The 221,268-nt window shown below is 41.3% G+C and overlaps 1 protein-coding gene and 1 pseudogene across 4 annotated transcripts; both read right to left on the bottom strand.

Annotated features, from left to right (window-relative positions):
- Positions 1-10,009: 10,009 nt before the first annotated feature.
- Positions 10,010-216,098, bottom strand: LOC145350873 (unconventional myosin-VI). 4 transcript variants are annotated; one of them, XM_080200277.1, is made up of 35 exons: positions 215,842-216,098; positions 135,688-135,833; positions 119,408-119,477; positions 107,658-107,731; positions 100,200-100,329; positions 98,176-98,281; positions 97,678-97,733; positions 97,047-97,144; positions 96,785-96,949; positions 90,895-90,975; positions 86,298-86,478; positions 84,888-85,032; positions 71,885-72,042; positions 70,358-70,449; positions 64,822-64,894; positions 63,784-63,911; positions 59,461-59,556; positions 55,835-56,005; positions 49,420-49,458; positions 47,871-47,964; positions 43,835-43,965; positions 42,722-42,799; positions 38,396-38,525; positions 36,808-36,898; positions 36,100-36,250; positions 33,497-33,705; positions 32,804-32,882; positions 29,255-29,415; positions 29,110-29,151; positions 28,759-28,788; positions 23,551-23,589; positions 20,166-20,269; positions 15,522-15,653; positions 13,300-13,515; positions 10,010-11,857 (listed from the first exon to the last, which is right to left on the bottom strand). In XM_080200277.1, exons 2-35 carry the CDS (start codon positions 135,802-135,804, stop codon positions 11,658-11,660), a joined length of 3,867 nt encoding a protein of 1,288 aa, XP_080056403.1. In that variant the 5' UTR covers positions 135,805-135,833; positions 215,842-216,098; the 3' UTR covers positions 10,010-11,657. The 4 variants fall into 4 exon arrangements, with proteins under 4 accessions (XP_080056403.1, XP_080056401.1, XP_080056404.1 ...); XM_080200275.1 differs by lacking the exon at positions 215,842-216,098 and adding an exon at positions 150,608-150,860; XM_080200278.1 differs by lacking the exons at positions 28,759-28,788; positions 29,110-29,151; positions 215,842-216,098 and adding an exon at positions 150,608-150,861.
- Positions 140,261-140,497, bottom strand: LOC145350702 (large ribosomal subunit protein bL33m pseudogene; annotated as a pseudogene).
- Positions 216,099-221,268: the final 5,170 nt, after the last annotated feature.

Below are 221,268 nucleotides of genomic sequence, written 5' to 3'. Positions count from 1 at the left end.
CTTGTGGCACTCAGTTCATGATTGTTCAAGATAGGGTGCCATTGTGATCAATACTTTTCCTTGTTTCACTCGACAGCAGGAGCAGGAGAATGGTAATTTGCATGGAGGCTCGGGGCCAGCAGAGATGAGCCAGTGGTGAGAGACTAGGATCGAGGCCATGGAGAAGGGTAAGGGCGGTTCAGGGGAGGACAGAGGTGGAGTTAGGTAAAGGAGTGAAGTAGGAAGGGTCTGGTGTTTTAGATATGGTGGGGTGTGCTGGCAAAGGCCAGTCGAGGTAAGAAAACAAGGGGCCAGCAATGAACAATGTCAGCACTCTCAGGATGTTGTCTGGCTGAGTCCTTATAAGGCTTTGAGTTAATTTACAACATTTCAATTCCTTCCCATTGAGAGTGATTTGGACAATGTCCTTGCCAAAACATAGCTGGGAAGGACAGCCTAGCCTGTAAGTTCACTACGTCCCATAGAGTGACGGCTACAACACTGAACGCTAATATGAACATTGAATAAAGAGAGAATGACAGAACACAACATAAGGCCAACATAAGGAATGAAAATTGCTGTCAGATTCCCACTCCACTCCTATTTTCTGAGGCAATTCCAGAGCTCCGTAATTCTGGCCCAGACCTCTGAACAGGACCTCTTCAAAGTTGTGGAGCGTCCCAGATCTTGGAGTCTTTCCTGGGTGTAGAGAGACTGAGGACTTTTTAATTTTCCTGGCAGAGGTCACACAGCTTTACCAAGTCTGGGATGTTGAAATCAAAACCAGGCCACCAGACATAACTCCTGGTCAGCACATTCATTTTTGTTACTCCTGCATTCCTTTTGTGTGTTGTCACTTATTCCCAGGAGGATTCATCCAATTCAAGCTGAAGATAGGCATGGCTCATATCCAATTTGGAGAATGTCCTGCCACTTATTACCTTGGGTGTACAGAGCTTTGATCTGGGGCATAGGGTACTTATCGGGTTTGGAGACCTAATTGACTGTCAGTTTATAATTGTCACAAAGACAAACTGATTCGTTGGGTTTAAGAACAGAAACAGCCCATTCTGCAAGTTGCATTAGAATTATACCCATACTTCCAAGGTGCCCTACTTCAGTTTCCACCTTATCCAGCGTGGAGGACGGGACGGGCCTGGCTCTGAAGTACCTCAGTGTATCATTGAGAGCAACATAGCTATTGGCTTTGGCTCCTATTTTCCCCAGGCCTTCATGAAACTGTGTTCAGTCCCCCATGGCTAGCTTGAAGATCCCCAACCATTTGAGCTAAATCTGCTGGAGCCAATCTCTCCCCATAAGGCTTGGTCTGTGCACCCATACAACAGTGAGTGGGGAGGGGGGTGGTGGTGGGAGCTAGCTGATTGCTACCTATAAGTCACCAAGGCTATTGTGGTCCCTTTATTTGTAAAGGTTCCCCAGCAAGATATCGTCTTGATATCTTCCAATCTCAGGAGTTGGAGGCCTGATTGGTTTCCAATAATAGAGACTACAACTCCTACGCCCATTTCCACCTTCAAGGGATGGCCATTCATTAGTAATTCCATCATTAACAGCGCAACGTTTTGTAATAATTTAATTCAGTTGTAGTGTCCCTATCTCTGGGAGAGGGGATACCTGCATGAACAACTCAAGTACCAGCCTCAACTTTCTTCCTAGGCAGTAGAAGTTTTGCCTGGTCCTGAAACTTCACCATGGCTGTATCCTTTGACTGTGCCTGCAGTAATCCATCATGTGGCAACCACACCATTCTAGAGAATATTCTTTAATACTCTTGGAGATGGTGATGACAATAGGCTTCCTATATCGAATGAGGCCTTTTAATACCTGATTGACACAAGCACCCTCCATTGAGGACTGGTTGCAGGGTCCCCCTATTTGGAAGACATTGCTGTCTGATGTCCTTTGTAGCGCTTGAACCCTTTTCTCTGTGTCCTTAAGTGACAAGGATAGCTCAGCAGCTTTTTTAAAGTTCAAATTGGGTTCTGCCAACAGTTTCAGTTAGATGGTTAGGTAGTTTATGCCACATACCAATTTCTCATGCAACATTTCATTAAGAAGCAGTCCAAATGCTCAGTGTTCAGCCAGTTTCTACAACCTAGCCAAGAATTCAGTGATGGGTTCTCCAGGGGTTCTCCCAGCAATATCTCTGGAGAAGTGCAGGGGGACTTTGGGTCATAGTGATTTTGTACCAGGTCTACCAGCTCATTAAAAGTTTAGTTTTTGAGTTGGGGGCATCCAGATAGGTCAGACTTCTTATCTCACAAAGTCAGAGCTTTGCATGCTGTCAGCAACATCAATTTCTGCTTTTCAACTCATTCAATATTGTTAGCACAGAAGTAGTAAAACATGTTGGAGAAACATTGGGGAGTCAGATGAGTTGCTCACTGCAGAATTCTGAAATACCAGCAGACTTAGTTTTTTTTATTTCTATTTTCTTCCTGGCATTTATTTTAGAATTTTGAATATAATCTTTACATCAACTCCAGTTGCATGCATTTCCTTATCCCCTTAGTACTTTTCACCAGGACATTCTGACCATTGAACATGCCTCATGCATCATGACTCAACTTCAGTGTGTTCTGCTTTCCCTTACATTGCTACTGACATCAGACTAAAGCAAACTAAACATTGTCTTTGGAATGTGTTTTAACACTAACTCATAAGGTGAGCAGTCAGTTGTAGACTGTGGCATTATTTGGTAAGGGTAAAGAAATTTGTCTAGCCCATGTCGAAGAGAAAGCTGGAAATGACTGGCTAGTTCATCACCAGTAAATACTTCTACAAAGACCTCTTCACAATCTGTACATTTCTTTCTGTGGCACCGTTGGCTTAATATGGTAGTATTAGTTTGTTTAAATCCAATCTTATTCACAAAGATTTCAAACTCTTCTGATGTAAACCATGGATGACTGTCTGACACCAACACCTCTGACTTCCCAGAAATTGCAAATTGATTTCTCAAAACCTCAACAGTTTTGGCACTTGTGGTATTGGAAATAGACTCAACAGTTACCCACATAACCATAGCTGGCGATCAAAACAAGGTAGTCTTCTGCCTACATCTTAAAGAAATTGACATGTACTCATTCCCATGGTTTTCCTGTGTTTGACCATGGAATGAAGGAACCTCGATTGGATCCTTTCGCATTCTCAGTTCACAACTTCTCACCAACTCTTCAATCCTTAATGTTGGATGTCAAAATAGTACATGAGTACATGTCGATTTCTTTAAGATGCAAGAGGAAGAGCGCCTTGGAAATAGTTTTTTCCTTCCAAACAGGATCTCTATCTTTTGGTGCTCTTGATAAAGTTGCCCTACCAATCTTTCTCTAAACATTATTCCATCAATGTCTCTTAAAACTCTTTGGAGATAATCATGATCCACCCTCAGATCATACCCAGATGTAAAATACTCCTGCAATTTCTCATCAGCCATTCAAAACATAAGTGAGCATTTTACTGAGTTTCTTCACTAATTTCTCTGGCAGGAATTGGCATGTCACATATACATACGACATATAACCCCATAGCAGTAGGCCATTCAGCCCTTCAAGCCTGCACTACCATTCAATAAGGTCATGGCTGATCTGATTGCAATCTCAAATTCACATTCCCACCAATCCTCAAGAACCTCCAGCCCCCTTGCTGATCAAGAATCTATTTTCCTCTGCCTCAAAGATATTCAAAGACTCTGCTTCCACCACATGTTGAGGAAGAGTTCAAAAGATTCACAACTGTTATGGGCAGGAAGGGCTTCCTACTCTCAGAAAGATGTTTTGATTTAGATTGCCCCTTTTATAAGTGTTGGCTTATTTCTCAAACAATCAGATTTGGTATGATTTCATTTTTATTATTGGCCCCATAGCAAACTCATGATAGGATGAACTCAGAGGGTTAGTCTATTTACATTGCACCCCTTCTCATTAGGCTTATGTATTGGTTAAAAAGGTTCTCTGGACTGCAGTTCAAGGCTGAAAACAACTTCCCTTCCCATGTGCCAAGAAAATTGTAGCAGGTGGGACAGAAGTTTGGGTGACCATTTAAAGGTCCATTGAGCTTGGCTCGAATTTCCAATCTTGGGACACATGTAGCCAGAAAATCCTTCCCCAAGAATTTTGTGCCCTCTCTATCTATTACACTATTTGTATGTCAGTTGATATTACAAAGGACAAAGAAAAGTATAGCTCAGGAACAAGCCCTTTGGCCCTCCAAGCCTGTGCCGATCATGATGCCTGCTCAAACCAAAACGATATGCACTTAGAGTCTGCATTCTTCCATTCCCATCCTATTTATGTATTCGTCTAGTTACCCCTTAAATGCTATCATGCCTGCTCCCACTACCACCACAGGCAGCACTTTCCAGACATTCACCATTCTCTGTTGCTGTGCAAAAAAAAAACTTACCTTGTACATCTCCTCTAAACTTTTCCCAACGCACCCTAACTTATATTCCCCTAGTGCTTGACTTTTCTACCCTAAGAAAGCACATCTAACTATCCACTTTGTCCATGCCACTCAATCTTGTAGACCTTTATCAGGTCACCCCTCAACCTCCATCATTCCAGAGAGAACAAACCGAGTTTATCCAACCTCTCTTCATAGCTAATACCATCCAGGCCAGGCAACATCCTGGTAAACCTCTTATTTACCCTTTTCAAAGCATTCACATCCTTCTGGTAGTATGGTGACCAGAATAATACACAATATTCTAAATGACGCTTAAGGTTCTGTACAACTGCAGCATGCCCCACCAATTTTTATGCTCAATGTCCCGACCGATGAATGCAGTATGCTTTCTTGACTACCTACGTTGCCACTTTCAGTGATCGGTTCACATGTACACCAAGATGTCTCTGCCTGTCAATACTTCAAAGGGTTCTACCATTTATTATATAATTTCTAAATGCATTGGGCCTTCTAAAATGCATTATATCACATTTGTCCAGATTAAACTCTGTTGGCCATTTTTCGCCTAAGTGTGCAACTGGTACATATCTTGCTACATCCTCTGACAATCCTCTTCATTATCCACAATCCACCAATTTTTGTGTCGTCTGCAAACTTAGATCAGACCAGCTACATTTTCCTCCAAATTATTTATATATACTATGAACAAAGGTCCCAGAATGGATTCCTGCCAGCCACAACATTCCATTCAGAAAAACACCGCTCTACTGCTACCCTCTGTATTCTATGGCCATTTATTAGGGTTGCTGAAGTCCCCAGCTATTATTGCCCTATTGTTTATGCATTCAGAAATGTGCTTACATATTTGGTCTTCTATCTCCCACTCACTTCTTGGAGTCTATCATACACTCCTGTGGTGTTGCTGCCTCTTTTGTATTTCTGACCTCAAATGACCTAGCCTCATTTGATGATTAATTTAGTATATCATAGACTTAATTGATTCCAGTAATGCTGCACCACCTTTTTATCCCCCTCCCTAACCTGCCTAATTTATCCATGGATGTTGAGCAGCCATTTAGCCCCTCCTTAAGTCAAGTTTTTGTTATAGTAATGATATCCTGCTGCCACGCATCTCTCTGTGCGCCTCAGCTCATCGTTTTGTTTGTAATATTCTCTAAGTTTAAATAAACACCACTGAACTCATCTGGGATGGTGCAGGATCAAGAGGTAACAAGAGGGGGGAGATGGTGCCGAACAGAAAGGTTCCTCTGCTGACAGGGTGACCCTCTTCCTGCCATCCTCTCCTCTATCTTGTGCTACATATCCCATTACATCTCCCTTCCCACTGGAGAAGTGGAAGATTTTAGCATAAACACAGATCGGTGATGGCTGTTGTGAGGTCTCTAATTTGAGTCCCATGCTTGAACTGACCCATTTCTATTGCCAGCCTGTGGCTCTGATTGGGCAGGAAATCTATTCTCACATTAACTATAAAGGAGTCAGCCAGCTGAGAATATACCTCCCATGAGGAGGCAGGTTGCTGACCGCAGACCCAGCTCCTGTTTATGTCCACGGTGAAAGACCAGTTCTGTAAATATACATTTCCAAGATTTCCCTCCCATCTTTTTTAAACAGCAGAGAAACGTGACAATTTTCTAATCTAAGAAAACAGTTCCCAACTCGAGAAAACTTTGCAAGGTTATGGTTATTACATCTGCAGTGTTCTCATCTACTTGTAGAACCTAGTATATGTCAATGTTCTCTGCAAAAGGCTTTTTAATCAGCAACTACATCCGAGTCAGTCTTTGGTCAAAATGGCTCAGTCCATTTCTCATCTTAAGCTCTAGGGAACATGAAGCTAGGAGGACCTGTTTAAGGTCATTTTTCTCTTGCTCAAGAGTGAGACTTTTTAAAAATTCTTTTTCAATGTAAGGAGATCACTATTCATATCCACGATCATCCCCAACTTTTTTCAGCCTTAACCTCGCCACGAAGAAAGGGCTTGTGCTTAGTGGTGACCTCACCCTGTCCCCAACCCACAGTGGACAACGAAAGTCCTTCATCATTCTTCCTGTCCCCCTCCCCTCCAATCCTAAACCATTCCTGCAGATGTCACCTCAGACAACCACATACACCAGCATTTCCTTCTTGCATGGAAGAGGCAGAGTTCTGGTGGTGGGGGTGGGGGAGGCTTCACATTTATATTGCCACAGCAAGACAGGTCATCTACTCTGCTTTTGAAGACAGCATAATATACCTACCTGCTGTTCACAGATTTATTTCTGAAGCTGGTGGACGTTAGCTCATCACAGGACATGGTCTTCAGGAGAGTTTGGGAGTGGTGGGTACAAGGAGAAAGTAATCAGAAAAAGGATTGAGAGATAAAGCAACAAATCATTTATAATGGAATAGAAGAGAAAAGAGACCATCCTTTATCTCAGTTACAAGTTGGAGAAGTTATTTTGTGTTTAACCTATTCCTTTAAAAAGACTGAATATTTCAGAACCCAAAAGCTGTGGGAAGGTGAGTCATCATCTTCCTTTGGCGAGACAGTTTATTTCACAAACAAAACTATATTTTTCTACAGTTATAGTCAGCATTTTAGTCATGTAGTCAGTTATCTGAAGAAAGGAAATAAGCAATTTACTGTTCTTGTTTTTTAAGCACATGCTATTTTGATTGGTTGTTATGCATTGTGTTTAGTTGATAAAATTTTGGTCTGAATTAACTTACAGCCAGAGTGCTATTAACTAAAGAAAACTTGTCCTTCATTGCAGCCAGAGTGACATTCTGATTGTTGTTCCAGATGAGAGACTATCACATAACTGAATGGCATTTTTCAATGCCAAGTACTCAATGAACTGAAGCCCTTCTGATTGCTTAATCATTTTTGTCAGTTTTGGAACTTTGACCAGAGAATAAAATGAGTGGCGATTGTCATCAAGCACAACAGTGTGAAGGTATCTTGTGTTCCATTACAGAATTGTTTCACTGAATGTCATAGTGTAAAGGGTTTAGCAGGGGTGGATTTCTTGAAATGTATCCAGGGGAGTTTCTTGTATCAACATTGAGAAGAGCCAACAAGGGATAGAGCAGTGCTGTATCTGGTTCTGGGGGACAAACTGTTCAACGTGGCAGCGGGGAAGCATTTTAGTGATAGTGACCATAACACAGCATGGTTCATGTTTGTTAAGGACAAGGAAAAAGATGGGCTGCAAAAAATGGCTTTGGATTGGGGGAAGGCGGATTTTATTATAAGAAGATCTGGCCAAAGTTGACTGGAAACAGCTTCTTGCATGCAAGTCTACAGCAGAACAGTAGGGGGTATTCAAAAAGAAAATAGGGAGCGTACAGGTCCATCACGTTCCCTATAAAGGGGAAACATAGAAACAATCAGTTCAGAAAACCCTGGGTATCTCGCACTAATCAGCACTGGATGAGGATGATGATAAACGCTTTTAGCAAGTCCAAAAGCAGCAATTCAGCTGCGGACTTGAATATAGGAAGTGTACAAAGGAACTTAAGAAAGCAATTAGAAGAGAAAAGTGGGCATGAAAAAATGGCTTGTGAACCAGATTAAGGAGAATCCTAAAAATACACCATAAATACATTAAGAAATTAACCAGGGAAAGAGTAGAGCCCACTCACAGCAATGTGTGTGTAAAGCCACAGGACATTGGAAGAGGGTTAAATGAATATTCCACATCAGTCTTCACTCAGGTAAGGGATAAAATAGGTAGAAAACTCAGGAAAAGGGACTGTGGGAACCTTGAGCAGTTCAACATAGGAAACGAGAGGTATCGGAGGCTTTGATTAACTTAAAAATGAACAAATCCCCTGGCCCAGAAGACTTGTCCAGGTTGACTCCCCAGGCTACTGTGGGAGGCAAAGCAGGAAATTGCAGGGACTTGACACAAATTTTTAATTCTTCTCTGGCCATGGAGAAAGTAAGAAGTTTCACAACACCAAGTTAAAGTCCAACAGGTTTATTTGGTAGTAAACACCACTAGCTTTTGGAGCGCTGCTCCTTTGTCAGGTGGGCAGGGAATTCCCACTTAGCTGACGAAGGAGCAGCACTCCGAAAGCTAGAATAAGATAGTTAAGAAAGCACATGGGACACTTGTTTTTATCAATCGCAGCATAAAGCACAAGAGCATGGAGGTTATGTGGAGCTGTACACATTATTGGTTAAGTCACAGCTGGAGTACTGTGTGCAGTTCTGGTCACCTCACTATAGGCAAGATATGGTTGCACCAGAGGGGATACAAAGGAGATTCGCCAGGATGTTGTCTGGGGTGGAGCATTTGAGTTAGGAGGAGATATTGGATAGACTTGGATTGTTTTATTTAGAGCAGAGACGGCTGAAGGGTGAATAGGAAGCAGGTGTTTCCCTTGGGTTCGGGGGCAATCACAAGGAGCAGAGTTTTAGGGTGAGGGGCAGGAGATTCAGAGGGAATTTGAAATAAAGATTTTTCACTCAAAGGGTGGTGGGTATCTGGAATGCATTGCCTGGGAAGGTAATGGAGGGCGGAAACCTTACAACCTTTATAAAGTATTTGGAATATCATAACATTCAGGAAAATGAGACAAGAGCTGGAAAATGGGATTAGCATGACTTTAGTGGTAGCTATTGTTGGTGCAGACTCAATGGGCTAAAGGGCATTTTCTGCACTATACGACTATGAATCTATAAGAAACAAAAGGTCCTCTAAAGTAAAATAGGAAAATTAAACCAAATGGGATTTTTTTCTAAAAATCATTATTTTTCCCAAGTGAATTGTAATAAATCACACAAGAACAATTCAATCGAAGGTTATCGAGAGAGGCAGAATGTGAAGTTCAGGCCACAATCAGGTCAGCCATTATCCCATCTGATGGCTGGGAGGCTAGAGGAGCTGAATGGTCTTCTCCTGCTTCTCATTTAAATGTTTGAATATGAAATATATTAATCCAAAATCAATGCACTAAAGTTAGGAAAGTGCAGTTAAGAATAATCAGCTCATCGTCTTGTCTACAGTAAACAACAAGCATATCTGTTAGCTTGGAAACTACCTGAGACATAAGGATTATGCAAAAAGAGGGAGAGAGAGAGAGAGGAAAGAGACAGGGGAGCAAAGATTCCCCAAAACCCCTAATCCTTTAATAAGATCACCAGAAAGACAAGAATGGCTTGAATCGGATATCATGTGTGGAATGATATCACAACGCTGGTGGAAAAATACATATCAACTACAGCACAATATGAAATGGTTAACAAGGCTCTGGTACAGTGAGAGATCTTTTCAAATCAAGGCACTAACATATACTCCAGAGAAACTGACTTTGAAACGACGAGTTAGAGTTAAACATAATGGTACTTTTATGTGCTACACATGATTACCAAATAATGAATTAAGCAATTTGAATTATTAATAGATATAGACTTGCATGGAGCCAAGTTATCCACTGACTGATGCCACTGAAACAGCACGCATGACAGAAAAATGTAAAATGTGTTATATATTCAAACCTTCTTAGCTTCATAAGAGGATGCAACAAACATTTGACCAGAAGAGCTGGCACCATTAGCAAAGAGATGAAAGCATAAAGATGGCCCAAAACATTAGATAAGGAATGTCTTTATTTTCTGCATCTCACCAGATGAAAACAGATAATTCAAAATCAAATGGTAAAACTGTAAATCCTAAGAGGTTTGGTCGGAATGTTTAGGAAGTATCATGAAAACATCAACTGTTTCCAGGTGGGACTTGCAGATCAGATTATTAGAGAATCACGTGCACATTTGAAATGATAAATAAATAACCAGTCTACTTACAGCAACTTCCACATCACATTCAGTTATCAAGTTAGACTTTGTCAAATATAGGCTGGGATAATCTGGGTCCCACAAAAATGACACCTGCCAGGCAGTGCAAGACTACTCAGGTCAACTTTTTGAGGTTGATCTTTTTCTCACTCCCCAGTCCAAGTCTGCTCAACACAAACCCCTTCTGCATACATTCTGTGTTTTCTTTTAACAGTTATGAAAGGATAAAAATTGTACACAAAAAGAGCCAAAAGGCACTATCTTTCAGACCTGGAAGTTGGTTTTATCCAATCCCCATTTTAAAAAAAGCCAATCGGTCACCATTAACCTCACCAGGAAGGAATTTCTATGTATGGCTTTAAGTAAGCTGGATGGTGAGAGGAGTGAGATCAGGATGTACTGGCAGATATTAGGAAAAAGCTGTACAACTGCTCAATCCTCAAGGAGCATGCTTCCTTCAGGAGAAGCTGGAAAAAATGCACCCCAACATGATAAATAACCAATGTTAATGCACGGTCCACAAAATGTTTCTGGGAACTGATTGTTTGAATTGGTGACAGTGTCACAATTTCAGATTTAAGATATAATTTCACTGCAAAAACAGTGTTTACAGATGGTCCGAGTATTCAGTTATCAGAGTGCACAAAAAAAGGACATCACTGCACAAAGGTAACGTCATGGAAATTAGGAATGAACAAAACAAAGCTCTACAATTAACAAAATCCATTTATGTCAAATAGGTACAACATGATTATATTTATTTGAAACTGCAGGGCTTGAAATAATTTTCTGCAATAACCTAATATTGGGATCACTAGGGTGAAAGTATCTAACAGGGTCGCAGGTTATTTCATAGTTCCTGAAAGTAAAACTTTACAATCCAGTTGCAAAATGCTATCGTGTTTTAACCTCTTGATTTGGGGTTTGTAAAATGTTGGGTCTGGGGAATGGTAACTGCTCAGATTAAGGACTTTCACCAAGCAATAATTAAATAATATCCAACTATTCAATCCAAGGTGATAATTTGCAAGTTCTGAAACTACTCCAGGGTGATGCCGTATGTTTCCCAACAGATGTTATTTTGAAAGAACTAACACCATGCAAAACAGCCACCTTCACTCTTTACCTAAGGAATGTCGTGGTGGCACCTTCACCTAAACTATGATGCACTTTAAATCTCTTTTATATTTGATTGTTTACCACACAATTTTAATGAAATAGGGACAATCTCACTAAATATTATTCCTAATTTTACTCCATTGGTTTTACTAATTACTGTTGCATAGCATAGTGCTCGTGAGTTCTGGAAGTTAAAAAAAACATTTATTTCAAGCTCTGAAATATTTAGTTTTTGTCAGGGAGGAGCATTCTTCCCTTTGTTCCAGTTACCAGTCTTTGTTTTCTACACAACTCTCTCTAATTAGGACAGAAACTATCACACATTCTAATGTAGAAGGTTCTGCAGCATTGCCGTGGCATAGGTGGGCCTGGCCTGCTTGCTCTCAATTGCATTGCGCAGGTATGTGACTCCACCACAGCGCTCCCACACTTCTTCAAACTGCCGTGGCAGGATCTCAGCTCCACGCTTTCGAGTGAGGCCCGTCTCATCCAGGTTTAGCTCACACATCTCCATATCATCCTTACCTAAAATAGAAATCAGAAGACATCAAGAAAGTCAGCAGGAAAGGAATAAAGCCTTTCCATCTACTACAGGGATGTCAGATACTGGCAATAAATACTAATAATAAATACTAAGAACAGTAATACACAAGGCTCTCATGGCCTTGAACATAGTTTCATATGACAATAAATCACACGCAAAAGCCTCCCCAATGGCCAAGTGCCAGCACCTCAATAAAGTAGCCAGGGATAATCATCTTAGTGTTTAATAGTGAACCTTGACCTTGTATCAGACCTCCATTTGGGAGACTATCTGGACAATAATATCATAAGATTCAATTGGTTGGGGCAACTAAAGGCATTGAAAACAAGAGGTTAGTTTGTTAACCTGACTGGATGATGATTACACTAGCAAAATTGGAAAGCTTCTAAAGGATAAGATTAAAAAATGTGGAAAATAGACATGTACTGAAAATTAAAAAGTACAGTAATGCTCCATTTTAAGTAATTTTGCTTTAACATTGATCAGTAAATGATGCCCACCTTTGCATTTAGCACTGCAGCTTTGGTTTTAACAACACTTCAAGCCAAATCTGACACTGAGCCATGTAATCAGATTGGCTCCATTTTGGAGCAGTTACTGCCACTCTATGACCCTCCCTCTTGCCTCCAGTTCATGGTCACTGCCACTCCCTGACCTTTCCTCCAGCTTCTCTTTTGCAAGTCCAAGTTGCTATCCCAGTTTCTCACCACTCATCTCCAGGGCCCTCACCCATAATGTGAGCTCAGGAGCAGGAAGTGTGAATAAGAGAGGTAAGGAACAGGAGGTCTGGCAAGAGGAAGAGTCCACAGTGACTCTGAAGGTCATGGAATGGCAAAAGTTATGACCTGGAGGATCCCCAGTGACAGGGAAGATCAGGAAGCAACAGAGACTGTGAACCAGAGGGTCAGCAGACAGAGGGAGAGTCAGAGAGTGCAAGCTGGACAGTCTAAGGGAGGAAGGGTTCACAGCGATATGGAGGGTAAGGGAATGGGATATGTGGCAGGTGGGAGGTTCAACAAAGGTTTATCCAGACTTGAAATGTTAGCTCTATTCTCTCTCCACAGACTGTCAGACCTGCTGAGATTTTCCAGCATTTTCTGTTTTGGTTTCAGATTCCAGTATCCGCAGTAATTTGCTTTTATCTTGATGGTTTTATGGTCTTCATTAGACTTTCAGTTCCAGATCGTTTTTAATTCAAATTTCAACATCTGCCATGGTGGAATTCAAACCCAGGTCCCCAGAGCACTTCTCTGGTCTCTGGAATTCTAGTCTGGTGAAAATACCACTCTGCCATAAACTTAAATATGTCAAATGGATTAGTGAGGAGGTTTCACCACGGAAAGATCAAAGGCGTGCAATACATAATGCTCATGCACATAACTCACAGAAGAACACAACAAGTGTTAACAGGAAGTGCACCTACCAGCTACCAGTAGTATAGGCGCTTTGTCTGGGTGGAGTTCCATTTGACGTGCAATCCACGGTCCATCAAAATGGGCGTACCACCAGCCTTTTTTCTTGTTCTGGGGTTCCTTGTACTGGTCAGCTGGGCGAATGAATGGGATGCGGAAATAGCGCTGTGCCCGATTCTGAGCAATCTCTTGCTGTCTAGCCTGTAACTGTGGGGGGTTCTGCTGAGCTATTGCAAATCAATAAGAATCTTTCGTGAGGATATGAATCAGACATAGCTATTAAAATTAAACTGGCAGCTGTAACCAAGTGACCAGAATCTTCAATAATGTAGTCATCAGGCTTCCCTGCCTTCACAAACAATACCAATTGCATGCTTTTCAAAAGTTAAATTAACATATTTTTATAGTGTCTGCAGGGAAAAACTGTCCCAAATTGCTTTACAGAAAAGAGTGGACCAACAACGGGTATGAAAACCAGTCATTTTCTATCGGAAAAGTTAACACAATAAATAAATAAAATTCCATTTCCTATTCTTTTCATGATATTCCAAAGTCAAAGTTTTCCAGTCAATTAATTTCTTTCAAAGTGCAGTCACTACTGTAGTGTAGGAAACACCAAATGACAATTTTACAGGGTGGCATGGTGACACAACGGTTAGCACTGCTGCCTCACAGCTCCAGGGACCCGGGTTTAATTCCAGCCTTAGTCACTGTGTGTGTGGAGTTTGCATGTTCTCCACGTATCTGCATGGATGCCCTCTGGTTTCCTCCCACAGTCCAAAGATGTGCAGGTTAGGTTGATTGGCCATGCTAAATTATCACTTAGTGTCAGGGGGAGTAAAAGGGTAAATACATGGGGTTAAGAGGATAGGGCCTGGGTGGGATTGTGGTTGGTGCAGACTCGATGGGCCAACTGGCCTCCTTCTGCAATGTAGGAATTCTATCATTTACACCTGACAAACAGCAGTGAGACAATAAGCAGACTTTTGTTCTCTTTTTAAAGTGATACATATTGAGAGATAAATGATGGCCAGGGGACTGGGGAGAACAACTCCGATCCAGATCCAAAGTAGGAACAAGATGGGGAGAATGGGAAGCAAAGAGATTGGGAAATCCAAAAACAGGGACAGGGTCATGTCCAAAAGATGTACAAACTGATAATCAAAAAGCCATATGTGCTAACATAACCTGCATACTGATAAATTCAGATCTCTTACCACTATCGTTGTTTGTTCTGTTACTCTAAATCACAGACCACAATAAGTATAGACAACAACACCACTTTCACAAACATCCTCAACACCAGTGCCCCAAAAGGCTGTGTTCTCAGCCCCCTTCTATGCTTCTCACACACCTATGACTGTGTGACCAAATTCCCCTCCAATTCGATTTTCAAGTTTGCTGACGACATCATCGTAGTGGGTCGGATCTCAAACAATGACGAGACAGAGTACAGGAACAGGATAGAGAATCTGGTGAACTGGTGCGATGACAATAACTCTTGCTCAATGTCAACAAAAGGAAATTGTCATCGACTTCAGGAAGCGTAAAGGAGAACATGCCCCTGTCTACACATGGGATGAAGTAGAAAGGGTTGAGAGCTTCAAGTTTTTAGATGTCCAGATCACCAACAAACTGTCCTTGTCCCCCCATGCCAACACTATAGTTAAGAAAGCCCACTAGCATCTCTACTTTCTCAGAAGACTAAGGAAATTTGGCATGTCAACTATGATTCCCGCCAACTTTTACAGATGCACCATAGAAAGCATTCTTTCTAGTTGTATCACAGATTGGTATGGCTCCTGCTCTGCCCAAGACAGCAAGGGGCTACAAAAATTTGTGAATGTAGTCCAATCCATCATGCAAACCTCCCATCCATTAACTTTGTCCACATTTGCCACTGCCTTAGCGAAGCGGTCAGCATAATTAATGCCCCCACATACCCCAGACACTCTCTCTTCCACCTTCTTTCTTTGGAAGAAGATACAAAAGTCTGAGGACAATACCAATTGACTCAAGAACAGCTTCTTCCCTGCTGCTGTGGACTTATCCTGCATTAAACTGATTTTTCTTTACACCCTTGCAATGACTGTAACACTACATTCTGCACTCTCTCAATTCCTTCTCTATGAAGGATATGTTTTGTCTGTATAGTGCTCAAGAAACAATACTTTTCACTATATGTTAATACATGGGACAATAAAAAAAATCAATTCAAAAATCTTGTTCCTACCATAATCAGTGATTGATTTGGGAGCACGTTGTTCTGCTTCAGCATTACGCTTTTTGTTCCTGGATTTCCAGGCATGGTAAACTTTCAGTCGTCGATGGAACTCCTCCCTGCAGGCTGCCAGCAGTTCAATATCTGCAATAATACAACACAACATAACTGAGTAGAGTCAGCTTCTTCTAGAAAGGACTCAGAACCTGTGTCTTCAGTGAATCCCTCATTCTTCATTGAAACCCCATCAGGAAGATTTCTCTTGTTAGTCATTTCCAGAAGGCATAATAATCAAAGAGAAATTCTCCCAAAAATGAGGAGACTGATCGCACTTACCTAATCTAATTACATACGGCGTAAATAAAACTTCATAATCACTGCCCATCCTCTCAGGCAGGAACACTGTGACTTGATTTAGGAGGAAACATTTATAGAAAGTAGATTAAATAAGCAATAGCTGAGGCACTGCCACAATTATAGATATCAACTCAAGTTATTCCTCCTACACCAACCCCCTCCCCGCCCCCCACTTCCCAACCAATTATTGTTCCTCTTCTCATGATATCTACACATGCCTCAACAATATTGGCTGCCCTGTGTCACTTTGTCCAAGTCTCTGTTCTTTATTTACAAATCCAGGCGTTAGAAGTTGGAAATCTGTTTAGTCTCAGCTGGGCCTCACATTCACACATTTTCCAGAGGAGTATATCAGGTGATCAGGCACAGAAAACTTTTTTTTTGCTTTATTCTTTCATGGGATGTGGGTATCACAGACAAGGTCAGCATTTGTTGCCCATCCCTAATTGTGCCCATTTCGGGGCAGTTAAGATGTTTCTGAAAGTCTGGAGTCATATGTGGGCCAGACCTGGTAAGGGTGGCAGATTTCTATTGTGAAGGAGGTGCATTTTTACAGTTGATGATAGCTGTCATGGTTACCATTACTGAGATATATTCCAGATTTATTAATAGAATTAAAATTTCATCAGCAGCCATGGTTGGATCTGAACTCATGTCTTCAGAGCCTTAGCCTAGGTCTCTAGATTACTAATCCAGTGACATTACCACTATGCCACCATCTCCCCTAGTTTATGTTCTATTGCCTAGACAGATAATGCTAATTATAACAGTCTTAAAGTAGACAAACTTTCCAGCAGTATAATCAGACAGAAATATAGCTACAGACAATGAATGAGGGATTAATAGGGATGCCTAAAAATTTGATCAAATAAATGAGTCTTAAAGGGTGAAAGGGAGATGGAAAGGTGCAGCAGTTTAGGGATGAAATCTCAGCACATACGACCTAGATAGTTGAAGGCACAATTGATAATGGTGGGGCAAAACAAGGTATGTGGGAAGCACCAGTGGTCAGATACGGAAAGTTTGGCAGTGGGTAATTTACAGAACTGGACAGGGTTACAAGATGGAGGGCAAGGCCGTGAAGGAACGTAAACACAACAAAGCTTCTGACACAAAAACTGAACATATTCATCAGGCCTGACAGCATATGTGGAGAGAGATACTACTAGACCAGCATTTTCTGCTTTTATTTTAGAGAAGAATTTTAAATTTGAGAAAACGAGGAATTGGGAAACCACAGAGCAGTGAGAGGGGTGGTGGGTGAGTGGGACTTGGTGTGAGATATACAGAAAGTGGGGATTAAGATACTGGCCTGGACAGCATAGCAACAGTTGAAATTTGGGGGAATAAAACACAGATGAGGGCATAAGCCTAAGATAAAATGCAACTGTGATTTAAGTAAATGATGTTATAGGAAGTAGGTAACTTATATAATGAAGGGGGAATTTCAATTTGGATGCCGAGATTGTGAACAGTGTGGTTCAGCATGAGAATAGAGTATGGAGGGAACAGAATCAGCAGCGAGTGCACTGAGAGAGGGGAGCCAGGCCTCAGTTCTTCCAATGAAACTGAAGCTCATCCAAGATTGCATGTAGGAAATGCAATCCTGGTAGAACAGAAACCGTGGAGGTGGTCAGAAAAATGGGTGGTAGCAGCTGTTAACAGACCTATGGAACTTAATCCCATATCTGCAGATCTCATTACAAAGAAGCACCTTGTAAATGGGGAAGAGAAAGGATGCCAAAAGACAGATCCTTGTGGGACCCGGAGACAATGGGGAAGCTGTGGCTCTGGACAGTTGACAGTTAAACCAAACAAGGAGTAGTCAGTTCCATTTATCTAGACAGGAGGTGGAAGATGTAGTGGCTGCAGAGAGGATGAAATGAGGGTGGAGAATGCTCCCCTCAGTCACAGGTCTCATTTGTCACTTTCTTCAGGGCCACTTGGATGCTGTTGCAGAGATGGAAATGTGATTGGTGGGACTGGAACAAAATGTTGGAAAAAGTGGGCATGGTTTTGGGACATTTCACAGAAGGACTTGAGAGGAATGGGAGATTGGAGGTGGGGCAGTAGTTTCCAAGAACAAGGGTTTTTGAAGAGATTGAAGTTTTAAAGTTTATTAATTAGTGTCACAAATAGGCTTGCATTAACACTGCAGTGAAGTTACTGTGTGAAAATCCCCTAGTTGCCACACTGCGGTACCTGTTCGCGTACACTGAGGGAGAATTTAGCATGGCCAATGCACCTAACCAGCACGACTTTGGGACTGTAGAAGGAAACTGGAACACCCGAAGGAAACCCATGCAAACACGGGGAGAACATGCAGACTCCACAGAGACAGTGACCAAAGCCGGGAATTGAACTCGGGTCCCTGGTGCTACAAAGCAGCATTGCTAACCACTGTGCTGCCCCAAGTTGGGCTGATGATGATAGTTTTGAAAGCAAGGAACAATACCAGAAAGAAATGGGCAGGTCAGAATAGATTTGAGTAGGTGGTGCATCTCATGAGTAAAATGAGCTTAGTGAGGGCATGAACATAAATAGAGGAGAAACTGGAGAAAGGCAAATTCTGATCTAGAGTGAGGGGAGTCTTTGGGAGTGATAAAAAAGATCTTCACATTTGGTGCTGGAGGTTAAGATAGGTCGGGAGCCGGAAAATGGAGGGCAGAAGAATGGAGCTTAAGGATACAGTTGGTAGCAGGGAGAGCAAAGCTTTTGCTCATCATGACAACTTGAGTAATGTGCAGATTTCACAAAGGACAATGCAACCTGATAGTACCAGATCTTGCAACGTTGTGCATCAGATAACTTCAAGGGTGCAGCCCTCGCACATGAAGGTAATATAGTGGAGAAGCATCCAGGAGCTCGACCGGGGTAGAGGCATCAAACATGGCATGATGATATGACAGATACATTCACATTGTGGCAAATAGAGGGTCAAAAGATAATAGGAATTTAAGAAGTGCTAGTGTACAAAATTTAGAAGAATTCTTTTGCAGGAATAGACAGAGAAGAACGCAAGTGAAGAGGGCATTCAGTAAAGTGTATACGTCTGCCATACTTTGATAACTCAACATTATAATTAAACAGCACTTCCTTGAGGTTTCTGCCTACCTGGCTGATGCTATGTGACTAGATAGTTGACAAAATATTTTTTTTTATTAACAGTATCCATCTCATTGAAGGTAGGATAGATTCAGAAAGAATGTTCCCATCATTGGTGGGAAGCCCAGAACTAGGGGTCGTAGTTTGAGGATAAAGGGTAAACCTTTTAGAGTTCAGGTGAAGAGAAATTTCTTCACCCAGAGAGTGGTGAATGTGTGGAATTCACTGCCACAGAAAGTAGCTGAGGCCAAAACATTGTGAGATTCCAAAAAGAAATTAGATATAGCTCTTGGGGCTAAAGGGATCAAGGAAGATGGGGGAGGGGGGAAATCAGCATATTAATTCGAAGCCATGATCAAAATGAATAGCAGAGCAGGCTCGAAGGGCAAAATGGCCTTCTTCTGCTTCTAGTTTCTATGTTTCAATCTTACCTCTGCTTGCCTTCACTGGTTGATCAAACGATATAACAATATTACATAGGGTGGAGATAACAAACTGTAATCATAGAAAGGAGAGATGAAATGGAGGGAGATTTGGTGAAGCCAGCCAATAAATAAGACAAAGAAAACAGGGGAAAATGAAGTCATTGAGGGTTATTGCCCAACTTTGTGAATTTTGTTTTTTACTTGTGAATTTGAGTGTATTTCTTTGTGGATGGTAATGAAGTCTGCAGTTCTTAACAGGATCATTCTGTCTGCAGTTAGATACAGATCCTCCACAGTATGTTTGGCTTATCTTTAGTAAAACTCTCCCCTCTGAAAGACCATCTTACAACATGAAATTAGTGATCTGTGCGCACCAGATTTTCTGACTTCTGCACATGATCACTACATCTGCCCTCTAATAGACCTACCTATTCCATCACATCGTTCAACCACACTCTTCTCTTTTAATCTATTACCATCAATGGCTTCAGACTGAAACAACACAAACTGTGACTCCTGAAGAATACGCTCCCACTGTATTATTCTACAACCTAAATGACTGAACCGAGCTAAGCTTAAGCTATGTTTCAGATACTATATAATACTGACTAAATAACGATCCATAAACATTAAACAAACAGAAAGACATAATTCTATCTTTAGGTGGACATCACTCTCACAAATGAAAAGACTCAAATCTATTTTGAACAGGCTTGTGCAATGAATCAAAGCCAGTAGGGTAACTTCGTCAGAATGAATGGCTTCTTACCACAGGAGGTATTGATGACATCTCGCAGTTCAGCATATTTCCATTTGGCGAGATCATATTTCTTTGCGCCAGCAGCAGCCTTGGTAGCCTGGACTTCGGGACTTCTGTTGGAAAGAGGAAGGGCAGTGAGATAACTTGGCAGAGGAGCCAATCTAGCACCACCTATTGGCATATAATCCGTAGATAATGGGGAAAGACACGAAAATTCTTAATCTCAAAGGGAATGCAATATTTATTTTTGCACGTGGCATGGCTAGACTATCTGTAACCAAATATTGAGATACGTCTCCAACCAGAACGGGTGACCTTACTCTCTATGTCTATTAATGATTTATTAAACACAGGAAATAAAGAACACGTGTAACAAATTTGTCCATGAGAGAGCTTATGTAAACGGATCTCCAACATCCACAATTCTCAATATTTACTGAAGTCAGTCTAACAAGAGCTAACCAATTATAGAATCCTTACAGTGCAGGAGGCCATTTGGCCCATCGAGTCCACACCAATCATAACGCCACCCAGGCTCTATTCCATAACCTGTTACAGGAATAGAGTAGAACCTCATGTTACGGGAATAGAATAGGATTACCCTGTTACTCTCCCTGACACTAAGGGGCAATTTACCATGACCAATCCACCTAACCTGCACATCTTTGGATTGAGGGGGGGAAACCGTAGAACCCAGAGAGCAGACATGGGGAGAATGTGCAAATTCCACACAGACAGTGACTAGAGGCCGGAATTGAACCTGGGTCCCTGGTGCTGTCAGGCAGCAGTGCTAACCAGTGTGCCACCGTGCCATCCAATTAGGGCGACCAATGTGTTTTGCAGAACAGTATTCAATATTTGAAGTTCAAGTTTGGAAAGTTTAAAAACTCAATGTCTTGCACGTGGATATAGACATGTCTTTTGATCTAACAGAAAGTACAACCAGGTATTAGAGAAATTCTGCATCTACTAACACATCACAATCATACTACAGTCCTCCTCAATGAATCCACCATAAGCCAGATACAAAGTAAGAACACAAGTGAAAGGTACCAAAGATGATCCGAATCCACCTACAAACAAGAATGTTAAAGAAACAAATCTGTGCTGCATAGTCTTACATACATTACAAAAGTAAATCTTGGCCTCATTAGAGAGAAAGGTTAGAACTATCTCAAAAGCAGTTCCAAAAAGTTATCACGCAATGCTATGACTGTCCACACAACAGGATTTCATGAATGTCCATGAGATGGATGGCCAGTTATTTTCCTTGGGTGGCTGTTATTTAAGAGATGATTGTTGCCGAGGACAGCTCCCCACTCCATCCCACAGCCTTTAAATACTCCGTAGGATTCATAATAGCCAGCTGAACCAGGCTAGCAGGCTCTAGTTCAATGCCAAATCCATTCAGCGATACTAATACGTACAGTAAACAAGATTTCTCCATTTTAATGCTAAGCTGTGCTCTGTTTTCAAGACAGTTAACACAAATAAATAGCAACTAGAGAGGCTTTACCAAATGCCTAATGAATTTAACTAGAAGTGCTGACAGTAAAGAGATTTGTCCCAACAAAGATTATCCCATTCTAACCTTATTCTATTTAAATCCTTAGGAGTTGCTTAAGTTAGCTCCTTTGTTCTCAACTTTTGGAGTTAAGGCTCAGATTGTCCGAACAATCTATGGCAATTAAGTCTATTTCCCGCACAATGTCAACAGCACTGTAGCAATCTACTTGACAGATTTACGTGATCCACTGCATTAGCTCTGTGTTGCTCATTTTTCAACAATGAGACAGCTGGCATACTTGGATATCTCACTTCCAAGAGCACCACGTTTAATTCCCATTGTGCAACATTTGCTCAGGTTACACCGCAAGCAGATTTGACAACACTGGAATATCTGCAGTTTTCCAGGTCTTATTGTGGAAACTGGATGTCAGGAGAGCTTGGAATTCTGTCCTGCCTTTCCTCAATTTAACCTCGGAGCAGCAGACAGGGGGCAAATTCATATTTTCCACAGATAAGCAATGCTCTGTATACCCAGTAAAACTGGAAAGAGAACAGCACCACCCACTCTACCAATTCAAATGAGGGAAGAATCAATCCAATATTCCTTAAACCCAGATGTACGTAGAAACTTCTTTTTCTCAAATACACTTCCTGGTAGTTGAACTTCCAACATTCAATAAACACATCAAAACCAAAGTGAGTCTAGCACCTGCTCCAATTTCACCATCAAATCACGTTCTCATTCAGTAAGGAAACTCAGACTTTGATTGAAGTTTGAAAATGAAAAAGAATTGCTGTGGGGAAGTAACAGGGGGAGTGGGGATAATTGTGTAGCCCTCTCTAAGGGCTGCCACGTGCACAATGGACACGTATTATAAGGTTCTATGAAATCACTGGATCAAACAGCAGAGACTCATGACTCATTCTAGCTCCAGACCTGAAGATGCAACAACCTCAACAGAAGAGGTCAGCAGTTACAATAAGGTCAGCTCCAGTAACATTTGTATCCTTTATCAAAGAGCAATAACAGCTCGTTGCATAATTTTAAAAATTGCACCAAGACAAATTCTTCAATGGGGATATAACATCTGACTTGATAACAGCTGGGGCAATTACAAATTCAGATTCTTTTTAAATTGCAAACTGATCATTCTGTCTCCACATAAACTAACTATTCAACTGCTTCTCTGCTGTCCAAATGCCAGGAAAGGATCAGGGGCTCAAGCACTTGCTCCAGCAATGCATTGCAGTATCCTTCATGGCAATGGACAGAAGTATAATGCTGTACAATTAATTGGTTGCTGTGGCGTAATGGTGAACACTCTAGGTTGTGAATCCAGCCAACAGACTTTAAATCTTGCTGGAACCTTCCTTGTAAGGGCAGCACAGTGGCACAATGGCAAGCACTGCTGCCTCTCAGCACCAAGGACCTGGGTTCAATTCTGGCCTCTGGTCACTGTGTGGAGTTTGCACATTCTTCTTGTGTCTGCGTGGGCTTTCTCCAGATGCTCCGGTCTCCTCCCACACACCAAAGATGTGCAGGTTACGTTGACTGACCAGGTTAAATTGCCCCTTAGTGTTAGGGGGATGTCAGGGAGATTAGTAGGGTAGATATATGGGGTAACTGGGATAGGGCCTGAGTGGGATTGTTGTTCGTGCAATTACAATGGGCCAAATGGCCTCCTTCTACACTGTATGGATTCTATCTCATGAGTAAAATTTTATTTGCACTTTCAGTAAATAGCCCCAGCCCAGGAGTAGGTTTACCTCAATTATATAATTGGTTAATTAAAATTTACCGTGTAGTAATGCACACAACTAAATAAGTAATTAAGTGAGCTGTTGATATTTCAATGCACATTTCAAGCTGTAACATGTTACCTACCTAGCCAGATAGTCTGACATTTCTTTGGCCATTTCTTCCCTGTAACATAACAACGTGTGCATAAGTAATCCCAGCATGATTATTGTGTATCAAAATATTTCAGGCAAGTATACAAGGTTTGACAATAACAGCAGGTAAGAAGTGAAAAGTGCATTTAGTTCAAAGGTAACATTTAGTAATACATAAAAGCAAAAAGTGATAATTCACTCATACAGGTAGCTCAGAGAAATCCTGTACACAAACGCTGTGGATCAAGAAAATGAAAATCCAATATGTTTGCAGAAACAATGATATTTGAAAGCTGGCAGTATTTCTGTAGCATTTTAACAAGGTGTAGCAGTGGTACACTTTACCACTGTGTAGCTGTAGAGCAACTGTGGCACAAGTACCCTTTGATGCTCAGACCATTGTCAGCTTTTACATCTTCTGGATTGTCGTTGAATTCTAAAACAGCTCTAAATATAGAAGGAATGCAAAAAGGTAATGTATTATGGGGGAACAAAAGTTAATTTGAATAAGAATTTTAAAAGCAACATGTTTCAATTAATCAAATCAGTGCCATTCTGTCTGCCAACTAACAGCCTTTTAAACAAGGGGCTGAATTTCTTTAGAATTAGTATTTTTTATAATGAATGCTGGCAAAATGAAACTCCATTGAATCCCAACCCTCAGTGCTACACACTAATTAACAGTAACCTTTCCAGGTTCAGATGTGTAGATGCAAAGAGTTTGGTATTTACAATCTGAATGGCTGGAAACCATCTTTGTCAGCTAATGAAACAATCACTCCCCCCCACCCCACCTCCCAAGGAAGGACAGAGGAAACAAGATGATATATTAAAAGGAAATTTATGTGAAGAGAAACAAATGTAGTTAACACAGAATACATTAAATAGAAGGGAAGAAAATTCCAGGATAAAGAAACATAAATGGGAAAGAACAGGACACAAAATAAGGGCAGAAGGGCAAGATAAGGTGAAAGGTTTAGCTGATTTCACTTTTAGTATTTATTTTGCAATTCTACAATTTGTATTAGAGTGATAAAGGTACTCTTGGCATGTGGAAAGTTTTATAATTATAATGTTCTTGGAAATTAGGTTTCATAATATAGGTTTTGGGACTGTCTTAATTTAGGGTAAAATGACAAAGGTTTTGTGACTTTTGCTGAAGTCTTCTTCAGAACAAGGTGAAGGGCTGTTAAAAGCTAAAGTAAGGCCCAATTTGTTTTGCTTGGAAGGAAGTGCAAGTCTTGGAGACAGTGGCGGTAGTATCTCTGATTACAATGGCTAACAGGTTTATTTGGTAGCATAAGCCACTAGCTTTCGGAGCGCTGTCCCTTCATCAGGTGAGTGGGAGCTCTGTTCTCAAACAGGGCATATAAAGACACAAGACTTGGCAAGATGTTCGTCTCGCCAAGGCCATCCCCACACCCCCACTTCTTGCCTTCAAACAACCGCACAACCTCAAACAGGCCATAGGAGAACAGCGACCACAACACCACACAACCCTGCCACAGCGACCTCTGCAAGACGTGCCGGATCACTGACACGGATGCTATCATCTCATGTGAGAACACCATCCACCAGGTACACGGTACATACACTTGCAACTCGGCCAACATTGTCTACCTGATATGCTGCAGGAAAGGATGGCCCAAGGCATGGTACATTGGGGAGACCATGCAGACTTTACTACAACAGATGAATCAACACCACTCAACACTCACCAGGCAAGACTGTTCCCTTCCTGTTGGGGAACACTTCAGCGGTCATGGGCATTCGGCCTCTGAGCTTCAGGTAAGCGTTCTCCGAGGTGCCTACATGACACACAACGCAGAGTCGCTGAGCACAGACTGATAGCCAAGTTCTGCACACAAAGATGGCCTAAACCAGGATCTTGGGTTCATGTCACACCATCTGTAACTCCCATAACTTGCCTGGGCTTGCAAAATCTCTCAAACTGTCCTGGCTGGAGACAATACACATCTCTTTAACCTGTGCTTAACCCTCTCTCCACTCACATTGTCTATACTTTTAAGACTTGATTACCTGTAAAGACTCACATTCCAACCATTATTTTGTAAATTGAGTTTGTGTCTTTATGTGCCCTGTTTGAGAACAGAACTCCCCACTCATCTGAAGAAGGAGCAATGCTCTGAAAGATAGTGGCTTGTGCTACCAAATATTCCTGTTGAATTTTGACTGGTGTTGAGAGACTTCTTACTGTATTTACCCCAGTCCAACAGCGGCATCTCCATATCATACAATGGCTAGATCAGCAGTTCCTGAGTGCCGGGAAGATGTTGAGAACCTTGGGTTGTAAACTTCTTTGCTTTAACATGCCCATTTGCTTCCAACCGAGAATAGAGTTGGGGTTCTCAAAGATAACTAATCAGCAATCCTACCTGGTTACAAGACCAATGTGTTTCACGGGGTCACAAAGATATGTTTTGAGTGGTGTAGAATCCTTCAGAAATCACAGAGACCAGATCCAAGAGAGAGTTGGAGGTCAAACATATCAATGGTACTCCATACAAGGATGTGGGTGGGAGCTCATACTCAAATTGGAAAGATCAAATTTGTGAGGATTTAAAATAAGACTGGAAGATTTGGCTAGCTTGTGCTAGAGGAAGAATCTCCAGGGAAAAGAACTTCAGTGAAATGCAGTTCTGAGATTAAAAGTTACAATGCTGAGAATATAAAAAAAACAGCAATAGTAAACTTCCAGGAATTAAGATTCAGTTTAGACTGGCTCCAGGAGAACCAAATGTCTACTTTAAGGACTGTGGAAGGAAAACTTTGAAGTGTCTCCTTGCTTGTGCTAAAAGTAAATGGGGGAAGTTCTATTCTGTAGTTTAAAGTACAAGTGGTTTACACATAGTTAGTGTTTAATCAATAGTGTGTTTAATCTTTTGTTACTGTATAAGTCTTAAGGACACAAACTCTTGCCATGTTATCCTTGAGGTTTTAACTGGAAGTTCTCATTTCTTTTTAGAGGTCATCAGCCTCCACAATGAATGTAACAATATTAGCATTATCTAAGTGAGTACTTACAAAACAGTTAGCTGAACAAGATTGATAGATTCTCAGGAAATAACAAAGTGTAAGGATTAAAGGAGACTGTGCTTGGAAACCAGATCCTTTATGTGGTTCATAAATTTGCAAAAAAAATGCCCTGCAAGCGTCCCTGCGAGTTCGGTAATTCTGCTACATAATTCTTTTGCTTAGGTGGTATGTTTTGTGACTTTACAGACTACAAGCATCAGTATTTAAATATGGAGTTAGTATTAGTTTTCATTAAATAGAAAAATTAGTATTTATATTACTCATCTCTCTTTTCAGTGGGCTAGGATTAGATTGACAATTATAAATATCCTTAATGTTGATCAATGCCATGTGTTATAGGTATTGAGCCATACTTAATGGTGAAATGCTTGATTAGTTACCCTATGTACTGATGTTTTATAAACATGAATAGTTAACCTTCTGTGCTGTCTCATGTGCAAAGTTAAGACCAAGTGTAAACTTCATGTAAAATGTATAAAGTTGACAAGCAACACATTTTTATCACAAGGTAAACAACCAGTTCTGTAAGCTTAAAAAAAATACAACAGACAACACAACAGAATCACACAGGGGTTCAAGTTTGGATTTTACCCAATGCAAAGTTCTAGAGAGTTAACATTTCAGGCCTTTCTCTCTTAGTAGGTGCTGCTGGACCCTGCTGAGTACTTCCAGCCTTTTCTATTTATACTTTAGTTTTCTAGTATCCACAGTCTCTTACTTTTGTTTCAGTTTTACTCAAAGCAAGTCAAAGGATTGCAAATTGGCTCTTTGGCTGCTCTTTATGAGGAGGTGATGGCCGAGTGGTATTATTGCTGGACCTTCAGTACAGAAACTCAGCTAATGTTCCCGGGACCTGGTTTTGAATCCTACCATGCCAGGTGGTGGAATTTGAAATCAATAAAAATATTTTGAATTAAGAATCTACTGTTGACTATTGTCAATTGTCAGAAAAAACCCATCTGGTTCACTAATGTCTTTTAGGGAAGGAAATCTGCCGTCCTTACTTGGTCTGGCCTACGTGTGACTCCAGAGCCACAGCAATGTGATTGACTCTCGACTGAAATGACCTAACAAGCCACTCAGTTCAAGGGCAACTAGGGATGGATAATAAAAGCTGACCAGCTAGCAATGCCCATGTCCCACAAATGAATAAATAAAAGGGGCTGCAAAATCCTCCTGAAGTGTGAAGGATTGGAGCCATTAGTGGCAATTCTCAGAACCAGAGCAGGGGAAGGGGCATGTAACCCATGATAAAAATATCTGAGGTAACACATTTTCACTCTTCTCTTCACCAATCCCTTCATTTGTTTTACCCATGGAACAGAGCATAAAGCAGATAATAGCAAAATAGAAATAAACTGTGATCTAAAAGTTTGTGATGCAATTTTCAGGATGGCTGGAGCTGCAATAAGCCTTTTGCATTGTGAAGTTAATATGGAATCATTGGTGTCCACTATCCTATTTAATCATCACATCCTATTTAACTTGAACCAAATTTAAATGTCAGTTCAGAAATATTTTTACTGTTTTATTCATAAGAGTGGGGTGGGAGGGGCGGGGGGGGGCGGGGGGGAGAGATTTTTCATTTCGGAAGTTCATATCAGCACCAAGCTACAGCAGCTTGATGCAGGGTAAACTTTCCTTCACTCAGTCTCAATAATATATTGCAGCTCAACTCTCATTACAGGAGAGTGGTGCACTGGCATGATACTTCTCTATTTCTCACACATGCTATCATGCACCCTCCCAGTCTAAAGTTAGTGCCAGTTAGTGTATATATCCACGTTTTGGCCTCACCCACAAGTACAGAATTGAAGCCACCTAAACTCACAGCCAGCAAGTAGATAGATAGGTAGGCAGGCAATCCACCAATCTGGGTTGGAGACTTGATAGTTATAAACCATTGTCATTCCCACTGATACAGCAAGCAAACAACTCTCACAGGCTGGCAATAATCAATGAAAATGTGTTGAATTGAAACAGTCAGGTTAAGAACAGTTAAGTATAGTTTTAACTTCGTTTTTCTTTATAAGGCCAGGGGAAGACAAATGTACCATCACCAATATCAAAGTCAATAATATCCGCCGCGTCACCAATGCCCAATAGTGTTAATAAAAGAAATGAAATAACAGAAAACTCATACATTGTCATTTTGGATTGTGGTCCACCAGATCTGGAAATAGAACACACTTTAGTTAGATTCTGCTTGGCACATAAACCCCACATCTCTCCACAAGCAGACAGCTTGTGGTAATTCTGTGCATGCATTTAATTGGCGTTCCATTAATTTTTTTCAGACAAAAAATAATCTGAATTCATGCAAAAATGATGATTAGAAAGTCTCAGCATAAAATCATCTTGATTATTAATTAATTTGTGCAATTCTTTGCACTGGAATCTGTGTGGGAATTCTAGAATTAATACAGTATATTGTTATACAGAGGGGGTGATTTACTAAACGTGTAAGACAGAAATGCAGGTTATGCATCCATACTTAGCAGCAGCTGCAACTGGACGGATGTGTTTAACTTCAACACTGTGGAAGAAAAGACATTTATTATTAAGCTTCCAGCACAAAAAGTCAGAGGAATTGGGGACAAAAACAATGGAATGAACTTTCAAATGTTTTTCGCTCCCACCTCTTGATTCCTGCATCCATTGGCGATTCATCATTGATGAGCTCAGACTCACTCCGTGCAATCCTCATGGCAAGCTCCCGGTCACGTCGCTCTTGCTCAAGCAATGCCTGTTTACGAGCTTCCTCCTCACGCTCCAAAGCAAGCTGAGCCTCCATTGCAGCCTGAAAACACAAAGGTGTATAAACCGAGGCAACTATTTAGTTAGCTCTTGGCATTGGTGAGGCTATTCAATGTTATTACAGACAAGCAAATGGGCAATATCTCCTGAACGCACACAGTTCATTATTTAAAAGATTTTATAATTGATTATATTGACAAAGGTAGATCGCCAGACCAGCATTCTTGAATGTCTGACAGAAAGCAAATTCACTTCATCTACTAACTTCATCAAGTTTTTCCTACAGTGTTAAAACTAACTGTATGAGAAAGTTGATGGAGATGTTGAAAGATTGGAGCCATACCAGAGGAAAAGACAGATAGGTGACAGTGAAAACTTTATTGGGATAAGCATTCAAAAGTGGAAGAGAGAAAGTTGTTATGCAACTCAACAGCAATTTGTGGATGGTGAGAACAGGTGACCAAAGGTCAGGCAGTTGGTAATTCGGAAAGTACTGCTGGTAAACAAAAGAAGGATGGCTTTTGTCTTAGTTTATTCAGAATGGACCTCAAGAACAGTTGATCAAGAGGTTCAAACCAAGAGTGAAAAGAAAACAAGGTAAGCCAAATTCAGAAAATTGCATTGAATTCAGTGATAGAATTTCTTTCAGTATGGAATGTTGCTAAATTATCTGACTGCTTATCTGATATCCAAGTTGGATGAGCAGAAATTTCCTCCAATTAAATACTGGGTCAACTGAAACCATGTCTTTGTTCCTATTCCAGACTCTGTTCCCTTGTGACTAGCTCTGTCCTCCCTGGCAACTAAGACTGAATCAGACTCTGCGCAACACTGGTGTCATATCTTATCCCAAGGTGAGTTTCCAGCCTCACTTCTGTGTAATTACCAAGAGAGTCTTTCCCATTTCCAAACACTGCCCGACTTCATCACTGCCTGAGCTCACCTGGTGCTAAAATGTTCATGCATGATTTGTTACTGCTACATTCAAATACGCAATGCCCTCCGACACTCGAAATGCCATGACCTCAAAGTTATCCAAAACCTTCCCACACCGAGTCCTGTTCACCTGTCACCCCTGTGACTGCTACCCTACTTGGGTTTCTGGTAAGCATCTCTTCACTTTTAAAATACTCGCCTTATTTTCAAATCCCTCACCTCTCCATATCTCTGTAATTTCCTCCAGCCCCATAAGCACAGACATTCACACTCATCTAATTCTGGTCTCGAGTCAACTCTGCTTGCAACTGCTCCACCATTGTTGTCTGTACCTGCAGCTGTCTAAGCCCCAAAAGCTCCGGAATTTCCTCCCTGAACTTCTCATTCTTCCTTTAAGATCTATCCCTTTGACCAAGATTTTTGCCATCATAATATCTTCTTAATTGGCTTAGTGTGAAATTTTGCTTGAAAATCCTCCTAAGACAATCTGGGAAGGTTTACGCTCAATGCACTATATAAATTATTGTTGTTCACTACAAATTCTAAAGGCGTAAGGAACACAACGCAAATGAATGAATGTGTGGGAAGAATAAATTAGGAGAAAGAAGACACCAGGTGTAGCAGAAGGCATTGGCAATTATGTAAGATTTGAGATGCACACCTTAAATGTCATCCAAGGGGATAAAGCCAAATCAACACAAGTGAAAAATCAGCTTTAGCCCAACTACAACCCCTTTCTGGGAAAAGGGAGGCACAAGTCCAATCACGACTACCTGACTTCAATAGTAAACACACAGTTGTTATCAAGTTACAAGTTATGCTACAATAGAAAGTGTCATCATCATGATTATAACTCTGAAACTGAACTACAAGTTATGGCAAATTAAGCTAAATCCTTCTAAGGCTGCTGCAAGTCTGCACCACTAAAGAAGTCCACACAAAGTTGAATCAAACCATTTAAACCTATTGTTCTTCTATATCCAAATTATTTTACTATTACAAAAGACATGTTCTTTCCAAAAGTAGGACTAGGAAGATGATACTCTATTGCTTTTCACTTAATCTTATGTGGTGAGACAAGAATCAAATAATTTCCAAACTGATATTGATTTGATTTGTATAATGAAACAGTATTTTTCTACTCAGTGGGACAATGGAATGTTATACAAATTCAGCACTCGAATAAGATCAAGATATTCCTCGTGCAGCTCCCAGACACATTGCAGTGTCAGATGTTTGCACCTATTACTCCCTTGTATTTGAAACATGCAAAACCTGGACAACTCACCCACTGTTTACTCAGCATTTTCCACTGATTCAGTCAATGTCAGGGCATTCAGCATCAGAACCTGTCTTATCTACATTCAGACTGTGGGAACTATCCTTCAGACAGACCACATTCTCTCTTGGTCACTGCAAAGTATGTAGTTCCACTCAGCCCTGCAAAGCTAGCTGAACAAAGAAGGATTTTCCTTTTATTAGCACCCATGCCTAGCAGCAATAAAACTTCAAAAGAAATGCTGTCAAGGAGACTACTTAATGGGTCTCTGGACCATAAAGGCTCTACACACTTTCTCGAAAAGCCTGAAGTAACACTGCTCTAATAATTCAGATCAAAATACAAACATTAGGAACAAGAAATAGGACATTTAGCACCTCCAGCCTTCTCCACCATTTTATTAGATCATGAACTCTATTTTTCTGTTGTCTCCCCTTGGATACGCTTGTCTGACAAGAATCTACTGATCCAAGTTCTAAACCTTTGACTTAATCAGTACTCTCAGCTGTTGGAAATAAATTTCAGATTTCTACTACGTTGTGAGAGATAAAATTATTTTCCATTAGACTCCTAAGTACCTAGCTCTAATTTTGATATCATAATCTCATTGCAATCCAGAGAAAATAGCTTCTCTATATCTCACCTACCAAATAATTTTAACATTTTACACACTTCCATAGAATCTCTACAGTGCAAGAGGAGGACATTTGGCCCATCAAGTCTGCACCGACAACAATCCCACTCAAGCCCTTTCCCCATAACTCTACTTATATACACAGCTAATTCCTCTAATTGACACATCTCAGGACACTAAGGGGCAATTTAGCACGGCCAATGTACCTAACCTGCACACCTTAAGAGTGTTTTAGGAAACTGGCGCATCCAGAGTAAACCCACTCAGACATGGGAAGACGTACAGACTCGACACAGCTAGTGACTGAAGCTGGGAATCAAACCTGGGTCCCTGGCACTATGGGCAGCAATGCTAACCACTGTACTGCCCTTTCTCAGATCAATGCTCAAACTTTCTAAACTCACTCTTCTATAACGCAATAGATTCTATCATGTCAAGTGAAACTTGAACATTATCCATAGGGAAAACAGTTAAACTAGCGTTTATTTTTGTTGAACCTCCAAATCAACTTAACAGAATCATTCTGAGGCCTTTGCTGTGACTGACAAATACCATTTTACACACATCTTGGAAAATTCAAACCTGCAGACGTCGCTTTTCTTCCTCCCCTTTCTTCCTCTCTTCCTCCTCCTGTTTCCTCTTCAACTCCATTTCAGCTTTCCTAATGAAAACAGGAGCGGGTGATGAGTAAGTTAAAGGCCTCATCACTGCATGAGGAGCATAAGATTGTACATAAGACTGCATAAGATTATTAAAAATGCAGCAAGGAATTCTGTTAGAATGAGTTACCATTGGAGAAATTCCTGCAAGAAACGTGTTAGTTCTTCATAACACAAATCGGGTACTTTATAAATTCATTATTGAAAAGCCCCATGCACCTAATTCAATCAATGTTAAATGTAGATCCGACGCATTAACATTCATAAAATCAAGTGGTCACAAATTATTCTGATATAATCAGGTCACTTAACTTGATGGACACAGCAAGAAATAGCCCATAATTATTGGCATTCACAATGCACGAGTGAGCAAGCAAGGTGGATACGCCAGCGGGTGAGCACGGTGGCAAAATTGGGGGCGGGGTGGGGTGGGGATGGTGATCAATGATTTTTTTTTCCCCCGAATGCACACAAGAAATATTCTTATTGCCTCAGGAAGACTGGCAATTAAAAACAATTCTCAGTCATATATTGTGACATTAAACCCGTACAGATTCAAATACACAAATAATAGTGTACATTGATACAATACACACACACACGCACACAGACTTACAGCCGGCGTTCTTCCTCCTCTTGCTTGCGGCGTCGCTCCTCCTCCTCATGCCGCTTCTGTTCTCTCTCCATTTCTTCTTGGATGACTCGCAGCCGCTCAGCTTCCTCTTCTTCTTGTTTCTTCTTCTGGAGTGTGCTGAGAAGCTGCTCTGATCGTTTCACCAGAGCAGCATACTCCTTATCAATCTGATCCCTGGTCATCATAATGTTCTAAGGTGGAAAGCAAAGACCAAGGAAAAGACTATCACAAGTCAACTAGTTTTTCACAGAGTGTTCAGAACCAGTACCCCAGCGTGCATGTTTCTACACCCTCTCCTTTCCTTCTCCCCTATGGACTTTATGGATGGTATGTTTTGGCTGTACAGTGCGCAAGAAACAACTTTTCACTGTATCCTAATACATGTGACAATAATAAATCAATTCAATTCATTCAAAACAAAGGCAAGATGTCCATCTTCTCATGACCCTAATATCTTTGGCTTGTTTTCATACCACCATTTCTAGCAAAGTGATTTGCTGAAACTCCATCATTCTAGGAATGACTGGGGAAAAGCAAAAGGGAACAAAGAAAGCCTGACACTTCTCAGCTGTTCCTACTTGGAATATGGTGAGAGCCATAGCACTGCAGTTGTGGACAGGTCTGCAGTCCATCATTCCATTCTCCTACCTACAAACAGTGACAAGTTATTAAAATAGAAAATAAAGTGAGGATGGGACTTTGATGCATTCCCATTATTTAACAGCCTTCCAGAAATCACTGGACAGAATCACAGGTAAAGAATAATCTCGTCAGCAAGATACCAGCACTCTAATAACACTAGAGCCTCAACAAAGAAAACAGGTCAGAAAATGGCATTTGCCCATGGAGTTTTATTTTTGTATGATGAGGAAGACTATTCCTGTGATAGACAAACTAATATGGTCATTTTGTTTTTATTTGGTGCAATCTGATACTTGATTTTTTTGCCTCAAATTTCAAAATTTGAAGCAGTTTCTTAGTAATACCTCAAATATGTTTGTTGCCACAGATGGGGGATGCAGAAGGGAGGGATAAGAGCAGAAGAAATAGCTGGCAAAATAACTCAAACTGTTCTTTTATGATATTCACACTCCACATATTCATTTTGAAGACATTTGGTATATACACAAGAAGCTTGATTTGTATATACGATGGCGGCACAGTAGTTAGCACTGCTGCCTCACAGCACCAGGGACCCAGGTTCAATTCTGGCCACGGGTGACTGACTATGTGGAGTTTGCACCTTCTCCCCAAGCATGCATGGGTTTCCTCCAGGTGCTCCAGTTTCCTCCTACACTCCAAAGATATGCAGTTAGGTGGATTGGCTATGTGAATGTCCAAAGAAGCATACATTAGGTGGATTATTCATGGTAAACATGTCGAGTTATGAGGGTGGACCTGGGTAAGATGCTGTCTCAGAGAGTTGGTGCATTCTCAATGGGCTGCACTGTAGGGACTCTGTGATTTTATGAAGCTTCAGCAGGAGTACTGGAAATGTTCCATTCAATGGCATGTAACAAGAGCATCAATATTTTATTCACAAAGAGCTGCCATTCTCCCACTTAGGTAGCGTTAGAGTGAGAAGTTATCACACTGAATTTTGAGCACTAGGAGAAAAATTAAAACTGTTATAAGTTTATTCAGACGTGCTTAGACACGAAGATAAGTGGAAAAGCAAATTGTGCGGAGGGTATGGAAAGTCTGCAGAGGGATCTAGATAGGCTGAGCGAGTGGGCGAGGACATGGCAGATGGAGTACAATGTTAGCAAGTGTGAGGTTATCCACTTTGGCGGAATAATAGTAGGAGGGATTACTATTTAAAGGGCGAAAAGCTGCAGCATGCTATGGTGCAGAGGGACCTGGGGGTCCTTGTGCATGAGTCTCAAAAACCCAGTCTGCAGGTGTAGCAGGTGATCACGAAGGCGAATGGGATGCTGGCCTTTATAGCGAGGGGGATAGAATATAAAAGCAGGGAGGTCTTGCTGCAACTGTACAAGGCACTGGCGAGGCCGCAGCTGGAGTACTGTGTGCAGTTTTGGTCGCCGCACTTGCGCAAGGATATTTTGGCCTTGGAGGGAGTGCAGAGGAGGTTCACTAGGCTGATACCGGAGATTAGGGGGTTGGACTATGAAGAGAGGCTGAATAGACTGGGTCTGTACTCATTGGAGTTTAGAAGGATGAGGGGGGATCTTATAGAGACGTATAAGATAATGAAGGGGATGGATAAGGTAGAGGTAGAGAGATTCTTCCCGCTCAGAAAGGACAGCAGGACTAGAGAGCACAGCCTCAAGATAAAGGGGGGGGCGGTTTAGAACGGAGTTAAGGAGGAACTTCTTCACTCAAAGGGTGGTAAATCTCTGGAATTCTCTGCCCATTGAAGTGGTGGAGGCTACCTCACTAAATATATTTAAGACACGGGTAGATAGGTTTTTGGTAGGCAAGGGAATTAAGGGTTATGGGGAGAAAGCGGGAAAGTGGAACTGAGCCACTTCAGATCAGCCATGATCTTACTGAATGGTGGGGCAGGCTCGAAGGGCTAGATGGCCTACTCCTGCTCCTATTTCTTATGTTATGTTCTTACTTACCTTAATTTTGGTCACAAGAGCATTAATTGATGAATCCAGATCCTGGACTTGCTTACTCATTTCAGCCTTTCCTTCCCTTAGGGCCTTCACCACCTCAGTCATTCTGTTCACTCGCTGCTTGAGTGATTTCACTTTCACCAGACCATCAATGCTGTGGGGAAGGAAACTCAATTACAATCACCAAAAGATATTCTCAATTATGTATAAAGGAGCATGATCATCAGCTGGGAAAATAGAGGAGTCAGTCAGAATGAACACGAAAACTGAGCAAAACCAGACTCAGTAGCAACAGCTATGCAGTAAGCCATTCATAAATGGATTTTGCTTTCGGTGAGCAAATAAATATCGAGTGAGATATAACAATTATGATTCCATCAGCACAACGATCCTGTCTGAAATAATAACATATATTGAACAAGATCCAATCTTTTCCAATTGTTGTGCTGCCACATAGAGGCCTGGGAGACAGCAGCAAGACTGTGGCCTCCTGTCTTATATTAGTTCAAGAAAGCTGTGCTGAGCTCCATTACAGACACATTTCATTTTCCTTTTTCCCATGGGACATGGCATTCAGGAGGAATACTGATGGACCTGGATATCAGAACGGCTCTATAAAAAATCCGGAGTTCACATATCAGGAATGCCATGCAACTGGTCACTGCCATTGCCAAAACTACTTAAAGAGCAATCAACATCCTCACCACTCACCGTGGTTTATGTTTCTTCTTGCACAACCACATGCGGATAGTCTTCTGCATCTTGATGCAAGCAGCAGCTCGGTACTTCATCTTGTTCTTCACTGTGGAAATCAATTACGAAAACAGTTCTCAATATATCATGCTTTTGTTCTTTTACTTATGTGGAGAAAGTAAAGAATCACACAAAGGTCAACATATTATAGCTTGGATTTTACTCAGTCGTAACCAGTTAAAACACGAATATTGATATTTCTCAAAACATAATCATACAATATAGAATGGGTAATAGAGCAAAATAAACATCAACCCTTTAATGTCAGTGTTACAAGCAGGAGTGAGCGAGGGCGGGGCGCAGTGGGAGCGGACGAGGGAGTGTCCTCAGGATACAACATGGATGATAGTCTGTGGTGTTGCGAAAGCAGCTGCTTACCGGAGATTCTGCTGTTTGAATGGTTCTCTACGGGCAATGTAAAGCAATCATTGATATGTTTCTTTGAACATTGTGCTTATGCCTCATCAAACAAAAATCATCCATCAAATTAATGCTAACTAAGACACTATAGACATATTGATTTGTAATGTGCAATTCTAAGGACTTACAAAACATATGATCAATAAAATGGTAGTTACCAAAGAAATCAACTGTAAGGATACACAAAATGTTGGTAGAGTCCGCTCATACACCAAAGAGAGTTTGAGAACCACTGCCCTAACTGTTCTAGCATAGAACCTCTCAGTTGGGCACTAATGGGAATCTTACTGAAACAAGTGACCTACATGAAAAAGGGAAAATATTCCAACTTGCAGCAGGGAAATTGTTATTTCAAGCTTAGGGAAAAAAGGAACCTTTCTCTGTACCTAACCAGAGTTAGGAATGCCCAAGCTCATGTCCAATGTGACAATGGTTCATCAGCCAACACTAATATTCCTCTGTCTCACTAGGAGGTTTAAAAAAATAACTGGCAATATAATATTTTGAAGAGCAGGAGAGCAATGTTGCTGCTAATAAATTAATAAAACTTTCTCATTATCATCAATCTGTAAGAATTTATAATGATGCACAAATCCTGTGTATATTGGAATAATCTGCACTTGCCTGAGTGCATCTGCAACATCATTCAAAAATCTCGATAACATTTAGGCAAAGTAATCCAACTCAATTGGCATCCCATTCATCAGCTTAAACATTCACTCCCTGCGCCACTAGCACATTGTAGCTGAGGAACATAGTGCAGCAATTTCCAAACAGAATAGAACAAGGGCAGCAAGTACTTGGGAACACTACTACCCCAAGGTCATATCGCTGGGAACTGAACATAATGCCGTTCCTTCATCACTGCTGGCTCAAATTTGTGGAGCACTTTCAGCACCCAAAACTGCAATGGTTTAACAGGAAGCCACATCACCACCTTCCCAAGGACAAATAGGAATAACAATAAACGTCAGCCTTCATCTTAACACCCCAGAACAACATACTCATATCAATTGCATAGATTATTATGATACAGTATATCAACAAACTCATTTTAAGGATGATGTGAGGAAATAGTATAAAGCATTCATTCTACAACAAGCACAACCATCGCACTCTAACTTACATTTAATAACAGACAGCGAACACCACTGAACCTTTTTCCATCGGCTGCAAATGAGCCAGTGATTCACGCGTTGCATCAACACTGACAGATGCTCTGGGTCAGACTTCATGATCTGATCAAACTCTGCAAACTGAACAACAAACACAATTCAGACAAAGTGGTCTCCAAGGCTGTAATGTAGGACTGGAGTTGTGATGAAAAATCAGGCCCACTCCATCAGTCTTTCTTGCCCTGATTGACCTTGTGTGCAATGACATGGTGGTCTTTTTAACCATGTGGAGATGCAGGCGTTGGACTTTTTAACCACAATGTCCCATAATGCCGATCACGGCAATGTCACAAACACTTAGGCAAAACAAATGACGATATCGGAGATAATCATTCAGTAGAAGCATATCATTGAAAAATACAGAAGGTGGCCATTGATCCATCATGTCAGTGCTGGCTCTTTCAAAAAAATTATGCAATTCAATCCCATCCACCTTATTTGTGCCCATTCCTGTAAATCTCCTCCCTATTTAGACAAATCTTTCTCAAAGCTGCTTTGGAATTTGCTTTCACAATCCTACCAGGCCACATACTCCAGATCATAATTCACTGTGTGTATATGTACTCTACCTGATCACAACTTTTCTCTCAGCCATAGAAACCAATTGTTTATGCTAAACTGGTCTATACCACAGTAGGTGAAATGCAGTTTAAATCCATGCTCACAAGCGTGCAGCCTGGAAGCTCCAGGTATCAAATATTAATGTGCAGGTATTATTCATTCATGGGATGTGACGTTGCTGGGAAGACCAGCATTTACTTCCAATCCCAAATTGCCCATTGGAGAGTAGTGGTGAGCTGTATTGTAGGCGCCGTCATGCAGTTATGAAGAAATTTCTTATTTTCTGATGCTCAGGGGCTGAGATGATTGGCGTCAAACAACTGAATCATCTTCCTTTGTTTTAGATATAAATCTAGCCACAGAAAATTCCCCTCCACACCCTCCCCCCACCTAATTCCTATTGATTTCAATATTACAAGGGCTCCTTGATGCCATGCTCTTCCAAATGCTGCCTTGATGTTAATTCATGTCACTTCTAGAATTTTGTTGGACCAAAGCTGTAGGGAAGCCTTCAGGTGGTGGTCTTGGTGGATCCCTAATTACCCTCGAGAAGGTGGTGCTGAATCACCTTTCTGAAACCTAGCAGTCCATCTAGTCCAGGTACACGCAAATTGCTGTAAGGCAGTGAGTTCCAAGACTTTTACTCAGCAACATTTTAGGAACAGTGATATGGTTCCAGTCAGAGAGATAAGTAACTAAGAGGGAAAGTTACAGGTGACAGTGCTGCCATGCATCTGTTGCCCCTGTCCTTCTCAATGGTAGAGGTCACAGGTTTGGAAGGTGATGTTGAAGGGGCTTTGGTGAGTTCCTGCAGTGCGTCTTGTAGGTGATACACATTGCCGCCACTGTGCATCGATGATGGAGGGAGTGAATTTTTAAAGTGGTGGACAGTATGCTAATCAAGTGGGCTCTTTGCCCTAAATGGTGCTGATTTTCAAGTGTTGGAGCTGCAATCATCTATGCAAGAGAAAAAATAATCCATCACACTCTTGTGCCTTGTAGATGCTGGACAGACTTCAGGAGTTTGTGCTGTATTTATCCTATGCAAGCACTTAAAGTCATATGAAATTATTTCCTGTGTTGCATCAATGGGGACATAAATCACCAAATAAATAGGTAATTTCAAATAGACAGGTTATTGCCTTTGCCAAAATAGTGCATGGTAGAATTTCAAATGCACGCTCATGTTTAATGCTGTAATTTCCTGGTGTTTGTCCAAACTCATTAGCCAAGTACATGACTTTCATTTCCCATTCTCCCCCAGCAACTCTGACAACCATAGAATCATATAAATTAGGCCTTTTAAAGCAAAAATCTTTAGGAGAAAACAAAAATCACGTTAATTCTCATGACAATCAACTCCTATTTCACACAGGTCCATTCAACTGACAGCAGTTCTCTGACTGTTCCTTAGCTTCAGCTGGATGAAAGAGCAATGAGTCACTGCATCTCCTGTGGTTGTTCTCTGTTGCTCTGTGGTCTCTCAAAGAGAGCAGGACTTCCAGCTTTTCAGCTCCATGATCCTGGCCAATTAACTCTGATCCAAGTTAAATGGTTGGATAGAACAACTATTTTTAATTAAAAATAATTACACCATTCGGCCCATTCTGTGTTGTCTGAAAGACAGTTATCCAGCTTATTTCCCATTTTCCAGTTCTTGGTCCATAGACCTGCAGGTCATGTACAGCTCAAGTAAACATCCAACTCCTTTACTTTGTAAATGCAATTATACCAGAGAGTTTGAATTCCATTTGCCACTTTCCACTTGACCAGTCCATTGCTATCTTCCACAGGCTGCAGCTTTCTCCCTTGCTACCAAACATAGCCAATTTTCATTTAATCTGCAAATCCCTTAATTAAACCTCCTACATTTAAGTGTAAGTTATTGATGCGCACCATGAACAGCATGGGACCTTTACTGAGCCCTGTCGAACTGTAATGGAAACAGCCTTCCAGTCATAAAAACACCTGTCAATCATTATCCTACAATTGAACACATTTTGGATGTCATGTGCTTTGTGTTTTCTGGCCAGTTCGTTATGTGGCATCTTGTGAAAATCTACATATATGACACCAAATAGTGTTATCCTCATTGATCTTTCACGTTATTTCCTCAAAAACCTCAATCACTTTAGTCAGACACAAGCTTTTCTTAACAAATCTGCACTTAATGTCCACGATTAATCTGTGCCTTTCTAAATGACAATTTATATGGTCTCAAAATGTTTTCCAATAACATGTCCTTTACTGAGAATTGGTAGCTGGTGATAGACACTCAGGCTATGCAATTCACCCTTTTTCAACAATGGCATAATGTCATCTGGCACCACATCTACAGCCAGAGAAAATGGAAAATAATGGACTCGGCTTCTGCTAATTCCTTTGGTTTCCTTTAGCACTCTGGGATAATTCCTTTAGGATCCATTTATTTACCTACTTTCAAAGAAACTTTAATAATTATCTCTCATTATGTTTATGCCACTCAATGTTTCGTACTTTTTTTTTTAACTACAATGTCTGCCTCACTCCCTCCTTTATTGAGGAAACAGACAAAAAGTATTCATTAAGAACGATGACCACATCTGGCATCGCCACAAACAAGTTACTTGTTTAGTCTCTGATCAGCCCTACTCTTTACTGAGTTTCCCTTGCTCTTAATGCATTTATAAAACATCTTTGGATTGTCTGTAATTTTATTTGCCAACATTCTATCATGTCCTCTCTGCTTTCCTAATTTCCCTTTAGGTTCTCATACTTGTCGCTGCTTTCTGTAGTATTGACCTTTAGGCATTTTGACATGAGGTTTTTTTTTGCCTTATCCTATACTTGACACTCTTTGACGTTCAGGGGCCCTCTATTTGTGAGTCTCATTCTTTTTTGTGTGAATCGTATTTATTCTGATTTAATTCCTTGAATATCTCCCACTGCTCTGACACCAATTTATCTTAAAGGACCTGTTCTCAAGTCTATTTTTGCCAGATCTCATCAAAACTTGGTAAAATTAGTCTTTCTCCAGAATGAAACTTTTCTCTTGGTCTATCTTCATCCATTTCCACAATCACAATAAATCTAACTAAATTATGTTCATGACAATCAAATTTAGCTTCCTTAAAACCAAGTTCTGATTCACACCTTTATTTGTCTTTGTTTGCCACGCATTGGCCATATGGGCTCTCCTGAATGTAATTTTAAGAATGTTGCATCCTGCATATGTTTTACATGGAACTGATCCTAGGTGATATTAAGAGTGGTTGAAATCCCCTTTTGGTGTCCTATTGTTTCTGCACATTTTGGCAATTTGCTTATATAATGGCTCGGTTATCTCCTGAAACTGCTAGAGGATCTTTGGTATAATCCCAGCAGTGTGATTGCTTCATTCCACTCCCCCCTCCACCCCCAGCCCAGTGCAACTCATGCTGTATAATTTGATGTTCCTTCTCGCGTAGCATCCCTCCTCAAAGCTGCAGTTGCTTAATTAACCAATATTACAACAACATTCTTTTTTTAAATCACCTTCCTTAACCCATCTGAAAATGCTAACCATAAATGCTGGGGCATGGGTCCCTGTCCTCTAAGCCACAGAATTTCTGATGGATTTACTTTTGGTCCCACAGTCTTTAATTGTAATGTAGGCCTTCTCATTTGGTGTTTGGAAGCAGGAAATAGATCCCAAAAGCTGGGCATTGAGTAAATTTTGGGGAAGTGGATGTTGTTACCTTGCCAGGTCTGAAAAAGACTTTGGTGAGACCAAACTTGTAATCATTCTCATTGAGACCCAAGGCTTTGAACAGCGCCTGGAAAGAAAATAGAAAGGGAAATGATTTAAAGGATGTGTAATTTGTTAAACAATGTGTAAGTTACTAAAGAACAATTGCTCCTTGATGCTTCCTAATTATTACTTTGAGATTAGTGACCTATTCATTTCAGCTTGGTTTTTCAAATAAGTATAGAATGCTGCCAAATAAAAACCTAGTTTGTGTGGAATATATTTACGTCAATGTCTAATTTAATCAATGACATCTATTTCATGTCATCAGAAAACCCAAAAGCATTTCACAATGAATTGTTTCCAAAATGTAATCACTGATGTAGCAAGCGCAGTGAACAATTTGTACACAACAATGAGGTAAATTAGGCCAATTAGTCTTGTTTTGTTTTTGTGATATTAATTAGGGATGAATGTTGGCTGAGAAACGAGAAGAACATATTTGATTTTACAAATTGTACCATGGAATGCTTTATACCCATCTAAACAGACGAGGAAGAGTCAATTTAACATGTCTTCCGAAAGATGGCACCTCACGTAATGCTGCGTTGAGCTGCTTCAAGCGTCATGTTGGATTAGGTGCTCAAGTCCCTGGAGAGACGCTCGAAGCCACAACCTTCTGTTTCTATACTGCTTGTTGACAGGCAAGACCTAGAGAATCAGGCTACTTTTATGAATACACCAGAGAGGTTAGAAGTCATATCTCACTGATGTATCTCTATCACCCTTTTGTGGGCCTAGACAAAAATGATTAAAAGCATAGGAATGGCATCAAGCCCAACCTTGCCTTATCAAATATTAACACAAGCACATGCTCAAGTAGTCAGGGGCAGGAGCTCTGGCTGATTTGCTCCCTTGCCTCAATTCAATAAAACAAAGGCCCACTGCCACACCCCTCTCACTTGTCCAACTGAGATCATCTAATTCATGTGGATCAGGGTCAAATTTATAACCTTCCTAATCTGCAAGGCTGCAGTCAGGCAACACAGTAGCAAATCATTCAGAAGGACATTGCTTCATGAAACTTGTTGAAAGAACTTCAAAGTTTTAGTCTAGTCAGTACCTTGCAGAAGAGCCTTGGGTCCAACCTGCAGAGTTTTGGAGGCATGTACTTCTGGTACATGTTGTAAAGTTCATGGAATGGAGCACGTGATGGAAATCCACCCTGCATGAGGTCGAGCACAGACACCATACCTACACAACAAAGCAACCATTGAAAGCAATGCTATTTGCATGCACAGAATGATTTTTCAATCAGTGTAGGAAACAACATTAAAAATTACGTTATGGCAGACAAACAAGGAATTTGAAGCCTGTAAAGGATGTGGAGGCCGGATTGTGATAAAACTTAAATCACAAGATAATAAAGGAGCAGGCTAGGGTTTTGATGATGGAGGCAATGCCACAGAAAAATCAGATGGAAATGAAATGCAGGGAGCATGCTGAGCTCTAGGTCAAGTATGATGTCAAGGTTCCGCACCTACTAGCTTAGGTGATAAGGGATGATTTGGAGGCGTCAAAGACATGGGAATCAAAACAATGGACTCACTGATTTTTCTCATTGATATCTTAATGCTTGACATGCAGAAAGGGTGGGAAAATACAGATACTGGATGAATGGAGGAGGCAAAGGGGTAAATTTGAATATCAACATGATGCAGTGTAAGCCCTTGGGTTATAAGAGCAGAAGAACTAGGAGCAGGAGTAGATCATTTGGCCCCTCGAGCCTGCGCCACTATTCAATAAGATCATGGCTGACTTTTCGTGGACTCAGCTCCACTTACCTGCCTGCTCACCATAACCCTTAATTCCTGTTCAAAAATCTGTCTTTGCCTTAAAAACATTCAATGAGGTGGCCTCAACTGCTTCACTGTGCAGGGAATTCCACAGGTTCACAACCTTTTGTGTGAAGAAGTTCCTCTTCAACTCAGTCCTAAATTTGCTCCCCCTTATTCTGAGGATATGCCCCCTTGTTCTGGTTTCACCCACCAGTGGAAACAATCTCCCTGCTTCTATCCTATCTATTCCCTTCATACATGTTTCTATAAGACTCCCCCCTCATTCTTCTAAATTTCAACGAGAATGGTCTGAGTCTACTCAGTCTTTCCACATAAGGCAGCCCTCTCAACTCTGGAATCAATCTAGTGAATCTCCTCTGCACCTCTGCCCATACCAGTATATCCCTTCTCAAGTAAGGAGACCAAAACTGTACACAGTGCTTCACGCATGGCCTCACCAGCACCTTGCACAACTGCAACATAGCCTCACTGTTTTTAAATTCCGTCCCTCTAGCAACGAAGGACACAATTATATTTGCTTTCTTAATTACCTGCTGCACCTGCAAACCAACTTTTTGCAATTCGTGAACAAGGACACCAGATCCTTCTGCACAGCAGCATGCTGCAAATTTTTTACCATTTAAATGTTAGTCCATTTTGCTGTTATTCCTATCAAAATGAATGATCTCACATTTACCAACACTGTACTCCATCTGCCAGACCCTTGTCCACTCACTTAAACTATCTATACTCCCCTGCAGATTTTCAGTGTGGTCTGCACACTTTGCTCTCCCACTCATCTTCATGTCATCTGCGAACCTTGACACACTACACTTGGTCCCCAACTCCAAGTCATTTATACAAATCATAAACAATTGCAGACCCAACACTGATACCTGAGGCACACCACTAGTCACTGATCGCCAACAAAAGAAAAAAACACCCATTTATCCTTACTTTTTGCTTTTTGTTAGTTAACCAATCCTCTATGTGTGCTAATACATTACCTGTAGGGCCATGCACCTTTACCTTATACAACAGCCTTTTGTGCAGCACCTTGTCAAATGCCTTTTGGAAATCCAGATACACAACATTCACTAGTTCCCCATTGTCCACTGCACTTGTAATGTCCTCAAAGAATTCCGCTAACTTAGTTAAACATGACCTGCCTTTCATGAAACCATGCTGTGATTTCCCAATGGGACAATTTCTATCCAGATGTCTCATTTTTTCTTTGTTGATGATAGAGTCAAGCATTTTCCTCACTACGGAAGTTAAGCTAACTGACCTATACTTACCTGCCTTTTGCCAACCTTCTTTTTTTTAAATAGTGGCATCTCATTTGCTGTTTTCCAATCTGCGTGAACCGCCCCAAAATCCAGCAAATTTTGGTAAATTATGACTATGTTTGCTATTCCCTCAGTCATTTCTTTTAGTACCCTGGGATGCATTCCATCAGAGCCAGGAGACTTGTCTACCTTTAGCCCCATTAACTTGCCCAGCATTACCTCTTTAGTGATAATGATAGTTTCTAGGTCCTCACCTGTCATAGCCTTCCTGTCATCATTTTTTGGCATGTTATTTGTGTCTTCCGCCGTGAAAATCAACATAAAAAACCTGTTCAATGCCTCAGTCATTTCCTCATTTCTCATTATTAAATCCCCCTTTTCATCCTTTAAAAGGGCCAATATTTATCTTAAACACACTTTTTTGTTTGATATATTTGTAGAAACTTTTGCTATTGGTTTTTATATTCTGAGCTAGTTTACTCTCATTATCTTACTTTTCTTTATAGCATTTTTCATGGCTTTCAGTTGACTTTTAAAGATTTCTCAATTCTCTAGTTTCCCACTAATCTCTGCCACTTTGTAGGCATTTTCTTTCAATATGATACCCTTCTTTATTTAAGAACATAAGGAATAAGAGCAGGAGTAGGCCATCTAGCCCTTCGAGCCTGTCCTGCCAATCAATTAGATCATGGCTGATCTGAAGTGGATCAGTTCCACTTTCCCACTCTCTCCCCATGACCCTTAATTTCCTTGTCTGTCAAAAACCAGCTACCCGTGACTTAAATATATTCAGCGAGGTAACTTCCACCACTTCAACAGGCAGAGAATTCCAGAGATTCACCACCCTTTGAGTGAAGAAGTTCCTCCTCAAATCCGATCTAAACTGCGCCCCCCCCCCCCCCCCTTATCTTGAGGCTGTGTCCTCTAGTCCTGCTATCCTTTCTAAGCAGGAAGAATCTCTCTACCTCTACCCTATCCATTATCTTATATGTCTCTATAAGATCCCTCCTCATCCTTCTAAACTCCAACGAGTACAGACCCAGTCTATTTAGTCTCTCTTCAAAGTCCAACCCCCTCATCTCCGGTATCAGCCTAGTGAACCTCCTCTGCGCTCCCTCCAGGGCCAAAATATCCTTGCGCAAGTGTGGCGACCAAAACTGCAGACAGTACTCCAGCTGCGGCCAACCATGGCTAATGATCCCTTTTTCTACAATCCTTCCTCATCATTGGTATATACTCTTGCTGAGCACAATGAAAAATCACTTTGAAAGTTTTCCACTGTTCCTCAATTGTTCCACCGTAAACGTTTTGCTCCCAGTCTACCTCAGCCAATTCTTTCCTTATCCCGTTGTTTAAGCACAGAACACTGATATTGGATTTTACTTTCTCATGCTCCATCTGTAATTTAAATTCAACCATACTGTGATCGCTTCTTCCAAGAGGATCCCTAGCCGAGAGATAATTAATTATTCCTGTCTCATAAAACAGGATCAGATCAAGGATAGCTTGCTCCCTTCTAGGTTCCAATACATACTGTTCAAGGAAACTATCATAAATACATTCTGTGAACTCCTCCTCAAGGCTGCCTTGACCAACTGACATACAGATTAAAGTTCCCCATGACAATTGCCGTACCATTTTTACATACATCAGTTATTTCCTTGTTAATTGTTTGCACCACCATAACGTTAGTATTTGGCACCTGTAGACTACGCCTATCAGTAACTTTTTATGGAACGGCAACTTACGAAGAACAGCAGAAAGGATGTGCTGCACCAAAGGTAATCATGTGGACGAGGGAGAGACTATGGTGACCAGGTGGCGGAACAGGAGAGGATGGAGGGAGGTACACAAGAACTCCTGGATAAGAGGAACATACCAAGAGCTGAAGCAGAGATGGAGCACAAATGGGAGAGAATGTAATCTGCAAGAGCTTGGTGCACTGGAGGAAAAGCTTAACACAAGTGAAATATATTGACAAGAAATATATATTGAAGACATGGCGAGTATACTATCATTAAAAAAATCTCACCTGAACACTGAAGCTGTGACAAAATTTGTGCCCCTTCAAACTGATGACTTGTCATTTTGAGATTAGGTTTGATGCATCGTATAAAGCTGGATCCCTAATGAAAAGCATAGTGAGCGACATACATCATTTGTGCTAAATTAATCAAGTTTCACTCCAGTGAAAGTATTTCCCCCACAATGCTTTATAATTTCCATACTGGTTTTATGATAAAGTTTTCTTAAAAATCTGCAGCCAGAGTTGAAATACAGTTTCCATACCAAGGAGCAGCATCACTTGCATTGATGCTATTGTATGTGTGTTCATTAATACACCATGCCACCCAGTGTTTGCTGCACACAAATGGAACACAAGGGAGTTGGCAAACTAAAGAGTGGATGCTTTCCAACAGAGACATGGGGAAAGCAATGTGGGAGTCACCCTCTGCTGCTCTCATGACTCTACGCTTGATCACTTATTGAATAAAAGAGCACAAGAGGTAGTTGTTTGATCATACTCTTGATCCAAGAGGAGTAATGGAACTCCAGAGTGAAAAGAGATATACTTTCCATGTACGTTATGTAAATGGAATCAAGGGGTACAGGAAGAGCATGGGAGAATGACATTGAGGATCAGCCATGATCTACTGAATGGTAGAACTGGCTTGAAGGGCTTGAAATAGCCTACTCCTATTTTCTGTTTCTAACTTTCTTAGATTTTCCCCAAATGCAAGCTGTGGTTCAGTGGCAATGCCCTCAACCCCCTAGTCGGATAGTTGTGGGCTTAAGTTCCTGCCAGAGGCTGGAATACAATCTAGCACAGTACTGAGGAAGTGCCAAATCTGTTATCTGCTGCATGAGATGTTGCATTCTCATAAAATCATAGAATTCCCTCAGTGCAGAAGGAAGTCATTCAGTCCATTGAGCCTGGACCAACAATTCCACCCAGGTCCTGTCCCCATAACCCCAAGTATTTACCCCTTAACTCTAAGGGGCAATTCAGCATGGCTAATCCATTTAACCAGCAAATCTTTGTGACCAGAGGAGGAAACTGGAGCACCCTAAGGAAACCCATGCAGGCACAGGGAGAATACGCAACACAGATAGTCACCCAAGGCCAGAATTGAACATAGGTCCCTGGCACCCTGAGGCATGAGTGCTAACCACCGTGCCATCATACTGCACGTGGACACAAAAGATCTCATGGCACTTCTAAAGGAAAAGCAGGGGGGAGTTCTCCAATATTTTCACTTAATCAACATTACTGAATAGGTTGTCTGCTTGTTCTGATAAGGGGAGCTTATGCAACTTGGCTGTCATGTTCCCTACATTGCAACAGTAATTTACAGAACATGACATCCACTTCAAAAGCACTTCATTATCTGTGAAGCACTTTAAGTTATCCTGTGGCTATGAAAAGCTTTTTAATGCAGGTTCATTCTTTCTTTAATCTCTAGAAATTCACAATAAGGCATTGTTCCCTTCCCCAATCTCTAGACAAAATGCCCTGTTCACAAATTATAGAACGCATTCTCAATTTTATGTAACATTTTAATATGATTATTAGTACTCACTGTGCTGCGTAGTTTATCGAGCAACAGATTCAACTGAGTCTGGGGAAAGAAGAAAGGATAACAAGAAGCTTAATGATCTGCATTCCGTGGTTGAATACCTGCAAGTGCATCAGTTAGTTCACTAAGCTTAGCACTATTTGTGCAAAACAGACTAGCAAAACATTGTATACTGTGAAAACACAATTTATTGCATGCATTTGATGAGCTGTACATTAGTGAGAAAATCCTCTTAAGACCCACATAATTATAAGCAGCAAAAAAAAGGTCACGATGCACATTAAGATGTGTGTTGACGTGGTGAAGACAGAGGTGGAGCATGCAGCCAAACATCCTCCGTCTCTTGAAGCAGCACTGATGAATGAAATGATTCCCAACAGAAACCATGCATGGCACGGCCCAACCTTAACTTTAACCCTTTCCACATCCAGCCCACAAAGTTGATTGGTGTTGACAAGTTGCTCAAAATACTGGTTCTGGATACATCTCCCACCCACCCCAGAAAAAAGAACAGAAAATGACAAGAGCCAAATATAACAGGAGATGGTCCCTCTCGTGGTCCATTGGCTAAATACACGGCATCGTACTGTTATGAGCCATGCAGAGCAAGAAGCTCCCACACTCAATCTTATTGTCCATGCTGAGCAATGGGAGTGCTGCAATCACCTCAATTTGCCTGGACTTGTGGGGAGAAGTGGAACATCATTTAGGTTTCACTCCGCTCAGTGACTCCTGCTGGAAAGGTGTACATGTGGAGAATGAGTGAAGGCAGCATCAGTCTTAGTCATGATGATCCCAATAGCTCATTGACCATTATGATCCAGGATAACACATGAAAAATTTGAGTAAGTGCTGAGCTTGAGGAACCTTCCCCCTATATTGGTCAATGACATGACAGGACATGGTTAAGATTGGAAATATAAGCAGAACATTTGAAGTTTCATAAGATATCTGAACTAGTTTCAGTTCAGTATCATTGGTTATTCAATTTCAATACAAGATTTATTTGCATTAATGTTTCTCTCTCAGGTGACGGTGCTTAATTGCAGTGAATTTGAATGTGATGATGCATACACTGGAAAAAGAAATACCTTAGTTTACAAAATTGCCTGCAAAGACTTACAAATCAAATATATTGCACGGTGTTAATGATGCATTTTTATTTGCGAGAATGCTCATCTATCCTCCTTCAAGACGAGCTGAACGTTTTTATTTGGGACAAGGTTGGGAGAAAGGTAGGTTAATGATATCAAGTGGAATTACTGAAAATAAAAGCCAATTTTTGGAATCTCTGCTTATTCATTAGGTCAAGTACACAAAACCATATTGTCATAAAAAACAGCATTACTGATGGTGTAACAAGCCAGACTGTGATTAGTTGGAAATGTTGCATTTCAAGAAAGTGTCATTAGGATTGAATGTGTAAGTTTAGTGATTGATGACTGTGTCATAATAAAACAGTATTGAAAAGGGCTGCTGGAACCATTCACAATATTACAATGGATATGCCAGGATTGTAAGGGCTATTGTCAGATGCATAGTAATATAAAAATCAATTGTTATTACAAATAGCTGGCTCTCTAGCTTGTTAAAGTTTTGTTCCAGGATCAGCCTTGCTGCTGAAAAGGGTTAAAAAATGCCATTTTTATCAACCAGCCAGTACCAAGTCAGTATGCTAAGCAGGCACATTACTGCTGTGTGGTTGCTTAGGTAAAGATTTACCTGCTGTTGGCTACTTTTCCTTTCCCAACCTCCCTATAGTTTTCTCTACTCATCCTGAACTGGAGCATCTCAGATCAAGGCACTACCTGAGGAAAAGGAGTAGGAAACAGATGGAAAAGACAAGGCCTGAAAGTCAGCTTACTACAAGTAGAAGACAGGTGATAAGGAGAATGCATTAGAAATTGTGGCAATGGAAAATAGGAAGAATGTGAGGATTATAAATGTCTTACTTAGAGCTTTTAACATCAATTCATATTTTCTCTTCTCTTGAACATGAAATGTTCAAGTCAATTATCCTCAAGAACGTAATGAAAAAGTGGAGAAAAATATTCTTACATTGAAATGGTTATTAATTGAAAATTTAGTTATTCAAAGTACAATTAGTTAAGCTGTTTTCTGGTTTGACATTAACTGCTGTTGTATTTAGTGATGTACATTCTGATTTACACACAATTGGTTTGCAACGACTGAATGAAATCTTCAGCTATCGACAACAAAAATCATACTTCCAATGCACAGAAATTCACATTACTAAAGGAAAAAAAGTAAGTTTTCCAAAGACATTTTATAAACCTCAGTTGAAAAGGCAAGGCAAATAGAAATATTGACAAGAAAGCAGTTAAGAACAGAACATTACTTAGATCAAGAAATATCAGGGGCAGGTAAGATCTGATAACAGGGTTCATTGCATGGTTTTGAATGCCAACTACAAGGGAAAAAACTCAACTGACATCATGGCCATGTCAGATGCAGAGTAACTAAACAGAACTCAAGTAAAAATGTACTTCATGTTAGCTAGCATAACACAAGATAATACACTTACAACAGGGTTTAATAAAGAATCGCATGTCATCCTAAGATGTTAAAAACTCAAGAATAGCATTGGACTGCAGAATTAACGAATGCTGAATGAAATACTCTCTGCCAGAAGTGCACTATTTGCCTTGATCCCTATCAATGACTAACTTGCATTAGTCAAGTTCTTGAAGACCCCAGTGCTTACGTTGATTCTTGCCCTGCTGCCAGTTTCAATAGTATGAATTTCAAGATATGGCTGATAAACAATTGGCTCCAATCTAAACCAGCACCTACAGAAATGGTTTACATCAATTGTCAAAACTCATCACAGTTTCAAGCTAAATATTGGGTTTTTGCCAAAAACGATGAATTCTAACTTTTCACACTTGTTTGTGACAGTTGCCAGTTTTGGTTCAGTTGGTAGCACTCTGAGTTCAAGCTCCATTCCAACAACTTGAGTGCGGTACTTAGGGAGTTGGAGGTGCTGTCTTTCAGATAAGATGCTAAACTGAGGTGCTACCTGCCCTTTCAGGTGGAACTAGCCATTTCAAGCAAGTATAAAGAGCAGTCTTTTGAAATGGCCTCAATCAACATCTACACCAGATGACCTAGTCATTCATTTCATTGCTGTTTATGGAAACTAGCTGTGAACTTCCTACATTACAGCAGTAACTACATTTCCAAAGTATTTATCTGCAACATGCTGAGGTTGTGAAATTGCTATGTACATTGAAGTCCCGGGATTAGAATAGATAGATGCTTGATGGCCAGCATAGACACGATGGATCAAAGGGCCTCTTTCAGTGTTGTATGTCTCTACAACTTTATGACTTGACTGAGTTCCTGGAAAGTTCAACTTTAAGTGAAACAAAGTAAAGCAACTTTAAACAAATCAGATTTTCCCATAAAAACCAAGAGCAAAGCTGTAGTTAGCTTCTGTCGGACCACGCTCATCAGAAAAAAAACATTAAAACATCAGATCCTGTAAGATTAAGTATCTATACTGTTAAATTCCTATATTGGTGAATGAAACAAATCTTAAAATAAGTATAACCTTAAAAATGTATAAGAAATATGCTAACTTCCTACTCATTGCCTTTCTTGCTTGTTGAACATCCAGCTTACTACACAACCCATTGGTTCTCTGACTCGCTGGTCACTGCAGGTCTTTCCACCTAACCTTTGGGTACCTGGCCTCAGCCACTCTCTCGTTCTCCCTCACACTGCTGATCTTCTAGTTCACAGCTTCTGGAATTCTAACCATCCGGGTCACTGGGGACCCTTCCTTCCATGCAAACCACTCACTCCTTACCTCCCTCTCCTCACTGTTAATGAGGGCAAGAAGAGCAGCTATGACTTTCAGGAAGTTAGCCTGGAGTTGGAGGAGGGGAATGATCAGGGTCCAGCAGCGATTGCATAGAGAGTTAGAACCATACAGTGCAGAAGGAGGCCATTCAGCCCATCGAGTCTGCACCAACAATCTCATCCAGGCCCTATTCCCCTAACCCCATGCAGTTACCCAGCTAATCACCCTGACACTAAGGGTCAATTTAGCATGACCAATCAACCTAACCCACATTGTTGGAGTGAGAGGGGAAACCCATGCAGACATGGGGAGAACATAAAAATTCCACACAGGCAGTCATCCAAGGCCAAAATCAAAGCCAAGTCCCTGGCACTGAGGTAGCTGTGCTAACCACTGTGCCACCGTACCACCCAGCAAGGGGAGGAAGGGAGTCGGGGTGACAGAGGCCACTCCAAAATGACACTGATCAGGTCACATGACCCTACATTAAAATTAAAGCGAAACAACTTTGAAATAAAACTTGCAACACAAAAGTTAATATCAATCCAATTAACAGATCGATTTTAAAGTGAAAGGAACAGTAAGTCAAGTCTTGCTTTACATAAAAATATGACTTCAAAGCAATATCCAAATACCACCCAGTAACTGATTGATATTCCTATGCTGCTGAAAAACAGGTCATACCAATAGCACTACACATATTGCAACATTTGCTTATTTATTATTGCAGAACACCAGGATTGAGAGTTAAGAATTCAGAACTGGTCTCCGTTTTAAATGGAATACTTTTACAGATCAAACAAGGTTTCCGTATTGTTACAACTTGCATCATTCTCTGGAAGAACTGAACTGAGACTGACTGAATTTTACTTTAAAACTAAAAAAATTCCACTTGACCCCATGGACTTTGGCAACAAACTTCTGTAATCAGAGCCCACAAGAGGAGGTCTGGTCATTCAATCACCCTTCCTATGGATTGGGAGGGGGAATTGGTAACAAAGGAGGAAAGAAGTTCAAAGGCTCCACTCCAGGATTCCTGCTGATGCCCAAGATCCATCACTTGGTCTGAAACATGGCCAAGTCCTCTGAGATGTTTCTAAATTTATAGGAATAGAATGTCATGATCATTTTTATAGATTAATAATCTAGCAGTTTGGATTGAGGATTTGGAGGCATCAGTTCAAATCCCACCACCACAGCTGGGGAAGTTAAATTCAGCTAATAAATCAATCAAGATTAAAAAGGCAGTTCAGTGATGGGGACCATGAAACTACTCAGTTATCGTAAAGACCCATCTGCTTCATTAATATCCTTCAGGGAAGGAGTTTTGCCATCTGGCCCATATGTCATCCCAGTCCCACCTAGCTGAATCTTATCTGTCCTCTGAAATGATCTCGCAAGCCACTCAGTTAACAGCTATAAGGAGTAGGAAAATAAACTTGCCAGCTGATGCCCATATCCTACAAAAGAATAAAGAAAAATATGCACAGCAAATAAGCCAATTAGTTTTAGGTACAAGTATACTCAAAAACTGGATAAATTACTGCGAGCAAGACAGACTAATGTCAAGGGTGAGTTAGAATGGTTTTAAAATGTTTTTAGGAGTTATCTTTTAACACATTCTCTTTGCAATAATATACAAGAATGTGAAGACTTTAATGAAGTATAAATTACCAATCCCTTTTGAGCTATTCAGGAAGCATTCAGTTAGAGAAATTTCAAATAGAGCCAAACAATACCTATGTACATAGCTACAAACATACAAATTAGGAGTAGGGTCTGGCCATTCAGCCCCTCAAATCTGTTCCACTGCTCAATAAGATCATGGCTGATCTGATTGTACCCTCAGCTCCACATCTGCACTTATCCCTGATGAACTTTCACCCCCTTGCATACCAAGAATCTATTTCAGTACAGGAAAAGACCATTTGACCCATCGAGCCTAAGCCAACAGCAATCCCACCCAGGCCCCTATCCACATATTTACCCTGCTAATCCCTGACACTAAGGGGTAATTTATCATGTCCAAATAACCTTACACTGTACATCTTTGAACTAAGGGAGGAAACCAAAGCACCCGGAGGAAAACCACAGGGACATGGGGGAGAACATGAAAACTCCACACCATCGCCTGAGGACAGAACTGAACTTGGGTCCCTGGCGCTAAGAGGCAGCAGTGCTAACCACCGTGCCACCAAAAATATTCAAAGACTCTTGAAGAAGAAAGTTCCAAAGACTCACCACCCCCTGAAAGAAATAAAATCTCCTCTGCTCCAACTTCGATCAGCGACCCTTTACTTTAAAACAGTACCCCCCTTAATGTGTCACAGCAATGGTCAAAAATGCTAAAGTAGATCCAAAAGAGTAAAAATTACTAACATGCTACAGGTTCAAAGGAAATGAATCTGGATATTTACTATTATAATCTTGATGCCAAATCAGGATGTGTTATAAAAAGCATCAATTCCCACTCCTTAAATCTCCTTTCAATAACAAGAAAAACTTATTAAATCTTATAGAAGTCTGCCGATTTCATATTCACTAATAGAATTGCACAATTTTACAACACAGGAGTTTTCCAAATGAATCTACCTTGAATTTATTCCCAACGCTAATGAAGCTCAGTTTTCCTGCCTTCTGTTTCGTGTCCTTATTGTGGTTGGTTCCTTCAAAAAGTTTCCGGACAAATGGGTCTTTAGATTCCGATACCAGCGATTCCAAGGACATGTGTAAGGCATCATTATTCTTTTCCACAAATTTAGCCTGTAAGGGAGAATGTCACACTGAGCAGTTCCTAGATGGAGGATGAAACTCCTTCAATGACGAGAAAAAATACAAGAAGTAAGAAAGCCATGGAGGTTTTTATAGGTAGAATTGAGAAATAGAGAAAGATCCAAAACCGCAGTGGGAATTTTGTATAGACTCCAGGGTGACAGAAGTGGCAGAATCTAAAAATGCAGTATCTTATTTAGCCAAGAATGTGGCAATGTTTAGTAGATTTAGTGGGGGAATTTCAGCTTTTATATAGATTGAGGTAAGCAGACTAGCACAAAATAAATAATAAATTCCTTGACTATGTTCAGCATCATTTTCTATAACAATATGTCCTAGAACTAACAACAGAACAGACTGTGTCAGATTCCATGAGTAACGGGACAGATTTAGTTAACAACCTAATGTAGTCTGAACAATTACCTAACGGTGCAGGAACAATTACCTAATAGCAACCATTAAATGGCTGACTAGTGTTTGAGCCAGCTAAGATTCAAGATTTGAGTCTGACTTCAATGGGATGAGACAGAGACTGTCTCCAATAAATTTGGAGAAACTGTTAGGCTGTAAAACAGCAGAGGGGGAATGGGATGTTCACTAAAGAATTTAAAATGATACAGAACAAATTTACAGCCTTTCGGGGCAAGAGTTTTACATTCCATATAAAAACAACCTCGTACAGCCGAAAACATGTACAATTAAACTGGTAAAGGGCAACATAAAAACAAAGGAAAAAGTATACACCAGTACAAAAAAGGCACAGGTCTCAGTGACTGGGAGAGATACCAAAATAATGAATGACAGAACATGGAAAGCTGCAAAAAGGAAATGTGAGAAGGAACTGGGAAAGGTTATCAAAATCACAGTTGTTTTCGTAACTACATGAGAAAAAAGTGATTAGAAACAACAATGATCCCTTAAAACTAACATCACAAATGAAAATGAGGAAATGATAGACATGCTAAATTTTTACTCCTGGTCAATATTAACAGGAGAGGAAAATGCCTCAGTAGATAATACTGAATCAGCTATGGAGACTCACCAAAATTAACATAAGCAAAAGAGTAATAAAAAAATTTGCATTAAAGAGTGCCAAATCCCCAGATCCAATTGACTTAAAGGAAGTAGGTGTGGACAGTTCAGATGCTAAAACTATAACTTTTTAATATCCTCTTGATCCAGGAACCAATGTTTTAGATTGGAAAACTCTATATCACTCTACGTAATAAGAAATATGAGTAAGGACAACTGGGGGTTTACAGGCCATTTTACCTTATGTCAGTGATCAGGACTGGAGTATATATTTAACATTAAGGATAGGAACATAGGAGCAGGGTTAGGCCATTCAGCCCATCAAGTCTATTTTACCATTCAATATGATCATGGCTGATCTTCCACTTCAAAGCCTCAGTTGAAGATTTTTAGAAATTTGTCAATCTTTGCTTTAAACAGAATCAATGACTGAGCTTCCATAGCCCTCTGGGGTAGAGAATTCCAAAGATTCCTCAGAGCAAAAACATTTCTTCTCATCTCGGTCCTAAGTGGCCTCACTCTTATTTTGAAATTGTGCCCCCTGGTTACGGACTCTCCAATCAGGGGGAACATCTTACCTGAATCTACCCTGTCCATCCCTTCAACTGTTTTGTATGTTTCAGTAAGATCACCTCTCATCCCTTGAAACTCTGAAGAATACAGGCCGTTTCCCTGATCCCTCTACATAGGCGTCCCATCATCCCAGGAACAAATGGTAAAGTGACTGAATAGCTTGAAATTTTTCAGCTGATCCTAGAGAACCAACATGGATTTGTAAAGGCAGGTTGCACCTGATAAAACTGATCAATTAAAATAATAGGTAGCAGAATGTCTACGTAAGTTATTCATATGGACTTCCGAGAGGCATTTAATAAAATCCCTTGTATGAGATTGTTAAGTAAAGGTCATGGAATTGAAGGTAAACTATTGACCTGATTAGGAAACTAGCTGAGTAGCAGCAGGTAGAGGGTAAGAGAATGGATGTTTTTTGGGATCTCAACTATTCACTATTAACGACTTAGATGGGATAGGGAGCTATACGTCCACATTTGCTGATGACAAAGATAGAATGCATTGCAAGGAATGTAGTGGAATGCATCAAATAACACAGATAAATTATAAATTTAATGAATTAGTAAACTGCGGGGCAAATGGATTCAATATACCCTATTTTGCACCCCAGATAATCAGAGAGCATTGTCTAAATATTGAAAAGCTAGAAACAACAGCAATCTGACTGACGATGGGTTATCAACCTGACACATTAACTGTTTCTCTTCACAGATGCTGCCTGTCCTGCTATTTTCAGAATTTTCTGCTTTTATTTTGGATTTCTAGCATCTACAGTATTTTACCTTGGGCACCGACTAGGGTTCTGCACTCTAGAACTTAAGACAATGAAGGGCTAACTTAACTGATATTTTCAAGATATTAAGCTGGCCAGATAAGGCAGAGAAATAAATGTTTTTGCTGACTGGGGAGTGGGGGAGGGAAGTATTTCTACACACAATGCATGATAGAAGTTTGGATTTCTCTTCCACAAAGTGCAGCTTTAACAGGTCAATTGTTAATTTTAAATTTGAGACTAATAAGCTTTTGTCAACCAAAGGTATGAAGGAGAAGTGGCAGAAAGATAAGTAAATGGAATTAAGTCACATACGAGCAATGGTCACACTGAAAATGGAACTCAGATGAGAGGTGAAATGGCCTACTCCTGTTCCCAAATTACAGGTACATAGCTAAATGAAGCCATTTATAACAACTATAAGTAGAAAATTAAATACACCAAATAAATGGGAAAAATATCTTCTCAAACATTGAAAACATAAATGATATTCTTCACACTTCCAAGTGATTCATGAAGACATTAAAATATCTTTTAATTAAGAAAAATATTGTACCCTAGAAAAGAGGATTCTAAATGCCAAGGAAAATTTGTGGAAATATTGCTGAGAACTGAAGGCCCAGACAGTGTCTTGTGAGTGCATCAACTTTCGTTCAGTCAGGTGGTTGCAGGTCCCGCATAAGACAATTGAATGTATCATCTAGTTTGGCACTTCAGTGCAGTAGTGGGAGGCTGCTGCACTTGTTGAAGGTACAATCCTTCAGATGAAATGCTAAGTTCCTCAGGGGTTTTGCAAAGATCCCATGGCACTATCTGAAGAAGAATGAGAGTTTTCTGTGGTGTCCTGGGCAATATTTATCACTAAACAGATATCTGGTCACTATTTGATTGTTGTTTTTGGGACCTTGTTTTGCACAATGTGATTGCTGAGTTTCTGGCATTCCAAGTGACTGCATTTCAAAAGTATCTCATTGACAGTAAACCACTTTTATTGAGATTACGAAAAGCACAACTGGTCTTTCTTGTATTCTTTTGCTTATTTGATTCTTAAGGGCTATGTAAAACTTACTGTTTCATAGCAAACCGCTCCAGCAAAGTGCCTGATGATAAACCCTTCGTCATCACGGACGTTCCTGTGAACTGTCAGCTTGGACTTTCTAGGAATCTGAACAATGAGAAGAAGTGCACTCTGGTTCATAGGCATCATAATGACAATGCTTCAATATTTCTTTTTTTTCAGTGTGAGTTCATACTAGAATCTCCCACACTCTGTGCAATGCAGAGGTCACAATCGTGAACATCATTAAAAGCTTGGGGAGGTGGGGGCTTTTCGCACCAGAATCTGACAATTCTGTGCATGTGCAATGGCCCTGAACTATTAGCCTGCAGTTTGCTGGCCAGCTCGATCATTTGCCAGCCCAGGGCCCTTGCAGTGCCACCCCTTCAACCCCTCCACGGCCCTATCATGGCCCTCACAACCATTCCTGGATTAGTCCCGAACCCCAGCCCCCTCCCCCCCCCAGCACGTCCTGGGGATCTCCAACCCCCCTCCCCACCAGCAGAACTCCCATGCCCACAGGAGACAGACACCCACCACCAACCCCCCCGCCCCCCCCCCCCCCCCCCCCCACCACTGCCTTCCCAGCAGACAGACACCCAGGCAGACCACCCCACCCCCAGCCTGCCCCAATCGCTGGCCTCCATCCCATCCCAACCAATCCCCATGCAAAGTGGCAACGGTGGGTCCCACCATGGATCATCCCGAAACCCCTGGCCCTCAGCCCAGCCCCCCATCGCGCTGCCCCATGCCTAATGAGCAGTGCCAAGGTGCTCCCTGGGCACGGGCGTTTTGCCTCATGGGCACTGCCAAGGGCACAGGATGGCATTCCCAGGGAGCCCATTCCCAGGGGGCATCATACCCTGCCACTCAACCCCCTGGGGGCTCCGATTGCCCCCCACTTCACTCCAGTGGGATCATTCCACTAGCTCCCTGAAAGTGGGGATCCAGTCTGAACCCCGCAGAGTGAAATTGCTCTGATGGGGTGGGAGAATCTAGTGGGCCCAGGGACATTAAAATAAGATTAAAAATAGATTAAAATCACTTAACTGCTGTTCCCGCCATTTCTAGTGTGGTCCTGACAATGCCAGGTATCTGGCACTCGGAGATACATGCGCGCATTGGGAACGCACGTGCAAATCTCGCAAACCAACCCACACGTGATTCCCACAGCCTACCATGCTAAAAAAATTAGCGCATCGGGATGGGAAAGTCACCCCCATAATTACTAAACAACCTCTCTGGCCCTGAAACAGTAACTTTACATTAGTAAAATATTGTGTGTTTCCACGATGATAACAAAAGCTATAGGTTTTTTTGAAGGTTATGATATTTCAGCTTCTACCTTAATCCTATTTCTTCAGAACATAAGAAACAGGAGAAGCAGATCATATCAGCCAACACACTTGCTCCACCATTCAATATGATCATGATTGATTTCAGCTTCAACACCACTTTCTCACCCATTCCTCCATATCCCTCTATTCTGAGGAAGTTAAAAATGCCTATCTCAGCCTCAAATATAGTCAACAATGTAGCATCCACAACCCTCTGGACACAGAATTTTAAAAATTCACAACCCTTTGACTGAAGAAAATTCTGATCTGTCCTAAACAGTCAGCCCCTTATCCTAAGGCTTGTGCCCGTGTTTTAGAATTTCCAGGAAACATCCTGTCAAGTACCTTCACAATTTTCAAAGAATTATAGACTGGTTACAGCACAGAAGGTGGCCATTTGATCCATTATGTCTGTGCTGCCTCTCTGAAGGAACAACTCACCTACAGCCACTCCCTACCATTCCACTGCAACTCTGCAAATTCTTCCTTTTCAGGTAATGATCCAATTCTCTTCTGAAAACTTCAATTGGCACACACACAGGCAGTGTATTCCAGATCTTGTATGCTACATTGTGATCACCTCTCAATTTTCGAGTCTCCAAAGAATACTGACCCAATTTACTTAGCCTCTCATTATAGGAGCACCCACCGGTCCCAATCTAATGAATCTTTCCTGTACTACTTCCAATGCAAGTCTCCTTCCTTAAATAAAGGCCAAATGTACCAAAGCCCTGTACATTGGAGCAAGACGACTTTATTCCTGCTCTGCAATCCACTTCTAATGAAGGCCAACATGCCACTTGCCTTCATAAATGCTTGCTGCATCTATAATGCTAATTTTATGTTGTAGAAGCACAGCACAGTCCCTCTGAACACCAATATTTACAAGCTCCCTGCCTTTTAAAAAATATTATGCTTACCAGAGTCAATAATCTCACATTTCCCCATATTATACTCTGTCAGCCAACTTACAGCATTGACTTAATCTACCTATATTCTTTTGCAAACTTTGTGTCCTCCTTATAGCTTGTATTTAATCTTTATTTAGCTCTCTTTTTTTTAATTAAGTTAATTCATGCATTTTACTTCCTGGTTCACTGAGTATGAGAATTCTTCAATCTGATTGGCTGTTTGTGTGTTACTAACATGTCTTGTTACTGAACCCCAGAGACCTGCTATACATGGAGATGGAATTAACACGTAGAAAGGTGAAATCCACACCACAGTCGATGGCAAGCATCATCACTTACCACTGACCACAATATCCAGACCATTATTAACTCATGCCAATATAAAATGGCGATTTATTTCCAGAAATGAAGGTCAATGTAAAAACCTAAACTTCTGTTACATCATCTAAAAGACTGACTCTCATTAAAGACACTGGGGTTTGCTGTTACTAGACTTAGGAGTGGCTCCCAACAGCCATGCAATTGCGCGTGATCTAAACTCCTCGGACTGTGGGCGGAATTTTTTGGCTATGCTCACCTCAAGACTGGAAAATTCCGCCCGAGGTCAATGGACCTACGCTTGGTCCATGTCCCACCTACTATGATTCCTGTGGCAGGTGAGATGGAAAATTTCTGTTGTGAGTTTTTAGTTTTAACTGTGTGTACCTTTACTGAAGCATCGCGGAGTGCAACATGACAACGTATATAGTTTTGCACTCTAATGAAAATATTGAAATATATGTAATGTTCTCAAACTGAACGGAAGCACCTCAGACTGCATTAGATCACTGGAGAAAAAGTAAATTCCATGGTACTTTGCAGTTATAATTGGAAATGTTGAGTGTACAACATGACTGATAAATACAGTTTGTAAAATTCTCTAATGAAAATACTGAAATTTTTGTAGTGTTCACATTACTGAACTGAAATAGAATGAATCTTGCTATCTGGAGAAAATATGAATATCATTGCACTTTAGTGTTATAATAATTTGAATTGTTTTATAATGTCTTTAGATTTTATATGAGTAAAATATATTTTTGCAAAAAACATTCCCATCTGGGCAACCTTTATAGTTTGTAATTTGTGTTATAATGTGTAATAATGACATGTTGTTGTTTCTGGTTAGTTGTACAGATTGAGAACTTGTGACTCACAAAAATATCTGTGAAGAAGTCAGCCAACATGAGCACAGCGCACAACCAAACCTGTGCAAACACCAATCTTTGTTTCCTCATTCAGCTAGCAACAAGAAAAAGATTTAACTCAGGTTTCTATGCAAGTTTCTACCTGGGCTAAAGCAGTCAGGGTTGATATGCAATGCTTGGATACAATTAAGGAGGATGTGCTTCCCATAATTAGTTACCTGTATTAATTATATGGGATGCAATTTAATCAGCTTTACATTGAATTTTTGGTATCCAGTTTTTTTCCATTCCTATCCAAACTGTCTGGGGAACAGTCCCCTGCACCATGACAGATTATCAAATCTTTCCCATGAGTTTTTTTTTGTTTATATATCCAATTATTCAGTCCAATCAAAGTCCAATTCAGAGTCTCAGCAAATGAGACATTCCAGATCCAAGCTGACAAGACAGGCCTCCCACTTCTGCCTTGGGTTTCACCTACATGAGCCAAGCTGATTGGAGCAGGCATTGCACCTCCTCCAAGGCTGGATCTCATTTGCATCTTAGCCAAAAGGCCAAGATGCCGCTTTAAAAAATTGCTTCAAATGAAACCGCAGCATAACCTCATGACTTCAACCAAGTGCAGGATGTTGATACTACAATTGATCTTAGCCGAAAGGAGTTGGCTCTGGGGTCACTGCAGCCAAACCCAATCCTGCCCTCACCCAACATCCACACATGCTCTTTGCAGTACACGTGACTGGACAGTAAGTAGAAGGTCAAATGATTTCCAGGAACACCAAGACAAACTCCAGCTGAGATCAGTGACCTCAGCACAGAGAGCAGGAGTGTGGGTGGGGGTGAAGCTGTACTTTGCAGCTCATTTGTAAATGCCCCACTGCCCAGAAGACAGTAACTCACTGTGAGTCGGAAGTGATTCTTATGCTTTTGGTGTATCACAGCAGTAAAATGTTGGTCGCTGGCTTGAGGCAAACGGTTTTCTTCATCCAGAATATCCAGGATTCCCACCAATTTAGCTTCAATTAAATCTGTTTATTGGCAAAATAACAACATAAATTTGCATGAACATTAAACATTCAGGTACAGTCATAGCGGTGACACTGGTTCCTAGATGTTGCATTTCTAATGTTGCAGGTCCCTTGTGTGCTTCACAAGTTTTTTCTATTCATTTGTGGGACATGGGCATCACTTGCTAGCCAGTATTTATTACCCATCATTAGTTGCCCTTGGAGGGCAGCTGAGAGTCAACCAAATTGCTGTGCCTCTGGACTCACATGTAGGCCACATCAGTAAGGACAGCAGATTTTCTTCCATAGAGGACATTAATGAACCAGATAGGTTTTTCAAACAATTGACAATGGTCATCAGCAGATTCTTAATTCCAGATATTTTTATTAAATTCAAATTCCACCACCTGTCATGCCGTGATTCAAACATGTGCTCTCAGAACATTAACTAGAGTTTCTGGATCAAGAGTCTAGGTGATAATACCACTAGGCCATCACCTCCCCAAGTCACACATGTGTGTTGTGATCTTCAGGTTATAAACTCCAGCAATGGGACCAGCAATCTGAGCCCAGCCAGCAATATGACACTGTAACAGCAATGATATCTAAGTGCCCTGCTACCCCTTCATAATAATGGATTGCAGCATATCCCAACGATGAATACTAGGCAATCCAACTGGTAGTTTTGTGTGTTTTCTCTACTTGCTTAGTTGAACAGTGATGCTACCTTTCAAACCGCAGGGATATTCCCAAAATCTAGGGGATTTGAAAGATCACAACCAACTGTCTCTGCAACCACCCCTATTTTGAACCCTTGGGTATCAGGTCCTTACGGGATCTTAAGCAGCAAATGTCATCATTACATTAAAATATACATCAGCAAAAACTGCAAGGAAGTGAATCTTTTTATGCGGGTTCTTTTGATACATACCAATGCAGTCTTGATTATCAACATACTGCACTTCATTTACGCCAAGCCCTTCTTTCTGATATAACTCTTGTTCCTAAAGATGCAGAGGTCAGATTAGTATAACTATGTAAAGGATGTGAAATGAGCATTGTTTAGAGCTTTCACAACATGAAAGCAGCAGGGCCAGCTTACCCACACTGTCATAGGAGGTCTTCCAGTTTAAAAAAAAAGGCTTTCATTATGATACATGCATCCTGTTGCGCCCTCCTCATCATTTTCAGTTTCTAATACAGCTCCCTCTCTCCCCTCAATGAGAGTGGAGTATGGCAACCTGCTTGTTGCATTTTGCTGTTTGAATTAATATGTTCTTAAGCATTTTCTACTAAAATTGATGGAAGCAATATTAATAAAAACTAAACAAGTATTATTGGAAACCAACCAGATTACTTAAGGAAACAGCCTTAATTGTGAGACAATTAAGAATGAGGAATTCATTACTAAATTTGTTAGAAAGGCTGGAAATGTGATTTGGAATGCAAATGTTTCCAATTTTTGTAATTGTAAATATATTAACACTTGATTATTAATGCAGACTTTTAAAGTGCTGTGAGATAATGATTATTCCGCGCTTCTCAGGTCACAGAATAAAGAAATAACATAAATGTTAACTTTGACTAGGAGGATTGAATAGACCATTGTCTAAGGGATCAGAACTCCACATGGCACGTAGCTAAGTTGACCAAATATTGCTCAACACTCAAGCCTATTTCAAGGTGTAATATAATTTGAGAAAAAGCATTGCCTTAAAGCTGAAACAATGTGGGCAATTACCAAACACCCAACTGGCTAATTCTTATTTCATTATTGACAAGTTATAGACCTGTTTTCCAATAGCTGACTAAAGTGGGTTTTCAATTTCTATGGTATAAGAAAAAGTCAGAGAATGGCAGAGAGAGATGTGACGAGAGATGTAAAGAGAAAGGCGTAGGTAGCGAGGGAGAGAGAGACAGAGATGTTTACGAGACACAATGATATTCCGAGTGCCCTGTTACCTCTTCATAATAATGGATTGCAGCGTATCCCAATGACGAATATCAGGCAATCCAGCCTATAGTTTTCTGTGTTTTATCTACTTCCTTGATTACAAAGAGATCTGCTTCAAAAATAGCTCCAGAAATAGAGGTAATTCAACTGATACAACATACAATGAAGGATATCAAAACTACACAGCCCCCAAGTCCTAGCAATCCAGCTTGAACCCCTTAGCCTTAGATGTCTTTATTTTTGTAGTTCTTGAAATTTTCAGACACTAATGAGTTGGCATAATGTAGGCTGTCCCTTCAGTGCAGTACTAATGGAACCAAACAGCTCGTTTTATCTTGTAATTTTTATGCATCATGTACTTAAAAGTAAAGGGATTTTGAATTTCAACTCAAAAAATCTATACAGCCACTTAAGTGCAGTCTCAGATATTCATCCTTCCTTATGTTGTAAGCCAATTGAGAATTCTTGAGGCGAAACATCCTGAGGATGTTCATCATGGCTGGGGACTTCAATCAGGCCACGTTCAAAAGTATACTACCAAGGTACCACCAAATGTCTCCTGTTCCACCATCCTAGACCATTGCTGGGGAGTAGGTACAGAGGAGATGTCAGGGATAAGTTTTTCGCTCAGAGGGTGGTGGGCGCGTGGAATCGGCTGCCGGAGTGGTGGTGGTGGCGGCGGCGGCGGATTCGATAGGGTCTTTTAAGAGACTTTTGGATAAGTACATGGAACTTAGTAAGATAAAGGGTTATAGATAAGCCTAGTAGGTAGGGACATGTTTGGCGCAACTTGTGGGCCAAAGGGCCTGTTTGTGCTGTAGTTTTTCTATGTTTCTAAATATCAAACACATCTACTGCTCTATAGCTCACCCACACCTTGGCAAATCGGACCACAAGGTTGTACTCTTGCTCCCGGCTTACAAGCAAAAACTGAAACAGGAGAATCCATCAAAGAAAGTCATGCAATGTTGGTCTGAGGAATCAGATGATCCCTGCAGGGCTGCTTGGAGTAAATGAACTGGTCAGTATTCAAAAAATGTGACCAGCCTGAAAGAGTACGCCACTACAGTAACTGACTTCATTAATAAGCGTGTAGAAGACTCTGCGCCAAAGAAGCAAATCCATGTGTTTTCTCCAATCAGAAACCAAGGATGAACAGGGATAGCCACTGCTTGCTGAAGTCCAGGTCTGAGGCATTCAAGTCAGGTGGCACTGACCTAAACAAGAAAGCCAGATACAATCTAAGGTGATCCATCAAAGATGCCAAAAGACAGTAACGGACCAAGCTAGAGTCCCAGGCTGGCCACACCGACCCCCACTGGCTATGGCAACATCTGCAAGACATAACAGGCTACAAAATGAAGACATGTAAAATTGCCGGCTCCAACACACTGCTCCCTGATGAGCTCAGTGCATTCTAGCCCATTTTGAGCAAGAGGTCAGTGAGAACATGCCCTCCACCTTGGAAGAACCTGTATCTGGGGTCAATATTGCAGATGTAACAGCAGCTTTCTTGAAGGTCAATCCACAAAAAGTGAGTGGCCTGGATGAGTACCCGGACGAGCACTCAGATCCTGCATGGATCGGCTGGCGGGGGTATTCACAGACATCTTCAACCTCTCTTTCCAACAACCATATCTGTTTTAAGAAGACAACCATTATCCCAATACCTAAGAAAAACCAAGCAGTGTGCCTTAATGACTATCAGTGGTGGGTCTGACATCCATCATTTCGAACGCTTCGAAAGGCTAGTCATGGCACGAATCAATTCCAGCCTCCTTGTCTACCTGGGTCCGCTGCAGTTTGCCTATGACTGCAACAGATCCACAGCAGATACCATTTCCCTGGCCCTACGCTCAACCCTGGAACACTTAGATAACAAGGACACCTATGCCAGACTCCTTTTTATTGACTACAGCTCAACCTTCAACACTATTATTCCCATGAAACTCATCTCCAAATTTCGTGGCCTGGGCCTCAGCATTTCCTGCTGCAAATGGATCCTGAACTTCCCAACTCACAGATCACACTCAGTAATAGGAAACAACATCACCTCCACAATCATCCTCAATACCGGTGCCCCACAAGGCTGAGTTCTCAGTCCCCTACTATACTCCTTACACACCTATGACTGTGTGGCCACATTCCCCTCCAATTCGATTTTCAAGTTTGCTGACGACTCCATCATAGTGGGTCAGATTGCAAATAATGAGACAGAGCATGACAATGAGATAGAGAATCTGGTGAACTGGTGCGGTAACAATAATCTCTCCCTCAATGTCACCAAAACAAAGGAGATTGTCATTGGCTTCAGCAAGTGTAAAGGAGAACATGCCCCTGTCTACATCAATGGGGATGAAGTAGAAAGGGTCGAGAGGTTCAAGTTTTTAGGTGTCCAGATCACCAACATGTCCTGGTCAACCCAAGCCAACACTATAGTTAAGCCCATCAATGCCTCTACTTTCTCAGGAGACTAAGGAAATTTGGTATGTCAGCTACAACTCTCACCAACTTTTACAGATGCACCATAGAAAGCATTCTTTCTGGTTGTATCACCGATTGGTATGGCTCCTGCTCTGTCCAAGACTGCAAAGAACTACAAAAGGTTGCGAATATAGCCCAATTCATCACGCAAACCAGCCTCCCATCCATTGGCTTTGTCTACATTTCCCGCTGCCTCGGCCAAGAAGCAGCATAATTAAGAACCTCACGCACCACAGACATCCTCTCTCTCACTTTCTTCCATCGGGAAAAAGATACAGAAGTCCGAGTTCACGTATCAACAGATTCAAGAACAGTTTCTTCCGTCCTGCTGTCAGACTTTTGAATGGACTTACCTTGCATTCTCTACGCCCTAGCTATGACTATAACACTACATTCTGCACACTCTCATTTCCTTCTTTATGAACAGTATGCTTTGTCTGTACAGCACACGAGACTTCTCATTATTCGTTAATACATGTGACAATAATAAATCAAATCAAAATCAACTGGCTTTTTACCAACAATTCCCAACTACATCTCTGATCCTGAGCTAGGCTTGAGTGATGAGCAATAATTGTTAATAGAATTATAGCATTATAATTGTATAGCATTATAGAACATAAGAACTAGGAGCAGGAGTAGGCCATTTGGCCCCGTGAGCCTACTCCGCCATTCTATAAGATCATGGCTCAAATTTTCGTGGACTCAGCTCCACTTAACTGCCCGTTCATCATAACCCTTAATTCCTTTACTGTTCAAAAGTTTATCTATCCTTGCCTTCAAAACATTTAATGAGGTAGCTAAAACTGCTCCACTGGGCAGGGAATTCCACAGATTCACAGCCCTTTGTGTGCAGAAATTCCTCCTCAACTCAGTCCTAAATCTGCTCCCCCTTATTTTGAGGCCAGGATCCCTGGTTCTAAATTCACCTGCCAGTGGAAACATCTTCCCTGCTTCTATCTGATCTACTCCCTTCATAATCTTACATGCTTCCACAGGATTTCCCCTCATTCTTCTGAATTCCAATAAGTATAACCCCAGTGTACTTTGTCTCTCCTCATAAGCCAATGCTCTCAATCCAGAATCAACCTAGTTAATCTCCCCTGTAGCCTCTCCAGTGCCAGTATTAATATTCCAGCGTCAATAAGTAGCCTCACATAGTAAACTGGTACAGTTCTATTGTCAAAAGAGCAACAGTCAGCAATTTCTAAATTAAAGCCATCATGCTTCAGGTTCCCTTCCTTCTCCTTCAACCTAATATTGGTGGTGAAACAATTATCAGGGACAAAGCAAACTTATTTGGAAACTCATGGATTAATTAAGAAACAGAATGAATTGGATAAACGTACATAGGCATGGATGTCAGGAACAGCATTATAAAGTCTGCAGATGATATGAAACTTGGCAAAGTACAAGACCATAACGAGGATAAAGATAGGTTTCAATGTGGTGAAATGGGCAGAAGCATAGAGAATGGAGTTTAAGATGGAGACGTGATGGACTTTGGGACACATGATGGACTTTGGGACACATGGAACGATTCTATAAATGGACCAATTCTGAGAAGGGTTGAGTAGAGATACCTTGGTGCTCATATCAAGAATGATGGGGCAAATTAATATACTGGACAATCAAAGACATAATAAACCACAATTGAGAGAGACGTGGGGATAATTAAGGAAAGCCAGCAGGTTTTTAAATGGGGAAATTAAAAAAAAAGGCACTTAGACGGATAAAAAATAAAAGCAAAGAAATAGTGTTAGAATTTTAGAAATCATTGGTTAGATCTCAACTGAATAGTAGGCAACTCTGAGCACCACATTTCAGAAAGATATAAAGAAAGAGTGGAGGTGGTTTATCTGGATTTTATAAGAACCACAATAACCTGAAATAGAGCTGCCAGCCAGTGAAATACACTATTAAAAAGGCCAATCTAAAGATGGTCTCCATGGCAACACACGGCCCCGAATTTCTCTAACATCAGTATTAATCTAGGTTCTCAGAGGCACAAACTAAGCCCATGTCTTACCTCTTTCAGGATCCTTTCATTGAAAAACTGCTGAAGCTTCTCATTACAGTAGTTAATGCAGAATTGTTCAAAGCTATTGTGCTCAAAATATTCTGTGAAATACAAATTGGAAAAGGTCAGCATCCACAGCACAGCCTCCAGACCCGTTTGTAATTACTAAAACTCTTCTCAACAATCTTGAGGACTGTGAACCAAATATTAAACAACCTTATGAACTAAACTAGTGCAGGATGGTCACTTGCATGGGAATCTTGCATCTCGTAGCTTTAATATAGCAGGAAGTTTTTGGGGATATATTGCTCTATTCACAGAGAAGTTTGTAGCAATGTGAATAAATCAAGTTACTTCAGTCAAAGAATTCCACTGTGCCAAGAACAAGAGACTTGGCAAGCTAAGCAGAAATTCCATTACAAGCTACTACTCAATGGAAATGAGACCATCAGTTTCAACTATAAGCAATAGATCTGAATTTGAGTAATTAATTCAACACAAAATGATATAACGCAAAAACAAAGTTGCAAAGCTAACTTTCTGAATATGATGAACAGAGCCTCTAAGTCAATATTGTCTTTCTCATTCCCTCAACAAAATTTCCCTTCATGTGTAATTCCCTCTCTTTCGGTAAAGATGGTCTCAATTTCTTCACACCTTTCCTCTTGCATCCTAACATAAAAACTCTACCTTTGTTCACTCATATTTCTTTCAAACATAAAACAATCCTCATTGACATCACATGAGATCATGCAGACAGTCAGCTTCCCCTCTTACCACTCCCCCTGCACCAACAGAACGTTTGTGGTCCCGTAGCCTTCTATTGTTCTCCCTGAATTGCTCTCTCAGATCAGACATTAATCTGAGAAGGTGTTGAGAGATTTTATGGAAAAAGCATATCAGTGAAACTGTGAGTTCACCATGATTATGGGGCAGCATGCTGGCACCTCTCAGTGTCAGGGACCTGGGTTCAATTCCAGCCTTGAGTCACTGTCTGTGTGGAGTTTACACATTCCCTCTGTGTCTGTGCGGGTTTCCTCCAGGTGTTCTGATTTCCTCCCACAGTCCAAAGATGCACAGGTTAGGCTGATTGGCCATGTTAAATTGCCCATTACTGTCAGGGGGATTAGCAGGTTGAATATGTGGGTTACGGGAATAAGATCTGTCAGAGATGGTCAGTGCAGGCTAATAGGCCAAATGGCCTCCTTCTGTACTGTCAGGATTCTATAATTATTACCTGCAATAACTGCACTTTCCTTTTAATCACTGTCATTAGCTGGGGGGGGGGGGGGGGGGGAAGAGGGGGCAGGGTGAGGGTGGGGGTGGGGATGGGGGTGGTGGGGCAAGAACGCGGACAGGGGAGGTGGGGCCGGAATGCTAGAGATGGAGGAGACACCAATATAATTTAGAGAGTGTATTCAGTGCTGAATAGCAATTTGCACTCAGTGACTTCTGCCATTCTTAATTCAAGTATCAAATGAAAGTCATTAAAAATGACAATTAAATGTTGAAAGGCAAAAACAAATAGAAACTCACCAAAGCCAGCAATGTCCAGAACCCCAATGAAGAAACTGGAACTCTCAAAGGGGAAACACTGATTGACTCGCTTCACAACATGATCAAATAGATGGCTATAAACCGCCTTAGCCAGAGCTTCCCGTGCATTGTTTGCCTGCTCCACCTTTAAAGGCACCCTGAGGAACAGTAGAGCAAGTTTTAGTTGGATCAATCGATCAGCTTTCATGATGAAATCAGTTTGTATGCAGTGAAAGCTCCAACTTTAATGCTTTTGTATCAATATAGAAGTACCAGTGTTGCATTGTTCATGGTTCTTTGTGAGTAGCCCATGATTATCACAAATGTTGTCAATTGGCAAGATAACATAGATTTGAACTTAGAACCACCAAGAAAGCCATCATGACTTACCACTGCTACACTATTCAGTTTTTCTCTTACTAAGTAAACGGATGAGAGCTTGTAGTTGCATTCCACCACCCCCCCATGACTTCAGTCTGACCCAGTGTACCAAAGCACTTTGCATACCAACACAATTCTAGAAACAATGTGCAATATCATAGGCGATGGACAGAGGGCAAAGAAAAGAAAATTGTTCATCAAGTCCATAAATCTGCCCAAACATACATGTACTGCAAGGAGCATTTGTGGCAACCATATTACACTGCATAAATGCAAAGTGGTATTTCAATCAGACATTGTTCCTAGATGAATTGTAATTGCAAAGTAATTTCTTTCCACTTACGATTAGAGATATTTGCTTTATAGGAGCAATTTCAATCAACATCAGAATAAGATATTTAAGTTCCTCATCAACTCACCTTTTCAGATTAGTAGAATGGGAATAATGGGAAGTACTATCACTATCTAGGACCAATGAGATAAATGTATCCTTTTTAAACCAGAGGTAACATAAACGATTTGGAAGAGAGGGTAAGTGGTGTGATCAGCAAGTTTGTGGGTGACACCAAGATGGCAGGGTTGGCGGATACTAAAGTGGAATGTCAGGTGATACAACAGGATATAGATAGGTTGGTGCACTGGGCAGATAGGTGGCAGATGGAATTTAATCCTGACAAATGTGAGGTGATGCATTTTGGAAGGAAAAATGCAGAGAGGAGCTATGTGATAAAAGGTAGACCGATTAGGAGTACAGAAATACAGAGGGACCTGGGAGTGCAGGTTCACAGGTCTATGAAGGTTGCGACACAAGTGGAGAAGGTTGTTAGGAAGGCTTATGGAATGCTAGCCTTTATAGGAAGGGGTATAGAGTATAAAAGCTGCAGTCTAATGCTTCAGTTGTACAGAACGTTGGTTAGACCGCATTTGGAGCACTGCGTCCAGTTCTGGTCACCTTACTACCGGAAGGACATGGAGTCTCTGGAGAGGGTGCAGAGGAGGTTTACCAGGAGGTTGCCTGGCATGGAGGGACTGGGTTACGAGGAAAGGTTGGAGAAACTGGGACTTTTCTCCTTGGAAAGACGGAGATTGAGGGGGGACATGATAGAGGTATATAAGATACTGAAGGGAATAGATAGAGTCAATAGTGAGAGACTGCTCCCTAGACTGGGTACAAATACGAGAGGTCATGATTTAAGGGTGAGGGGGGAGAGGTATAATTTGGATGTGAGAGGAAGGTTCTTTACACAGAGGGTCGTGGGGGTATGGAACGCGCTACCGAGTAGGGTGGTGGAGGCAGGAACGTTGGACTCGTTTAAGGTTCAATTAGACAGACACGAGCGAAACGAGGATGGAGGGTTATAGTAGGGGCTATTAAATAAGGTCAGATCCTCGGGAGACACCGGAAATGCAGACTTGTAAGTTAACGTTTTTGTCTTTTTATTCCGCAGGTGGAGGTCCACCTCGTTGTCAAACGACGGGCATGCACACGGTGGGTCGTGCATGGGTTGCTCTTGGAGGTTCCGGGAGTGGCCTAGTACTTCGTGTCGGTGTGTGTGCTTGATCCTGGACCGGTAGACGGGCGCCGCAACAGCTCGGTGACTAGCACTGCTAGCTGTGCAGATACATGGATTTGGGCCTGTGTCTGTGGGAGTTTGCACATTCTCCCTGTGGTTGCGTGGGTTTCCTCCGGGCGCTCCGGTTTCCTCCCACACCCCAAAGATGTGCTCTTAGGCTGATTGGTTTACCAGATTGACACTATTCTCCCCTGAATCTGGCTAAGTTAGGGGTTCCATTCGTAGACACGCAGGGTAGAATAGGTGTAGGGTGATGCAGCAGCACGGGCTCGTTGGGCCGAAGGGCCTGTTTCCCGTGCTGGGTTGTTCTTTGTTCTTGTTCTTTGTAACAGCATTTAAATTGAAAGCACACTTCTCCACATCATTTACAGAAGATTATGAAGAACCTTGTGTTTTTCCCTCCTTTCCTATTTTAATACTTCATTTGAACAATGAGCAGGAATGATAGTGCATTGCTTGAAGCTGTCACTGAAGAAAATTATCAGAAACAAAGCCAAGGATGAGTCATCATCAACTGGATACTTTAACCGAGTCCCTTGTATTCTCAAATTCTGTGATCTCGCCAAGCACACATCATCCGCACTGATTACAAAACAAAGAATAAACCTTTCATGTTAATCAGGGCTCATTTCCAATTGTGATGCTTATAAAGGGTTGCTGTTACCACTGATCTGCTGTCCTGCATTTAGAATATTCTTTTACCTTATTGCATAAATTCAACAACAGGAAGAATGTTGTTCATGACATTGCTGTCATGTATTCTGAACAGTTTTATAACCCCCATGAAGTGACTTGAGTCATGAAACAGGAAAGCAAAGTTTGGTGAATGTTCGAGTAGCCTTTGGAAATATACCAGCACTTATCCGAAATATTCAGAAATTGTGATTTCTGACAGCTTTGAATTTTGTAAAATCAGTTGCAATCACTACAGATGAAAGCAGGAATCCAAACAGCACGTTTTTTTAAACTAACAACTTGTATTCATAAAGAATCTTTACTATAGTAAAATATCCCAAGGCTTTTCACAGGGGTGCCTACCAAATGAAAATCTAACAGGAGAGGCGAGTACAATTTTGTCTTTTAAAAAGCATTTAGACAGTTACATGTGTAAAATAGCTACAGAGGGATATGGGTCAAATGCGGGCATTTGGGACTAGCTTAGTGATTTAAAAAAAAGGGGCAGTATGAATAAGTTGGGCCAAAGGGCATGTTTTCAAGCTGTAAGCCTCAATGATGTAAAGGGATATCAGGATAGGTGATCACGAAGCTTGGCCAAGCAGCAAGATTAAAGGAGGGAAAAGTAGTATACAAGTGCAAAGGTTTGAGGATGACATTCCATAGCTTATGACCTTGGCACCCACTTCTTGACCTTTTGACTAAGGTCAAGCCTGAGACCAGGTGCAGCGCCTGGTCTTATCAGCTTTATGTCTCACTTGTGGGGACTATCAATTGGATTCAATTTGAAGTTCAATTGGTTTTTGGAGCAAGCAAGGAGCTGGATTAAGGGCTTGCCCTGTGCACTCTGCACATTGAGTTTTTTAAATAACTTCCTTAAAGTTACAAAGCCAATGGCATAGTGATCAAAATCGGGGATGTGCAACTGTCCAGAATTGGAGGAGCACAGATATCCCAGATGGTTTTAGACTGGCGAGGTTACAGAGAAAGGGAGCAATGAAATCAGAGAAGATTTTGGAAGTAGGGGATTTTAAATTCATAATCAAGATAAAATAGTTTCCTGATATTATGAATATCAAAAGAAAGATTCAGAATGTATTCCCACAAAATTAGTACAAGAGCCACTGATCATGTAAACAAGAATTTAACAACTAGAGACTTAAACTTCCATTATTCAAAAAACACAGAAGATAAAAACAAGGGACTAACGTTTAACCTGCACAAGACCTCAGGCAGGTTATGCTTGGAGAATCACACGGAGCTTTGGACAACCCATAAAAGAGAAAGAAGAATGGGCACTCGGCTACCTCATTGAATGTTTTTAAGGCAAGGATAGATAAATTTTTGAACGCTACAGGAATTAAGGGTTATAGTGAACGGGCAGGTAAGTGAAACTGAGTCAACGAAAAGATTAGCCACAATCTTTTTGAATGGCGGAGTAGGCTCGAGGAGCCAGATAGCCTATTCCTGCTTCTAATTCTTACAGTGAGACATTAGCAGAGATGAATACGGGGCTATGAAGAGAATGTTGATTTAGTATGTCAGAGCTTGTTTTACTAGAGATGAGAAGATTAATTTGATTCTAATAGCTAGGTACAAATTTAGAATAAATCACCAAAGGGGTGTTGGAATCCTTTTCTGTTTTTAACACAAAGCGTGCTTAAAATTTGAAGCAATGCAATTGTTTTAGAAGATAATTAAATAGAAGTTTGAAAGAGGCATATTAAAAGGATTTCAGGAGTGAGAATGTGAGTTGGATTAAATTGGCCTCAGTGGGAATAAACATTAGCACAGATAGTAGGACCAATCCTTACATTTGCACTGTAACACTATGATTCAATCTAAGAGAATTGCCCAATCTCGGCTGAATAGTATGTATTGCCAGTTATACAGTCTACGGAATGTCAGACATAAGAATGTGAAAATCCTGAGGTGAGTGGAGTAGATACAAACATGCTACATATTAGATATTAGGAACACTCACCGCACAAAATTGCAGTTTGTACCACAGGTCTACAATTTCCCAAGAAAGTAATGGCACAGAAAACCTATTATGAGCCTTTTAGGCATCAACTTAGGTGGCACAAAGCCAGGAGCCTGAGAGTTAAAACTCTGTTCCAGAGGCTGAATTCACAGCTAAACGAAATCTAGGCTAATGTCTCCGTGCAATTCTGAACGGGTGCTGCCCTTGAACTCAATGCTTCAAAGAGCAGTGGAAGCAGATTCATTAGTAACTATGAAAAGGAAATTGTGTGTATTTGGTGGGGAGGGTCACAAGGAAAAAAGGTCAGGCAAGTGGAACTAACTAAATCGCTCGACCTGGAGAGCCTTCAGAGGTATCTTGGGCTGAATGGATTTTATGACGATGCACAAAGAAAATCAAGTGTAATATAGAAAATGGAGGAGAAGCAATAAAACATTAGAGAGGCTAAAGGGAAGGATGGAAAACATTTCAAAGTAACAAAGGAAAATATCTGATAAATAAAAACTAAAGGGGCTGATTAGAAATACAACAACTTACATTTACATAGCCCCTTTAATGTCATGAAAGATGCCAATGCGTTTCATGGGAACATTATAAATCAAATGAGTGAATCACATAGGATGTGTGTCAGAATGCCAAAAGATTAGTCCAAAAAGTAGCTTTTAAGGAGTGTCTTAAAGGAGAAAATAAGGTGGAGATGGGAGAGTTGTAGGGAGAGAATTCCAGATCTTACAGTCTATCCAGCTGAAGGCACAGCCACCAATAATGGAATTATAATTTGGAATGCACAATAGGCCAGAACCAGAAGAATGGAGATATCTGGGAGGAGTGTGGGATAAAAACATAGAACATTACAGCGCAGTACAGGCCCTTTGGTCCTCAATGTTGCACTGACCTGTGAAAACCAATCTAAAGTTCATCTAACCTACACTATTCCAATATCATCCATATGTTTATCTAATGACCATTTCAATGTCCTTAATGTTGGCGAGTCCACTGCTGTTGCAGGCAGGGCATTCCACGCCCTTACTACTCTGAGTGAAGAGCCTGCCTCTGACATCTGTCCCATATCTATTACCCCTCAACTTAAAGCTATGTCCCCTCATGCTAGCCATCACCATCCGAGGAAAAAGGCTCTCACTGTCCACGCTATCTAATCCTTTAATCATCTTGTATGCCTCTATTAAGTCACCTCTTAACCTTCTCTCTAATGAAAACAGCCTCAAGTCCCTCAGCCTTTCCTCATAACACCTTCCCACCATACCAGGCAACATCCTGGTAAATCTCCTCTGCACCCTTTTCAATGCCTCTACATCCTGTAATGCGGTGACCAGAACTGTATGCAATACCCAAAGTGCGGCCGCATCAGAGTTTTATACAGCTGCAACATGACCTCATGGCTCTGAAACTCAATCCCTCTACCAATAAAACTAACACACCGTACACCTTCTTACCAACCCTATCAACCCGGGTGCCAACTTTTAGGGATCTATGCACATGGACACCAAGATCTCTCTGCTCATCCACACTACCAAGTATCTTACCATGAGCACAATAGTCTGTATTCCTGTTATTCCTTCCAACGTGAATCCCTCACACTTTTCTGGGATAACGAAAGATTACAAAGCTAGGATGGCACAAAACTTAATGGAGAGCAAATTATTTGGGGGTTAACAAATGAATACTTGTCTTCAGTTATCATGGAAGAGTGAAACAAGCAGGAGGAGGGAATAATTACAGGTAAGTAGTAACATGGTAACAGCTGGCGGAACTCGATGCAGAAAAGACAAAGGCCTGACAAGATACATCCTGGAATTTTGAAGCAGGTCAAAGAGAATCAAGAGCGACTCTACACTCAACCTTGCAAATATTCTTGGTTACGAGCCTGTGGCAGAGGACAAAATGAAAAAGCTAATTCAATTAGCCTCAACTCAAAACTACACAAGTTTCAGAAGGTTACATTGTAAATGATTAACTTTATTTTATAAATTAAAAATTTGAAGTCATGTGCACTATATTCACTGCATTTCTTTGATCATTGCATTCCACTGTTCCCTCAAAGAATTCCTAAGCTTGAGATGAGAACTTTCTTGTTCAAATCTCTGGATGCCCACCGCAGAGATTGGACAAGAAAGCGCTCGTCTCAAATTTAGTAGCTCCTTCAGGGAACAGTGGAATGCAATGATCAGAGAAATGCATTGAATATGGTGCACATGACTTCAACATTTGTTTTTAGACAATTAACTTGTAAAAGATGAAAGGGAAATGACAGCATGAAGAAAAAGTTGATTAACAGATTAAAAAAAGTGTTTTATCCCAGACTTGGCTATAATTGCCTTATTCTTTTACAGCATACAGACATTGCTGTTCAGGTTAACATTTGTTGCCCATCACTAATTACCCTTAGGAAGATAGCAGTGAGCCACTTTCTTGAATCTCAGCAGTCCGTCTGGTTCTTATACACCCACAATGCTGCCAGAAAGGAGGTTCAGGATTTTGACCCAGTGACAGTGAAGGAGCAATGATATAGTTCCAAATCAGGATGGTGTGTGGCTTGAAAATGTGGTGTTGCCATGCACCTGTTGTCCTTGTATTTCTCAGTGCAAGAGGTTGCAGGTTTGGAAGGTGCTGTCAAAGGAGCCTTGGCAAGTTAATGAATGCATTTTGTATATTGTACACACTGATGCTGCTGTGAAGGGAACTAATGTTTGAGATGGTGGACAGGATGTGAAGCTTTTGGAATGTTGTAAAAGCTGCGCTCATCTAAGCAAGTGAAGAGCATTCCATCACACCCCTGACTTGTGTCTTGTAGATTGTGGATAGGTAATGCCATTAGGTATCAAATGGTAGATGGTTAAGTTCATTCTTGGGGATAGTTACTGACCGGCACTCGAGTAATATGAATATTACTTGCCACTTTGAGTATAATCCAGGTCTCGCTGCACATGGAGGTGGACTGCTTCAGTATCTGAGGAGTCATAAATAGAGCTGAACATTGCAAAAACCCATCAGTGAACAACCCCATTTCTGACCTTATGATGGAAAGAAAGTCATTGACAAGCTGCTGATGGCTGGGCTTAGGACACTACCTTGAGGAATTCCTGCAGTGATGTCCTGGGACTAAGACGATTAGCCTCCAATAACCACAACCACCTTCCTATGTGCCAGGTATAATACCAACCAGTGGAGAGTGTTCCCCCCACTCCCCCTCCCCCCACCATCCCCGATTCCCATTGACTCCAAATACTGCCTTGACATCAAGAACAGATTCTCACCATGTTTCGAGAAAGGCTGTGAAGAGGTCAGGAGCTGAGTGACTCTGGTGGAACAACCATCGAGCATCAGCAAAGTTATCAAGGTTATCACTATCGAAAAAACCATCTACCACTTTGTTGATGGTTGAGTATAGACCAACGGGAGAGTAAATGGTCAGGGTAGATTTGTCCTTTTTGTGTAGAGGACATACCTTGGCAACTTTCCATATTGTCTGACAGCTGTCAGTTTAACTGGAACTGTTTGGCTGGGGGCGTGGCAGGTTCTGGAGCACAATGGGCAACAAATGTACTAATACCGGAATATTATCAGTGCCCATAGCCTTTGCAGAATCTAGTGCCTTCAGCTGCTTTAACATCACGTGGAGTGAATCAGGTTACATGGAGACTGGCATCTGTAAAGCTGGGGATGTCTGGGGAAGACCAAGATTAATCATTCAGTAGTGTTGAGTGTTATGGTAAGATTATATAAGGCACTGGTGAGGCCGAATTTAGAGTAGTGTGTGTACAGTTTTGGTCACCTAGTTACAGGAAGGATGTAAATAAGGTTGAAAGAGTGCAGAGAAGGTTCATAAGGATGTTGCCGGGACTTGAGAAGCTGAGTTACAGAGAGGGGTTGAATAGATTAGGACTTTATTCCCTGGAGTGTAGAAGAATGAGGGGAGATTTGATAGAGGTGTATAAGATTTTGATGGATATAGATAGAGTGAACGCAAGCAGGCTTTTTCCACTGAGGCTAGGGGAGAAAAGAAACCAGAGGGCATGGGTTAAGGGTGAAGGAGAAAAGTTTAAAGGAAATATTAGAGGGGCTTCTTCATGCAGAGAGTGCTGGGAGTGCGGAATGAGCTGCCGGATAAAGTGGTAAATGCGGGGTCACTTTTAACATTTAAGAAAAACTTGGACAGGTTCATGGATGAGAGGGGTGTGGAGGGATATGGTTCAAGTGCAGGTCGGTGGGACTGGGCAAAAAATGGTTCGACACAGACAAGAAGGACCAGAAGGCCTGTTTCTGAGCTGTAATTTTCTATGGTTCTAGGACTGCAGAACTTTGATCTGCATCTTTGGCTTTGGCATAACCTAGCTCTGTCTATTGCGTGCTGTTTCCGCTGTTTGGTATACAAGTAGGCCTGTGTTGCAGCTTCACCAGGTTGACACCTCATTTTTAGGTATGTCTGGTGTGGCTCTAGGCACGCCCTCCGACACTCTCCATTCAACCAGGGTTGATTCTTGACTTGAAGGCAATGAAAGTGGAGAAGGGTTACATGCATAATTATGAGATTGCAGGTTGTGCAATTAGTAGATTGTGCAATTTTGCTGATGGCCTAAAATGTCTCATGGATGCGCAGGTTTCAGATGCTAGATCTGTTCAAAATCTCTTATTTAACCCAATGGAGGTGTTACACCACACTTGTAGTGTAGTTTCTCAGAAGACATTTCATGTCTTAAACTTTCCCTTTCCTCTTTCAAGGTTGACCGGCCTGTAGAAATCATTTTCATTTACCTTATTAAAAATTGAGAATTTCAACCCCTTTTAAAGAATGTACAATAGGTCTCTGAAATTCCTCTTCATAAAAACCCACCCAGCTCACCTTCCTCCCCACCCCATCCTTTTTTATCTATTTCACTATCTTTAGTAAGGTCTCACAGGGACTTCCTTCTACATTCTATTATTGATAGATGCAACCTCACATCATCACCCTCTTGAAACAAACACACTCTTTACTCAAACTAACTTTGAAATTGATCAGCTCTATTGATTATGGAAAATGTATTACCCTTATGTAGCCATTTCTAAAGTAGAATCAATAAAACTTTTCATGTGCAGGTTTATGCTGCAGCGTCACCATAGTGATTATAATCTATAAAGTGACTTAAAAACAATCAGGCCAAAATTTTAGGAATTGCAGGGATTACCTCTGAAGCATAGAGCTGCCATATCTGTTACTTTTTCATTATGCGATGGTGCAGGAACAATTTAAAAGCATTCAGTATTTTAAGCAGAACATTTTGACAGGCTATACTAATATAAACAATTCACACAATTCACCAATAACGAGAGATTAGGATGCAGGGGCTATGGACATTCAATTACACACTAAAAATAAACAAATGTCAAAAGTTACAACAATATGACTTTGCAGTATGCTCAAAAAACTTTCACAAACTGTAGAATTTACTATGTGGAAATGTTCCTATGCAGAGCTCTGAGGTACACAGAGGGATCTGGCTGTCCTAGTACATGAATCACAAAAGATTAGTATACAGGTACAGAAGTAATCATGTTATCTTTCATGCAAATACAAAAATAGGGAGGTTATACCTCAGTTGTGCAAGGCACTAGTGGGACGACGTTTGGAGTAGGGTGAGTATTGGTCACCTTATTTAATGAAGGATAGAACATAGAAAAACTACAGCACAATACAGGCCCTTTGGCCCACTAGTTGCGCCGAACACATCTCTACCTAATAGGCTTACCTATAACCCTCTACCTTACTAAGTCTCACGTACTCATCCAGAAGTCTCTTAAAAGATCCTATGGAGCCCGCCTCCACCACCACCGCCAGCAGCCGATTCCACGCACCCACTACTCTCGGAGTGAAAAACTTACGCCTGACATTTCCTCTGTATCTACTCCCCAGCACCCTAAACCTGTCCCCTCTTGTGGCAGCCATTTCATCTCTGGGAAAAAGCCTCTGAGAATCCACTTGATCAATACCTCTCAACATTTTATACATCTCTATCAGGTCACCTCTCATCCTCGTCTCTAAGGGAAAAAAGACCGAGCTCTCTCAACCTATTCTCATAAGGCATGCCATCCAATCCAGGCAATATCCTTGTAATTCTCCTCTGCACCCTTTCAATGGCTTCCACATCCTTCTTGTAATGAGGCTACCAGAACTGAGCACAGTAAGTATATTGGAAGCAATTCACAGAAGGTTGACCAGACCAATACCTGAAATACCTTTTCCTTATGAGGAAAGGTTGGACAGGCACAGCTTGTATCCATTGGAGTTTAGAAGAATAAGATTTAAACATTAACAATTCTGAGAGGTCTAGACAAGGGTGGACACGGAGAGGTTGTTTCCTGTTAAGAGAATCTAGAACTGGGAGTCAGCATTTAAAAGTAACAAGTGGCCCACTTAAAATGGAGACGAGGTGAAACACTCTTCTTGAAAAGGCAGTGGAACAGAGTCTTTGAATATTTTTTAAGGCCAGAGGCGGGTAGATTCTTGGTAAGAAGGTAGTGATAGGTTATCAGGGGTAGGTAGGATGTAGATTTGAGGTTACTATGAGATCAGCCATGACTTTATCAAATGGCAAAGCAGGTTTGAGGGGCTGAATAGCCTACTCCTACTCCTTGTTCATATGTTCCTAAAAATCATGTTCTCTCACTTCTGCATGTTACAGACTTTTTCATATGTACAAATTACTGAAAAAAAATCAAGATTCATCTAACTTGTCTTCCTCGATCTGATTGTCTCACTATCTAATTCACAAAACAGAGAAACCAATCTTCAGCAATTCGTCTACAACACACCTAGAATTACTCGAGAACAAGCCCAGTGGTGGCAACTTTGGGACAGTAACCATGTTTTTCTTATGCATGCTGCAGTTACTATTTTAAATCTCAAAATACATGCTGTTTTATTAGAAATTGACTGATGCAGTAAATGTACACAATCCAGTTCTGCAAACCAGTGCTGACCACGAGCAGCTTTCATGTGGTACAAAACCATTGCATTAAAATTACTATTAAGATGTTGTAATGAATCGATGTATCTAGCAACGTGAAACAGAACACAATTGCTCACCTAACAACAAGCAGCAAGACAAACTTTCTAAATTTCACACCATGTTCAGTTCATTAACTACATTTTCCAGAATTCCCATTTAAGAACAACGTTGACTTTGCTAATCATCAATATATTTGTAGTTACTATAAAGTTAATGAAACATTCTATCTCATTCATTTAGGACTTAATTTACTCTGCGCGTGCAATGAGAAGTTAGACAAGCTATTTCACTCTAGATCATGATTTAAAAGCTCTATGACTTCAGCACTTTTAGTACTTTGTATATATTGTAAATGAGTAGCACTCAAACACGATACTACCAACTAATTGCTTGGAAAAAGGTGGACTTGTGTTTTAAACTGTAATTAGGTTCAGGTATTGTTTTCAAAAGTCTGAACATATATAATTGCTACTCAAAAAAACCACCGAGTGACCTTCAGATCTTTCAGGTTCTTTTTCTCAATAGTGTTATATCTTCAGAAAGCACAACACATATCTATTGGCAGTAACTGAGTACTGCATGGCATTTGCTCATGGATTTTCAACAGCTCCATACCTATCCGTTGAAGACGATATAATTCATCTCACACAAACATATTCTGTTGTTTTCCTTATATTTCAAGGAATAACTTTTCAACATTAAAGATCTATAAAAAAAGTACATCCTGCTTTGAAGTGGACTTGTAACCTGACTGAAAGCAAGCAAGCATTCCAGTCAAAAGTAGTACTGAATGCTTCTCTTATTTTCAATATCTTAAAACATTTTAAGTCAAGAAAGTCAGCTGTAATATAACAAATTGAAATTATTGGCAAATAACTTGCAATTCAGACACCTAGTGGGTGGTTTGCAATATTGCCTGTGGTCTCAATAAACATTTGGGACATTTCAGCTAAAAAATCTAAACTACTGGGGGAAGCTAGGGCATTATGGTGGCAGTGTTTAGCATTGTTGCCTCATACCAGGGACTCAGGTTCATTTCCAGCCTTGGGTGACTGTGTGAAGTTTGCATGTTCTTCCTGTGCCTGCGTGACTTTTCTCTGGGTACTCCAGTTTCCTCTCACAGCCTAAAGATGTGCAGGTTAGGCGGATTGGCCATACTCACTTGTCTCTTAGTGTCGGGGGATTAACAGAGCGAATAGGTGTGGTTACGGGGATTGTCGTCGGCACAGGCTGGATGGGCAAAATGGCCTCCTTCTGCACTGTAGAGACTCTATTAATCTATGAAATCTGCGAAGTACATGTTATAACAATCCCAGGACAGAAGAAAACATTTCTCACAACCTCCAGATACCCCATCACATAGTACAGAGGAATTTGCCTACTTGATAACTGTGCCTTTGGCACCTCCAGCAGTCGTCAGCATTATTCTAGTGGTCAGGCTAACACGCAAGTCATCCCCATCCAACCCCAGCAGTTCAGCACAGTGGTCCAGCGACTGACTTGATTTATTCTTCAGGACACATCCACCTAACAGTTGATAAAATCCATTACTAAGAGCTCAGTGACTGAAAATTATCAATGTTAACTGCATACAAATGTAAATGATGATAACTCATAATAGATTAAATGATTTTTAGAAGTTGTAAGGAACCTATCCTGTACAGTGATACAAGTCAAGCAGTTAAATACCATAATCAAAAAACATGCAAGAAACATTTCTTGAATGTGTACAATACGGCAAATATACTCAAACCGGCATCTATGTTGCAGGTTGAAAGTAGGATCTATTATTGATCATAAATTGCTTGAAGAAAGCACAGATTCATATTTTGCAGCATCTTGCATAACCTGAGGATATTCTATATCACTTTGCAACCAATTCAGTATCTTTCGAATCTGAACATATTATTGTGATGTGACCAAATAATCAGCTTTTCAAAAGGTAAAGATTGAACAGAATTCCCCAGCTTTTCATCAAATAGGATCATAGGAATGGGATCTTTCACACCTAGCTGAGCAAGTGGATGGATTCTCCATTTAATATTCCCTCCTAAACTCCCCATGTGTTGCAATGAATTATTATCCTGGATAATGCACACTCAAGGTTCTGCAATGGAGTTTGAACCCACAACCTTCTAATTCAGAGACGGGAGTTCTACCATTGAGTCAAGACATTAGTCTCAGCTGTGAAATAAACTGCCAATTAAATACTGTTGCTACAGCTATTCATGGGATACAGGAGAAAGAAAAAGAAACAGAGGTTCATGAGGGGCTTTGCAAAGGAGGTGTGACCACCTCCTATTGCAAGGCTGTACCACCTGCCCACTCTAAATGCCAATAAATCAGCATTTCAAACAAGTGTTTCTGCCACCAGCAGTGAAAAGCATCATTTACCTTTGGGTGGCTTCAGAGATTGTAAAATAAAGAGTAAGAGGTGGGGCATCAATCATGCAACCTGAATCAGTTAATTTATGGAAACATCGGTCATCATTCACTCCTACAAAAATTCAGCAATCAACTGAAATTAAAAACTGGCACAAAAACAATGATGCAATTAATGGCATGTGACTTATAAACGACCTCTTCAAATCAGGCTAATGAAACCATGCTTGGCACCGAATATCATTCCAGTGTTTTTCCAACATACTATTGGACCTAGACATGCATCTCTCTCTCTCTGTTCGATTGTGGCAAGCCTGCTACATAACAATAACCAATAAGCTTCAGAGAACTGGATGAGAATTATACGAGCACGAAAAATGTCCATAGTGAAGAAACAGCCAGTTCTGTACCTGAGGTGCTTCCAGCTTCTTCAAAGTCAACATTTCCAAGGTGCAGAACACCTGCAACTACACGGAACAGGTCAAGCTTCTCAGCATCATCCAGCCCTATTTTCTTCATAGCGACACACATGCGGTTGAAATCACCGTGGTCGTCCAGCAAGGGGTCCTTTAGAGAGCCTTCTTTAAGGCACTGGAAGGTGACAATGATAAAGATCCAATATATCAGCTTGTGTCAAACAATATCAAGGTTATGCTATAAATAGGAACATGCACAGTCAGTCCAAACAATAAAGGCTAAAAATTATAATACGCATGCAGAACTACCACATCAATTTCTCATGCACATACCATGAATGAAAAAATATATTTGCCCAAACTGACAGTCTTTAAGATGCTATATTCACTGACCATTAGGTGTAACATTCCTCGTTCTCTAATATTCTACGTGCTACAGACAATTTTACTTTGGACATTTGTTCCTTCAAAGCTTTATTCCTGTGTTTTTAATTCCCTTCCCACAATTTAACTTATGATTTCAGTTTAGGTCAGTTTCAAATAATAAAAAAAAGGTTTGATGTACAATTGTATGAAGAAATCCAGAACAAGAAATCTATCTTTGCTATTCACCTCATGAATTTTCTGCAAGGCATTAAAGAACTCGTTACTAAACTGTCCTTGTCCATCTATCGTTGAACCTGTAAAGGCTACAAGTATCCTGGACATCAATTCTAAAACTAGTTTAAGAGTTTATCTCCATGAGAACAATGGAGCAGAAGTGGCCCCTGGATTCTTGTCATGTTTTCAACTGCAACTAATCTGTGCCTGTGAAGTGACCCAAAACTCAGATACATACATTTAATGAAAAGAGAGCAGGATTGCAGATTCAAGTAGAAGATATCAAAATATGTTTCCTTACAAAGAACATGGTTCAGCATTGCTCTTCACACTTAATTAAATAAGCAAAGTCAACAAACTATCACACATCTATCTCCCTTGAACTCGCGACTGCCTTAAACAACATAGACCACTGCATCTCCTCCCAATCTCTCTACACTGCTATTCATCTCAATGTAAATGCTGTGAGATGCTACATCTGCACCAATGATTCCTCCTGTTTGCACAGATAATCCAAAAATGCACAAATTCAAATTTTATGTCTCTCTCTCCCCATTCCGTCACTCACCAGCACCTCCTCCCCGCCAGCTCTGTTTCTCTCATGAACAAAAGCAGTTGCTACTCTTCTAAATGATCAGTCTACCCGACTTGAATGGAACCAATTCTCTTCAGCTCCCATCCATCTCAATTTGCACATTCTTTCCTAACTTCTATCTCAAGTCAAGTTCCAAACCTTAATTCTCTGCTGGGCTTCATATCCCATTAACCAGTTATTCAGATAGCTTCCTGTTACCTCTACAAGAACAGAGGCTTCTAACCTCAAGGTATGATTATACACAAGGAGTGCAAATCTAATGCAAGTTTATTTTCAATTAGGAAACAAAACATATTCCAGATTGAATATCAACACTGCATAAACCTTCCTGCATTTCTATCAAGAAGCTGTTTTGAAAGAGAAACAAGAACGGTGTCAATGAATTTGAGGAATTTGTGCTAGAAAATGCTCCTAGCTGCACACCCGTTTGCCAGAGAAAAATAAAAAAAATTGTATTATAATAGATCTTTAGATAACCACTGGGCTACTCAAAATCGTACAGTCAGTGAAGTACTTTTGAAATGTAGTCACTGTTGTAAAAAAGGAAATGTGGCAGCCAAGCTACGCACAGCAAAAGTAGTAGTAGTGATGGCCTGATAATCTGTTCTTTTGGGATGTTGATTGAGGAATAAATAATGACCAGGACACTGAGGATAACTCCCTTGCTCTTCTTTGAATTGGTGCAATGGGATCATTTACATCTACTCAAGTAACCTAATGGCATCTGGTTTAATATCTCATTTGAAAGACAGCAACACTCCCTCAGTACTATATTGCCTGGAATATGAGGCTTAAAGCATGAAATCTTGTGACTTAGAGGGGAGAGTGCCATCACATGAGCCATGGTCAACATTTGCATGTGTATTTCATGTAAATTCTCCCTTGATTCACAATATAGATCTGCACACTTCCTTTCAAATTCCAATTACAAAAAAAAAGTACCAATTACGATAATTGGATTTCTGGACATATCCCAACAGGAATAAGTCTTTCCATGACTAAAAATACTCTCCAATCCATGCAGCTGAAAAAGTAAAGCCACAATAATATTTACAGTGGCACAAAGCACTATATTGACAGCGACGGAACCACATGCAACTACATAATTAAAATGGAATTCACTACAGCTGATGTTTAGTGCATCACAAGCGGATTATCTTTCCTGTTTCCATCTCCAACAAAAACAAACCAACTCCACTACTAAACAAGGAAATAAAATAAACAGGACTTCATTAAATTTGCCCCATTGCAAGAACAGAATTCTACCCTTTGTCTTGTTGGCATAAACTATACAGAAAAAAAGCATAACTACTTCAGTGGAAATACTGATGCATGCAACTACAAATACACCACACAAGAGTGATGTAAGCATCTGCAAACATAATTACTGACAGACAGTTACATCATACAAACTTCATCTATAAGAGAAAGAAAACACTGATCACCTCTTCCTCCTGATATTAAATAAAAGGGGAAAGAAAATAAGATGGTTTTATTTTAATGATACTGGGCCTTTTTAGAATTAATTCATGCCATTTGCATGTGAGTTTACTACAGTGAATTATAATACACAGACTGCTATCAACTCCAAGAAACTGTTTATCCTGTGGAGATGGTAGCAGCCCAGATACGTGAGGGGAAGTTAAAATAAGGATGTTAACCAAACCAGTCTGCAAATCACATCTGGATTCAATTGCCATCAAAAATTAAATTGACATTTTCACAAAGTATAAACACCATACGTTATGAAGTCAGAAAGTTTTCAATCCATTTGCAAACCCAAGTTAAGATTTTAATATCAATAGCAATTACAAAGAAACACAGCCTCCTAAAACTGGTCTCATGTTGAGCAAAATTTATGCATGACAATCTGATAAAGTTATTTACTTGAATGGATGACTAAGGTTATGACAATAATAGACAATAGAAATTGCAAAAGGGATTTTAATATAGAAATGATTTTGTGCAACTAAACAAGCTAGAGGATAAACATTTTTTTTCCACATTATAATTTGCCAATGGCATTGTACATTTTGATGGGTGAGGTGGGGGTATTTAAGTAATGGAGCTACAGAAGCACATTCAATCTTAACTGGATAAAAAGAGTGACTAATGAGAGGATCCTTAAAGCAGCAATAAAGAGACTTGCTGAGGTCCAGCATCGAGGGGAAAAACACAGCGAGAAAATTATTGAAGAGTTATAAGGGAAGGTGTTGAGCTTGGGTTGCTGTAATAATTGCAGGTAATAAAACAAGAGACAGGTATCTCCCAACACTATACTCCCAGCTACACTCTTGTACAATGCTACGTTCATCAAAACGTCAGAAAACGCATGAGATGTTTCCAGGTACTAATAAGATTCAGTTTTACGTCATTGGAACGGTTTCCAAATATCAGTGTGATTTTTGTACTGCAGATTCATAGCAAAAAACAGACAACTGGACATAACCTTTCTAGATTCCTGTCTAAGTAAAACCATTTCAATTCTCTTTGGAATCAGACATGATAATGAAGAAACAACTAGTTTTCATATACCCAAACACTTGAATCCCATTCCGTGGACCTGTGGGCGTCAACTCCTCCCAATGTTCTTTTCCCACCAACTGTCTCTTTCAGGTCATGCAGCGTAAATGCTGCTATCTATAAGAGACTAATCCAATGGCTCTCCTTCAGTGGTGGGGGGAGGTAACCCTTTCCCCTCCCTCGACATTAGGTCAAGGCTGACGAAATGCAGCAAGAGGAGAACTCCCTTCCTGACAGCTTCAATGAAATTGGGAATTGATCTCTGATCTGCTATCATGAAATCCAACAATCTGTTATCACATTGAGCAATCTCCTCCATCTGTATTATGTTCCTGTTGAAGTGAATTTATCAACATGAGAACAGTTGGAGGCCATTCAGCCCTTCAAACCTATTCCACCATTCAATTTGATCATGGCTGTCCTATCCTTCCACTCCCTTTACCTACCTGGATTCCACACTAACAACTTGATCTAACAAATCAGTAATTCATGGATCAATTCATCTCAACACTTTGCATTCTTGCTTTACATGTTCCATTTCTGCTCAACAGCATCCCCAAAGAGAACATCAAGATTTTACCTTTAATTTGGCATTGACATACTTTTCAGAAGCTTAATAAATGTTACCTATTTAATCAAAGACTTTCATCAAAGATTAAAACTAAAATATGCACTGTCTGAAAAGTTCCTGCCCTCGAACGCTTGAAACTTCTCCAGCGATGAATTGTTTGCATTCAGAGATCAAACCAATGTGGGAATTTCGTAGCACCCCCACCCCTCCATTTCATTTTGGAAACATTCATGCAGTCTTAGGCATGGACTGTGGGTAATCCTGTTGGAGCAGGCTCAACTCTGCAATATTATGCACTTTACCTCTGGGCTCTTGCGATTCTGTAGAATCCGTTTGTCCGATTCCTTGTTGGCAAAGTACCTGGTACATCCTCGACTCAGATACTGGTGAAGAGATGAATTTAGCACAAGAGACAGAAGTTTTATTGCAGTAAATGAACAATAAAACAAAACACACTCATCCGCTATAATACTTACAAGCAGAAGGAGAAATCCAGTTGATCTGTCTATTCACCATTAGACTAAGCTTTCGTGGTACCATCTCATTCAAAAGAAAACAATCATTTATTCTTTAATAAAACCCTCTGTCATGCTACATTAACCCTCAGTTTATTTTTGATCAGTTCAGGTTGCAGCACAAAGCTGTCACCATGTCTCCTCTTTTCAGTAGTTGCTGTTGCAATAATCCTGTGTTCCTGTTCAAAGGAGGCTGAGCAAGTATTTCTAGGATTATCTTCACCACATTAATGATGGTCAATTCCACACCAAAAAGTGGGGAGGGAATAGGGCACAAAAAATTAGGATGACCACAAAACAAATTTGAGGTTTTCGAAAAGGTTAACACAGCAGGCAGAATTCTCTGCTACAAACCATTATTGCAGCTGAATTATTTTAAATAGGCTGAGAGGCACGATTTTAAAAGTATATTTGTGAATGCAGGTGGTGAGAAGAGTGGGTCAGAAACCTCTGAAACTGGAGTCTGCTTTTTCCTACAGTTGTCAGTTTAGCTCAGTTGGCTGGGTGACTGGTTAGTGACGCAGAGCGATGTCAACTCTCGTGCCGACTAAGGTTATTCATGAAGGCCTGCCTTCTCAACCTTGCCCTTCACCTGAGGTGTGGTGACCCTCAGGTTAAATCACCACCAGCCTATGGTCAACTAGGACTATGGTGACTTTACCTTTACAGCTGTAGCAGATGACAGCAAGACGACTGCTGCTGGTGAAACAAAATCACCTTATTAACTAAAGGCTGGAGGGATTTGTTAATAAATAGTTCGATGGATTAGTTTCTCTCGAAAATTGTTTGTATCTCCCAATCGTTCCACAAACACCAGCCGAAAATTTAAACATGCTTTTTGTAGAATTCTGAAACTTACAGCAGAGAAACACTTTTCATGCTCACTAAAATCCATTTCAATGTTTCTCTCCACAGTCAACTGGAGTCCAATTCCACTCTGCCTCTCACTCCCTATATTTCCCAGTATACTTTGTAAAGAGTGCATCCAATTCTAATTTAAAAGAATTCAGTTCCAATAATAGTTTGTGTCAGGGAATTCTGTCTTCTGTGTAATTTGTTTTTGAATGTCTAACTCTTTTTGCAATCATCTTAAAATATTTTGGCTTATCCCTCCTCTCTCTTCAGATGTGAAATTGCCCTACAAAGTGGTTCCAGTTGAAAGGCCATCCTTATGATGTACAGCACACAGGGCACTATACCAGTGCAGGTGTCACAAGTTAGACAAACAGAGACAACATTTCAACATCTGGAGAACTTTACTGAGAGTGCGATGATCCCTTTAAGGGCTCCTAAAAAACTCTGTGTGCCAAAAATCGCATGAAAAGCTTTCTCACCTGACCGAAAAAAAAATAAATGCCAACCAATTCAGGAAGTTTACTTACTTTAATCAATGGAAGTTTTAGCAATTGGTCTCGGTGTAGAGGTTAGACATTTTTTAAAGAATTTTGAAGAATACTGAGAATCTGATTTGGGCAGGTTCAGTGAAGGCTACATTAAACAAATAAACACCTGATAAAAACGCTGCTTCCATAAAGCATGTATCATGGATACTTTAATGTACAACAGAACACATACTTGCGAATTTAATTTCCTGAAGTTTCCAATAAACTGTTGAAGGAAAGTGGTAATAAGCAGGTGCCATCCCCATGAGTGCCCATGCTAAATCTAAAGAGATATAGACTTGATACAAAATGCATCATAAATAATGGACTGTCCAATCACCTATATAAGCTCAGGTTTCTTTGCTTCTTTGCACACTGAAGATTCGTTGTCAATCTGAACTCTCTTTTGTATTTCTGTCACATATTAGTTTTGCCTGCAGGTGAACGAGGTCCAAAATAAGAAACCCAAAGACATGGAAGTCCTTCAACATCAATGGGCGGCACAGTCGCACAGTGATTAGCACTGTCGCTTCACAGTTCCAGGGACCTGGGTTCGATTCCCGGCCTGGGTCACTGTCTGTGTGGAGTTTGCACGTTTTCCTCATGTCTGTGTGGGTTTCCTCCCACAGTCCAAAGATGTGCGGGTTAGGTTGATTGGCCACGTTAAAATTGCCCCTTAGTATCCTGGGATGCTTAGGTTAGAGGGATTAGCGGGTAAATTTGTGGGGATATGGGGGTAGAGCCTGGGTGGGATTGTGGTCGATGCAGACTCGATGGGCCAAAGGGCCTCCTTCTGCACTTAGGGTTCAATGATTCTATGAATGAAATACTGCTGAATTGTGCATTCAGACAGCGAGCTTCCCCTTAATTGGACAAAATGAATACTTGGAAAATAATTAAACATCATATTCAATTTGGAAGAAGATTATTCACATGTAAATCTGTAACCCAATGAAAACTGAAAAGGTACAAATGCAACGAAGCAGAAAATTAACATCTTCTAAAATGTGACATGTATACAATGAAAAGTTGTCTTGTCACTTGCAGTCTTAGAGTCTCAAGATATCATAAACTTAGTAATTAATTTTCTCTCTGGAATGAGTGCACACTTCCCCATCATCCCCCTTCTATCCCAGAATGTGAAGAGGAAGATTACATGCCATCACCACCCTTCCACTCCCAGGATTGAATGAGGCCCATTCCCACCTGGCCAGTCCCTGAATGGAGCAAGGTCTCATGCCCCCTTCGTATTACCATAGGGTAGAACATTAATGCAAGTGACAATGTATTTCAAAAGTGACAAATGATTTTCATTATTCAAAGGATTACAACATCTACCATATAAACCAGGTTTGTATCTACTATTACCTGCATTGCTCAGCTACCGTTACAAAGAGTACCTACAAAAAGGCCCAGGCCTAGTCTGTCTTTGTTGCTTGTCGGAGTTACAGCTGCATCAAGACAGGCTGGGTTTTAGGAGGCCAAGTTTGTAGCGATACCTACAGCGGGGTCTGTGACGGCAGGTACAGCCTGCAAGAATTAGGCAAATAGAATTCACTTTGATCTCTGTTGTCCACATGGTGAGTGGTTGCCACACTATATCCCAAGGAGACATCACTGAAGACAGGCAGCAGATGTGCAGTTTGCTGCCAATCACCACTCAAGGGGAAAGTGAGGTTTGGGTCTGGAGCAAAAAATGACAGCACTGTCAATGTTAAAGGAAACTAAGCCTGTGATACTCTGAACCAAAGTGTTTCCTTGATGACTGACCACACACACCCATCTTTCAGAAAGAGATGAGAAGAGGGGTCTAGCACAATGTTTTTTTGACCTTTCACCTAGCTGGACAATTTCACAAGATGAAAATCAAAAGCAAAGAAAAATGAAAACCCAAAACCAAAAGGAAAAGATAGCTGGGAATATACATCAGGATGGCTGGCGTCATCAGAAGAAAGTTAAGATTTTAGGTGGGACTTTGTATCTCATCTAGCATTCAGTGACTTTAATTTTAGATGCTCCTTAAAGCTTCTGGAACATAAATACAGCCAGCTCTCTTTACCCATTATAATAATTGTAACTAAACAATTGTAATATGCCAACCTATAATAGGTAGAATGAAAAGATTAAATCAGAATTTTAATCTTTAGGAAATAGAACTAACCCTTCTCGAATTAATCAGTGTAAAACGCAAAATTGCTTGTTTCATTACCAATTTTTCTAAGCTGGGTGTCAAACTCAAGATCTTGCCCAATTCTGAGAGTTTGGAACAACTACAGTATTTACAAAACTAGCATGAGAGAAGGGCAAAGAACAAACCATTCCTCACTTACACTCATGGGGAATTGTTCAGATGCTGAATCAATTACAATTAAAACTACTGCTATTTCAGAGATTCTGGTTTGCAGAACTCATTGCCACATTGCCCTCTAGTGCTCAAGGTCTTTATTGCCTTTTTCTTAAGGAATCACACTTCAGTTCACAGTATCGCACGCAATTTACCCATCACCAACATAATGATTCTTTTGGCAGGGACATTGAGTGGTGGTAGGAGAGGAGAAGGTTGATGGCAAAGACTTTATTTTCCTCCTTTTAACTCAACTTCGAATTGATGATTATAAATCACATGTAACCCAAGCACCATGTCTTACCATTACCATAGAAATTCTTAGAATCATGAAGACATTAATTTGTTATTATAATTTACATTACAGAACTGGAACACTTCAAAGGCTGAGATGTCCTCTTGATAAAATACGACTGGATTAAATAAGGAATTACAGTCAGGATACCTACAATGTCAAACTGTGTCCAATCAAACTTCCAAAACATTGAGGTTCCCCCAATAACTTCAGTTACATAAAAGGACAAGATAATTATAAACACTGGAAGCTGACCCTGTGTCTGACCAGAGCCTCTGAAATATTCTTTGTGGGATAAATGAGACGGTGTCAACGTTGTTTGGTAACACTCCAGTGAAGTGCATTGTGGCATTTCACTACGTCAAAAGCATTATAGAAATGCAAGCTGATGTTGGTCAGCATACATGCCAAAGTCTTGGAGGGTGGAACTTTTTGTTTTAGTTTTAAGTTTGCACTGGTTGAATTTGATGTTTTTAGCTAAGAATAAAGCATGAACTCGATGTTGAATCAATAAATGCTCCTGGTCAACAACTATACATTAACCACTTAGCAACTAGTGGACATTCTCCCCAAGGACTTCCACATGAAGTGTTGGTTAGTGTGAGTCAAACAGACAAATCTTCAAAAGATGATAGATTTGAGCCATCTCCAGTCTCCATTATAAACCAAAGTGACTCGCAAAACAAAGTATTTCACAGCGAGAGCATTTGCCCAGTAACATCTTGCAATGTAAGAGACCTTTAAGATGTCAACCACATTCACATATAAAACTTTGGACGTAGCTGACATTTAAGAGCACTGATCTGCAGCCTTTTTGAGACAAGTATTCCATGTTCTATAAATAGCAGTGTAACAATTTAGTTATTTGTACAGATGGCAATCTTGATATAGTGGAATTAAATTAATTCCTTAACTTAAATTAACAATATGAAAATTGGCATTCCAAACACATAGAAAAACCTAGCCGAGACTGAAATCGAGGAGACTCTTCCTCCCACCCACCCATAGCCCCAACAGCAAATTTCTGCTGTGCCAACATTTTGTTGCAGCACTGATGTATATGTTATACAACAATAAATTGATTAATCTGTAGGATATACTGTTGACTTCCCACTTTGGAATCATTCTTACATCTCTCCAGCTCACGTGGCCAAACAGAGCAAAGGGAGAGTCTAAATCAAGTTGCCACCTACTCCTTCTTTACAGCTCCCTGAATCGAGACACAGTTGAACCCAATGATTGAAGATAAAGACAGCATTGAGTACTCCATATAACATTAGAGAGTTTGTTACAGTTCAGCATCAAAAAGGAGAGAAGGGCATAGGTTTGAGCAGCTGTAAATCCAGTATCAACATGTCTGAAATAACCCACCAACATGAACGTGAAGGACCAGAAACACCACCAAAACCCTTGCATATAAAGAATGAAAGGGGTGTGGGCGTTGGGGGTGGCAGAGTGAGGTGGTGGGGGCGGGGGGGGGGTGCGGAGCAGGTTGGGCCAAAAGGGCAGGGTCTGGGAGGTGGTGGTGTTCAGGGCAGGGGAAGAGGGTGTGCAAAGCACAGAGGTAATGCCAGTGTCTCAGAGAGAAAACAAGCAAGAGAGAAAGAATATGAGAGGGGGCAGAATCTGATTTGAACCCTATGGCATAGAACTCACCCGGAAGTTATCAGGGGAGGTCAAGTGAAACTTTTGCCTAATCTCTTCAGGAGCACCTGCGCACAGCCTATAAAAGATATGGTAATTTCTTTCTTCTGTGCTCTGTGTACAGATTCGTGATTTTTCCAACAGGTAATGAGATACAAATCCTCCAACGACAGCATTCTGCATGAGAAAAGGGAAAAAAAGACGAGGAGACATTTTGGGAACCGGAATGCCAAGTCATATCTACAAATAGTTTTTGTTTAAATGTTTAAGATACCTTCTCATTGAAATGGATCTCTACAAATTTCCCAAATCGACTACTATTGTTATTTCGTACAGTCTTGGCATTTCCAAAGGCCTCAAGTAAGGGATTAGCTGTTTTGGAAATGAATAATGAAAATAAGTCTTCTGCAGTCAGTGGGGTTAAATAATGGTGCAGCACAGAATACCAGCACATCAGCCTGATTGAAAAAACAAATCTCTAGACACGTTTCATTACAGTACAACAGTCAGTTTCATCGTAAATTAATAGGTGTGAATATGAAGGACATGCTTGCAATACCTGTGCGCTGAAGAAAATGAGTGCAGTATGAAGACTCATCCAGGCCAACACAATTAACCAAACCTTGCAACTGCGACCCAGTGTGACCAGTTTTGAGTGCAGGGCTTGAATTACACAAACGGAACCTTGCAGCAATAATGCATCACAAGTATTTTTGGGTGTAACTCATTTAAAATTCCCCATTTTTTAAACAATAGACCAGCCAATTTCACCCAGAATGCACTGATAAAATTTGCATAAACAAACGTCTAATTCACACCTTCTCTTATTTGCTCAAAGTCAAATGTATAGATTGTTATTTTTCAACAGTGTACGTGCAAGTTAACATTTCACAGAAACCGTGTACCTTCTACAATCCTTTCATCAATGTCTTGACCCGTTCCATATGATTCAGTTAAATACCTAGAGAATGGGATCAGGAATAAAATAAGTTTCTGCTTCGTTATAAATTCTGAAAATGTCAAACATACAAAAAGAGACAGAGGGCGTGGGGGGACCCCGCCGAGCATGGGCGGGGGGGGGGGAAGAAACGACTCCGCCAAGCCTGGGGGTGGGCGAGGACCCCAGCGAGCGTGGGGGCAAGGGGGGGGGAACCCCACCGAGCATGGGGTTGAGGGGACCCCACCAGGGGGGTGGTCCCCACCAAGCACCAGGGTGAGGAGGGGGACCCCACCGAGTGCAGACACGAGAGGAGGGGAACCCGAGCGTAGGGGCGAGGGGTGGTGTAGCCCAAAATTTTGGAAAGGATGGCACCCCCACAAAAGGTTGGAGTTGAGAAGGGAGAATGAGAAAGGGGGAGGGAGAGGAATCATTCGGTGAAATCCGCTTTAGGAATTACACTTACCGAAGAACAAACTTGGTATTTTCTGTTTTCCCAGCTCCCGATTCCCCTGATACAATGATAGACTGGCTTAATTTATGCACCTTCATGTCACGGTAGGCTTTATCAGCTAAAAATTGGGATTAAAGAGAGCATTAAATACACGTAAAGGCAGTATTTAGAGAAATCACAGATTATTCTTTAAGAAAACATTTTAACCTTTGCAACACAAGATTGCCAATTCCACAGAGCAAAACAACATCACACTGTAGTGAATTACTTCCATTAAGTAAATATTCAGGATTGTGCAAAAACTTAAAAATTATCTTTCAGAAGTCTAATTTTAAAGACGAGTCCCAAAATAATTATTTTTTGGTAAAACTGCCAGACTGTAACACATCCTTTTTCAATTGCAACAAAGCTCCATTCTGTAAACCCTATGTTAAGTTGATTTTATCTGCAACAAAATAGAGACGTCTTTTAGCTATGGGCATCATTTGGGGGAGTTCCCAGACTTAAAACTTAATGGATCTAACTGCACGTTCACACACCATAAGAGTGGGAGAGGTGCAGAGGCAAAACCAGTCAACACCAATGCTGCTCTGGTACTGTAAATGCACCAAGTGTTTAGTTATTCTTCTGAAGACTTTGCAAAGTATGTACTATAGAATTATCCTGGGCAATTCAACATTCACAATAAAATATACACTCAAAGCAAATTGTGATACAGCTGAATGTTTGATGTTTGGGCAGATAGTGTAGCGGTTGACACGTTGTGCTCCAGGAATATTTAACTGTTTATTTTTAAAGGGTGACATTTTATGAAGGTAACACAACATTGTGAGGCACCAGCATGCTATTGGATCACCAGCTCGAGGTCCCTGTGTTTAAGTTCCTGTGTCATCAGGGGAGGGACTAAAAGGAGAGAAAAACCTCAACAACATCCTTTTCAAAGGGAGAAAAGGAAAACCGGGGAAGACTTATTCGCAAATGATCTTTCAATTACAAGACATGGACACGGAGCAGCACAGTGGCAAAATGGTTAGCACTGCTGCCTCACAGTGCCAGGGACCCCGGTTTGACTCTTGGCTTGGGTCACTGTCTGTGTGGAGTTTGCACATTCTCCCATGTCTGCATGAGATTCCTCCCAGTCTGAAAGACGTGCTTAGGTAAATCGGCCATACTAAACTCTCCCTCAGTGAGCCCGAACAGAAGCCAGAGTGTGGCAACTCAGGGATTTTCACAGTAATTTCATTGCAGTGTTAATGTAGGCCTACTTGTGACTAATAAATAACATTTAAAAACTTTTAATTATTCTTTTATGTTACATATATTGTTACTGTATCTTCATGTTATATAACTTCGCTGGCACAGCAGTAAAAGTGGTTCGCACTGCTGCCTCAGTGCCAGGGACCTGGGTTCGATTTTGGCCTCAGGTGACTGTGTGTGGAACTTGCATGTTCTACCCATGTCTGTGTGGGTTTCCTCCAGGTGCTCTGGTTTCCTCCCACAGTCTGAAAGACTGGTTAAGTTGATTAGCCATGATAAATTGCCCCTTAGTATTCCAAGATATGTAGGTTAGGGAGATTAGCAAGATAAATACAGGGGCTACGGGAATTAGGCCTGGCTGGGCTGCTGTGTTGGAAAGTGGGTGCAGACACAATGGGACAAATGGCCTCCTTCAGCACTGCAGGGATTCTGTGACAGTAAGAGCCTTTTTCCTCGGATGGTGATGGCTAACACGAGGGGACATAGCTTTAAATTGAGGGGTGATAATTATAGGACGGATGTCAGAGGTAGGTTCTTTACTCAGAGGGTAGTAAGGGCGTGGAGCGCCCTGCCTGCAGTAGTTGTAGACTCGCCAACTTTAAGGGTGTTCAAATGGTCAGTGGATAGGCATACGGATAACATTAGAATAGTTTAGGTTAGAGGATCATTAGATTCGTTCCGCTGGTTGGCGCAACATCGAGGGCCAAAGGGCCTGTACTGCACTGTAATGTTCTTTGATAATGCCAACATGTGATCAGGTGATACACAAAAACACTTACCAATAGCATAGACATGTGGTGGCAGAGTGCCTAAGGACTTCCCTTTGTACTTCTGAATGGACTCTGAGGAGTACAGTTTAGGTATGTCGAAGTATGGGTTCACTGCTATAAGGATGTTAGCTACATAAGTCTGCAAAGGAAACACAAAATAAGGCATGTGAACCATGTTGAAAATTCACTCAAGTATTGGCTTTCAGCTTACAGAACTCAATCCAACTGTATCAAAAACACATTAAAACTCCTATAAAACTGTGGGTGGGAATGTCCAACTTCCCAGCCACATGTTTCGGAGATTCACAGTTACAAAAAAGTTACTGCTATATGAGTGCGACTTTTTTTATTTTTGAAAAGAAAATACCTGCCACTTGCTTGAACCATAACCTCTCAATATTATTACAGGAGTTATCTCCAAGCTTGCTGGAATCTCACAAAACCCACTGCTCTCCCATCACCCTTCGTTACCATGTTATACTGCTTGTTAAAAATCACAGCTAGTAGACATTTTGTCTCAAGTCGCTCCCTCCCCATCACATGCCACATGTTGGAATAAATAAGAGATACTGTCCTGAGCAAAAAGGAGGCAATCACTTTGCTGGGAGTGTATAAAAGGTCCCCAAACAGTCTGGGAGAGATAGAAGACCAGGTATATAGGCAAATCTCAGAAGCGTAGAAGTAATAGGGTGATAATAATAGTGGATTCCAACTTCCCCAATATTAATTGGGATGGTTAAAATGTAAAAGGCAGAGAGGGGGCAGAATTCTCAATGTGCATGCAGAAGCGGTTTCTGAGCCAGTACGTTGAAAGTCCTAAAAGGGAGGGGGAGCATTTTGGTAATAGTGACCATAACTTGGTAAGATTTAAGGTAGGAAAGGGACAATGATGGACAAAGAAAAGGTCAATTTTAATAGGATAAAATGGGATTTATTCAAAACGGGAGCAGCTACTTGTGGGAAAATCCACATCAGAGCAATGGGAATCACTCAAAAAGAAAGTGGAGAGTGTACATGACGAACATATTCCCTGTAAAAGTAAAGCGTGGGACCAACAAGCCCAGAGAACTCTGGATGTCAAGGGATTTATAGGACTTGATAAGGAAAATACAGTGAAAGCTTTAGAAGAATATACTGTGTGTGTGTGTGTGTGTGTGTGTGTGTGTGTGTGTGTGTGTGTGTGTGTGTGTGTGTGTGTGTATGTGTGTGTGTGTGTGTGTGCGCGCGCATGTAAGGAATGGGGCGGGGGGGGTAACTCTCTTTTTACACCAGCACTAAATTGTCTCCAGTAGGCTTTACACACAAGCAGTTAAATGGAAGATTAACGCAAAACATTTTGCAGTATCTACAAGTCATGCTGCCAACATCACACCCCCTTTAAATGAAAACTTTAGACAGTCACATTTAACCTGAAAATTTATTCTAAACACAGCATTGCTGAAACCTTGCCACAAGTAATAATTTGAAGCACTACTTTAAAACTAGACATAAATGCTACCCACCTGCCATCTAACAATAGAGAAACCCACTTGGCTCCCCTATTAATTTATTTGATCAGTTATTTGTTAAGTGACCAACTTGCTCAGTTCACTTCTTAATTTTAAAAGGACATTGTCAATGCATTTTTAAAAAAGAAATGCTTTCAAGTTGTCATGCCCAGTGAAGTGGCCTAATGCTGCACAACAACAACTGGAGACTGGTATGAACATTACATGAAAGAGCTGTGTGACTGACTATAACCTCAAATGGTGGATGACTGTAGAAAATCACATGGAGCCAAACAGGCCCCAAATCTAATGCTGGGGGCACAGGGAAGGAGCGGGGTAGGACTGGGAAAGGGGTGAAACAGTAGCCATAAAGCTGTTGGGTTTCTTCTGCTCTCCAGCTGTTATTTGTTGATGCAGAATAAAGGATTTCCCTGCAAGTCCAAGACACCTAATTAGGCATAATTAAGTAACATGATACGAGGACAAGAACTTAATGAAGAGCTCTAAACAAGGGGTTTATTAAAAGCAGCAGCCACTTTGTGCATTTGACATAACAAACAGATGAATCATAGGAGCAATAGATCTTTTAGCAATCCATTAATTATAAAGTTGCACCCAGTATTGTGGACAAACGCATGCCAGCCATCTGCGTTTTACACAAAGCACTCAGCAGCTTTGGAGATCAGCATTTATGGATGAAATTCAGTACAGAAAGATGTGTTCCAAATCCTGGTGTCCCAACTTAAGAAAATTATTAGTAAATACATAGCACTGGACGGTAAAAGGGTAATCCACAGACTGTTAGACACATCAGTTGGGACCTCCAGAACTCTTAAGACTTTGCAAGGACCTGAAATTAGAAAATGCAACCTCATTATTCAAGGAAGGAGAGAAAAAACAGGGAACAGGGTGCCAGTTAGCATCACATCAGGAGCAGGGAAAGTGCTGCAATCTATTATGAGGGAGTGGCAAGGCAGCATTTAGAAAATCTAAAAATTAAACAGGTTCAGCAAGTATTTATTGAAGGGTAACAGTGTTTGGCCATTCCGTGAAGAGCTTTTTGGGGATGTATCTACAAGGATAAGAGGGAACCAGTGAATGTAGTCCGTGCAGATTTTCAAAAAAAATTAAATAAGTTATTACAAGAGTCTCTCTCACAAAATTAGAACTCAAAGGAGAGTTAATATATATTAGTAGGAATTGAGGATCAGTTAAAGAACAAAAGAGAGTATAGGAATAAACAAATTATTGGCAAATAGTAACTGCTGCAGTACTGCAAGGATCGGGACTTTGGCCTCCACTATTTACAATCTATCTCAATGGTTTAGGTGAGGAAACCAAGAGTAATTTATCCAAGCATTCTGACAATACAAAGTTAGCAAACTTGAGGGAAAATGTTCTTATATCCCCTTTGGAAGGGGCAAAAGGGAAAGCACAATATTTTTAAATAGTGAGAGACAGGAAAATGCAGTTATTCAGAGTGACGTGGATGCCTTTATATCTGGTCCACAAAGTTAATGTGCAGGTATAGTAGGTAATTAGGAAAGCAAATTATGTGTTAGCCTTTTTTTTTACTACTAAGGGGATGAAGCATAACAGTGAAATATTTTTCCTGCAAGTGTACAAGGCCTTGATGGGACCACACCTGGACTGTGTAGAGTTCCAATCACCTCACCTAAGGAGAGGTATATTCATCATGGAGGGAGCGGTTCAGCAGGCTGATTCATTAGATAAAGGGATTGTCCTATGAGGAGAGACTGAATGGCTCTGTATTCCATGGAATTCAGAAGAACAAGAGTCGATCTCATTAAAATATTTACAATTCTTAAGAGGCTTGGCTGAATAGAAGCTGCAAGGATGCCTCATACCTGAGGAATCTAGAACTAGGAATCACAGCCAAAGAATAAGGGGTCAGCCATTTAATCTGAAATGTGAAGAAATTTGATGAAAGTTGCAAATCTTTGGAATTCTCTATTCCAAAGGGGTGTAAGTGTTGAGTCTTTGTACATATTCAAGTCAGAGATCAATAATTTATGGGGTAATATGGCAATAGTGCAGGAAGGTGGAGTTGAGGAGGAAATTAGCAATAATCCTACTGAATGGCAGAGCAAGCTCAAAGAAGCAAATGGCTTACTCCAGATCAAGTAGGAAAACTAACAAAGTGCCACAGAGATCAGTGCTGGGACCACAACTATTTACAATCTACAATGAATGACTTGGACAAAGGCACCAACTATTTTGTAGCCAAATTTGCTGACTATACAACGATAGGAAAGCAAGTTTTAAAGAGGGCACCAAGAGTCTGCAGAGAAAAATAGGTTGAGTGGGTGGTCTAAAATATGGCATTTAGAGTAAACGGGAAAATGTGAGGCTGTCTACTTTGGTGGGAGAATTGAAAAGCTGAATATCATTTCGATGGAAAGATTGCAGAATCCTGCAGTAGAGATCAGAGTACCGCCTCATACATAGTTAGCACGCACGTACAGTAATTAGACAAATCACTGTTGGCATTTATTGCAATGAGGATAGAGCTTAAAAGGAGGGAAATCTTGCTACAACTGCACATAGCATTGGTAAGACCACAGGTAGAACACTGCAGACAATTTGGTCACTTTATTTAAGGAGTATTTGTATTGAAGATAGTTCAGAGAAGGTTCACTAGCTTGATGCCTGGGTTGAAATAGTTGTCTCATAAACAAAGTTTAGGCCTATACTCATTGAAATTTTAACCTCCCGTGCCCCTCTCACGGTCCCTCCCATAGGATTCTAGGTCTCTTTCCAACTGCCAACTTCTTAGAGGATATTTAAATTCTCTATCCCAGAAAACAATCTGTTCAAGGCTGAATTATACAGATTTTTAATGTGCACGGGAGTTAGGGCAGGTAGGCAAAGTTAATGCTACAGTCAGATCAAATATGATCTTGTTTGAATGGCTGAGCAGACTTAATGGGCCAAATAACCTCCTCTTGCTGCTATTCATGCATTTACACATGATATTTTGTCCACTGGCGTACAAATAGCCACAGGACAAAAACTCATCAAATAACAACAGGTGAGAAAGGAAAAGAAAGTGCATTTTTGTTAGCCTTTAACTTAAATCTTCTGAAGACTGATATAGCATTTTAATTCTAGAAAGAGATGATGATTACAACTTTTCTCTCAATATATTTCAACGTTACAGACCCAGTGACTCTGCAAATTAGTATGTTGGGTTACAAGTATACCACAAAAATAAACCACTTGGCTAAACCAACTCACCATACTGTATTTAAAACCCCCAAGAGAAAGCAGAAATCAACATAGTGCAGATACTGCCAGGACATACCATTCCTGATAACACCCAGAAGAAGTGAGTAGCCATACTAACAGTGGCCAGAAGACAATACTGAGAGATACAATGGACTTTTAAATACTAACATTTCTTCAGACTGAAGAAAAATCCCATTAACAACTCGCAGCACTGCTCCAAATGGTTTCTCTCTCACCAGGAAGTGTTGAAATTAGCTCTGATTATGTATCAATCATCAGAGATTATGTTTCAATCTCCATTGATGCCAGAACTTTGTGGTTAAGTCTATAATTTCTAACAGTTACCTTTGTCTCATCACAGGTCCCAAAAAACAACACACTACATTCATAACATTGTAGAAACAAAACTACTGCTGTCTCCTTTCCCAAACACATACTCTCCTCAATCCAACAGAGGCATCTTGCAATAGACAAAGTTTAACAATCCCAGACAACAGATCAGATCCAAGATCTGCAGCCCTGCCAGATCGAGTCCTGAATGGTGGAGGGCAACTAAACAACCTACCAGAAGAGGCAATTCCACAAATGTCCCCATCCTCAGTGATGGAAGAACCCAACACATCAGTACAAAAGATACTTGCAGCAACCTTCAGCCAGAACTGCAGCATGGATAATCCATCTCGGCCACTCCTGGAGATCCTTAGCATCACAAACGCCAGTCTTCAGCCAATTTGATTCATTCCATATGACATCAAGAAACAGCTGAAGACACTGAACACAGCAAAGATTATGGGCCTTGACAACAATCCAGCAACAGTATTGAAAACTTGTGCTCCACACTAGCCACTGCATTAACCAAGCTGTTCCAGTACAGCTTCAACACTAGCATCTATCTAGCAAGATGGAAAATCAACCAGATATGTTTGTGCTGTGCACAAAAAGCAGGACAAATACAACCCAGAACAATTACCACCCAATCAATCTACTGTTGATCATCAGAAAAATGAATCGAAGGAATTGTCAACAGTGCTATCAAGTGGCATTTATTCAGCAATAATCCGCTCACAAATACTTGCTTATGCCAGGTTCACTCAGCTCCAGACCTCATGGCACCTCTGATCCAAACATGGGCAAAAGAATAGAACCCAAGAGAATGACTGTCCTTGACACCAAGGCAGCACATGAATAACTGTGTCATCAAGAATGCCAAGCAAAACTGAAGTCAATGAGAATCAGTTAGAAAAACTCTCCATTTGTTGGAGTCATAGCTAGCACAAAAGGAGGGGTTTTTTTTCACAAAAATACATTTTATTCAATGGGAATAGCAGAAATCATAAATGTACAAGAGGCCAGAATAGGAGGAGCACAGAGATTGAAGAGGGATATAGGCTGGAAGATAAGGTAGGGGGTGAGGCTGAGGAACTTGAAGACAAATATGAAAACATTAAGTTTGAGGCTGCTGGAACATAAGCCGGTGTAAGGTTTGGAAGCACGTAGATGATGGATGAAAGGACTTGGTGAAAGTTAGAATATAGGTTTCAGAGGTTCGATAAGCTCAAGGAAAGAGGAAAATTTTAAGCCAACTGAGAGAGAGGGTGGAGAATAGTCGGGTCTGGAAGTTAGAAAGGTACAGGTGACTAAGTTAAGCACTCCACCTGATCCATCTGCAGTAATATCAAACACCACAGAGGATCACTTGGACAGAGTCTTACGTCACTTTCCCCAAGATGCAATATGGTGCAATAAACCACTTTTTAATTTGGGGATTTACTTAACAGTTTAAATCAAGTTTCAGTCACAGAGGCCCGATGAAGGATTCAGTATATCACTGCAGTGCAGTATTTGGCAGAACAAAAAAGTTTTACAAAACAAAACCTGAACGATTCTCATAACTCAAAGCTGAAACTTCAAATTCCCCATTCTGCAATGTAGCATCAAGTGGGCATTTTCAAACCAAATCTTCTAGTTTATTGTATCAGATTAGCACAACTGTGAAATCTGCACCACAATTACAGGCCAGATTACATTGGTGCTGAAATCAGTGTCCAAATGGTGTGAACTCTACAGTTTAAACTGGGAATAAATCATCTAGAGATCTTCATAGTCAGAAGATTTGAGTACAGGAGCAGGGATGTCCTGCTGCAGCTATACAGGCCTTGGTGAGATGACACCTGGATTATTATCCACCACTTTTGTTTCTTTATCTGAGGGAGATGTTCTCGCAACGGAGTGCAGAGAAGATTTACCAGACTGATTCCAAGGATGGCAGGACTGACATATGAGGAGAGACTGAGTCGGTTGGGATTATAGTCACTTGAGCTTAGAAGAATGAGATCCAACTATAAAATGAAACAAATGAAACAATAGAAACAATAGAAACAATACTAAAAAAACTAAAGGATATAGTTTATACAATCGCACAAAAAGGGTAGCAAAAATCTGACTCTTTTCTTCTACCCTCCTCTCTCCAAAGACAAATGGACTTAGTAAGATGGACAATTATTTTGTTAGCCAAGGGTATCAGAGATATGGAGAAAGACAGAAAAATTGAATTGAGGTGGACAGCAGACTTGAAAAGCTCAAAGTCCTATCCCAACTGTCATGCAAGTGTCTGCAATAAGCTGTGTGTGTCATAGTACGGTGATATCATGACATTTGATTGAGTGGTACACTTCTAAATGCATTACACATTAAAAACTTTCTGGAGTTTGGACAAGTTTACATTACTCACATATATTTTGTCTTTGCTATATCGAACTCGGATATTATTCAGGAGTGTAGCTTCATTTAAATACATAAGGCCACCTGGAGCAAAATATAAAAAGAAACTGATGAGTTAAAGCAAAGTAGTGCCTTATGACAGGTCAGCTACAGGTCTTAGTCAGTGCATATAGATAGCTGCAATTCAGTGCTTCAGGAACTGGTTGTTGCGCATCCTTTCCTTCGGACAACTCTACTTTAAATTCTTTGGAGTACTAATTCTCACCAACGTGTTACACCACAGATTTGGCTCATATTGCCAATTACACAGATTGCATTAATTAGTCTTCACATTAACTTGAATGCCTTTAAGTTGCGAAAAATCACCAAACCCATTTTTCATATTTACAGTTATATGCTGTTAAGGAGACAGGTTTCCATGCAGTTTTCAGGTATTCTTGCCATTTGGAGGCAATTAAAAGCTAATGAATGATGTTCCTGATTTTGTTTGTGAAAACTCGCCCTTAAGTTATAATCACAAGAGAAATGATTCTGACTTCTGCTTCAAAAATACAAATTTTGAAGGTATTTTTTCAGATTAAATACAACAGAGAAAAAAAGTGTTAATAGAAATTCATGCATGAACATGGCAAGCAAAACTTAGAAAATGTCCATTCAGAAGACAAATGTAGTGAAATAGTCACCAGTCACATTTTAGAATATTGCATGTGTTGGCAAATAACAGGAAACAAATCTCAAAACCTAAACTCAAATTGTAATTCTTAGTCCCTCAGCGTTTGTTACCTCATGGCCAGAATTTGTCAGCATCAACACAGAGCTTAAAAGAAAATTGCCCAGGCACCATAGATTGCAGCATATAAATCAACCTTTGAAGCCTCAAAAAATCCTTGCAAAAACAGGGTCAACTTGTGCAGTGAATATAAAGTGTAAACTGATAGTGTTGACACAGGTGATTGCCATTTGGAAATGTGAAAAACACCGGTAATTCAAATGAAATCAATATGACAGGTTTACTGAGTGAATTAATTCTACAAGTTTACCTTTAACCACAATCAAAACATTTTCAAGACTGTCAAATTCACTGTCTTCAGCATCTGACACAAAGTTTTCATCATATTCACTCTGGGTCACTTTGGCTATGGCAACACCATCCACGATCCCACTGTGGATCAGATTTCAGTTTCAAAATCAACCCTCCACAACAAATCATCTTCCTCTCCATCTATTGAATTCAATGTTGGTGATTTTTTGAGCAATCTGATCACGGTATGTGCACGAATAGTATCTCACAATTTGATGGCAAAACCACAAAACATCAAGCAGAGCAGCATGCACATTTCCACTTTTTTTTAAAAAAGGTGCTTTCTCCATCAACCATCCCACCCACTCCATTTCTGAGTGAATATGTTCACTGTATGTCTTGTTGATGCACACATCCAAAGGTTCAATGTGGACCTCCGGTATAACTGCAAGGTGGGTGTTATTTTGTTAAGATGCCTCTTGATCAGTTTGGTTATTTGGGTCTGAATAGTCACACACTAATAACTGCATTCTTCCCACTGGCCAATAGGGCACCAGTTCCACACACAACTGATTCACAACTTCATTCCATCCTCATTTATCTAACCATCACCATGGATACATACAAAAAATCTGCAGGGAATTTGAATTTCAGCATGGTTTTACATTTGAAATTTACGATAGGCTTTAATTTTGTTCTGTCAGCCATGCAGGCTAGAATTATTATGTATCTGGTCTTCCCAGGCCTGTAGCTTTCACAAGTAGTATTTTTGAACCTTTCCACTCTGTAGTTCAGCTGCTGAGTATATCAAACTTCATGAGTGTTTCATTCATGCTACCCATATGGCACAATGGATGTTTGTGATTTTGTCACTGCCTGATGAAGAATCACTGGGAACTTGGAATTCTGGCATTGAGGGATTCTGGTAGACCAAATGATCTTGCTTTTCTGCCACAATACTAGACACTTTCATTCCATAAAATGGATGTGCCAACTCGCTGTTACTCTGAAATCTCTGCTGAACTCAGGTTTTGTATTGGGTCCATTTAAGTGTGTATATACATAGTATTTTTGGTGACCATATAACCTGCTGACAATTTGAGGACCCATTCTGATGCATGTCTCTCAGAATCAGGCTAGTGATTGGTCCCTGTTCTCATGACACTGTTGAACTTGGGCATCATCTTCAGAGTGGATTATTTCATCTTCCATTCTCACACCAGTTTTTCACTGCTGAGGCACAGTTATTTGACATGTTAGCAAACGTTACGGCTGTTAACTTGGAACCAGCTTCGTACCTTTTGCTGGGTAGCCCATTGTTCACTAAACGTAGTCTACTCTGTGCGCCTTAAACTCCTCCACATCTTTTGAGCAGCTTGATCTCATGCATTGACTTACAGGATTAAAATATGTATTTGATGTGAAAAGTTGAAGTAAATTCATAATGCAAGTATAGCATTTCTTGGCAAAAATGGGGTGGGTCAACTCATCTACTGAGTACATGCTCAAACATAACTTTGGCACCATAAAAATGGAGTGATCTTATAAGCGGAAAAACATATCAAATCCACTTCAATGACTGCCCCAACAATCAGCACACAATGATCAGCAAAGTGCTGCAAGATGCAAAGTGTTGTCAAAAGTGCTATCAAGTGGCTCAGCAACAACATGCTCACTGATGGGATTTGCCATGGCCACTTGGCTCCAGGCCTCACTATGGCCTTGGTCCAAAGGAACAGAACTCAAGAGAGATGTGAGTGACTACATGAATGACACCATTTGGTGTATGGTATCAAGACCACCTGAGAAAAAAATATCATGATGTGGACGTGCCGGCGTTGGACTGGGGTAAACACAGTAAAAAGTCTGACAACACCAGGTTTTAGTCCAACTGATTTATTTGATAGTAAACTCACAAGCTTTCGAGGGGACTCCCTCTTCGTCAGGTGAATGGAGAGTTCTGGCCTCAGACAGAGCATATAAAGCACAGACAGTTTACAGATTACTGATTAGAATGCGAATCTTTACACCTAACCTGCTGTTCAAGTCCTAAAGTGGCTGACAATGTGTGTGGAAGGAGCACTGATCACAGGTTAAAGAGATGTGTATTGTCTCCAGACAGCAGAGTGAGGTTTTGCAAACCCAGGCAAGTCACGGTGGTTACAGATAGTGCGACATGAACCCAAGATCCCTGTTGAGACCGTCCTCACGTGTGGGGAACTTGGCTATCAGTCTGATAGCCAAGTTCCACACATGAGGACGGTCTCAACAGGAATCTTGGGTTCATGTCGCACTATCTGTAACTTGCCTGGGTTTGCAAAACCTCACTCTGCTGTCTGGAGACAATACACATCTCTAACCTGAGATCAGTGCTCCTTCCACACACATTACCAGCCACTTTAGGACTTGAACAGCAGGTTAGGTGTAAAGATTCGCATTCTAATCAGTAATCTCTAAACTGTCTGTGCTTTATATGCTCTGTCCGAGGCCAGAAGTCTCCATTCACCTGACGAAGAGGGAGTCCCCTCGAAAGCTAGTGAGTTTACTATCAAATAAATCGGTTGGACTAAAATCTGGTGTTGTCAGACTTTTTACAAAAAAAAATCAACAGGTATCAGGGGAGTAACCTCTCTGCAGGTAGAGTTATATCTAGCATGAACGAATGAGATATGATTGTTGGAAAACAATCTTAACCTCCAGAATTATTGCACGAGTTCTTCAGGTTAATATCTTAATCAAACCATCTTCGGCTGCTTCATCAATGACCTTCCTTCAATGATAAGGTCAGAAGAGAGGAATGTTCGCTGATGATCACAGTGCTCAGTACCACTGATTCAGTGTCTGCAAAATTGTGTGCATCTGCAACAAGATCTGGGCAACAATTGGGCTGATGAGTAGCAAGTACCATTCGCGCCATACAAGGGTGAGACAATAGAATCCCTGTCAGTGCTGGAAGAGGACAAAAGAGCATTCCCACCAAAGCTACCCCATCACTGCACAGCATACATTTACCATGACTAATCCACCTAACTTAAAAATCTTTAGACGCTAAGGGGCAATTTAGCACATCTTTGGACTATAGGAGAAAACCAGAGCATTCGGAGGAAACCCACGCAGACACAGGGGAACATTCCGTCAACACAAGAATCTTAACACCATCTGGGACTAAGATGTTTATTGGATCAACACCCAGCCACTTACTTTAACATCCATTTTCTCCACCACCAGCTAACATAACTTGTGGTGTGCATCATCTGTTAGATGTACTACCACCACCTTCAAAAGTACCCTTCATTTGGTGACCTCTACCACCAAGGACATGGACAGCAGAGGTATGGGAACACCACCGCCCTGACTTGGAACATATCGTTGTACCTTCTCTGTCACTGGGTTAAAAAACCTGGAACTCCTTCACCACCTGCTTGTGGGTGCATGCACACAGATGGACCCCAACAGCTCAAGGCAGAGGATCAACACCACCACCACCACCTCAAAGTTAATTAAATGCTACCCTACAAGCAATGTTCATATCCCAAGAATAATTTTTTTAAAAAGCTCAAAAATTTAGAATTCCAGTATTTCCCATAGCAAATTGTCCATGTTGAGCCAACAATATCTTTGAACTTCTGCAACCAAGGGAGAGCTCAAGTGAAGACTACTGGGGAGATACCGGACATGTGTTTAAAAAGTTTACCACATTGATCATTTCATATAATTTTGGATTGAGATGGTATGCCATGCTACTGCCCCAACAACCCTCAGTCCTTGTGGGCGAGGGGGCCTGGGTAAAACACTGTTAGAGAGTCAGTGCAGAGTCAATGGGCCAAATGGCCTCCTCCTGCACTGTAGGGATTCTCTGAATCACAGAAACACGCATCTTTTGCCTCCTGCCAATGAATCAATTTTGGGTCTAATTACCACTTAGATCCCATGAAATCTTTAATTTCTGGCCAGCCTGAAAGCTGGACGTTGTCAAAGGTCAAAGTTTCCCAAGCAGGCTTAACCTTTCACCAGCTTTTTAAGTTATTCTTGGATGAAGAACAATATTATAAATAAAAACTGTATAAGTAGCTTGGCAATTTAAACCAAAAGAGAAATGCTGGAAAATCTCAGCAGGTCTGGCAGCATCTGTAAGAAGAGAAAAGAGCTGACGTTTCAAGTCCAGATGACCCTTTGTCAAAGCTAAAAGGCTTAGAAAGTGGGAGATATTTATACTGCAGGGTAAGGGAATGAAAGATGAGTCATAGCCATAGAAACCAGGGGAAAAGACTGCTAATGGCAGTCTACAGACAGAATAAAGAGTGTGAATGGCCAAACAGCAGATTAGCTAAAACGGGGGTAAACTGTGACAGATAAAGATGTGAGACGGGACGAAGGAACGGATGAGACAGAAGTAAAATTTAAAAAAGGGGAAGCAAAGATAAGGGAAGGTGGATAAAGTAAGGGAAAAGAGTAGGGATGGGAAGAGAAGAAAAATTTAAGACAATAAAGAAATAAAAGGTAGCGAACAGTAAAAAATCAAAATAGAATGAAAACAAAAGGATCGAGGTGGATAAAGCTAATCATCTGAAGTTGTTGAATTCAATGTTGAGACCAGAAGGCTGTCAAGTGCCTAGCCAGAAGATGAGATGCTGTTTCTCCGGTTTGCGCTGAGCTTCACTGAAACAGTGAAGGCAGCAGGCCAAGAACAAACATGTGGGCATGGGATCAGGATCCTGCGTTAAAATGGCAAGCAACCAGAAGGTCAGGGTCCTGACTGCTTCGCTGAGCACCTTCGTTCCGTGCGCAATCACCCAGTCTACGCTTGGTCTGTCCGATACAGTGGAGATCACATTGGGAGCAGCGAATGCAACACACCAAATTGAAAGAGGTGCCAATTGAAACACTGCTTAACCTGAAAAGTGTGTTTAGGACCTTGGATGGTGAGCATAGAAGAGGTAAAGGGACTGGTGTTACATCTTCTGCAATTGCATGGGAAGGTGCCATGAGTGACGGGAAAGGTGTTGGAGGAGAGAACTAGGTTACCCCAGAAGGAATGGTCTCTACAGAATTCTGACAGAGGGAGAGAAGGGAAAGAGTGTTTGGAGGTGGTATCACGCTGGAGTTGGCAAAAAACAGCAGAGGATTATGCTTTGCATGCGGAGGCTGGTAGGATAAAATGAGAGAACAAGGGGTACTCTTTCTTTGTTTCCTGGAGGGGGGCGGGGGGAAGAGTCGTGGCACGGGAGATGGACCGCACACTGTTGAGTGCCCTGTCAACAACTGTAGATGGGAATCCAGGGTTGAGGGAAAAGGAGCGCATAATGGAAGCACCACTTTGGAAAGTGGCATCATTGGAACAAATGCAATGGAGGTAAAGGAACTGAGAGAAAGGGATGGAGTTCTTACAGAATATAGGGCGTGAAGAGCTGTAGTCCAGATAGCTGTGGAAGTCAGTGGGCTTATAATGGATACTGGTAGATAGTCTTTTGCCGGAAATGGAGACAGAAAGGTCAAGGATCGGAAGGAGGTGTCTGAGAAGGATCAGGTGAAAGCGATGGAGGAGCAGAAACTGGAATAGAAATTGATCAATTTTGAGGTGTCTCGATGAGAACGTGAAGCGGCACCAAAATAGTCATTGATGTACTGGTAAAGGAGTTGTGGGACGGGACCTGAGTAGGTATGGAACAAGGAATGTTCCACATATCCCATAAAAAGACAAGCTTAGCTCGGACCCATGCAGATACCCATTGTTACATCTTTGATTTGAAGAAAGTGGGATGAGTTAAAGGCGTTGTTGTTAACAGGTAGAACAACTTCAGCCAGGTGGAGGAGAGTGGTCATGGTTGGGAATTGTTCAGACTTCTTTTCAAGGAAGAAGCGAAGAGCTCTCGGGCTGTCCTGGAGTGGGACGGAGGTGTTGAGAGATTGCACATCCATGGTGAATAGGAGGCAGTTAGGACCTCCGAACTAGAAGCTGTCAATATGATGCAGGGCATCAGAGCAATCTCAGATATAGGTGGGGAGGGAATGGACCAGGGAACTAAGGATGGAATCAAGGTAAGAGGAAACATGTTCAGTGAGGCAGAGCATGCTTGACACAACAGGCCACCATTTTGTGGATTTTAGGAAGCAAATAGAAGTGAGCTGTCCGAGGTTGGGAGACTATGAGGTTGGAAGCTGCGGGGGTGAAGGTATCTGGAGTAAATGAGGCCAGTGACAGTGTTGGAGATAATGGTTTGATGTTCAGTGGTGTAGTCAGGGTCCAGAGGGATATAGGAGGAAGTATCTGAGAGTTGGCACTCAGCCTCTGAGACGAAGAAATCAGTACACCAGACAACAATAACACCCCCTTCACCCCCTTTGTCAACCGGTTTGATGACAATGTTAGGGTTGGAACTGAGGGAGCAAAGTTCAGAAGGAGAGATGTTGGAATGGGTGAGGGAGGGAGGCAGAAAAATTGAGGTGGTCGATGTCACATCAACAATTCCCAATGAAAAGGTCAGGGGCAGGTAATTGTGGGGGTGTCCAATTGGAGGCAGAATGTTGAAGGCGAAGGCAGCGAAAGACGACATCAAGTTGAGCCCGGAACTCTGAGGTGGGGACGTAAGGGTACAAAGCTGAGTCCTTTGCTGAGAACAGCATGCTCAGCCTCAAAGAGGGGAAGGTCGGAGGGTATGGTGAAGACACGGCGAGGGCTGGGGCTGGAAGAGATGGAGTTTGAGGGATTGGGACTGGTGGAGGGCCTGGGATGAGCAGTGATATTGGTGAATTGTTGAAGCTTGCATTCCATAACATCTGCAAGAAATGGGAAAAGTTTTTTGTTAAGACGTCAAATGATGCGGAGGATGAAATGGAAGTGGGGACGGGGACAGCTTTGAGAGAGAGTAAAACAGTGTTGCTGGAGAGTGTTGTCAAGTGTCTTCATGTGACGACGCATGGCGCTTAATGTGCCCTTCAGGATACAGTGAAAACAGCAGTTTGAAGAATGTCGTATATCCTGGAAGTACCTGTAATCCTGGAGGTTTCATGTGGAGTGGAATTTGAATCGAAATCCACATGGAGTAAATCAGAGATGAAGACAGTCACTGAGGAAGGAAATACGGCTGTGGAAGCAAATCTTGGTAAATACCTTGTCCAACACTAAGAGAGCAACGAAAAGCATTGAAGGTGAATTGGGTGGGTGGCGGGGGGGTGGAGAGAAAAGACATATGGAAATCTTGTCGGAGAGAAGAGCGGTACTTTTTCAGGGTAGGTATTCCTGGAAGAGAAGTGACAGTGAGTTAAACAGTGACGGTGGAGGGAGAGCAGGGTGTGGGAGATGGATGGGACAGAGGTAAAACTTAGAAAAGGGGAAGCAAAGGGGGAGAAAAGGTAAGGGAAGGGGGATAAAGAAGTGGGAAAGGAAGGGGAGAAAAATGAAGAAAAACTATAAAGAAACAAAAAGGTAAAAAACAGTAAAAAATTAAACAAAATAGAATGAAGACAAAAGAGTCGAGGTGGGGCTGAGCAACTTGGCAACTTAAACTGTTCACTGTGATTTTCTGTGATTAAACATTAAATGTATAAAGTGGAAATCCAGCATGAAAGTTCCTCCTTTTAAAGGAGTCTCTCTCCCAATCCAATGATGTGAAGGTGCCGGTGTTGGACTCGGTTGAATGAGATGAGAAGTCACAAGACATCAGGTTTGGTTCAACAGGTTTATTTGAAATCACAAGCTTTTGGAACGCTGCTCCTTCACTCTGAAAGCTTGTGATTTCACATAAACCTGTTGGATTATAACCTGGTATCGTGTGACCTCTCATCTTGTCCAATCCAATGCAACACCAATTACAGAAAAAATCAGTGACCAACAAGTACAAATCTGATTGATAGACCTTCACCAAGAACTTCCTATCAGTTAGAATTAAGTCAGGGAAAAGCTGAAGCCTGCTAAACTTTAAAGTTTAAAGTTTATTTATTAGTGTCACAAAAGACTAAAAAGGATAGCAAGAGTTTTTATAAATATATAAAAAGGAAGAGGCTGGCTAGGGTGAACGTTGGTCCTTTAGAGGATGAGAAAGGGGACCTAGTGGTAGGGGATAGGGATATGGCTAAGGTCTTGAATAACTTTTTTGTTTCTGTCTTCACGGAGGAGGACGTGAATAATTTGCCGGGTGTTAGCGATGGAAAGGTGGTAGGACTGGAGGGTCTTAATGACATTACTGTTACGAGAGAGGCGGTGCTCGACAGACTGGAGGGGCTGATTGTGGACAAGTCCCCAGGACCGGATGGAATGCATCCGAGGGTTCTGAAAGAAATGGCGGAGGTGATAGTGGATGCCTTGGTGGTTATTTTCCAGACGTCGCTGGATTCCGGGGAAGTGCCGGAAGATTGGAAAACGGCTAATGTTACGCCGTTGTTTAAGAAGGGTGCCAGGCAAAAGGCGGGGAATTATAAGCCGGTTAGTTTAACGTCTGTGGTAGGTAAAATGTTAGAATCCGTCATTAAGGAGGAAATTGCGAGGCATCTTGAAGGGAATTGCTTGATAGAGCAGACGCAGCACAGTTTCATTAAAGGGAAGTCGTGTCTGACAAATTTACTGGAGTTCTATGAGGATGTGTCTCGGGCAGTGGATAGAGGAGAGCCGGTGGATGTGGTCTTTCTGGATTTTCAGAAGGCGTTTGACAAAGTACCTCACAAGAGGTTATTGCAGAAGGTCGAGGGACATGGAGTTGGGGGTAGGGTGTTAGCGTGGATAGAGGATTGGTTGTCAAATAGGAGGCAGAGAGTGGGGGTCAACGGGTGCTATTCGGATTGGCGGATGGTGACTAGTGGAGTGCCCCAGGGGTCGGTGCTGGGGCCTCAGCTTTTTACCATTTATATAGATGATCTGGAGGAGGGAACCGAGTGTAGGGTGTCGAAATTTGCTGATGACATCAAGATTGGGGGAACGGCAAATTGTGCGGAGGGTGTGGAGAGTCTGCAGAAGGATCTAGATAGGCTGGGCGAATGGGCCATGAAATGGCAAATGGAATTTAATGTTGGCAAGTGTGAGGTGGTCCACTTTGGTAGGAATAATGGTAGGAAGGACTATTACTTACGTGGCGAAAAACTGCAGCAGGCGACGGTGCAGAGGGACCTCGGGGTCCTTGTGCATGAGTCGCAAAAACCCAGCTTGCAGGTGCAGCAGGTGGTCAGGAAGGCGAATGGGATGCTGGCCTTCATAGCGAGGGGGATTGAATATAAAAGTAGGGAGGTCTTGCTGCAGCTGTATAGGGCATTGGTGTGGCCGCAGCTGGAGTACTGTGTGCAGTTTTGGGCGCCGCACCTGCACAAAGATATTTTGGCCTTGGAGGAAGTGCAGAGGAGGTTTACTAGGCTGATATCGGAGTTGAGGGGGTTGAGCTATGAGGAGAGGCTGAATAAACTAGGCTTGTACTTGTTAGAGTTTAGAAGAATGAGGGGAGATCTCATTGAGACGTATAAGATGATGAATGGGATGGATAGGATAGAGGTGGAGAGACTCTTCCCGCTCAAAAAAGACAGTAGGACTAGGGGGCACAGCCTCAAGATAAAGGGGGGGCGGTTTAGAACGGAGTTGAGAAGGAACTTCTTCACTCAAAGGGTGGTGAATCTCTGGAATTCTCTGCCCGTTGAAGTGGTGGAGGCTGCCTCGCTAAATATTTTTAAGACGCGGGTTGATGGGTTTTTGGTAAGAGAGGAGATTAACGGTTATGGGGAGAGGGCGGGAAAGTGGAACTGAGCCACAACAGATCAGCCATGATCTTATTGAATGGCGGGGCAGGCTCGAAGGGCTAGATGGCCTACTCCTGCTCCTATTTCTTATGTTCTTATGTACTGCAATTAAGTTGCTATGAAAATCCCCTATTTGCCACACTCTGGCGTCTGTTCAGGTGCACTGAGGGAGAGTTTAACATGGCCAATGCAGACTCTACACAGGTAGTGACCCAAGCCAGGGATCGAACCTGTGAGGCAGCAGTGCTGACCACTGTACCACCATGCAAACCTTGATGAATGGGAATTAGGCTTGTGCCTTTATGGATTTGACCATGCAGACACAAAAAAGCAGAAACATTATTCATCCTTCCTAATACCATTACGTAACAAAAATACACAGCATGTACCAAGCGGCAGTCTGGTAGCCATGATGAAGCTTTAAAAAATTCACTATGATGCACTTCTTTTTAAAACAAAAGTGCATAGTAAAATATTCAGAATATTTCACACATTGATGTGATAAGCATGGAATATACATGGCCATTATTACCAGGCCGCATGCAAGATACAGTTTCACACGTTCTATTTTCTCTATCCCAAGGCCCTGATCCCAGTCTGAGTCAGTGAAACACTCATCTCAGTTAGGTATGTTGCTGGAGTTGAAGTATGAGAAAGAAATTACAATCCTTTGCAATAAAAAGGGACCTAATAAGTGTTGTATTTTCTGGAAAAATTGCCCAAGCTGTAAATTAGGTAAGTATTAATTCAGAATCAATCTCTCCTGAACACAAAGATGCCTGGCAGCATTCATTAGAAACCTAAACAAACAGATGCGATTGCTTCCGTGCTATGCAAGATGTGAAGGTCATCAAGTGTTGTGTAATTGTAGAACGGTTTACTAAACATTTTACTCTGGGTTAAGAGTTCAAACTGTTCAAAGTCAGTGTGAATCCTGCACTCAAGTGTTTTGACAGCAGACACTTCAGGCAGTTAATAACGTGCACGTTAACCATGTCCCAGGATGCTCATGTCCTACTTACAATTATCTTCTACATCCTTTTTACTGTCTTCTTCTGCAGGAAATACTTGGTTGACAGGTGCTAGAAAAGTCTGTAAAAAAAGAATCAATGTGTTAATGCAATTCTGGGGAGTGCACAAGCAAGGTGCACAACAAATCAGTCGTAAACAGTATGATTCCAATAATTCCAAAAAGAACAAATGGAAAGTTATGATTCATTCTGCAGGTGTCCTCCTCCCTCAAGCACTTGACTCTGAATAGGGAAGTTGTAATGAACACAGAAGAAAATTACACAAAGTACAAATATTAATAACCTTGCAAGATCTGAGTTCATTTGGCAACTAAACTTCAATATAGGTAAATGCAAGATGGTGCAATTCAGCAGAAAGAATGAGACCATAGCTTCTTGGAAATATGTTTAAAACAGAGTAGAGGAGCAGAAGGATCTGAAGATGCAGATAAACAAATTACAACATAACAGCCCAGGTTATTACACCAGAACAAAGCCAAGAATAGGACTTATTTCTAATGGGACAGAATCAAAAAGCTGGGAAATTACGTTCAAACTGTATATCAATAGATTAGTTCACATTTGGGAACACTGTGTACACTATTCTGGGGTAGGATTTTACTCTTTGGGTTGGAACTCCAATGTCAGGTGAAATGGGGGTCACACTATGTAGAGAACTGCCACCCAACAATAATTTTCTCCAAATTGGCCAATTATGGTGGTCAGAGGTTAGACTTGCCGTCCAATTACCAACAGCAGTTGGGCTTTCAAAGTGAGAGCCGATAAGGTGCCCTGCAGCATGGAAGGGACAGAAACTTGCAGTTCGGGTAAGAAACACCCGTTTGAACTTTTTACATCTTTATATTGAAAAATGTCTTCATCAGTCTGGTCACTAGTGTGGATCGGTATCTCTCTATAGAGCTGAGGTCAAACAAATGTACAAGGCCTTAAAAGCATGTGTAGAGACATGCTTTAAAAAACTCTTTAAACAAAACCTCTGGTCTTCCAGTATGGACAGAGAAAAAAATGGCTGCAACAATAATTTAACAATAATGGCAATAGTGACTTTAAAATGGCTATCCTGGTTGAGAGCTAAGCATGCTGGGAACTATAGTCAACTTTTTGATTAAAACCAGATGCAGGTCGTAAAGTTGCTCTGGTCTGGGATCTGAAGCTTCCCAGATAAGGGAAGTTGTTTACATTAACTGAGACACTGTCTCTGATTTATATGGCTGCTTTGTAGGGACACGTCAAATGAATTAAGTGTAACGGCGCCATTCAAAAGTAATTTCATTGGATGTTCAAGCCATGTAATCAGCTTCTGATCAATTCATTGGCTGGATGACAGACAATCTTCCGGAAGCCTGAGTGGAGAATTGTAGATAAAGAGACATGTCAGCTTTTGTTTGCCAGGGATAACTTGGAGACCAACCTTTGCAAGGAGACGACTTCTGCCCTGAAGGAAGCTTCAGAGGAGGAGAAGATAGATTCTACATCGAGAATATTTCTTGCCAAGATTTTCCTAAACTTGATAGTATCTATTTTCAACTAAACAGTTCAAGTTGATGTTCAATTAAAGTGCAGTTTAAGAGTTAAAGTTCAATGGAAAGTTGATGTTCCAGTTAAAGTTCAGTAAAGAGTTAGAATTGCAACCATTTATGCTTGATTTGGTACTAAGAGTGTTAAATAAAGAAATAATTGAATTACTGCCCTCGTTTGTCTCATTAAATTGGAATGCTTGGAAGGTGATTGAATTAAAGCTGTTTAACATCCAGGAAGCTGGCCTAGTCCCCAATGCCTTTCAGAGAGGCAGTGTGTGACTGGGAAATTCCAGTCAGCTTCTGGTTATAGCCCTTTGACCAGTTCAACTTGATTCTTGCTACTTACGGATGGGTAGCCCTACCATTCTCTAGGAAAATGGCTTGGACGTTAGCAAACAGGTTCCTTGGCAAGGAACAGGAGTGTCTCAACACTCACTCCAGCAGGACCTAAAAATCTACATCACCTGTTTCACTAGTTCTACACCTTTCTCTTATGGTTGAGGCCTCAGGCTAAAAGGGAAAGTATCCCACATGCCTTCTTAAGTCTTGCTACTTTCTTGTTCCTCTACATCTGTTCAAATCCTACCATTTATTGTGTATCCGTTTGACTACTGCTTCCTCACAGTTCTCTGGGCTAAATGCCATTTTCCCACTTTTCTGCCCATTCCATTGATTTTGTTTCCAAGGTTCCAGCTTTCTTTAGCATTATCTGCATTCAAGTCTAAATCATTGATATATGCCACAAACAACAAGGGCACCAGTACCGGGCCCTGTTAACCCCAGTGGTAACAATGCAGACATTCTGTATGTGGACTGCACAATGTGAAGTTTGTCCTTTATGACTGATGATTAACGAGTGGGACATTGCCTTGGAGAATCTGTATCGTCAGTATGCATTTAACAGTACATTCAGATAAGATTCTTAGAACATAGAACACTACAGCACAAACAGGCTCTTCGGCCCACAAGTTGCGCCGATCACATCAACACCTACCAATCTATAGACCTATCTATAACCCCCAATCCCATTAAATCCCATATACTCATCCAGAAGTCTTTTAAAAGACCCCAGCGAATTCGCCTCCACCACCACTGACGGCAGCCGATTCCATTCACTCACCACCCTCTGAGTGAAAAACTTACCCCTAACATCACTTCTGTACTTGCCTCCCCGCACCTTCAATCTGTGTCCTCTCGTAGCGACCATTTCAACCCGGGGAAATAGCCTCTGAGAATCCACCCTATCTATTCCTCTCAACATTTTATAAACTTCTATCAGGTCGCCTCTCAACCTTCGTCTCTCCAGGGAAAAGAGTCCCAGCTCCCTCAACCTAACTTCATAAGGCATGCCTCCCAGTCCAGGCAACATCCTTGTAAATCTCCTCTGTACCCTTTCAATAGCTTCTACGTCCTTCCTATAGTGAGGCGACCAGAACTGCACACAGTACTCCAAATGAGGCCTGACAAGAGTCTTATAAAGTTGCAGCATTACCTCCCGATTCCTAAACTCAATCCCTCGATTAATGAAGGCCAGTACACCATACGCCTTCTTGACCACATCCTCCACCTGCGAGGCCGATTTAAGAGTCCTGTGGACCCGGACCCCAAGATCCTTCTGCTCTTCAACACTACTAAGACTCCTGCCCTTGATAGTGTACTCGTTCATCCCACTGGTTCTGCCAAAATGGACGACTACACATTTATCCACGTTGAAGTCCATCTGCCACTTCTCCGCCCAGTCCTGCATCCTATTTATGTCCTGCTGCAACTTTTGACATCCTTCCAGACCATCCACAACACCACCGACCTTCGTGTCATCAGCGAACTTACTTACCCATCCCTCCACTTCCTCATCTAGGTCATTTATGAAAATGACAAACAGCAAGGGTCCTAGAACAGATCCCTGGGGCACTTCTTAACACAAGTCAGGTTACAAAAAGGAAGATTGCCAAAGTTGGAGTGTCATCTTACAGACAGCTAACACCATTACACAACAGATCAAAAATGTAAACTGTTCATTACGCAAAGAACAAAGAAAATTACAGCACAGGAACAGGCCCTTTGGCCCTCCAAGCCATGCTGCCCAATTGAACTAAAACCCCTTACCCTTCTAGGGACCGTATCCTTCCATTCCCATCCTAGTCATGTATTTGTCAAAACAGCCCTTAAATGTCACTATCGTATCTGCTTCCACTACCTCCCCCACAATCAGTTTACACAGTCTTGTGATGGACAAGAGTCCTGATGAACTTCCTTGGTCATGGGGTCGGTGAAGCAAAAGAATAAGAATTGTCAGAAAGTTTAAACTTTCATTTCAAGAAACCATCAAACTGGGTGCTTTTTAAAAATTCAAACTATGCCTTTGCTACAAAAGCTATTTCAATTCCTAATTGAGTTTTGCACTCACAAAAGTACAATTTGGGATGATGAAGCACGTTGAGCGAGATGTCCCATGAAACTTTTGCTACTATGAACCATGATGTTTTTGCAATATGTATTGCCATTTACTAAGTAGCTAAGTGCAAAAACATTGTTTACAGTTATGCTTCAGTCAGCACTTTCTAAGGATAAGAACAGGAATGGGTGTCTTAGAGCAACGTAACATGATCTCACAAGGAAACAATATGAAGCTCACAATGTTTAATGGAGTAGTGACGATGTATTAGTTGTTGAAAAGTGCAGTTACCTGACTAAGTTAAACATGTTCTTAATATCTGAAGAAGTGGCTCACATTCAGGCAATGAACTCTATTCTGATCACAGCTCATTTAACTGCCGTGAATTAAGTGGATCCTTGTAGAATTTTTACTTTGGGACGTGGGTTTCCTCCCACACTCCAAAGATGTGCTGTTTAAGTTGATTGGCCATGCTAAATTGACCCTAGTGTCAGGGAGATTAGGAGAGTAAATACGCGGGTTACAGGAATAGGGCCTGGATGGGATTGTGGTTGGTGCAGACTCAATGTGCCAAATGGCCTCCTTCTGCACTGTAGGGATTCTATAATTCTAAGTCATGGTATGATCATTGACAAGATCATTTCAAAAGTGATTGCCCCAGCAGTCAGCACAGTAAATATTTGTTATTTCTTGGTGAAACTTCGGAACAGCAGCATGCGAAGTGCTGTGTTCAATGATGCATCTGATCGAATTTTGCGATTCTACACGAATGCTGATTTCCGTTGTTTAAGTACTGGCAGCACATAAATGGATAAAGCTTTAATTATGATCTATGAATGTTAGACCAATTGGCATCACAAAGATTAGGAACTTCATTCAAATCAGCCAACATGATACCATGCATGACACTAAAGAATAAAACTGTTTATAAAATATCACGTACTTGCAGCAGAAATGTGAATTTCCACCAATTTTGTGTGATTTTTGGATAATCAGGACAAATCCAAAGAGAAAATAGTGGCACTGGGGCTGGCAAACTCATTCAGCTTAAGTTAGGTGACCAACAATGGGCCACATGAAGCTAGACCTCATTACCACATAGTGGAAAGCTCATGCTAAATGAGTTCCTGGTTCCAGTTCAGGCCAACAACACAATGCAGGCTTGTCCAACTTGCAATCCAAGGGCCAATGCCCTTCTTTTACGATGCCATTCAGGGACAGCCTGAAGGAGAAAGGAAGGGGCGGCCCGAGGAGATGACAGATGAGTGTGGAGGGTGTGCGGGCAAGTATGTTCACAAGTCTAGCGCACTCTCAAAATCAGGGTTCTCATTTGCCCTTAGGCATACCCACCATTGTGCACTCTCGTTTACTCTCTGTGGGTGAGAGTAGTCAGCCTGGAAATGAGTTGGAAACACATATTCCAGTCTACTTACTTTTATTTAATAATTTTTTGCTGAGCAAGTTATTTCTTTTTATACTCAGTTTTTTTTTAAAAATAATTTTTAATATTGTGCCAAACTTTCTTTCCAAAATTTGCTCCTCAGCCTTTTGAGTGAGAAGTGTTTTGGAATGCTCCCCGTCCCCTCCTCTGTGCAAAATGGTTGAAAAGATTGCCATATAGCAGAATATATTGTTCGCATCCATTGCTGCTCCAGTAAGCTCTTGCTAATAGCTGCTTCAGAGTGCAGCATTCTCTTACAAGGTGGCAAGTCTAACTGAGGAAATGTCAACGCCAAGATGAGACACAGTTCATACCTCATTAGTCCAATACTTACAAAGAAAGGCATCTGCTCATAGCTTATTAAGAATAATCTTCAAAAAGATGTTCTTACATGAAAGGCATCTCACCCAAAGACCCTCTCAGTCTTCAATCAGTGGAAATAGTGAGCAATTATCTAATGTAGCCAGATTGTTACATAGAATATTCTGTAAGTAGCTGCAGGCAGATTGACGTCACTTTTTATACTCCTTTAAACAGTCAAAATAGTTAATATATTCATTAAATGTGGTTACTGTTCTCTTTTATAGTGGCTTGTGTTGTTTCTGAGCTTCAACATTATTTTGTTCAGGCACATAGTGAAGCAGTTGAGGCTACCTCATTGAATGTTTTTAAGGCAAAGATAGATAAATTTTTGAACAGTAAAGGAATTAAGGGTTATGCTGAGCAGGCGGGTAAGTGGAGCTGAGTCCATGAAAAGATCAACCACGAACTTACTAAATGGCAGAACTGGCTCGAGGAGCCAGATGGCCTACTCCTGCTCCTAGTTCTTATGTTCTTATATTTACTAATAGTGCACTTAGCCCATACACAGAGGTCCGAGATGATGCAGAATTATCCAGAGCATGAAGCAATGTCATGCAACCTTGCATTCATTCTTAATGTCCAGGTTCTGCATATAGACAATAGCAAAATACTGCAGATGCTGGCCATTTGAACTAAAGACAGTAAGTGCTGAAAACAACCAGCGAGAGAAAGAAGGTTAAGTTAAATTTGTTAAAGATAATTTCATTTATGAAAATAGTGTCAATCCATATAGGAAGGGTGTTGGAGAAGTCTGAACTGTTGTGTTCACAGAAATGTACCAAAGGATTTGCTTACAAAATGTAATGAGTTGTCAACGGTGCTAAAAACAACAACGGGTGGCTTTGTAAGAAGAAAAACAAGTGCGATGTGAGTCTTATGCTAAGCAGCATGTACAATCCCCAGAAGAGAGGAAGATATTTTAATGCAGTGAAGTCAGCTGTGAATTATCCTGGTTCTCCTTCAGCAACAAACAACTTGTATTCCATTACATTAACCATTCTACAGGTAAAATATCCACATTTAAAATCTCTTAATGGTTTTATTTTATAAATGTTTCAGCAGATAGTTGAACAAAACCTTGCAATTTACAACAATACACTGAAAACCCACAGTTAGAAGCCACCTCAGGCTACTAGCTAAACCTTGATAATGAGGTTTTCTCAAGTTGCCTGTACCAGAATTAAGAATGGACCAGTCACACTGTTCCCATTTCTCCATGTGGAATTAGCTACACTCCTCAACATCTTATTTGCAACATACAAACTAAAAACACAGCAGATGTCTCCCACCCTGGATTAAGTACATAATCTTATCACACTATCTGAGATTTTAATATGTATATATTTGCATGTCACAGAGATGTATTTCAAATAATGAAAAGCTTTTGTGCTCAGAATTACTTTTGACTGGACTTTCAGCACATAGGCAAATATTCTTTAACCACTCTCACAATAATAAGCTAATCATTGCCTGCAGCTGCACTGGAACAAATCCCAAAGAAATACAATTCATTATGAAAATTATCCTTTTACATGTCCATCCAATTAAATGTACTTGATTCCTTACCTAATTCATTTCAGCACATAGTAAAAATGTAATATATTAAAAGAAGCTTTTGTGACAGAGCACTTAACATGGACTTGGCAATCCAAAGCTTCTAGTTATATAGTTCCTTTCAAATCCACAGATCATTACAAACTTCTTTTGTTATCAAGGAGTCACCTTTATTATGCAGTCTGATGCAGCATTCTCAGATAGCAATGAAACAAATGGTCAGGCAATCAGTTTTTGATGGTAATTGACAGAAAAACATTAGTTTGGCCACTTGGGAAATAGCATCATGGAATTGTTTCTGATTATCTGAGAGTATCAGAATGATCGTACCTCCAACAATGCAGCACTCCCTGGTGTCAGTCTAAATCCAGTGCTCAAAACGCAAGTGGGACATGAAACCTCCAGACACAGGAAAGTAGAGTGCTACTCATTGTCACCATTCTGTCATAATTTAACTTGCTTTTTGTAAAGTAGAGCTTTGTTTGCAGTCACTCTCGAATGATTCAGTGGGTGGTGTATCACAAAACGTGTTTGGAGCTGATGCGTGAGAAACCATAATGGTGACCGACACACCCTTTCCTTTCTCCACATTTTCACAACTGAACAGGAAAAAGTCAAGGAAGCAGTAAGCTGCAGCGGAGCTTGCATATTTTGTGCCCAGGGACAGAAAGTGCTATTTTACCTGAATCTTTTAAATATCACACATAGAAACTTCACTATGGAAGCTATTTATAATTGACAAACTGAGTTATTTCATGGCTGCATTCACGAGCTGGAAAGCAATAACATTTCCCAGAGTTATACACTGGCAAACTTTGAATGTCAGAACTATACAACTCAAGTGAGGCAGCAGCATAGTGGCATTATCACTGGTCTAGCAATCCAGAGACCCAGGGTAGTGCTCTGGGGCTCAGGTTCGAATCCTGCCACTACAGATGGTGAAATCAAAAGTCTAATGATGACCACAAAGCCATTCTCAATTGTCAAAAAAAACACAATTGGGAAGAAAATCTGTCGTCCTTACCTGGTTGGGCCTACAATGTGGCTGATGGGCAATAAACGCTGGCTCTGTCAGTGACACCTACATCCCATGAATGAATAAAAATAGTATAAAAACCAGAACTATTGTTAACTCTGCCTTCCTGTAAGATTCTGAATGGTTAAAAAGTCTAATTCTTGAGTGATAGATTTCATCACAAATGCGATAGGCATATATTCATAGTAGATGAAGCAGCCCAGTATTCGCATAAGAACCTGCATTGTTTCCCCTTTGATCTTCTCTTTCTTCTCTCTCAGCCAAATCTCTTCAGCCTTTTGGACTGTTTGATGTACCTCATTCCCTGAGGGACACTTGTTGTCAGCCATATCATCTATTGATATTAAATGTTTTCAAGTCCTGCTTTCAAATATCTGCAAATTAACACCCTCACTGGCCCAATGGTTTTAAAGCATCAGTAAACTATTTAAACAAAAGATTCTTTAGAAAATTTGCATGTTTCTCCAACATTAGTTACTAGGCAACCAGAGGCCTAGAAAAAGTTATTTTTATTTAGAAAAAGTTATTAGACTTGGTAACTTATTCAAGTACTTTGATGTAAAAACTTAGTCTTCCACCTGACATGTAGAGTACAGTCAGGACAGGAGTTGTGAAAATAGTTTCGTCTCGCCCACCTCTGCTATAGATAGTCCAGGTTTCACTGCTTATAGAGAAGCATGGTCAGTCAACACATACACTGGTGTTCAATGTGAATTGCCTATTATTCAACACAAACTTACTTAGTTGACCTAATTTACCTGCTGTCCTTCCAATGTGAGAGTCAGTTCACCATCCTTACTTAAATTATCCAATACTGTTGATCCCACACAGTAGAACTTGTGCACAATTTCTAATGTGAAATTATGAACACTTCTGGAGCAATAAACCCACCCACTCAAAATCACCATCTTCTGCAGACTGGTGGTTAGCTCAGTTGGGAGAACTGGGCTCCACATCCAGCCTAAGTTACTCACCCTGTGAACTAAATCATTTCATTTTGAAGTTGCAATGTATGTAGTAGAATCAGTAAGAAGTCTCATAACACCACATTAAAGTCCAACAGGTTTATGTGGTAGCGAAAGCTGTTGGACTTTAACCTGGTGTTGTGAGACATCTTACTGTGTTTATCCCAGTCTAATGCCGGCACCTCCACATCATGTAGTGGAATCCACAGTGAAACAGCAGCTTCCGCAATTATGAATTTTATTTTGTGTCGTTTGAAATCCTCAGTAGAAAATAAATATTTATTTGACTCATCACACATCATGTTTGCCTTTAGGGAACCTTGGTGTGATGTCACTGTAGATTAGAATGCTGAATGTAACTGAATATTAATCGTATTTGCTGATTCCTTACCAAGGTCCATAAATGGCTCAGATAAAGAAGTGAACTGCTGAGTACTTTCCAAGTTACAGGGTGTGCAGGCGGGATAGGAGGGGAGAGGGAACTAAAACTAAGTTTGCAATATTGGTTAAAGTCAAGAAACAATCATTGCTGTAAGGCCAGGTGATAAACTGGACATTCATCATGAGATCATATGGGTTGAAGTGAAGAACAAAGTAAGGGGACAATCACGCTGCTGCCTACCAGGTAAGGTTATAGGCTAGAGACTCTGCAGCGAGAAATTTGCCCCCAACTCTTCAAAGCCTGTCCACAAGGCACAATTCAGGAGTGTAATGGAATACACGCCACTTCCCTGGATGACTGCAGTTCCAAAACCACTCATGAAATCGGATACCATGAAAGACAAAGCAGCTTGCTTGATTGGCATCCCATCCACAAACATTCACTCCTTCCACCACCAATGAACAGTGGCAGCAATTTGTACCATCATCAAGATACTGCAGGAACTCACCAAGACTCATTAAATAGCATCTTCCACCATCACAGCTGCTACAATCTAGTAGGACAAGAGGAGCAGACACATGGGAATACTACTACCTGGAAATTTTCCTCCAAGTCACTCACCATTTCTATGTAAGGCAGCTCACCACCACCTTCTTTATGTAAGGCAGCTCACCATCATCTACTCAAGGGCAATTGGGAATGGGCAGTAAATGCTGGCTAGACAGGATGCCCACATCCCATAAATGAATTTTAAAAAAGGGAGCTGATGTCAGACACAGAGCTCAACATTGCAGAAAGCTGAGGGCAAAAAAAAAATTATTTTAAATTAGGAATGCAAAAAGATGGCATAGAAGATTGCCCAGCTAAATCAAGGGAAACCCACAGCGATTTTATAAATGCATGATGTGCAAGATAACTAAGGAAAGAGTTTGGCCAGACACGAAAAAGAGAACCAGTGTGTGATGGCAAAAGACATGGACATGGCTCTTAATGAATACTTTGTGTCTGCCTTCTCAAAAGAAGCAAACAATGCAGATGCAATAATTGAGCAGCAGTATAACATATCAGATAAAATAAAGGATGAGAAGAGAAAGTTCAAAATCTTTGTAAGTAGATAAATTTATCAGATGAAAAGCATTGCAACTGATAAGAGAAACAAGGAAGGAAATAATAGAAGCTCTGAACAAATTTTTCAATCACCTCTGGCTAGGGTATGGTGTCAGAAAATTAGCAGAACACTAATATGGTATCATAGAATTCCTACAGTGCCAAAAGAGGCCATTCAGCTCATCGAGTCTGCACAGACAACAATCCCACCCAGTCCTATCCCTGCCACCCCACACATTTACCCCGCTAATGCCCCTAATCTACACATCCCAGGACACTAAGGGACAATTTAGCAAGGCCAATCAAATTATCCCACACATCTTTGGAATGTGGGAGGAAATCAGAACACCCGGAGGAAACCCACACAAACATGGCGAGAAAGTGCAAACTCAGCACAGACAGTGACGCAAGCTGGGTGTCAAACCCAGGTCCCTGGAGCTGAGAGACAGCAATGTTAACCACTGTGCCACCGTGCCGCCCCTGCAAACTCTACAGTCACCCAAGGCCAGAACCAAATCCCAGTCCCTGGCACTGTCAGACAGCAGTTCTAATCATTGTGCACCCTTTTAAAGACATTAGTGAACCAGATTTTTTTTTAAACAACAATCAGAGTTTTAATTCCAAGTTTTTTAAATTTTTTTTTCACCATCTACTAAGATGGGATTTAAACCTGGGTCCCCAGATTACTACTCCAGTAACAATACCACTATGCCACCACAACCCCATTGTTTTAAAAACTGTAGCAAGATATAAATCAAGTAATTACAGATCAGTCAGCCTAACCTCAGTGGTGGAAAAATTTGACGAATGATACAAATTATTGAGAAAGTCACGGGTTAATAAAGGGGAGTTAGCATAAATTGAGGGGAGTCATGTCTGATTAGGCTGACTGAATTGATGTCAACTAGAAGGAATTTGGCAAGGTTTCTGACAAGGCAGACGAGTCAGGAAAGTATATGGGACCCGAGGGAAAATGGCAAGTTGGATCGACAATTGGCTCAGCACCAAAAAGCAAAGGTCAAAGGGTGTTTTTATGATTGGAAGGCTATTTCCAATTGGGTTCCACAGGCCCAGCACTGGATCCCTTGTTTTTTGTGGTATACGTAAGTGATTTAGACTTAAGTGTGGAGAATTGTTAAAACACTTACAGATCATACAAAAATTAGCTATATATTGACAGTGAGGAAGAAAGCAGTAGACTGCCAGAAGGCATCAATAGATGGTCAGCGGGGGAAGGAACATACTAATAGGGGTTTCATCCAGCTCCACGTAATGCATTTCAGGATGGAAAACAGGACAAGGATATTAATATTAAATGGTGGGATATTGAAAAGTATAAAGGAACAGCGGGGCCTTGAAGCACATATTCACAGATCCCTTTTGAAGCAGGACAGATGGATTAGGTGTCACGGTAGCATATAGGATACTGTTAATAGACAAGGTACAGAATAGGTCACACTAGAATAGTAATAAAGCATTAGTTTGAACAACGCAAGAGTTATGTACACAGATCTGATCACCACATTGAAATAAGGATGTGATCATACTGGAGGGTGCAGAAGAAATTTCTGATGATATTGCCAAGAATGGGGAATTTTAGCTACAAGTAAAGAATAAATCAGCAGGGCTACTTTGGAGCACAGGAAGTGTGAGGTGTATAAAATCATGAGGGGCCTGTAAAAAGTGGATAGGAAGGACATATTTTCCTTAGCAAAAAGGTAAATAAACTGGAGGAATAGATTTCAAACAATTGATAGGAGGACCATAGGGGAGTTGAGAATTCTTTTCATCCATTATGATGTGCATTTGAATTCACTACCTGAAAGGATGAAAGATGCAGAAACTATTACATTTGAATACTAGCAGAGGAATCTACAGGTGAAGAACCATGAGCTCAAAAGTAGGGCAAGCTTGGACAATTTCTTTCTTTGGTTGGCACCAGCTTGATGGGCTGATTGGCCTCCTGATGTGTTGTAGATTTTTCTTTCATGTGTGTTTCTCAATGGTGTCAACTTCCTGAGCAACACCCTTTTCCATAAAGCTTTACTTGCGTAGAATTGACACGTGATTAACATCTTCAAGATAGCACCCAAGGGATAATACTTGCAACTACTTCCAGTACTTGACAGAAAAATAACATCTCAACTATTTTCTACTTCTGAAAAGATCTATAACTCAATTAAGAACATAAGAAATAGGAGCAGGAGTAGGCCATCTAGCCCTTCGAGCCTGCCCCGCCATTCAATAAGATCATGGCTGATCTGTTGTGGCTCAGTTCCACATTCCCGCCCTCTCCCCATAACCCTTAATCCCCTCTCATCAAAAACCCATCAACCCGCGTCTTAAAAATATTTAGCGAGGCAGCCTCCACCACCTCAACGGGCAGAGAATTCCAGAGATTCAACAACCTTTGAGTGAAGAAGTTCCTCCTCAACTCCGTTCTAAACCGCCTCCCCTTTATCTTGAGGCTGTGCCCCCTAGTCCTACTGTCTTTTTTGAGCGGGAAGAGTCTCTCCACCTCTATCCTGTCCATCCCATTCATCATCTTATACGTCTCAATGAGATCTCCCCTCATTCTTCTAAACTCTAACGAGTACAAGCCTAGTTTATTCAGCCTCTCCTCATAGCTCAACCCCCTCAACTCCGGTATCAGCCTAGTAAACCTCCTCTGCACTCCCTCCAAGGCCAAAATATCCTTGCGCAGGTGCGGCGCCCAAAACTGCACACAGTACTCCAGCTGCGGCCTCGCCAATGCCCTATACAGCTGCAGCAAGACCTCCCTACTTTTATATTCAATCCCCCTCGCTATGAAGGCCAGCATCCCATTCGCCTTCCTGATCACCTGCTGCACCTGCAAGCTGGGTTTTTGCGACTCATGCACAAGGACCCCGAGGTCCCTCTGCACCGTCGCCTGCTGCAGTTTTTCGCCACGTAAGTGATAATCCTTCCTACCATTATTCCTACCAAAGTGGACCACCTCACACTTGCCAACATTAAATTCCATTTGCCATTTCCTGGCCCATTCGCCCAGCCTATCTAGATCCTTCTGTAGGCTCTCCACACCCTCCGCACAATTTGCCTTTCCTCCAATCTTGGTGTCATCAGCAAATTTCGACACCCTACACTCGGTTCCCTCCTCCAGATCATCTATATAAATGGTAAATAGCTGAGGCCCCAGCACCGACCCCTGGGGCACTCCACTAGTCACCATCCGCCAATCTGAATAACACCCATTGACCTCCACTCTCTGCCTCCTATTTGACAACCAATCCTCTATCCACGCTAACACCCTACCCCCAACTCCCTGTCCCCTGACCTTCTGCAATAACCTCCTGTGAGGTACCTTGTCAAACGCCTTCTGAAAATCCAGAAAGACCACATCCACCGGCTCGCCTCTATCCACCGCCCTAGACACATAGAACATAGAACATAGAACATTACAGCGCAGAACAGGCCCTTCAGCCCACGATGCACACGATCCACGTTAAAGACTTCCCTTTAACGAAACCGTGCTACGTCTGCTCTATCAAGCAATTCCTCTCAAGATGCCTCGCTATTTCCTCCTTGATGACGGAGTCTAACATTTTACCTACCACAGACGTTAAACTAACCGGCCTATAATTCCCTGCCTTTTGCCTGGGACCCTTCTTAAACAACGGCGTAACATTAGCCGTTTTCCAATCTTCCGGCACTTCCCCGGAATCCAGCGACATCTGGAAAATAACCACCAAGGCATCCACTATCACCTCCGCCATTTCTTTCAGAACCCTCAGATGCATTCCATCCGGTCCTGGCGACTTGTCCACAATCAGTCCCTCCAGTCTGTCGAGCACTGCCTCTCTAGTAACAGTAATGTCATTAAGACCCTCCAGTCCTACCACCTTTCCATCTCTAACACCCGGCAAATTATTCACGTCCTCCTCCGTGAAGACAGAAACAAAAAAGTTATTCAGGACCTCAGCCATATCCCCATCCCCTACCACTAAGTCCCCCTTCTCATCCTCTAAGGGACCAACGTTCACCCTAGCCAGCCTCTTCCTTTTTATATATTTATAAAAACTCTTGCTATCCTTTTTTATATTAAGCGCAAGCCCAGCTTCATAGTTTCTCCTACCCTTCTTTATCATCTTCTTTGTCAATCTTTGTTGACATTTAAACCTCTCCCAATCCTCTTCTCGCCCACTACTCTTTGCTACTCTAAACACCTCTGCTTTTAATTTAACACTTTCCTTCACCTCCTTCGTTATCCACGGCTTATTACCCCTCCTCCTATGGTCCTTTTTGACCATCGGAATAAATTTCTGCTGAGCACCAAGAAAGATCTCCTTAAAGATCCTCCACTGCTCCTCAGCAGACCTACCATCCAACGCGCTCCCCCAGTCCACATTCGCCAATTCTTCTCTCATCCTACCGTACTCCCCTCTGTTCAAACAAAGGACGCGCGTCCGGAAACCCACTTTCCCCTCCTCCATCTGCACCAGAAACTCCACCATACAATGATCACTCTCCCCAAGAGGATCCTTCACCGCAAGGTCCCTAATTCTACCCGCCTCATTACATAGCACCAGATCCAAGATAGCTCGCTCCCTCGTCGGCTCCAACACACACTGTTCGAGGAAACTATCCCGGCAGCATTCCAAGAACTCCTCCTCGAGCCCACCGCGTCCAACATGGGTCGACCAATCTATATGTAGATTGAAATCCCCCATAACTACAGCTGTCCCATTCCTGCACGCCGCACTTATTTGCGCGTTAACAGCCCGCCCCACCTCCAGATCATTATTTGGGGGTCTATAGACGACACCCACCAGCGTCTTCCTCCCTTTGCTGTTCCTAATCTCTACCCTCAACGATTCCGCTTTCTGCTCCTTGGCTCCAATGTCATCCCTTGCTACCGCCCTGATGCTATCCTTAATCAGCAGAGCTACACCCCCCCCTTTTCCCTCCTGCCTATCCTTCCTAAACACTTGATATCCCTGGACATTCAGCTCCCAGTCCCTGTCACCTTGCAGCCACGTCTCTGTAATGGCCACCAGATCACATCCATTTGTGCTGATCTGCGCCACCAGCTCATCCACTTTATTCCGAATGCTTCGTGCATTCAGGTAAAGTGCCTTCATCCCAGCCTTCACCTGGACCTTATTTGCCGTAACGCCACCAACCATACTCACGCCCCCTACTCCCTCTATTAAATGTGGATAAAACTTGTAACTCACTAGTCTATGTCACTCAATGTGCTGCATACTCAACATGCAATAAAATTCACCATATACTATTAGATCCTGCAGGTACAAATCAGTATAAATTTTACATATTGTCTTCCATATACTCAGGATATCCAAAAACACTTCAAAGCTAATGAATTGCTTTTCTTTTGAAGTACCGTCAATGTTATGTAGACAATTTACTCAAGCCATTCGCGTTAAATCCAGAATCGCTTTTTATTTTAAAGAAAAATCATGAGCAGTTCAAACATAGCCAATATAAAGAACTTTTCAGTATATTCACCTTGTTCTTTTGATTCAAAGGTTCAATCGTTAATGAATCAACACCAATGTCAATGATAGAACCCAACTGGAATCCATCCAGGGGGTGCGGGGCCCAGACAGGCTTTCCGTCATCCATGGTTACTTTTCAAAACTGATTCAAATTCCCTAGTTAAAAAAAAACAAAAGAGAGCAAGACTGAGTTTACATATTTTATAAACACATGATATACAATTCAAGGCCACCACAGTGGCAATTTAAATGGTGCCAATCAAGTATATACCTGGCAATTCTCTAGCACATCTCATGTGTGAAATGACACCTTAGAGCTTCTTGCACATGAGCTCGAAGAATAAAAAGAAAACACATGAGGGAACATGCAACAGGTTGTACGGGACATGGCAAAGGTGGTATGTGGAGTTAGGTCATAGATCAGTCATGGTCTCATTGAAAGGTGGTGGAACAGGCTTGTGGAACTGAATGGCCGACTCCTGTTACTGTGCTCCTACCCTGTAAATTTAAGGCAATCCTCTTGACATAGCTATTTTTATTCAGTTCATAAATTTCTATAAGAAATAGCCAAATCCATTACCATCAAATCATCACTATTTTTAACGAGTCAATTTTCATTCCATTGGGAGAAATTAATGACTCTTTTCGGCAAACCTGACGCACAAGACAAGAAAGATCATTTTGATTCCATGGGTCACAGGCCTGACTGTTAGACTTCTACTGCCTCGGGTACACAAAACGTCTTATTGAAACTTAGTACAACACTCTTTATAGGTCAACACACGTTTTAATTTGCACTTTATTATAAATTGTCCCAAGATCCTTCCATGGTAAAATATTTAGAAATCTTTAATTGAGCAAATACATTGTTAGACGAGACTTTGCAACTTAATAATACATAATCAACATTAACATTTTCTAATAGCTCCTACAAATGTATCAAACCATCTCAAGGTGCTTCACAGGAGCATAATAAAAGTAAAATTACCAGACAAGGGAGATATTGTGTCAAATGACCAAAAGCTTGGTCAAAGAGATAGATTTTGAGTATCTTAAAGGCAGTAAACAAGGTTGAGAAAAATAGGGAGGGAATTTCAAAGCTTGGGGCCAAGACAACTGAAGATAAAGCCACCAACGGTGAAACTTTTAAATTCAGAGATGGTCGAGAAGCCAGAATTAAGTAACACATAACTCAGTATTCCAAGGTTGGGGGAGATTACAGAGATAGGGAGGCCAAGGCTATGGAGACAATGTGAATCTTTAAAATCAAGATGTGGTTTGATTAGGAGCTAACGTAGGCCAGTGAGCACATGGCTGATAGGACTTGGTGAGTAAGAACATGGGCAGCTAAGTTTAGAATGACAAGTTCAAAGACAGTAAAATTTAAGTGGGCTGGAGTGCATCAGTTTCAAAACAACAAAGGTACGAATGAGAACTTCATGCTCCCAATGACCTGAGATGGGGTAAAGTTAGGCAATATTGTGGAGGCGGAGGCAGGCAGTCTTAGTAATAGCATAGTTGTGTAGACAGAAATTCATCTCGGGATCAGGTGTGAACAAACTGGCTTATATCTCAGACTGTTGCTGGGGAGTAGCAATTTCAGAACAGTGCTTGGAGTGGGAACACAGAAGAGAGTGACTACCTTTGACATCAAGACAGTATTTGACTTGAGTATGGAAATCGAGGTAAAACTCTCCACTGGTTGGAATCATACCCAGCACAAACTTAAGTTGATAAGTGTTATCCCTTCGTATTGCACACTTTTTTGAGTGTACGAAAGTAAATTGAATTGATGAAAATATGCATACCTGTTATAGCTTGCTCCCCGCTGAAGTTCTCTCTGATAGGCACTCCTTGAGTACTAAATATTTTTGATCTTCATAAGTACATATTAGATCAAATTCAATATGTTTGTTTTCTTTTTAAGAGCAAAGGAAGACGGTTGTGATTGTTGGATGTCAATCATCTCAGCTCCAGGACATCACTGCAGGAGTTCCTCAGGGTAGTTCCCTTTTCCCAATCTACACCACATGACATGTCGAGGTTCAAGGCAACAGCTCCAAAAAACCTTTTCAAGATTAATTAGGCTTGGGCAATAATTGTTAGCCTAGCCAGTTATGCCCACATCAAATGAATGAATGAAAAAAAATTACCAAATTCAAATATTCTTCATTTCTAACCTGCACAAGAAAGAGGAGTCTGAAATAACCAGTTTAACTTTTACTGAACTATACAGAATCCTTTGTAAGGTCTGTATTGTCCTTACTGTGCTTGGAAAGAGAAAAAACGCACTGAATTTGACCTAATATGTTCTTGTAGCGAACAAAAACATTTAGTACTCGAGGAGTGCTTATCAGAGAGGACTTCAGCAGGGAGCAAGCTACAACAGGTACACATACCTTTATGAATTCAATTTACTCTCATACACAAACAAATGCACAGTACAAAGGGATAACCTCATCAACTTAAAAGTTGATCAAATATCTGGATCAATTGCATAATTTTATTTGTTTTTACATAATGGAATTTAAACCACTATCTCTGGAGCATTAGGCCCAGCCTCAGAGTCACCAGTCCAGTAACATTACTATAACGCTACTACCTATGTAACTCTGCAGTTGCACCAGCCCAATCTTGCCAGAACATTCCCAACATTTCTTGGGAGTTGAAGTTAAGATTTAAGCTGGAAAGTTAGAGGACTGCAAAATGCAAATTGAAAGATAAAATGCTGTTACTTGGAACTTCCTCTGAGCTTCACTAAGAGAGAATTAAAGGCAAGAAAAGTTAGAGTGAAAGTGGGGCACAAAATTGAAATCATAATTAAAACTTAAGGTTGCATTTGTAGAAAGAATGAGGATATTCAACAAAGCAATCTGTGCTTGACTTCCCCAAACGTAGGAGAGACTGCACAATGAGCAGAAAATACATATACTTGTTTGTAGAACACATTTGCAAATTATTGCTTGGGGCCCTGGATAGTCTGTGGATGATAAATAGGCAAGCTTAATTAGGAAGGTGCCAGAAGAGGAAGATAGTTGGAATGATCATAGTGGTACAGGGTGTTGTGCAGAGAATGATCACTTCATTGAGTTCAGGTAGGAGCGAAGATGTGTTTGGTGGTAGGATCAATCTACACATGATGAAAACAGCAAATGATCTATTAAATAAGGTGGTAGACTAAGGGACACCCAACCTTGGTCTGGGAGGAGTCAAACCAAAGTGCTGGAAATAGAGGTAGACTTGCTCGAGGGTCTGTCTGCCATTGTAAAGAGAATCCTTAGGCAAGTTAAAAAAGGTGACATTTTGGTAACTCTGATGTAGAAGGTGGCATCACCAGAGCACTGGGAAACTAGAAGGGAGTAAGTTCCTTACAGCAAGTGATATAGGGAGAACTATAATCTCAGTAGATGTGCAATTTGTTTCCAAAAACCAAAATATTTTATCTGGAGGAAACAGAGTTGAAGGAGAAGTATTTCAAAATGAGAAGCAGCAGATATGAGGAGGATTTGGAAGGTGGTTTGTTTGAATTGGTCAAGCCACTGTCAAGGAAGAAACAGAGAACCTGCCGACCAGCCCAGTGAGAGACAGGTGTAAAGGGATGGCACATAGAGTGGGCTGCATGGTGGTAAAGTGCTTAGCACAAGTGCCTCACAGCACCAGAGACCAGAATTCAATTCCCGGCTTGGGTCACTGTCTGTACGGAGTCCTCACATTCTCCCCATGTCTGTGTGGGTTTCTTTCGGGTGCTCTGGTTTCCTCCCACAGTCTAAAAGGACGTGCTGGTTAGGTGTATTGGCCATGCTAAATTCTCCCACTGGCACCTGAGTGTGGCAGCTAGGGGATTTTCACTGTAACTTAATTGTAGTGTTAATGTAAACCTACTTGTGACACTAATAAAATCAATAAAGGAGAGACATTTAGGGCAAGAAAATTAGAACCTTCCATTTCAGAGGTTCATAAGATATAAGAGCAGAATTAGACCATTCAGCCCATCGAGTCTGAGGGTTATTAGGAGACTTGTGAATGTAGGTGAATAGGGACTGAAAAAATGGGAAAACAATGAATTGAGAAAATAACTGGGACAAGAGCAGACTGAAATAATCCATCTAATAAGGCAGCCCAATCGTCAGTCTTGGAGAGGAGGTAGAAGCAGGCTGAGAATCAGGTGTCTATGTGTATATATAAAGAGGGAGAGATCATCTCCAGAGATGCTGAGATCAGCAACTATTGGGGGAGCCATGGCTTTCTGTTCAGTAGTGGGGCAATATGCCAGCAGATGAGGGTTGTCAGAGAAGGCATGACAAATCAGGAAAAGGTGTACATATCCATCAAGACTCTCACTTGGTGATACTTGGAACATCATGACTAGATGCTTCTTACCCCCACCCTGCAGTCATGTAACCTCAGTTTTTTTTTAAACTTTATTTTTTTTTATTAAAGTAACTTACAATAATTTATCAATAACAATGCAAAAGTGATACTTCCAACCTGCCATGTTATTGTCTCCTTTGGAAATGTCACCATTGCCTTTTGCATCATCACAAAGCGACAGATGTATGAATTCAACTTCAAGGAAATTGTGTTCAGTTTTTAAACTGTTCTTGTAGAAAGTCAGTCCATTTAAGCTCTCTACAATAACCTGACCTAATTTTCTTCTTTTCAAAAAAGTTCACTGTAGGATCATGTTTTCTCAGGATTATATCTTCGTGCAGCCGGCTCTTTTTTGTACTGAAGCAGGAGCCACTTCCAGCTGTACTCGCCATCCTCATAAGGATGGACTTGGATTTGCTCATGGCAAGGTTCACTGTTGTCAGCAGCATTTTCCGTCTGCCTGGTGACCATGGGAAACTACTGCTAGACAACCCCTTTTTAGCTGGTTTGATAATGAGACCAGGAATGCATTGAAGAGATTGAATTTCTGCAGATCCACCGGGAAATAGAACAGACCGTACAATGGAAATGAAAAAAATCGAATATACCCACCATCCAAAAGATGTACTGATTAGGTGTACTGGCCATGCTCAATTCTCCCTCACTGTACCAAACAGTCACCGGAGTGTAGTGATTAGGAGATTTTCACAGTAACTTCATTGCAGTGATAATGTAAGTCTACTTATGACTAATAAATTAACTTTACTTCTCATCTCCACAGTTCTCAATGAAAAGATCCAGAATGTAGGAAAGGCGGCTTCAGGTGGTTTTAAGAAACTGACGACAAGTGACAAGTTCAGAGAGTTAAAGGTGCTGGCAGTGTGCAAGGGGCACTCTTAGTCAAAAAGATAGGCATAAGACAATCTTTTTAAATGTTTATATTGTGAAGGGCATATTTCAGAGCAACATGTCACAAGTGGATGAAAGCAATAGCAATCAACAGCTTTTAATGACGTATGTAATCATCTGGTTAAGTATTTCAGCCATTAATTCTTAACTTGACATACTACATTGCACTGATCTCTACTTATTTAAAACCATTATAAAGTGCATTCCATATACAAGATAGGCACTTACTGAGACTGGCCTTTCCATTGGGAATGCTCTAATTATTAGAGAGAAAATTAATTGGAATTTTGATTCATTTCCTACAATAGATTTGTCAATCTTTCCATATAAACTATCAACGTATTATTTAGCAGCGGCAAGTTCATTAAAAATATGTTCATGACACTACTTCAGTGCAAGTACTTTGTGTAATTGAGATGCAACATGCATGCCAACCAAAGACAAAGGAACGAAGCAACCTGCCTTTAGAGAGCAGTTTTCATTATCTCAGAACATCCCAGGCTGCACAACCAACCAGGTATTTCTGAAGTGTAGTCACAGTTGTAATTAAAGAATGTGGCAACCATTTTGTATACAGCAAGATCCCATAAACAGCACTGTTCATTTAGAAAATGATCAGATAATGAACTATGCAATTATCTTATTCAGTGTTTACCTAGACTTTCCTGCACTGGCCTCACGATGTTGACTGAAAGATAGAGATTGGTCAAGACAAGAACTTCCAAGCTTATCTTTGATTAGTGTCATGGAATCTTTTGCATTATCTGGGAGCCTCAATCTATCATGTCCAGCAGTGCAGTCTCAATATTGCACCAAAACTTCAATATGGAACATGCACTGAAGTCCATGGAGTGGGACACAAACCCACAAAAACTTTTAACAAGAGGTATAGAGTACTGTCCCGAGCCATGGCTGACAACAGCTAATAAACTTGCACGGCCACCGTTGGCCTATCTTCATTGTGCTGGGAATTCCTGTACTTGAGCACAACATTTACTGTTCGTACATTTCCACGTGCAGCAGCTTGTTTTGTAATTTCACTATTTCCTTACCAGAATATATTGCCATTCAATTCCTGCCCTGAGATCTGAGCAGTTGTAGTTAATAAGGATCAAATTCACTTTGCATCTTTTAAACAGCAAGCAACATAGTCAACAAAAAACTTTATCAGGTCTGAACAGAGGAAACAATGCTTCATTTTAATGAATCTCAAGTATTGAATGCCCATTGTTAGTAGAAATACCAGTAGCGTTGCTACATGTATTACACACTAAAACAGAACTCTGCCTGGTTCATAGACTTAATGCATCAGTTCACCTTTTTATTCTTCAATATTTTAGTTTTTTTAAACTTTAAAATTTATTTTTAACTCATCAAAAGTGAGGCCCCAAAATGCAACTGCATTAAAAAAGCCAGTTGTACTTTTTAGTGGCAAGGAAAGCATTAAATGGGCACATGATTTGGCTCTTCATGAACGTAATCTACAGTGATTGCAATGAATGGGGAGCATTAATGAAGTCCACTGTTCCAGCGGGTCTATAAAACTTATTGACATTAATAATGGCTGGCCCTGCCACCATAAACTTGTGGCTAAAAACAATGGCTGCTGGGTGGATCAGCAACAAAACAAAGCACTGAGATTTATGGACCTGATAAACGAAGAACAAATTTACAAAATTTATCTGTCTTCAAGTTTTGCCTAGTACAGCAAGTACAGCTTTAATTGCAGTGTAAAAATCAGCTGCAAACAGCCTAAGAATCAGACATAGAATGTTTGCGTTTTGTTATTAAAATTAACCTGAATTGGACTAGCTCCATTCAAGGAACAAGAACATTTGTAATTGCTCCAAAGGCTTAGATTACGTCAGCTTGCCCCAACTGTTAGAACAGCATCTTTGAAGTCAAAAGACTGCAGGATCAAGTTCCACATCTGCATGTGAGTATATAATCTGAGTGTACAAAAGCATAGTGGTTATATTACTGGACAAGTAATTCAGAGACCCGAACTAATAATTTACAGAATAATAGCAACTTGAGAATGAGTTCAGATTTTTTTTGACTGCAGCAATTTCAGAAGGCAGCTTACCAAGCACAACTAGGGATGGGCAATAAATGCTGGCCTTCTTGATAATGTCAAGATTTCGAAAGTTAATTAAAAAAAAAATTCTACTTAGTTCTATGTTGGAGATGTCATGAATTCTTGGCACAGTCTACCTGTGCAGGTGGTTCAAATAGATGCAGGGGACTCTCCTCCTGCCAGTCCTCCCTCAAACAATTAAAAACAAATCAACAGCTTACTGTTCTCAACATGGCTCCTGGGGTTTTACTACTTGAAAAATGGTTGCCAATTTTCATTTGACATTTTTTAAAAATTCAGCCAAATGTTTGAAGTACAAAAGCATATCACAATGTTTAAGAACTTCCAATGGAAGCTATTGAGAAATTCATACAAACAGATTCTGTTTCCCACTCTATCTTCACGGACAAGAACTCACTAATCTAAGGCTCACTAACCTCAAATTCAGAAACACTGTCGCTTACCAGTGCAGAACTCTGACGCACTTCCTGCTAATATACCAAGCAGGGCCATGCTAACCTGAAGGATGTCAGCCTGTCAAAGAGTATTCACTGCCATGAACAAACAGTCCTGTTGACAGACCTATTAATGATGGAGTCATGTCGATTGGTCAGTCACTAACGCTGTACTGTTGAATACTTGAGTACCATGGCTCAAGCATTGGGTTACCAAGTTTTTTTACAAAGCATATTTCAAACATGCCTCTCTGACAGCCTCTGCATTTGAAAGTATTCATGTAAGCACTCAGATCTTCGTCAGACCCACATGAAAAGCTTACATATAAATTCCATGATCACATAATTCTTCTTAAAAAACTAAAACTATAACTGGACAAATTAAAATATGGCACAAAGAAAAATGAACAAGTTAAATTTCTGAAACTCACATTCTTGCCTTGAGAAACAAGCTAATGGCATTTTGTTCAACAATTTCAGGATCTGGAGTAAATAGAAGACTGTAGTTACGCTCTGGCCAAATTGTTTGGTGTTGAAGTTCACACTCAGCTCATCAATTGCACGTTGTTAGGTGTCAGCCTTGGTTCAGTAGTACATAGTCCTGTCTCAACCACCAATCCAGCATATAATGAACATGAGCGACACCCTTGTGCTGCACTGAAGAAATGCTGCATGTCAGATGAGACATTAAAAAAAATCAAGGATTTGGCTACTCTCTCAGGTGGACATAAAAGACCTGAGAACATTATTTCAAAAAACAGAAGAGATTGCCACAGAGTCCAAACTACATTAACTCCTCAACTAACATCATCAAAACAATGTCACAATCACCACCTTTAGTCCAGCCTTGCACACAAACTAGTCGTCATCAATCTGACACTACAACACCAACTACATCTCAAAAATACTTCTTCAGCTGTAAAGCAATTTGGAATGTCTGAGGCCATGTAAATTTGAGTTTTTTATTTCCTTCCTTTACTAAACTGCATGACACTTGATAGTAATTTTAAATGAACCAATGTATAGAGTGCTGCAGTGCATCCAGAAGTCAGGAGCTTTGCCTTTGCTTCATTTCTACATTGGTTCAATTATTTGGCACTTAAACAAAAGTGCAGATTTATTCAGTTGCTCACCCATGGACTGGTTAGATTCCAAGTAAACAGTGGGAAACTAAAACATTCAGTATTGATGTTTGAGCAAGCTTCATACAAGGATACATGCCACCGAGTATGAAGCAATATGATTTGGTGGGAAGAATGAAGAGAAACCAGAACAACCATTTGGAAACAAAGAGACTTGCAAGCAAATGGAATCCTGGACTTCATTAATTGAGGTAGGGAGATAGTGAACCTTAATAAAACACAGACTTGGCCTGTACTGGAGTATTGTGTCCATTTCTGAGTACCACACTTTAGGAAGGATGTGAAGGCATTACAGAAAAATAATTACAAGAGTGGTTCCAGGGATGAAGGATTTCAACTACGTGCATGAATTGGAGAAGCTGAGTCCGTTTTCCTTGGATTACAGTGGGTCAAGAGGAGATTTGATCATGAAATCATGAAGGGTCTGGACAGAATTGAGTGAGAGAATCTGTTCCCATTGGCGCAAGGGTCGAGAACCACCGGACCCAAATGTACTGTGAGTGGCAATAAAGAACACAGGTGGCATGAAACAAAATTATTATATGGTGAGTGGTCAGGACCTGGAATGTACTGCCTGTGTGGTGGAGACAGACTCATTTGTCGCTTTCAAAATGGAATTTTGTCTCACTTCATCAATGGAGGAAGACATGATGTGAGACAAAGGGAAGATGAAGAGTTGACCATGGACAATGGAATATAGAGAAGGGTGAGAAGAAGTAATTATGGTTTCTGGATTTTTTCCGTTGTAGATGCACACAAACAAATAATACTCCAAGGGAGTCCTAGAATCAGGAGACCACTTGGTCTATCACACTTGTGATGGCTCACACAGGTACCACTTAGTCCACACTACCACTACTCTCTCATCTTTTGAAAGCTACTAAGTCTGCTTCCACCAGCCTTTCAAGTTATGTATTCAAGAGCACAACACGAGTGTCTAAAACATTTCTCAACTCCCCTGGCTACTTGTCAATTATTTTAAATCTGTGTCCTCCAGTTACTGAAGCTTCTGCAAACGGAAACTGTATCCCCACATCTACCCTATCAAAACTCCTTGATGGAAAAGATCCTGCTCTAAGAATGACTAAATGGGGTTAAATAAACAGCTTTGACCTCAAAGGGAACAATAATCTGAAATTAGTAACGCAGGAAGCACCAAAACTAAACTGCTTGGCAATAATAAAGTTACTGCATTAGCATTGAGTACACTACACTAACAATGCAACACAAACAGAAAGCAATGACTATTGGATTCCATCCAAGCCTTTCACATGGGTCGACACATGGAGATTACGAGACAGTCTCTCTCCAAATAATGTTCATGCAATCTTTTTCCCATCACAGAACAAAGATAGAATCAGACAATGTTGACAGAACAGAAGAAATCCATTTGGTCTGGAATTCCTGTACCTCTGAAAAAGCAATCTAATAGTCCGACTCCTTACCTTGGCCCCATTACTCAGCAAATCTTTCCCATTCAAATAATTATTCAATTCCATTTTGAAAGCCACAAATGAGTCTGCTTCCACCACACACTCAGGCAGTACATTCCAGGTCCTGACCACTCACCATATAATAATTTTGTTTCATGCCACCTGTGTTCTTTATTGCCACTCACAGTACATTTGGGTCCAGTGGTTCTCGACCCTTGCGCCAATGGGAACAGATTCTCTCACTCAATTCTGTCCAGACCCTTCATGATTTCATGATCAAATCTCCTCTTGACCCATTGTAATCCAAGGAAAACAGACTCAGCTTCTCCAATTCATGCACATAGTTGAAATCCTTCATCCCTGGAACCTTGTAATTATTTTTCTGTAATGCCTTCACATCCTTCCTAAAGTGTGGTACTCAGAAATGGACACAATACTCCAGTACAGGCCAAGTCTGTGTTTTATTAAGGTTCACTATCTCCCTATCTCAATTAATGAAGTCCAGGATTCCATTTGCTTGCAAGTCTCTTTGTTCCCAAATGGTTGTTCTGGTTTCTCTTCATTCTTCCCACCAAATCATATTGCTTCATACTACTCTGTTACATGTCTGCCATTTCACCAGCCTATGTCTGTAAGTCCATCATTACCCTGCACAAATTTCACAAGACTTCAAAGTTTTGTGTCAGCTGCAAATTTTAAGTCACGTTCTGCACACCCAAATCTACGTTATTAAGATACAATCAAAAAAAGCAGTGGTGCCAATACCAATACCTCAGGAACATCACCTTCTTCCAGTCTGAAAACAACCATTCACAAATACTCCCAGTTTCCTGACTACTGCCACCATCCCTTTTATTCATAGAATCCCTACAGTGTAGAAGGAGGCCATTTGGCCTATCGGGTCTGTACCAACCACGCTCCTGCCCCGGCCCTATTCCCGTAACCCCACGCATTTACACTGCTAATCTCCCTAATCCTAGGGTCAATTTAGCATGACCAATCAGCCTAACCAGCATATCTTTGCCCACAGGTTTTCATTCTGACAACAGGCCTGATATGTGGCATCTTAATAATGGTCTTTTGGAAATCCACATATACCACACTGACATTACCCTAATCAACCCTCTGTTACCTAGAAAAGTTTGACACAATTTGCCTTTAACAAATCCTTGCTGGCTTTCCTTAATTAACACATGCTGGACCAGGTGAGTATTAATTTAGGCCTGGATTGTTTTTAAAAGCTTGCCCACTCCCAAGGTTAAATGCAGAAGTCTGTAGTTACTGGGCTTTTCCTTGCACAAATTTTTTGAAGAGTATTTGCAGTTCTCCAGTCCTCTGGCACCATCCCTGTATCAGAGGAAGATGATGGAAGACTATGGCCAGCACCACTGCAATTTCCACTCTTACCTCCTTCCATATCTTCAGATGCATCTGATCTGGTCCTGGTAACTCATCTAATACCTTTTTATCAATTTTTAGGCTATCCAACTTTTTAACTACTTCCTCTTTCATTGTGACATGGGCAACAATACCTTCTTTGAAAGACAATTATAAGGCTAAAAAGTAAATCTCTTTCTAAAAATGAGTAATTGTGGACATGTGGCAGGACTGCAACACCTTGAAACACAACAGCAAGTTGTTTATCTCAACAAAGCTACAAAAATGTTCCTCCCTCCCTAATGCTCCTTTCGAAGTTTCTATATAAATAAAACATGGGGGTATCATCACTGCATAAGAAACAAAAATGGCCAACACCATTGGTGCTGAAATCAGCAAGGCTTCACTCAAAGAATAAGAATGCCATACAATTCTTCAGATTTCGCTTGCATCTTGGCAACTTCCAATGTTCCGACCACAAACCTGAACATCACTTTCATTTTTCAAATTCTGTCAGACTGACTGCTTGTGCAACTCCAACAGTTTATTTTATTCAGAATTTCATCTGTTGTTTTCTCTTCCCCAGAATAACTTTAGGATTTGCTATGCCTCCAAAGTCAGATATGAAGTGACCTGGTATAGTTCCTTTACAGCTCTATTTGAGCATAGGCTTTGATAATCAACATTTTTAATTTTAAAAATCTGACAAGTTTCTCTAGAGACCTAAAATCATGTAGGAGTTGGTTATGCTATGTAAGAAACGATTAATTATATAGCAGCTAACAAACACGTACATTTATATCGCATTTTTCGAAATCACCGGACATCTCAAAGCACTTTGCAGCCAATGAAGTAATTTTAAAGTGCCTTAAATGGAGGTAATGGGCAATCAATACACACACCACAAACAGCAATGTGATAACAGCCACATAATCTGTTTGTGATGTTGACAGAGATAATTATTGCCCTGGATATTAGAGATAATTCTGCTTTTATTTGAAATAATGCCAGGGGATCTTCTACATCCATCCAAAAAGGCATAATGGGACCTCAGTTCAACATCTCACTGCATAAGCCGTGCGGTATTTGTGATTTATTTCTGTTTTCACATCAAGGCACCATTTTATCTCAGCAGCCAACGTTGCTGACAGGGCAGCTCCAGTGGGACTTTATAGGACCCCATTCCTGGATTTTGTTTTGACTATGTGTCAAAAATGTGGTGGGCAAAGCCGATAGTGCAGCCTGTGGGATACACCCCACTTTTCCCACCTGGGCTGACATTTGCCAAAAAAAATCAGAAAATTCCATCCTGGAATGGGACTAGAACCTGAAACTTGTGACTCAAGAGATGAGAATGCAAACAAATGAGCCACCATCAACACAGTTGTTTAATACAGTTTTAGTGTATTATTTAATTAATATTACAGCCTTTAGCAATGACATGCACCTTAAAAACTTGTTGCAATCTTGATTTATGATGGATGTAAAAATTAGACTAATGACAACACGCAACCAGGCTGAAACCTGACAGCTCCGAATCTTAAGACCATTAGCAGGTGCAAGCATTCTGCTAGTCAAAGTGAGCAAAGGCCACAGCTCACTTTAGACAATGCTACTCAAAAATTACACCAAATTCTACCCTATTCTGGGTTTCTATTACTGTACCTATCTCTTACTGATAGAGTTACTCCATGGCAGCACCGCCATGGTGAAGGGAGGGGCACATCAGCACACAATCCAATGTTGTGACTGTTGGTGGCCCTATCACTTCCTTGTTCAAAGTGAACTGCTTGACAAGCATGTAAAGATCTGAAGTCAAGTCAGGGAAAAAGGTATGAACAAACAAAGCAAAAAGCTGGAGAGAAATTAGAAACTTCAAACAGAACAATGCTGGTTACAAAATAAGGACAATACTATAACAAGTCTCATGGTGCGGGCCCTGAGAAAATGACATTTGTTCAACGATACCAGTCTGGCCCAGTTAGCATTAGCTCTTTTCCATATGAGCATGCATTTAGTTTACAGAAACAGAATTATATTTAATTATCAGGGGGCCAATTTGTTAAAGCTTGCTTTTTGCAAATACAAGGAAGGTAAGATAAGATGCATCTAATATTGAGGCATCAGCACAGCTTACAACATTGTTGAATGCTGTCAATGAGTGGAACAGCCCTGCAGCTTTATTTTTAAAACAAACAAGCCCTTCAAAGAGCTAAAGAAACAAAGAATAGACGGAGATTCCCACAGAGTTTCTTTTATAGGAGTGGCAGCAATTAGCAGCACAATTTTTTTTTACTCTTTTATGGGATGTGGGCATCGCTGGCAAGGTCAGCATTTATTATTCATCCCCAACTGTCCATGAAAGATCTGACAGTCAGCCTGATATAATGCATATTTTCCTGTTTGAGGTTACAGTTTGCTGTAATCGAATACAGCACAACGTTTTTAAAAAGGGCTATCTAATTATTCACACTTACCTGCGTCTTCCACAAAGCTATCAAAATACGTCCATTCAAAAAGTACATTACCAACTTTCTTACGAAAGTTCCTACTGAAATCTGCTCCCAACAGCCTTTCAAACAGAGCATTCCTGATCATAACTCAATACATACAAACATTACTCATCTCTCCCCCTTTAATTCCACTGCCGGCTGAATCTGGAACCTCTGGTTACTGATCTTTCTACTCAATAAAACATTTGTCCTTATCTACTATGGCAAAAATACTTAATGGAAAATGAGCTGATCTTACATGACAACAGAAATCAGACGCCCAGAAATCCTGGACCTTCAAAGCTGAAATCAGCCAATAACTTATTTCCAAAATATTAAGTCACTTGCGCAGATTTAACACCCTTACATCACTTGCAAAACTGAACAAATTAAAACCTTGGCCCTATACATCATTAAACAAAATCCTAACGCTAAAAAACAGAATATTTTGGAAACAAGTTGTTTGTCTAAAAAAAATAAGGCGTGGAACCCAATCAGATGCCATTACACCCAAAATCTTAAACTTTGCCCTTCAACACTGACTGCTCAACTCTCAGTTGCTAATACTTGGCTTTTATCCCAGGTTTCAAATAGCTCAAGCGTTTCTTTGTACATTTGAGGTCTCATTTTATCATTAACTTCTTTTAAAAAAAAGTCTTTAAAATGCCATTTACCTAACAATCTGGGTGCAGCTGGGTGTTAGTACATCGTATGTTCGCTCCTGAAATCTGGATTACAATGCAATGGAGATGCAGCATATTTAAGTCTTTTTTTCTTTCCCTCAAAGGGTTGTTGAATTTCCACACACAGTCAGCCGGCTTCAATCCACTTCCCAGTGATCGCAAGGTCTCCAATCTACCGCTAAACCTGAAGCCGTTCAAAAAAGGGAATCATTCAGGAAGTCGGGAGAGCAAACCTCTGCTCCAGTTGTAGTGCTTCCTGGTTACAAGTGCAAAGTGGAAAAATATTCCACACCCTTTCTTCTTTTGATAAACATACAGTAATTAGTGACGGCTCAGATTTCAGGCTAGCCATCCCATTACATCATTAAAGGTCTTCTCTCATTCTTATTTCGGCAGGTTCACTGTCATTCTGAGCATTTTTGCTCATTCATTTCCTAAACTTTTAGCAAATAGCCACTGTGGATACGACACTGAGAATTGACAGTGACTTGAGGATTTAAGAGATTTGCAACATGAACAGCCATGCTGCTCGTTGTAAGGCACAAGAAATTCTGCATTATTTTTAAACCTCACGGACATGAGACAAACCCGGAGAGCTGGAGGCCGAGGAGAGACCTAGTAGAAGTCTATAAAATGATGAGAGGCATAGATAGGGTTGACAGTCAAAATCTTTTTCCCCAGAGTTGAAATGTCTAATACTAGGGGGTATATGCACTTAAGGTGAGAGGGGGAAGTTCAAAGATGCGAGGGGCAATTTTTTCTTTAAACACAGAGTGGTAAGAATCTGGAATGCAGTACCAAGGGTGGTGGTGCAGGCAGATATGACAGGGACAATTAAGGGGCTTTTAGATAAGCCCACGAATATGCCAGGAATAGAGGGATACGGACCAACGGCAGGCAGAAGGAATTAGTCTAATTTGGTGTCATGTTCGACACAACATCGTGGCTGAAGGGCCTGTTCCTGTGCTGTACTGTTCTATGTTCTATATAGCAGCCAATTTGTTCAATAGGCTCTAGGCAGCATCGTTAATTACTCGGGGTTCATGTTAAGCTTCCAGAAATACTTTCATCAAGAATGGCTACTAACCAGTACAGAAGGAGCATTTTCATTTACTTGTATGGTTTTAGAAAGTATGATTCAATTACATTTGGCTAAATTTAAAAAAAGGTTGATTTAAATTTAATGAGCCATTTCACTTGTCAACCATAAACTAGGGAGGTAATGTTCTAGTGGTATTAGCACTAGATTATTAATCCAGAAACTCAACTAATGTTCTGGGAATAAATCCCACCATGGCAGATGGTGCAATTTGAATTCAATAAAACGATCTGGAATTACTGATGACCACGAAACCATGGTCAATTGTCTGAAAAACCTATCTGGTTCACTCATATTCTTTAGGGAAGGAAATCTGCTAACCTTGCTTGGTTTGGCCTACATGTGACTCCAGAGCCACAGTAACACCTTCTGAAAATAAATACTCAGTTGTATCAATTGCTCACCATCATCTTCTCAATGGCAACTAGGGAGGGCAATAAATGCTGGCCATCCGCTAGTGACACCCTTGTCCCAAAAATGAGTAAAAAGGCTGCTCCACCCCTTCCCCAATGACTCTACATTGACAAAGTTAAAATAAAATGAGAATGACCAACGTGGAAATCATGGGTCAATCGTAATTCCAACATATAGAAGTGTCTATATATCTTAAATTGCATACAACTTAAAAACAAGATTGAGTGTGAGAATGTGATTATGCAAAAGAGGAAAAAATATTTATGTAGGGAGGAGTTTATAAAGGTGGATGATTTAATTTGTTTCATTTTTCAACAAATCCCATGCAACTAATAATTTTAGCACAATATTCCCAGTGTTCCAAGATATTTGGGGTAGTCAGTATTTTTACTCCACTATTTAAGTTACATGGCATCACTGGGTAAAGTTTTAGAATAATACTAAAAAAGGTATGTGAAAAATGATATAGACTTGGCCCCAACTAATTAGTGTCTGTAGCAAGGCTAGTTAAGTTACGAGTGCAATAGTTAGCAGCCAACACCTAAACCTGTTCCACTGATCCATTCTGGTATAGTCATCGATCTGTGGGTTTAGCATTTCAGAAAGCTAACAAAGCTAAACTCAGATGTGAAGAAAATCAAGATTTCAATTCAGTCCAAATCTAAATCACCTCTGTACGAGTCATTTGCGAAAAAGCTTGGGTAAGTTCAATCTAAATCCTAGTGGGGAAAAAGACTATAGCAAAACATTACTCTCAATTCAACACAAAGTGATAGCTCCACTTGTTTAGATTATTAGGAAAAGCTGGTGTGGCGTGGGGAGAAAGTCACGCTTGTGCAGACTGGTATGCCTTCATTTAAATATTTGAATACAGAAATATTAATCTAAGAGTCAGATATAATTCATTCTGATTAGACCACATGGAACAAAAGGGGGTGGTATGGTGGCACAGTGGTTAGCACTGCTGCCTCACAGCACCAGAGACAATGGGTTCAATTCCTGTTTGGGCCACTGTCTGTGTGGAGTTTGTGCGTTCTTCCCTCGTCTGCGTGGTCCTCTAGGTGCTCCAGTTTCCTCCCACAAAGATGTGTCAGTTAGGTTGATTGGCCATGCTAAATTGCCCCTTAGTGTCAGGGGGTTAGTAGGGTAAATAAGTAGGGTTTGAGGCTAGGGCTGGGGTGGGATTGTGGTCGGTGCAGACTCAATGGGCCAAATGGCCTCCTTCTGCACTGTAGGGATTCTATGATTCTATGAAGGGCAAAAAATCTATTATTAACATATCTTCAGCTACAAAGGAAATTTTAAAAAGATTTAATATAAACTTCAGAGCTATTACGTCATAGATTTTTAATTCTATTTATTATTGTCATATGTATCAGCATACAGTGAAAAGTGTTGTTTCTTGCACGCTATACAGACAAGGCATACCATTCATAGAAAAAAAACAAGAGTGTGCAGAATGTAATGTTACAGTCATAGCTAGGGTGTAGAGAAAAATCAACTTAATACAAGGTAGGTCCATTCAAAAGTCTGACGGCAGCAGGGAAGAAGCTGTTCTCGAGTCAGTATGTGGTATGTGACCTCAGACTTTTATATCTTTTTTCCAACAGAAGGAGGTAGAAGAGGGAACGTCCGGGATGCGTGGGGTCCTTAATTACACTGGCTGCTTTGCTGAGGCAGCAGTAAGTGTAGACAGAGATAGATGAAAAGAACAGGAAAATTTAAAATCTTAATTGTTTTGTGAGATTTAGCTCAGTGACAGCATTCTTGCCAAATCACATTCAGAACGTAATCTTAGTAGACATTTCAGTGACGTATTGAATGAGTGCTGCACAACTGGAAATGCCGATTTACGGATGAGACATATGGATAAGGGTTTCAGCTGCTATTATAAGGACAGACAATATTACGGAGGTGGAGCAGACAGCCTTTGTAACGTACAGGACACGGAATCACAGTTGACCTAGAGTAGGAAAGGCCGTTCGATTCATTGATTCTGCACTGACAATATCTATCACTCAAGGTGCACTAATCCCATTTTCCTGCACTTGCCCCATATCCTTGAATGTTGTGATATTTCAAGTGCTCATCCAAATTTTTTTTCAATAGGTTTTAAGGTTTATGGCCACTACTACTTTTCCAGACACTGCATTCCAGACTCCCAAGACCCTGGGTGAAAAAGTTTCTTCTCAAATCCCCTCTGAATCTCCCGCCCTTCACCCTAAAACTATACCTCTTTGTGATTGACCCCTCAACCAAGGGGAAAAACAGCTAGATGCTCACCCTGTCCATGCCCCTTAATCTTATACACTTCAATCATGTCCCTCCTTAGCCTCCTCTGTTCTAAAGAAAACAATCCAAGCCTAAATAGGATCTACTTATATCTCAAATGCTCCATCCCAGGCAACATCCTGATGAACCTCCTCTGAACCCCCTCTAAAGCTAGCACATCCTTCCGAAAGTGAAGTAACCAAACTGCACACAGTACTCCAGCAGTGGCCTAACCAACAGTGTACAACAGCAAATTACTTCCTTGCTCTTATACTCTATACACCATGACTGATGAAAACAAGTGTCCCATATGCTTTATTAACTATTCTATTCACGTGCTCCGCTGACTTAAGGGATCTGCGAATAATTACCCCAAGGTCATTTGCTTCCTCTGAGCTTCCCAAGTGTCCAGCCATTTATTAAATATTCTCTTGTCTTGTTTCTTCTTCCAAAGTGCTTCACCTTGCACTTATCAGGGTCAAGTATCACTGCCCACCTGACCAACCCATCCATATCTTCCTGTAACCCACAACCATCTTTTTTGCTATAAACACACTAAATTTTCACTCAGAGGGTGGTGGGTGAGTGGAATCGGCTGCCGTTGGTGGTGGTGGAGGCGAACTCATTTGGGTCTTTTAAGAGACTTCTGGATGAGTACATGGGATTTAATGGGATTGAGGGTTACAGGTAGGCCCATTAGGTAGGGATACGATCAACGCAACTTGTGGGCCGAAGGGCCTGTTTGTGCTGTGGTTTTCTATGTTCTATTTTCTAATAACCTTGGTGTTGTCTGCAAACTTGCTTATCATTCCCCCCTTTTCATCTTTATCGTTTACATATAGAACAAACATTAAAGATCCCAGTATTAAATCTTATGGTATACCACTGGGCACAAGCATCCAGTCAAACAGTCTTCTACCACCACCCTTTGTTTTCTATTACGAAGCCAGTTTCTGATCCATCTCACCAAGTTTCACTCAAAGGGTGGTGAATCTCTGGAATTCTCTGCCCGTTGAAGTGGTGGAGGCTGCCTCGCTAAATATTTTTAAGACGTGGGTTGATGGGTTTTTGATAAGAGAGGGGATTAAGGGTTATGGGGAGAGGGCGGGAAAGTGGAACTGAGCAGCGACAGATCAGCCATGATCTTATTGAATGGCGGGGCAGGCTCGAAGGGCTAGATGGCCTACTCCTGCTCCTATTTCTTATGTTCTTATGTTTCTCTGAATTCCATGAGCTTTAATCTTCTCAGTGAGTCTCCCTGTGGGACTTGTCAAAAGCTTTTCTAAAATCCATATAAACTGCATCAACTGAACTTCCCCTATCTGTACAAATTACATTTTCAAAAAATTCTAACATGACTTCCCTCTGTCAAAGCTACGCTATCAATAATTAACCCATGCCTTTCCAAGTTTTTTTTAAGTTTGTTTATTCGTGTCACAGTGGGTTTATGTTAACAGTGCAATCAAGTTACTGTGAAAATCCCCTAGTCGCCACAGTCTGGCACCTGTTTGGGTACACTGAGGGAGAATTTAGCAAGGTCAATGCACCTAACCAGCACATCTTTCGAATTGTGGGAGGAAACCGGAGCACCCAGAGGAAACCCATAGAGACATGGGGAGATCGTGCAGACTCTGCACAGTCACCCAAGCCTGGAATCAAATCCGGGTCCCTGGCGCTGTGAGACAGTAGTGCTAACCACTATGCCACCAAGCTGGCCAAGTGAATATTAATTCTCTCTTGCAGAATTTTCTCCAATAGTTTCCCTACCACTGACTTGAGACTCACCAATCTGTAATTTCTTGATTCATCTCTACCATCTTTTTTGATGTGGAGATGCCAGCATTGGATTGGGGTGGGCACAGTAAGAAGTCTCACGACACCAGGTTGAAGTCCAACAAGTTGATTTGGAATCACGAACTTTTGGAGCACTGCTGCTTCATCAGGTGAGTGGGAAGCAAGTAAAAAGCGGAACCACATTAGCCGTCCTCCAACACTTGCCCCGTGGACAGTAAGGAAATAAAAATAAGCATCAGAGCCCCTGTGATATCCTGCCTTGCCTCCCACAACATAAGAACATAAGAAATAGGAGCAGGAGCTGTTCATCCATGCCAGGGAATTTGCCATTTTTAAGCCATCAGAGCATCTAACACCTCCACGTCTCTTTTGTCAATCGGTGCAAGTTCCTCACAATCCCTTTTCCTGAATTTAACACCTACATTCTCCTTTTCCTGAATGAAGACCAAAACAAAAGTATTCATTTAACATCCTTCCGACGTCCTGCAGCTCACACAGATTTCCCCCTTGGAGTCAGGAACTCAACCTAGGGTCAAAGAGGCCACTGAGGGTGCAAATAGACTGGTTAAATATGAGAGGCGCCAAAATAGTGTTTGAAACAGGAACCAAAGACAATGGCACACTCTTCAAAATGATTAACTGGAAGAGGCAGGCTGTCCTAGACTGGTTCACAGATGAGCAGTCTGACCACAGAGGCATGGAAGGGATCAATATGGAAGTTGACCTTGTGTCTGTCAATAAGTTTATTTATTGTCCACAAGTACACTTACATTCACACTGCAATGAAGTTGCTGTGAAAATTCCCTAGTTGCCACACTCCAGCACCTGTTCGGATACCTAGAGAGAATTTAGCGTGGCCAATTCACCTAACCAGCAACATATTTGGACTGTGGAAGGAAACTGGAGCACACAGAGGAAACCCACACAGACACAGGGAGAACGTGCAAACTCTACACTGATAGTGACCCAAGCCAGAAATCAAACCCAGGTCCCTAGAGCTGAGAGGCAGCAGTGCTAACCAATATGCCACCGTGCTGCTCAATGATGTCACCAAGAAAGGGAATGTAGCTAAGGAATAGATGGTGGTCAAGTATAGATCCTTACAAGACTACAAAAATGGTGTGAGGGCTGGAATAGAAGAGAAACCATTGATTGTGATGTTCTGGCAATATATGAGGTTGGTAAGAGGAAACAAGGGCAATCTCATCAGGGTGGACAATAGAGAAAGATGGTATATGACTGACCAAATCAAAGGCTGCAGAGAAGTCAAGACGGACTAAAATTAAAAATGCAAATTATTTACCAATTTATTACCTAAAGAGCAACATAAAGGGAACTCAAAAGTTCCACAACAACTTCAGCATACTGAACCGTTCCAAGAGCCCTGATGGAACATTATCAAGAAAAATTTGATATCAGTTACAAAAGGCAACATTAGTGCAAAAGCCATAAGCTTGGAGAAAGAGGCAAATTGTGAGGAGCTTCTAAAAGGAGAAAGGAGGTAAAGTCATTTAGGGAGGGTAGTCCCAGGCTATCAACAAAGGCTGCTGGAATCACGGCTGTAAATAGTGCAGCAATTAAAATTGGGGATTGTCAAGAGGCAGAATTCTAGTGCAGATATCTCGGTGGGTTATGGAGTTGAAGGAGATTACAGAGCTGAAGAGGGGTGAGCCCATGGAAGAATTTTAAATGCTAGAATTTTTAAATCAAGGCATTTCTTGAAAAGGAGCCAACAAAGGTTAACAGGACTAGGTACATGCATGGACAAACGTAGCAGAATTTTGTATGAACGTGAAGACTGGCCAGGAATGTGACAGAAAAGGTATTGAATGCATGAATGAGGGTTTCAGGAGATGAGGTGAGGTAATAGAATGGAGGTGGTAATAGTGGACTTAATGATGGGACTTCTATATGATAACTCGGATTTAAATATGACACTCTGGATGCATACAGTTAAGTTCAACCTCAGACACAAAAATGTAAAACAAAAGGAGCAGGCGTACATCATTCAGCTGTTTGGAGCTTGCTCCACCATTCAAAATGATGATGGATCCTCTATCTCAATGCTATTCTCCAGCACTTGCTCCATACCCAACACCTTCATTGTCTAGAAATCTATTTCTTTCTTAAATATATTTATTGACTTGGCCTCTTCAGCATTCCGTGGAAAAGAATTCCACATTCGCCATCCTCTTAGTGAAGAAGTTTCTCTTCATCTCACTCCTAAATGGTTTACCCCTTTTCTGAGACCGGCCCCTGGTTCTAGATTCCCTAATGTGGAGGTGTTGGACTGGGGTAAGCACAGTAAAAAGTCTCACAACACCAGGTTAAAGTCCAACACATTTAATTGGCAGCACAAGCTTTCCTTCATCTGGTGAGTCAGGAGTTGGGTTCACAAGCAGGGCATGTACAGCGAAAACCTCAATTTCCAAGATAATGGCTGGAATGCACGTCTTTACAGGTAATCAAGTCTTACAAGATCCAGACAATGTGAGTGGAGAGAGGGTTAACCACAGGTTAAAGAGGTGTGGATTGTCACCAGCCAGGACAGGTTAGTGAAATTTTGCAAGCCTAGGCAAGTAGTGGAGGTTACAGATATTGTGACATGAACCCAAGACCCAGTTGAGGCTGTCCTCATATGTGCAGAACTCGGCTATCAGTTTCTGCTCAGCGATTCTGCATAGTCATGTGTCATGAAGGCCACCTTGGAGAATGCTTACCCAAAGAGCAGAGGCTTAATGCCCGTGACTGCTGAAGTGTTCCCCAACTGGAAAAGAACACTCCTGCCTGGTGATTGTCGAGCGGTGTTTATACATCCATTGTCGTAATGTCTGCATTGTCTCCCCAATGTACCATGCCTCGGGACATCCTTTCTTGCAGCATATCAGGCAGACAATGTTGGCCAAGTCACAAGAATATGTATCATGTATCTGGTAGAATGTGTTCTCACGTGAGATGATGGCATCCGTGTTGATGATCCAGCATGTCTTGCACAGATTGCTGTAGCAGGGTTGTGTGGTGTTGTTCTCGGGAAGGCTGGTAGTTTGCTGTGGACAATGGTCTCTTTGAGGTTGTGTGGTTGTTTGAAGGCTAGAAGTAGGGGTGTGGGGATAGCCTTGGTGAGGTGTTTGCCTTCATCAATGACATGTTGAAGACTCTGGAGAAAATGTTGTAGCTTCTCCGCTCCGGGGAAGTACTGGACGACGAAGGGTACTCTGTCCACTAGATTCCCTAACCAGACTAAAAAAACCTTGCCAAAATTTTATACATTTTAATGAGATACCTTTCATTCTTTTAAAATCCACTGAGAACAGGCAAGTCAACCCAATCTCTCCTCATTTGACAATCCTGCCATCCTAAGGATCAATTTGGTGAACGTTTGCTGCACTCCCTCTATGGCAAGTATACATTTTCTTTGGTAAGAAATCCAAAACAGCCACAATACTCCACCTGTGGTCCCATAACATTTAGGAGAAAAATTGTCATCAGTAACTAAGGAACTGCGTTTGCAGCAGCAACCGAAGGCAACAGCTCAAGTCTTCTCAATGTTTAACTGAAGGAAATTTCTATTTATCCAGTACTGGGTGTCAGATCAACTGTCTGATAATTTTGCAACAATGGAGGAGTGAGAGAGGTGGTGCTGAGGTAGAGCAGGGTGTCGTCAGTGTACATATGGAAACTAATGCTTTGTTTTTAGATGATACCGCCATGTGGTTGAGAAATGGGAGGGAAACAAGAATAGTTCCTTAGAGAACAGCAGAGGTAACAAGAATGGTGTGGGAAGGGAAGTCGTTGCAAGCAATGCTTTGGTTATGATTAGAACGATATCAATGGAGCCAAGCTGATGGAGTCCAACCCAGCTGGACAACAGTGGAGGTGAATGGTGTGATGAACGATACCAAACGCTGTAGACTGGGAAAGCAAAGAAGTTTGTCTTCACAAGTCGTATAGGAATTTATTGGTAAATTTCATGAGAGCTATTTTAGTCCTGTGGTTGGGTGCAAACCTGATTGGAATATAAATGTAAAATTCACAGCAAATAAAAGCAAGGCTTGCATCCTTGGTCCTGATACATAGGCTGAAATCCTGTCAGAATTCTCTGAGCAACTGCTAACCCTTCACTACCAAATTCACCAAGCTCAAACCTTTCAACTCCAACCTTTGAGAACTGACCTTTACCTATTAAAGCTGTATAAGGTACTGGTGAGGCCACACCTGGAGTACTGCGTACAGTTTTGGTCTCCTTACTTGAGAAAGGATATTCTGGCACTGGAGGGGATGCAGAGGAAATTCACTAGGTCAATTCTGGAGTTGAGAGGGTTGGCTTACGAGGAGAGACTGAGGCTATACTCATTGGAATTCAGAAGAATGAGGGGAGATCTTATAGAAACATACGAGATTATAAACGGAATAGATAAGATAGAAGCAGGGAGGTTGTTTGCGCTGGCAGGTGAAACTAGAACTAGGGGGCATGGCCTCAAAATAAGGCGGAGCAGATTTAGGACTGAGTTGAGGAGGAGCTTCTTCAAAGGGTTGTGAATCTGTGGAATTCCCTTCCCAGTGAAGCAGTTGAGGCTACCTATTGTTTAAGAACATAAGAAATAGGAGCAGGAGTAGGCCATCCAGCCCTTCGAGCCTGCCCCGCCATTCAATAAGATCATGGCTGATCTGTGCACACAGTACTCCAGTTGCGGCCTCACCAAAGCCCTATACAGCTGCAGCAAGACCTCCCTACTTTTATATTCAATCCCCTTCGCTATGAAGGCCAGCATCCCATTCGCCTTCCTGACCACCTGTTGCACCTGCAAGCTGGGTTTTTGCGACTCATGCACAAGGACCCCGAGGTCCCTCTGCACTGTCGCCTGCTGCAGTTTTTCGCCACGTAAGTAATAGTCCTTCCTACCATTATTCCTACCAAAGTGGACCACCTCACACTTGCCAACATTAAATTCCATTTGCCATTTCATGGCCCATTCGCCCAGCCTATCTAGATCCTTCTGCAGACTCTCCACACCCTCCGCACAATTTGCCGTTCCCCCAATCTTGGTGTCATCAGCAAATTTCGACACTCTACACTCGGTTCCCTCCTCCAGATCATCTATATAAATGGTAAAAAGCTGAGGCCCCAGCACCGACCCCTGGGGCACTCCACTAGTCACCATCCGCCAATCCGAATAGCACCCGTTGACCCCCACTCTCTGCCTCCTATTTGACAACCAATCCTCTATCCAAGCTAACACCCTACCCCCAACTCCATGTCCCTCGACCTTCTGCAATAACCTCTTGTTTAAAGCAAAGACAGGTAGATTTTTGATCAGGAGAAGATTTATGAGTTGTGGCGAGTGGTGGGTATGTGGAGCTGAGTCAACAGCCCGTGATCTTATTGAATGGCAGAGCAGGCTTGCAGGGCCAAATGTCCAACTCCTGCTGCTAGTTCTTATGTTCTTTTAAAGCATTCTCTATCTCAAAATTTTACAGATTTACTTCTAATATCCAGTAGAATTCATGCTATTTAAATGGAGGTCATTGTGATTTTCATGTTATAACAATAGCAACATGATTTATGATCAATTAAAAGATGATTCAAGAGCTTATTTATAATTGAATAAATCATTCCATTTTGAACTGCAATAAACCAGGCATTCTCAGTAAATAGAAACAGTTATGCAAGATTGTGTTTTTTAGTAAAATTCTAGTGACAGAAATTGGCATCAATCAGCATACAGATTTAACATCCTGTACACAACTTAATACATTAATTTTTTTTGGCAAGGGTCACAGAGAAAAGGCTGCACTTAGCCAGGTGTGAGGCTATTTTGGGAGAAAGAAAAACTTTCCATTTAACATTTCTAGTGAAAGGATCAAGTACTCTCAGGACACCATTAGCGTGTGTTTTATAAAGAGTGAAACTCTCTCTGCTAATCATCTTCAAAAGCTGGAAGAACTTGTATTTGCATGTCTTATCAAGTCCTCAAAGAAATCCCAAAGCTTTCTGGATCTAATAAATTATATCTGATATGCAGTCATTGTTGTCATGCAAGCAAAGTCAGCAGCCATTTTGTTCACATCACGATCACTCGAATGAGATAAGTAGCAGTTTTTATGTTATTTGAGGGAAAGATTTTGGCCAAGACATTGGAAGAATTTCCTGCTCTCCGTCAAATAATGCCACAGGGTATTCTACATCCACCCAAGCTTTGCCTCAGTTAAAACTCTAATCTGAAAGATAAAATCTTCAATAAGACAACATTCAATGAGAGCTGAGATCTTACTGCTGGAAGCACATACATTGCCTATTGAGCCAAGTTGTCACTTAGACCAACTTCAATGCCTATTGCAACAGTCAGGCTTTTCATTCCCCATTCCCTCTGTGAAATTGCAAATTTAGTGCCAGTTATGTGCAGTTAAAACAAAAGTGGAATAAAGAGAGCATTGGTCCCTTCACAATTATATATAAAATTACTTATTTGCTCCCTCCACCACTGTCATTCAATTCAGATAAAGCAAGAAATGCAATGGTGATACAGCTACATCTGCTTAAGAACCACTTACAATGCTCAAATTGGCAGAAGGAACATAAGTGCAGCTGCTCATCTGCAGATCGAAAAGGAGCCCTGCACCTGACACTGTTGTGTTGTTTTTCCAATTTAAATGTGAGGTAGAATGACGATATGAAAGAAAAAATTTTTTAAAGTTTACTTTCAAAGTAATTAACAACCGTCAACAGTGAAATTTCTTGATGCATTGCAGACATGACACATTTCATTGAAATGTTTTGGATTTAAAGCCAACAATTCTTGAGAATTGCATGTTCAAAAAGTTTTTATTTCAGGGTGTATATTGACTAATAAAATCGGCTGCATTAAAGTAATGACAAAAATCATTGTTAAATCAACGACTTTGATCAATAAGTACAATCACAGATGTCTTTTACACAAGACTCTTGTAAAGCAGGAGCCAACAGAAGCTATAAAGATGGAGCCAGAAACATTTCATTTTCCTACCATTTACACAACAGGTAAATATAGATGAAACATAAGTTTTTAAAAATCCTCCCAGCTCTAGGTCAATCGTTTTCTTTAGAGATTAACAGCAAATATTAAAACACACCAAGGGACCCACACAAATACTGACAACTTCAGAGATCCTGCGTTCTATCTTACAAAAAGTTACCTCAGAACTGAATTTGTGCTTGTTGCAAGAGGGAAACTTAAATATCTAGGAAGTGAAACATTCTACCCTTTTCCCACTGGCATATACTGAATATAGGGGTCAATTAGTTCAATTGGCTGGACGGCTGGTTTGTGGTGCAGAGTGACTCCAACAGCATGGGTTCAATTCCCATACCAGCTGAGGTTATTCATGAAGGCCTGCCTTCTCAACATTGCCGCTTGCTTGAGGTGTGGTGATCCTCTGGTTAAATCACCAAGGGAAGAGCAGCCTATGGTTATCTATGGCAACTTTACCTTCACACTGAATATATTTGGTTTTCCCATTGGAAACGTCACTTATTGCAAATTGACAGAAAAGGTCTGAGCTACACAATCTGTTAGAAGAAATTGTTTGTACAACAGCAAGTTAAATCAGCAGAGTAAATAGTGATTCAAAATTAAACTGTCATTCATTTCTTACATTGCAAAAGTAGCCAAATTCCCAAAGGACCTTGAGATGTCTGGCGGCTAATACATAACTGAAAGTTTTTCTTTCTTTCAATATACTAAACTGTTTCAAAATGATAGGAGCTCCTTAATCTCAGAGCTTCTCCTGTGTAATGTTTGAATAGAACATCAGATGAGAATCTCTCGGAAACCTGAATCGAAGCGTTGCAATAATTTCAGAAATCTGGGACACAATCTAGCTCATACATCTCTCTATTCCTTAATGTTCATTCTGACAAAATGAGCAGGAGAAAGGGACCATTCACAAACAAAACTGTCCCATTTCAAATTACTTCCTACGGTGGCAGGCCAAAGAGAAAAAGAAATTACAGCAACTTCAACAAATAAAGCTTATCAGACAGAATTCAACCCACACCTTCCCAATTATTTAGAATTTGTCTTCACTTGCACACCAGTCAAGATAAAAATACTGAGCAAGCACAATGCAGCCTCCAAATTATTTATTGAAGAGAAAAACAAAGGCAATAAACACAATTGCATCATGGCCTTGCTACGATATCATACAAAATACACAACACAGGATTTTTCAGTAGCTGAATCCATGTGGATCTCTTCTGCTCTCAATTCATCTACAGCCATTGTCATAATTGACATGCTGTTCTCTTCCTCCATCTTTCCATCATTATCCAGCTGGATGGAACTACACTCACCCAATTCCAATCTTATCTATCCAATCATAGCCAGAGAATTTCTTCCTGCCTGGGTATTATTACCTCGTGTCCCCTGAAGATCCACTATTAGTCTTCTCGTATTTCTCACCAATGTGCTGCTCTTCTGCAACATCATCCAAGAGAAAAGCCCCAGCTCCCTCAATCTTTCCTCATAAGACTACCCTCCAAACCAGGCAGCATCCTGATAAATCTCCTCTGCACTCTCTCCAATGTTTCCACATCCTTCTTATAATGAGGTGACCAGAACTGAACACAATACTCCAAATGTGATAATGGGTATTTAGTGAGAGTGGAGTGAAACTGATTCCACTGGCAGGAGGGTCAGTATTGTTTTAAAATAGTTTGTTTAAAAAATCCAGGGCAGAAATTAGAAGAATTTTTTTACTCCGTGAGTAATGATTTGAAATGCACTACCTGAAAGCATTTGGTAGATTCAGTAGTAACTTTCAAAAGGAATTGGATATGTAGTTGAAAAGTGAAAATTTGTAAGTCTGAGGAGGAACAGCAGGGGGAGTCCATTCAGAGCTTTTGAAGTTGTAACTAGCAGGGTGGATAAGGGTAAACCAGTGGATATAGTACAGGTGGATTTTAAGACATTAATTAAGAAGGCTTTTTCCCAGGGCTGAAATGGTTGCCTCCCCAGCAGGTTTAAGGTGCTGGGGAGTAGGTAGAGGAGGTGTCAGGGGTAAGTTTTTCAGTCAGAGTGGTGGGTGCGTGGAATGGGCTGCCAGCGGTGGTGGTGGTGGAGACGGATTCAATAGGGTCTTTTAAGAGACTTTTACATAAGTTCATGGAACTTAGTAAGATAGAGGATTATAGGTAAGCCTAGTAATCTCTAAGGTAGGGAAATGTTCGGCACAGCTTTGTGGGCCGAAGGGCCTGTATTGTGCTGCGGCTTTTCTATGTTTCTAAACATACAGCCAACTCCACAAGTACACAGGCAACACCCAGCTCTACCTCATCACCATTTCTCTCAATTCCTCCACTGTCTCTAACAAGTCACGTTACTTGTCCAATTTCCACTACTGGAGTAAAAGAAATTTCTTCCAACTGTTACAAATGCAGAACTTATGCAAGACAATTGTGTTTGGAAAATGTTTCTTTTAAGGTGATATAGAATGTTTTGAGAAGGGGAATGGCAATCCCGCTGACTTTGTCCAGAAACAGGCCCATGTGATTCCATTGGCACGGGGAAAAGAAACACAAAGCAAAACCTACTGAAAATCAAAAATGACAGTTTTCATACCATGAGATGGCAAAGGGAAGCTGTTTGTTGGTCACAGAGGTAGACATCAAGTGAAAGATACAGGATTTACTGCTGGGTGGAAAAGCAGCAGCAACTACTGTGAAGACCGTGTTTGCATTAACTAAACAGAATGCTTGCAAAAGTCAGCTTTCTATTTGAGAAAGAGCACTTAAGTGGCTTTAAGATTTAAGAACATAAGAAATAAATAGGAGCAGGAGTAGGCCATCTAGCCCTTCGAGCCTGCCCCGCCATTCAATAAGATCATGGCTGATCTGTCGTGGCTCAGTTCCACTTTCCCGCCCTCTCCCCATAACCCTTAATCCCCTCTCTTATCAAGAACCCATCAACCCGCTTCTTAAAAATATTTAGCGAGGCAGCCTCCACCACTTCAACGGGCAGAGAATTCCAGAGATTCACCACCCTTTGAGTGAAGAAGTTCCTCCTCAACTCCGTTCTAAACCGCCTTCCCTTTATCTTGATGCTGTGCCCCCTAGTCCTACTGTCTTTTTTGAGCGGGAAGAGTCTCTCCACCTCTATCCTATCCATCCCATTCATCATCTTATATGTCTCAATGAGATCTCCCCTCATTCTTCTAAACTCTAACGAGTACAAGCCTAGTTTATTCAGCCTCTCCTCATAGCTCAACCCCCTCAACTCCGGTATCAGCCTAGTAAACCTCCTCTGCACTCCCTCCAAGGCCAAAATATCCTTGCGCAGGTGCGGCGCCCAAAACTGCACACAGTACTCCAGCTGCGGCCTCACCAATGCCCTATACAGCTGCAGCAAGACCTCCCTACTTTTATATTCAATCCCCCTCGCTATGAAGGCCAGCATCCCATTCGCCTTCCTGACCACCTGCTGCACCTGCAAGCTGGGTTTTTGCGATTCATGCACAAGGACCCCGAGGTCCCTCTGCACTGTCGCCTGCTGCAGTTTTTCGCCATGTAAGTAATAGTCCTTCCTACCAAAGTGGACCACCTCACACTTGCCAACATTAAATTCCATTTGCCATTTCCTGGCCCATTCGCCCAACCTATCTAGATCCTTCTGCAGACTCTCCACACCCTCCGCACAATTTGCCGTTCCCCCAATCTTGGTGTCATCAGCAAATTTCGACACCCTACACTCGGTTCCCTCCTCCAGATCATCTATATAAATGGTAAATAGCTGAGGCCCCAGCACCGACCCCTGGGGCACCCCACTAGTCACCCACTAGTTAAGGTTCAGGGAGTTGCTGAGATAGGTCCTTGCTCATGGAAGTCCCATTCTGGAATACTCAGTCTGATAACTGGCATACTGGTGACAAATGGGTAAAGGTTTGACATCGCATTAATATATTAAGGAAATGAAATGTTACTAAAATGTTCACACTTTCACAAACTATGCAATGAGAGATATATTATGAACCACTAAACATTACTCAATTATTTTATACGTATATGAAATTTTAAAAACCAGAAACAGAACTTAGAATAAGAAATCATGTTAGCATGAATATGGCCAATTATCAAATTTCCTGCTTCCCATCTTGGCTCCTAGTTTATACCAGTCTATAAATATCAAACAGTAAAATTTGAGTAAAGATAGGAAATTTCTTGAGTATTTAACCTTTTTCAGACATGCATCTTTGAGAAAAGCATTGATTCATATTCATAGGAACATGCATTGAATTAACCCTTCTGTCTCTGAGACTACGAGACACTATAATAAAGAACACACAGATTCTTGGCTCTCTGGAGTGCCTTTTCAAAAGCTGAAAATTTGGTTTTATTCATTGCGAGAAAATGCACTCCTCTAGCTAAAGATTTGATATCTAAAAGAGCCTTAAGGAATCATTCTTCCCAGTACATTAAACAAAGAAAGCTTCCTCCACTGAGATTCAGCAATACCAATGCTGGTATGTACAAAAAACCACAAAAACCATTATGGTAACTTTGAGGACGTTAAAAGGGAAATAGTTTCTCCAAATGCAGTAAAAAGTCTAACACCACCAGGTTTTAGTCCAACCGATTTATTTGATAGTAAACTCACTAGCTTTCGAGGGGATTCCCTCTTCTTCAGGTGAATGGAGAGTTCTGGCCTCAGACAGAGCATATAAAGCACAGACAGTTTACAGATTACTGATTAGAATGCGAATCTTTACACCTAACCTGCTGTTCAAGTCCTAAAGTGGCCGACAACGTGTGTGGAAGGAGCACTGATCACAGGTTAAAGAGCTGAATAAACTAGGCTTGTACTCGTTAGAGTTTAGAAGAATGAGGGGAGATCTCATTGAGACATATAAGATGATGAATGGGATGGATAGGATAGAGGTGGAGAGACTCTTCCCGCTCAGAAAGGACAGTAGGACTAGGGGGCACAGCCTCAAGATAAAGCGGGGGGGCTCGGTTTAGAACAGAGTTGAGGAGGAACTTCTTCACTCAAAGGGTGGTGAATCTCTGGAATGCTCTGCCCGTTGAGGTGGTGGAGGCTGCCTCGCTAAATATTTTTAAGACGCGGGTTGATGGGTTTTTGATAAACGAGGGGATTAAGGGTTATGGGGAGAGGGTAGGAATGTGGAACTGAGCCACGACAGATCAGCCATGATCTTATTGAATGGCAGGGCAGGCTCGAAGGGCTAGATGGCCTACTCCTGCTCCTATTTCTTATGTTCTTATGTTCTAGATGTGTATTGTCTCCAGACAGTACAGTAAGTGAGGTTTTGCAAACCCAGGCAAGTCACGGGGGTTACAGATAGTGCGACATGAACCCAAGATCCCTGTTGAGACCGTCCTCATGTGTGCGGAACTTGGCGATCAGTCTCTGCTCAGCGACTCTGCGCTGTCGTGTGTCGTGAAGGCCGCCTTGGAGAATGCTTACCCGAAGGTCAGAGGCTGAATGCCCGTGACCACTGAAGTGTTCGCCAACAGGAAGGGAACAGTCTTGCCTGGTGATATGACTACTATGTTCTCCAAATGCTACAGAGCACCTGCTCCAATAGGTATTGGTGGAATAAACAAAAAAAAACAAAGAACAAAATCAGCCTGGGAAACAGGCCCTTCGGCTCAACAAGCCCGCGCCATCTCAACACCACCAGTCCCCCTCTCCACCCACGAACCCCTGTCTAATGTTTTATGGCCATCCAGATTGAGGGAAACTGAAATAGGGCAACAAAAGGGAAACCTCATTGGGCTATGTATCAAAGAGAAAATATGAACTAAAATCCATGCTATTAATATCAATATTACAAACACCCAGTGAAAACGAAAAAAGGTTCACAAGCAACCAGGCAAACTACTGCACAAACAATTGTGAACAATAAATAAGTCTGCAGTGAAAGAGGGGATAGTTAGATGGATAGGTTAAAAATTAATAATAGCAGAGATTGCTTGTACTTCAATATTCCCCCAATGTTGTTGGATCAAAAACCTGGAATTCCCATCCTTAACAGTACTTTGGGTGTCAAACCAGAGGGACTACAAGTGGTTCAATGTTGTTGGATCAAACACCTGGAACTCCCGTCCTAATAGCACTTTGGGTGTAACAATACCAGAAGGACTACAGTGGTTCAAGATGACAGTTCAACATTATCTTCTCATTGGTAATTATCAACAGGCAATTAATACTGACCTTGCCAGCAATGCCCACATCTCATGAAAAAGAATTAAAAATTCAAGTTGATAAATCACCAGGGCTACACTGGGGAGGTGATGGCCTGGTGATATTATCGCCAGACTGTTAACTCAGAAACTCAGCTAATGCTCTGAGGATCTGGGTTCGAATCCACCAGGGCAGATGGTGGAATTTGAATTCAATATATAAAAAAAATTGGGAATTAAGAATCTGCTGATGACCATGAAACCACTGTCAATTGTTGGAAAAACCCACCTTGTTAACTAATGTTCTTTAGGGAAGGAAAACTTCAGTCCTTACCTGGTCTGGCCTACATGTGACTTCACAGCTAGAGCAATGTGGTTGACTCTCAACTGCCCTCTGAACAATTGCAACTAGAGATGCTGACCAGCCAGTGACACACATGACCCACAACGGAATAGATCATATAACATGCATCTAAGAATGGGAAGGGAAATAAAGAAGGGAATTACAAAGGTCCAGGTCACTATCTTCCAAATCTTGCTTAGATACGAGGTGGGGAAGGGCACAGGTTGCTTCTAAAGGACTGGAGAATTGCGCTATTTTACCCTTGTCCAAATAAAGATACATCCAAGATACAGCAATTACAGCCAGTCAGTTTAACCTCAATGCTGGAAAAAACTTTAGGATCTGGACTGCACTGTTAGGCAGTTTACAGTTTTTCAGACTCAATATTGAGTCCAACAATTTCAGATCATAACCTCTGCTTCCACTGATAATGATTCTGCTGGTCCTTTTTATTGCAACACTTAACTTATCTTTTGATTCATTTTTTGTCGCATTACCATCATCCCCCTTGAAATTTAATCATTCCTGTTTTCCATACTATCGCAGACTTTCCCTTTTGTTCTATCCTCCTCCCCTTCCTCCCTCCCTCCCTCTGTCTTTACTTAAAAGTTTGTATCTCTCTCACACTTTCCAGTTCTGATGAAAGGTCATCAACATGAAATGTTAATCCTGTTTCCCTCTCCACAGATGATGCCTGGCTCAATATTTCCAGCATTTGCTGTTTTTCTATTTAGTCCAGGTCTTGCTGCATTTGGACACTGACTGCTTCAGTATCTGAGTTAAGGTTGGCTTTGAAGAGTGTGTAATTATTAGCAAACATGCCCACTTCTGATTTTATTTTGGAATGCAGGAATTGACAAAGCAGTTGAAGATCTTTGTTTGCGCCTAATGCACAATCAAGGAATTCCAGCAATGACACCCTAGGACTAGCCTGCAAAACAATCTTTCTTTTCACTATGTGACCATCAGCAAGTATTCCCACATCTGAGCTTATTATACCCCACTCTCGGCCAACAGGCCAACAACGCCACCCAGTCTCGGCCAACAGGCCAACAACGCCACCCAGTCTCGGCCAACAACGCCACCCAGTCTCGGCCAACAGGCCAACAACGCCACCCAGTCTCGGCCAACAGGCCAACAACGCCACCCAGTCTCGGCCAACAGGCCAACAACGCCACCCAGTCTCGGCCAACAGGCCAACAACGCCACCCAGTCTCGGCCAACAGGCCAACAACGCCACCCAGTCTCGGCCAACAGGCCAACAACGCCACCCAGTCTCGGCCAACAGGCCAACAACGCCACCCAGTCTCGGCCAACAGGCCAACAACGCCACCCAGTCTCGGCCAACAGGCCAACAACGCCACCCAGTCTCGGCCAACAGGCCAACAACGCCACCCAGTCTCGGCCAACAGGCCAACAACGCCACCCAGTCTCGGCCAACAGGCCAACAACGCCACCCAGTCTCGGCCAACAGGCCAACAAGCCACCCAGTCTCGGCCAACAGGCCAACAACGCCACCCAGTCTCGGCCAACAGGCCAACAACGCCACCCAGTCTCAGCCAACAGGCCAACAACGCCACCCAGTCTCAGCCAACAACTAACACTAGTGCCTGAAATATCACTGAATCATATTGTAATGTACTAAATAGGGATTGTTTCACTGTCATATACTAACAAGGGCACCTCAGTCTCAGTCTAATGGTTGAACAATATCAGTTTTAGTCAAATGTACTAAATTGGACCAAATGTTTTACCACAAATACATCTTTGAAACTTCATATAAATAATGGGTCTTTTGACTCACAACATATACTGCATCATCCTCTAGTTCTAGTCCTTTGTTCAGCTGCACGTAAAATGAGCGGTTCCCTTTCTAGAATTTTCTACAATAGAGATCAGTCAAAGTACCTGCAGATTTAGGGAATATATCTCAAAGTTAATTTTAAAAAGGCAAGTGCATAAAATGCAGCAAAACAAACTCTTCCTTGGTTACATAATGTACAATAGCAAAACTAATAGCTGTGATTCAGTGCAACTAAGTCATAAAATTGGAACCTGTTTTTGGAAACAGAGGCAAATCTAATTGTGCATTTGACCAGACCAATGAGTGGGGAATATTTTATCACATTCACCAAAGAAGCTTTAACCATGTTCCAGCAGTCACAACTAATTTATTCAACCCACTAATAAGTTGTCCAATTTTTTTGTTTTCAAATTACTCTTTTAAAATTATGTTGGAAGAACTACCCTGTTGGGTATCTGTTAAGATTAGACAGACTTACACCACGAAAGTTATATAAATGGCACGTTCAATCTCATGTTTGGGTGAGTTAACCATTGTTTCTTTGCACTACCATTAACAATGGCCAGTACTTTTGTTAACTACATCAGTTTTATCTGGGCACCTTGGTGCACTCGGTCTACTGTTGCCTTGATGTGTGGTAGGTAACTCTGAAAATATCCATGTTAATGTATCTGCATTTTAAATTAAATACATCTTAACCACAGAGGATGCTTTGAATCACATGTGTCATTCTCTGTTTAGCACTGGCAATAAAGCAATAATAAGCCCAAGTACACAGCAGCATCAATCCACTTCTGGAGCTGTTTTGCTGAGATTGAAATGGCTTGGCCTTATGATACCTGCTATTGAAATGGCTTGGCTTTTTTCACAGTAAAAAGTCTGACAACACCAGGTTTTAGTCCAACCGATTTATTTGATAATAGACTCACAAGCTTTCGGGGTTAGCCCCTTCGTCAGGTGAATGGAGAGTTCTGGCCTCAGACAGAGCATATAAAGCACAGACAGTTGTGCTTTATATGCTCTGTCTGAGGCCAGAACTCTCCATTCACCTGACGAAGGGGCTAACCCCGAAAGCTTGTGAGTCTATTATCAAATAAATCGGTTGGACTAAAACCTGGTGTTGTCAGACTTTTTACTGTGTTTACGCCAGTCCAACGCCGGCATACCCACATCTTGGCTTTTTTCATCAGATAAACCATTCATTCTCTTGCATTTAGATTTAGAAGGTTTATCATGTCCCACATTTAGTCTTAAAAAACTTTTGTTCCACTTTTGCCCAGAAGCAGAATGAGGAAAGTGGCAAGAGATTTGCAAAGCACAGAATGTCATCTCAAAGGTCAGTACTTGCAGATGGGAACCAGGCCAAGATGATGCCTATTTTCAAAAAGAGAGGAATACATTTGCGAAATAATGGAATTATTTACTAGGAGTAAACTGTTGAATTATCAGTATTGTAATTGATGCCAGCAGGGAAGGGATGGCACTCACCTTGCTGACAGCAGCCACAGAATTTTCATGGACATGTCAACCAAGATTTCCATCCATCAGCACCTGTTCCAGTGCAGTGCACACTTCAGGGGATCTGTGTGTAGTGCAAGAAATGGTAGAAGCCGATTCTTCACTGGGGCACACAGAGCTCAAAACCAGGAAGTTTCATCCTGTCAATTTACTCGACTAGTACTGATGGGAAGGCACAATTCCCAACATGAACAAAACACTCTCCAACACTAAGCTCTCAATATACCAAAGTCCAAGAGCACCAGATATTCACCTTATTGTAGATTCCTAGGAGTTACATTTCAGCATTAAGGCCTGCTTCTCAAAAGCAGTTTATTAACCAATAGAACAGCATACAGTTTTCAGGTCTTTAAGATCTGCTGTACCAGAATACCACCATGCAACCACACCTTGAGCAGCACCTTGAGTAATTGATCAGTATTTATTAAAAACATGTTTTAGGCAGAATAAATCTGTTATAGTCCTCAGTATTCATTTCAAAACCCCAAGGTTTCACCCTTCAATCAATGGTCACGTTCTGACTTAGAGGCGAGAAGGCTGTGGTTCCAGTTCGACTCCAGAATCTGAACACACAAATTTAGGCGGAGGGAGAGCTGCATTTTCGGAGGCAAGACATTAAACCAAGGCTGCCTTCCAGGTTGGTGCAAAATACCCCATGGCATTACTTCAAGTAATAGAGCTCTCCTAGTGTCCTAGCCAATATTAATCCCTCAACCAGCATCACCAAAAACAGATTCACTGGTTATCACATGACTCTTTGCTGGGCACTGCTTGGTGAAAATTGGTATTTTCTATATCACAACATTTCAAAAGTACTGCTTTGGCAGTAATGAGTTTTGGATGACCTAAGATGAGGACAGGCACCATGTGGATCAAGACTTCCTTTCACTAAAAAAAAAAAGAGTCATAGAGGTTTACAGCATGGAAACAGGCCCTTCAGCCCAACTTGTCCATGCCGCCTCTTTTTTTCTTTAAATCCCCTAAGCTCTTGGCCCATATCTCTCTATACCCATCGTACCCATGTAATTATCTAACTGCTCATGCTAAATATCACATGAACATAATGGGGAAACAGCAACAGATTAGTGCCAGCCCAAACTAAGGCATGTCACAGAAGACAAGTCCTTTAAAGGCAATGTGCTCTCATTTACTGTGGTTAAATCACAGAAACAGGACATTCAGTCCAAGTTTGCACCTGTGATTTTTGCCCCAAGCCATCAGAACTAATCATATACTTGTGTTAGCTTTTCATACTTACATTCATGGTCAAGTAACAAGGTCTAATTTTCTCAGAAGAATTTTGCAATCTTGTTCCAAATCCCTCTTTGTAGCAGAGAATTCCACATTCTGACCACCCTCTACATTTGTCACCCAGTCACCCCTTTTAATTATTTTTGTAATTACCTTAAATTTGTCTCCTCCTGTTACCGGACTACCAGTGAAAACAATCATGGTTTAATTTATTGGAAACTTCCATATTCTTGAAGACCTTAATTCAAGTCATTCCTTTACCTTTTCAAGTCTAAATAAAGCATCAACTTATCAATACGTTCCACATAACAAAAACCGTTCATCTGTGACAACATCTCAGTCGCACCTTCACTATTATTCTTAGAATCTTCCGCAATATTTACGTGGCACATCAAAACGTAATAAAAATGTCCCGAGGTGCTTCAAGGAGTGTCATTTACCAAAACTTGACACTGGGCCACATAAAAGTGAACAAAAACTTATTCAAAGGTAGGTTTTAAAGAGTGTAAATGAGGAAAGAGAGAGGGGTACAGGAGGTTTAGGGACTGAATTCAAGGGCTGAGATGGTAGAAAGCCAGCAATGATAGAGTGAAGGAAATCAGATATGCACAAAAAGTTAGCATTGGATGAACACAAGTTCGCAGAAGGGCTGGAGTTGATGACAAAGGTACAGATGGGCGATGCCATCGAGGGATTTGAACACGGACTCTGAACTTGAAAATTGAGGTATTGCTGAATCTGGAGCCAGTCAATGGACGCACAGTGGGAGAGCTGCGGTTCACAGACACTAGAAAATAATGGGACAAATAGTAAACCAGTGGTACCCAACACATTGCACACCATATTCCAAGTATGACTTTCAATCATGGATAATTTCAACATTAACTCTATGCGTTTGTACTGATGCTGATATTGAATATAAACCCCAACATTTGCCTTCTTCTATGGTTTTACACATCTGCAATGCAATCTTTTAACATCTTGCATACTGATGCATGGAAGACCCTCTGCATCATTACTCTATTTAGTTTGCTGTCTTTCAAAATAATTTCTCCTAATTTCAAAAGGTATTTCTTCACATTTCCTTTTGAATGCAACTGCAAGAATGAATAGAAACAGGAATCTGGACAGCAAGGTCAACTGTAGACCTGATTAAGATCAATGACCTCAGCACAGACAAGGATATAAATTTGGGACTTTCCCAGGTCTTTCAGATTCATTTACTCATTAATTTAGTCACATCACACCACTTCTAATGACACTATTTTGCATTTCTAGATTATTCTAGATACATTTCTAGATTAAAATACAAGAAACAGCATCAAAACAAGAGGATTATTAAAATAAATCATAAGAAATTAATGAGAGTCTGGCCTCCTATTATGGCACAATTAACAATGAAATTTCACAGAGTTGCATTGCATGAGAGGAGGTAGTTGTCAACTAAGACTATTACAGATTTACTAAACAAATGTAAGAAACACTCTCTTCAATGTGGGTGTGGCATGAACTTAGAAATAGACCTGAGACACACATTCATAAGAAGCCTAAAGAATAAAATCCAGGTCAAGCTTTTGAGCAAAGGCATGAAACTGGTATAGAAGGCGAGCTATGATGAGGCCACAGCCTCAGAAATGGTAGACAGTGTTAGTTACACAGTGCAAGGGGGGTCTTTTCCTGACAGGCAGGGGAAGCAATGTACTCCCCTGCTGAGTTAAAAGACAAGCAGCATAAGTTACCTTTCCTTGTGCAAAGCTAGTGTAAATTATTGCAATAATCATTTTCCAATGTTAGGTGAAGTTAGTGCTAGAGTGGAATATGGTGATAATACAATGGCAATAGGATGGAAGGGCCTTTAGAGGAAGGAGTTGACTTAAAATACAGTTAAAGTGGGCTGAGTTTACAGCAGGGATCAGTAAGAACGTGCCCAACATTGAGGAAATGCCAAGGAAACAGTGGTCTTTCAGCAAGGAGCACGAATTATAGTTTAGGTATCACAAGGCCAAGGTCAAGATAAAAAGACACCATGCAACTGACGTTTTACAAGACTAAGCTAGAGCCTTATGCACACTTAGAATTTGTAAGTAAAGGGTGGAATAGATTAGAAAGAACAGAGTCAATTAAGAAGGAAAAGATCAATGAATGAGCAACCATTGTGGCATTCAAAAAGCAGAAGGGTTCATTCGGGTTTGTGATGATCGAGAATGACACTTATCCACTGCCTACTGGTGAAGATTTATATTCTAATTTAGCCCATGGATACATGTTCAAATAAGATAGATTTATCCAATGCATAACACACACACACACATCACACATGCACAACATCAACTGTAACATACCTGGATCAAAGATATGTTGAAGGTATACAACCAATGCAAAAGGTTGATGGAATGTTTAAAGCAAAGAGCACAGAGAACAAAGAATTTAGAATAATGTACAACACGCCCTATGAACGTTCAATGTTCTCAATTTAGCTAATACATTCACTTTACCGTGTTAACCATTCAAAGGTGGAATAGATTGAAAGTGGTTTAAGTGCTAGAAAACATTTGGAGTAGTACTGGTCAGTGATGCAGTTTTGACCTACTATCATCCCAAGGAAAATAAATTGGAGTTAGCATGTGATGTATTCCCACAGTGTTTAAGTTGTGGTATAATCTCACATAATGGATGATAGTGTGAAGAAGCCTGTGGCATATGCTTCATGTACTTGAATGAAGCCAAAGCAAAATTACTCATTAGCTGAGAGGCATCTGCAATAATGTATGGTGTTCCACTAATACACTTACAGGAGGTGGTTCATTTTGTTAACTGGCCACCAAGCCCTTACAAACATAGATGGTGGTACCATTCCTCACAGTAGCACAGCTGATCTTACTGGCCCATCAGTACAATATTAAATATCAGAAATAAAGTGATCTTGCAAATGCAAACATTCTATCTAGGTTTTTCATGAAGACAAATTCATTTCTAGCCAGAATAACTGTGAATGACTTCATTCACAAATCACATGACAGAGAAATTAGTGAAGAAATTCAGAAGGATCTGATGCTCAGTAAAATGCTCAATTATGTCACAAATGGCTGGTCTAAAGAGTACGATGAAAGAATTTGCAGGAATATCTCATGTAGAATTGAGCTGAATGTGAATCAAGACTAAGTCCCATGGAGTTCAAGAGTCATTATTCCATCAAGGTTTGGCCCAACAAGAGACTCCAACACACAGCAATCAATATTAATCCTGTCATATGGCCTCAACTCAGCACATTAATCTTTTATTAATAAAGTAGCTTTAAATATTAATTACATGCTGCATGATCTAAACAGTAATGTATTCTGGTTCTGCAACCATATGCCTTTGTGGTGATCATGTTACTGAGCGACGGATAAAATCCACTCTCGAAGTCTTCTCTTTTTAAAAGAATCTACTTTACCATACAAAACAGAACCATCAATGCAGCTGAAATGTAATTTCGCTGGTTACTTGTCTCTGCAACTATGATGCAGGCCAAAAATATTGGATTCCAATTCCTAATAAGTATTTAAATTATAGGGGAATTATAGGCCGGTTAGTTTAACGTCTGTGGTAGGTAAAATGTTAGAATCCGTCATTAAGGAGGAAATTGCGAGGCATCTTGAAGGGAATTGCTTGATAGGGCAGACGCAACACGGTTTCATTAAAGGGAAGTCGTGTCTGACAAATTTACTGGAGTTCTATGAGGATGTGTCTAGGGCAGTGGATAGAGGAGAGCCGGTGGATGTGGTCTTTCTGGATTTTCAGAAGGCGTTTGACAAGGTACCTCACAAGAGGTTATTGCAGAAGGTCAGGGGACATGGAGTTGGGGGTAGGCTGTTAGCGTGGATAGAGGATTGGTTGTCAAATAGGAGGCAGAGAGTGGGGGTCAATGGGTGCTATTCGGATTGGCGGTTGGTGACTAGTGGGGTGCCCCAGGGGTCGGTGCTGGGGCCTCAGCTATTTACCATTTATATAGATGATCTGGAGGAGGGAACCGAGTGCAGGGTGTCGAAATTTGCTGATGACACCAAGATTGGGGGAACGGCAAATTGTGCGGAGGGTGTGGAGAGTCTGCAGAAGGATCTAGATAGGCTGGGCGAATGGGCCAGGAAATGGCAAATGGAATTTAATGTTGGCAAGTGTGAGGTGGTCCACTTTGGTAGGAAAAATGGTAGGAAGGACTATTACTTACGAGGCGAAAAACTGCAGCAGGCGACGGTGCAGAGGGACCTCGGGGTCCTTGTGCATGAGTCGCAAAAACCCAGCTTGCAGGTGCAGCAGGTGGTCAGGAAGGCGAATGGGATGCTGGCCTTCATAGCGAGGGGGATTGAATATAAAAGTAGGGAGGTCTTGCTGCAGCTGTATAGGGCATTGGTGAGGCCGCAGCTGGAGTACTGTGTGCAGTTTTGGGCGCCGCACCTGCGCAAGGATATTTTGGCCTTGGAGGGAGTGCAGAGGAGGTTTACTAGGCTGATACCGGAGTTGAGGGGATTGAGCTATGAGGAGAGGCTGAATAAACTAGGCTTGTACTCGTTAGAGTTTAGAAGAATGAGGGGAGATCTCATTGAGACGTATAAGATGATGAATGGGATGGATAGGATAGAGGTGGAGAGACTCTTCCCGCTCAAAAAAGACAGTAGGACTAGGGGGCACAGCCTCAAGATAAAGGGGAGGCGGTTTAGAACGGAGTTGAGGAGGAACTTCTTCACTCAAAGGGTGGTGAATCTCTGGAATTCTCTGCCCGTTGAAGTGGTGGAGGCTGCCTCGCTAAATATTTTTAAGAAGCGGGTTGATGGGTTCTTGAAAAGAGAGGGGATTAAGGGTTATGGGGAGAGGGCGGGAAAGTGGAACTGAGCCACGACAGATCAGCCATGATCTTATTGAATGGCGGGGCAGGCTCGAAGGGCTAGATGGCCTCCTCCTGCTCCTATTTCTTATGTTCTTACGTTCTTATGTTCTTAAATTTACGAACAGTTTTAACAAAGTAAATAATTAGAAACTGTTTCAAATTATGGAAAGACGAGAAAACTTTAATTTTAGCGAGTTATGAGTATCTGGAATGCATTGCCTGAAAGTAATAACTCCACTTTCACCATTTCAACTTTCAAAAGGGAATTGGATAAATATTTCAAAGGAAAGAAATGACTGCATAATGGGAAAAGCATGAGAGAGTGAGTGAGATTAATTAGATTACTCTGCCAGTGAGGTGGGAATGGATACATGGCTTCCGTCCATATTGTTGTTTCTATAACAGAGTGAAGACAGTGGGCTAACTAGTTGGCCTTCACCCATTTGTCACACTCACTAATAGTTGTTATGGATCTGGGATGAGAATGATTCATTTAGGAAATTTATGCTTTTAAGCAGTCATAGATGTTACAAATTCAGAGAAATGTATAAGACAATTAGCCTAAGAGTTTTAATTATTTATTCATGGATTGAGTGCATCGCTGACAAGGCCAGCATTTACTGCCCATCTTTGCTCGACGAGGTGGTGTATGTGGTGTAAATACACCCATCTTAGGGAGAGACTACCAGCACTTTGACCCAGTGAACAAAAGTTATAGTTAAACTTTTGCCAATTTCATTATAAAGATAGATTTCTGAAATAATACACAAGCAGATGGCAGGAAATGATGAAACACAGATCCTTAACTGATGAAGAAAAGCAATAGCGTAAGAGTGTTCATTGATTATAAATCTAGCAATCTTCTGACGTACGTGAGCTCAGGGTGCAGGAGCAGAAACCAAAACCAAGTGCAATAAAGCAGCTGAGCAAGTGAAATGTTTCATTATAGTAGTGTAGAGGGACGTTGCTTTACATCACATACTGACTCCATCTCTCCCGTCCATCAAATAGCACAGAAGACTAATTACAACATCTCTCAATGCCAGCAGACTGCTAGTTGGCATTGGTGAGAGCTGTCAGGGAGAACACACGGCATCATGGAAAAATAATTAGATTATTCATCTCAAATATACATCCACAGCTCATTCCATGCCACCCACCCCAGCACTGCACAATTATTTAAATCACTGTGTTGAATAGGGACTTTGTAACATGAAATTGCAAAACTTTGAACAAGCATAAAGCACATGAGGGCACTTGGAACATATCAAAACAAATAGGCAAAATTTGGAGGCTCATCACAAAACCACTTATCAAAAGGAGTCAGATGCTATTGGGAATGTGGTACACATTTTAGGACGAAGTTCAGATGCAGAACTGACTATTATAGCATCACAAGTGTCAAATAATAAATATCATGCAGTCATACCTTTTATGCCCATTTAAACGTCAAGGTCTAAGATCACATTTTTAGACTAAAAGTAAGGGTTCAATATTTATAAGTATTAGTTTTTGGGAGGTTGAAATCCATCCTTTCCCAAAGTCTGGCTGTTGCAGAGGTACCAGGTTGGAGTCTGCTCCCATCAACACCGTCCCCAAATGAAGTACAAAGGAGCCAAACAGTATCTTTGTTATTGAATAATTTATAATAACCTCCATGAAGATAGATACGAAATTATGTGCACTAAATTAGTCAAATTCATCAAAAAATAAAAGCCATCTACACAAATTTATACAATTTAATTTTTTTTCATGGCCAGTTGTTGTTACTGCATTCACTCCAACTTTACTTGGCTGGTGTGTCAAAATTCATAGCAGTCTCACCCATCTTCCCACAGGCTAATCTGGAGCTATTCTTTTGTCAATGTTTGATTATAAACCACTGAAATGTGATAAGTCTGCCACTGCATTCTGTTGGGGACATGCTCCGGAATCTTGAGTCTTCTGCCGCAGTACAAAATTATTTCTCTTCACAAACCTGGTTTACCTTCCAGGGCTGGCTTGGAACTTTGCAACACCAAATGTTCTTACTTGCTTCAGTGTGAAAATTCAGATCGATCATCAAGAAACGGTGAAGCCACTCCAGCGATTTTCACTGACGCATTTCGCAACTTTGTCTTCCAACTGTGGTCACATGCTAGGATTTCCTCTGCACATTTATTCTCAAGAATCTGCCTACATAGTGCAGACAGTTTCCTCCAATCTCTGGCGTTCTGCTCTGACATCTGAATTCTCAAGCTGCTGCACAATTATTTGTCTGCTCTGTAATTTCAACAGCTTTATGTTTGAACTAGGCTGCATATAATTACACAGATTATCAGTCAGTCTTAAGGTGTGGGTTTCCTCCGAGTGCTCTGGTTTCCTGTCAAAATACAGGTTGGTTAGGTGCACTGGCCATGCTAAATTCTCCCTCAGTGTACCTGACAGGCACCAAAATGTGGCGACTAGGGAACTTTTAAATAAACTTTAAACAAGAGATAGGCCATCAGGTTGTGGGGATTTGGTGGATTTTAGACCTCAGTTTCTCCAGTACTTTCTCTCTACTGATATTAATTACCTAAGGTTATTTGCTCTTAATAGCCCCTAGGTTACCCTCTATTCCTGGTACACAACTCACACCTATCACTGAAGACAGACAGAAAATGTGTGTTCAATGTCTCTGCCACTTCCTCATTCCCCATTATAATTTCTCCTGTTCTCTGTTCCTAAGAGGCCAATGTGTATTTTAGCTACTCTCCTTTTTACATACTCCTAGAAGTTCTTGCAATCTTTTTTATATTCCTGCCCTGCTCACTCATATACGTTTTTTACTTCATCAACTTTCTGAAGGCTCTTTTGCTCATTTCTAAAATATTCTCAATTCCCAGAGTTAATAGCACGCTTTGCAATATTTTATAACATCCTCTTTTAGTCTAACATTGTTCTTAATATCCCTATTAAGTCACTGATGGATCTTTCTTGCTGACTTTTTATTCTTTAGGGCATTGTATTTTCCCGAATATTCTGAATTACTTCTCCCAATATGTCACTGTTAATTTGTAGTGTACCTTTTATTCTATTTACCCAATCAACTTCAGCCAGCTCTCCCTTTGCACATTTGCTGGTGATCATGGATAGTGATAATGTAGCTTAAATCACGGCCTACTGGTCCAACACAGCAGAGGGTTTGGCATTCTGCTCATGGTGCATCACTTGTTCAGTAGATTACCAGCAACAACAACCCACATTTATATTGCATCCTTAACAGATAAAATGTCCCAGGGTGCTTCACAGAGCTATTATAGTACAAAGTATGACGCTAAGCCACAAAAGGGGACATCAGATCAGGTGACCAAAAACTTGATGAGGTATGTTTTAAAAAGTGTCTTAGAGGAGGAAAGCAGGGTAGAGAGGCAGAGGTATAGGAAGGGAATTCCAGTACTTGGAGCCTTGGCAACTGCAGCATTTATAATTGGCTGTGCACAAAAGGGCAGAAACAAAGGAATACATATCTGAGGTTCAAGGAGATTACAGAGAAAGAATGAGTCGAAGGATTTGAAAACAAGGATTGAGAAATTTAAAATCATCCTAACTCTGACCAGCAGCCAATGTTAGTCAGTTGGCACAGGGTGATAAGTGAATGGGACTGAGAGTTAAGGACACCAGCAGCAGAGTTTTAATTACTTCAATCTTACAGAGGGTAGAATGTGAGAGATCAAACAGGATTCCTGACGTGTCTGGAAGTAATAAAGGCATGGGTAAAAGTTTCAGAGGCAGATAAGCGGAGACAGGATGAAGTTGGGTAGTATTAAAGAGGTGGAAATGAGCTGGCATGGATGAGCTCAGGAGCTCATCTCAGGGTCAAATGCACCACCAGTATTACAAACAAACTAGTTTACTCTCAGACTGTTGCAGGGAAATGCATGGAGTTAATAGCTATGGAATTAAGCGTGGAGCAGGCACCAAAAACTATGGCTTCAGTATTTTCAATATTTAACTGGGAGTAATTTCTGCTCACCTACCACTGGGTGCCGTACAAGTAGTCTGATAACTTAGCAAGAGTAGAGTTCACAGAGGTGGTGGTGTGGTAGGTGTGTCGTCAGCATATATGTGAATATTAACACTGTGCTTTCAGATGATGCTGCTGAGATGCATCATTTGGTAAAGAGGAGAAAATACAACATAATATTCACTTAATGGGGCAGGGGAAGTTATAATGCTGGAATTTTTCCAAAAGTTCTTGCCAGCAATCTTAACGAGTTCATGCAGTTTTATATTAGGTTTGCAGCTGACCCATGCTGGTGACACTGGCACAGGCCGAGTGCAATACGAAATGGAGAAATACCTTTATTGGGCCTGGGAAAACAAGTACACTGTACAGCCACTTTTTCATTAGGCTGAGAGGGTATTTGAGCTGGCAGAACATGGAACACAGGTCTCCAACCACCACTGCCAACTACAGCTGAACTCAGCCTGATGCTTTTTCCAGACATAATGGAAGTAGCATCTACCTACAGCTACAACACCTTCACTGTACAAACACAAACATTGCAAAACAAACTGGGCATCACTGAGCCACACAAACTAAAATACAGCAGAATTATATATCGATGGCATTTTCTTGAACTATATTTGTAGCAGGATGATTAATATTATATTCATCCTGTTTCAAAGATTTGTCCGATGCTCAAATGCCACAAATACAGCAGCAAGTCATTCGGAATGATTACATATCGACCTTCTGAAGTTGATCATTCTAAGCAAAGTCCACTGCTTAATCTCAAAAGCAACTGTCCATTAACATTACAGATGGAAAAGGCTGTTAATTGGCTGTCTGTAAAACTAGCCTAAAGCTAGACATTATATAAAAATACTTTAAAAACCTACCTGGTGCAAACTATCTGAATTCAGCAACATATACGTTTGAATATTTTAACAACATTTGCAAGTCTAAAGAACATTCCTTCAAATCAATTTATGTGAAAAAGTGCAATTACCTATAGAACCACACAGCACAGCAGGTTGTCATTTGGCCCATCATGACAGAGCTGGCTCTTGGAAAAAGACTATTTAATTCGTCACACATCTTACAAGCAGAGACAAAAAAAGCAGATAAACATAATGCCTTCCATTGTTGAATAGCCAAGTTCACTTGTGACTGCTAACAGCTGGATGAAGTGCCAGAGGGAGCCAAGCACTCATGTAACAATAGCCAAGAAAAGAGTCAGTGTAAGATAGGGGAAGAACAAAAAACAAAATGCAGTGTACTACACTGGAGCATGAGTGGCTGTATACAGCCCGTAACCCTATAAGGCCACAACCTCTGCCCAGTAATTTGTACCTACAATAACCCAAGAGTTTTACACTGCTGAACAGGCAGGCGAAGTGACGACATGAAGACTTAAGTCCCTCCACCATAAAACAGTACCTCAGTACAGCATTCTGCAGTCCTTTCAATAGAAGGCAGAATGATGCAATATCAGAAGCATGGCTGGATTATCAGACCTGGCCTTTTACAGATTGATACTGTCTTTCAGAAGCAATCACAACAATTAACTTCCCCATACTCCTGTTGTTCTCTTGAATTAATCGTTTAAAAAACAAACTGTGCAACAGAATTGCAATAGGTGAAAAATCTGTTTGCAAATTATCCACTGAAATTTTAATCCATGAAGTTGAGATCAGGACTCAATGGATAACAGATGGCAGGCAGGAAGTTACAAGACACTAATCCTAAACCAAGTGTGGGCCATAAACCGCAACAGCCAGACTCAATGAAACAGCCTTAACAGTCTATGCTGAGTTGGCTGATCTCAGTCGGATGACAAGGAAATCAGCAATAGCTACCAGTCTGAATCCAAAACCAGAACAGTTGAAAGACCACGTTAGCTACGGCTGAAGATTGGATCAGCTGCTGCCAAACCCAATTTTCCAAACCTTGAATTCCAATATTCAAACAGGACACGCTAACAAGTAGAAATAAAATCAGTGCTGTTCGTGACTGGGTCTCAAGGTAAGGCTATAGACTCAATGTCACCACACGGCTTTTTGCCATTGGTCGGTGAGCACACTGACACTTATAGTGAACCACCTTATCAGCTAATTGGAAAGCAAACAGGCTTTTCATTACCCAGCTGGACCATTCTTGACTGTCAGCCATTTCCACCCCCCAATCCTGCCATGTCCAAATATTTTAATACTGAGTAATGTTGAAAGATTTTTTTAAAATTATTGCCCCTATGATTTTTCCTCCAAGTTTGTGGCAGCAGTGTCCTCAAGGTTAGTCTTTACCTTCTGGAGACTGAAGGGCAATCCGAGACACAAACCAGTTTGAATGTCCTGATTCAGTCAGAAAGAAACCTAGAAAATAAAACCTTGCACAAAATTACTCACCAGGCAAAGTCCAAAATAATTTGCATAAAGCTGCACATTGCACGATCATGTCATCCTGGTGCAGAGTCATTATTGCAAGAAAAATAAGACAGACTGGAAACGGTTCATGAACTCTGACAGTGAAACACTTCCTTGAGCAAAGATTGATGCGGCTTGCAAGTGAGATATGGGGCAGGTTTTACATGAACATTTCTCTCTCTACAATCCATTTGGTTTGTATGAAAGCTCAGCCAAGAGTTTACACTAATTACAGGGTGCATTTGCAGCAGTTAGGATTGCACTATTAATTTAGTGAATCCCCCAAAATTAATCTCACTGGGTGATTTGAGCATTCCCGAAATTAATCACTGGTTTATAACAACGTAGACTGACATAACACCCTTACATGCTAAAACATCCCACAGAGCTTCAATGGAGTGCAGTCAATATTTGACAGCAAAGCCATAAATGGATATTAGGTCAGATGACCAAAAAGCTTCCTTAAAACCTCTCTCTTTGATGAATGTCTTAAAGGAGCAGTGAGGAGAGAGATGGAGAGGCTTGTGAATGGAGTTTGAGAATGTGAGGCCAAGACAGCTGAAAACACATTCATCAATGATGTGGCTAAGGAAATGAAGAATGTACAACTTAAATTTTATAACTTTTAAAACAAAAAGTTAGTCGGTCATTGTGATCTTTTCTGCAGACACTCTATTAAAGTTTTGAGAGATTTAAAAGCATGCCGCAAGAAACAACTGAGCTAATGTCTGGGGACCCTGGTTCGAATCCCATCATGGCTGATGGTGGAATTTGAATTCAATAAGAAATATCTGGAATTAAGAATCTATTGATGACCATGAAATCATTGTTGGAAATACCTGTCTGGTTCACAAATACCCTTTAAGGAAGGAAATCTGCATCCTTACCTGGTTTGATGTACATGTGATTCCAGAGCCACAGCAATGTGGCTGGCTGTTAACTATCCTCAGGCAACTCGAGATGGATAATTAATGCTGGCCATCCAGCAATGCTAAAGTCCCATGAGTGAATAAAAAAAAGTCCTTCTTAGCACAGTATAATTTGGTCACAATCAACACAATCAAAACTAAAGATGTTCTATTCGCAAGATAAAAAATCTAAAACCTGAGAATTAAATAATCACAAGCTGATAATGGCAAACTCAACTGTGAGAGCTGATAAAAACAGCTCTAGAGCAATTAGGAATGGGCAATAAATGCTGGCTTTGCTGTGATGCTCCCATCCCACAAAAAACTGGAACAGAAGTTAACAAGCTCAAAACTAATCAAATTTCTCAAAGGTAGTTCTTCAATCACAAGATTCATTCACATGCTAATGTTTTGTGCTGACCTTGTCCGATTAATCCCTCATACTGTGTTGTGCAACAGTGGTCAATCTTTACAGACAGCTTTCATAAAATGATTGTCTTAATATCTTTACAAAACCATGACGGGGGCATCAGCAACATCTCTGGAGAATTCTCTGTCAAAACATTTCATCAATAGCTACAAATGTGTCAACTTCTCTGATTTGCCATCCGTTTCTGTTGATTAATCAATGCGTGGGAAGGTTTACCATCTTGGTCTATTTGCTCCATGTGATTCCTTGGGTTGAATATATGGAGGGCAAGCTCCCCATATTCCAGTGGAAATATTGAAGGCAAGCCTGCCTCCGAATGGTCACCCACCCCCCTTCAATTTTTCAAGTGATAGGGCTTTAATTGGCATGAGGCTGGACTGCCACCCTTCTCCAGAGAGGCAGGAAGGTTTCCGATGGGCATAGTGGTTTGCGAAATGAGCACCCCCGCACCACCCCCCCCTCCCTCCTTTCCACTGACCAGCAGCTTGCTAGGTTAAACCAGACAGGCTACATATTAGCCCCAAACCTCTCCCGTTGTCTGAAGGAGAAATGGGATAAGGCCCTTAAATTGGGTGTTAATTGTCCCTTAAAAGCTTCAATTAGGCCATAGGCAGACAGCCCACATGACACTTGCCCAACCATCTATAAAATTGTGACAAGGGAGGCAAGCTGGCAGCGGGCGCATAGTCGATTGCACAACACCATAATTTAGGGGTCCACCCATCTCTTTCCTCACATAGGATGACCAAAAAATTCAGCCCCTCATTACACACACAGTTGAAGCCAAAGGTTAGCTTTGTATACATAGCTTCAAATGTTATGGGTGATGTTGCTTGCATGTTTTGTGAAAAATCTTTGAAGCATGACTCACTTTTTACATTCAAAAATTAATCTGGGACTCGTTCAGCAAGTTTATCCAGTGAGCAGACGAGTCAGAGAGACCTTGAAGATCCAGATTAATCCCCAAATTGTAACAAATTTCAGACAAGGTAGTAAGAATGGCCCTGTTTTTGGTCTCAATGCCCTGCACACACACAATTAGTAATCAGCAATGCCTGCCAAAAATGCGCGTGTAATTTACAATCAATCTTAACCATGATTCACTTTCATGCCCTTGTTCTGAACAATTTACCAATATTCCCTGTTGAGGTTCACACACACACTTGTCCATGAACCCTATGCCAGTGAGGACTCAGAAACCACAGCTGGTGGTGATGGGCTGATGCCAAGACGAAGAGTTGCAGAAGAAAGCAATGCTACATCTTATTAGGTAAAAATCAAGACTTCACAAAAGTGCAAACAGCACATTTCCCTCCCAAACAGAAAGCTGCAGATCAAGTTCTGGAACGCACATCTTCCTTAAAAACCCTGAGGGGCTTCAATTGATTTTAGCTTGGTCACAAGGTGAATAAACTTACGTTTAATCGTATACCTGAACAATCTCCATTCCCAGTGTGGAAGGTGGATTGAGAAGTGGTGTTTGACATCCTTCTCAAGATATAAGCAGTGATGATCAAGGCCTTTGAGAAACAATTACCCCTCAAGTTACAGAACTAACTTCAACTGAGCTTTGTTACAAAGTTTAAGCTATTTTGATAATTAAGCTCCAAACTCCATGACCAGAATTAAACAGAACATAGAACATTACAGCGCAGAACAGGCCCTTCGGCCCACGATGTTGCGCCGACCAATTAAAAAAGCAATGACCCTCTAACCTAAACCAATCCCTTTCCATCCATAAACCTACCCACGGATCTCTTAAACGCCCCCAAACTAGGCGCATCTACAACTGCAGCAGGCAGGGCATTCCAATCCCTCACCACCCTCTGGGTAAAGAACCTACCTCTGACATCCGTCCTATATCTACCACCCCTTAGTTTAAAGCTATGCCCCCTCGTGCTAGCTTTCTCCATCCGAGGAAAAAGGCTATCACTGTCCACCCTATCTAAACCTCTTATCATCTTATGTGTTTCAATAAGGTCCCCTCTTAGCCGCCTTCTTTCTAACGAAAACAAATGTCTACATAATATCTACACCCTTACTGAAGATTGGTGAATAAAACAACACCTACGTTAAATTTAAGACTAAAGAACTGTGACATTAACAAAAGATATCCAAGTTAAGATTTGAAATGGATGCTTGAATCTCCATTTTCTTGAGCAATAATTATATTTTGAGTTAACCAGTCAGACATCAGTTTTCTAATCAACGCAAGTCCTCTCCCTCCAAGCCACTGTCTCATTTCAGGTCATTCTGCTGGCTTTGCAAGCTGATTCAGGAGTGTAGCAGAAACAAGCAAGCCATTTATTAACTCACTCAAGTTCACTGAATTTAGACTGGGTACACAGAGAGGCTGAACTATAGACACTGTACAAAGTAGGCATTCACTTTGTGATCAGGAAAAGTAGAAGCCCACACACTGAAGATAAACAACATCCTTCCATGAAAACCACCTGCAGTGAAAGGGGGAGGGAACACAGTAAAACCTTTTGAAAATAAAGCATGACATAATTGTTGCAGGGAACATAGTTTGTAATGAACTTTCCTTCATTAAACAATGCACCCGTTGAAACTGAGTAATTGAAAATAGCATTATAGAAACTATTACGATCTACATTCTTAATACATGTGTCATTCTTAATTGCGCTTTATCAGAAGTTAAGCAGATTCTCATCTGAAACAAGAAATAAATTAAACAGCACCATTCCTTTAATAATTTACAAGAAGTCATTTACGTCTCAACAGCCTGGCTGCTCGAGTTAGTTTCATTAGAATTAGCACAATAGTAAGGAGGTGACCAACCTGGAATGGATACTGCTATCAGAACCAACAAGGACACTGATATCCAGCATCAGAATGCAAGCTAACCTGCATTAATGGTTTCTTTCAGAGAAAAGAAAACTTCTTTTCAAACAACATCCATTGCAGAGTCAACATTGTTCAGCACTGCTTTGACAAAAACAAACCCATAGCTTCATACACTGCAGCCGTACAGATACTGTTTACTGCTATGACTCTTAAACATAGAGATTGTAATTGAGTCTTACAGGAACACTAATCACAACTTTCCAGGATTTTAATACATTGGACCCTTATAACCAATGCAACGTGAAGCACACATTACAATTCTGTCCTGTCCTCCTCTTAAATTTGTTTCTAAACATGGCTAAAGCACTTCAAATTAAACGAAGATAACCCAGCATTAGTATAGTGCCTTCTCTAGTCACAGAATGCTAAAGAGTGTTTTACAGCTAATTAAGCACTTTTTAACTGCAGTTATTCATCTAATACAGGAGCTGCAGTAGCCAATTCGGACACAGCAACAGTCCATGAACAGTGACCTATTTTAGTGATGTTGGTTGAGGGATAAGAATTGTCAGGCTACTGAAGGAACCCCCTTCACTCTGTCAAAATACTGCCATGACATATTTTATGAATACCTCAAAGTCCAAATGGGATTAATTTAACATGATCTCAAAGATGCCCTCAGTGTTCCACTGAAGTTTAAGTTTTAATCAGGTGGTCAAAAGTGGGACATGGACCAACAACATGAGTCAGAGACAAGAGTGCAACCACTCAGCCATTGCTGACAATGCTATGCCAAAGCAAAATACTACTGTTTAAAAGTAGAAAATGCTATTAAGTGCTCAGCAGGTCAGGCAACTCTCTGGAGAGAGAAAGGGAGAGAGTTAACATTTCAGGTCAATGATCTTTCATCACCACGCAACATTATTTTGATTCCCTGGTAACTTAGTACTGGGCCTACATTCAGCCAGGCACAAGTCTCAGACTTCACATACATCTTGTTCATGGGGTTGTCGATGTTGGCAGGACTGCATGTACCAGCAATGACTCTTTCCCTGAAGACTGATCAAGTTAACCCACCACCCCCCACCCCACTCTTCAGTATCTGGATTCTGAAATTTGAATTCTAACCTAATGTAATCTCAACAAAGTACAAGCACAGACAACACATTAAAAGGAACTAAAATGAGGAAAGTGAAGCATTAATTTTTGCATGTAGCTCCATGATTTAGAAAGTATTATTTACTTCCAGGTCTCAAATGAAAATTAAACAAAGATGAATTTAGTTATTAGATCAGGAGAGGTACAAAGATAATATTTCCTGGATAACGTGGCACACCCCATTAGTCAATCACACTCTAAAGACAGCCACAGTGCCCACAGCCTCAAATCTTGTTATTGGAAACAGTCATTTTACTGGCAACCTCAGCTGACATGTGCAAGCCTGCAACGTAACACTACATTTTGCACTCTTTCATTTCCTTCTCTGTGAACATAGAACACTACAGCACAAACAGGCCCTTCGGCCCACAAGTTGCGCCGATCACATCATCACCTACCAACCTACAGACCTATCTATAACCCTCAATCTCATTAAACCCCATATACTCATCCAGAAGTCTTTTAAAAGACCCCAGCGAGTTCGCCTCCACCACCACTGACGGCAGCCGATTCCATTCATTCACCACCCTCTGAGTGAAAAACTTACCCCTAACATCACTTCTGAACCTCCCTCCCCGCACCTTAAATCTGTGTCCTCTCGTAGCGACCATTTCAACCCGGGGAAATAGCCTCTGAGAGTCCACCCTATCTATTCCTCTCAACATTTTGTAAACTTCTATCAGGTCGCCTCTCAACCTTCGTCTCTCCAGGGAAAAGAGTCCCAGCTCCCTCAACCTAACTTCATAAGGCATGCCTCCCAGTCCAGGCAACATCCTTGTAAATCTCCTCTGTACCCTTTCAATAGCTTCTACATCTTTCCTATAGTGAGGCGACCAGAACTGCGCACAATACTCTAAATGAGGCCTGACAAGGGTCTTATAAAGCTCCAGCATTACCTCCCGACTCCTAAACTCAATCCCTCGATTAATGAAGGCCAGTACACCATACACCTTCTTGACCACCTCCTCCACCTGCGAGGCTGATTTAAGAGTCCTGTGGACCCGGACCCCAAGATCCTTCTGCTCCTCAACACTACTCAGACTTCTGCCCTTGATAGTGTACTCGTTCATCCCGTTGGTTCTGCCAAAATGGACGACTACACATTTATCCGCGTTGAAGTCCATCTGCCACCTCTCCGCCCAGTCCTGCATCCTATCTATGTCCTGCTGCAACCTTTGCCATCCTTCCAGATCATCCACAACACCACCGACCTTCGTGTCATCAGCAAAACAGAAAGTGCCTCGGAAAAGCAGCCAACATAATTAAGGACTCCACGTACCCTGGACATACTCTCTTCCACCTTCTTCCATCAGGAAAAAGATATGAAAGTCTGAGGACGTGTTCAACTGACTCAAGAACAGCTTCTTCCCCGCTGCTGTCAGACTTTTGAATGGACTTACCTCACATTAAGATGATCTTTCTCTACAGCCTAGCTGTGACTGTATGGGTGGCAAGGTGAAACAATGGTTAACACTGCTGCCCCACAGCGCCAGGAATCTAGGCTTGATTCCTGGCTTGGATTACTATCTGTGTGGAGTTTGTATCTTCTCCCCGTTCTGTGTGGGTTCCCTCTGGGTGCTCCGGTTTCTTCCCACAATCCGAAAGATATGCTGGCTAGGTGCATTGACCCGAAAAAGTGCCAGAGTATAGCAAGTGGGGAATTTCACAGTAACTTCATTGCATTGTTAATGTCAGCCTTACTTGTGACTAATAAATAAACTTTATTTTACTTTTACTTTAACACTACATTCTGCACCCTCTCCTTTTCTTCTCTGTGAACCTGCTGTCTGAGACTTAGAACATAGAACGGTATGCTTTGTCTGTATACCACGCAAGAAACAATATTTTTCACTGTACGTTAATACACGTGACAATAATAAAATAAAATCAAAAGCTTCACCAGAAAGTCTTGCGTTCAAGAGCAACATTGGATGTCTTGGATGTCTCAGGGACAGGACTGGGTACTTCAGGAAGGACAGGGAGGGTGGCAGAAGAGGTGGTGGAGTGGCACTGTTGATCAGGGACAGTGTCATGGCTGCAGAGAAAGAGGATGCCGTGGAGGGACTATCTACAGAGTCTCTGTGGGTGGAAGTTACGAACAGCAAAGGGTCGAAAACTTTGCTGGGTGTATTCTATAGGCCGCCCAATAGTGACAGGGAAGTTGAAGTGCAGATAGGGAAACAGATTCTGGAGAGATGTATTAATAACAGAGTTGTCGTGATGGGAGACTTCAATTTCCCAAACATCGACTGGAATATCCCTAGGGTAAGGGGTTTGGATGGGGAGGAGTTTGTTAGGTGTGTTCAGGAAGGTTTCCTGACACAGTATGTGGATAAGCCTACGAGGGGAGAGGCTGTACTTGACCTGGTACTGGCGAATGAACCAGGGCAGGTGATGGATCTCTCGGTTGGAGAGCATCTTGGGAATGGTGACCATAATTCTACCTCCTTCACAATTGCATTGGAACAAGATAGGATCAGGCAGGCTAGGAAGGTGTTTGTCTGGAGTAAGGGGAGATACAAAGAAGTCAGGAAGTTACTTGGACAAATAAACTGGAAGGAGGCGTTCTTAGGGAAAAGTACCGAAGGAAGGTGGCGGATATTCAAGGAATGTTTGTCTGGAGCTCTGCATGACAACGTTCCGATGAGACAAGGGGGTTTTGGTAGGTCACGGGAACCGTGGTGCACGAAGGCTGTGTTGAACCTAGTCAGGAGGAAAAGGAAGGTGTACAAAAGGTTCAGGGAACTAGGAGAGGCTAAGGATCTTGAGGAGTATAAGGACTGTAGAAAGGAGCTTAAAAGGGAAATTAGGAGAGCCAGAAGGGGTCATGAGAAGACCTTGGCGGGTAAGATTAAGGAGAATCCCAAGGCCTTCTATAAATATGTGAAAGGTAAAAGGATGAGAAGAGAAGGGATAGGACCTATAAAAGGTGAAGGGGGAAAGGTCTGTGTGGAACCAGAAGAAATGGCAGAGGTGCTTAATGAGTACTTTGCCTCAGTATTCACGGTGGAAGCTGATCTGGGAGATTTTGCTACGGATTTGCAGCAGATGGAAAAGATTGAGTATGTGGATATTAAGGAGGAGGATGTTAGAACTTTTGAATTCTATCAAGATAGATAAGTCACCGGGACCAGATGGGATGTACCCCAGGATACTGTGGGAGGCGAGGGAAGTGATTGCAGAGCCCCAGGCGATGATCTTTGCGTCATCAATGGAGACGGGAGAGGTTCGGGAAGATTGGAGGATTGCGGATGAGGTTCCTATTTTCAAGAAAGGGAACAGAGATAGCCCGGGAAATTACCGACCGGTGAGTCTGACCTCAGTGGTTGGTAAGCTGATGGAGAGGCTTCTGAGGGACAAGATTTATGAGCATTTGGAGAGGTTTGACATAATCAGGAATAGTCAGCATGGATTTGTTAAGGACAGGTCGTGCCTTACGAGCCTAGTTGAGTTCTTCGATAATGTGACTGAACACATTGACGAAGGAAGTGCCGTGGACGTGGTGTACATGGACTTCAGCAAGGCGTTTGATAAGGTCCCCCATGCAAGACTTCTTGAGAAGGTGAGAGGACATGGGATCCAAGGGCCTTTGGCCTTGTGGATCCAGAACTGGCTTGCCTGCAGAAGGCAGAGAGTGGTTGTGGATGGGTCTTTTTCTGAATGGAGGTCAGTCACCAGTGGAGTGCCCCAGGGATCTGTTCTAGGACCCTTGCTGTTTGTCATTTTCATAAATGACCTGGATGAGGAAGTGGAGGGATGGGTAAGTAAGTTCGCTGATGACACGAAGGTCGGTGGTGTTGTGGATGATCTGGAAGGATGGCAAAAGTTGCAGCAGGACATAAATAGGATGCAGGACTGGGCGGAGAAGTGGCAGATGGACTTCAACGTGGATAAATGTGTAGTCCTCCATTTTGGCAGGACCAACGGGATGAATGAGTACACTATCAAGGGCAGGAGTCTTAGTAGTGTTGAAGAGCAGAAGGATCTTGGGGTCCGGGTCCACAGGACTCTTAAATCGGCCTCGCAGGTGGAGGATGTGGTCAAGAAGGCGTATGGTGTACTGGCCTTCATTAATCGAGGGATTGAGTTTAGGAGTCGGGAGGTAATGCTGCAACTTTATAAGACCCTTGTCAGGCCTCATTTGGAGTACTGTGCGCAGTTCTGGTCGCCTCACTATAGGAAAGACGTAGAAGCTATTGAAAGGATACAGAGGAGATTTACAAGGATGTTGCCTGGATTGGGAGGCATGCCTTATGAAGTTAGGTTGAGGGAGCTGGGACTCTTTTCCCTGGAGAGACGAAGGTTGAGAGGCGACCTGATAGAAGTTTACAAAATGTTGAGAGAAATAGATAGGGTGGATTCTCAGAGGCTATTTCCCCGGGTTGAAATGGTCGCTATGAGAGGACACAGATTGAAGGTGCGGGGAGGCAAGTACAGAAGTGATGTTAGGGGTAAGTTTTTCACTCAGAGGGTGGTGAGTGAATGGAATCGGCTGCCGTCAGTGGTGGTGGAGGCGAACTCGCTGGGGTCTTTTAAAAGACTTCTGGATGAGTATATGGGGTTTAATGGGATTGGGGGTTATAGATAGGTCTATAGATTGGTAGGTGTTGATGTGATCGGCGCAACTCGTGGGCCGAAGGGCCTGTTTGTGCTGTAGTGTTCTATGTTCTAACATGCAACTGAGTCTGGGCCAGACATTGGCATATCTTTTCATCAGGTGTCCTGCCCATCAGAAACCCTTCCTGCAGTTGACACAAGCAACAGCAAAGACATCATGTGACATTTAAAAATCAAAGCACCCCAACTTCCAGTGTTAAGATGATATTTGGAGAAATCTTGGTTACAAAATATATCAATAGTTAAACTGCGAAACAACTGCAAGGACAATTGACACTTCACAATTTCTAAAATGAAATATTTACAGTTCTATAATTAACATGATGATGTAGTTAAGACATTTGCAATCAGAGTTAATTACTCAAACACCTTTTATAAAAGAACACACACCGCTTCCCTTTGATGCAAAGGCCTCAAACAAATCAATCAATACGGAATCTTTCTGAATAAATTTACACTTACTAGGACATAAACCAGGCCAATTATGTGACATTTCCTTGTATACAAACTCAGAATTAGCCATCAATTCAACTTTGGTGAGAAACTATTTTCAATTCAGTATTTCACAACTAAAATCAAATGCTCCAGTACAGGCTCCCAATACAAATGGACATTTGAACACAGAATTCTGCCACACAAGAATATTTGTTCAACAACTAGACAGTTTCTCAGATTAAGGGACATGCCATATAAGATGGAATGTCTTCTAAGGGTGATGAATCTTCAGAATTTTCTACCCCAAAGGGCTATGGAAACTCAATCATCAAGCATGTTCATGTGGATACTAATAGCAAGAAGTGATATGAGGTTGGTGCAGGAAGGTGGCACTGAGGTAGATGATCAACCTAGGTCCGATTCAATGGGCGAGCAGGCTCAGTGGGCTAAATGGTGTACTCTTGATCTCCGGCATTCCTACGTTTTACAGTCACTAGATTATAGCATCATTTTCCCATAAATATGCTCACTGTGCTCAGTTAGTTCCAATAAAATTGCATTTTATCGATAAAATGTCATTTTTCAGTTCAAAATGCTCCACCTTTTAGCAACTGAGTACTATTTCCAAAATTAAGTAAATATTTGAGATAGCATTCCACACATTTCTGGAAATGTAGCCTCTCCCATGCTCTGAGACTACATTTGATAAAGCTTTTGGAAAATTAAAATGCCACACCTTACTCATTTTGTATCTTCCCAATAAAAAAAGTGTTTTTCCATCAGACTTCAGGAAAATCTTGTAATACAGCACCCGTGCATGTACTGCTGTCACCTCTTACTTCGACTAATATAATTGACATTTAAGAAGCATGCCTTTCTCAAACATTCTGATCAAAGAAACATGTTGGATGCATGGTGTTCAACGAATAAGCAAGCTTTGATTTATATTCAGGCACCACTGCAACTAATTTTTTTAAAAAAGCAGAGTCACCTTTGCTCTCAGGTTGAGAAAGCAGAAAGAACACCAGAAATATCTTCAGAGCTGACAACTGCAATCTGCCATAATCCAAAAATGAGTTACCAAAAGTTAACGATGCTGTATAAATCTTTCTGCTGTCAACCAGTAGTGCAATCATAAAGCTAATGAAAAATCACAAGTGTGGCATCCCTGACAACACATGAAGGCCTTTTTTCACTTTCAAATCAAGCATCAGCAGTTACCATTAAACTAACCTAGTGGTACCAATCATCCATATTTCTACTGCATTCTGAGTCTACTCACCTTCCAAGTTGACTCCAAGGTCAGACAGACACTCCCCATTTTATCCAGAGAACTTACAACACAGCACGTATATTAGGCTTGCCCAGAAATGTGACACTGAATTATGTGAATCAGGATCCTGATATTATTTTATGTCACATTGAACTAGCATGGTGTATTTAGCATAATATCAAAGCTTTATGCTGCTGAGAAAAGCTGCAACTAAGTCTCCATTACCATCCACTGTATGGAGGTCAGGTTATTTATTCCTGCAAATGACAACAATGGTGAGAGAACCATGTAGTCAATGGCACATAAAGCAAGCACCTTCAGATGTGAATTGTATACAACGATGGGAATCAGCATCCTCCTGTCAACATTTGCATGTTAAAGTTCAAATCAGATATAGAGGAAGGTGTGCACAGTTCACAGGAAAAGAACATGTACCAAAATTATAAATGCCTAAAACTGAATTCTGATCTTAAAAATTCATCAAGTTACCCTCAAATTGTAAATACCAATCAGACCATGTAAGTTATCAACAACTTTGCTCTTTCCCAAAATCTGCATATTCCACATGATTCTGGTAACATTTAAGTGAATAGCATTGATACTAAATTGTACATATGCAAATGTGTTAAATTAATTAGGGAAATATGAAGTTCAATTGTACAACTCCTCCGAAAATTGTTAATCCAATTATAAAAATGAAAAACTATTGCAGGAAAACATGCAATTTAAGTATTTTATCTCTTGCGCACTATTCATAAATTTTAGAGATTACCAGTATACATAACATGCTGTGCAATCACAGGGATCCACTGCACAAGGAACACCAAGTGATGTTGCCAAAACTAGACTTTCAATAGACCATTCCTTGAATTTTGTATCCAGTACAGGCAACCCATACAGCACAAGCCTTTAGGGAACTACTGAACGGTGCATCGTACAACGTTCTTGAGAATACATACTGTTTGCGGAAATGCAGGTTAAAAGCAGAGAATGGAATTTAGATGGATAATTAAAAACTACAAATGTTGAATGTCTAAAAGAGAAAATGCTGCACAAACTGAGTGCCAGTTCAGCTGCTTCCCCTGTGATCCTAGATCAGTGTTCAGTGATTGCTGCCAATTGAATCACACCAAAGGAAAAAACAACACTCTCAAATATATTTCCAGGGCTATTTATAGAATTGCTTTAAAATTTGACATGTCATATCTTCAACGCTTATGTAGGAGGAAAGTATACCTAGATCCATTAAACATCAAAACAATTATTTTTTTTTAAAAAATGTAGATTTTTAGGATTCAAGAGAAAAGAATAATTTGAAATCACCAGTAAATCAGTGTCGAGAAGCAGAGTTCCGGAGTTGAGGGGGTTGAGCTATGAGGAGAGGCTGAATAAACTAGGCTTGTACTCGTTAGAGTTTAGAAGAATGAGGGGAGATCTCATTGAGACATATAAGATGATGAATGGGATGGATAGGATAGAGGTGGAGAGACTCTTCCCGCTCAGAAAGGACAGTAGGACTAGGGGGCACAGCCTCAAGATAAAGGGGGGGCGGTTTAGAACAGAGTTGAGGAGGAACTTCTTCACTCAAAGGGTGGTGAATCTCTGGAATTCTCTGCCCGTTGAAGTGGTGGAGGCTACCTCGCTAAATATTTTTAAGACGCGGGTTGATGGGTTTTTGATAAGAGAGGGGATTAAGGGTTATGGGGAGAGGGCGGGAATGTGGAACTGAGCCACGACAGATCAGCCATGATCTTATTGGGTGGCGGGGCGGGCTCAAAGGGCTAGATGGCCTACTCCTGCTCCTATTTCTTACGTTCTTAAATGCGTACTTTTCCAAGTTAAAAATAATGGAATATGTCCAATGAAGTAGTTTTGGTTTAAACAGCGAATATTTGTATGACGCTTTTAAAGTAAAAAAAAGTGCTTCACAGATATATGGATAAAAAATAAATTTCAAGCTAATGGAGAAAATAAGAGCAGGGATGGACAAATGTTTGGATAAATAAATTGCTTTTAAGGAAGATGTTCGAGAAGGATAGGTATCGGGATGAAATTCCAATGCATGGAATCTAGGCAGCTGACAGAATAGCCACTGCCACAAACCACACAGAAGTTACCTGCGAGGGCATCTTAACTTGATGCACTGGCTCGTGATGTATTGTTTTGCTTTGGAATGGTGTCAAGAGTCACGTGTAGCCCCCAGTAAGAATAACTAGCCCTGTCATAACACTATTCATTAACTTAAAGGCAAATACACTTGAACAAGACTATACAAGACTACGACAATTACACATATGAACTCCTAAACACACGCACCATTTATATCGAAATTACCTCTCGTTCCAACATATATAAATCTGTGATGCTTGAACTCAAGACTTTCCCATTCCCAAACAGCATCCAATTTAAATCTCTAAGTGAAATCCAGCTTATATTTACCATACAGTACAAAGTGGACCAGCAAGTCTGGGAAATATCTTTTCCTGATCCAGCAAAAATGTTTAAACTGCAAAGGTTCCTACACCAACTTGGCTCTAAGACTTCTTAGCTGTTAAGCTCTTTGAATGCCCATTACTGCTGACACTAGGCAGATCCATGATTGTCACCAATTGTGGGAGAAAAGGTAGATGGATGGATAGATAAGAGGTCAGTGTCGAGAAGCAGAGTTCCGAAGGGGATTAAAGCAGATTACAAGGAGAGAAAAGTGAGGCACAAAGCGGGGTTGATACACAAGGATAACAGTTTTACATCTGAAGCTTGTGTCCGTGTAAATGTGTGAAGATAGGCAAAGAGTTTTCAGAGAGTGAAAAATATAAGAACTGGCATGGAAATAATCAATTCTGGAGATGACAAAGTCACAATAGGGATTAAATGGATTAGCCAATGTAAATGCGTGGGCTTATGGGGATGTGGGGCGGGGGGGCCTGGGTAAGATACTCTGTCAGAAAGTCGGTACAGGCTCAACGGGCCAAATCTCTTCCTTCTGCACTGTAGGGATTCTATGATTGTTCCAACATTTCACTGGAGAAAATTGTGGCAAAAAGACATCTGGAGTTCAGACAATTGTCTGATTGTTCAGGTACAATTGAGGGGTTGCCAGAGGTGGTGGTGAAGTAGAGTTGGGGATCACAAGTGTACATATGGAGGTTGATCCAATGTCTTGAGGATGATGAACCCCAAGTCCAGCATAGAATCATAGAATACCTGCAGTGCAGGAGGCCGCTATTTGGCCCATCAAGCCTGCACCAACAACAATCCCACTGAGGCCCTATCCCCATAATAACATGTATTTATCCTGCTAGTCACCCTGACACAAAGGGGAAATTTAGCATGGCTGATGAACCTAATCTGCACGTTTTTGGGCCGGATAACCTGGAGGAAACCCATGGACAAGGAAGAAAAAAGGAGAGTAGGAAGGTTAAGGAATACCGAAGAGCTGATCTAGGGATTTGGGAGGACAGACTACCTGAGAGGGGAGAAATGCAAGAAGGCAAGGTGACACAGGAAGGGCTGAGAAGGGGAAAAGGACAGGAAAATGTGGAGTTATAGCTTCTTAGCCCCTGACATCATTCCTTGCCCTGGCAACTGAGGCTGAACCAGACTGTTTGCAACCTTTATACAAGTTTGACCCCAAAATGAGCTTCCAACCGGATATACATGACATCAAGAATAATGCTTATTTCCACATCCAAAACATTATTGCTGCTGAAACCCTAATCCATGCTTTTGTTACCTTTGGAATTGACTATTCCAACACATTGCTGGTCCAACGCCCATCTTCAACTGTCCATAAAGATAAGTTCATACACAATTCTACTGCCTGAGAGAGGTTTTAATGTGAAATCTTAAGTTTTATGTCCAAGAAGTTTAGTTAGTACTTTAATAGGCAAAGCATGGCAGGGCACCTCAGTCCAATGGAGTGCACATCTTGATACATGTGAGAACTCCAGGGCACTTTTGTTGTGGACAACCACATGTACAGAAAGTGTCACCAGCTGGAGAAGGTCTGGGTTCAAGAGGTGGCTATCTGCAGCTTACAGGTGTACAGGCAGAGACAGAATGGGTGACCACCAGACAGAAAAGCAGTACCATGGTAGATGAATCTCTGATGTTGACTGCACAGATAAGAATAAAGTCAGCTAAGTATAGTCCCATCCAGCTAACCATAGTGCAGAAGACTCCTAAGAGCATCACACGCTCCAATGGTATAGTAGTGGGAATGATAGTTCCTCTGTGGAGTGCAGTCAAAGCCAAGTCTAAGGCACCACAGGTAGCTCAATTGTGCAAGGGAAATGTAGAACATTGGAAAGCTAACAGTGAAAGGAGGTACTGTTGTTGGGGGAAGAGATATGGAAAGACCACGTTGCTTTATGAGTACTTTGTATTTGCCGCTACCAAGGAAGATCCTGCTGAAGTCATAGTGAAATAAGAGTCTGTTGAGTCACTAGATGGACTAATAATTGATAAAGAAAAGGTGGTAGAAAGGCTGGCTATCCTTACTTGATATGGCACTTAGACCAGGTAGGATGCATTTAGCGGTACTGAAGGAAATCAGGGTGGAAATTGTAGAGAGACTGGCCATGATGTTCCAATCCTCCTTATCTACAGGGATGGGCACTGAGAACTGGAGAACAGCAAATGTTACAATCATATTCAGAAAGAATGTTAAGCTACGCCCACCTATTCAAATGGACACATCTTTTCCTGAAAAAAATGCAACAAGTTTTAGCTTCTGTTTTAGTTACATTCATCCCTCAACCACCATCAAAACTGTTTAACTAGTCAACCCATTGCTATTTGTGGGAACATGCTGTACACAAATTGATTAACACTCGCTAACAAAACAACAGTGTTTACACATAAACTGTTAAGCTTCCTTCAAGAGTTAAGATCGAGAAATACACTTAAGCATTTTTTCTTAAATATTACATTCCCCATTCTCTTCACCTCCTCCCACGCCAAGAATGGGACATGTACTTTCCACAACACAGAAGATAGGGAGGTGGCTTGCTGCTATGACACCAGCATCTATTAAGTAAAAATGTCTACCTCACTGTGTGATAAATCAATTGTCCCTGTACCATCTAAGCAATGTCCACCTTCCCACATACCTGAGACTGAAACCAACAGTGGGAGTCTTGAATGTGCCACTCCTGCTTCAACCCATTCCATTTCTTTAAAATCTATGTTTTAGAATTAGACCAAAAAAAATTACAATCACATTAAAAAGGAAAAAAGGCAGACATGCATTTTTATGACTTATGGGTGTCCCAAAGCATTCTAAAACAAATGGAGTGCCTTTGAAATGTACATTGTTGTGCATGGTAGTCAATTTTCAGAAAGGAAGAGCATGCAATGAGACAATGACCAGACGTTGGTTGAAGGATAAGTATTGGCCAAAACATTAGGTAGAACTTCCCTGCTCTTCATCAGGGCTTTTTTACTGTTGACTCTAGAAGGAAGACTTGGCCTCAGGTTAACAATTGATCTAAAAGATGGCACCCTATATGGTGTGCATTCCCTCAATGCTGCATTGAAAAGGCAACCGAGATTTCGCCCCTAGTCTCTGGAGTGAGACTCAGGTTGCAAGTGTACGAGGTACTATGGCTGACATGTTATAGTGATTACCATTCTCAGGCTTCACTGGTTTTCCCTCAGCTCATAACCTATTCAAGCGCATCTGCAAACAATTTAGCAAGAGCTGCATGCACAATACCCACACACTAAGTATTTCAAACTATTCTAAGTATAGCAGCACTGCTAACAAACTATGTATTCTGTATTTTATAAAATGAACTGTGATATTGCTAGGAAATTCATAATAAACCTCATTTGCACCAGATCACAACCCCAACAAGCAAATAAAATGCAGAAATAAAAACAACATCTGTGGAGAGACAAACAGTAATCTTTTCAATTCCAAAATGTTCGGAAATAGATAAGCATTTTTAGTAATGTACGTTTGTATTTGTGTATGTTAGGCATAAGCTATAGCTTTATGTTTATGTTTTAGCTTTAATTTTAAGCTTAAGTTATATTTCTGCAGTTAAAAGTAAAAAAAATTATTAGTCACAAGTAAGGCTTACATTAACACTGCAAAGAAGTTCCGTGAAATTTCCCTAGTCACCATAGTCTAGTGCCTGTTCGGGTCAATGCACTAACCAGCAGGTCTTTCAGAATATGGGAAGAAGCCATGGCACCCGGAAGAAACCTACACAGACACGGGGATAATATGCAAACTCCACATAGACAGTGACCCAAGTCAGGAATTGAATCTAGGCCCTGACACTGTGAGGCAGCAGTGTTAACCACTGTGACACCATGCCACCCATTGTACTGGATGTTTGAGATTTATTTTCACTTTAAAATATGCCTGCATTGTCATGAGGTTTTACAAATTCCAAAGGGAAACTATGTTGTTGCCTAACAACAAAAGGGCCCACAGAGGCAGCAAAACCAGTCTTAGTTCAGTTAGAAGCAACATTCTAGGAATAGACTGCACAGGCAAAAGGGACAGAAACTAAGTTTCAAACTAAAGAACAGAAAGATCCCAAAACCAGGGTGAGGAACAGAAGAAAGTTCCAAGAAAACCCTATAGTCAAAGGGAAAGAACAGGAATTTGGAAAAAAAAGTCCTCTTCAGTGGGTTAAGATTGAAGAGCAGGGGCTGTACGTTAGCAAGTAAATCCCTGATGGGAGTAGTCTATAGGTTCCCTTACAATGGTTCACAGTAGGACATTTAAATAAGCAACCATGATTTTGGGTCGTAATGCATGTGACGACATGATTTAGTGTAGTGAGATCCTGAATCTTTGATTTATGTGGCTGGGAGTTCTCCCAGCTACCTGACAAAGGGACAGCCTGTTCTGGAAGCTTGTGGCTGGTGTTGTGGGATTTCTTTCTGTTTTACCCCAGTCCAACACCGGCATCTCCACATTGCAACTGTGTAGGGCATTGGTGAGACCGCATCTGGAGTACTGTGCACAGCTTTGGTCCTCTCACTCAAGGAATGCATCAAATGCAGTTCAGAGAAGGTTCAATGGATTGATTCCAAGGATGAAGGATTTGTCTTATGAAGAAAAATTGAGCAGTTTATGTAATTGAGTTATATATGAAAAAGAATTGACAGGGTAGATGTAGTGCGGATGTTTCTCCTTATTTGATATTCTAGAACAAGAGGCCATAGTTTTAAGCTAAATGGTGGCAGATTTACAACAGAAACAAGGAGGAATTATTTCATTCCAAGGGTTGTGAATCTGTGGAATTCTCTACCCAAAGTGAAGTGGGTGCTGGAACACCAAACAAATTTGAGGAGACAGATGGGTTTTTAATTAGGAGCAGGATGAATAAAGAAGCAGACCTGAGGATTTAATTGCTCAGTTCTGTTCCCAGCTCTTACACTCTTGAAAGACAGGGCTGCAGGATGCATATCTGGAATAACATGGGCTTGCGAGAAACCAGGGATCCAAAGAGACCTAAAGCTTGGTGACTCCTTACTCTTGGCCTGTGAAGCAATGGCGTTCTGTTGGCATGGCTGTGTATCTGAGAGATTGCATGGAAGGCAAAGCTTAAATGCACGTGGCACTCCAGGGCAGAGGGATGCCGAAGGGGAGGTTAAAACCCTGTAGATGAATTCTTGATGAAGGCATCCAAGAGAAAGCATTGTTTGGGAGAAAATTCCAAGGTGTATTTTTCAAGAGTGGAGATTGGAATTGTATGACAGACAGAGCTCCACAGAGACCAGTTGACTCTGTGACAAACATATGTGGGGGTATTTGATGAGGAATGAATCAAAATTGTTTCACTTTTAAAGAAACACTTCTTTTTTATTTCAAACCGAGAAATGTTCCAAACGTTAAGAGCCAGGACGAGATGTAGACATTAGTGCCACCAAGACTTCAATTATCCAATAACAAACTACAAGCTTGGTTTACTGGGGAATGATAAGAAACATAACCTGATTAACATTTTTGGCACTTAGTTACTTAATTAATACATTGGGGAACCCACCAAATTATATAGGAAGCATCCTATAAGGACTTTTTTTATACTCTTGTTTCTATAGGGGCTTTGTAACATGAAATGGTTAACTCAAAGTTCAACAGAGGAAATGCTTCTCATCCAAGTCATAGGCAGCATGCGTGGGAGCTATTAACATGATTAGGACTCCCCAGCATATTATGGGGATTGCACAATATACATTAAAATGTGTTGCAGTCAACCCCCCTATTTTCAAATTGACCAAAGCTAAATTAGTTACCATGTAGGGATGAGGTTTAGCATTTTATTACACCGCCATAGACATTTTCTTCTCTAAAACTGCCCCAAGGTTAAGACTGCAGCACACAATAGGAATTAACTGTAAACAAATGCTGGTTTGCTTTACAAAACAGAGGCACCAGCACATTATCAAAGCAATAGGCAGATGTTTTAAGGAAAGAATTTGAAAATCATTAGCCAGATCATTCGTTTCATTTGAAAGTCTTTCTTCCTGAGGATGTCATTATCAGCAAATCCTCCCGGTTGACTTGCACTTTTGGACCAAATCAGCACAGCTTCTACTGATGCATCTGGGGTTAAAGAGCAAATCTTTTTATTGATGTGGGCTTGCAAATTAAAAAAGGTCCCAAGTAGCACTAGATGTGATAATTTGAAGGTTTCTCACAGATACTTTTGATATTAATACCTTCCAACTCTCTACTGAACAAAAATGTAGATACCACAGAAGAAACAATAGTGAAACATCTCCTTCCACTTTCCCACAAGAGGATGAGAATCTCTAATCTATTTTAGAAAGGTAAATGGTTTGGATTTAAAAGATCATGCCCAACACAAACAACATCTCCATATATAAGTGAATGGTTGCAGAGAGGCTCAAATTATTTACATCAAATAATCTCCAAATGTTTCAGCCTGAAGCACAAATACACCGTGGCTTTACGTGAACACAATCAACTCCATGCACATCTGTTTCAAAACTAGTCTTTGATTATTGCAGTAAAATTGCCTGCACTTTCACACTCCCTTTGGGCATGAAAGCTCAATCCAAAATATTCCTTACTTTCATGCTGAACAGATTCTAGATTTCTACTGCATATTGATATTCAACAAATGTGGCGTTTCATCTTGTGGCTTGAGCTTCAACACTAAGTTTTCCATGTGACTTCTGTCACAGGCCAACACCCACAGGTGCAGCATTGTCCCATATTATATACGTACAATACACCAATAACATCAGCACCCTGAACTGAGGTGCCTCACTCCAACAATATATAATTCTGTAATCCACAAATTAGTGAATTGGTTTTATCTACTCATTGTGGTTCATGTGGGTGCCAACGACATAGGCAAACTGGGGACTAAGGATCTGCAGAGGGAGTATACAAAGCTGGGAATGGAACTAAAAAGCAGAACCGACAAGGTGGTTATCTCTGGATTACTACCTGAACCGCGTGCAGATGGGCATAGGGTAGATAGGATTAAAGAGATGAATGGGTGGCTCAGGGATTGGTGTGGGAGGAATGGGTTTGAATTTATGGGGCATTGGCACCAGTACTGGGGCAGCTGGGACCTGTTCAGATGGGATGGTGTTGGTCTGAACCATACTGGGACCAGAGACATAGAACACTACTGCACAAACAGGCCCTTCGGCCCACGAGTTGCGCCGATCACATCAACACCTACCAATCCATAGACCTATCTATAACCCCCAATCCCACTAAATCCCATATACTCATCCAGAAGTCTTTTAAAAGACCCCAGCGAGTTCGCCTCCACCACCACTGACGGCAGCCGATTCCATTCACTCACCACCCTCTGAGTGAAAAACTTACCCCTAACATCACTTCTGTACTTGCCTCCCCGCACCTTCAATCTGTGTCCTCTCATAGCGACCATTTCAACCCGGGGAAATAGCCTCAGAATCCACCCTATCCATCCCTCTCAACATTTTATAAACCTCTATCAGGTCGCCTCTCAACCTTCGTCTCTCCAGGGAGAAGAGTCCCAGCTCCCTCAACCTAACTTCATAAGGCATGCCTCCCAATCCAGGCATCATCCTTGTAAATCTCCTCTGTACCCTTTCAATAGCTTCTACGTCCTTCCTATAGCGAGGCGACCAGAACTGCGCACAGTACTCCAAGTGAGACCTGACAAGGGTCTTATAAAGTTGCAGCATTACCTCCCAACTCCTAAACTCAATCCCTCGATTAATGAAGGCCAGTACACCATACACCTTCTTGACCACATCCTCCACCTGCGAGGCCAATTTAAGAGTCCTGTGGACCCGGACCCCAAGATCCTTCTGCTCTTCAACACTACTAAGACTCCTGCCCTTGGATAGTGTACTCATTCATCCCGTTAGCGTGGATGGAGGATTGGCTGTCAAATAGGAGGCAGAGAGTAGGTGTCAATGGATGCTATTCAGATTGGCGGTTGGTGACTAGTGGAGTGCCCCAGGGATCGGTGCTGGGGCCTCAGCTATTTACCATTTGTATAGACGATCTGGAGGAGGGAGCTGATTGTAGGGTGTCGGAATTTGCTGATGACACAAAGATAAGTGGAAAAGCAAATTGTGCAGAGGGTGTAGAAAGTCTGCAGAGAGATCTAGATAGGCTAAGTGAATGGCCGAGGACCTGGCAGATGGAATACAATGTTGGCAAGTGTGAGGTTATCCACTTTGGCAGGAATAATAGTAGGAGAGACTATTATTTAAAGGGCGAAAAGCTGCAGCATGCTACGGTGCAGAGGGACCTGGGGGTCCTTGTGCATGAGTCACAAAAACCCAGCCTACAGGTGCAGCAGGTGATCAGGAAGGCGAATGGGATGCTGGCCTTCATAGCAAGGGGGATTGAATATAAGAGTAGGGAGGTCTTGCTGCAACTGTACAGGGCACTGGTGAGGCCGCAGCTGGAGTACTGTGTGCAGTTTTGGTCACCGCACTTGCGCAAGGATATTTTGGCCTTGGAGGCAGTGCAGAGGAGGTTCACTAGGCTGATACCAGAGTTGAGGGGATTGAGCTATGAAGAGAGGCTGAATAGACTGGGCTTGTACTCGTTGGAGTTTAGAAGGATGAGGGGGGATCTTATAGAGATGTATAAGATGATGAAGGGGATGGATAGGGTAGAGGTTGAGAGGTTCTTCCTGCTCAGAAAGGACAGTAGGACTAGAGGGCACAGCCTCAAGATTGTTGGGGGGGGGGGGGGAGTTTAGAACGGAGTTGAGGAAGAACTTCTTCACTCAAAGGGTGGTGAATCTCTGGAATTCTCTGCCCGTTGAAGTGGTGGAGGCTGCCTCGCTAAATATATTTAAGACGCGAGTAGATAGGTTTTTGGCAGGCAAGGGGATTAAGGGTTATGGGGAGAAAGTGGAAAAGTGGAACTGAGCCACTTCAGATCAGCCATGATCTTATTGAATGGCGGGGCAGGCTCGAGGGGCTAGATGGCCAACTCCTGCTCCTATATCTTATGTTCTTATGTGCAACGTCACACCTCACAGTTGGGAAAAGTCTCTGTGGACCAAAAGCAAAAAAATATTTTGAGTGTAAACAGCAATCTAATTCACTCAGGACACTCTTCAGATTCCTTGATCTTTGATCCCTAGAGGCTGTGACATGAACAGAGTAAATAACCAATGTAACAGCTTGCATTCATATAGCATTCTTAGTGATAAAACCACCAAATATATGCAAGGATGCCAGTGGGGGATGGGGCGTGGAAATTAGGGGTTACAACTAAACAAAACAGATCATAAAATCTCAGAGTGAAGAGAAAGCCATTCGACCTCAAGTCTGCACCAACTCTGTATCTTAGACAGGCCTTTTCCCCATCTTATCTCCACTATCCCACACACTTAGCATGGTTAATCCACCTGACCTCCACATCTTTTGGCTGTAGGAGGAAACCCACATAGACATGGAGAGAACATGAAAACGCCACAAAATCACCCAAGGCTGGAATTGAACCTAGGTTTCTGGCGCTGTGAGGCATTAGTGATAAATGAACTAAATGATGAGCCATGGTGGGAGAATTGGGCTTGATGGCTGAAACCTTAAAAGATGGATGGCCAGAAGGTAGTTAAAACTCTGAAGGAGAGAGATCCAAAGAGGAAGGCAAAAGGTGATTCGAATGCTCCGATGCCTGTAAGCATCCAAATTGAGGGAATACTGCATTAAAGCAGTACAGGGTACAGGAAGGCAAAAATGGCTGGAGTTTGCTGAGAGTAGGCAGGATGAAGATCATTGCCAGCTCTGAATGCGGGTGAGGATTTTTAGCTTGTAACATTTTCAGTAGAGATATAATTATGATGGAAACATTCACCAATTCAATGAAAATGAACCAAAAATTTGCAAAGGAACTTAAAGAACAAATCTCAGATTACAAATACGCCACCTCACTAATGAGAAACAAGTGACTTTCTTCGATGGGTTATTCAGCCCCTTTTGTACTCCAGTCACCATCAGTCAAGAGCCATTTTGTGGAATAAATTGCACAGTTTCAGTAAAGACGTGGCCATTCAGCCAATCCTAAAACCAGCCTGTACTACCAAGGAAACTGAGAAGATGATTGAACAAATCACAGCCACCAGAGCCAAAAGCACACAGTAAAACCAAAACTAACAGAATTGCACTGCAAACCTGTTGGGAGGGTAATGATAAGCTACCAGAATCCAACAGCACTTACACACAGATAACATTATCTTGTTTGGTTAGGGTCTCTTCCTTTCCAGCTTTTTTTGGTGAATTTTGTACTCTAGCAACTGATGGTAGATTACTCAGTTCACCCAGCCCTGCCTCAGAATGGTCCATGAAGGGATCTGAGCTTGGAACCCCAGAGCATTGCCCTAGATTTGTGGATTACCAGTTCAGCAATCTATACCATTAGACAACAAGGAGAACTGGTTTCCCCACTCTAAATATCTGAATGTCAGTGTCAAGGGTTCTCAGCTCAGACATGTTACATAGCAGAAAGGCAGTTGACAAAGAATGAGACTGTAGCCAACATTTACTCAATTTTACATTTATTCAGAGTGAAACTCAACCGCACCAAAGTTCCAGTGTCTCTGTATCCACTCATGGGGAAACCCCAATTAATGCCCTCCGTCTGTATGTAATTAAACACAATTGTATACAATTAATAAGTACATTATAGGTTAAATGCACTACAAAGCTCTCTGGTATTTTTAAACAATAATGTGTCTTTATCCTCACTCTCTGATGATCATAATCTGCAGAATTTCTTCAGTTCCCACAGTCAATTTTGTGGTTTAGGTAAAAGTTTAGTGGCAATTAGTGTTCTGTATCCACGCCTACTGGGAATAGGGCTGAGTGCTAAAACATGCTCCACACAGATCTCTTAAACTGATTCTATATTGCTCTCTATGTCCGGTTCCGGAAGCCTGCTGTTCCATGAGACAACTTCCACATTTATGCTTTTAAATCTGGTTTCCAAGGGACTGACAAGTCTGCCACCAGTCAACTAAAAGCAGGCTTAACAGCAAAAATAACAGGAGATGGCTCCCAGATGCTTGGTTTCTAGATTAAGACATCAAAAACAGAAAGTGTTCTTTATAAAAAGTAGAGAACTTCCTTCTCAAAATCTGCTTTTGAATACAGGTCACCCTGGCGAAAGAACACTATTAACCTACAGCTGTGCACTAGCCCAGCTCCAGTTTCTTCAGTGCTTGAATTTTTGAACATTACAAAAGGAGATAAAGAACGAAGTATAACATTCATCCTGATGTAGTGCCGAGAACACAAAAACCTCACCCACTCACCTCAGGCAGTGACTTTGCCTGGGACTGGCATACTTGATGGTCTCCTACATTGGTGTTTTTTTTAATTCATTCCTTTCCTTGAAACAGAATTCAGAGGATACACTTCACAGCACCGTAACCCAGAAAACAGCAATGATGGCAAATTTACCGCAAATGATGAAAGATGATTACGTTCCATTCTACTTTGTCCTTCCATTGGGTACTTCAGGGAGAGATGGCTATGACATTTCTACACGATCTGTTGATTGCAAACTCTAACCACAGAGTGAAAAAATTATACTTCTATTTAATTGTATTCTTGAACTAATTTAAAAGCTATGATTGTTTCCAAAGTCTTTATATTCGTAAGCACATAAAAACTTTTGCAAGTTCACATTATAGTCACATTATCATAGATTACAGAATCCACAATAGCTCATGAATACAAAAGAGCAAAGTGATTTTTTTTTCCACACTGCACAGATTTTTTTTTAAAGAAGCATAACACTAATGCAGAAACACTGAAGCCACCTCTCCCCATACACACTGACAAATTGACTGCAAAGGATCAATCAGCTCGTTGTAATGAACTTAACACCAGTGAGTTGTTTAATGTTTTTTGTGGAAAAATAAAATGAAGAGCATCCCGAGTGATATTGCTGTGAACATATTTAAATATTAAAAGGGAGGGTAATTTCAGTGCATCAACGCTGCCAATTTAGCAGCAGCAAAAAGCTGCTTTGGCTTTGCAATTTTATATTTATGGAGTGTGATTCAGCAGTGAAGGTCTGACTGAAGCAAAGTCGAGTGAGACAACCAACATTCATTCTTGTATCATAGCAGAGAGTACAGACTGAGGCTGTATTTACAGTACAACTGCAGGAAGATTGTTAAACAATTGCATCTTTACTCCAGTTTCACTATGAATAATAGTACGTCAACCATAGTTCAACTGGAGTCGTCCTTACCTTCGGTTTAGAAGATTGATCAATTGCTGGAAGAAACATTAAATCTAGGACCAATCTTTTGTTTCAGGTGGACACAAGATCCCATAGCATTAATTGATGTGCAGGAAAGTTCTCCCAAATACATCATCAGCAGTTACCCCTCATTTGTTTCATTATGGGACTTTGCACACAAATTGGCTGTCATGTTACATTGTTTATTGTATATCAAAGCACATTTGGAAATCTTGAGATTGTGGAATTTACAACATAACTGCAAGCCTTTCTTTCTTGAATACACCCTTAGATGGGCAAAGGTTAATTGAAACAATTTATCCAATTAGCTGAAAACATACTTTCACATTAAGCTATTACAAACAGTTTGCTATTGACAGAAGGAAGTAAAAACCAACATGTAGTAAATAGGATCACATAGTTCTTGTTCTTTGTTCATTATTTCAGATACCACCATCATAACTTTGAGTACTTTAACCTCATGTTACAAAGGTCACAATACAACACAAGAACAAAATCTATCACTGTCGCCACTGAGTGTTTGTTACAATTCAAGTGGATAAGATGCAAAACTTTCACTTGTCTGCACTTCCTTTGACACTTGTCTTTATCAAAAGAGGCATAGATTACAAAAGCAGGGAAGTCATGTTGAAGTTACATAGAACTTTGGTGAGGCCACAGCTAGAGTACTGCATGCAATTCTGGTCACATTACAGAAGGATGTGGTTGCACTGGAGGGGTGCAGAGAAGATTCACCAGGATGCTGCCTGGGATGGAACATCAAAGTTATGAAGAGAGGATGGATAGGCTTGAGTTGTTTTCACTGGAGCAGTGAAGACTGAAGAGCTTCATGATGTACAAGATTATGAGGGGCATCCCCTTCTTTGAAGGGTCAGTCACGAGGGGACATAGGCTCATGGTGAGGGGCAGGAGGTATGAGGGGGGATTACTCAGAGGGTGGTGACAGTCTGGATGCTCTGCTCGGGAGGGTGGTAGAGGTGAGCAACCTCACATCCTTTAAAAAGTATCTGGATGAACACTTGGCATATCATAACATTCAAGGCTATGGTTAAGTGCTGGTAAATGGAATTAGGTGGGAGTTCGGGTGTTCCTCATGTGTCAGTGCAGACTTGATGGACCAAAGGGCCTCTTCTACACTGTATGATTCTGTGGTTCTAATGACCAGCACAACAAATAACCATGTCTTTACAGCTGTGACACGAAAACATCTGCATTTCAATTTTTAAGGACATCAGCAAAAGCTTCCTTCAGGAACCAAACTGAAACCTACTCATTACTTTTAACTTAATGAAATAAATCCATTGATATGTCATATATAGGAAGAGGGGAAACTTTTATTATGAACTATAGAAAGACATCAGTTTTCAGCTTCCAAGTCAATGGCAACCAGACTACAACATGTAATATATCATTTTCTATCATTTTCAATAAATCCATTATTGGGTCTTTTATTCAGTCAATATATTTTAAATTGTATCCATTTATATAAAAATCAGAATCTCACTTATGAGCATTAAACTTCCTAAAAATCTTCTGATCATACACTTATAAAATTTGCAGTCATTGCACGATGCTTCTCCTTTCATCTTCCCCTTCCACTATCTTTCTCAATGTATTAATAAATTATCCATTCTTTTAATGACATTAGTGAATGCCTCAATGGTACTGTGAAAGGCAGCTTGTAAAGAACCTTTGTGCAAGAATTCTACAGTTCAAACAAAGCATGCATAAATGAACAACTCTGGAATTATCTTCTTTCAATTTCACACTCATACTTATTTTCAACAGAGAACACTGCACAGCACATCCTCCGACAGAGTCCATCTCACATCCGGGTGCAAAGGTGTCCGATTGACATTTTACACTTGCTCAGAGACATTTTGACTTAATGGAAGTATAATACCGAATGGCAAAGGATCCTTCAGTTGTACCTTGTACAGTACACCGTTATACTCGCATCAGGTTCACGCCTGAGGCGGGTCACTGAACTGTCTTCAGAGCACATCTCCCCTACTGAACAAAATGTATCAATACATCGTGTCCACATTTGATACAAGTTACTCTGATACTTAAGTTTACAAGATGATGGTGTGGTGTGTACACATTGGGAAATTATTACTGTAACTAATTGGAGTCAAAATAAATGAAACCCATAGCTGTTAACCAGAAATGTGCAAGCTGATAAAATAATACCTGCAATAGATACTAGTTTAACATCAATTTAAAAATATTATTTCTGCTTATAGAATATAGACAAACCCATTCACAGCAGTGGTGCTTTAATTAAAATGAGTTTTATCAAAACAGAACTGACCACAATTCAGAACTTCCTGTGCCCTGAGAAAACTGAGTTTCGTAACTCCTTGGAATGAGAGCATAAAATATCCAAGCAATTACACTTGTCTTCTTAAAGCTTTCACTTCTCAAAGGACAATCCACAACTAAAACAGGTCAGATATTAGAACCAAATCCCTCACAAGAATAAAGTATGAATGGTTAACATGCCAAGGATTAAACTAGCACTTTGCCAGTATAAATGTTCTTAAAAGTCTTTACAATGAATAATATTAGGGGACAATTTTTAGGGGTAGTCCATTCGTGTATTCCCAAACAAAATACCAGGTTTACATTCTAAAGACTGAGACAGTTTTTGTCAGGCTCCTAGGCAGTACAAACTGTCAGGAATTCAGGAAGAACAGCAGTCTTATGAGATATTCAAAAACATTTTGCTTGAAGCTGTACTTTAAGAAGTTGATAGCATACTTAACATAAAATATAGAAAAACACCCTGTTTTCACTTGGCTGACTAATCCACTGTCACTCAATTTATAGACCACCATTCAGAATGCTTTGTAGGGACTGCCTAAAACAACTGTAGATATAAACAGGGCAGTTTTTCCAGTGCAAATAAAGGAAAAAAGTCAGTTTAAGGGATTTAAAGGCAAAACCGTTTGATACATCCAAGAGATTTGAACATGAACATACACAGGAGTTGGAACAGCTGATGGCTTTCAACTGGGACAGTCAGGCACCACAGCTGCAGATCTTCCAACACAGAGCAAAGAGCCACACAGGATTTCCAACCTATCATTTTCTCTTGGGGGAGGCGGGGAGGGAAGACTTCAGTTTCCTGTACAAACCAGGATACAAATCTGTAAAGGGCTATGGGAGAGGTCACAAATCAGTCAGCCGCAGCTAGTCATGGGGATCTGGGAAAGCCAGAATGCACAGGCAGCTCACTGCAATCAATTTCCTCCTTCCCTCGGCAGCAAGAATCTGCTTGAAGTTAAAGAGAATCTTAAACAGGATGCCCCAACAGCAACAGGAACCCCCACATCCTAACACCCTGACAGGGACAAGTACAGTAAACCCTCCCACAGTCCCAACCCCCCCCCCCCCCCACATCCCCAAACTCCCCACCCCCCCACAAACAGGGACACGGACAGCAATCTCCCCGCCCCACACTCCCAATGGAGACAGAGACAGTAACCAGCCCCCCCCCCCCCCCCCCCGCCAGGGACAGTAACCATCCCCAACCAGGACAGGGACAGTAACCCCTACACATCCCAAATCCAACAGAAACAAGTACATTAATATCCCTAGCCCCACACCCCCACACCAGGGACAGGGTCAGCAACCACCCCCCCCCCTCCCCCCACCAGGGGCAGGAAGAGTAACCGCCCCTCAACCCTCGGGACCGGGACCGGGACCCAACCCCCTCCCCCTCTCCGACAGGGACACCTCCACGAATCCCCATCCAGAGATGAGAGAGTGATGGGGCCGGGGACTCTGGGTCAGACTTTGCCTGATGTAGAGATGCCGGCGTTAGACTGGGGTAAAGACAGTAAATGTTTATTTACCCCAGTCAGACTGAGCTGTGGATCAGCGCCCAGCCCCGCAGAGGAGAGCCCTCAGTCTCACACTGAACCCGCATTCTCACCTCAGCTCCCCGCCGGGGCCGCCCTTCCTCCGAGCCGCTGCTCCTCCTCCCGGTGTCGCCTCTCCGGGTAGCCGGTGTGTCTCGGTCTGGGTGCTCCGGGTAGCCGGTGTTCCCGGTCTGGGTGCTCCGGGTAGCCGGTGTGTCCCGGTCTGGGTGCTCCGGGTAGCCGGTGTTCCCGGTCTGGGTGCTCCGGGTAGCCGGTGTGTCCCGGTCTGGGTGCTCCGGGTAGCCGGTGTTCCCGGTCTGGGTGCTCCGGGTGCCGCCGCGATCCCGAGTGTGTGGCCCTGGGACGACGTGACGTCACTGTGCTGGGCTGGGAAGGGCCAAAGACACAGAGATAGAGAGTACACTGTGATAGAGAGAGAATACACCGTGATAGAGAGTACACTGATAGAGAGAGAATACACCGTGATAGAGAGTACACTGATAGAGAGAGAATACACCGTGATAGAGAGAGTGTATACTGTGATAGAGAGTACACTGATAGAGAGAGAATACACCGTGATAGAGAGAGAATACACCGTGATAGAGAGTACACTGATAGAGAGAGAATACACCGTGATAGAGAGTACACTGATAGAGAGAGAATACACTGTGATAGAGAGAGAATACACTGTGATAGAGAGAGTGTATACTGTGATAGAGAGAGAATACACTGTGATAGAGAGTACACTGATAGAGAGAGAATACACTGTGATAGAGAGAGAATACACCGTGATAGAGAGAGAATACACCGTGATAGAGAGTACACTGATAGAGAGAGAATACACCGTGATAGAGAGAGTGTATACTGTGATAGAGAGTACACTGATAGAGAGAAAATACACTGTGATAGAGAGAGTGTATACTGTGATAGAGAGAGAATACACTGTGATAGAGAGTACACTGATAGAGAGAGAATACACTGTGATAGAGAAAGTGTATACTGTGATAGAGAGAGAATACACTGTGATAGAGAGTACACTGATAGAGAGAGAATACACTGTGATAGAGAGAGAATACACCGTGATAGAGAGTACACTGATAGAGAGAGAATACACTGTGATAGAGAGAGTGTACTGTGATAGAGAGAGAATACACTGTGATAGAGAGAGAATACACCGTGATAGAGAGTACACTGATAGAGAGAGAATACACCGTGATAGAGAGAGTGTATACTGTGATAGAGAGAGAATACACCGTGATAGAGAGTACACTGATAGAGAGAGAAGTCACTGTGATAGAGAGAGTGTACTGTGATAGAGAGAGAATACACTGTGATAGAGAGAGAATACACCGTGATAGAGAGTACACTGATAGAGAGAGAATACACTGTGATAGAGAGAGTGTATACTGTGATAGAGAGTACACTGATAGAGAGAAAATACACTGTGATAGAGTGTATACTGTGATAGAGAGAGAATACACTGTGATAGAGAGTACACTGATAGAGAGAGAATACACTGTGATAGAGAGTACACTGTGATAGAGAGAGTGTATACTGTGATAGAGAGAAAATACACTGTGATAGAGAGAGTGTATACTGTGATAGAGAGTACACTGATAGAGAGAGAATACACTGTGATAGAGAGAGTGTATACTGTGATAGAGAATACACTGTGATAGAGAGTACACTGATAGAGAGAGAATACACTGTGATAGAGAATACACTGTGATAGAGAGTACACTGTGATAGAGAGAGTGTATACTGTGATAGAGAGAGTGTATACTGTGATAGAGAGTACACTGTGATAGAGAGAGAGTACACTGTGATAGAGAGAGTGTACACTGTGATAGAGAGAGAATACACTGTGATAGAGAGTACACTGTGATAGAGGGAGTGTATACTGTGATAGAGAGAGTGTATACTGTGATAGAGAGTACACTGTGATAGAGAGAGTGTACACTGTGATAGAGAGAGAGTACACTGTGATAGAGAGAGGATACACTGTGATAGAGAGTACACTGTGATAGAGGGAGTGTATACTGTGATAGAGAGAGTGTATACTGTGATAGAGAGTACACTGTGATAGAGAGAGTGTACACTGTGATAGAGAGAGAGTACACTGTGATAGGGAGAGAATACACTGTGATAGAGAGAGAATACACTGTGATAGAGAGTACACTGTGATAGAGAGAGAGTACAGTGTGATAGAGAATACACTGTGATAGAGAGAGAATACACCGTGATAGAGAGAGAATACACCGTGATAGAGAGAGAATACACTGTGATAGAGTACACCGTGATAGAGAGAGTACACTGTGATAGAGAGAGAGAGTCAAATAAATTGGTTGGACTTAAACCTCATGTTGTCAGACTTCTTACATAGGGAGAATACACAGAGATACACAGTCCACACAGAGTCAAAGACAGAGAGAGAATAGCCATGATAGAGGGAGAATACATAGAGATACACAATCGACAAAATCAGAAAGAATACTTTGCACTGTGATAGGGAGAGAATACATGGAAATACATAATCCATAGAGTCAGAGAGAGAGAGAATTTTTTACCCTGTGATAGGGAGAGTACACATAGATACACAATCCACACAGAGTCAGAGAGAATACTTTACAAAGTGATAGAGAGGGAATACACAGACTTACACAATCCACACAGAGGCAGAGAGAGAATACACTGTGATAGCAAGAGAATACACAGACATACACAATCCACACAGAGTCAGAGAGAGAGAAAATACACAGAGATACACAATCCACAGAGAGAGAGATAACATTACACTGTGATAGAGAGAGAATGACCTGAGTGTGTTTGAGATGGTGCAGTTGTTTGAAGGCAAGGAGTGGGGGTGTGGGGATGGCCTTGGCGAGTGTTTGTCTTCATCTTTGACATGTTGAAGGCTCCGGAGAAGATGTCGTAGTCCCTAAGTAATCCCCTACGGACAAACCCTCCACATACACAGGATCTGCTCAGATGAGGAGGATCGCAGCAGACACCTCCAGATGCTGAAAGATGCCCGCATAAGAACAGGATAGGGTGCTCGACTCACCAATTGACCGTTCCAACATGCACAGTGAAAAACTGCACCAACCTCCTCAAAAGACAAACACGGGACACGGTGGACAACACTTTCCCAGAACGGAGAAGCTACAACATCTTCTCCAGAGCCTTCAACACATCATTGATGAAGACGAACATCTTGCCAAGGCCACCCCCACTTCTTGCCTTCAAACAACTGCACAATCTCAAACAGACCACTGTCCACAGCAAACTACCCAGCCTTCAGGAGAACAGTGACAACACCACACAACACTGCCACAGCAACCTCTGCATGATGTGTCAGATCATCAAGACGGATCCCATCATCTCACGTGAGAACACCATCCACCAGGTACACGGGACATACTCTCGCAACTCAATCAACGTTGTCTACCTGATACACTGCAGGAAAGGATGTCCCGAGGCATGGTACATTGGGGAGACCATGCAGACACTACGACTACGGATGAACGAACACGCTTGACAGTCACCAGGCAACAGTGTTCTCTTCCTGTTTGAAGGGAAGAAGTGGGGGTGTGGGGATGGTCTTGGCGAGTGTTTGTCTTCATCAATGACATGTTGAAGGCACCACAGGAGATGTTGTAGCTTCTCCGCTCCGGGGAAGTATTGGACGACAAAGGGTACTCTGTCCACCGTGTCCTGTGTTTGTCTTCTGAGGAGGTCGGTGCAGTTTTTCACTGTGGCACGTCGTCGGAACTGTTGATCGATGAGTTGAGCGCCATATCCTGTTCTTATGAGGGCATCTTTTAGCGTCTGGAGGTGTCTGTTGCGATCTCACTTACTGTCCTGTCTGGAAACAATACACATCTCTTTAACCCATGCTTAATGCTATCTCCACTCACATTGTCTACATCTTTAAGACTTGAATAGCAGGTTAGCTGTAAAGACTTGCATTCTAATCAGTATTCTCTAAACTATGTGTGTCTTTATATGCCTTTGACCAGAACCTTCCACACACCTGACGAAGGAACACCATTTCTGAAAGCTTGTGGGATTACTATCAAATAAACTGGTTGGATTTAGACTTGGAGTTGTGAGACTTCTCATTGTGTTTACCCCAGTCCAACGCCAGCATCTCTACGTCATAGAGAGAGAATACACAGATACACAATCCACACAGAATCAGAGAGAATACTTTACATTGTGACAGAGACAGGCTATACAGAGATCCACAATCCACATAGAGTTAGAGAGAGAGAGGATACACTGTGATAGAGAAGACACAGAGACACACAATACACACAGTCAGAGAGAGAGAGGATGCACTGTGATAGAGAGAATACACAAATATACACAATCCACACGAGTCAGAGAGAGAGAATATTTTCCACTGTGGTAGATTTGATTTTATTGAACTATAATTGGCACCTGTATTAATGTACAGTGAAAAGTATTGTTTCTTGCACGTTATACAGACAAAGCATACCGTTCATAGGGAGGGAAATGAGAGAGTGCAGAATGTAGTATTACAGTCATAGCTAGGGTGCAGAGAATGATCAATTTAATGCAAGGTAAGTCCATTCAAAAGTCTGACAGCAGCAGGGAAGAAGCTGTTCTTGAGTCGGTTGGTACGTGACCTGATGGAAGAAGGTGCAAGAGAGAATGTCCAGGCTGTGTGGGGTCCTTAATTCTGCTGGCTGCTTTACTGAGGCAGCTGCAAGTGTAGACAGAGTCAATGGATGGGAGGCTGATTTGCAGGATGGATTGGACTACATTCATGACCTGTTGTAGTTCCTTTGCAGTCTTGGGCAAAACAGGAGCCCTATTTGTGAACATGACTCCTCCAGCTGTGATGCAACCAGAAAGAATGCTTTCTGTGGTGCATCTGTAAAAGTTGGTGAGAGTCGTAGCTGACATGCCAAATTTCCTTAGTCTTCGGAGAAAATAGAAACATTGGTGAGCTTTCTTAACTATAGTGTCGGCATGGGGGACCAGGACAGGTTGTTGGTCATCTGGACACCTAAAAACCTGAAGCTCTTGACCCTTTCTACTTTATCTCCATTGATGTAGGCAGGGGCATGTTCTTCTTTATGCTTCCTGAAGTCGATAACAATCTCCTTTGTTTTGTTGACATTGAGGGAGGGATTAGTGTTGCCGCACCAGTTCACCAGATTCTCTATCTCATTCCTGTACTTTGTTTCATCATTGTTTGAGATTTGACCCACTACAGTGGTGTCGTCAACAAACTTGAAAATCGAATTGGAGGGGAATTTGGCTACACAGTCATAGGTGTACAATGAGTATGGTAGAGGGCTGGGAACACAGCCTTGTGGGGCAGCTGGGTTGAGGATGATTGCTGTATATCCCTACTGAATGTGGTCTTTGAGTCAGGAAGTTCAGAGAGAAGTGCTGAGGCCCAGACCATGGAGTTTGGAGATGGGTTTCGTAGGAATAGTAGTGTTGAAGGCTGATCTGCAGTAAATAAA

Source organism: Carcharhinus amblyrhynchos, chromosome 12 (assembly GCF_965287045.1).
Source record: "Carcharhinus amblyrhynchos chromosome 12, sCarAmb.v2.hapA, whole genome shotgun sequence".
In the NCBI taxonomy this organism is placed as follows: domain Eukaryota; kingdom Metazoa; phylum Chordata; class Chondrichthyes; order Carcharhiniformes; family Carcharhinidae; genus Carcharhinus; species Carcharhinus amblyrhynchos.
This window is presented reverse-complemented; position numbering and strand designations above follow the sequence as displayed.

Coding starts and splice junctions, on each gene's coding strand:
- LOC145350873 (XM_080200277.1), bottom strand. CDS start 135,804: ATGGATGACGGAAAGCCTGTCTGGGCCCCGCACCCCCTGGATGGATTC. Junction 96,950..97,046: donor AGATCCATTTCAATGAGAAG/GTATCTTAAACA, acceptor TTTCTCATGCAG/AATGCTGTCGTTGGAGGATT. Junction 85,033..86,297: donor AGAAGCTGGAAGCACCTCAG/GTACAGAACTGG, acceptor ATCAACTGTTAG/GTGGATGTGTCCTGAAGAAT.